The 288,358-nt window shown below is 37.4% G+C and overlaps 2 protein-coding genes across 2 annotated transcripts; one reads left to right on the top strand and one right to left on the bottom strand.

Moving 5' to 3' along the window:
* Window positions 1-39,808: 39,808 nt before the first annotated feature.
* Window positions 39,809-82,914, bottom strand: CERK (ceramide kinase). Its single transcript, XM_082280267.1, has 13 exons — window positions 82,652-82,914; window positions 73,871-73,984; window positions 72,554-72,676; window positions 70,761-70,886; window positions 70,179-70,242; window positions 65,980-66,125; window positions 57,115-57,189; window positions 55,455-55,607; window positions 54,550-54,655; window positions 51,809-51,879; window positions 46,893-47,098; window positions 43,472-43,680; window positions 39,809-42,543 (listed from the first exon to the last, which is right to left on the bottom strand). The coding sequence occupies exons 1-13, from the start codon at window positions 82,788-82,790 to the stop codon at window positions 42,444-42,446; spliced, it is 1,632 nt and encodes a 543-aa protein (XP_082136393.1). The 5' UTR covers window positions 82,791-82,914; the 3' UTR covers window positions 39,809-42,443.
* A 28,172-nt stretch (window positions 82,915-111,086) lies between these two features.
* TBC1D22A (TBC1 domain family member 22A) lies at window positions 111,087-257,190 on the top strand. Its single transcript, XM_082280294.1, has 13 exons — window positions 111,087-111,237; window positions 113,637-113,693; window positions 115,432-115,772; window positions 117,213-117,392; window positions 131,471-131,541; window positions 135,589-135,717; window positions 136,860-136,922; window positions 142,459-142,573; window positions 160,910-161,019; window positions 175,044-175,119; window positions 188,749-188,876; window positions 225,003-225,098; window positions 253,972-257,190. Exons 1-13 carry the CDS (start codon window positions 111,176-111,178, stop codon window positions 254,098-254,100), a joined length of 1,557 nt encoding a protein of 518 aa, XP_082136420.1. The 5' UTR covers window positions 111,087-111,175; the 3' UTR covers window positions 254,101-257,190.
* The last annotated feature ends 31,168 nt before the right edge of the window (window positions 257,191-288,358 follow it).

Here is a 288,358-nt window from a genome sequence, read left to right as displayed (position 1 = left end):
AGTACTTTATATGTATGTATATCTATATGAGATCCACTACTTGGGAAAATCTTCCATCTCTATTAAATCTGAAGTGAGTGTTTAGCACGTCTCCTCCATAATCCCGAAGGAGATGATACTTCTGCCAGAGGATGTATCCTTACACACTTTGCAAAGGCAGGTAAACAGAAAGTCATCATTCATCACAGTTTTTCTTTTGATGGTGCCAGCAACATCTCCTGGGGTATTTTTAAATTCATCAGTCATGAAATTATAATTTTGTTGGTTTTTCCTGAGGGGTTCTGTTAGAATGGGTAGATTTTGCTTGGTGCTTACTGCAAGCACACAAATGAAATGAACACTTGCTCAGGAAATGAGCAGGCTCTGATGAGAAGGGAAATGGTGAAGGAGCGTAAGCGGTAGCCAAGCTGTGCTTCTGCCTGACATTAAACAACACATGCTCAACGTTTCTTGACAAACAGATACACAGCAGAGAGATATTGAACAAAATCCTCCTGTCTGAGAAACTTCCCAGGGTCACCATTGTGCCAGAAATTGTGTGATGGAGGTTTTAAGAAGCTGTATGACAATGTCATGTCATTGGCAGATATTTTAAGGAGTAATGAAAAGCGAAAATTTGCAGTGAAAAATTGCCTCTTCTGGAGTGTCCTGGCCAATATCCAGTCATCTCAAGCCTCGTTCTTGCTTATGGCACAGAGAAGAGTAGTGATTTCTCCATGGCTTGGAACAGCTATGGCTGAGCCAGTGCAGACACATCATTCACTCTGGTAGTCTGCCCTTCAGACTAAGAGAAACTTCCTCTCCATGTCTTAGTTACACACTGTCAGGGCATTGGCACCAGAATTAGTTCCTTGCACTGGTTTAGCCAGAGGATCCCACTGGGATGTGGCTCTGGCTATTTAGAAATTATGGCCATTCGCTGTCTCACAGCCCTGTAAATACCTGTGTCCCCAGATGATTAGACTATTTCAGTTTCTCTTCCTATAGTTTGACAGACATTTGAGTGTTTCTGTCAAATATGTTTAGATGCCTATTAACTATGAGGTACTTTTAAGGTCTGTTTTCCACACATATGATTTAGTACTGCCAGTCTGTCCTAACAGTTTTGCTAAAAGGATGGCAAAGTCCCAGACTCTGAGATGACCTGTCATGAAACCTTGACACACCACATTGCTTAGGGAGGGGTGCTTAGCCAGTAACCTTCACAGCCAGTAACCAGGTTTCACATCTGGTGTGATCGTCACGTCCATGTCCTCAGGGCTGACGCTTGCAGCTGCAGCTTCTCTGTGCCTGCTGGGATAGGGTTAGGGTTATGTGTAGGGTTAGGGCCAGGCACCCCCAATGTGACCAGAAAGGCAAATGTGAAAAATGATGGGGTATGGTGAGGTAAAGAAAACAGGTAAGAAAAATACTTAAAAAATGGAAAAGATATTTGGAGAGGGCAGGTTTGGTTCATTTCTCCAGAAAAGTAAAGAAATGCTACATTCTGGTAGTGAGACATAGCAACCTCCCTCACCCACTTATGCCTGAAACTGTGTAACAAAAAGACCCTTTGGGTGCCTTCCCCAGCTCAAGCTTTATACTTATATACTTATACATATATATGAAATGTGTTCTTATTTTAAATGCTATGTAATCAGAGAGCAGAAGAAATCTTTGCATATAAACAGTGGAATAATAAACAACGTGGAAAATACCAACCTTCACAGCATCTCTGTCCCTGCTACTTCTGCCTCAATAAAACAGCAAAACTTGGATTCCTCCTATTCAAGATTTTCTCTGAGGTCAGGACAGCATTCAGCTAAGCTCCTGATGGCATCTGCCAGCCCCACGCTGCCAGCAGAGTTTGTCAGCGGTGGAATCCTGGTTTTCTTCGGGAAAGTATCTTGTTGATGGCACAGAAGGGTCTGCTCTGAGCTCAGGTCTCCCAGTGCTGAGAGACTGTCAGTGCTCAAAAGCCAATACTGTGAATCTTGAAAAGGTTCGTCTGCCCATGTGCCTTTATCCTGTCTCCTTTGCCACTGTTGCAAAATAATTTGGTCTAAAAATAGTGTGAGGAAGATCGCAGAATCATAGAATGGTTTGGGTTGGAAAGGACCTTGAAGATCATCTCATTCCACCCCCCCACCCTGGGCAGGGGCACCTTCCACTAGACCAGATTTCTCAGAGCTCTATATAGCCTTGACTTGTACACTTCCAGGGATGGGGCAGCCACAGTTCCTCAGGGCCACCTGTTCCAGTACCTCATCACCATCACTATATTTTCCTAATATCTAATCTAAAATTACCTACTTTCAGTTTGAAGCCATTCTCCCTTGTCCTGTCACTACATGCTCTTGTAAAAAGTCTGTCTCCATCTTTCTTGTCAGCTCCCTTCAGATACTGGAAGGCCACAATTAGGTCACCCTTTTTCCTTCTCTTTTCCAGGCTGAACAAACCCAGTTCTTTCAGCCTTTCCTCATAGGAGAGGTGTGGGGCCGGGAAGAAAAACCTTCATGAGGAGGCACCAGGGGCCATTCTGTTCTTTGTCTTGTTGGCCTCGTGGCAGTGGGCCAGGTCAGGCTCCATGAGCATTTTACATGCAATCACCCTCTTTTATACACTATTTGTTACTAGTATTGTTGCTGTTACTGTTCATTTTCTTATCTCATTGCTGTTTCCAGTAAATTTTTCTTATCTCAACTCAGAATCTCTACCTTTTGTCTCTCTGGCACGGGAAGCGTCTGCAGAGGGGAGTGGCTGCATGGGGCATAATTTCCAGCTGTGTTTAAACCATGACACCTCCCCAACACCCCCTCAGCTCCCCAGTTGGAGCTCTCCAAATAAATGCTTCCGGCCTCAAATGAACTGACAGTCTCACATCAGTTACTGGTTTTAACTAAACATTTATCCTCAATATGTAAAAATATGTAGCTTCTTTTTTATTTGCTTGCCCTACCCATCTAACAAACTGACAAAAATCAAGACACAGTATGTTCTCCTCTTGTTAATAGCCAGGAGAATTGCATCACATTTTAAATTGCACTTCAGCAAAACAATAGTCAAGCAAAGCCAGTGCAGCAGCGTGTCTCCGTGGCTTTGTTTGTACAAAGCCTGGCACAACAGGGCTCTGCTTTCAGCCAGCCCCTGAGCACTTCTGGAACAAACAGAATAATTGCTGACTGCAACCTTTGCTTAGAAATATTTGTGAATGGCATTGTAAGTGTCAGAAAGCTGTATATAAAGCTTGCTGTTGCTGTGGAGCTAGACTGAGCTGTGAGCAATTTTGACATTCAGATTTACAGCAGACTTTTGGCATCCTCTCTCTTTTAGAAATGAATAAACTGCCTTCACCCATCTGAATAAAGCTGTTGTTTCATTATCTGCTGCCTCTGTCTCCTTTTCATGTTATGTTTCCTTCAGGCAAGAAAAATGAATACACAAAAGAATAAAAGGGTGGGAATTCTTAAGTGCTATAATTGCACTGGCACCCACTTTATTTCTCTAGGAAGCTCTAGAGTACAGAATTTTCTTCAGAAATGAGAAAGAAAATGGTGATGATCTTGAAATGCCTGTAAAGATGATTATGCAACGTATTTGTTAATAATTCCAGTGGAGAACAGCTGGAAACACATAAACAGGTGTTTGTACTCCAACACTGATCTGGTCCAGCTGCCTAATTACTACTTTGAATTGGAATAGCTAAAATATTGTTATCTATAAAACCAAACAAGTCAGCTCTCTCAATGTGTAAATAATTTACAATCTTTTTTTTTCTCAGTGGGTGCCAGAGAGGGCTGAGGCTTTCAGGATCTAGTCTAACTTCTACATGTCAGGGCTGAAGACCTGAGCAAGCCACAGAACATTTCTGTGGTTCTGCTGATGCTACACGTAAGATGCTCATTTCTGGAAACACATTGAATTCAGCTTATGCTGAACTTTGCCTGCAACCCCCTGATGCGTGGCAGTGGCTTGGCACAACCATTGACCACAGCAGGTGGGTCTCTGAGCAGAGAGGAGACATTTGAGTGACATCTGCCACATTTTCAACAGACCACTCTGTAACACACCAAATATTCTATTGTTTCAGTCATGCCTTGTGCCTGTCTATGAAGGATAGAAACAAGTGCCAGGTCTCACCCAGCCTCTGGCCATCGCCTGTCCCTGGGTTCTCTTCAAGCCTCCGAATGCACCAGAGCCCTACAGAACTCTCCAGAGCAGATTGCACCAGCAGAAAGCCTGGGTTTAGTTTACAGCTTTCTGTGACCTACCTTGATCATCATGCCTATTACCATGGCATCTGAATGCCTTCCAGAAACACAGTGTATGATGATGTCTTTCATGGGTTTCACTGTGTCTCCCCCTCTCTTTCATCTCTAACATTTCACTTCGTATTTCCTGCAAAATATCTGCTTTCCTGGAGGCCACTGTGCTGTAGTTTTCTATACAGTTTCCCTCTCACACATCCCAGGTAATCTGTCATTACCCAGCCCTCAGCATCTGTACAGCCTTCCATGGGAGGCTAATAAACATGCACAAGTCAAAGTCCAGCAGAAATCTCTCCAAATACTTTTGGAGTAGGAAGCACCATTTACTCAGTACCCCGGTGGATGAGAGCAGAATTTAGCCACCATTTCATTTGAGAATTTGAAGGGCAGAGCTTCAAGTGAGAAACTTGAAACAGAAATGATAAATGTCTTGCAAAAGCAATTGTTACTGTCTGAGAAGTAAGACTGACAGAGGGAGGGAGCGTGGGCTGGGAGCTGGGTGGGGCACAGGAGCTTCTGCTGAGGAGCCGCCTGAGTGATGTGTTTGTGGTGTCTCGTAATTAACATCTAGCGGTTTTAAAGCTTATAGTAGGCACTTGTATCAATGAGGACAATTTGCTAATTCTATGTCTGTGTCAGCTATGTCTTTCTAAACAAAACAGGTTAAAAACATTTACCAAATGTTTAAAATTAATGTGCCTGAGTGCTCTGAACCGTTGCATTGCCATTGTGATGTCTGGAGCACTGTGCAAGCTCTACACACAGCCATCAAACCCCTTTGTGGTGCCTTTGGGTGTCTGCATTAGACCATCTCCCTTCCTCCACAGATCAGCACAAATCTTTGAGGGAAAGGGGGTCTTCTGTCATCCCCATGGGCCATGTATGAATGACCCCCAAACCCCTGGGTTTTTTACATGGCACTGATTACCTGTGTTTGGGCAACAGAGTCAAGGCATTAAAGTCTTATATTTTACACACTAGGAAATATGGGAGCAGTTTTCCTTACATCTGGTCCAAGAGTCCTTGCAAGACAGACAGACATTGACAGACATGCAAGACAGACAGACAGACATGAGCAGCTACAGGTGCTCAGGCTTCCAAGATGGCTGGCCAGTGCCCTGTCCTCGCTCAGCCCATAACACTTGGCTGGTTTTCTCTCCTATTTGTAACTTAGAACCTTTCTGTCAATAAGACACTGGTAACAGAATTACAGGCAAAATTAGTTGAGGAAATAAATCCTAATTATAGTTAAACCAAAGATACAAAATCAACTTTTCCATGGAGAAATTTGCGTGCACTCTGAATTTATGGGCAAGACATGGAGGTTAGTGGGACTCAGGCACATTCATAACTTGCTAAATTGCTCATCTTAGTTTATGTACTTTCATGAGCCAAAGGACTTTCTGCATATGTTTTACTTGAAAGGGGGATTTTGTTTTCTCTGCCAAGGGAGAACAACCCTGCCTGAAAATCAGGTACTCAGGCTGAACCCTGAAAATGGGTTTTCAAAGTTTTGAATTACTTTGTAAAATTAATACCTATTAGTGTATCTCAGGTTGTGCTCTTTAAAACAAGAGGTCTGATTAAAGAGGAGTGAGCCTAGTAATGTTGGTGTAGCGTAAGTCAGGAGCAGCTATCATGGTCAGGCCCAATAATCTGGTATTCTGCATTAGAAATGCAGTTAGAGCTAATGATGAATTTGAAAGATTGTAATCATTATCTAGCTCAATTTATCTATTCTAACCTCAGTCAGAGACCAAATTGTAATTGCTGTTGTTTCTGGTTGAATGATGAAGGTTACCCTGCTCTAATTCCTACCAGTTTTGTAATAGCTCAGACATAATAGCGACAGAGAATTATAGACTTAGCTCAAATGTTGTCAGATTGGACCAAAGCATCACATAATTATACTATACACATAACAAATATTGGAAATATTAAAAAAGAAAAATAAAAGAAAAGAGACTTTAAATAAAATAAATTATTAATTGGAGTCCTGCATTTGCCCTTAATGTGTGAACCAATTTGAGAGAATTCTGCTCCAGTAACACTCTGGTAGGTTTAATTTATATGTCATAGCAAAGTGTGGACTATGAATGCTTGTCTTACCCTGTCTGGCATATTTTAGCTACACAGAAAGGAATTAAGTCCCATTTTTAATCTCTTTAGTATTTACTTTTGCTAATAATACATTTTGGTTTTTTTAAAATGGCACAAATGATGTAGGCAAGTCATCTAGATCCCTTTGCAATTACAGCTATGAAGTCCAAGAAACCTATAATGGTTTTTTTTGAGTGGGATTTTTAAAAGAGCATTTCTAGCATAATAAAGGCTTCCTTTTTTTTTTTTTTGGCCATATAATTGACTTGGCTCTTTATGGTCTTTGGCAAACATGACAGTAATTAAATTTACAGATCATACTAAATCATAAGGTGTTGCAAAACCCAGGATAGATGGCAAAATAATAAAAAGAGACCTGTAGAATTTAGAGGTATAAGTAGGTAATAAAATGAGATTCAGTCTGGAAAAAAGAGCAGGTAGGGAACAATGAAAGCGAAATACAGAAATGCACAAGCTACATGAAAAGCAGCAGTTAAATTTAAGACTCAGGGTGTTGGTTATGGGTTTATAAACTGCAGTTGTCGTTGGCTGTAAATGCCAGCCCCATAAGCAGGTAGTTTGAGAGACCTGTACCCATCCTGTGGTGTACCAGTACAACAAATCCGTTAATACTTGGGCAGTCGTAATTCAACCTAAGATCTATTTCATTAATTGGATTAGTCTTTATTGCAACATACATTGCTGCAGTGCCTTAAATATGCTGAATATAAATAGTGTTCTTTCTGAAGGAGCTAGGTACATAAAACAGGTACAAGAAATGATGATTAGGAACTGCAAAGGCCACCACAAATGAAGACTACATAAATAAAATGAGAAGAAATACACAATATCATCAGTAGCACAAGACTTGTAAAAAATTTCATGTCAGTGGTATGTACTGTTGCAAATGAGAATATATGCAAAGATGAAATTACCAGATTCATAGTCCCACATAAGAAAATGTGAGACAAACATCTCCAATGACAGCGGGAGCAGTCAGCATGAATTCTTCAAGGGGAAATCATGCTTGACCAATTTGATAAACTTCTGTGATGAAATGTCTGTCCCGGTAGATGATGGGAGAACAGTGAATATGTCGGTCTGGAATTCAGTGAGTCATTGAACACTGCTATAAGATTGTCCTAAAGAAGGATGCCTGATGAGGCATGGGCTGGATGAGCAGACAGTGAAGTGGGTTGAAAACCAGCTGCATGGAAATCCCCAGGGAGTAGGGGTCAGTGGCACGAAGTGCAGCTGGAAGTCAGCCACTTGTGGTGCACCCCAGGAGCAGTAGTGCATCCTACGCTGTTCACAATTTCATTAATAATTTGGAGGATAGGACAAAGTGTACCCTCAGCAAGTTTTCTGGTGACACAAAACTGAGAGAGGTGGCTGATAGGGCAGAGGGAAATACTGCCACCCAGAGAGACCTCAACAGGCTGGAGAAATGGGCTGGTGTAAAACACATGAAGCTCAGTAAGAAGGCTAAAAGTCTGAGGAGGAACAGCCCGAGGCACCAGTGCTTGCTGGGAACATCTAGCTAGAAAGCAGCTTGGCAGAAAAGGACCTGTGGGGCTTGCTGAACACTAAGCTCAACCTGAATCAGCAACAGGCCCTCACTGCAAAGAAGGCTAATGGTATCCTGGGCTGCATTTGGCAATGTATTGCCAGCAGATTGAAGGAGGGAATCCTTCTCCTTTATTCAGCACCAATGAGGCCACATCTGGAGTCCTGTGTCTAGTTCTGGTACCCTCAGTACAAGAGAGACATGGACACACAGGAGAGTCCATGAAGATGATGAAAGGACTGGAGCATCTCAGCTGTGAGGAAAGGATAAGAGTTGTAACTGTTCAGAATGGAGAAAAGAAGGCTCAGGAGGATCTCATCCATGTATAAAAATATCTGAGGGTGCAGAGAGGACAGAGCCAGGCTCTTCTCAGTGGTGCCCAGTGACAGAACCGGAGGCAATGGGAACAAACTGAAACTCAGGAGGTTCCCTCTGAACATCAGGAAACACCTTCTCACTGTGCAAATGACCAAACACTGGCAAAGGCTGCCCATGGAGGTTGTGGTGATGCCTTTTCCTGGTCTTAAAATCAAGAATCAAAACACAGTTTGGTTTGATTTCAGACAAGGGAAAAAGGGATTGTATCTCTGTATTTATTTTAAGGATCCTTAGGTGCACCACATCCAGGTGGAATGCACTGAAATGCACACCGCAATGCACACACACGATAGATTGGGTATATCATTATAGGTGTTACTGATTAGCATAGCTATCAAAGATTCCCCAATGAGAGGCTTGAGTGAGTCCCCCTCCCTGAGGAACCTTTTCCCTGGATGGTTCTATCTTAGTTTACAAAATGTGTTGTGGAGAGGACCTTGGGGTCTGGGGCATTCTGATCCCTAACTCCAAAGTTTCTAAGATGTTTAGTCTCCTAGCTTGACAAGTAAGTCTAAGAATGTAGGCAAAACCCACTAAGAATACAAAAGCTATAAAATGGTATAAAAAGGTATATAAAAGGGGTATAAAAGAAAAGGCAAAAAATCATCATGGCATCAGTGGAGTCTCCATTCTGAGGCATATTCAAAAGCCCTCTGGTCATGGGCCTGGACAACAAACTTTAGGTGACTCTGCTTGAGCTTGGTCAGAAGGTCCCTTCTAACCTCAACCACTCTGTGATTCTGTGACAGAAGGATGAGCACAACATAGTACTTAATCTCTGGGAGGATAATAATGGTAGTCCTACATAGGCTTCTGTGGTTACAACTTTACTATATTCAGTCACAGAAGATGACTCCTTTGTTGCCTGATTTCAGTTAAAACTTCTATTTAAAAAGATGGGTTTGTATGTGTACTTTGAATTTAAAATTTTGAATTACACAAATCAGCAAAAACAACATTATCTTTCTTATCCAGGCTATGATGAACACAAATCATTGAAGAAGAAGTTCTGCATTTAATGAAAGCACAACACTCAAGCAATTTTAATGGATTTTTCAAGTAATCTCAGATACATTCTCACTACATATAGGAAAGTGGGATCCATTCAGATTACTGTATTTTGCTACCGTACTATTATTTTCATACACAGATAGCTATCATCCCTATAAAAGCCTGAATATACTTTTCTTTAAAACTTATTAAAGATGCATATTCAATTTCACCGAGCAGTTCAGCCCTCTGATAAATTTTATCCAAGTTTCATTCCGTATCTACTAAAGGAAGATTGCAATATATCCATCTTTGGGGGGAAAACAATTTTTTATTTTCTGCACTTCACTATAAAATGTCATCAGTAAATTTCTTCTGCTGATTACAGCTGCAGTACTGATGGGGTTTACATTGTGTATCCAAAGGACCTTGTATCTCCGGTGTGGATCTGCTGTATTTTGTGAGATGATGGGTGGCCAGGCAGACAACATACTTGCAGACTTACAGTGTTCCCAGCTTCAGCTGGTCCTGCAGTCTGCACTGCAGTTCTCCAGCAGCAGGTTTTGCTCCAGAGATCCCTCTTGGTTTTCCCTGCTCTTTCCAGCTCTGCTTCCTGCCTTCGAGCTCAGGTGGTGCCAGTGTCGGTGTCAAGCACAGCCAGTTTCTGGCAGGATGATGCACAAGGTGCCAAGACCATCCTTGAGCCACTGACTTCAGCTTTACACACTGAGCAGCCCCCAGGGAGAATCGGTGCCTTGGCAAAGTCATCACTTCTTAAACAGCAGCCATTTATTTCCCACTTTTCTTGCTGCCTGATATTTTAAAAAGCAGGAATGAGGAGAGATATAGAGTTTCATAGCATTAAGCAAATTGAAAGAGAGATCAATTTACCTTTTCAACAATACAACATCTTAGGCTTTTCAAATTATCATGAATTTCCCTCTTAAAAACTGTTTTAAGGTGTCATGCAGGATTAATGTAGGATAGCCTTCTTCAGAAAATTTAGTTATTGAAATTATCTTCTCTTTATACAATCTGTCATATATCATTAGTTTATGAATAGTAGAAACATAAACAGATATAATTCCCAAAAGTTTTTGGATTGTCTTGCTAAATATAATTGCAGAATTTAATAGAAACTAAGTAAATTTATAACGCAAAATGTGCATACAGCTGGAAAACACTTCAGTACAGAAATCTCTAAGCACACAAAATAACACCTAGATTTATACTTATTCAAGAAAAATATATTCACTGGGTTTTCATTTCATTTGGAGTGGAGATGTAGTTTTTATTTGATGGAAAAGAGAAAACCCCAAAACTACAAAGGAAATTTGACCTCTTAAAAAATGAGTTGCTTATCCCTGTTCCAGCAGTGGAGCCTGTGCAGCACAGGCAACTCGGTGTTGTGCCCAGAAAAGGGTTTTGACACCTCAGCCCCTCCAGGAGGTGACCATGGTCCTGGCACACAGGGGACCCTGCCAGCAGACGGCTCTGAGTGCCGACACAGCAGCTTGGATAGCCAGGAGAGCCAGCACCAGGCACATCCTGGGCTGGGAGGTCACAAAAATGCACCACACCTTCCCACATCTGTGTGCTCATCACCCCTTTTCCTTGTTTAACAAACGTGATGAGGAATTTTTGTTTCTGTTGAGAGATTTCTAACATAATCTCGTGGAAAGCAGCATGGCAAGCCTCCCTGAGAAGAGAGGGGCAGAGCAGTGCTGAGGGAGTTCAGAGTGACATGTCTCCTGCGGTAACCAGGGGAAGTGACTTTTAATTGGGGAGAAATACATTCCAAAGCTGAATGGTCTCGCTGAAAGGTGCTGTCTTGCTTTTGTCTGGGATAGAGTTCATTTTCTTGCTAGTAGCTGGTACAGGGCTGTGTTTTGGTTTTAGTACGAAATGAATATTGATAACACACTGATGGTTTAGTTGTTGCTAAGTAGTGGTTATACAAGTCAAGGACTTTTCATCTTCTCATGCCCTGCCAGTGGGAAGAATGGAGGGGCTCAAGGAGTTGTGGCTCAAGTGACACAGCTGGGACAGGTGACCCCAACGGAGCCAAGGGGTGTTCCATACCATGTGGCATTATGCTCAGCATGTAAAGCTGCGGGAACCTGGCTGGGGGCCGCTGCTGAGGAACTGGCTGGGCATCAGTCAACAAGTAATGATCAATTGCCTTGAGCATGACTTGTTTTGTATATTTGAATTCTTTTATCATTGTTTTTCTTTTTTCTGTCCTGTTAAACTGTCTTTATCCCAATCCACAAGTTTTCTGACTTTTACTCTTCCCACTCTCTCCCCTTCCTGCTGGAGGGGCAGTGAGCGAGCGGCTGTGTGGGACCAAGGCTGATATTTGCTGTAATTATTACTAAGGTGTCGTGAACGTAAGAACAATTGGAAAGTAGACATGAGCCTTCAAATATAGGCAGGTTTGAGATATGCAGTGAATTATGCAACTAATTTTCACAGAGCTGTGAAAAAGTATCTAGGATTTTTGCTCTGAAGCTGAGCAGTACCACAGCACAAGACTTTGCTTTTGATGAATAGTCTGGAGCAAAATATCTGGGCAAAGTGTGGATCTGCCCCATGTTTTGGTACATCACTGAGTGGTAATCACTTCACCCAGGCTGTTAGAGCCAGCCCTGCAGATTTTCAGATCTCAGAATAGAGATTAGACTACCATTTTTAGGAGATAACTTTATTTTTCACAATTAGATTCTACATAGATGAACAGAGAATAGCAGGAGGGGAAGGCAGTCATTTCTACAGATGTAATTTTTGGAATATACCTGCTGACACTTCAGTAGAAGTTTGAGGCAGTGCAGGCTTAATTTAAAGAAACAGCAACCTCCCTTTTGAGGTTGGAAGTGGATTTGTTAATTTCATTAAGCAACAGAGTTTGTTTGACAAGTAAGTGAAGTCTGACCACAGTATCAGCTAATCAGGATTATCACATTTCTGGGGAGAGGATCCAGGCTGAGCTGAAAGCTATTTTCCTGGTGTTTGTGTCTGTGTGCACTTATAGATGTATGTTAGGTAGTGGGCTGGACCTGTGAGACCATGGATGTCAATAATGAGAAGTGCTTTATTGCTTTGCTGTGTGTCAGACCCAGCGCAGGAATCGCAGTGTTCTAAATCACAGTAGTTCCCCTGCAGGGCAGAGTACAGCCGGAGTCACAGCAGGTTGCTGCCAAACACATGGGGACACAGGGCACATCAGGGTTTAGCAGAGGTGAAAGGCATGAGGACAAGAGCTCTACAGTGGGAAGAGACTCTCTACTCAATGAGAGTCCAAAGGCTACTGGACTAGCCACCATCAGCTACCCTACACCTGGTCCACACTCCTGTGACGCTCTGTAAGCAAGTCAGCAGCTGGCCAAGTAAGGAAGATTTTACACTTCATAGAGCTCTGGTTTCTCAGAGGATGGCCAAATCCATAGCAGCTTCCTTGCCCTTCCAAGTGGCTGTCGCATTCTTAAGGCCAAACACGGGCTCCATACAGGCTGGTGGATTCAGAAGAGGCAGGTTGGCAAAGCCTTGTGAAGTATTTTCCTGTGCTGTGCCGCACCACCGGCCGTGCTGGGTGTCAATGACATGGACTGCTCCACACTCCAGGTACTTGGGGTCTGCCCAGTCTGGCTCTCACTGCCTGGGGGACACCACCACCCCTTCTGCAGGGTCTGACAGTGCTTTAACCCACAGCAACTACCTTTCTGGAGCACGAAGAAGTTACTTTTTGTAGATGTTAAGCTACCAGTAAAGCACAGCTTGGACTATGCAGGCTTTATTCCTGCCAATGACTTCACAGGAACTATCAAGTCCAGCACTTTGCTCCTTGCTCAGGCCAGCCCTGCTCCCCAGCGTTATCTCTTGAGCATTTTTGCACCTATCTCCCCAAGCAACTGCAGTTCCAGAAGGAGGGCCTGTTTGAATGTGTGATAGCTTCATGTTAGGTGCCGGGAGGAGAAAGGTTACTTGCAATCTAGTTCTACCCCAACTTTGAGTTTGTTTGCCACAAACTCATTGAAAGAGTAAATTTACATTAAAATGTATGGTATTGCACACCCCCTGATGTTGATTTCTCTCAGCAAATTTGCATGCTGTGTATGTTTGAAGTATATGGTGCATCTGATGAGATCTGGCTCTTACTCCTTGCCAGCAGCTCCAGACTCCCACAGACTGCTATGGGAAGCACACCAGTCTCAGAGATAGCAGTGCTGTGCTCACTGATGGGGAACTGCACACCTGCCAAACAGCAACAACATCAGTGTTTCTGTGCATGTGTGTTAATGGCTGTCACCAGCATGGTCCCTTCATAGAATACAGAAAACTGATCTATACTGGGAAAACTGGCACAAAGAGAACTCCCTTGCTCCCTGGTGTATTCATTCCTTGGCCTTGTGGCAGTGCTAAACACTGGAACTCAAACACAGAATATTTCAGGGACTCTTAGAAGCCTGGTAGCTTTCTAATCCAAAAAAATAAACTAAGGTAAAGAGAAAACACAGTTAGGAATTTTATTTAATTTTTTTTTTTTTTTTTTTTTTTTTTTTTTTTTTGTCTCCATATCTGCAGTAAGTGTGTATGAAGGCCACATCTCAGAAGCGGAAGAAGATCAGTCAAGTATTCAAATTAAAGTGCACAGTCCCACTACCAGAGCTAATTACAGGAGACCTCCTGGTGGTTCCAGGTTACATGAAGAGTCCTATAAACAAAGCATCCACTTTGCTAAACACAACCTGAAGTTTTTAAAGGGAAATAGAAGTGACTTTAATGAAAACTAAGAAGAGAAAAAAAGAAGAAGGGCAAGGGGGAGAGACTGAGAGTATAGAGTCCTCTTAATCTAATCTTAACTTAATCTAGAATTGAGAAGTTATGATGAATTACAGGCTTATTCATTTTCTGAATTAATGGTTATGATTTTCTGAGTGTCCATCTCAGTGGATTATGAGGCTTTTCTCCAATGCTAATTTTTCTGCAGTAAAGATTAGGAAGAAAGCAGTAATGGTAAGAATACAAATTGCATATTAGACAAAATCTTCACAGTAGAGCAGTTTCATCTTAGTTCTCACCTATAGGTTCACCTTTTCCCCAATTTAAGACAATATTCATGGTTGCTTTAATTCCAACCTTGCACAAAATGAAAGCAGTCAAACACTCACAGACTTTTCAGAGGAGGACATTTCCTTCTATTCTAAGTATTTGAACATTTTCAATGTTCATTTTAGGCAGTTTTGAGTTGCAACTGGTGCACTGTCTTGAAGCATTTTTTCACTGATGACCACAATACTCTTTCTGATCCATCCAGCATGTAAGTCTGTTTATGAAAATGTTGCTGTCAGCTGGTTCCTAATACCTAGGATTCAGTGGAAATGAAGAGTTGAGGTGCTGACAGAAGGTGTCTTCCTCCCAATGGGTAGGTGACACTTTACTGTACCAGAAATCGAGTCTCTCCTGATGGGAGAGAATTTGCTGAAAGTCCTTGCAAGGAGTTTAAAAGATAAAGCGAGACGTCTTCTGTAGTTTCAATGCTTCTAGATAGTTGTTTATTAAGTCTTATCAGAGGAACTGAGCCACTAACGTGACCCAGGTACAGCATGGAAGGAGGAAAAGTAGGAGTGAGAGCAATTATCAAGATTTACACAGCCTTTTGAAGACATTTTAACCAAAAGTTATTAAAACCTTACCTTATTTTCACTTTCTTACCAATTATTCAGTAACACGACTAGAACTGCGGAATTTTCTATCCAGTCAATGCAAACTACTTTTACTGCAGAATATGGAGTAGTAGAAGAAGGAGAAGAAGGTTTAGAGAACAACAATCCTCCATTTTGATATTTCTTACTCTTATCTATATACTATAAAGAGAAGCCCAAAACCTCTAAATTTTTCACCCTGTGACAATCTTACATAGTAGTCTATCACCTAATTCACACCACTGTATTTTCTAGTTGTTGTCTGACTGTTGGTAATTTTTTCCAAGGTTTAAAGCTATACTAATGGTGTCCAGGGGGGTAAAAACTCTTAAAAACAGGCAGAGAAATATTCTCAGCATTCTGGGTTCCTACAGGGAGGCCCATTCCCTGGGCCCTGCCCAGCAGTTGTCACTGCCAGCCACAGCACACCCCAACAGTGGCGAGGATGCGTTGTGTGTGCAGCAGCATCATGTGCTGCACTGCAGGCACCTTTCTCTGGAGAAAGATGGACACAGCAAATGTGCTGGATAGATAGTCATCAGATTGCTTCATGCACTCTGAGAAGATTTTTGAGTTTGATACTGTGAAGTAAGATATAAAACCTGATATAGAACAAAACTGGTATTGAAATGTACTGTCTGTGAACACCTGCATCAGATTTAACAATTGGGAAGTTTACAGAAAGCACAAGGAAGAGGGAATTCTGCCAAAGTAGATTCACTCAAATATAAATAAAGAAAAAACACTTCAGTATCTTTGATCTGTAGAAATGGTTGAATTTTTATGCCATTCAAATTAGCCAGCCCAAGTATCAAGGAGCACCAGACCTTGCCAAGGACCACCAGAATCCAGCCTTACACTGCATCACTTAGGAAAAATGGTGGCATTGCACTGCTGTTGCTGCCAGCACTACATCCGAAATTGCCTGAAGTTTTCTGTCTATGGTTGCTATATATTGAGGATGATTCTCATTAATAAGTTTCTTTTGGCATTCAAAAGTACTCAAACACCCCGAAAAAGACTTCCAGGTAAACCCCATTCAAAAGAGGCCCATTCAGGTTTGTCTTCTCATGTTCAGGTTCTGGCAGTTTGTAAGCAGGTATGACCCATGTGGGACAGTCACACAAAGGTGAGAGTTATCGCTGGGTTTGTTTAGTAACAAATCTTGAAGACACGGCCTCTGTGTATCCCTTCTTTGTCTTATGAGTTATGGTCCCATGTCAATATTTTTCCTTCTCAGAAAAAATAAAGTAAAATAAAAATTAAAGGCTATTTTTATCCATTTGAGAGAACAAAAATAATTGAGTTCTTCTTTTCCTCTTTAAACTCATCTTTATGTCCTGCCTTAGAGGTGCTTGGGTCTCTGTTGTCCAGATGCTTTCCAGAGCAGCCTAGTGCACCGTAATCTAAAAACAAGGATTCAAACAGATGAAAGGCTTATGTGCTTTAATCAGACCATCTCCTGGAACTGCAGTCCCCATTCACTGTCTCAGATCTGACCACAATACCACCTGCATCCAGCTCCCATTGTGCAGCACATGGCTGATCTAAGGGACTGCTGAAGCAAACTTCAACCCTCCTGGGTGCCCCAACCCTGCGTATTCCAATGGAGAAGAGCTTAGGTGAAAGAGGGAAGACTACTAACACAGATCAGTAGCTCTAAGTGAGCTGGAGTTTACAGGCAGTGATTTAGATCTTGGAGAGTCAATCAGCAGCTAGATGAAAACCAGATGCCAGGACATAAATACTGAGGAGAGTAAAATTTTACTGTAAAGGTCAGAGGTGGAAATATCCTCAAGTGAAAGTACAGTAGGAAGAGGTAATAAAGCGATGTCTTTCAAAAGTTGTATTCTACCATGCTATTCATAAACAGATATCATCTTTGGTTTTCATATATTTTTTCCTCACATGCTTGTTCATATTTTTTATCTCACTGTACTGAATGAGGGTAGAAAGTGGATATGATAGCAGCTGTGCTTAGAGCATTTCAAAAAGGCTGCTCACCTGAAGGGAAAAAACAGCTCTTCTTTTTTGAGAAAAATTGGAGAGACCAGGTGATCCTGTGATTGGGATATGAAAATGATCTTGTATTTTTTGGAACCCAGGTCCTAACTTGAGGTTTTACATAATTTAGTCCAATTTATTATTATTATTAGTAATAATAATAACAGTAAGATTCTACATATTCATTACAGTTGTTCTAATTAATAAGTACACAGAATCATCACAGGTTATTTTCATCCTGACTGCTCTAAACCATACTGAAGTCTATAGGGTATCGGTGTGCTCATTTTTACCACAATATCCAAGATTTTCATACAGTCTCTCACGTAGGCCTATTAAGAAACTGAAATCAGGTTTTGGTATAAAATCATGCACATATTTTTTTTCCAATATAAAAGGTCATTTATTGATTCCCAGAAAGAATTTTTCTACCAAAACATTAAAGTAGCTTCTATAGAGGCCTTACTCATTTTGTTATGCAGAGAGAACTCCTACCATGCAGTGGCACCAAATGTTCTGAATCCCGACAGAGAGCACCTTGCCTGTGACATCTGATTGTCATGTAGTCATGAAAAATACCTGGATGGTACTAGGAATATGTTTATGTGTAGTTTATTTTAGGAAAGAGGATGACAAACATATGTTCCTAAAGCAGTTGTGTGCTTTAAGAAAACAAAGGGAGGAAAATGTTTTATTATCCCTTACAGCATTGCTTCTATTTTATAAGCAAAATGTATGTATTTTTCTTTGCAGTTCTATATACCCCAGGAAAATCTTTTAACCTTGCTGTTCTTTACAGGATTGTGCATTTAGGCTGTCAGAAACCAAACTAATTAAACTGAAAAGCTGCTCACTTCTCTTTCCGTATAAGGTTAGGAAGAAAGAGATACAATTACCGGTGAAAGTAGGACACTGAGCAGAATTTAAAACTTTGTGCAGCCTAGAAGCATTATGAATATGAAATCTTTGTTGTACAAATTACAGCTTGCATGCAGGCCTGGGCACCAGCCTTCCTAGGAAGATAATGACTGATTATAAAGAACTTTAAGAAGGATAAAATGCCTAACATAAGGGCTAGAGGGGATGATCCGTGGAGAAAGCACCTACGAGCTAAAGATTTTAAGATGCCTTACATGGTGTCCAAAACTGTTTACATGTGCTTGAAAGATACAAACAAGGAGTCATTAGGAAACTGTTTAGAGCACTTCTCAGGGGTATAATTGCAAATAAAGGTAAGAAAGTGAGCAAACGGAGATTTGACTATCCAGCCATCCAAAATTTTAACAAGGACATGTAATCGACTGTGAAATAGCTTTCCTAGAAAAAGTGTTAGAAGTCACATCTCTGAAATGATTTAAAAGCAAACCAGACACATCATGTGGTAGGGTAATGGATGGAGAATAGAGAAGTGGCTCGCAGTGTATTTCTAGCTTTTGTTTTAGGCAGTCCCTCTGGCTGTGACCAATCTGGCTGCCCTCCTTGCTGCTGCTGTGCTTCTGGAGCAGCACTCACCACTGCTCCTGTGCAACACTCTGCCCTTTCAGGCATAGACGGATATTTACTGGTCAAAAAGGATGACTCTGCTGCTTAAATATTAGGTGATTGAGTGGGTATGGTAAGTTGTCTGCAAGGGGACTCTGTGCACCTTGGCCAAGGCTAAGTGGTGGCAGCACAGCCCTTGTACTGCCACAAGGGGCAGTGCCCAAGAGGTGCTGAGGACCTGGTTCACCACCCACTCTGCGGCTGAGACACTTCCCAGCTGTGAGCTGCCCTGTTGAGGCTCCTTATGAACTCCCGCAGCTCTTAACATGGCATTACATATGCACTAAACAAACAACAAATGTGAGGAAATCAGTATAAAAATGTCATTTTTCTGTGAATTCTCTGTGTTAATGCGTTCTACGCTCCATTCCTGCAAACAGTCTGCTGCACAGAAGGTTTCTCAGTGAAAATATGTGATGGATTATCACATGGAATGCACATTACAGAAATACAAGTTTGTCCTTGTGAAAGGCCCAATGAGTTTGTTACACCTCTAATTAGATAGTTTTTTTGCCCAAAAAGTCCTTTGCATTGCGACATAGATGATAGGAGAAAAATTGGAGATAGAATGCTTTCCTCTATCAGTTAAACAGGGCATCTGCTGAAAACAGCGGTATTAGCAGCAGTAGTAACAGTACTAATATATCCTTGAAATACATGGTAATGATGGATCTACGGTTAAGACACAGAGCTTATAAAGAGACCAGGAGACAGACTTATGGCTTCCCCACAGGTTATCCAGTAAGGTAGCAGGTAAATTTCCTGTTTCACTCCAGTTTTGTGTCTTTCATCTATAAAGCAGAGGTACTAACACACATTTGCTGTATTAGAGTGACACAAGTCACAATTCCTTAGAATTCATAATTCTTTAAAAGCCTTTGGCAATAAGGACCTCAGCAGCAAAGGCTGAAGAGCATAGGCAGCGTTGGTCATTAGTACTGGTGTGATGCTGGGCCTGTGAATCATGCTGGGAAGGAAATCTTCATCCCTGAAAGCAGCAGGATTCTCCTGGCAAAAGATGTTTAGGTGACAGAAATTTGTTCTGACTGAATTAGCTGACATGCAGCTGAAAAAGAAATGAACAGAAAATGTATTAAGTACTTTGTCTTAGAATCTTGAAACAATCTTTGTCATACAAAGCGGTTATCTCCTTTCACACTAACTCTTTTGATCTAAGCATGATAAAAACATGATGTGCCAAATTTGAAACAGAACAGCCAAATAAATCAGTGGCAGCAGTTGCGAAAAGCAGGCAGTATGACTGAGTTTTGTTACAAACCCGCAACCATAGAGCCTGATGAATTTTGTCTAACAAGAGGAACACAAGCCTAGCTTTCAATTCACTGATAAAAATGAACTTCCCCTCCAGCTGGCCAGCTGGAAAATATGAAGGAATGCTGAGACCTTCTCTACAGATAATCAATACTTGATTCCACTTGATAAATATGCCCAGACATTGGAAATAATTGCCTAAGCACTATAGTGCTGTTACATGTTTGAAAGACTAGCTATAGGAAATGAAAGCCAGTGGAAGAACAAACTAGGGAGTACATTATCATCAAAGCAGTATGTTCATGTAGATGAAGGAAAGGCTGTTGGGGCTGGGCTGTATTTATAAGTGCAAAAATCTGGGGAAATGACTGTTTAAATATTATATACTCACTTTCTACGTGTTTACTTTCCTGATATCACAGCAATTTGGTAAACAAATTATCCAAAGGTAAAAACTTAGGTGTACTCTGTATGCATATACCATTCAGAAGCTAGCATAAAAAAATAATTTCTCCCATTTCACACTGTCTATCACTGGGAATCTGCATCAGGCGCTGGTAAGAAAGCCCATATGTATTTTCTTCCTCCCCCTCCCCAGTGGAAGCATGTAGTAGCAGGGTAAATAAATAATCAATACAGCAACTGAGCTCTCTTGGGTGTGATTTGGGGCAGAGATTGTGTCATCCAGCCTCACACAGTCCTGACCCAGGGAGACCCTTTTGGCTCAGCTGTTAATGGTTACTCAAACCCTTCCTGACTGATGAGGCTATTCCTAAAAATTAGCAAAGGGGCTGAAAGAAGAACATGGGTCTTGTGGAAGTCCAGCCTGGTTTTTTGCTGAGTTCCCAGAGACTGGCATGCTGACAGGGCATGCAAAGCACTGGCCCAGTGTGGTTCTGAACCCCACGAGTTCAGTATCATGGAGTGAGGCCTGGGGACAGGGGCTCCTTTCCTGGGGGAGGGACACAGTCACAGGGAAGCTGGACCTACCACCCAACTGCACCAGACCAATTGGCCTCTGCTGAGTTTTGCACTTGCTGCCTCTCCCAGTCCCTCGATACTCAATCAACAGAGTTCACACACAGATCTCACAGATGATATATAGTGGCGCATTTTGAGATGGGGAGTTGACTTACAGGGATCCCTTATATTTGAATTTGTCATACACCTTCAACCAGTTTATCTGCTTCTTAAACCTGATCACCTAGCTTTTACTTCAACAGTCTCCAAATAGGAACAACTCCATATAGCTAATCTTTCCTCTTTTTCATTTCAGACACAGAGTTTCTCCTGAAATGACACCTGTGTGAGCTATTAGAAAGGTAGGAATCAGTGCTACAACAGTGACAAATTTTCTTTTGCCTAGAAATGTCAGAGCTTTAATGTCCCATATATGTTATATTGGATATGGCTAGAAATAGAAACCTTTATGCCAATTGAAAGGGAAAATTCCCAGTCTCCCAATTCTAGAAGACTTCGAAATATCTGACCCTTAAAGTATGAATTATTTTCTAGCATATAAAACCTATTTTTGAAATGTTACAGTTAATTCCTGGCTCAAAATATCTGGACTAGTAATCATAAAAGCTCTTGGCTCTTGAGATGGGAAGATACGAAAAATACACCTTCTAGACTACAAGATTTCTCCTAAACTTTATAAGTAGGTTGTTTTAATTTTGTTTTCTTGTTGGTCGGTTGTTTCTCTGTAACAAGCTCATGGACTGGGTTTATTCTCACAACAATCAGGAACCTCCTGATTTTTGCCGGCAGCATGTAAATAAGAGGATGTACTGATGCTCCTTCCCCAGAAGGCACAAAATAGCTCAACTAGACTTCCCAAGTTCTCATTCTGTATAAAGCAGAACAAACAGCAGCCCATAATGCTCTAAACTGCAATTTAAATTTTTGCATTTTGAATGCAAATTGAATGGTTTTGGGTAGGTTTATTAGGAAGAAGAAATAAAGGTAAGGGAATTTTGTCTCTCCATCAGCAGTAGCATGTGTCTCTTGGATCACGGTGGATTTGTATTCACACAAACTCAAACAAATTTGTGCAACTTTGATCTATAGATCTGCATGTCTCAATGCTTCCCAGAATTCATTAGTAGGCATTTGCAGTAGATAGCAGCTGGGACAAGTGGAAAATATGTCACAATCAGATGGTGAGGCATTGCTTGGGCATTTTCCCAATGACATGACATTTCAACTTGGCAGGGTTTCACTACCGACCTCCTTATCAGTGTACAGCCATTTCTTTTTCTTATTGTCTTGCTCCACATCAGGAATGTTGTTCCAGGATCTTTGAAATATGATATGTTTCTTTTGCCCACAGAGCACCTTTATTGCTCTCCCTTCCTTGTGCCTGGCAGCAAAAATTAGGTCAATTTATTCTATACATTGAAGGCAAACTAATGTGACATTAAACAAAAACTCATACAAGGATGAAGAAAAATGTGAGAATATATCTGTGCATGCTGACAGATTGTTATGCTTTGATTTATCTGGAACAGAAATATCAAGTCAATTTACCTTGTGGTATCATACCACAGCAGTCATCAGATCATCCTGTCTGCCTCCGCTACTTAATCAAGCATGAGTCTGGGAGAACACTCGAGTGGTGAAGGCACAGACATGACTGTGTCGGGATCACAGGAGCACATCAGCCCTACAGTGTGTGGGCAGGCATGTACCCTGATACCTTTTGGATGCAAACCCCTGACTGCCTCTGCTGCAGATCCATCCCCTTGCCTTGGTGACAAGCGTCTATCCCACGTCATTCCTCCCTTCTGGAGTTAGTCTCCTGTGACAGCAGGAGGCTGTTTACACTGGCACTTCTGCTGCACATTGCTACACTTTACATGTCTTGGCAGATATTTGTGATATACCAAATGACAGGTGCGTGTCTTAATAAGTTCTACCGGGGGCAGGAATTAGTAGATGAGGGAGCACACAGCAGTGGAAGCATCTGGTAGGAAGAAAAAAGATTGTCTTGTACGCTGTCAAGTGTAATTAGACTTGCCGGTTGTCGTTGCTGCTAGCGTTTACTTAAATAAGTTTTTCTGATGAGAAACTATCTGACAAAACTCAAAGCCATGTAAATTTATGAACAACATAATACCAGCATGGTCTTATTATTAAACAGACATGTTGGAGGTCAATAGTCCCTGAGCAGCTTCTTTTGGATATGTCATGGGTGAAGGGTGTAAGGCTTAATGTCAAAGTTACCCATTTGAAGATATTATATAGAATTTCTGATTTAGCAGAGGGGTATAAAATATACTGAAAACATAACATAAATATGAATTACATTTACCAAAATATAACAACCACCACAGTTCAATCGAAGTACAAATGTGATTTCCCATTACCAGTCTCTATAATATGCTCACTGTCACAATGGGGGATGTTTGCAGTTGCCAAGAAGGAATGTATGCATTGAGACCAGCTCCAGGCAGTTGCTCTCTTTGAAATGCTTTTGCTAGCTGTCTAGCTTAAACTCTATGTGAGCCTTCTTCCATGGCTGAGGTCTATTGGTCAGTCTCAAGCCACCAACCTTACTAAAGCAGAGGTAACGATTTCAGCAAGTTGTAAAATTGTTACATTAAAAATGCTCTCAAAATAATTTGCTTTCAACAGTAAGCTTTGCGGGAGGCTGGCGATAAGTGTCCTACAGTCTAATTAAGAAGGATAAACATTTGTTATTTTTATTTGTATCTGAAAACATTAATTTCCCCCTCCTGGAGAGCAGCACACAGGGGCACTCGCAATCCACACCCCAGCACACTCTGAGGGTCTCATGCTGGGAGAGGAGCAGTGCACCACATCCAGCTGCTGCAAACAGCATCTCAGCTCTTGTTTTAGATTCTAATCCATCCTTTGGTACTTTTAATTAATTATAATTATTTGTTGCTTTGTTATTATAATAGTGTGTCATTATATAATTGCTTTGTTCCTGTCACCTGAAAGTATTTAGAAATTAAAAAAAAAAAAAAAGATGATGCATTTTCATGTTTTCTTGGCTAATTTAAATTATGGTTCTTGCACAAAACAGCCCACAGCTGGACACCTGACCAGTGTATGACCAGTATGACCAGTGTATGACCAGTGCTGTTTATGTCCAGTGAGGAGTTTGACTTTATTTTGGGAACTATCCTATACAGTCAGTGGAATACGGAAAGCATAAATAGAAACCTCTGAGCACAGCTTTTAAGGAAGGGGAACGAATGAAAAAGATTCTTTGAAAGGGATAGCTGTGGAGGAAATACGTATTAGCCAGACATGAACTGTAGTCAAGTAATAAACTCCCATAAAAATCACAGAAAACAGCAGCCCTCTACCCCTCTCAAGACACTTCAGGGAGTAATACAGACTGTTGGCTTGTGAGGTCAAAACATCCACATGTTTTTTTTAAGAACAAAGTCATGGAAATTGATGAGCTAAAATAACATCATATATGCAAAAACAAGGAGTGAAGTCCTGACCCTTTTACCTTCAAATGCTGCAGTCCCCTCAAGACATGGTAGAATGTATAGGAAATAGAATTACTTGTCCAGTTTATACAAACTCACAGAAACAATGAAAGCTCATAACAATTGTAATGTTTTTGAGAGAATATAATTCTACTGTGTTCCTCCAAAGGGCAGACTTTGTTCCCAAGCTAGGTATGTGCCAGGTGGGTGCTGGCACCTTCCTATGGTATGGCTGGGGCTGGCAGCACCATCATTCAGATTCTTGCTCTCTGAGCTATGGGCAAGCTTTCATAGCCATTTTGTCAAGTCATACTGGCATTGAAGAAATATCACAAGCAATCTACTCTGTACATGAATTACTTTTTAAGTAATACAAGCAAATTAATAAAATAATAAAGGTTGTCTCTCCTGGAATAAAAGACAAAGAGAAAAATGGCCTAAATATATTGAGAGCATTGTTAATTATCTATAGGCCCAGCAACTGAGTTTCATCTGCCCTAGTTAGGGCTCTCAAAGAGTGAACTTCCCCCTCTGGGTATAAACTTACACTGAGTAATGATGCAATTGCCCCAGACAGCAGATCTAATTCCCCTGGATTGCTAATAACACTTCAGATGTTCAGACACTCATTTCAAGCCGCTCAGCCCCATTTAGGCTCATTTGCTAGCTCACACCCTCATGCCTGAGAGGTGACTCCAAGACGTGCCATCCATCACCCAGCACTCTCTCTCCTGCCTTTCCCAGATGGATGCACAGTCCTGCTCCCTCATGCCACAAGTGCCCAGCAGGCAGTGAAGGTGCCCAGCTTGGATGGGACAGGGGCTGGCCACACACCTGAGAGCCGTGTCACAGTTATCCATCTCTTGCAAAGCCTGATTAAAGGAAGGGGCTGCCTGACAAGCTGCCTTCCCCAGCCAAAAGTGCTACTCCAGCACAAGTCTCTGGAGAGGAGAGCAGTCCCCAGTGCACACCCCAGCCTGGGTTACTGGGATCCTGTCCTTTATCCATGTTTTCAGGCTTCCCATATATTTTGATGGGAACATGTGCACACTGTGAACTTTAACTCTCCTGGAATAAGTTGGGGACAAGAGAAGGAGAAAAATATGGAGGATATTTGGCAGTTATGAAGGAAATAAAGAGCTTCCCTTGCTCAGCTTCCCACTCCTCATGAGTAGTCACCACAGAAGAGCCCAGAGAGGCAGAAATCCTCCTTGGCAGAATCCCCAGATGTGTCAGAGTCACAAAAGAGGCTTCATACCCCAACCCACATGCATGACTCACAAGCCTTCCCCCACTATGCAATATCATGAAATGTTCTGCCATTACAGACCACACTGCACCTTTTTCCCCATTTGGTAAAAGTTCCTTTGCATTCACCTTCTGAGACACGCAAACAAGCCACCCACACAGATAGGGGATCCCTCCAGGACAGAAGCTGTGGCAGATGGTTGGCTTGGCTTGCCTGCATGCATCCCCAGGAAGCAGTGAGAGCCATGTCAGAGAGTTTGGAGGAGGTGAGGAGCCAGGGATAGAGAGGGTTTATGTGGAAGGGGCTGATGGAGGAGAAGCAGTCACAGTTGTCACTCAGACTGAGTCAGTGACAGTGGGCTGTGAGTGACTGCCACAGGAGTCATCAGCAGGAATTTGGGGGGTGTGTGCACTACCACTGGTCGCAGCAGCTGGCCATTGCAGTGTCCAAAGCTGGAAACAGCACCATGGGCTGGCTCACCTGTCCTTTTCACCCCTCAGCCTCAGGTTAATGGGATGGGAAGGAACTGAAGGTCTAATTTCAGCCTCATACTAGAGGCTATGCTAACAAATTAGTGTCTTGATGTACTTGCAGGGCACGTTCAGAAATTCCCTCGGAGACCACGTACTAACCAGTACTAGTCATCAGCCTGGGCATGCACGGAAAAGAGCCAGCGGCCACAATAGTTCCAGTAGGTTTCACTGACATCTCAGGAGAGGTGGTGACAGCAATTCTGCTGACAGCCTGTCTAAAGGCCATTGCAAAGGCACTGCATAATGCACATGTGCGGCTTGACCTGAGACTTTTGATGCAGACCTTGTCCATGAGACCTGAAAACTGGATTGTAGATGAAAGTCAGAGGATTTAACAACCAAACAGCCTCCTGCAATGCCCAAGTCTGCTCCTTTAGGTTCTCTGAGCAGGAACTAGTGATAAATGCACCAGGCCAAGTGTGGCAGCTTGCATTCAGGACCTGTCTTCTGTCTCCTGCTGTGTGTGTCTCCAGGTACAACCTCTCTTGCTCCCCAGCCCAGGTCACCACCCCTTCATGGCCAGCCCCACCAGACCATAAACCATCGTCCTGATCCACAGCTGTGGGGCTTTCCCCAGTGCAATGGATCCCTGGCAGCACAGTCAAACAGCTTATATACACCAATCTAAATTGTTTTATTTGCCAAAAATATTTGCCGTTATTTTCATCTCCAATACTTCCTAATCCAGGTGACCTAAACAAACTGGGACAATGATGACTGAAGATTTTATCTGTCTACAAAGAAGCTGCTCTGGAAAGAGCTGTGAACCCCAGTGCTCTTGCTTTCATCTGGGTCTGAGGGGGCTCTGTGACACTGGGAGGCTCATAACGGAGTGTGATGCCATTAAAGGATGGAAGGACATGGCAAAAAAAGGATTTTTAGCAGAATACAAGCCGTAAATGTTAACTCTCACTGGTGACTGTGTGTTTTGTCTTAAACCTGTAAGAACTGAAGAATGGCCCAGATTACTACAGGTATCATTATTTTTTGTTTTGTCATTGTTTAGCGTTCTAGTTTGGGGAGTTGTTGATTTTTTTCCCCCTAGATGCTGGCATGACTAGATGGCAATAGCATGGTCTTATGCATTTAATACCATTTTGTGGATGCTATGTTGCATGTACATTATTTACTGCTAGCACAAAGAATATATTAATTATTCATTGTGGCAAGAATTGAGTGTCAAAATGCTTCCGGTAATCCTGAATTATAGATTGATCTGTATTTATTTACATTTTGCTCTTATGAGATGCTCTTTTAAGACTTTCCCTCAGTGGATTGTTCATCAATATGATCCTGATTCATGTCAGTAATCAACTATCAGCGCAGGTGTACACTCTGCCATTGACAAGATGCCATTGCATCTAGCCTTCAGTTGTGTGGTCCTGTTCTCCTTGCTCCAGCATCAGGGACTAGCCTCATTCAAAAATACATGTGTGTGCTACCTAGGCAGTGGACATGGCCGCACACAACTTGGTCACCAGAGTTGCTTACCTCCTTCCTCTGGGCAGGGCAGCACTACAGCTCATGCTCTGTGCCAGTTGCTGGGAGGGGACTTGGTGCCATCATTGTCTGCTCAGAAGATGCAGGGACACTCCAAGACATGCCAGAGTCCTGCCAGCATTGTGGTAGGTGGAGCCTACCCAAGTGCAAGGGAAGCTGGCTGGTAGAAACTTGGCAGAGGGGGGAGCTGCAAGGTGGTGTCTCTCAGAGCATCAAGCTGCTGGCAGTCAGTGGTGTCTTGTCCCTGTACAAGGCAGAAACTCTCTAGCTAGAGTGATGTCTGTGAATCTTGTCAGGCCATGCTTGGAGTATCATGCTCACCTCTGTCCCAATAATTCAAGAAAGACACAGGAAGAGGGTCCCAAGGAGGGCTATGAAGATGACCAAGGAACTGGAGAACCTGCCCTTTGAGGAATGACTAAAGGAGTTATATTTTTAATCCACAAAGAAGAGAAGGCTCGGTGTGGACCTCATCAAGTATTCCAGTACTTAAAAGCTGGCTACAAAGAGGATGGAGGTCCCCTTCTCTTCACAAGGAGTAGACAAGAGGTAACAGATACAAGTTGCATCAGGAGAGGTTTTACCTCAACACAAGAAAGAAATTTTTTACAGTGGGAACAGTCATTCAGTGGAATAACCTCCCCAAAGATGTGGTAAAGTACCTGTTGCCAGAGGTTTTCAAGATGCAGTGGGTTAGGATGCCAGGTAATGTCATCTAGGCCCCTTCTCCCACAAAAGGTTGGACCAGATGGTCTTTTGAGGTCCCTGCAAACCTGGGCAGTTCTATGACTCTGTGGTTATTGTCTTGTTGAGAACAGTTTTTCCAGTCAGAGTTCTGCTGTCTTAATGATGGCATCATAAGCATGTACATCCATCTCCTGTTTCAACTCTGACTATAACCATCTCCCAGTTATGTATGTACTTTCTCACAAATGGGAAGGAAGCATTGGCCACGTGACAAGCAGCTTTCTTCTTCTGAAATTGTGGGTCTGGTAAGGGCCATGGAGAATGTAGCTTAGGAGTCCTTAAGAGCAGGTATTTTTCAAACCCATGAAACCACAGACTTTTATACTTCAGGCACTTGATACAGCTGAAAGTAATTGCTCCAGTGCTGAAAAACAAAATTGTTCTCTAGGGATGATAGTGTTCTTTAGTTAAAATCACAGGAAAATAAATAACTTACTTTTCTAAGAGAAAGCCAAAAATGTCATTTAGAGCAGAGCAATCATTCTTAAAAGGCAGCACTTGTCTGACACGATTACAGAAACAGCACTCTTCCCAGGAAGGAGCTTCTGTGGTTATTATTGTAATTCGTGCAGGTCCAGCTGCCTTGCCAGCAGCATGTGGAGCAGCTTTAATCACAGTTTTAAACTAATGTGGCAGATATTTATGATAAAAACAGTGGTGTCAGCTGTGTCAGATGCTGTAAAAAACCCTCAAAACAATCAGCTGTCAGATTGATTAAAAAACCCCACATTTTCCTCTGAAAGTGCTGAGGTAATTTAAGAAAAAAAAATTATAAAGAGCAAAATTAATTTAATCAAACAATTTTAATGATAAATTGCAGCTGGAAATGCCTCCTGGGGTTGCAAAGAACAAGTTTATTTTGTCAGGTGTGTCAAAAGGAAGATTAGATGGACACATTGCACTGATGGGGAGAAGAAGGGAAAATTGTTTCCCTCAGTTCTCTGCTGTCGGAGCGTCCCAGAAGAGCCATCTCCCACCCAACACGGCCAAGTGATGTCTCCTGCCTGCTTTCTGTCCTCCTCAGGCTTGCACCAATGAGAACACTTGATTCCACAAAAAGAGTCAGAAACAGTAAGAAGTTACCTAATGACTTACTCTTCTGAGCCTGCTCCTTAAACAACAATTTGGGATGCAATTACGGATCATGGTCTGGCACTGCCTGTCCTGCTATGGGGCCACAGGGCCATACAGGGCCAACCCATGGCTGTGCTATCCTGTGGTATTGTATCATCCCTCCTCTCACCACCTTGGTGATGGTGGGCTGGGACCATGCCACTGTGCTGATCCTGACAGGAACAGCCGGTTTCTGAGGGGCAGGTTTCCAAAGACTGCACCTCTGTGGGGAAATACATCCTGTTCCTCTGTGTTTGCTGTGCAAAATGATAAGGCTAATGTGCATCAGCTGAAGCTGGGGCTAAACCAGTTTGGCTTATGTGATATATGCAATCATAGTCCATGGTAAAGAGTAAGCACATTAGAAGGGACAGGTAGGAAAATGATCAGACAGCCCTGTGTCTTAATCTTAAATTTGAAAAAAAACCCTAAAATAGTCTCCTTGGTTCTGTCTGTATTTTTAATGGGAAAATTAATATGGGGAAACAGAAAAATGAAACTAGCTGATTACTTAGTGCCATGCATTAAATATTATCATTCAAGAGTGTTGTACACAGAAGACAGCAAATATTGTAGATATGTCAGGGATGATTCAATGTTACTGAAATAACTCAAGAACATAAGCTCTCCTTTACTACTGTCAGAATAGCTAGACATGTTTGATTTAGTTCGTCCTGCTGTGCCGTGTTGCTCTGCTTTTTCTGTTAACTCCTCAATTCAACCTTACAATTGGGAATTCAGATAACACAGCCCTTCACTTCTGATCTTAGTTGAATACAAATGCCATAATTTTATGCTTCCTTGCTTTCTCTACTCTCTGACCTTTCATGTTTCTTGAGGGACATCTTATTTCCTCTAGCTTTCAAACACCTTAACACTTATTTCTTTATATTGGTGATACAATTAAGTACACATCCTTAATTGAGTTACAAGCAAATACATAGAATAATAACAGGGTGTTTATCTTTGTCAACCCTAGACAGGTAATTAAATAGTCTCCTTCACACTCTTCTAGGCAAACAGAACCCTTTAAACTGATATGCTGCCTTTACATAATGTCAATAGACTGTCTTCTCCTCTCCTCTGTTTAGATGGCCTTGTGTATTCAACACAAAATGCAAATTTGCCTTACTCAAAACTCAGCTGGAAATAAACGTAACACTCCTATTAGTCTAGTTCCTCTGGTTCAGGGTACACCAAATTAAAATAAAAAGTAGCTTCATTGCCAGAGCTGACAGAGCACAGTTTCAGAGGTCACACCTTGGGTGCAAAGTCTGTTCCGATTTTCAGTGCAATACTTTGTGATAAGTGCTTGGATTTAACATATATATCAGCTAGGCAGAGCAGCAGATTTTCATCCACGGTAAACTGATGTGGCTCTATTAAAGGTCAAAGGAGATGATTTCCATCACTTAGGATACAGCTGACCAGCCATTCATGTCTTGTCCCTTTGCCTTCAGAAGAGGAGGAAACCCTCTGGCATTCAGCAAGGTACTGACTGCCAAAGGCTCTGTTGAGGAGCAGATGAATTTCAGAACAGTTATGTAAGGCTGTTGAAGAGGAATGATCACATGCCAAAGGCACCAAAGTGCAGTCAGTTTGGATTTTGTAATCAACATGCCACTGGCTGAGACTTGGGCTCAGCCAGTAACCTGACCTGGGATACATCAACTTGCAGAGGTCTGGCTTCAGCTTGTCGTTTTCTCTGATCTGTATTATTTCTCCACTGCTACCCCACAGGGATTGGTACTTGCCCTACTACCTTTTCAGTAGATTTGTGTTCTCCGTTATCGTTTTCCACGACAAGCCCCAGGGATCTTAATACTCCTGAATTAAAAGATGCCCACAGAAACACAGACTGCACAGCCCTTTTGGCCATAGAAACAGCCGTTTTCTGGCTTATGGCTTCTGATGAAAGCCAGTTACAAGCATTAGGATGCACTTCAGTCGAGTGTTGTGTGGATTATGGATCCCATTGTAAACAAGCCAGCTCATAGTAAGAAATGCAAGGAACATTTGCCCTGAAATCACTCCACCCTATTTTCTGCAAAATTGCTCTTACACATATATCATTGCTCTGCTATAGAGAAGAAAATATGTAGAGCATAAATATTGACATTCATATTGTTCATACTTGCACATGCTAAAGAAATCATTATTTTTTAAAGGCTTTCGATAAAGATGGCTGTTGGAAGGTTAAGAGAAGGAACAAACACCTTAGCAGTGCCTCAGAGTAGTTCTGTTTCCTTGGAGATACCTTTTAATGTAGAAATAAATAAGAAAAGCTCATGGTTCACAGCAATGTGCTTCTTTTACCTAGTCTTTTAGAAAGAAAAGAAGTATGAACATGACAGTGCCTTACCCCAATGGTGACATTATGTAGCCTCATATCAGTGATACTTGGTTTTTGAATGCTCCCTTGGGGACCAGGCACTTATTTGCAATTGAACTATACATAACAAATAATAATTTCCTATTGCTCTTGTCATTAATTTATTATACATCAGTATTTCTCCTTGATAAAAAGAGTTTTGGAGAATTTTCAAACAGACAGAGAAACACTCACAAATCCGGAAACCCAAAGCTGATCTGTATGGCTTGGATATACCCCAAGTTAAAAAACCCCTTGGGTGCCCAAAGACATGTCCAGATGTCAAACATCTCTTCTCAGAGATGTATAAGTAAGTGAGTCCCTTGTTTCAGATTTATGTCTGCATCACAAAATCAAACAGAAAAGTTCTAGAAGAGAAACAATATAGAGAAGAGCTTGATAGCCTGTGTGCTGGAGCAGCAGGCAGCCAGACTGAGGGAGTGCAAAGGTGGAGTAAAGCAGACCAAAGGAACAGAGAGCAGTATTATCAGGCCTGTACTACAGGTACTATACTTGAACTCCAGAAAGTACTCCAGTAAAACAAAGTAACGGGATTTGTGAAAAGTCAGGACAGCAATGAAGTAGAGGAAAAGCTGAGGGAGAGAAGGAGTGCTCAGAAATGCTGCTATGGCCATAAAAGGAGCAAACAGGGCTGGGTCTGAGAGGCAGGAACTGGCAGGGAAAGAAAAACCACACCAGATATAGTCAGGTTTGCCCCCACCTCCCATACACCATGTGGCACTGACTGAAAACTACAGATCATCCTGTGTGTCCTTGCAGGCTCTCTGCCTAACACATATGGCAGCTGATTTTCACTATGACATGTGTCCACACTTGCTTAGGGCAGAGCAAAGTGAGAACTAGAACTACCTGAGACCTGGTGGAAACAAATACTTAAGCCATCTTTAATAGTGTTCTCAAGACACTTGCAACACAGGAAAATTCAGCGGCGTTGAGATAGTTGGTACATGAACAAGGGTCCCAGATGCTAAAATTTATGATTGTACTTTTCCCCTGCTTGACCTATGTTTCTGTCCCTTTTTAAGGAAGACATTGTTCAAATTATTCAGTTCTTTGAGACAAAAGCAACTATTGTAGCATCTATCATTGTTTGATCACACTGAATCCTGTAAAGAAAATTAAAAGTAGAAATCACTGGTGTGAAGTGACATATAATTTGAACTGAAATACGTTACTGCAAATCTCATCTGTAGGGAGACATAGGAAATGGAGTTGCCAGACTACCTTAAAAATAACTGCTGTATTTTGAAATGTGGAGTTACTTTCAAGGGAACTAATTTTCAGTAGAGGGAGCTGCAGGATCAGGTCAGACTCAAAACACTGAATAGCTGTCACTGCAGTAAGGTAGATTAAAAAGTATTTACGTTAACACACAGAATTATTAAACAGTGTACCAGAGGGTTTATTATCATAAAATTATTTAAACTTTGGAACTCTCCAGTGCATCTTAGGGTGTGGAAAAACAAGTGACGTATATAACTGCATGTAAAGACATTGTTTGATGTTTTACTGAAAAATATCTTCTCTTTTCCTGGATTATAGGCACTGATTTGTAATACAAAGACTCCACATGCAAAACAAAGCTGTATTTCTTTCCTTATTGAAAGCTGGTGGCAATATTTCCAATATGGTAACTAGACTGCAGGTTCAGAGATTCAATCAGTGCACATGGGAGAGCAATAGGCAGAGTTCTCTGTGCTGTCTCCATCTGCTCATATTTGTATGCAAAATAATCTGCTTCTACCCAAAGGCAAAACCTGTGTGTGCAATTTTCTGTAGATGTGTCATTTTCAAGGGTTATCCTTTAGACTCAGCACGTGCTGAGCCTTTTTCCTCTGATGCGTCTCCACCAAGGCAGGCCAGCCAGTGACATCTGAGCACTGTGCTGTTCACAGATGTTTAGCATTGCTCAGGCTAGCAAGCCTTCTCTGTACTGACACCACTGTGTCAGCCAAGATGGAAAAACAAGATCCTGACAGGTTCTTGAACAGAGAAAAATGAGGTTACAGCAAAATATTTGATGTTATTTGCAAGTCTCGGACTACATCCAAGAATGCAAGCATGTCTTCCAGTGGACCTGCATGAAGAGGCCTTGAAAATAAATATACCTTTGTCACAATTATTTCAACACATCAAATTGCTCCCAAATATTCACAGTCAAAAATATGTTGTACCACAGGAGCAGCAGCAGTAGGGCTGCTCTTCAGTCACTCACGATGGATGCTTCACTGCACCAGTCCTCTCCATGACACATCCATGCCACCTGGCATGTGACACAAACCCAAATGACAAAGCTGTGCTCTTCCACCTGAGTTCTTGTGCACTACATAGGCCCTGCTGCACTGTATAAAAGGTCATGATGCAGCAACCTTCCGGTGTCAGTATTCTTCCTGCTCATTAGGAGGTTTTAACAGGTTGATATTCACAGAATCGCCAAATATGCTGGGTTGGAAGGGACTAAGAAGGATCATCAGGTCCAACGCCTGGCTCTTGCACAGGACACCCCAAGAGTCACCCTGTGTGCCTGAGAGCATTGTCTGAACACTTCCTGAACTCTTTCAGGCTGGTGCTGTGACTGCTGCCCTGGGGAGCTGTTCCAGTGCCCAACCATCCTCTGGGTGAAAACCACTTTCTAATATTCAACCTTAATCTCCCCTGACACAATTTCAGGTCATTCCCTTGGTCACTACAGAGAAGAGATCAGTGCCTGCCGCTTCTCTTCCCCTCACGAGGAAGTTGTAACTGCAATGAAGTCTCCCCTCAGTCTCCTCTTCCCCAGGCTGAACAAACCAAGTGGCCTCAGCCTTTCCTCATATGGCTTCCCCTCAAGGCCTAGTTGGCTGTGAGGAGAGAAAGGCAAATGAGTAAATAGGAGCTTGGAGAGAGCTTTGGGTACATAGAAAAGCCACCATGCTGTACACCAGAGCATTTCAGAAGCCATGTTGCCCAAGCCATTACTTAAACAATGGAACATGAGTAAGTTGCTGGAGGCCACCTCTCACGAGATCAGGCTTACTGTCTTAGTGACTTGCATCTGGGACTTGCATCAGGACCTTTCAACCTTTGTAGTACAACATAACCACCTACAAGTGCTTTATTTTTAGATCAAGACCTGACTTGCCAGTGCACTTGTTTCCAGGCCTCATTGCTTTCAGTGAGCTGGCTGTGTTCAGCCCCTGCAACTCTGATGCACAGCAGTCCACAGTCACCAAGTCCATTACAGACATTTTTAACACCATCTCTGCCCTCTCCTCTACTTTGTACAAGCTGTTTTGTCTGCTCCCTGTTGGTTGTAGCTCCCAGTGTCACTTCTGCATTCTAGAGGCAGTGTGGCTTGTGTCAGAGCCATCAACGCCATGCACATCCTAACCCGAGGTCCTCTGCCAGGCATGCTCCACATCGGTGCTCCTGGGGGCCACAGGTCACCCCTGCTCACCCACACTGGCTGCCCAGCCATGGAGATACCCACCTGCTCCTCCTGGTACAGACCTGGGTTTCCCAACACACATTTCAACGTGTACGAGAGACAACTGCATCGTCATCAAAAATATGCACTCTTCTGCTAAAATGTCTGAGGCCCCCACTCAAAGACAATGGGCACCTCATTTCCTGATGGATGTGAAATTTCCTCCAACAAATGAAGGCAGGGCAGAAAGCAATGGCCTTCAGTCACAAACCTGAGCAATTGACACAGGCATGGTGCAATGCTTTATTTACTGGGTGGGTGAGTTTGGACTGCTGAGTCTGCACAGCCACTGATCTTTGGATATTCCTGCTCACTGCATGCCTCTTCTGCACTGGTCCATCCATTACTGCCTGGTGTTCCCACCACAAAAGCTTCAGGATGGACTCCCTGAGCACAGAAAACAACAACCTTGTGCTTCTTCCCCACCTCACCTTCCTCCACTGAGTCTGTAAAATCTTTCATGCAGCAAAAAATACAAATGCTTCTGTTGGCTCAAAGCTTTGCCTACACACAGAGGAGAACAAATAGTACTATCTGCTGTTCTGGTGAAAGAATACGCCTATGTGTACTCTTTCCCAACAACCAATGTGTTGTGGATTTCCTGAAAGTCTGTATTAGAAAATTACAACCACAGCAACACCCAGGTGTTCAGGTTTTGCCTGTTTTCCATAGAAAATTCAAACACTGCGAGAAGCAATGGTAATAGGAGGCTCCAACCATCTGAGAACTACTTACTGCGTTGTTTTTTCGTCTTGGGGCAGGGCAGCATCTACCAGCAGAGTAATCCTCAGAATACCTGTTTATCTGATAGGTATTGCTGAGGGGAAATATCTACCTTAAATTCAACCATCAGAGCTTTAGACAGCATTCTATGAAAACATGGTATCTAGGTACTAAACAGTATCTGATTTGATTGAAGACTTTATGCAGCTACTCATTCTAGAGCAACCCTGTCAGTACCAGTTCTCTTCTACTGAGCCCCTTCTTTGGTGGTAAACAAAAATCAGCTTCAAGCAGTTTTTCTTATCAATAGGTACTTGCATGTTGTGGGGTTTTTCCTTCTCTGTCTGAATAGTAACACTGTTTAGGCAAAGAACAGGAGACTGAGAGGGAACAGAATAGCCCAGGGAGTGAATTACCCAAAGGGAACAAGCTGCTCTCTGTGCCCACATGTAAATACAGCAAGGGAGATTCAGCTAAGTGAGTGACCAAGGGTTTCTAACGAAAAATCTTTAAGAAATCAGTTTTGATGGCTAATCTGCTTTGCAGAATATACGTCACCGAAAGCTCAGAAAAACAGGTTGCACATACACATTCTTGCGAACCACACAGGTATTTCTGCAGGGAAGCATTTTCTGTGGGGACTTCCCCGATGTTACAAGGTCTATGGGACAGACCCTTAGCTGGGGTGAGTTGCCACCTTGACCTCAGCAGCATTGAAACAGTAATCTAGCATTTCTTCTTGTTGTCCAATCTTTCCTAAAATACAGCTGCTAAATATCAACATGAAAAATACTCAGCAGATTAAATTAAACAGTCATTTCCGAATGTTGCACATTGCTACAGGAAACCATGAAGCTGCTTTTACAATTCTCATTTAAAAGCTCTTCTAGCAATGCTGCTGTTATGGTAAAGTTTGTGAGTGGAAATACAGAGGGCGACCCAGCATTTTTCTAGAAATATGTCTTCATAACAGTGATGAAGATTTTATTCTCTCTACCAGTTGTAAATAGTCAAACTTACAGCAATCTACTCAAACCTTTAGTGCTAGCTTTACTGTGCAGTTACAGTACACGTACCCAAGCAAAGCTTTCCAGAAAAATAAATGGGAAAAAAATAAATCTGTGTTTTGTTTTCTTGTTTCTTCTTTTATTTTTCTTCTTTTTAATATTTGTTTTGCAGTTTTTATCTTTCCAGAATTTGGTCTTCATCATATTTTAAATTTGCATCACTTCTGTTATTATTTCGATATTTTTCCTTTATAAATAATTATTTTTCCTTTACATTTTTTCTGTCCTACACTATTGAAATATTGAAAAAAAAAATTAAAACCTATTAATTTTATCTATTGGTGGAGGATTTCTATGAAATAAGCCAGAAAATTGCACCTTAGGTGAAATAGCTACCAACAAGAGCAAATCACCCTTTCAGACATGCAATAGTCTCAAAGGAGACAAAATTTTTTGAAGACAACCTCATTGACAATTTTGGTAGGTACCTATTATGAATCATTTCTAAGCAGTAGGAAATTGAATAAAAAAATTGTGATTGCAAATACTCATTGCAGAGTATTTGAAAGGTATGACTGAAGAATGAATGCCCCACCCCCTTCTAATTAATTGGACTAGTCATGCATGAATTAAGAACATGCATAAGCTTTGCAAGATGTCCATCATGTACATAGAAGAGGGTAAGACAGAATTCTGGGAAGACTGTTGCTTCGTTATGGACTCATTCAAATTCATTCATTTACTGCAACTTAAATATCAGTTAGAATCCACTGAATTACTTAACTCTCCTGTTGAAAAGTTGAAATGAGAGCAATGTCACTAACGATAATAAAAATGATGAATTCCTATTACTCATTTACTTCATAGGGATTAAGGCAGGAGTTCTAAGGAAATTAATTCTGTGTTCAGTTCTGGGCCCCTCATTAGAAGAGGGGATCATGTCCAGAGAATGGCAACAGAACAGGGGACGTGTCTGGAGCACAAGTCTGGTGAGGAGCTGCTGAGGGAGACAGGGGTGTGCCTATTCTGAGGAAAAGGAGGCCCAGGGGAGACCGTATTACACTCTGCAACTACCCGGAAAGAGCTTGTAGCCAGGTGGGGGTCGGTCTCCTTTTCTATATAAAAGCAATAGAACAAGAGGAACTAGAGGAAATGGCCTCGAGTTGAGGCCAATATCAGCTTTAGACTCCAGCTGATCTTTAAAGTCCCTTCCATTCCAAGTTCCTATCAATTTGTGTCAGGGGAGGTTTAGATTCAATATTAGGAAAAACTTTTTTGTGGAAAGGATTATCAAACATTGGAACACGCTGTCCTGGGAAGTGGTTGAGTCACTGTCCCTGGAAGTATTTAAAAGACATGTAGATGCAGCCTTTAGGGACATGGTTTAGTGGTGGACTTGGCAGTGCTGGTTTAAGGGTTGGGCTTTATGATGTTACAGGTCTTTTCCAACCTAAATGGTTCTAAGATTCTATTATTCTAATACTTGAATTGCAAGACACATGCTTGGAGAAATTTCTGATTCTAGACCATCCTCCTCAGGATGGGATGGAGAATGATGAAAAGCACATGGGTCAAGCTGAGGACAGGGAGGTTCCTCAGCCATTAGTCAGGGGCAAAACAAAGTCATCTTGGGGAAAATTAATTTAATTTATTGCCAATTAATACCAGAGTAAGACAGAAATAAACCCAAACTCAAACCTAAACTCACCACCTCCTCTCCTCCCTCTCTGCCTCATTCCTATGCTCAATTTCACTTTTGACTCTTTCAGCTCATCCCCTCTGCCTTGAGCAGCGCAGGGGGATGGAGAAATGGGGGTTCTAATGAGTTCACCATTTTCCTACTTCTTCCTTCCTGAGGAGTAAATGGTCCCCCATGGGCCACAGTTCCTGCCAAAAATATCCGCTCCTGTATGTGCTCCTCTCCGTGGCTGCAGCCCCTGCCAGGAAACTTGCTCCAGATGGGCTCTCCATGGGTTGCAGCTTTCCTCACGGCACATCCACCTGCTCCAGTGTGGGGTCCTCCACTGGCTGCAGGGTAATCTCATCTGGTGCCTGGAGCACCTCCTCCCCCTTCTCCACTGCCTTAAGTGTCTCCAGGACGTTTATTTTCCACTCACTCCTTTCAAAGCTGTTGAGCAGCATTTTTGACCCTTTTTTATTTATCATGGAGGTGCTTAGCAATGCCATCCAATGAGCTCAGCTTTGGCCGGTGGCAGGTCCATCTTGGAGCTGGCTGGGTTGTCTTCTTCCAGAACTCACCCTTGTGGCCCCCCAGCTACCAAAACCTTGCGACACAAAACCAATACACTTCGAAAGCATAAGTGTCTACAGAGCTGAAAAACACGTTCTCCTGTGCCCATTGTTTATCTACAATGAACACATTTTGCTTATTAGAATATGTACTTCATCTCTAGTAATTATGGCAACAAAATTCTAGATCCCCCATCCATTTATACTATTTATAGTATAATACATATTTCATGCTTCTTAGAACAGCAGTTTCTTTTCACTTCCATAATAATAGCAACTCTAAATATCTGCATTATAGTAAGTTTCATATTTAGTTTGCCCTGGCAGAGTTGCTTAGTATTAGCCTAAGTCCAGCTTCACTAGTTGCTTTCCTTCACTCTCAGTGTTTTTTCACACTCACACTTGCCACAAAGCTGTATCAGCCCCACTGGAAGGTTATGAATTGCTTCTCTTGGTTTGATCAGCCCACAGTGGTTACACTAAGTGCACTACTGCTGGATTTCTGTCAGTGAGATTTTTTTTCAAATCAAGTTGTGAAAAGAAGAAAACCAATGTGCTGTTGTACAACGCAGTTTTATTTTTTTAATGAAATGCCCTAGCATCATAAAACAGAACTCATTTTCTAATCTTGAAGCCAGCAAGATTGGGAAAAAAGAAAAATCAAAGTTGGTTTTCCTATACATAATTTCCATACTAAGATTACATTCCGAGAAAAAAATCCCTAGAATTAAAATGTAAGCAGACATTACTTACACAGCTCTCTTAAAAACAAACTGGACATGTCATACAACTCACATATGGTGCTTTGCTAGATTAATATGCTATAATAGAATTATTCAAATGCAACTATGCAGCTTTTCTATTACCTAAGACCTTTTAATTTTATTATGTTGCAATGTTTTTATTATTTACTTCACACTTCTTTACCATACTATACAATGTTCTTTTGTCCTTTTCTGGTGGCTTTTTCTCAAAAAGGAGACCTTCACTGTGGCTTTCTTTGGAAACAACAAGCACTCAGTTGCAGATACTCAAATATTCAAAGCATTTCAGTATACATTCACTATGAGATTGAGTCTGCATTTTTCAAGTAGGGGTCTCATGACTTGCTAGTAAACTAATGGAGAGAGCTGGTTAGTATTTATTCCAGTTCTCATTGATGAGAATGTGCTCTGGATAGCTGCAATGCCTCAAACTCCCCCACTGTTGGTAAGCTGAGTGTGCACAAGAATTACTGTAACTTGGAAGTCTGGGTACTCTCACAATATTCATGGATTAACCACAATTACTGCAGACATTTTTTAACAACTGACACTTTCAAAAAATATTCACATTTGTAGAAATGCATAATTTCATTTTCAATGGGATGTTAGTTCAAAAGTACTATTTCACTCATTAAACATGGCTTTAAAAATACAGTATATGTAACACCTGTGTTACAAGTGTCAGAAAAACATTGGATGAGTCAACATTTCAACTCATTGTGTTAATAAGGAAAGCAAAGAGCAGTAGTTTTGGAAAAGTATTCAAGTATTTTCCTGAAACACTATATAACAAAATAAAGATCCTAAACTTCGTATGATTGTACTTGAGGCAAATATAATTTGCAAGTGCTTTTTGTCGTATAGAGCAATATGAATAATACTTTGTAACAGAGATATAGCACACAATTTTGATAATACACAAAACTGGAATGTAAATAGCTTCAATAGAAAAAAATAACCTGCCATTTGTAACAATATTCAAGTGCTTCAGTAATGAAATGACCCATCACCATGGCTTACATTGACCAAATATATGAGAAACATGAACCTAACACAAGCTGGATGACAGAAGTACCAATAAATATACATGAATACAGAATCATCAGCTGTTTGGATGCAAAAAAAACCTCAGACACAGTAAGTTTTAAAGAGAACTTTAAACCTAAAAGAACACTTATAAAAAGATAAAATAGAACTGGGGCTAACTTCTGTCCTCAAACAGAAATAAGTCTGTACAAGAAGAGCAAAATTTAGCCCCAACCCTGGACACAAAACATGTATGTGCCACAATACACAACTATACACAACTTAAATAATCACTCCATAGCTCTATATGACAGTCTAATGTTTTTTATTATAAAAACAAATCAGCACAGTGCATTCATGATTTGTCAGATGCCAGTTTCTTCCCTTGGCTTCACAAAACAAATTATTTTGTTTCATATTTAGTTAAATTAATTTAAGGACTTCCAATCATCAGGTCATATTTCTAAACTTAACATTTCAACATCTTATTTTGCAGAGACATTTTAACACATGGAGTAGAATGTCCAAAGAATTGTGTACTGAAGAGGGAAGCTTTTAATATGTTAATACTAGATATTTTTAAAAAATTAAAACTTGCTGGTGTTTGAGAACTTATTTATATTTTCCCTTGTCTGTGCCTTCCTGATATTATACAAGTATTCCTGCAATTTGCTTGCAAGACTTTTCAGTTGCACTGTGTGGTATTTGGTATCATCCAAACAGTCATAAAACCTTTTATAATCCCAAAAAGCATGATGCAAGGAAGCCTTCAAAGACAGAATATATAGGATGAGGTGTGACCTGTATATAGTTGTGCTTTTATTTTTCAAATATTTGTACACTATTATTATTATTACTACTTAAAGCCAGGAATGTGTGTTTGAATTGCATTGATAAGTTGCAAGGTATTGTCAGAATTACAAAATGAAAGATTTTAATTAAAAAAAAAAAGATGCGAATGACAACACCGTTGTCCAGCATTTAAGCCACATGCAACTACATAACACTCCCAGCAGAAAACATCTTCTCAGGCACTGAAAATGTCTTGCCTTGGTGCCAGTGGGAAGTCCAATGTTTCATAACATTTAGATATTATTGCAACACAACTACAAAATTAGCTCTCTAGAAAAGCACAGAGAATTTATCAGTCATCATGAATACATAGACATAGGCCAACCCTCTCTTTTCTAACATAACAGATTACATTGCTCCAAGATATATTTTAATGATTACAATGTTTTTTTTAAAAAATGACACAATGCAGTAAGATGTCTAAAATTATACTGAAGCCATAAAAAAAAAATCTAAAAGTTTAAAATACTTGTCAATTTGACTAAAATGCATATTTACTCAATTTCCTTGAGCTTTTATTTTTTTCTTCTCCCCATTGGAGGAACAATGTTTATAGTAATTGTTCAACACTACTCTGGCTGTAGGCAGCTTCATCTTTACAGTTTTCCTCAATTCCCCTTGCAAACAGTTTCATTAACTGGCAGTGAACCCTGAAAAATATAGAAATCAATTAACAAGACATAAATGGGTGCCACATATTTAATTCTAATAATTTAATTGTAATAATCCATTAATTTCAAGCAGTTGGACAAAGTTCCTTACTCCTGACTACAGAAACCACACCCTCATTTTTGATTCAATCCTCCCCTGCAAAGAGGGCTGGATGCTTTCATGTATCCTCTTTTACTCCCCTCGTCTACACAAGAATTCTATAGGCACTTAGATGAGCCAATCTTTTACAATATACAGCATGTATAGAACTCACCTTTGGACTGCTAAGTGATTATGTTTTAATGGAACACACTTGTATGTAAATACTATGGTTTTGGTTCCCTTTGCTCTAAAAACAACAAAACAAGCAACCAAAACTAATCCGAACAAAAAAAAACCCAAAAAACAAAAAACAACCCCTTTCAAATTTCACAAACTTCTTTGCTAATTTGAGTATTTGCACAACTGCAAAATTCTTTCTCTGTACGCAAAGATCGGAGATAAGACTCTGTGCTGTGTGCCAAAACACAAAGTAGGGGACATACTCAGTATTTCTATAAGACAAAGAAGCTTACTTAAGCTAAATAGGAAAAGCTATTGCTCAGAGTAATGAGGCATTGCACTCATTTGAAAAGAATCCTTCCAACACCATCTTCACTTTCAGCACTTTAAGCACATAATACCAGTTCCTAAGAAGTAAGTATGACTTCAAAGGTAGGGCCATCCATCTCACTCAGAGTGATCATTTACAACACATATGGTTGCAGTATTCTCTGGAAAGGATTCAAAACTGTAACAAAAATATTTAGGTTTATTATCAGAAGACTCAAATTTGCTATGCACAGGCATCTTTCTGGGATGTCTTTATGAACATCAATGAGAAGGCTTAATGTGTTCTGCTATATAGACAGAAAAATCGAAGCTTACCTCACTTCAATTGCTGAACTATCCAGAGTTTCTCCATCACAGTTCCAGGTGCTATTAACAATATTACAGCAGCAGGCTGGATGATCTCTGCAGAACTGGCCAAAACGTTTCTTTCCTATGTCCATGACATTGCTTTCATTGTCTTCTGAAAGCTTTGATGTAAATTGAAAACACTTCACCCGATAAACGTCTACAAATGGAAAGTCAAACTAGGAAAAAAAAAGAAATGGGCAAATCAGGCAATTACAAGTTAATACATTTGATGTGTAAAGCAACTCAGCATGCAGCAATTTGTACTCAAGGACAGTCTGTCCACTCCAATCTTCTAGAGAAGCTTACCTGAGACACAAAGTAATTTTTGTTTTTGAAAAACTGCACAAGTCAAAAACAATAAAGCCAAAATGAAACCTTACTTCTCAATGGTCACTGTACAGATAACCAGATAACAGGTTCTGAGATTATGAGTAAATGGATTATAAAGACTATTTTAAACAACATATAAAAATTACTATAACATGATATCAAAGTGTTGGAGACTGATGGTTTATAGCTTAAACATCTTTATGAAGGACTTTTGCCTATTATAGCAAAGCTGTATTAAAAAAACTGCATGGAAGACCACCACACCCTGAATGTGCTTCCTGACTGAGGGCCTGCACTGCAAACTGGTGGAGATAAGATACAGTGATTCAGGTCTGGCTGGGGGAGAAGAATACATTCACAGGAGGATTAAGCCCAGCACCTTCGGGGTGGAGGCCCAGCCCCAGGGTTATCAGCTGCCAGGCTCGAACAGACCCTCACAACAAAGGGTGGTGGGGAGAGATGTTCTGGGTGTGTGGTGAAAAAGCCTCTGGTGAGAGGCAGTGAACACCCATCTTCTGCTGTGCAGATCAGCTCAGCTGTGGAGACCCTTCGCCTCGGGAAAGCCACATCTAAGGGACATCCACATCAGGGACAGCAGAGGGAATGTCATGGCCCATCAAAGGCCCACCCCCAAAGGGGTCCCCAGACCCTGCACCAGAGCACTGCCCATGATACAAAATGATGCAACAGATCCACAGTCTTGCAAGGGACAGTGTCAAACTTGACCTCCTCAGAGAAGGCACGTGGGTGTTCCCATCTGGCCCAAATGTATACTAATTCACTGGATTCTATACTTTTTGGTGGGGGACCCTCACCACCAAGAAGACCAGTTGGAGGGAAACAACGAGACGTTGTTCGGATCCACGGAAGGGTGATATGTTTCTGCTTAATCTGTCTCTGTCACTCTCCCTGTCCCCGCTCCCCCCTCTCCTTTTTCTATTTCTTTCTTTCTTTTCTCTTTCTATCTCTTTGCCTTTTTTACTATTAAATAAAATATATCATTCTTTTGGTTTCAACATCTAACCTCATTTGGTTTTAATCAAGTTTTGGGGTGTACTTCAAACCTTTCTGAGTTCGATCCATTTTATTCACAGAGACTTAGTTTTCTCTGCTCTTCTGTGCTTAGACTAGATCTCAACACAAAGTCAAAAAGGTTTGGATTGTATCTTTGTGTCATCCTCAGGACCTGTTCAAACACAGTCCTTAAGGCTTTTCTGAAAGTCCTCTGCTTTTGCACTTGGAACAATGCCCTGAAGGCGAGAATTCCATGGCAGTGTTATCAAATCACAGAGCTGGGGGTACATGAAGAATAGAGGGCAATATTATTGCATTAAAAAAAAACCAAAACCAAAAAAAACCCTAGTTAATTGAACTAGAAAAAGCAGGTCAATTAGAAGATTGCTCCTAAAACCGAGGCTGCAGATTAACACTACAATACTGTACAGATGCTTTAAAACAGGCTTCATTAATTGAAGGAACAATAAATTAGAGGATGCCCCCATCTGCCCTGAAAGCAACTTAACAGATATGGAACTAAATATTCAGCAAGCTCTAGTAAATACAGACAGGTCATTTAGCAAAGGCCATGGAGTGGTTTATGCGAAGGGGATGGCAAGGAAGCAAATGTGAAGAAACAGTTTACTCACAAATCAGTATGTATGGGTGTACAGTCACCCTTTTCTTCCTTTTTTTTTCACATTTCCTTAAGTTTTCAAAAAGGGTTTCCCACTACTATGATGGATACTAACCTGAGCTAAGGACATATGTACAACCCTGCATTTAATCTCCACTGCAAAACCAGCATATCCCAGAGAGAAATGAGAAGCACTGGAAAGGAAATGGCTATAGTGAAAACCAGAAAAAGCAGAGATGGAGACACCTCCTAGGTCTTTATTTCCCTCAACTTTTAACCATAAAGAACTGTAAAGTCATCAAACTCTATGCTTGGAAGCAGTGGCTCCTGGACCCAGTGGGGCTCATTTAACAGTGTGCTGGTCCAAACTGCTCCGATGCAAATGCTGGTATCCATGGCTGCATCGTCACCCGTGTCTATGCAGAGAGCACCCGAGCTCTCACATCTCAAGCCTAAGCAGAATGTTGTCCCTTGATAAATGTTACAGCCAATTTGAAAGGTAGCCAGGGGTGGCTTCAAATGATCGAAAATATCAAAGGAACAGTGAGTGAGAAGGTGTGAAGGGAAGAGGAGGAGATTGAGAACAGTGGGAAGGACAAATATGGACACATTCACAATGTCCCAGGGACTGGCAATGAGGAAATAAAGGGAACAGAATCTATACTAATTCTTTTACAGAGGAAGAAGAGTAGCATCATAAACATTCAAGATTTGTATTGCTTTTATGCATTAGATATGACACTAGTCCATCGTTCAGAAAATTTCCAGAACATATTAATAATATCAGGTTGTGACAAGTATTAAATATGTGTATACACAGCCATAGCTCTGTTTCAACAGATACTACGAGCCAAAGCAGTGATGAATCTTCCCTCCTGACAGCTACAACGCATGCAAGAAATAATTTTGAAGCTGAATGCATAAAGCTCATATCCTGGTCACTTACACGTAGTAAAATACTGCTAAAAGCCTGCAGTTTACAATCAAACTGCAGTTCTGGAAACTTTCTTCTAAATCACATTTTTATACAGTTCACAGAAGTGATTTATTATGCTTCACCACATCTACCTCAGCTATTCATGCTGTGAGCAGTTTTTCATGACAACTATATAAGGGCACAGTTGTGATAAAATAACTTTACATATTGTCCAAACAGCAAATACATGGAAAATGTTACAAAACTGAATTCCGTTGGCAGAAGTGGAATTTTGTTAGAATGCTATGGCCAAGGAGTTGACTTTGGTAAAATGTTTTGAGCTGCTTTATTTTTTATGATACACATGCTGAGATTGCATCACCCAAAATGCATAAATTTTAGAAAAACAAACAAACATGCTTTATAGACGTTATTTCTGTCATATAAGAATACCAATATTTACACCTTTGATGGACTGTCTACAATTCACTGTCAAAAGGAATACACACCTGATCATCTTGGTTTGTGTGTCTGACAAGATACCGTAGAAAATCAAATCTGGAGCATTTCCGAACTAGAATGAGGTCTGCTGAACCATCTGCCAAATGAGCTGCTGGTGAAAGACCTTTTGGACTTCGTGGACAGGCACAGCTCATACTTACTGCATTGATGGCTAGAAATTTCCCTTTTATAACCTTCCATTCTTCTTCACCTTCTGAAACATATCAATAAAGACATGGAGATAGGTAATAATTTGATCTACTCACAAGAACACTAAAAAGCAACCACTGGAAACTTAAAAGTCTTCCCTGGGCATATTCATGTATTGTCAGTAAATATCTAAAATAAACTACATTTTAAAAATTACATTTTTAAGTATCTGTTTTTCACACACTTAACATAGAAAGTTGCCTTCTGCCTTCAGACTGTGACTATCTCCCAAAACTGCTTGCCTGTTCTGGCATATGCACGTCAAATTCAGGATCAGTGCTATTTGGGTAAACTGGCAAAGGCATAGGAATGGAAAAGAGAGGCAAGTTACAGCTCTCGTAGTGTGAAAGTTCAGAGGGATTAACTTTTTAAAATTCTATTTTTGCTCTTCAACAATCTTAAATAAACAATGATGCAAAGATTGTAGTTTAGTATTTGGTTTCTAAAGCAATATTCCTCTTCTGCCTCAACGCTACAAGTTAATATTTTAAAAAAAGACAAAGGGAAGAGATGACTCAGCAAGGACCAGCAGGCAGGATATCAGGAGTCTGTTTCCACCCCAGCCCCAAATGTCTGAAGATTAGAACTATTAACAGTTAAATGTCCCTGTGTGTAAATCTTCAGAGATTTCTAGAAAACAACACAAAGTCTGTTTTCTACACCATGAAACTCTGTTGGAGCTTACATCTAGACTGAGCTCAAATGTGTGCTGGCATCGATACTACCAGGATGCAGAGGAATTTTCTAGAACAAAGAAGCATTGGCAGGCAAAACAGAGTTGTTACCTAAACTGTATTTTCTTGAATATGGATAAAAATATATGAAAAATGCCTTTTTTTATTTTTAGATTACACATAATTGTCTTCCTTATCACAATAAGAAAAAGCCAAAAAGCAGCCATAACACTCTTTTTCTCCTACCAAAAGTGGACTCATTTCAAATGAACAATTCCACAGAAGTAATGACTGCAAAATAGCCTATGGAGTTCAGGAGTGAAGTGTCATGGGGGGTAAAATTAAGGAGTGAACAAAAAATGCTGAAGTTTGTTTATTTAAACAAGGTAGAGGTTTTGAGGAATGTTAACTGGTATGGACTTGAACATCTAACATTATTCAGTTCCCCACATTTTGGTTAACTTACAATGATTTTCAAGGCGCTTTTGTGATGGGACTACAGACAATGTTTATCCTATGTATTTCATGTCCTGAAATTCTGATATTCCTTACTGTCTTAGTTTTAGGAACTTCACATTTACTTTAGAGAATCAATATCACAATTGTCTAGGTTATTTTGAACCTGAAGTCTATTATGCATTAATTTTGAATCGACATGTTCCAGGCTCTAAACATCAGAAAAAAGAAAAAGAAAAAAATTGTTTCCAAAGTATTTTGTAGTTGCTCTTCACTCTTTGAACTTCTCCCATTTCCTGGAATTTTTATTCATTGGAACTTCTTACTATCCACTCTCTAGTAACAGAACCAAGAAAAACAGTGTTCCAGGAAAAACATGTAAGCTTATAATGTGACAAAAGACTTAAAGAAAACAAAAAACTTTATTATAATTTTTCCATCTAGACTATCCCCTCTATCTCCTGAGAAACAAATCAGAAATAGCAAGAAAAAAACGCAACTTTTAAATTCAGCATTTTTGCTTCATTTGCCACAGTGCTTTTTAGTATTGCTTGCTTTACTGCTGATCTTTTTATGTTGTTTTCAAACAGGACATTACTGAAAGAAGTAATTTAAATCAGATTCAAAATGTGCATGTTAAGAGAGATGAGACAGACCTAAATGTCAGACTACAGAATGACTGTTCAGGCTGCAGGCAAATGACAAGACCCTGCTCTGAGACGAAGGTAACGGAACAGAACATAAACTACTGGAACTGGAAACAACAGGCATTTTCTGATACACAAACAACAAAATGAAAACAACACCTTTTACTAATAAATCCTTTTGCTGTTCCTCTGAGAACCGTTAGTAATTTGGTCATCAGTGTTTCTAGATATGTATTAACATTTTAAGTATGCTCACTGTAGTAAGTCTCAAATTACTTAAGGTAAAATGCTTCTTTATTTTACTGTAATACATGGTTTTCATCTGGAATAAATTTCACCATGTTACTCAAGAACACCTTCACTGTTCAAAGTAAGAACAAAGTCAGGATATTAATCAGGTTTTAAATGAACAACTGTTTTCATAACCATTTCGCAGTGTGTATCACTGTAATAACACAAATTATTTGCTCAAAATATCTTTCCTACAATAGGGCAGTCATAAGCAGGGAGTGCATAAGTGGCACTCACTTCAATGGCCTATTGTGTACACACATTGCAAATTGCTGAAGTCAGCATAAAGTACTAGCACTCAACATTTACTCAGCACATGCACAGAGACTCCTGCACAGTTCAAAGAAATATGTTCAGTAACAACCAATCAGGCATCCTTCTAAACTTATCTGAACCATACACAAACCCAGTAGGCACAATGAAAGAGTCTGCCAAGATACCCTGCTGAGTGAAAAGCTTATCTGGAGATTTAAAATCCTTTCTATTGTGAATCAAAAGTAGTTGATTGTATTGTTCCCTTACCAGCACTGCATGGAGAAGAGACTGGACTGCAAAGAGAGCCAGCTACCAGAAGTAGAATAGAATAAAGTAAACAATATCCTACATAACCAGCTGCTTAATGTCATGTGCAATGTTGGCTAAAAGTGTCTTAATTGCTAACTAAGTCCTTTGCTGGATGAAAGGTAACAAAATGGCAGGTTTAAAAACCAAACCAACCAACAAAATAACCAAACAACACACACAAACATGAAAAAAGGCAAATAAAACCCCCCCACAAACAAAAGAAAAAAGTTTGGCAATTTCTAACTACAATTATCTCTCAAAAAGACAGAATTTATTTCTTACCAAAAAGCCTACTGTCATATTTATGTTATTATTTATGCCCATTATTTATAGTCTATAAAATATCTTTAACTGAACCTGGGCATAGATTAAAATAACCCAAGAAATATTCTGATTTGGCCATCTCTTGACTGTCTCGAAGATCTGAAAGCAGCAGCTGGGATGAAAGCACTAAACATGTGTAACAGGAATTCAAGTTGCACAGAAATCTTTGTGCTACCAGTGAATCTCCACAGTATGATGATCTTTTTGCTAAAAAATGCCTAGAACCTGGCACAGACACAGTGCAAAAAACCTGTAATTGTAAGATAATCTAGGTCACAAGGACCAAATGTTCATGTCAAGAAAATTGCGGTTGTATGCACTGGGCTCTACAAGAAGAAATAAAAACACAGTAAAGGACCCACAGGAAGCCTGCCTGCTGTTTAAGAGGGGTTTATCCAAGATGATGAACAAAGCTGGAGGCAAAACCCAACTGAATCTATGTATCTTTCTCTAGCAAGGCCACAGGTGTATGAATATCAGTACTTCTTCCTGTTAGGATGTAGTAGCCAGAAATAAAGAGATACAACTAGGAGAATGACTGAACAGAATTCATTAACAGTTGTTTTAACAAAAGGAAAACAAAGTTATGTCCATTAAAAAAAAAATGACACAAGTGTGCACAGGGGTTAGAATGGGGATAAAGAAGAGAAAAAGGATAGTGTAACTAGAGAAAGAGGACAGAAATCTCATTTATCATTTATAGTGAGTATTGGTGGAGTGTTGTACAGAAATACTTAAGTCCACTAGATCAGCTACTAGTTGTCCAAATTCACTGCCCCATATTAGGGTGACATTTGTGCTAACAAAAACAAAATTTTACGCCTGATCTATTCTAAAAGTTATCTTAATGAACTGCTTCCTTCTATGACATCTCACAGTTTATCCATTCAGTCCTCACAAAAACCCAGAGTCCTAGCTCACAGAATATTATTTTTTCTAAAGAAAAAAAACTAAACACGCTGAAATATACAAGTAATTAGTATGATTTTATCAGAACTTTCTGAGGTCTGGGTGGAGGAGACACCTTAAATGTTTTTCACATACTTAGAATCATAGTATCATAGAATCATTTTGTTTGGGAAAGACCTCTAAAATCAGATGTCAAAATTGACATTGTCCAAATGTCAATTTAGCACCACTAAACCATAGCTGCCCAAGTGCCACATCCATGTGTCTTCTGAACACTTCCAGGACACACGAATGTTGATTCTACCACTTCCATGGGCAGCCTTTTCCAATGCTTGACAACCCTTTCCCCAAAGAGATTTTTCCTAATATCCAAACTAAACCTTCCCTGGCATGACTTGAGGTCATTTCCTCTTGTCCTATCGCTTGTAACCTGGAAGAAGAAAGAGAACCCCGTGAGGCTACAAACTCCTTTCAGGCATTTGGACAGAGTGATAAGGTCTCCCCTGATGCACCTTTTCTCCAGGCTATACACCCCCAGCTGCTCCTCACAGGACTTGTGCTCCAGACCCTTCACCAGCTCTGTTGTCCTTCTCTGGACATGCTCCAGCACCCCAATGTCCTTCTTAAAGTGAGGGGCTCAAAACTGAACACAGGATTTGAGGTGTGGCCTCACCAGTGCTGAGTGCAGAGGGCAATGACACACATGTTTTCTGTAAACTGAAAGAAACAATGGATTATCCAGTAACTCAGTGTTAAAAAAAAAAATATATATGAGCATTTGAACTGATATATTCTGAAAAATAATTATTTGTGTAATACTATCACATTTTACTTTTTTTGACAAATTACCTTCATGTTTTAATCCACATTCCTTGTGCTGTTCTGCCAGCTGTTTCTCACTTTTCTTGCAAATGTAACATCTGAAAACAAAAACACCATTCATTTCCTGAAAGACCTCCACTATTATGCATTTCAACTTTATTTTACCCAGTCATTACAAGATCTTCCCCCATCACAAGATGCAGCACAGCACTGACAACCCTCATGTGGCTGGACTCATCACAGCCTGGCAGGCAGTGCAGTTATTTAAGTACAGCTCTGAAGATTACTGGATGTCAGTGGTAACAGCAGCAGAGAGACATAAGATCACATAGGTTGGGAGGGATCTCTGATGTGATCAAAGTTGGTCTTACAGGATCAGGATGTTCAGTGTCTTACTCAGCCGAGTTTTGAGGATCTGTGAGGGTAAAGTCCACAGACCTCTGAGCACCTTGTTCCAACATTTGACTGCTCTAACAGTGAAAGACACTGACATACTGGGGACAGTCCATCTCACAAGTGTTGAGTGCAGGGGAAGAATCATTCCTACCTGTTGACTTCCTTTCTGCTTAGAAAACTCAGTATAAGGTGGGCTTTCCTTGCTTCAAGGACATACTGCTAACTAAGGTACAGCTGCTGTCCACCAGGGTCTTGAAGTTATTTTTGGCAGAGCTGCCTTCCAGCCAGTCAATACCCAGTCAACACTCTTACACGGGACTATTTCACCCCAGGTACAGGACATTTACATCTCCTGAACTTCAGGAGATTCCTATCAGCCATTTCTTCAGCCACCAAGATCCCTCTGAATAGCAGCCCTGACTTTCAACATAAACCACTCCTCCCAATCTGGTATCATCCACAAAACTGCTGAGAGAGCACTTTCTGAGACTGTCCCAGTCATTAATAAGGACTCTGCACAGTATTAGGTCCAATACTGCCAAGGGACACCATTAGTAATTGGCTGCCAGCCAGACTCTGCATTCACAACCGTTCTAGTAGTCCAGCCAGTTTCTCACCCACCCACTTTCCTAGTCCACATCTTATCAAATTAGTTTTAACAGTACTACAGCAAACAGGATCATAGGTCTTGCTAAAGTCAAGGTATGTAACATCCACTGTTTCCCCTTCATCCAGGAGCCTGGCGACCTGTACGGCTTGGGGAGAGACTACACTAGTGAAAAATGAGATAAAGGGGTAACTTTGCAGCCTTTTTGATATATCTTATCACTATGTTCCCCATGCCACTAAGCAGCAGGCCCACAGTTCCTTCAGCCTTTTGTTATGATTGGTATATTTAAATAATCCCTTCATAAAAAGCAACACCCTTCACATCCCTTAGTGATTTCAACTCCACCTGAGCTTTGGCTTTTTCAGTTTCATTCCTGCATATTTAAGCAATATCTTTTGTGTTCTTCCAAAGTAACCCATTCCACTTTCACCTTCTTTTTACTACTCAGTTCTTTGCTCATTCAAGTTGCTTTTCTATCCTGGTTAATCAAGTTTCTGAGTATCAGAGTGGATTATTCTTGAACTTTGATGAGGTACCAACTAACTCTCCTATGCCTCTTTATACTCCAGGACAGACTCCCATGGAATCCTGCCAAGATCCCCAAATAAACCAAAGTCCAGGGTTGCAATTCTATGTCTTGTCTTGCTTAATACTCTCAGAAGTTAAAACTCTATAATCTCACAGCCACCACTGCCAAAATGGCCCACAACCATCACATTCCCACTTTTTATTTTCTGTAAAAAGACTGGCAGAGCAGTTGTTCTAGCCAGCCTGGCAATCATCTGCATCATCTATATCATTATCACACTCCAGGATTCTCCTAAATTGCTTGTGCCCAGCTCTATTGCCCTTCCAGCAGTTACCCGGAAGTAAAAAATCCGCTGTGAGGCACCAGGCATTCTTTACTCCATTCCTGACACCTGGATGCCAGCTTTCTCCCTCTGGAGCCTCTGCTGCATCAGGGCACCTGATGGGTCAGGATTGTTGCTCCAGCTGATACTAGAGACTCATCTGCAGCATGTCACAGCACTAGCACAGCAGTCTTATTGTTTCTGGACAAAGTTTGTGGTTCCTCTGTATCCTGCTGTGCTGTTTGGCGCTGTGACAAGTACTTCATCTCTGATAGCTAAACTCATAGATAAAGAAGAATAATAAATACTAGTGCATAACTTCAAGCAGGTGAAAGCAAAGAGAAAGGAAGGAACACTGGGAGATTAAGACAGGCCCCCTGACTAAAGAAACAGAATATCACACAGAATTTATACAGCATCATAGTAGTACACAAAAAACCAGGGTAGATAGGCTGATTCCTGAGAGGACTTGTCCTTAGGACAAGTCATGCCAGTTGTTGTCATGGCACTAAAACAACTGCTAAAATTGCTAGATCCAGTTACAATGTGAACACTTAAGAATTTCTGAATTATTATTTCCCTTTGTGGAAGCTACAAGGCATCCAGACTTTTGATTTCTTAGTAGTAACACAGCACAATATCCTCAGCATCTTTTAACTGGGTCCTGTGCTGTTATATTTTGCTTTCCTTAAAACTGAGGGAGGAGAAGAACCAGCTAACAAAATTTTATTAGATTTTTGTTTAATGACCTGATAAAATGAGGTGTTCTTTTTAATGAGTCAGTAATTTTTTACAAGCTTATCTCTTTTAGAGTAAGTGTTTTGATATTAAAACCAACACTTCTGTAACCTCTATTTATGTACGTTTTTAAATAGTTCACACCAAATATCCTGAGATAAACATTAGCCTACCCTGTTCTGCAGCTCTCTTTATCTCGTGGAGATCCGTGTGTATGTTTTGCTGGCTGATAAGCAATTGTTCCTTCATAATAATGATGAGAAAGAAAAGTCTTGAAGCCTACATAAAAAAGGCATTATGCAGCATTAAGTCATTATAAATCCATGTGGCAAACATCTCTGCATACATTCCTTGATTTTTCTTCTCTTTCCTTTTCTAAGGACTGCAAAACAGTAGTTGCCCTCCTCAAGCTCAGAATTATTTTTCTTATGATGTTTTAGACTGTAAGGAACAAGAAAATATCACAGTGCCACTCCAATGTTTTAACATTTGTCAGAAGTGCCATTATGCACTTGACATCTTTAAAGACCAACTAAAAAATTTAGTTATACATCACTGTTGAATCTTAAAATTGGCCTGCACTAAAATTCTCCTAATGCATCTTCTCTCCCTAACACAAATCAAAGGAAGCAAAAGATACTTTCCCCTAGGAAAGTGCCATAGGATTTATTCAAATACTAGGTAACAAGACTAAATCACACATCTCTCTCTAATCAGTGCTAGAATAAGGGCGAGATTAACAATTCATTCCATCAGCTGAATGTTCAAGACAGAGGAGTGCCTATCTCTCTTTAAGTAACTAAAAAGGAAGTCATAATGATTAGGACAGAAGTTATTACTTTTTAGGCCATTTTCCATAGGTGGCACATATTCAACACAACTTTATTGAGCCCACTGTCAACGTTAACCCCAAAGTCAAACCCAAAGAGCTTTACGTAACATGATCCAATATACTTGGTGCTACAAGGAGTTCAAGTCTGTTTATGATGTTTACAAGCTTCTGACAAGGTTGGTTTGGAGAGACTAAACCAACTGCTCCAAAGTACTTACACACTGACAAAAGAATTCCAAAAATTACCTGAGTAGTCATATCTCATTGGACCCATCCACCGCTTCTTCTCACTATCTTTTAATATATCTCCATAAAAACCATAACCCAGCAATGACACGGAGTATTTCAAAAACGTGTTGTTGTGATGTACAGAAGAGACATCCAGAGGCTGACAGTCACCTATAAAGATCAGAAGTGCAAGGTTCTATTAAGACTTACTTTATTTGCAGCTGCAAACATGATAGTAACTTTAACATTGCGAAGTCATTAAAAATAAAAAATACATATTGCATTTATGTCAATATATATGCCATGAATGCATATACTTCTTACACATGCAGAAAAAAGAAAAATAATTTTTAAAACTAATTTAATCTCATACTTTAAAAGCATTAAACACTAAGTGAGAAGAAAGAGCTCAGTATGCTAAAAATGTATAATGAAGAATTTATACTCCTTTATCCTGTAGCAGAAGGAGGGGATAGAGTCACAGAACTATTTAGATTGGAAAAGACCTTTAGGATCAGAGTCCAAATGTTAACCCAGCCCGGTCAAGGCCACCACTAAACCATGACCCTAAGTGCCACATCTACACATTTTCTAAATATCTCCAGGGATGGTGACTCGACCACTTCCCTGGGCACACTGTGTAAATGCTTGACAATCCCTTTCCCTGAGTGGATCAATGCATTGTCTCCTGTACATCTCCTGGGTACTAAAACCTCTATCAGAGGATAATTCGAGCTGGAAGGAGCCTTTGGAGGTTTCTCATAAAACCTCACACTCAAAGCAGGTTCAGCTATGAGGTCAGATCAGGTTACTCAGGGCTTGTCCTGTCAAGTCCTGGAAATCCCTAAAGACAAAGAGTACACCACTCCTCTGATGTCCTCCACGTGTAAGCTTTGGAGTGATGGTGGGCATTGTGGGGGTGGGTTTTTTTGCTTGTTTGGTATTTTGGTGTTCGGGGTTTTTTTGTTTCACTGGGAAGTTGGACCAGATGATCCACTGTGGTTCCTTCCAACCTGACCCATTCTGTGATTCTGGGACTTAGTAACACAACTAAAATACTACGATATATTAAAGCCACATCTCTCCAATCCTAGTCCAAAGGCCTAAACTCCACAGATGCTGAACAGAGTTAACTGTAGGTTAGTAAGAGAAGCACATGTGCATCTCTTTGCAACATGAGACCCTAAAACTGCAACTGTTAAATCAGTAATGATACCAAAAGGTGTTGTAACTCTAACTTGTCAAGGGAACATTGAATTGCCCAGGACAATTGGACAACTAGCACAAAATACTACTATTGAAGTGTACATGCACTGCTCATAGCTTTCTCTTAGATAAACATATATATATATATATAGAGATATGGTCCAACAACTGATGCTGCTTACTGCATTTTACTATTTTCAAAAGAATGCCAGAATATATGAAAACTTTAGCACCAAAGTTTCAAAATGTTATGATCCCTTGAAAATAATGAATTAGTGTAGACCAAGCAATCAATTTTTAACCTCCTGTATTTCAAATCAGAGACTTAAATCCCAGACAAAAACTTTGTATTTCAACCCAGCCATTATGTTCAAATTATATTTCACAGACATAAAGACAGAACTAAATGAAAACAGTATTTTGGGCTACTTTCATAGTTTTCATAACAAAACTGCAAACTGCGACCACCCACCTACAATAATATGAAGAGCTGAAGTTACTGGATCAGAAATGCCTACAGTTGAATAGCATATGCAATCTGTTGATCCTGAAAAACAGAAAACTAGGCATCAATTTGTATCTTTACAAAACAAGTATTATTGGCATAGTCCTCCACATAAAGGCATTATGTTCCTTTGGTTTGCTCCTTTCTATTTTATGGAACAAAGTATATACAGGGATACTGTATTATTATTATTATTTAAACTGTAACACTCCCCCTCCCTCTCCTCCAATGAGTACAAATTATTGCTCTCCATACAAAGTACAGAAGTTTTCACAATATAAGCAATAAATATGTAGCAGTTAGTGAAGGGAAGTAAGTTAATTTACACAGAAAATTTCATGATTACATTAAATATCTTTTATATCAAATGAGGTAGGCATACCTTGATTCTCTTTTGTTTAAGATTTCTTGCTCATTGAAATCTCATGAAAAAAAGAGAAATTGACTGGTCTGCTGTTTTTTGTGGTACTGATCTGAATTCCAGGATGTCATCTTATACCAGAAACCTCTGCTCTGTTCTATTATTTGAAAATCAGTAAAAATACTTGCTTTCAGGAATTAGTTTCTAGATAGGGTAACAAAATGGATAGAGATGTACCTTTACAGTCTTGATGCAAAATACCTACAAGAAGAAAGGGGGGAAGCTTTAGGTTTCACCTATATGCTGTTTAGAAACGGCCAATTCTCCCTGTTCCCTATAAAAAACCAGAACCTAGATAGGGATCTGGTTTATACTCTGCGACAGGGACTTGGAACTCAGGTCCAGACATACAGAAGCGTATTTGTTGCAGCACCTAACACCAAATTTATCTTACAGTTTCTCCCATCCCTTCCATGAAACCGAATTCCTTCAAAGTCAAGGCTAGATATCTGAAAAGATAAACTTTGTCCGCATACATGTTTTCAGCTTTCCTACCAATACATTAGGCTGAAGAGGAGCTCAAATACAGCATACTTGGTTACTGAGGCCTTACCAAGCTGAAATAAAAACTAAAAATGGAGGAATGAGCGACCATTATTTAAAAAACACTTTTAGTTCCTTTTCACTTTGGAAATAGTCAGGGCATAAGCAGTTAAGAATAGGAGCAAAGAAAATCCTTTCTTCTCCAAGTCACTTTTCAGAAAATTGATACTACTTCCCCAACCTGTGAATGGCACGACAGAAGCTTCTACCAAGTAGACACTCTGCAGAAATTTGCCACAATGAACAAGATGCAGCTCCAGGAGCCAATTAAAAAGAATAGAACAGGAATGTAGAACAAAAGAAACAGTGGGATTAAATAGGTTGTCGCTACAAGGCTGAGGTTCAGGACAGTGCCAGTGTATCATTACAGGCATATGCCACTGCAGGACAGAGGACTCCAATTTCCTACAGTATCATAACAGACAAGGTACACAGATCTGATGTAACATTTAAAGTTTTATAGCAGAAGATATTAAGTGGAGTTATGAAGCTGAAGCTATACTTTACTGCCAAGTTTTTCAGTTTCATATTGTCTCCTATGTTCATGAATAGAAAATTCTACTTTTGAAAAGAAAAACAAACAAATAATCCCTGAGAGATCTGACCTAAACTTTTACTGCTGAATGTACAAGCCTAACACTTTATCCAACATTTTTTATTTCTTCCAGATTTGTGTACATTCTGCTCCTAGAATTACCTCAGTCATGTTTGTCTTGATGTAAACAGAGCTTCCAAGTAGTCTTACACTACAGACGGAAGAAGAAGAGGGGAATTCACGCAAGCTACATTTCAACACCAGAGGTTCATCTCCCTATGATCTTCCATAGTCAATTAAAAGCTGATTCATCTGTTTGGCAACTACACTGAACTTATTTTCATTTCTATTCATTTACTAGCAAGGAAGGGCTAAAATTAAAACTGAAGTCTGAAATTAGTTCTGAGATTCTAAAACAGGAGACTGGGTAACATACCAACAGTAAAACATTTTTGGTTTTTTTCTGTTGGAGGTAGTAGTGTGGAGCAACAAAACCAGTGACCTATTTATATGGATGTAACTACAGCATTCCTCACACACATGCCAAGAGAATGTAACTTGCCACAACACCATACCAAGCATGAACCTAACAGCACTTGTTTAAAGGTCACAAAAATGTTCATGATGACTAAGGTTTTGAGTCCTTTTGAACACTTCTTAACCAAATAAGACTTCTAGACCATTAGGTTGGTCGTCACTAGATGTGGAATCTACAACTGCTGAAACAGCACTCTGAACAGATGCACACACGAACCCACCAAAATCTGGGTTATTTCATCAGTATAAGTTAATATGAAAAGCAGGATTAGAATGTAAACATAGCTTGAATAATATCCCATGATTAATATCTTAGGATTGCCAGAACACTCAGCTTGGGGAAGAAGCTTCCCATAGAGCATGACCCTTGACTAATGTTAAGTGGTGGCTACTGTACACTCTTGCTAAACCAACAGAAAAATCATATACATACTCTGCCAGATTTTCTTTGCGGATTTTTAAGGGCAACAGCCTGAGTGAAGGAACATAAAAGAGGTTTTTATGGATTGCAGAGAACTGCATGCAAATGTGAAGAAAGTAGTTGGACTGCTTGCTAACTGGACCCTACTTCACTTAAAAAAAAGAGAGAAACATATTCAGTATAGAATCTAATTTTTGCATTGATTTGCTAGTAGAGAAGAAAATCAGCTTGCAAAGCAATGATTAAGTTGCAGGTTAAGACACCTACACACAGCTATTTGTGTGCATGTTACACTGCAGACAATATGCCAAAGCTTCTGTTCTGGTCAAGGACATCTTGTCAGGAATAGCTGATGGCAGCTTCAGCTTGAGTCAAGGTACACACTCATAGGCCTCAGTGGAAGGGCCTTAGGAAGCAAGTGACAAGCTGATGCAACAGAAGATCAATGAGCTCTGCTGATCCTATTGACCAGATGCCCCCCATTATAATATGAATTTAGATGCCCATCTCACTTGCAGATACCATATGTAAGCATGAAAGTTTGAGTGTCAGTTTCAAACTGAAACTTACCCTAAGGAGATTAATTCCTTCACCTAAAATGCCACCAACCACCAGGGATCAAGTGCTGCAGATTACTCTGCTTGTCCTCCCAACTCCTACTCTAGTACAACAATTGTCTTGCACAGGGCCAGTACATTTCAACAATGATAGTGGCACCATACCACGATACCATATGTAGATGCTGAATGTCTGAAATCTCCCAGCTAAAGAAAGCTCTCATCCCAGATACTTTGAGATTAAGAACTCATTAAAAATATGAAGTATGTAGAGGGCACAACAACTTATCTTTGTTAAAATAAGCATAATTACTTTTAATCTTTACCATACATTGCTCATTTTCCCTGAAGTCTGTTTTTCATTAGGAGGTATCATACACCCACATAGTTGTTATACAGGCAAGTTCTTCTTTGTTCTTTTCCTCCCCAAATATGAGAAATGCAATCTTTTATATAAAATACATTTAATTATTTAAAAATTAAGGAAATCTCTCCTTTTAATTAATCAATCACAAGGAAGAATGATCAAGGTGTTTATTGAAGTATAAAAGAGCGTGTACTCCACGTGATTAAGTTTTGCTACAGCAATACTAAAGAAAGCAAAGTGATGGACTGCATTACACAGAATATACTACATCTAAATCACCAGATTTCCCGTTTCATGTGAACATTGCTAGATGTTTTTAAGTAGAAAAGTCATGCAGACAGGTACACTCAGACACCACTTCACAAGTTTAAATTGGTACTAAAACAACCAAAGTGGTTAAGCAAAACCAGAAAATTTGCTGGTTGTATGGAAGAGTTCATGCCATTGATTGATGGACCAACAACAAAAGAAAGTGCTAGACTTAATCATCTGAAACATGATTTGACTACTACCTTACAACTAGGGTTTCTTAATCCAAAACACACACATGGTGTAGGCTACAAGTATTTATTTTTGTGCTTTTACTGATGGAAAACTAAACAAATTGCAAACAACTGAAGTACTAAACTAAGCAGGTGACAGAAGCAAGTCAGCTAGATGTTGATCCTATGCAAAACAGTGAATTTAACAAAGAAATAGAAATATTTTTAGAGCTCATGAGCATTGCTCCATGTGAGATACTCTTGACGGGGGCAGGTGCTCCCATAGCACACAAAGAATCCTCAGACAAATTAGTACGAAAACAGTATTTGTAGTGAAAACAGGCAGAATAGCAGCTTCAGTGGGGGTCCCATATTTGTGCAGAGTTTTTGAGAATCCATAATCCATGCAGTCATCGCAGAGAGGAAATGTCAGGTAAGTCACCCTAATGGCAGAGTAACTGCACGCTTTTGGATCAAACAGCATTTAATATTTTGAAAAATTCTAGAAAACTACTTTTCTGTTAAAGTGATTTTTAAAAGAGAAGGAGCTGGCACATTCAAAAGTAAGCGGAGAAGCTACTGCTGCAGGGAGAGATGAAGGGTCCGGGTTCACACCCATGTACCTACTTGAAGTTTTATACATCTTCCTTTCTGCATACAGAAACCAAGAAGTCAAGTCATCTGCAGAACAACAGACTGACTTAAAGAGAAGCAGTTCAGAAAGACTTTGGTGTAGGATTTTTTGGCAGATAATTGCTTCAGCATATGTTCAGTAACAGAGACAACAAAAATGGATTCATCCAATAATGGTGGATTTTAGACAGGAAATGAACCTCACAAGAATAAGTAATATTGACTTAGTTATCTCCATGGCAGGCCCACTATATTAAATTCAGTATTTAGCCCCAAGACTCTAATTTCAAGAAGTTTAATGGATTTAAAATGCTGGAGGAGAAACATAAAACATGCACTTCCGATTTCAAAGTGGATATACTGAACTTTGAAATGAGACGCTAACTAAATGGCAAAGATCATTAAATATTACAAGCATTGTAGCTGAGAAGGCTGTGAATAGATCACTTGGAGTAATTAAACAAGAAAGATAGCTTTTATGGCTATTCTTTAACACATTTTTAAGATAATTTTTACACTCTAAATAACAGAAATATGAGTCCAGTCACACTTCACAACTTGACTTGAATCTATTTTTTAACTTTGTGAGTGAATCCTCCATCTTTTCTCTGTATTACATTCATATAGGAAGCCTGCACTGTCTTTAGCATTCTTAACTTCTACAGTGACATATCAACAGTCTGATTATAATCATACTGCATCCTTCAATCCTAAACATTACAGAGCTGACCACCAGCAAACAGAGTGATCTGGATACACTAGAAGCCTAAAATCACTATAGTTACTAACTTTATGTCTATTCTTTACTCAATATTCCCAACTGCTTAGATTTACAGCCCAGGGTGGGTTGCAGACTTAGTTTTTTGAATGAATGCAATAGTATGTCACAACACAGAGTGAAGTGAGATATTTTTTTTTCCTATATGCTAAGATCATTAGAGTATTTAATCTAGTAAATTCTTTCTAACCAAAAAAGAACAGCAGTTGACAGCTTTGTCCTCCTATTCTACGCAAAGCGTAATAAGAACAGCAATTTACTTTGGCTTACTCCAGAGGGTGCAATTTTAATCCTAAAATATGTGGATGAAACGTCAGCGTCCAAGCTGTACCAGGAATGAGTCTCTGTTTTTAAGTTCTATGGAGACATTACTTCTCTGAAGGCAGTGAGACCACATGGCTGAATGTGCTTTTAAGGCCAGTAAGAAATAACTGGTTTTTAAGGCTGAGAGGAAGAAATAACTAAGGAGAGGTTTTCAGAGATGCACTACAGCCTCTAAGTACTCTTAACAGCAAGTCCATTTACAATGGCAAACTCAATTTCCACTGGCAGATTTGAAGAATGGCTGCAACTAAGAGAAATTCAGAAGTTAAAACTGCCACTTGAGTAGAAGTCTTTTATTCACGTCAACAAAAACACAAGTTATTTCATAAAAATGTTCCATAATGCATAAGAATAAATGGTATTTTTCAACCATAAGACACACTAAGGAAAGACGCTGTCTGAAAACTGACAGCTGTTCAAGAAAAAAAAAAAAGGAGCCAAGCAGGGACTTGCTCCAGAAAGTTAGAATCATGATTTACAAATAGTATTCAACATTCAAAAAAGAGAGCCTGCACAATGGAGTTCTGCTATGAAATAAAGCTTATTACTGGAATAACCCAGTCATATAGGTGAGCGTTTTAGAATTAAATATCTTTCATTTGTAATTTTGAACCTTGTACAATTAAATTGTGAGTCTCTGAGCAAAGACTGACTATCTGCTGAATTTAGTGCTTGTTTGAATACAGAAACTGTTCAATCACAACCACAAACCACAGGCTGCCGCATTTCTCTTCACACGACTTGATATCAGGAACTAAATGATAAAAAAGGGGAAAACACTGATCTACTGTTGCCTTAACCCAGGCTCCTGTTAACACTGAGTAAACTATCTCCATGTATCAGAAGACACACAGAGCTTTAGATCTTCGTCTCTAAACTATGGGTAGTCTTTGTTTTCAGTATCTATCAATGAGTTCTTAGGATTTTTAATAACAGGCTGGTTATAAAGAAGTAGAAAGGAGATAATGGATGAAGTTTTACATTTGTATTTTGTTACTACTTTTGACTTGCTGTGTTTCAGCACTACCAGCTCAGTTTAAAAAAAAAAGTTCTTCTTAAGAAGAATTTCACTTACTTTTGGAACAGACTTCTTGCACTAGTGATAGAACTAGGCGATCTGTTGGGGTCAATACATGGCCAGAGCTCCATAATATCAAGCAAAGATGAAGAGAGAACAGATTCACCATGGGCTGGAAAAATACAAACCAGAACAAAACCCCAAATCTTGCTGCCTTCAGGGTGGGTTTAGCTATTTCATACTCAATTTAAGGTCCCTGTAATGACTAGATGTGCTCAGATTTGACCAGTGACTTGACTACCTTTTTCAGTATATAAGCACTTTCCCATATATACCATAATGGATCATTTTAAATACTGTACAATATACAAACAGATCAAGAAATATATTATCCTCTGTATTTCCAAACAATTAATAGAACTTTAAGGCCAGCTTCCTTATACATCATTATAAATAATTTCTGAGGGATTTGAATAATGACTTGGAGAAAATATTTGAACTATAGCACTGATTACAAGGCTGTACCTCATGTCAGTTCAAGGAGTAGAACATACAGTATACATTCAAATAGCAAAAGGATACAATGGACAAAACACAACAAACAAAACATTAAAATATGTAAGAAGTGACTTAATACATGTTAACAAAATTAAAATGTCAGTGAATATCATACTTTTTGGGTGCAATTGGAAAAAATGCATTAAGAAAGTGTTGAAAAAGCAAGGTTAGTATTTCCTGAGGACAAAGAAATAGCTCTTAATATTGATATTCTGTTTTTCCAATTGTATCTTCTTATGGTCATATATCACCAGTAGGCAAAATCTTCTGAAACCAATCATGTAAGCAAAAAAACCTTTCGTTCAAGAAATTTGCCCAAATAAGAAAAAGGAGGAGTAGAACACTTCAAGTTCTATTCTTGTGAAGTTTATTATACATATTGACTTTAATACAAAGCTTTAACAAATAAAACCAGAATATACTTAATTATAGCAGGAGAGTAAAAAACCATAAGGGGATATTCACATTGCAACTTTTAGACACCAAACATTTATTGTACTCCAAGCAGAAAAGGTTAAGCTTCTTGCAAGCAACAACTCAGATTGTTTGGGTCTGGAGACATTCTTCACAATCATGTAAGTAGTATAAAATTAGTTACCTATAGCTTGAGAGTAGAAACATTGTAGTTCACTTGCTGTATTTTTACAACCTATGCTAAATTTTCTCAGAAGCCTCTATTTTAAGTCTAACCAGAAGCTCACAGTGTTTATTTTGTGTCCAGCTGTTTAATTTAAAGCTCAAGCATCAGACAAGAAAAGAGAACAGCATAGAAAGGATACTGAACTGTCCATTTGTACTCCTACAGATACTTCAAAATTACCGATTCTGTTAAAGAGTTACAACACTTTATTCAGTCCTGGAAGAGAGAGCAAACTTGTTAATCTGCTTTTGAAGGAATCTTTGAGGACCAAATGGGCATGATGAGGTAACACCTGGGACACTAGATTGAAAACAGCAAGATTGATCCAAAGAACGACTTTGTGGTCAGTAATAGCAATAATAAAAATATCAAAAAAGACCTCAATTGAAGAATGAGTTCTCTCAAATGACAGCAGTCAGGACTGCCTGAAAAAGTGGCTGACATTAAGAACTGTGAATGTGTAGCACCTCTAACAAGAGGCAGAAACTGCAACTTGGTCTGGAAAACAAGAACTATTCCTCAGCTGTAGTTGCCCTGTACTTGCTGTGAGAACAAATGGAGGAAAAGAGAGTCAAGGAAACTCAGCATTTGTTTGGAGTTTGTCAGACCAGTGGGAAGCTCTCATTACAATTCTAACTAAATTAGTGAAGGATTTGGAACTGAAAAAATATTTATCTGGTAAATTTCTGTTTAGTAAATTCCACTCCTTAACGTGTTTAGAAGGGTATTACTGTCAACATCTTATCTCATATTAATACACAATAAGCCACAAAAAAAGAAGTAGTAATTAAATTCTAAAGTTATACATTAAGACTTGATTTCCTTTACAAAATATTCTTCCTAAATAAAATTGCATGTGATCAATAATTTTACATGGAAACAAACAGCTTTACCTAGGTGTCTTTATAAAATATCATTGCTCAGCTCTTACACTTAGGCCTAAATTCAAGAAGTTATGAATAAGAAAAAAATTCAAGAATGAATGAATAAATTAAACTGAAAGTTAACCCTTTCTTACCAGCAGGAATTATGCCAATCCTTATATTGCACTGGACTAACGATGCTTTGGGATTATTTTGGTCTATGCCAGAGTCCTTCTGCATTCTTCCAATGAGACCATGCATCACTTCACTGAACATGCCGTCCCCACCAACACAAACAACACTGCCAGGAAACACAAATTAGAATGCACACTAACAGTCAATAAACAACACGGCAAGTGTTCTACTTAGGGCATGCACTGGGCACACCAAAAATAGTTGTTCTATTCTCCTCCTCCATTTTTAGAGGATAAAGTAGCCCACAGTCAACTAGGCAATTAACAAAAAGAAGAAGAAAATTTTCAAGCTTCAAAACTGCAAATGCACCTAGACATATCTGGAGCGTTAGGAAAAAATGTTGGAATGCAACTGGCAAAAATCTTTATCCTTTACTACTGTGGGCAGACAGACAAATATCAGTGGAAATTCACTATACAAATAAAACACTGAACAGGACTGTACATACAACTTTCTAAGTACACAAAATGGAAACAGGGTACCTTTACTAAAAAGGCAAAAGTTGATACTTGCCACTTCAGGCAGAAGTTTATTTTACACAGTTTAGTAGGAATACACATTATATGAAAGTCAAAATCCAGAGGAGTGCATGCATCCTCTTTCCAATGTGCTGAGATCCCACCAGACAGAAGTCATGTATATCTACAGAACCATTCGTAATCAGACAAAGTTCTCAATGTTACCAGATGCAAAACTTTGTTTCAGAAATTTAATTCAGGTCAGAACTGGTACAGCAGCTACACAGATCCTCAATATGTTAAAGCTTAGCAGAGAGTCCACAACCAAGCAAATACTAGGAAGTAAAGCAGTATACATTTAATGAACAATAAACAAATACACTGTGAACTCTAAGAGCATAAACATTCTTCAACTGAAAAACTAATTCAAATACACTTTAAAGGAACACATGAGAAATCCAGAGTTACACATGTAGTTCCTAGTACTTAAGTCTAGGAATGTGTACTGTTATCTATAGCAGTAATTTCCAACTCAAACTAATACTCTTTCACATCATCAGCAACAGATATTGCATATTACTTATTTCATAGAACAAATTAATTTAATTTTTAAGTATAGATCATTTAAATTTAGTTATTCTATTTTTAGCAGGTAGAAAGCTTGATAAAAACAGTCTTTTTTTTCCATGAATGGAGAGGACAGTCTTAAAAATGTAAACTCTCCAACTCTAAGTCAAGACCTAGGAGACTGAGAGAGAAGGAATAAAAAGATATTTGTTTTCAATTTTTAATGTTTTTTTCTCTTCTAATAGCTTAACTACACTATTCCTCAATTTTAGCCTTATCTTTCTCTGCAGACTCAAAAAAAGAGGCTAAAGAAACAAAAACTTCCCTCGTCAGCTCATGGCCAATGTTGTCTCAGTACTAGTTTGCTCAAAGCTCCATCAATCCTGGCCTTTAAGACTTCCAGGGATGGGGTATCCATAACTTCTCTGAGCAGCCTGTTCCAGCGCCTCTCCACTCTCACAAATTTCCTCCTTAAACCTAGTCTAAACCTGCCCTCTTTCAGTTTAAAGCCATTCCCCCTTGTCCTATTGTTACATACCCTTGTAAAATGTCCCTCTCTAGCCTCCTTCTAAGTCCCCTTTAGGTACTGAAAGGTGCTCTAAAGTCTCCCTGGAGCCTGCCCATCTTCAGGCTAAACATGCCCAGCTCTCCCAACCTGTCTTCATAGGAGAGGTGCTACAGCCCTCTGATCATCTTCTATAATAAACACTACATCCAGGCTCAGAGGAGATAGTTACATGAATGTCTATACCTATCAAAGGTAAATATGATAAAGAACTTCACATATGCAGTAACAGCACAACCAAATTCATAGCAAACATCAGAAGACTAATGTACAAGTCAGACATGTGCTGCACTTATGAAGGCCCCTAGTGAAGAATGTCTGAAAGAAACTGAGCAATTCTTACTCTTTGGCTTTATTTTACTAGTGGGCAAACATTTCACTTTTTAGATAGATGATAACAGCAAAGAACATCTACTAGAACACTTCAGAAGCTAATCCACAAGTCCAATGAGTCTTTAAAGAACTGCAGTCCCTTCTAATCTCAACCATTCTGTGAACTAACTCAAAAACTAGGAAAAAAACCCCAATCAGAACAATTTTACAAAGGCTTGTGCAACAGACATAAGATAAGAAACCACAGTGATACATGTCACTTACTCCAAACATGGCTATTACCTGCACAATATTACAGAATGTTCTAATTGTTCTGCACAGTGATGTACAAAACCCTGCGATATTGTAACCAAATGAATAATTTAAGTAACTGTGCTTAAAGAAAAGCTGTTCTATTACTGAGCTATTAGCTTACTACATTCACCATAAGAACTTCCTATAAGGCAAAACAGGAAGAACAAACAGGAAATATGCATAAGATATTTAAATAAGCTGTCTAAAATAAAAACATTTGAAAAGCAGCGAAGCAATTATCATTAAGAATCCTGTATCTACTTGCAGAATTCCATGTATGACTTTGCCAAATAGGGAATCTGGAGATCAAATGAAGAAATTCATCACTGAATGAAGGGAAAGCCACACATCAGAACCAGTCTATGAGGACAGCTGAACAACAATTAGATGCAGGAATCCAAGGAACCTTTTATTGTATGTAAGAAAGGCCAAACTTGAAGAAACACACATTTATGTGGCTCAACCATTTTTAAAAGCTTCCAAATGACCATGTGATCTGTTATTTAAAAAGTAGTTTTAATTCAAGAAGTCCTTCCTAACATCACTGTTAACCATAGAAAAAGAGTTGTACATGATGCACAAAAGTCAGGCTTGGAAAGACATGCTGCAGATCCCAAGCAAACTGCCATTCAGGCCTAGCCCAGGAATAAAAGAACCATAAGATTCTAAAAAGATGCAGTTCTCTGGTGTATTGTTTATCTTGGCATATTAGAGAGACAAAACAAACAAAAAAACACCCCAAAACAAAACCAAAAAAACAAAGGAAAAGCAATTCTACAGTACGAGACTTTGAATCTGCCAAAACCACTTCAGATATCACCACAATTGGTCACTGCCACTTGCTGTAAAAAAAAATTTGCTAGGAGTGAACATGGGCTCACTTGCCTCCCTTTCTGCTCTGTATTGAAATTTCACCAATCATCAGTATACTGATTTCAAATCGAAAATCAAATGAAAAGGAAAAATCACAACTAACTAGCTTTTTCTAGGATCAGTGTTTCCCTTCCTTGAACTTCTGAAAAATTAAGAAAAATCATAGTATAGACAAAATGGTTTATTTAAAGGCAACTCATTTTTAAGCAGGTGAAGCCTGGGAACTCAGCCTATGAATACAATTTCCCAGCATCATGCCCTTACTCAACACAGACAATGTAAATAGTAAAGTACTACAGCAAAAGTACTCTGGAAAGACCTAATGTGTTTTCTTTTTGCAACTTACCAGTTTAAATGTACCTGTCAACAACCACGAGATATCATTTTAAAATACTGTAGTTATGAGAGTTTATCTGCATACATTTTCAGACTTGTAACTTCTTTCATGTCATGAACTGGAAACTGAAATGACTAGCTTTTTTATTAAAATATTCTGCTTCTACAGCAGACTTAATAATGGAATGCAAGATCACCATTCAGTCAGGTCTTTTTTAAAAGCAGTAACTTCACAACGGGAGAAATGCAAATAAAGACAAACAATGTAGCTACTATTGAACAGTCAATATATAACAAGAATAACTACCTGAAACATTTCTACACAGTTCATGTTTTTTACACACAGGCTGAATGCCACTGGTGCAGTGTTCTGAACTCATGTATTTCAAGACCACAAAACATTTCTGGGTAGTTTTTGAGCTATAACAGAATGCTCAAGTGAGCAGAATTAATCTTACATTCATCTTTTGAACATAAATCTCATGCAAACATTGTTATACTACGCTTGAATATATTGTGTTGAACAAGTTTACTGAAACAGTTTTGTTTTCTTTTTATACTCATAAATGTGGATCTCCTACAAAAAGGAACATGCCCCAGGACTTTCAGCTGTTGCAATAAGTGTATTAGTAATGATGGCTACTATTTTAAATGAGAGACAAGAACAGGCCAATTACATAATACATCAGCTTGAAAACAATTAAAAAAAAAAAAGGCAAGTAAAGTTACTTACCCATCATATTTATAAATATTAACTTCAAATAAGTTGTCCTTGGCATGGTTAGCATGTTCAGTTACTATGAAGAAATAAACACATTAAAATTTATTATTAAAAATACTACTACAAAGCTGCATATAGTACAGAATTATAAAAATTAATTCATTAATAACCATGATTCAATTAGCAATGTGACCATAAAACAGCCTGTCCATAAGATGTGTCTCAAAAGATTTTTGCTAGGGAAAGAGTTGAAGGAGACAGGCACAGTAAATAGGAAAAAAATATTTCACTAAAATTGTGCATATGATCAATTAGTTTTAACAGTGAAACTAAAAATGAGAAGAAAAGCAGAGTTTAATAAATTAAGAACTCAAATAGCTCAGGAGCACCAGAAGTTTTAATCTAGTAAGCAGAAAGCTGATAGAAGGTTGCAATTTATCTGGCTACCTATGTTTTAATTAGAACACATTCTCTACGACTTTGTTTCATTTCCTTAGTAAGAAAAGTAACTAACAGAAAGAACTTAAGCTACTCAGGGATGTTTTAAAGAGTTCATACTGTGCTTATTAGGAAATTAAAATATTCATTACTCACTAACAACATCAGTGGATATAGAAGCCATACTGAAGAGTGGAGCAACTTTCTGTTCATAAATCCTCTTCCCTTGTCTTTTTCCTCCATAGGGATTAATATACACAAGCAAATGCTTTGGTCTAGACTCTGCAGTAAGGAAAATCATAGTAGGGCAGCAATAGCAAAGGCACTTGTAAGTATCATATTTACATACATTTTACATACATAAAAATACTTTTACATTCATTTACTTAAACTGTCTTCTTACTTTATTAACAGGGTTAAAATGCATTTCCTTTCTGTGATCAAGTTACAGCAAGAATGCCTCACAAAACTGCAGGCTGCACAGCAAGTGCTTGGCCTACAGTGTTAGTTACCCCTCCCTCCCTCCAAAAACACCTTTGATATTACTATCTCAAATTTGTCCAAACAGTTATGGCTTTACACTAGTAGTGTCAATGAAAACAATTATTACACCTCTGTATTAACAGATATACAAAACAGTAATGCTTGCTGCACCTAGAAAACCTCCTTTTTTTATGGAACAGACAAAAATCTTAACATCTATACTTCCTCAGACAGCATTCTACATTATTACTTTAAAAGGAAAAAAAATCAGATTTATTACATAAGCATGCTATTACAACAAATCCACCCAAGCTAGATAGACTGAGTGGTTTAAATCTGCCAGGCACTTAAAGCATTATTGAATCTATCTGAGAACATATTCCCTTTCCTGAAATAGCTTGTTACCAATAAAATGAACAATTGCATACAAATGGAATTGACTGCTCAGGCCACAGTTCTCACAGGTGTATTGATTTGGCGCACAACCCCCATTTTTTGAAAAAGACAGATATCTTGTGTAATGTAAACAAAACAAAAACATTAAGAATGTTTCCACTGCTTGTTCAGAGGAGCTTTTCTTAAACTTAGTAATTTTTAGTCTGTGAGCCTTAAGTACTTGCTTGAGTCACACTGTAGGTGTACTTGTATCCAATCCCTTCTCCAGCTCTGTATCTCAGATCTACACTGTAGCGAGCTCATCCCTAGTCCTGTCTCCAGGTCCAGCTGTTCTACTCCAACCTCCCTGGATGGACCCAATTACTTTACCTCACCTGGGCTGTAAACTGGACCTGCTTCTATTCCCATCCCTGTTCTGCCCACCCTGCTCAGAGACAGTGGGATGCTGGTCAGCAAGGGCACTGCCTATGCCATGATCACCCTTGACATCCTTCTGTCATGGAGTTACTCTGCTCCTGCTGCTTCCTGACATCTATCAAGGTATCTCTTTCAGGAATAACTCCGTCAAAACTTTTAACCCCCCATGAAGCAGATGTCCAAGAGTCTCAGAAATTATTAACAGGAACTCTTATTACATAAGACATTTTGTTGATGACAGAGTCTAGAAAGGTGAAACACACCTATAAATCTTTCAATTGCTACAGTCCTTACCCTCAAATCTCTGGAGTACCTCTAATCCCTGAGCTTACATCTCCCCATTACTTTTTCTGAAGCTACAGTCATTTAAAGCCTCTGCTAAGCTTCCAGTGTGTCTCTATTTTGTGAAAATAGTTTATATCTGGGCAGAATTATATGACATCTACAGTCCTGACTGATTAAAGCACTCAGTACAACTTAGTGAATATGCAAGATAAAGTAGCTGATAAGGAGACACTTCAACTCCTGGCTCCCTCATTTTGAGCATAAGCTGCTCTTAAAAGTTAAAAAAAGCAGATATATCAAAATAACATTGGTTGATGTACAAGCCTACAAAATGATGGGGCAAATGTTCATAGTTTATTCAAACTTACTCTGCATTTCAAGTAATTCTTTCAGTGCCTGTATCCACTGATTACATATGGGCTCATCAACACACCAAAATGTCATATCACTGCACCGCCAGCGGTGATTTCGGGCTTTCTTCACATAATACACTATTTAAAAAAAAAAAAAAAAAAAAAAAAAAAAAAAAAAAGTATAATGAGATGGTTCTGTGAAATGAAAAATGCATTTCAGAAAGATCTCCAAAATACTGACCTGTAATTAACCTCCACTACACATTTCCACAAATGACAGAAGCATTCCGACGAACAGCACATTTGTAGAGTCCAAAGGAAAACATAGATGAAAACACTTGCTCTAGGTGTCTGCTTATAGCAGACACCCAAACACAGGCTTCTTTTTAAAGAAGCCATTTCTCATCAACTTATTATAGACAAACTTGTTCAGAAGTTCACTGAGCTTATGTATTGTCTGTATTAAAGTCTGCAATATCTACATAAAATGCCACAAGCTTAAGATGAGAAGCCAGGCTGGCACCAGCTCTGATGTAACCAAGGGTGAATTTCATTACATAACGCTGAAATTTGAGAAAAAAGTTTTCTTGTGCATTAAGACCTTATACTTACTTCATCTACAGTATCTCAAATCACTCTCACTAGGGGGCTAAATGTGAGGAAAGTACTGCACAACATATAATTTTGGCATGACATCTTTTTAGCACAGAAGTCACCATTCCTTTCACAGAACAGACATTTATTTCTGGCACTTTGTTTTAAGAATGCAGTCAATAATACAAATAAACTTTCGTGCATACATCCTGATGGTTAGGGGTAATTTAAAAAACCCCAAACATTTAGGGCTCTTTTTTTCAGCCTCTCTCAATTTTCTAGTCAAGTAGTAGAAAGCAGGTATCCTGCTACAGAGTCATTCAGCAGCAAAAAGACATTAGAGTAAACACTCAGATTAGTTTGAACTTCATTAAAAGCAACTAAACAGAGCATGTGTTCTTAAAAGAAGAGTTTTATCTTCCAAGTAAGGATCTTTAAATGTAAGCCAACAGATTTTTGGTGGGGGTTCTTTTGGTTTTGTGGGACTTTTGCTTGGGTTTAGTTCAGTTTGGTTTTTTTGTTTGTTTTTTTGTTGGGGGTTTTTGTTTGGTTGGTTTTGTTTTTTGTTTGTTGTGGGGTTTTTTTGTTTTGGATGATTGGTGTTTTGCAGGGTGGGATTTTTTTAAACACATGATTTCTTTTAAAAAAACCCAAAACTCTAATGATTCCTTTTGAGTCTGCCTTAAACTGCCTTCAGAATAAGGAGGACAAGCACCCAGAGACTGTTATTTGCCTTACCCGTGAAAGCATGTAGCTTTGCCATTTTGTGCCATCTGCCAATGTTACGTTGTTTCTTGTTGAACTCAGTTTCTTCTACAGCAATGATCTCGGAGATTGGTACAAAACAGTTTTCTGTATGAACACAAGATCTTACGTATTAGAATCTTCAAACAGCGCCTGAATGATTATTTCTATACCTAATATGATACAGACATGATTAGAGCAGCTGCTCAGTAAGCACAACCAAGAGCAAAACTAGCAATTTTCTGAATATTTTCGATTTTCTTTTGTCTTTAGTCAAAGCACATAATCCATAACCACCTATGAAATACCCAAGACAGTAAGTGTCTATGATTTGTCAGAAAATTAGGTATTTCATGTATAAAAATATTTTTGCATGAAGCCAAAATCCAGCAACATTGATTTTAGAGTAATTAAACTGCCCCTTCTATGAGGCCTAGTCCAGATACTTGACAGTGAATAGCACAAGCTATTTCAAAGAATGTGCAACTAAATCTACTGCACAGACTACAGAGGCTATTTGTTATTCTCAAGTAAGTAGCTGGCTTATGAAAGAAGGGCATTCATATGAATTCTTTAGATTTTAAATCCCACTAAGCTTTTAAACTTTAGTATATCTTAAGAAGAGAATTCCAGAAGTTAGGTTCACATACTGTGAAATATTTTCCTGGTATCAACTTCAAAACGACTTTTTTTTCAGAATGAAAGACCTCTTGTTCTTAGACTATGAAATAATTTCCTCCAACCTTAATCTTTTTTCTCTTATTGTTCCTAAACATCATCTCAGACTTCTTAACTCCTGTAAAATTTTGTCTCATTTTCATTACTGATTTCAACACTGCTCTGCTTTTACTTCATCTAAAAAAAGTGAAACTTAAAACACATGCTTTGTATTTATGTACAAGCAAGTGCTCTCTGTATACATACACATGTATAAAAGATTTATATTGTTACAATAGTATAGTCTCACATAAATAATCTCTTATATAATAAGAATTATAATATACTGGCTTCTCTCACATATACAGAGAGAGTGATACTAGGATATTAAGCCCATAAAATACAGACACTAATACCATTGTTCCTGGGGTTTATTCCACATTTCATTTTCCTCACTATTTTGCAGAGGTACAATGGTAGTGGTGAGGAATGTAAAATGAGCAAAAAGTTTTCCTGACCCCTTCACAGTGATGACTGCAATTCATTAGCCACTAATTCAATTCCATTTTTTTCCCCCACCCTATTTAATTGGTTTAGTCAACAGAGTCCTTACAATCATCACAGATATCAACAATTTGTGGACTGCTCACTCAAGGGGTTTTGGTATTTGACATGATTAGTGTCATGGTGTCACTCATCTAGTGATCTTATCTTCTCTGAAGTTTTTTTGCATGATTCAAAAGAAATTTAGCCTTCAAACTTTACACTGAACTCCTTTAGGAATCCGGCTGTATTTGAATGTTTCAACTTAAAAACAAATTTTGGCTTATAATAATTGCACTTACTATATTTAAGGCATGATAGGGGAGTGCAGCAGTCACATAATGTTGGATTAATAATATTAATATCCAACAGCAGGCATGGACTCTGAGATACATGATACGTATAATGTACATATGCACCTGTAAGACTATATCTAGTATTGGACAGTAACAGTTATTTTAATAGACAGAAGATCTGCTAAGGGATCTCAATGTGATTATTAACCATTTGTCCGAGGAAGAAGAAATACAGAACAGACATGGAACAATAAAGGAAAGGAAGCACATTCTTTAGTCATTCTTCCCCAAAATTCAAATGACAGTGCTCTAAAGAACATTTTTGGAAATAGTCCGTCATAGTGCATACTTATTAGCACGTATACTGGGAGCAGCAACTGAAGTCATTGTCTTATGAGGCATTTTTTTTATATAATACAGCTGTCCAACTGTACAGATGGCTAACAGATTTAAAAGTACTTCCAAATCTGTATCACTGAAAGCATTTCTTTGGAGTACATACTTCAGTACACATTACACAGCTTCTATTAACAACCTTGAAACCACTTCTAAAGTCTTCTTATTCTGTGTTCTCCCTCTGACAGTTGCATGACTGTTTTGATTTTCAAGCAAATCTCTTCATAGATGTGGCAAAAAAAAGCAAAAAGTAATTATTTTTGTTATATATGTACATTTTTTTAATCTTATGGCACCAGAGCTACATATCTGAAAAAACAGATTCCTGAAAAATGGGGGGTGGGGCGGGGGGGGGGGAGGAGGGAAACACCAGAGGAACAAATCCCACCTTCTATCTGTAAATCTTTGGATTTGGTGAAAGTCTGAGGAGTTTCTGTTCTATGAATACCAGCTCTGCCGATTATACCCCTCAGTACTACTTAGCACCATAAAAGCATCAAGCAACGCCACTGTCCTGACAGTGTACTCCAATCTTAAGACAGTCAAAACCACACACAACTGAACCCAGTAATTGCAGATGGCCAGAAAGATGCAAAGCTGTCTCAAATAACATGTGTTATTCAGAACATTCCCTACCGCTTAAACAACAAATTCTAATGTGCTTGAGTAGAACTCAAGAATTTCTATCAATCCAAATATCTCTATCACCATTTGACTTAGTGCTACACACAATATTATTTAATCACAGTGCAGATCAACTACTTAGTCCCACCCTTCCTCCTTTTCCCCAGAAGGAAGAAGCTTTCAGTGTGAAGCAGAGACCTTCAGTACGAGCCCCACAGTCCTGTTCCTATAAACACAAAGTCCTCATCTGCTGTTTAGTCACCAAAACCTGCCCCATGAAAACAAGTACCAACCCAGTCTCTCTTGAAGGTTCAACAACGTTCACATACGTACTAATTATAGTCCTTTCCCACACCTATTTTTGCAGCATTTACCCTATTATCAAGCAGCCTGAGATATTTATTTCACTGACAGCATAAAGGTGTTCACTCAAAGGCCTTCACCTTTATGTGTTTCTCCCAAAACATGGAAAACCTTATTGCCACATTAACAAAACAAATACACACAAAAAAGTTGTTTACAGAAAGTACTACAAGATCAACATTAATGAAAAAAGGTTGAACTATGCACTCAGACAATACCAAAGAACTTTACTCGGCTCAGTCCAATTTATTCAACCAAGTAGCACACAACAGCTTTTAGGCAAAATTTTCACCATGATCAATATCTAGAAAAATAGAGACAAAGAGCTGACCATACAGAAAGGGTGGATGAAGGAGCATGGGGGGGGAAAAAAAAAAAAAGAGTAAAAAAAAGCCAAACAAAACACACAATAAACAGGTGTCAGTCTTCTCAGCACTCTGGCTGTGCCAGTCATTATTCATTCTGGGTCACAGTGCTCTTAATCTTAACATTCTTCCTAAATGCAAACTGATAAATCAGCAAAACACTGGATTAGATGCACACTACTTTTCCCACATTAAGCAAATGGGAGGGGAGAAAAAAACCCCACAGAAATAAAACCAAGGTAAGCACACTAACAGTGGGCTTTCTTTGTGAAAAATGCAACCAGCAGTTGGGAAGTGTGTTTTTCTGTGTTAAGAAAGGATTTTTGGTGCGTCATTCCTGTCTGCCACTCCCACAGAACACTTCCTGAGTTTATAAGCAAACTCACTCAGAACACCTCAGTCAAGACTTGTTCATTCATCACTGCCAGCTACGTATCCTACAGAGCCAAATTTCCCCCTCAGAAATGTGTTAGCTCAAAGCAAACTAGACACATGCACAAGCATAAAAACGTTGCTGATCACAGCATTTGGTTTACTCTTAAAATTCAGCTGAGGCCCACAGATGCAGTGGCATTTAGAATTAATTTAAACTATTAGTATATTCTCAGGACTTAAAAATATCAACAAGTAAAAATCTGGGATGTAGGTTTAAAGAAAAAGTGTATTTTCAGTCACTTTGAAAACTAATTTGCTGTTACCCACATGAAGGGTCAAGCTTTCAGGTTTAAGATTTGCCTTCACCTAAAAGCAAGAGAACAGGAACACTTTCTATCAGAAGGTACATGGTACTATATCAATCATGCCCTATAGAAAGCTGTGTTTAATAAACACTAGAGTAAGAGAAAGTAGGATATAGAGCAGATTTACAGACAATTCACATCCTAAGTGAGGGGGAAGAAAAAAGGTATCATGACTGATTTGATTCAAAATTGTGGAGGAGTCACAGAAATAACCAAAGACCACAATTTCACCATACACTGCCATGTATAAGGAAATCTGCTTCTTTTATTTTAAAATAAATCTTCATGTATTTTGTAAACCAATAGACCAGTTTCTACTATGATTACACAGCTACCTCACATCACATGAATCTGAATCAAAGCACAGCAATTTGAACTTGGGTCAATTTGAATATTTAAATCATACTATTGAATGTCTTCCCACTGTTTCATTTCCAAATAACACCTTTTCTACCCAACTATCAATATTTCAATGATAAAGCAGGGAGTAAGATGCACTTACTCACTTTAAGAGGGGGTAACAACCCAGCAAAAAGATGTATGCTAAAGAACATGTATTGTTTAATGTAGTGTCATCTCTATTTGAATAACGTATCTTCCAGAAGACAACGCATTCCAAAGAAGCAGTGCCTGCTGGAGCAATTATTTCCCACATCTTACCTGTGTGATGTAGTTGTGGCATTGCCTATAGAGAAACATGGTTCACATTTCAGCACACACCCACTGCCAGATGGAAATGACTGATGAAAAATGACCTTGACTAAGGATGTGCCAACACACCACAGGTACCAGGTGCTGGACAGACCTTGTTCCCAAGCTGGCCCACCCTCTGCTGTCTCAGCACCCTGTTTATCAAACTGAGCTTTATTTAGAATCCACCAGAATAGCATCAGTCCTGTGAACACTAGTACTGAGGCTTCCTCAGGCAGTTGCTTTGGAAAGGACACATGGAAGAGAATTCTGAAATACAAAGGCTTAAAGAAAGCACACACCGTAAGTGAACACATAAAAGTTCAGGGTCTAGTTTGGTCATCCCCTTCATGTTTGTACTTTAGAAATTAAGAAAAAAAAAAATCCTAGAAAAATGACAGGAGAATCTCATTGGGCATTTGCAATGCCTTAGTACCAGGCACAATAAAATCTTAGCCAATGCTTCTAAAATACCTGTAAGTATATACATACAATATATACTCTGCTATGAATTTGGTATAAAAATTTTATCACGTGTTACTTGAGAAAAACCTGACTGTGCCATCAGCATGAGGGAAATAATAAAATAATTTAGCTGACCAGCTTTGCATACACTATTGATGATTAATGACTAAATCTCATGGAGAAGTGTTACAAGGCTGAAAAATAATGTTCAAAGAAAATTTGAAGATGAAGGCATCCCTAGAAAAAAAAAAGATGCGTAGCTGAAAGTAACAGAGAAACACACGAAAATTTACAGGTAAAAATTTCCATCTAAGTTCAAACATGTCTAACCATCAAAGAACAGGAAACAGGAACCTGATTACACTAAAGACAGAACTCAAAACTATGACGCTGTTAAACAGAGTCTAACAGAAGGAAATAAATTGTATTTAGGAAGTTAAAAATATGCCATGACTTGAACAAACATTTGATGTTTTTGTTATTGTTGGTATCTTCCAAATGATAGCATTAAAAAGAATTCTCCTGAATTAATGCTTCTTCTGCATTTTAACAGAATAGGATTTAAATACATACATATATGTATGTAAATATCACTGTACAGTGATGAGAAAATGTAAGAATCTCCTCATACTCTGTAAAACTGTATTGTCCTGGACAAGAGGACAAAGTCTGGATTGTTTCCTATCTGTTTCTGATTTTGGATACAGCAGGGAAAGGTAAACATTTCAACACTTCTACAATACACCTAGCTACAGCTCTAGTTCTTTGCATGTGAAAGTCTGAAAACCTTGAAAAAACTTACACCAAACAAATTTGATTTATATAGCTGAATTTAAGACAGTAATAAATGCTCAGAACACAAGTAGCCCGGAGTTTTTACAGTTTAAAGACAACTGCTTCACTGTAATAACTACCTACTAAACAAGAAATACAGCACTTTTATACTGCATAATTTAGGCTGTATTTAGACACAATGTAGTCATGTAGTCAATGGCTAAATGGTAGAAAGATACCAATCTTGGTCAAGCAACTCTTCTGAAATTATAGGCTTCTAACTAACTACCTTCCATATGATTAAGTTTATTTATATACTGTCACGTATGCTGCTCATATTTCTAAAATAATTGCAGAGAACACAATGAATCATCACAGGTCTTAAAAAGACCTTAGAGTCAACAAGGGAGCAATAATAGAAAACTGTGATGATATTAAAGCACAAGGACAGGGAACACATGAATTAATCAGGGTGTTAAGAAGAGAAGGTACATTATCTATTGTACTGCTCCCCACATAAATTATACCTGTGCCTCCAGAACACTTAGGCATTTCTTTCTCTTCTCTTTTCTCCTTCAATTCCACATCACATTTTCCAAAATCTTGTAAACAGCTGTCCTACAAGACAGCAGCTGCACTCAGTAACCACACTTGCCTCTTAAGGAATCTCCAGCTGGGTAGTACTTCAGAAACTGCCTCATAAAGAATCTAACTTACTGTATCCCACTCTCCTTCCACCACTCCCAAAATTCTGACAGTCAGAACATGCTTCAGGGCAGGTTCACACTCGGTTTGGTCTACCAGGAGCAAGTCAAGAAAACTTACAACTTAAAGAGTAGTAAAAATTCACAACTGTAAGCAGCTGTAAACTTTAGAGTGCTAATGAGAGAGCTAGTGTGACTCTGTGGCACTCGTGCTTGATCTAAAGGAATTCATCAGACAGGAGAATGGCACTCCCCTTGAATTTGCTCTGCCTACAGATCAGTCAGCTAGTGACTTTGCAAAGGCATTTTCAGAAGGATTTTACACAATTCAACCAAATTATCTCCAAAGTAGGAGCTACTTTACCTAGTGGGAGCAATTATCCCAGAAGGCCTTAAAACTTTCTATTTTAAATTTAAGATCCAGGTACCTTTATCTAGACTAATTTTGTTTCATTTTGAAAAGTATGCAGCTTATTTTTTGCAACAATGTGTTAAGCTTGGCAGAATTAAAGAATCAATTTATCCTCAAAATCTTAAGGTCTTTTAATTGAGAAAAGTTCAGGAATTTTTGACTACTTTTTCCATCAGTACTGCTGATAAACACTAGATTATGTCAAACTACTTGCACAGTAGCATGGGAAGGATAACAAACTATTTTTATATTATGAATAAGAAGGGTTGTACTTAAAACATGACCAAATCTCAGTTATGTAAACTGTAACACCAAATTCTTACAATTCTTGAGTTCTCCTTTTTTCCTCACCTCTTGAAAAAAGCCTCAGGCCAATAAGATATATGATAAAATCTGAAAAATATTTAACAAAGGTACATTGTAAGAATGGAAGAATTATTTAACTTTTTAAGTTTGAGGACTTGCCTGGGATTGGAAACATCTATATTCAAACCTTTCTCAGATAAAACTTCTAGTCAGCCTTTCTATTATTAGTTTGTCTCAGATCCTGCAACCTCTAAAATGAGGATGACAGCAGTTTGCAATTCTACAGTAGCTGCTGTGAAAAAAAAGTCATTACATATTTTCAGACGTTCACAGTCTGTGTTAATATGGCTACATTAACAATGGGAATAACTACTATATAAAACCCCCAAAGTCGAGGACCCTGAAAAATACCACTTAAAAGTATAGCAGAAAGTTCGACATGCAGACATTTTCAGAAGTTAACCTGATCTTTTTCAGGTATTTTCATCAGTGACTTCTCACATTGGCAGTTTTGTACATCCACACTATGCTAACTGCACAAAAGGGGAACTATAGACATCTTTGTTACACTGCAAACTAGCAGCCTACATTAAATATTTCCAAACCAGTAAATCACAAAAGCTAAACTTTCTTTGTAAAATTTCCACTAAGCCCCTGAGTTTTTAAAATGCTCAAGAAAAAAAATAAGGTAGTAATTGCCTGAGACACAGTCTCAGTATGAAAGTGTTTTTAACCACAAGTCTTGTTGTAACTAAAAAAACAAAACTGCTTTTAGTAAGTCTCTTATGTACTGCTACGATTACTTTAAATACATTACAAACTAGACGCTTCTCCATACTCGCGGAGCCAAGAAACAATGGGGTTCAGCTGACCAAATCTGTGTTTTGCCCAGCCAGCTGCGGGGACAGGTGTTCCCCCGTGCCATCAGGGGCACGCTCGGGACAGATGCTCGCCCGGGCTGCTCCGCGACACGCGGGACGGGCTGCACTCGCTCGCAGGGGCAGCGGCTCAGCCAGAGCAGGTCTGGGCTTTGTTTCGGAAGGCACAGCCCGACCAGTGTTCAGCACAGCCGGCTGTGGCCGGGGGCAGTCCCGGCTGCATATCCCCGCTTCGAGCGCCCGGCCCAGCCCGGCGTGGGACTGGGCCACCCTCCGCCTGTCGGACACTGAACCCCAGAGGCGACGCGAAGGCTCCCGCGCGCAGGAGGCGCTCACGCCGACACGGCGCTCCGGATGCTCAACGCGCTCCGAGCGCGGAGGCACCGCCGCGGGCGCCAGGGCAGCGCGAGCCGCAGGCCGCCCCCGCCAGCACCGGCGCCCGCCGCCGCCGGGGACGCTGAGGACGCTCTTCCCCCGCCGCCGAGGGCAGGCGCCCCTCGGGCGGCCCCGGCCCGCCCCAGGCCGCGGCAGGTGCGCCCCGGTCCCCGCCCGCTCCACTCACCGCCGGCGCGGCGCGGGGGGCGGGGGTCGCGCCAGGCCAGCCGCCCCCGCTCGTCGTCTAAGGTGACCTCCCAGGAGCGCCGCCCCAGCCCCAGCGAGGACACGAGCCGGGGCCGGCGGCCGCCGGGGAGCCGCTCCATGGCCGCCGAGAGCCCGGCCCGCCGCAGCCGCTACCGCATGGCCCGGCGGAGCGGGCGGGCGCCGCGGGGCGAGCCCAGCAGCAGCTAACGGCGCCCCCGGCCCGCGGCTACCCCGGCTGGCCCGGGCGGGGCGGGCGCGGCGTCAGCGCTACGCCAGCGCCGCGGGGCGGGGCCCGGCTCCCGGATCGGCGCCGGGGCGGGCTGAGGCCGCGGCCGGGGCAGCGGTGGCTGCTCGGAGCTGCGGGGCACGCGGAGGGCCCGCCCTGTTTTGTCTCCGTGCCCCGCTGCAGAGAGACACTGCCCTGCCACCCGCGTCAAAGGCTCGCCCGCCCCGAGCCCCCTGCTCCGGGCAGGGACACCGGGGCTGACACCGTAACGGGCTTGGATTGCTTTCGTGGGGTTTTTTGCGGGACAACGAAACACCTATCTCAGTGTCGATGGACTCCTCCCTCTTTCCCTTTAGACAGTGAAAATGCAGTAAGTAAATACAAATGTCTGGTGATACAAGCCTCTCCATCTAACTTCACCTCCCTTTACGTAAGAACGTTTTGGGTTTGCCGTAAATATAGTGTCAGTAATTCACTATAATAGAGCTCTTAATTCTTTGCTGCCTTCCCTCGTTGCTGTTGCTGAAGCGTATAACCATCAGCATCCTATCAAAATACACGCCAGACAGAGCAGTAGTAACTCCACCTCCAACCTCCCTCCAAATCTGAGTACTTCCTACAGTTTAGTGGAAAATGTCTCTGGTCTGTTCTTACCTGGGTCCAGCCCAGGGCCAGCTTTCCAGCTGGCTTTGCTCTGGCTGAAGAAGCTTCTGCACTTCGGCTCTGCTATGAAGCTTATAATATACTCACATTTCACTCACATTTTACAAGGAGGAATAGAGCAAGGCGGAATGACTTTAAATTGAAAGAGGGTAGGTTTAGATTAGATACTAGGAAAAAATTCTTTACCGTGAGGGTTGTGAGACACTGGAAGAGGTTGCCCAGAGAAGCTGTGGATGCCCCATCCCTGGGCCAGGTTGGATGGGGCTCTGAATAACCCCATCTAAGTGGAAGGTGTCCCTGCCCATGGCAGGGGGGTTGGAACTAGGGGGTCTTTAAGGTCCCTTCCAACCTATTCCATTCTGTTATTCTATGATTTCATCTCCTGAAAACAAATGAGCTAGGCACTGTCATCCAAGTTACATGTTGAAGATAGTCTTCCTGTACAACAAATACTATTTATCATCTATCACAGTCATTCCAACAGTCTTTCTTCTGGCCTTGAAAGACATGATGTTACCTTTATTGGTGAACAAACCTAGGTATGCCACGCTTCCACAATTTCAAGGAACACTTTGTCAGTTGTTTTGTTCTTAACATTTTTGGATCTGTCCCTCCACAAACACCTGTAGAGCTCTTTATACTGAGGCTTAAGGTTTGTTGCGAAGATCCATTGGGAACATTAGTCTGCCAAATGCAGTTCTGAGCAGCCATTAATATCTCACTGGTTCCTTGTATTTTGCCACCTGCATCATCTCTTATCATCCATCTTGCACTTGGATGGTACAGTGGGTTGACCCTGATTGGATGCCAGGCACCCACCAAAGTCTATTGCTTCCCTCCATAGCTAGACAGGGGAGAGAGAATGCAACAAAGTGCTCATGAGTGAGATAAGGACAGAGAGAGATCCCTCACCAAATACTGTCACAGGCAAAACACACTCACATTAAAGATATTTATTGAATTTATTACTAAGAAAATCAGAGCAGGATAATGAGAAGTAAAGTAAGACCTTAAAAACACCCTCTTCCACCCCTCCCTCCTTCCCAGCTCTACCTCCTTCCCCTGAAGTGGCAGGGAAATGGGGAATAGGGGTTACAGTCAGTTCATCACACATTGCTTCTGCCACTGCTCAGGGAGGGGAGTCTTTCCCCTGCTCCAACATGGGCTGCCTCCTACAGGAGGCTTTTGCTGTTGAACCCTTCAGACATGCTCCTAGATTGAATGGATCGCTAATTAATACAAAACTGTTATCTTAAAAATAATACACAGGGTACTTATTTATAATTTCTCCAGTTGGAAAAGTAGATTTAATCGTTTATAGCCTACAGTCACCAGAATCAATATTCTTACACTGTGATCCATGTTAGCTGAAGAAGTAAAAAGTTAATCCCTTTCACCACTCCTGCCTATCATGGTTTCCTTTTATTCTTATTAATTTGACAACTCTTTCTTGCTTAGTTAAGGCTAAAGTCTTGAACTTTAAAATAGAGAACTGATAAAATATTCTCTGGTCTGTTAGAAGCCTACTAAGGTGTAATAGCACCACTAGCAGGAATGGCATTCCCCATCCACAGTTCTTACTTGTTTAGATAAGAAGAAGCCACTTATTTCTTCCTTGCACACTGTTTTAGTGTTTTGCTCACAGAATCCCAGAATGGGTAAGGTTGGAAGGGATCACAGTGTATCATCTGGTCCAACCTTCCTGCTCAATCAGGGCCGTCCTAGAGCACATTGCACAGAATTGCACCAAGATGATTCTTGAAAATCTCTGGTGAGGGAGGCTCCACAACTTCTCTGGGCAATCTATTCCAATGCATGGTCAGCTTGACAGTAAAGAAGTTCTTCCTCATATTCAGGTGGAACTTCCTCTGCATTAGTTTCTGCCTGTTGCCTCTTGTCTTGTTGCTTGGCACCACTGAGCAGAGCCTCGCTCCATCTTCTTGACACCCACCCTTCAGATACTTATATACATCAATGAGGTTTGCTCTTACTCTTGTTTTCTCAAGACTGAACAGGCCCATCTCCCTCAACCTTTTCTCATAAGAGAGATTCTCCAGTCCCTTAATCATCTTTGTTGCCCTCCACTGGACCTGCTCCAGGAGCAACATGTCTCTCTTGTGTTGAGGAGCCCACGATTTGGGATCCTCCATGCTACTACAGGAATGTCTTGCAGGAATTCTTACCAGTGCTTTGTTGGGTCTGCTCTGGTACTCTCTGATAGTTCCCTGAATACCAACATATGCATCTGTCCCTAGTAAGTAAAGGTCAAATTTAAGCCAACACATTTTTTTTTCAATCAGTTTTAGTACTTTATGTTTTTCTTCCCTGATTGTAACACAGAAAGAATTTCTAGAGGATGACTGATTTAGTAGACTAAAACACACACATCAATTATTGTTTTACTACTTATTACCTAAGCCTTTAATTAACACTGAGGGGACATAACTGTGGATGCAGTGATGCCAGTAAATTGCAGGATTTATAGCCTTGGCAGTAAAGATGTTCCATCACAGGGCTCCACCCTGAGAAATAGCATGGTTTTAAAAACACCTTACTTTATTCACTGGTCCAGAGAGGCCACAGGAAAGGTTGCAATTGTAGTTATCTTGGGAACAATAATACGTTATGTAACAAGTACAATTGGTGATGTCGAGTGGGAAGAATGCATGAAGGTAACACAACTTACAAAGTTTATTGCTGTGATCAATTTACTACCTATCTAGCAAACGACACAATGTTTAAAGCCAAATTTCTCTCTTCAGTGTCTGATTCTAGAGTAGGTCATTCATCTCAAATGACACCAGGTTAAGCAGTGCAGCTGTTACTCCGGAGAGAAGGGGTGCCATCCAGAGGGATCTTGACAGCCTTGAGGAGTGGAGCTTTGCAACCTCAGGAAGTTCAACATGGGAAGGTGCAAGGTCCCACACCTGGGTCAGGGTAATCACCAGTATCAATATGTGATGGGGGATGAAGTGATTGGGAGCAGCCCTAAGGAGAAGGATTTGGAGGTACTGGTGGGTGAAAAATTGGACATGACCTGGCAATGCATTCTCACAGCCCAGAAAGCCAATTGTATCCTGGGCTGCATCAAAAGAAGTGTGACCAGCATGCCTCACCCCGGGAGACAGTTCTCCCCCTTTACTCTGCTCTTGTGAGACCCCACTTGGAGTGGTAAGACACTAGAATAGGTTGCTCAGAGAAGTTGTGGATGCTCCATCCCTAGAAGTATTTGAGGGCAGGTTGGATAGGGGTTTGAGCAGCCTGGTGTAGTGGAAGGTGTCCCTGTCCGTGGCAGGAAACCATTCTATGACTGAGATGTCTATAAAAAGTATTTACCTCTAGCAACTACTCTATGTTATACTAAACAGGATCATTACATAATAATGCAGGCAGTCAATTAAGGAACACTTCTAAGCAGGTACATCTTTTTAATCAACAGCAGCAGAGAGGTATTCTTCAGCATGACCTGCATTACCAAAATATTGATTTAAATCATTACTAACTCCAGCTATCACTTGTCCTAATCTCTTGCAGGTGTACTTCTTCATTAGGATCCTGCAACTAATTTATTTTTAATATATTAATACTAATTATATTTTTAATATAATTTATTATTTATTTTTTGAGAGTGAAAATCAAGCATGCCCTTGTAGTATTTTGGCAGAGGTAGAAAGTACTGTGTGTTCATTCTTATCTGAGACAGTGAGTCTAAAGTGAAAACTTTAGATCTTAAACACAGTGAAAGCTGGATAAATCTCACATAAGTATGCTGAAGAACAAAGAAGAATCATATTTCACCATATCTGGCCACTCAGTTATGTGTTGGAATTCTAGAGGGAATCACAGATTTGTAGAAGGAGCTCTGAAAAACACAGCTAGTCACAGACATGTAAGGGAGCCCTTCAGCTGCTTCCAGGGAGATGGTTTCAGGCTCAAGGATTCCTCCATATCCCAAAGAGCATCTGCAATTATGCTCAGTCCCACTGAGGGAGGAGAAGGAAGTTCAAGATCAGTGAAGGTGTTCCTAGCATTTTTCTTTGAATATGTATGTGAGAGTTAGCTGTGGTCTTGTCAAAATGAAAAATAGTGCAGCAGTAAAACTTTATCTTAAAAATAATACACGGGGGTACTTATTTATCATTTCTCCAGTGGGAAAAGTAGATTTAATTGTTTATAGCCTACAGTCACCAGAATCAATCTCATTGCTCAAGAATTTAAAACTGGAACCACAATCAGGAAAGGGTTTTTACTTTTTCTTATTTTTTCTTTTTTACTGCCCACAGATAACTATCAAGTATTTCTTTTCTTCCAAAATAAAATACCCCAAGAACGTTTTTAGACAGCTGCTTGGGAATTATAAAAAAATTTGTCTCAGTTCATGTCAGGCAAATTGAAGTAGTTACATATGAATCAAATTTTGTTCTCAAATACACACAAAAGTCACATTAGAACAGTGTAAATACACCAAAAGGTCAAATTTGGCAACTGAAATACTTTTGGAAAAGGAAAACTAGCTGACAAAGATAATAGAACAGAGGAAAATAATTAATTTTAAATGTCAAAATACTGACTAATATTCTAATTCCTTTCCTACTTATCAGAAAACAAAGACTAAAGCATGAGTAAAATATTCTTTCTGCTGATGGAAAGAATGACATCACCTTCTTTAGAAAAATACCTGAACTATTTCAAAGCTCTTCTACACTCTTATCATCAAAGTTTAAATTGCATGTATTGTTGGAAATGATCTGGGAAAAAAAAGAGCAATTTTAAAGGCTTGTTAAAAAGGATGATTGCAGCCCTTTATTCACTTGAGCCAAAAGGTAATTGAGAAAAAGTTGTTGATATACAGCAGGATGTGGGAAGGGATCCAGAAGGTACTTTGTTTTCTTGTGAGAGAAATGTTACATGCTGTTCCTGAACCATGGAAATTTACAGAATCCTTCCTTTCTTCCAAAGCTCTGACCTCCCTGTATATTCTCTGCATAAACTGCCTATCACTGTGAAAAATACTAAGTATTATTTGTTCCAAGCCATTATAGCTGTGGCTCCCACCTACAGATATACACAGAAATACTGATTTGTGTTTCTTTGTTTAGGTCCTTATTCCTGTTTTAATTATAAATCTCAACCAAAGTCCCAGAGGAGATGTAAGACCCCACTCTTAACTAGCTGGATCCTGTTAAAAACCAGTGAAATCTAGAGGTCCTTGTCTGCCAGGATGATGATGCTCTCTGGCTGTGTCAGAGCAACCTTCCAGTACCTAACGGGGTTCTACAAGAAAGATGGAGAGGGACTTCTTGTGGTGGCATGGAGTGACACAACAAGGGGGAGTGGTTTTAAACTGGAAAATGGTAGGTTTATATTGGATCCTAGGAAGAAATTCTCTACTGTGAGAGTGGTGAGGCACTGGCATGAGTTGCCCAGAGAAGTTGTGGATATCCCCTCCCTGGAAGTGTTCAAGGCCAGGTTGGATGGGGCCCTGAGCAACCTGGTCTAGTGAAAGCTGTCCCTGCACATGGCAGGGGGTTAGGAACAAGATGACATTTGAGGTCCCTTCCAACCCAAATCACCCTATGATTCTGTCAGTCAGTGAAGAAAGTGCTGGTGACATCAGAAAGTTTCTCTCTTCTGTTCACCTCTCAAATGTATAATAAGAGTCTATCTTTCCCTACAAGATATGTTTTGCTGATATTTCCAGTTCCTCAAAGCTGCAGAGAAATTGCTCTTTACCAGGCCCATGCAGACCTTGCCTGGAACCTGCCCAGATGCTTTTTTACAGAACCATGTGTAGGGACCAGTTCTCAGGAAGAGCTTTAGGAAGCCATAAGTCTGGGCAGGCAGATAATTTTTTATAGTTCTGGTATCAAAGTATTATCAAACTATATATTATGTTCAATAGCAACCTCCCTCATATGTACTAACTTTTATACTTTCTGAGTATAAGAACAGTAAGATTTTTTGATGGTTTATTACTCTGCCTAAAGGGTTTTTTACACTATTACTGGGCATGTGTGTGCCACCAGCATGACACTATTGACAAATTTCAGGTGCGGGCTCCAATCTGTGCAATAAAAGGGCTTCATGATGAAAGTATTGTTAACATAAAAATTCCTGCCATCACCAAAATAACAATTTTTCTCCCAACTCATTTTCAGACCTCTAAGTGGAGCCATTTTAACTGGATCTCTTATTCCCAGAGTGCTTCTCTAAATACTTTGCTTCTGCAGGCAGGGCTCTAATCCATATCAGGGCTCTTCTAACTTGCACCAGACAGTGTGGCCTTCATAAACTAAAAAATAAAGGAAAATTATTCTTCCATTGATGATGGAGATACTTATTTTTATGCCACTTTTAGAAGAACACTAATTAGTAGTAAAACTACTAATCAATGCTGCAAGAGAAATAATAGGAAAACACAGGGGAGAAAAAAAATCACACAGACTTTGGAGGCAGTAGAAACAGCCCCCTTTCAAAGAGAGTATAAACCAAACCAGTAGCAAGTTTCTCTGCTTCCTCAGAAGCAGAAAAGAAAAATCTGTAGAGTATATTTATAGACTTAAAATAATAAACTAGTGAAATATTTTTAAAATAATCTTACAATGAAAAATATTATTTACTTCCTTCAGTTCTGGATAGCCTTATTAACAACACAGGAACTATAAAAATGCAGGTAATCAGATTATCAACACTAGCAAATAAGCACAGAGCCATTATTTATCATGATACTTCAGACCAACTATTACCTAAGATATACTTAGTTGGAATAATTAGTCTAGCAGATAAAACCAGATAAAGTATCTAGTACTTAGACATGGAAGCATCTCCGTATGCACCACCTATGGTATTTATCATCTTACTATAATAAATAAATAAATAAATAAATTTTAAAAGCCCATATGAACAGCAATGTTATCCATGACAATCAAATCAGTTCTTCATTTCCAAGTATCAGTGGAAATATCTGTAGCCTCCCAATGTTAATAAATAAAAAAAAAAAAACAAGCAACAGAGACATCAGAATGTTTATGCAAAGAATCTACATTCTTAAAAAAAGTTCTTGATTCTGTAATAGCTGCCAGGATTAAAACTACCTGATACAGACTGAATCAGATGGAACATAAACCTAATTCATATTATTATTTTAAATAATTTTCATTTTTTTCTTATCACCAAGGAGATGACACTGATGTATCATTTCTGACTAAAGCTATAATCATTCATGTGAACACAGGGAGATTGAGCTCACTAAGGAGCTAGTAAAATGCCTAATGACCAGTTACCAAAAAATCCTCCCACTTCCTATCTGACATTTGGAAGGTTCTTCAACACTTTCATCAATTTTTCTCCTTTTGGACTCATCACCTATCAAATATACCATGAAACACAAACATTCACACCAGCCTTCTTGGAAGACATTTTGACTGATATTCACAGGCTCATATGTTTTTGATTACCTCAACATGACTATGAATAATTGGTTAAAGATGGATCTTGAATTCCATCTCCTTACAGGAGCAAGAGAGGTTCTAAGACACAGCCACTATTTACAAGACAGCAGACTTACTATATGAGGAAGAAGGATGCTCAGAAGGGCAAAGACATTTGCCTAAACGAAAAATATTTGACAGATTAAATTCTGTCTTTCTTGTGAATGCTGTCATTTTAAAATGGAATAGAATGGAGTTAATTTTGATGAAAAGTCTATTTTGAAAAATTGATTACTTATAATCAAGATTTATATTTTAATATTTTCATTTAAACTATTCCACCATTTTGATTTCAGCAGAAAAAAAGCAAACATACACAATACCTGTATCAGAACAAAGTTATTCAGAAAATATAGGAGTGTATGAAATAAAAAATAATATTTCTTTTCTCCATCTGATGACTTTTTAGACACAGTTTCATCAGTCGTGTTATTGATTTATTATATAATTGGACAGTTCACAGGTGCACAAATTTATTTTTTCGTAACTACTACTTTTTAAAGACAAAGATACTGTTTGTAGATTCTTCCAGTTGCATTTTCAGATTTAAGGTAAATAAAAGAAGAGGTTTTTTTCTTAAAATAACAGTGAATTTTCTCCTAGGCACAAGTGTAGTTAATTCATGTGATTTAATTAACAATGTTGCTTTCTGTCATTAGTAAAATATTTAAAAATTACAGTATAAACCTAAATGCTTATAAATGTAGGTGAAATTGTCTTTTTCAGATCAAGGTTCTGAATGGTAAGATCAAAGATGGATTGAAGAGGTTTATCTGAATAGAGTAATTTTCACTTTGATTGTTTTTCAGAACACTGGAGTAGTAGAGATGATGACAGCTGGTAGGAAGTTGTCTGAATCAGTGATACTAGAATGCAAATACATGCCAATACTTTGCATAAAATCTACAAAGCACAGTAATTTATGCATATGCCTTTTGACATCTCAGCATGGATGTTGACTTGAATTGACATACTCTCTTTTTGATTTTCTGGTATTATATTTAAATGGAAAGCCAAGAACAAAATATAAAATCAGGCACAGTAAAAAAGAGGGCAATGGTGAACAAAGAGGTTCAGCTCACAACTGAAGTTAAATATTTAGTTCTAGCAAGCAAATATATTTAAGGAACTTTGCTGCACCCAACTCCATAGTTGTTCAAAGGGATGACAGTCATTTTGGGGATAGTTATGAGTATACTCCAAAGAAAATTCAAAGACTGAAGAGTAACGTAATAAACATTTATAAGCTGTTTATCTTACCAGGTGGCAATGGCTGACTAATTTGGAGCACACCATTTTATTGGAAACATAGTTAGAGCTGACTAGTCTATATGTCATTTGAAATACAATTTATACAAATAGTAGATTTTGATGAAAGTTATGTGTTTTCAAAAGATTGCACAGGTTTTTAGTCAATCAGCTCATTTAGTCAGAACTATGAATCAGACTTCAGTGCAATGCTTTGAAAAATCAATCACCTCAAAACTATCTCCAGACAGTGTAATGTGAACTGTTTTGAGAAAATCATGACTATGAAAGATATAATTCTAAATCATTATGGATGAGAAATGACAATTAGTAGTAATCAATGTTTCAAAAAAGGACCTGATTGCAAAGGAACCATTTAAACCAATTGCTTTTATGGTTGTACCTATAAGTGGGAAAAAAGATTATATTTGTAATGTCAGATTCTTTGTCTTGGTTAGAAAAGAAAATGCAATAATGAGACTTCAACTAATAAAACATTCATACTAGATTTAGCTGTGATTTACTGTCACAGTAGGATGGGCATAAGCCCATAAAGGGACAGAACAGCAACTATAATAGAAACCAGGGAAGTAGTATGGAGTTAAAATAAATATTCAGTCTAATTAGACTTGTACAACGTTTCATTCCTCTTGCATTTTTTTAAGAAAATTATGAGGCTGTGACTAGAATTCTTAGGACAGAAGCTAATAACATGCTGTATGTGTCTTTCACAGCCAGCAATCACTGGCTACTGAGAAAGCATGTGTGACTTACTCACTGTACCATATGGTTAATAACCTCAACATCACAAATCGTTCTGGTCTTGGATGGAAGAATTATGAACACTGTGGGATAGAACATGAAGTGGGGAGAGAGAAATGGAGAAGTGTGCTACAGATTGTCTCAGTAAAAACCAGAAATGCAACTAGAGACTTTACAGAAGCTGATAGTACCCAACTACAAACAGGATGAGTAGAAGGAGATAAACCCCCACATCTTCCCTTTTTAACCAGAGCAAACCCCTGTACTCACAATGCAGTGTTTCAGGAGACAGGCAATGAATGTTTCATGTGGCTGATTAGGGAAACATGCATTGCAGTGTCGACAGCAACACAGCATGAGGTTGGGTTAAAACAAACTCTTCCTTCGTAACTGAATCAATGGCAACATGGCTCTCTGAAAACGATCAGATAACAAGTAACATGAGCAATGACAAAACTAAAGATGTTAATTCCTTTCGCTCTCTGAAGACGCTGCAAAGCATGTGGGTATGGGTGCAGGTGTGCATGTACAGCCAGGTAGAAAAACCTGAACCTCCAAATTCACTGGCTAACAATGATGTTAACACTTCACCTACTATTTAACACCTCAGAGTAAAGAAAGTGTAATGCAGCTAGACTTCTTTATCTTTGAAACTTAATTTGCTAATCCTAAAAACCTTAAAAGTTTCTCTTTTCTGCGTTCAACTCTCTGGTAATCTATTTAGCTATTCAGAGACTGTGATATATGAGAATAAATCATGCTCTCCTCACAGACAGTGAGATACAGCCTGATGAGTGTTGGAGTGTTGTCTCCTAAACTACTTTCAAAGATATGAATTATGGAAAGGCATAAACATATGTAGGTAAAGCAGACTTAAAATGCAATCCTCACCATCACTTTCTATCCCTCTTCCATTTCCTGGACAGGCACCAAAACTCTGAATTTGTACCCAAGCCATGGAAGCCATTGGATTTCTAATCTCTTCTGACATTTTTCACAGCTCCATTTTTTTTTTCCAGATTTTTTTGGTTTTGTTTAGCACATACTTGGGTGCTGGAGCCAACTGTGATCCAGCTGCCTAAAGCAAAGTGCCCCGTGCTAATTGAGAGGCCTCTGGATAGCCAAGACGCCTGTCTGGAACAGGCAGATTATGACACGGGGTCTCAGAAAAGACCTACATGCTCTGCAGCAGCAGCTGGTGGCTGAGGTGGGTACCCTACAGCTACTCTACATCTAGAACCACACTAAATGCCTAGGTTTGAAGAGCAGAATATCATGCCTCATGGCTGACAACATTCCCTAGCAGGGAGACCTCAAGAGTTTTATCACCTAAATCCCAGCATTAGTGTTTTAGCCAAGGGAACTTCTAATTATACTGATTTTGTCCTCTACTAGAAGTGCAGTCAGATCAAAGTGTGTCATGCTAAGACTCCTTGCATATCCATTATATGAGGGTTGGGAGGCTCCCCCTTGTTTAGATGTGAACTGATTTTGCAGTTAAGACATCAGAACTGATTTCCCAGTTAAGACATCTCCATTATGTAGGTGGTCCAACACTCAAGGAAAAGCAGTAGGCACAACCAAATCAGGAGTGTTCTTGAAAAACATTGCAGCACCTGATTTGGCTTTCTTCCAAACAGAATCTGTTTCATGGCTACCACAGCTGTCCTCAGAACTTACCTAACAGACAGTAAATGAAGTTTACCAAGGTATTTGCTTCAAAACCACATTATTGCTCTGAACCATATTGCTAAGGTTACACTGCTCATTCAAAGCTTAGATTTGGCCCAGGGCCACAAGACCAGATCATTTATAACGTTTTATCAGCTTCACTTTTTGGTGTAGTAGTTTCCATGGTTTAGAAAACATTATCTTTTTTTAAAAAAATGCACCTCTCCTGCTTTTGCTGGCCTTTGTATGTCACCCAAGGCTTCAAATCATCATGGACACCTGGCAAAAAGGGGCTAGGATGACTCAGAGTTAGTGGCCACTATCTGATCTTCCAAAGTTTCATGAGTTTAAAGTTCCAGCTGCAGTTCAAGTATTCAAAAAGCCAAACAGGTTTCAAAGAAAGTGATGGCTGTTATAATGACCTCAAGCTGATATCTCAGTAACTTCAAGAGACAGCAGCTAATGTAGAAACATTTTGGTGACCACCAAATTAAAATATCCTGGTTTTAAACAGCTTTGTAATGGTGAAGTTATTATCAGGCTCAAGTAAATCTTGTATTCACCCATCTGGAATTGAATCTACAGAGACACCTTCTACAACATCAGTATTTGGCTGAGTAGCTTACCTCATTATTTTCTCTTCCCCAATCTACCAATAATACAACACATAGTGCTTATTTGTCCACTGCTACAAGTGATCTATCATGCCTTAAATAAATAGTATAGAATGTCTGATTCCTTTCATACCTATTTTTTATTGAAAGATCTAATGGACAGCTAGTGAAATGGCAGTTCTGCGAAATCACAACCATGTTCATCATTATCATGGTCTCAAAGATGCTGTTGTTGTAAGGGGGCAAGTGCTAACACACTTGTAACTGCTTCTAACCCCATGCAGAAGACTCCTCTTTTTGTTTTAGGAGTCCAGAAGCACTAGGGGCAGGGTATGTTCGGTCAAACCTGCTTCTAGAGTATCTTTGAGTTATTATCATAACATTCCTTTTCACAAGTTGCAGCTGACTGTATGGGAATAACTTGGTCACTTCTGTACAGTCTATCCAAACCACACATACTAATTAGTGCTGCTGGGACTTTTTATAAATTACTCAATAAAGATTCAATCAATCCAGCTAAACCCAAAAAGGTATCATATTATTTTGTTAAGAACAGGTACATAGAATCCTCCACTGATCAGAAATCCACAGGTGGATGCATTTTCTATGGAAATCTCTGACTCATACAGGAGTATGGTAAGCACAGAAGGGCTGTGTCTCTTTAATTTGGTGAACAAGCTACTTCATGCTGATGCAATAACTAAACCACACAAGCAGGCAAATTTCAAGTTTATTCCTACCAATTAATTTGGAAGGCATAATGCATTTTCCTCTTTAGTAAACAATCTTTTGTTTTCTTTGGAGACATCAATACTTGAAAACTGAGAGTAGAAGCAGAAAACCAGCCTAGAAATGAATCATCTTGTTTAGAGCAAGCTACTAGTGAATGATCAAATCCTGCATGAGATTTAGTAGTATGGAATAGCTCAGGAGTAGATGTTGTTCATTATTTTAGGGCAGCACACAGCACAAATGCACAAAATAACAAAAGCAATGCAGTCCCTAAGATGCAATCTCATTTGCTACTATTCATTGTGGGGGAAATGGTTGGCTTGGAATTTGGTTGACCTTTATAATGCCCATGGGAAGCTCTCTCAGACAGCTAGTTTCTTCCATTGTGCTTTAAGATCCAGTTAATTTCTGAGTGGGCAAAAGCTTTTGTCAAATCAAGGGCTGTTCAACAAATTATAAGATTTTTCTCTTCGATGCAAAATGATGCAACTTTAAGAATAGTCCCAAGGCTTGTTGGAAATGGTTCCAGTTACAAACACTTTATCACAGTACTCTAGGACAATCAACATGAATTGGTTTTAATAGTTACCCTTCTTTCCTCAGGCTGCAGTGCAGCTGACCTCCCATAGCTGGGCACTGGTCAGAATTGCAGAAGGGAATCTGCAATGAGAAGCCATGGAGATGCTTTGGAACCCATAATTGCTTTGATCAAGTGTAGAAAGTGTTGGGTCTGCTAACTTTGCAGTCTACAATCAACTTTTCTACCCTTTACTGTCATTATCACGTGTTAACCCCTATAATGCTCTGATTCCTGCTTAGAATAAACACATTAGAAACAGCAAACTGGTGAAAAACAAATGAATAGAAAAGAAAGAAGGTTTTCCTCAGATTTTATCAAAACTTTTTTATTAATATGTATGAAATATATATTAATCAACAAGTAGTAAATACTGTTTAAAGCGATGCCGCATCGTACATAAAAAAACACCCTAATTTTCAGTTACTGATTTGTTTTCAGCCGGCTTCTGTATGGCCACTAGGATAAAAAACTGGAATGTAAGGGATGTTTTTTCTGAAAATTCTCATGTGAAAAAAAATCATTCACGGCTTTGATATTAAGAAACATAGCAAAGAAGACAGAAGCACCACACATCACTCAGTGAAGATGACTTTTATATTGAAGCCTTGGAAAAAAATTAATCATTGCTGTAAGTAGGCAGAACACAGCTAGGAGTGGCTGAATTGTGCTTTCAACCAAGGCAAACTGAACAGCACTCTGTAGGACAGCTCAGCTGGATTCCTGAGCAGTGAGAGGCTGCTAACCATCACAGCCTTTAAAACACCACAGTAGTAAAAGCCCACCAAATGGCTGCAAGAAAATGTTTGGTCTCAGACCCAGTGGGAATTTCCTCAGATTTCAAATAGTGGGGGCCATATGCCAAGATCCCTGCAGCACTTCCTAGCTTGAAACTAAACAGCTGAATGTATTTGGCACAGTTTTTACTACTGCTGCTCAAGCAGCTTTTGTATGAGTTTGTATAGGCACAGCTATCATAGCACTGGAATTATGAAGAATTCTTTTCTAAGTCAATAATTTGTTAGTAAGTCTCCAGGAAGTATGTATAGGGAAAGTATGAATTGACAAAAAAAACCCACCTTAAAAATAGATAAAGAAAGATGCAGGAATTTTTACTCATCTCAATCAGAAATCACCCTTCAATCATTCTTCTCTATATAAGGACAGCACTTCCAGTTGTGGGATAAAGTAGGATGTGCCCTTCAAAATTCAGGAAGAACTCTTTTTCTCCTTTCCAATCTTAATGTTGTCAATGTTGCAGTTACTCTAAGAAATGCACTTTGTTTCCTAATACACTGATGCTATTATCAAAGTAGGTAGGTTCCAAAAATGCAGATCAACCACCCTGGTCATGCTGGCATAAGAAAGGCCAGGTTCAAACATCATGTGAGAACTCTTTGGTCTGCAGCTGACTGACACCTGGACATGCTGCAAATGGTGCCTGACTTGGTCTTCTAGACTGGGATTACCAAAGCATTACAGCACTGAGCAGTATCAATACATCTACTCCAACAGCTGTTTTGCTGGCAGACTCCAGGAAGATCTCTTATCATAATCTCATAATGAGATATTAATAGCAACCTCAGAGAAAACTGCTTGCTCTTTCTCAGAGAGGAATTATTAGTAAATGCCAAACTCCATTTATGGTAGTGTACAGGGTGGAAACACTGGTGGCAAGGAGAACATTCCCTGGCTCCTCCTCTGCAAGTGGGAAGACGCTCCTGAGCTATGTCCTTCCTTCAACAGGAAAAATTGAACATTTAAAGTTCAGTACTTGGTCAACAGAAAACTGAAGCCAAGACAGTGGGCTTTGATGATACTTTTATATGAGTAAGACAAATTTTTGGTTTTGCCTGCTTAAAAGAGGAAAAGCATTGATCCTGTGTGAAAGGGTAGTGAGAGCTACTTATACAGTGCTACTACAAGTTCAGTTTGCTGCATAATAGAGAACAAATGAAGTGGACTAATTCTAACAGAAGGTACCAAGTCATAAAGCCCAGTCCTCTAAAAAGCACACAATCCTCTTCTTTCTTGTGTCTGTTAAAAAGTTCTCAGATATTTTCTGAGAAAAAAAGCCTTTGTTCAAAGTTACTGTTCTCAGAATCTGAGCTCTTTGGAAAAATCCGTGTTTCTCAGAGCAGTGTGGAACCTTACCACCTAGGTTCAGTTTCTCCCAGGCATTGTATATGTGTATATTGAGGCCTACCTGCCAGATAAAAATCAATAACAATGCAGGTTAGATGAGCAGGTGGCAAAAATAAAAAAGACTGCATGGAAGAATAAACATTCAGAGAACCACAGATGCCTATTGCTGGCTGATTTCTTCAGGACTCCTAAGCTTACAATAGATCTCTCAGATATTGATCCTTTTTCCTTGGTATCAAAGAGATGAACAATCCCACTGAAGTTTGCAGGAGCTGACGGATGCTATGAAAGGCTTTTCACAAGGGCACTGATAAAGCTCCTTGCGTGTTTCTTTGGCTGGAATATCATATGGCTTCACTGCTGAAAGAAACAAAATAGCAAACAAACACTGAGGAATTCTTTTAAGGTGAAATGAGTATTCAGGTTGCCCTTGCCTTCCAGATGCAAAGAATCACATTGTTTCTGTATGAAAAGCAGGTTCTGCATTGGTTAGGTTTGCAGAAAATAAGCACTGTTTTTGTCAATAATTCTGAAGCTCTTACAAGCCTAATGTTACAATCAGTGTTTTGGTGGTGGCATATAACAGTTAAATCGAGCTAGAATGAAAATGAATTCTTCAAGATTTTCAGCACCCCAGAACACAAGGAAGAACCTGGGAGCATTTTTGACAAATTAGGCTGAACAAGTACGATAGAAGTGAGTAGACATTGTTAAGAATGCCTTCTGTCAAGGTAAATATATCTGTTTGCCCTGATAACACCAATGAGCAACTTCTCCCTGTTAGACAAGTCAAATTCATTCATTAAACTGTACTAGGTACTGAGTGTCTATCAAACTTAGTATAAACAGACAATTAATCTAAAAAGTGTTAGGAAAATTTATACATCATGGAAAGATTTTGAATTCTCCTTTTTTTCCTCTCCTACATTAAGGTTATTGGAGTAATTATTTTCCTCATCAGTATAAAAGGAAAAAGACCTTCACAAAATAATTCCATGTCTTTATGCATCTAAATCCTCAAGTTGGATTACTTGGGACTTGAGCCAATAGAAGAACTAAAGGTGTCAACAGCAGGGTTAAATGATGCTTTGATATCTAGCAAGGCAGTGTTTTCCCCTCAGATAACAGGCTGTTCATAAGGAGCTACAGGACTTCCATACAGCTTTTTTGCTAAAGCCACCACCAACTGCATGAAGAGGATACAAGAAGACCACAAAAAGTTTTTAAATTCATTTGGCTAACCAGTTACATAATCCTTGAGTGTTGTATACTTGTGACACTATCCAAAGTGATACTAGTTTAGCACTCTGAACAACACTAATCTCTTCCAAGACTTGTTTCTCAGCAGAGAGCTGAGCTTGTTCCAGCAGAAAGCCCTTTAGCTCTATCTGTCCTGCCTTTCCCAGTGCACTGGCCCAGAAGCCTGTGGCTCTAGTTTGTCTCAGATGCAGATCCCGAGGCAGACACAGATGTCAGCACTGGCACTGCAGCCTGGCTGGGGAGCCGGCTGAGGGGCAGCGGGAAGGAATGTGGCACCGCATCCTCTCAAGGACTGGAGCACTGCACCTCTCAAGGACTGGAGCACTGCATCTCTCAAGGACTGGAGCACTGCATCTCTCAAGGACTGGAGCACTGCACCTCTCAAGGACTGCAGCACTGCATCTCTCAAGGACTGCAGCACTGCATCCTCTCAAGGACTGGAGCACTGCATCTCTCAAGGACTGCAGCACTGCATCTCTCAAGGACTGCAGCACCGCACCCTCTCAAGGACTGCAGCACTGCATCCTCTCAAGGACTGGAGCACTGCACCTCTCAAGGACTGGAGCACTGCATCCTCTCAAGGACTGCAGCACCGCACCCTCTCAAGGACTGCAGCACTGCATCTCTCAAGGACTGCAGCACTGCACCTCTCAAGGATTGCAGCGCTGCATCCTCTCAAGGACTGCAGCACTGCACCTCTCAAGGATTGCAGCACTGCATCTCTCAAGGACTGCAGCACTGCACCTCTCAAGGATTGCAGCACTGCATCCTCTCAAGGACTGCAGCACCGCACCTCTCAAGGACTGCAGCACCGCACCCTCTCAAAGTCAAGCCTCTGTGGGGCTGCCAGACCTTGCACCCCACCCAGTGAAGCGCTGCCAGAGCTGTGTGGTCACACAAACCCAAGGGTAGGCTCATCTGGTCTCAGCAGCAGGAAAAAGGCTAAAAGCTTTTCCCCTCTTCCCCACTGAATTAATTGTTGGTATGTGAAGTGGTTCCTTCACAAATGGAGTATACTATTTAAATGGCTGAAAGGCTGAAGCCTAATGTGGGCAAAAGATGCATTTTTTCATATTATCTGAGGTTGGCAGACATGTATTTACAGATGAATCAACTCATTTTCCTGGGCAGAGAGACAAATCAAATCCCTAGAGCTTCATACCACGGGAAATGCTTTGGAATGTATTCCAAGTGGTCCTTCATAAAATAACAAAGCAGTTTTGAGCCAGCAGCTACTCATCAAAGTATTGATCCTTTCCTGGCATAACAACATCTTGCTTAGATGACATAATGTTTCCAGTAGAGCCAAGGGCACCTCAGCCCTCTACAGACATGCTTGAGCACACTCAAAAGAGCAATGAGATGCAATGCTGATGAATAGCTCTTTGCCTTCAAGAAAGGAGAACTTGAATGCAAACAAGGATTTATTAACATATATGTTTGTTTCCCATTTTGAGATGGGTGAAAACAAAAGTACAAGCTTCAACCTTATAAATACAACAGAAAATTTCCAAAGCTAATTTAGACACTGAAAGGTTACAGGACAACAAGGGTGCTATGAAAAACATCATGGCCAAATTGAAAGCCTACTAAAGGCAGTTTTATCCTAGATCCATCATTTCTAAAAACTAGATGAAAACTGACTGGTATTTCTCTGCCATAATAGTTTTCTCATTAATTTTACTGTTTTTCAGCATTCTGCCAACTATTAGCAATGAAATAAAGTGGACATTTTCTTCTATTGTGCAGTGTGAAAGAGAGAAAATTGGGATACTATAAAAAATGCATAGAGCTGCTGCTGTGGTGATTTATTCCTTTGCTGTTCCCATATATTCACAATTCAACTGGATCATTACTTAAGAACTATGAAGAAATTGCTCCTTACTGGTTCCAAAGGAAAAGGTTCCAATACAGACGAGCCATGTTAGAGAAGGTGACAACTCTCCTGACTTCTCAGTGAAAAGAGACAGAGCACATTTCCAGACAGAAGTTTAGATTTTAGTTGGACTAAAACCTATGCAGAGCCATGTGGCTCCCTTTTCTCACTACACAAACAGAGGAAAGTTCATTTTGAGACTTTAGACATAGCAATTTAAATGAATTTGTTCCATTAAATTTCCTTTTGCCAGAAAGACGAAAAGTCCACTATTCTTGGTGATACTCTACCAAAACTGCATTTTAATTTGATTTCTAAATAATAGTAAGTGTCTGTATCTAATATGCATTCATATATATATACATATGCCATATCAAAACCAATATAATGCTGTTGAGAGTTTAATACAGCATTAAAGAGCAAGAAATTCCAAAGGGAATACCTTTGAGAGCAATTTATAGGTTGTGCAGCCCAAGGGATGGTTATGATCATCTCCTCTGATTTTCTTGCACAAAGAACATAGATTTTTCACACAGTAAAAACGTCAGTCAGGACCAATGAATTATAGCGAAAGCACAGCAAAGTTTTCAGCAATATAACTGAAACTAATAACACTTTCTCTAGTATTACTTTCCAACAACTAATTCATGTTACGGCTCTGCTACATTCGGGAGTAGTGATTGCCATTATCATTACTTTCAACTTTTAAGTTTTGCCACAAGTGATTTTGTATTTTTAGAGCATTAGTAAAAATGTTGGCTAGCATTGATTGAGAACTGGTACAAACAGAAGATCATCACATACAAATTTATGTAAGTCATAGACAACAAAGATGGTATAGGATCAGATACTAATGATAATTATAGTATTAATATGGGAACAAGAATACAGTATGACATGAGCTTTTTTTTTAGGGTTTGTAAAAGAATAGACAAAGATTTATCTGGTAGAAATCTATCTGTTCTTCCCTTTAGCTACATTAATTAGTCCAGTGTAAGACACAATCTCCTTAAGCAAGGCTTTTTAAAAAAAAAAAACCAAGAAGAAAAAAACACAGGCTTTTCAAACTTCATTCGTATTTCAATATTGTTCCTGTTCTACAGTCTGTGGCTGAGTTTCAGTGTTGGAGAGATCTTCGAAAAATTACACATTTAATGTATTTATTTCCTCTGGTTACTTGTGAAATCTTATTTTAATGACCATGCATACTAGAATTATTACCACTATACTTCAAGATTTCAGTAAAAGAGATTAAACCTTTGAGCTCTTTCGATGTAAAATGGCTTCAACTTCTGAGAGCTTCCTGTGATTACCTTATCATTTTCTCTTCAAAACCTAGGGACTCTCTGGTGGTTTTACATCAGTATTTTCAGTTCATTTCTTGCACTAAGATTGCCAGTCCTGAAACAACTGTTAAGACCATTCAAACAAAATTCAAATTTTCATTTCAAGGTTTAGAAGCTAAGCTGTTTTTTTTTTATTACTTTACAGCATGATGCTACATACTGTGTTATACCAGAAAGTGATATGAATAGCAAAATACTTAATTCTCACTTTTTAGTCTGAGTTTTCTTTTTTTCACTTAGCTGAAAACTGTCTACTATTCCTACCCACTTCTCAAAAGTAATGATCTAAAAAGAACAAAATTGCAGGTTTTAATTTTTTTCCCAATTCCCCCAACAATATTAAATATAGGAAAACATTTTTCATCTTCAACTAAAGACTACTTTGCAAATCCAACTCACTAACAGAATATACCTCTTGAATAAGGAGCAGCAACACCTAAAAGCAAATGTATAAAATACTTTGTTACCTTTATCATATATTTTCACCCAAACATCTGCAGCTACTCCCATTTTCTTTGCACTATACTTTTGCTTATGTCTCTTTCACCAAGCTCTCAACCTCTCTGTTGCTAAATCCTAAGCCTTGCCAACACTCTCACTAGTAAAATGGGTAGCTCAACCAACAGCATTACCCCAGGAGCACTCAGTAACTCTTTTCTACTGAAAGTCATGATAGGAAGACTCTGTTACTAGTACTCCAACTGCATTATCTTCATTACACTTGTTGCTCAGTTTATATTTGCCCTCATTCAGGCAAAAGCATACACAAACCACAACACCAGCAATAAATATTCAATAATGGACAATTCATGAGACCTAATACAGACTTACCTCTTAAGTAGCAAATTCCATTCCTCTTTCAGAAAAAGAAAACATGACTTTGATACAACTCACTTGACTTGAACAATAACTATAATGTATTATATTGAAGATATAGTATCTGAAGATATAATTCTGGAAATTATACCTATGCAAGACACTGTTAAGGCCAGCTGTATTTTTTTTATTTTATCCGGTATTTTTCATTCACCTTACACTACCTGAACTTACTTTACCACTAATCCATTTTTACAGAAATTGTATTAATAGGATTTCAATGCTGAAAATGTATCGAACACTAAGAAAGAAGGGAATAAGACTCTTTTCAGTTCAAGTGTACATTTCAACTGCTATGCAAAGAAACCCTGAAATGGAATTAAAAAGCAAACAGTGAAACTTAATAACCTTCTAATACACATTTGATCAAAGAGAAATTAATTGAGAGATAAATAGGGTCAAACAGCATAGTAAAGGCTTTGCTATCTTCAAGAAGCATCAACAGAAAATAATCCCTCCCTCAGACACAAATGACATGAAAAATGCACTAACAGGGGCTCAGAGACATAAAAAGACATGTCAGTGGTAGACTTACAGATCCAAGAAAAAGCCATAAGAGCACCGGTGATGAAGCTGGATAGTCAAAGACAAGACTAGAGAAAAAAATCCCCAAGCCCCAAAACCCAAACCCCAAATCCTGCAGCAGTCAGTCATGAATATTGTGAGGTAACAAATGTGTGCTCTCAAGAGAAATGGTAGATGTCAATTAACACACAGCTTGATGCATTCTAACACCTGAAAATATCTGCTGAAAATAATTCATTGAAATTCCTACATATCATCATGTCTCCATTCTTCTCAGATGCATGGGAGGAGTTACAGATTTACTTCTAAATAGCTTTTTTTGACCAAAACAAGGAAGGGACCAAGGACATGATTTAAGCTACTGGCATGCTAAATGCAATGCCTCCATGCTGAATACATCTTCTGGGAACAACAGACCAAACACAAAAAGAAACACAGACTGTGCAGAGAATGAACTAAAAAAATGAAAAAGTAAAAATGCTGCTAAATATTTCTGTCTGTGTCTGGTGTTTTTCCTGGAATTTGAGCTTAAGTTGTCCATTAGAAGAAAAATGACCGAAACAGAGTGGTTGAACCAAAGCACCTAAGCTTGCTGTTGAATTCCTGCTTAGAGTTACAAGACACTTTGTTTCAGGTACTTTCTCAAAAAAATTTCAATAATACAAACTGCGAAAAGAAGAAAAGAAGTGAGGCACATAGTAAGATGAGTATGGCTGTTTTAAACAGAAACCTAAGGGAACCAAGAGCCCTGCTTACTCTGATATTACATTCCCAAACCTAGTTTTGCACTCAAGTACATTACAGATGATTCTTCAGGAAAAAATGAGCCAGTTTGTAGATTCAGCAAAGCTCTAGATACATATTTTACATTCTGTCCTGTTACATGTCCAGTTTTTAGACTAAAGCAATAGCTTTGCTATTTGTTATAATTTCCATTAAAAACAAATGTGTGTGTGGGGGGGTGGGTTCTGTGTCTGTTCCAAAGAGTTGCCTAGTCTTACTGATCTTGGAGAAACGGTATTGCCTATTTCCTCATCAACTCACAGTACTAAGCAGGTCTTCTGGTATCTCTAAAGCTCTCCCAATATCTTGAGATCTTTTAACTCCAAGAAACATAAAATAATGTTCCTTGTTCTGATAGTAAGTTGAATGTGAAATTCAGAAACTGATATAAACTATATAATTTAAAGAAAATAAGTTTCTCTCAACAATGAACAGAAGAGAATGATCATGGCTCAGAGCCAAATACACATTGATTTATTACTCTGTGTTTGAAGTTCTGTCATGCCGTAATGCTATGTTTAAACACTCGCTGTACATACAGGAGGCATAATTATGTGGAATTTCAAGGAACTAGAAATATGTTTGAAAGAGGACCTGTTGCTTTTGCCAACTTCTCTGTCTTCTACCCAGTACTTCCACTTAAAAGCGTCTTTCTTTCTCTGAGTCATTTAAGCCTTAACTGCATATTGCATCAGACTTCAAGAAAGAGCATTTCCATCCACTGGGCTGCCGGTGAGCTGCAGTCCTTGGACACAGAGTGCAGCTCCAGGCTACACCCAGCAGGCTATGCCAGTTGATGTGTGGACACAGACAAAAGTAAAGCTAAAAACCTTCACCTAAAATGCATGAAATGTCAACATGAGCACTGTCACTAATATTTTAGTGAATGACAAGTTTTGAAAACTACCCACATCAATCACACTTCTAGACAGAGAAACAAGAGACATTTACCCCAAACCAGCATTTATTTATTCTCTCTCACAGCCTTCTGTCACTGATACTGAATATAGTGTGAGTGAGCATGATTCCATACATGTGCATTACCAGTGTAAATGTATTTTGGCAAATCTGCTATTATTTTCAGAAACTTTTTCAATTCATGTGCAATAGGAAGGGCCACTTACACAGAAAAAGTTACAAAATGCTATGGTGATGACTTGTCTTCAATGATGACTCCTCCTGGCCATTACTCTCTCATGTTGATTTTTTCTCTCTTTTCTCCTCTCCAACTTTCTGGAGAAAAATTGCACTGCCCTGAAAGAGGTTTTGTGACTATGTGATTTGCCAGACCATATCTAACCTTGAATGTAGCTATTGCTTATCCCTTTTCTTTAACATCCCTGTTTTCTTTCTTCCATGGTTCTACTTGAATACTTATTCCTTTTATCTTACCTTGCCTTGTATCTTTTTGTCCAAGTACCAAGTAGTGTACACTCTGGGATTGTTTTCTACCCAAGAATAACTGCTGTCTTCCTCTCTCTGATTCTACCTGAATTCTGGTTTTGGGTTAGCTTGCTTGGTAACTTCACTCTATTTGCTCATTTTTACTTTAAAGAACTGTTTCTTCCATGATATTTACAATAAAGTACATGGAGACAATGGCTTGGTAGAAAGGGATGCCCACGGACCAGACAATATAGTGACCAGCAACCACAGAAAGCCTTGTGTGCTTCAGAAGAATTTCCACTAGTTTGTTAGAGCAGTAAAAATGTGCATAAAATAATTCTTCAGCATGGAAGCGTCTCATTTGAATTCTCTTTAATTTTTTTCCTTATTGATTAAAGCAAAGAGAAAAAATGCATGTAGAGACACGTGGCCTTGTCAGCTTGTACAGTGAGTTTAAGCCACACCTTGCAGTTGCATCAACATTGCAGCACGTTGCTGACACAGCAGTGTAAGGATCAGCATGAGAAAGCACTCCCCAGCTTATACAACTTTATCAGCAAATCCTCCTGGTCTGTGCGCAGCGAAGCTAGCAGGGGAGCACTGTTGTCAGCTTAGTTAATTATGTTTAGCATCAATCTATACTCTCACATCTGTTGTCAGAAAAACTTTTTTTCCAAGGCACACTGCACCACCACAGAGAAGTCTACCTGTGTAACCACACCAGCACAGCAGAAGCTTTCCAGAATAGATGAACTAAAACCAAAACTGAATGTCCACATAGATGCATAGCTATCACACTAAATAACATCTCTGTGCCTTCTTTGTTCAAAACACTGCTAGTGCAAGCTACAACACTCCTCATTTTGACCAGCCAAGAGCATGGATACGTGTGTACATTTTAGAACATACCGAAACTTCCTGAGCATCCTCAGTAACAGTCACCAACTGTATGCAGTTACCTGATTCTAAAAAATGCTCAAGTTAAAAAGAATGCAAAGGGAAAAAAAAAAAGAAAGAAAATTTCAAAAGGAAAAAAAAAGGGAGGAAAAGGAAAAAGAAAGAAGTCCACAAACTCTCTGTAGCTCAATACATTATTTGACCATACCGGCAACAGATCTCTTCCTAACTATAAGTTCTTGCACACGATTTGCATGAAACAAAGCAAATACTACAGTAGACATTTTAATATTTTTTTATTGTTCTGGAATAACAAAAATCCCTATTCAAATGGTACCTGAAATATTACTGCAGTCCCCGTGAAGCAAAGCCTAGTTAATACAGCTGTGCAGATTTGAAACAACTGGTTTGGATGTTTGGGTGTTCTTGAAGACTGTGCTCACCAGCTGCAGTAGGTGAGTCCCAGCTGTGACTGCAATGTTGTTGCTACTCCTTGAATGTCAGCACCTGGATACTCGCAGCTCTCCTCAAACGTAAAGAAACTGACAGTGGAACCTGTGCACACCCTCAGCTGTCCATGCTACATTTGTGTAACCAGAAAAGTTAAGCAGAAACACTGTTAAAATGCATACTCAGACCAAATTCTCCTTCCATAGCTGTGAACTTACCTTCTTGGGATACTCAACCAGTACCATCTTGTAAGCCCTCTTCAAGGACACACTCTTTGCGGCCAGATCACCTTGAGTGGTGGGCATAAAGAATTGCACCTAACTTACTTGAGGATGTGTTGAAAGGTTCCTCCTTCCAAATCCCTTGCATCTCCAGAACCTTGGCAACACAGTTCTGTGTCAGGGATAAAATAAAATTCAGGATAAGGAGAAGATATGAAAATGAATGGAAAAGGAATGAAAACAGTGTCCTTGCCTTCTTGAAAGTCAACAGCAGCCGGCTCTGTAGGACTTATTCCACAGGTCTAAAATTTGCAGCAGACCTTCACAGTAGAAGCACTTGCAGTTCTTGATACAAATGTAGCCCCATTTGCACCTCAGATTTATGCATGGGAACAATCCATGCAACAGTCAGTCATTTCCAGCACAAAATTCTGCAACACATTAAAAATTTAGGCACAAGGTAACATATACTTAATATAATGAAATATTAATAATACAATTAACCTTGTACTGACCTGATTATGTAACTCAGCAAAACCTCCACTGCTAAATGAACAAGAAGTTCCACATGGCTGCACCAGACTGACACAAAAGTTTAATGGTGTCACTTCAGGATTCAGGTCAACTGTCATAAGGATGACAGATGGCTCAGGCTATCTAGGCTGAATCCAACTACGCTTCCCTTTGATAAATACCAACAATGAACAAATAAAAACAACTGAAACATGGTTTTAATATCCATATTAATGCTAAAGATGAAATGTATGTTTTATGGACTTATCACTTTTTTGATAAATCACTTTTGATTTTGATCACTTTTGTCACAAGTGAAATACCTAATTTTTGTATTCTAACAGCAACAAGTATAATTTAAATTTACCTAGCTGTGACCAAGCAAAGTTCCAGTCATGACTTTGCAGGTTTCATTTCACTTCAGCTAACAGACAGAGATCATATTACATTTATTTTCCATTAATGCTGATGATACTCAAGGTCCAGAATCTGTAAGAGGAATCCTACCTAAAGAACACAAATGGAGAAAATGATACTACTTACAGCAAATAAATCTGTAAATGGCATTGAAATTACAACTTTCACCTGTGGACGGTGATCTAGCAAGATCTGTGAAACATTTCATTTTTGTCAGATCTTAGACCAACCCCTCTGTAGTTCGCCGGCAGAGACAGAGGCAAAGCAAGATGTGTTTCAACCCAAGACTGTGAGTCTCAAGGTCTTTAGTGTCTCTTCGTGGTTGCCAGCAACTGATGCCTTATCCTGGTCTTAAAATCAAAGAGTCAAACACGGTTAGAAGGGAAGAAGGGATTTTACCTTGGTATTTATTTTAAGGATCCGTAGGTGCACTACGTCCAGGTCGAATGCACCAAAATGCACATCGCAATGCCCACCCCCAAAAGATCAGGTATAACATTATAGGTCTTACTAAATAGCATGTCTATCAAAAATTCCCCAATGAGAGGCTCAAGTGAGCCCCGTCCCCCGAGGAACCTTCCCCTGGATGGTTCTATCAGCTTACAGAATGTGTTCTGGAGAGGACCTTGGGGTCTGGGGGCATTTTGATCCCTAACTCCGAAGTTTCTAAAATGTTTCGTCTCCTAGCTTGACAAACAAGTCCAAGAATGAAGGCAAAAAGCACTAGGAATACAGAAGTTGTAAAAAGGTATAAAAGGGGTACAAAAGAAAAGGCAAAAAATCATCATGGAATCAAAGGCAACTACTAAAGTAAATCCCAAAGCAGGAAGAAAACTTTTTTTCTTCTTTTTAATTCTTAAGCAGTAACTTACACATGAAATACATACTAAAGAACAAACGTTGCACTGTAGATCAGGTCTTATACTACATGTCAATTTTTTGGCTTAATCGTGGCAGGATGTTCCCCAAACCATTGTTGATCTATTAAATTATATGCTAAATTGCATTGAGATGCAGCAAAAAAATCCTGTCACTCAGCACTGTTTTCTAAGGAGCCATACTCCAAAGAACAACATAAAACCATACTTATTTTCTTGGCAGAAGTGAGGTACCCTCGGATCAGAAATGCTGGGAAGTCTACAGATACTAATAAAACCCCTCAATCTTGTACCACCTCAAAGCCTTAAATAAAGTGGGTACAACGATTGGAGAGCTTTAAAAGAAAGAAATCTTAAAGCCCCCCGACCCCACTAATTGGGTTGATAATTGAAAATAATTGTACAAAGATAAAGTAGAAAAAATGTGATGGATTTTGTTATAAACCGATGCCCGCCGATCCTCAGTTAACGTCTCCATCCACTTACAAGGCGAGTTTTGCACTTCTAAGGAGTACTCTGAGGAATTGCTCTGTATGGTTCAATCAAAAAGGATTAAAGTCTGAACACGTCACCCTCGCAGAGCCGCGAAATAACCCCTGAGTTACAGGAATGCTTTGGACGGGGAACACGCGCGGGAACCTCCGTGACGGGGCTTCGGGCCGGGCCGGGGCCGCCACCCCAGCGGCCGCTCCCGGGGCCGCCCCCGTCCGCCCCAGCATCCCCTCGCTGCGATTGGCCCGACCGGACGCACCCGGCAGCAATCTCACTTCTGGTTGGCTCAAACTTCCGGGCCGCTGCCAGGGGCGAATGAGGCGCGGGGTTGTTTTCCCGTCCCAAGATGGCGGCGCTCAGTGCTGCTTCTGTGGAAGGGAATGGTGGGAAGTGAAGCCTGAGGGAGCGGGCTGGGGCCGGGGCCGCGAACGCGGAGGGGGATGAGGTGACGCCGCAATGGCGAGCGACGGGGGCAGGAAGCAGTTCTGGAAGCGGAGCGGCGCGAAGGTGCCGGGCAGGTGAGAGGAGCCGCGGGAAGGTCGGTGTCGCGGGCCCCTGGACGCGGCCGGGCCAGGGGGGGCGGCTCTGCCCGTCCGGCTTCGCTGGGACCCCAACACCGCGTTCCTGCCCCCTCGCCGCCGAGTCCAAAGGGACATCGCAGGCCCTGTGAGTCTCTGCTGCCGTTGCCGTGTCCGGTCGGTCCGTGTTCGGACCCGGTTCTCTGTTAGCTCAGTGCTCGGAGCCTTCCAGTGCTGGGCACCTCCAGTTGTCTGGTGGAGATCGCTGGTGGTCAGTAAGCGTTGGTGATAACTTGTATCAGAAAGGTTGTTAAATAATTATCTGGATGTGTGTTTCTAGCCTGACCCCATGATTAAGGGAGTTAACGTTATCTTGGGGATGTGTTCACCGGGAAATTTTGAGTGGGAGAATGTGTTTGTAGTTCTCAGCAGTGCCAAGTTAGGTTGTTTTGAAACTTGATGCAAGTTATGCTATTTTAGAAATACTTTGCAGGAAACTCCATTTTCTAGGCATAGAGACATGTTTTAGTTTCTGCTACGTATTTCCAATTATTGTCAATTTCTCAACTTTCTTTCTGAAGTGTGAACAGCAGACCAGTCGTTGTATTATTTCAAGGAGCTACAAGCACATCCTGCAATTCAAGATTTTCCCGGGAACAGATCCCCAGAGTTACATTAACTCTTTTGACTGTTGCATCAGGCTGGGAATGCATGTTCAGATGATTATTTAGCAGTGATGTACTCTGGGCTCATCCCTAAACTGTTCTCACAGTACAGTTTTCTATATTCTTTTTGTAAGAGTGATGTGTACTTGTGGTTCTCAGAGAACAGTAACTCTGTATTTTATACTCTTTACCTGAATTCAGCAACATAGTCCTGCTCATCATTTACGTTCTTACATTTTCAGTTACCCCTAAGCGCTAACTGGGAGCGGTTTTGTTTCTCTGGTTACAAACTAACTTTTTCAGTCCAACTGTTATTGTTCCTCTAAAGTGTTTTCTTTGTAACTTTGCTGAATCTCTTGAGGGTAGAACACTTTTGGCCCCCCTCTCTTGCAAAGGGTCTATAAATAGTTGCAGTTAATGTGCAGGCAACTGCGGGCTTGTGGAAAAACAAGGACCCTGTGGAGAATGTGCTTTTCATTTTTATTTATTTTTTTATGGCAGGGAGAGGATTGTTGTTGCTTTGTATTTGAGTGGATTTCCATTGCAGTTGTTCACAGAGTGGTGTAAGGAAAAGGCACGTTCTGTGTGTATGGAAATGGACAGTGACACCTGACCGTCATGTGAGCGTAGAGCAGGAAACTTGGCTGTGGAGAGGATGGTGTATGGTTGTGTGGAAAGGCTGATGGGGGACTGACTTTTTTATTTCCATGGAATCACATAAAAATCGTTAAGAGTTTTTATGAACCACCATTTTCAGTCACCATTAGGGCTAATTTCACTGGTGTTAATGCTGCACCTGTTGTGAAAGTCTAAGACTTCCTTAAAATCTGTTATGACTGCAGTCTTTTTGGCTTGGTTCTATCTCAGGTTTACTAAGGTTGGACTTATTGTTATGGTCTGGAGATTGGTTTTGGTGTGTCAGGAGCATATGTTTGTGTCCTATGTGGTTTTTAGTACAGGTTTGGGTAGATGTTAATGTTGTGTATGATTTATTTCTCTTGCAATTAGAGAGTTCTGTAGCAGTAATTTCTATTATGAAGCCACATGTAAATTTTGATGTGTCTTCTGTCGAGTTTTTTTACTTGCAAAATAATTTTATATCCTATAACTGGGAGGTAATGAATTTTTAGTTTGTAGAGAGTTTTGGTTTTAACACAATAACATGCTGTTTTGTAGTGTTAGAGGCTAGTGAATGTCTGTCTTTGGAAGCTTATTTGTTTCAAAGCATTCTTTTAATACTCCTAGGGCTTTTATTCTCTAACCTGTCACCGTCTACATTTTTCTGTAGCTTTGTTATCCTTGTACTTTAGTAGTGGTTAAGAATTGTCTGGTTGGATTTTGGGTGACAAGGGTACATGGAAGATTAAATCTTTATAGATATTTCTTTGAGAATTTCTAATTTTTTGCAATAGAGAAATGAAGAAATGAGAAATCAGAGAAGAGAATTTTTGTAGATTCTTACCGCAGAGTTAACTTACTTCTCGTTTTAATTCCTAGTTAGAAAAATAAAATAGCCTAAGTTAGCTTAGGTCTCACAAAGAGTTCCTGCTTAGCAAATCTATGATTTTTATTAAATTACTCAATTGCAGCTTCATTATTTTTAGTGGTATGTGAAATTCTTTGAAACAGAGAACTGTTGGAACATTTCAATTCTGTTTTTTATTGACTATTTAATACACAGAAAGTCTCCAAATATTTATTATTTTTGTGGTAACTCTCTTTCTTTTCCTTTAGTATTCAACATGTGTATGGAGCTCAGCATCCACCTTTTGATCCATTATTGCATGGAACGTAAGTTAACCTAATATTTAAATATTCCAGATATTTTGTGTCTCCTCTGTCTCCTCTTTTTTTTTTTTTTTTTTCCTCCTGTTGGTCGTAAAGTTTATTGTTAATCTTCCTTTTTCAATTTTTGTCATAATCTTCTTGACTTCTCTGTTCTGACTTCTCCTTTGTGACTTCCTGGTGGTTACCATATTTTCAGGAACAAATCAGCTCTTTCAGATCTTAGCTAACATAGATTGCCAGCTGTTATTATTTATTTGTAATATCTTATACATGGGAAATTGTGGTAAAGTAAAAAAAAAAAAAAAAGTGTTCTAAAGAAAAGTATTTGGTTGGAAGAATGTCATGCTTCTACTAGATTTTTTCAAGGGCTGCTTTAAAAGAGTACAAGAAGTAAACATTCTAGTTAATTTTCAGATGATACAGAGTTGGAGACAGTTGAAATGTGTGATTTTAAGGGCTGGATTAAAAGAAATGAGATTAATTGATTCAAAATATGGAGGTATAGAGGCCCAGTAACAAAAAAACTGGAAGCTTATTGCTTGAAGTGGCAGAATTGGAGAAAGACCTTGCTGTTTTAGACAGTGATGACAAGTCAGGTAAAAGTGTAATTGTTGTAGCACCTGTTAGGGAAGTTACTTCCTGTAAGACGTAACAGAAACGGTATTACTGGCATTGCATTAGAACTGGGTAAGAACTTTTTCTGGTTTGCAGTTCTGCCTGCCTTGTCTTAACAGCAAAAAGAAAAACTAGCCCAGGCAGAAAGACAGGGAGGTCAGAAATGAACTCTAGAACCATTTTGGTGCAATTCTCTGTAGGATGACCCTGCTTGAGCAGGGAGGTTGGGCCAAATGAGCCACTGTGGTCCTTTCCCACCTTACCCATTCTGTGAAAGCGAAATTAAGTTAATGGCAGTAACTTCTCTATTTTTTGAGAACACACTGAGAAATCCTCTCAACTTTATACCCTATTCAGCTCAGTTCTGAAGGGAGATGTGATTGCTCTGCATCACTGTAAGTGAGATCAAGTGCCAGGCTAGGGAGGGATACTTGGTTCATATCGCACACTGCGTGCTGACAGAGGGGCAAAAGGTTGGGAGCTGATCAGGGTCCACTCAGACTAGTAACCAGAAGAAGTATCCTTCCTCTGAGAAGAGCAAAGTTCCAAAGGAAATCCATGCTGGCATGCCTGAATGGGGAGGAGTGATAGATTTAATGAGTTTTAAGGTGAGACTTGATTTGTTTATGACAATGATTGTGTTGTGTGATTGGTTATGATGACTTAAGAGTAGACCATGACTTGATTACAGCTCCTGTGCGGTTATGCAGCAATTGTATTGAAACGGCTGAAATCTACAGAAATGTATGAAGCAAGAGCAGTGCAATGTGCCCTGTCTATTTTATAAGCTATTCTAGTAGTAATCCTTTCATGTGACTTTGTGGTTGGTCTTTTTTTTTTTGTTTTTGGTTTGGTTTTTTGTTGGGTTTTTTTTTCTTAAGAAAAGGGAAGGAAAGATTTGTTCAGCTTCCATTCAAAGCAACAAAGTGTCAGTTTTTACAGCCCTTGTTCTCAGACTTCTTCAGCTGTATGGTACCATGGGTGGATGTAGTGGTAACACGAGTGGGGAGAGATAAATATTTGCTACCTATATGGTTTCAACTATGAATGTTTGGGGTTTGGTCCTATGCATAGCGTTTTGCTTCCTTACTAGTTTTCTAAATATTGTTTATTTGGTTTTGAACAGCTTGATAAAAGCAGGTTCAAAGCCACCTACAACTCCAGTGAAATTGAAGAAAGTCAGCACCTTCCAAGAGTTTGAAAGTAACACAAGTGATGCTTGGGATCTTGGAGATGATGATGATGAACTCTTAGCAATAGCTGCTGAAAACTTAAATACAGAAGTGGTCATGGAAACAGCTCACAAAGTAATTCAGAATCACAGCAAGCTACAAGAACAGCATAAATTCCAGGAAGAACATCTACAAGAAGAAAAACAAGAGGAATTTGCACAGCTGACTTCAGTTGCATGTGGTGATAATAGGCTTGTTAAATCAGTCAGCGAAGGTCATACATCAAGTTCATTAGGTATGTTGAAAAGTGAAAAAGATGTTGGAAGTTGAAGGATGAGAGCTACAATATTTGCCCCTGTAAGACAGGAAACCCTTCCCAACCCTTTACTAATACTGCAGGAAAATACTGTTTGTCACCAGTGATTTATTTGAGAGGAAGACTGCATGCCTTACTAAATTGTAATGCATATGAGGGAAGAATAATTAAGCTTTCTTTGTTTTCAGCCTTACAAAGTCTCCAATTTTGGATGGAAGTTCCACTATTGAATGTATTTTATTGGTTAAATCCACCAAGATGTATGCAATTAATAGTAATACTACTATTCTGAAAAATTGTTATTAAAATAGTACTGCATAAAATATATTGAAAAGCAGGTGGATTGGGAAATTCACCCTTATGTGATCTGTTCCGTGGTTTGTGTATAAGCTTTAAAGTAACCAGTTGCAATGATTTCAAGATTTCTCAATGGTTGATTTTTGTTTGCGTCCTGGTTTGAGACAAATTAAGGGAAACGCTCTGGGAGGAACATCCCCTCCAAAGAAGGCGGGTTTCAGCCGCCCCTCTCCCACCAGGTTTGGAAAGAAAATTCCTTGGGCAAAAGTGAGAAAGGAAAAAAAAGTTATTTATTTAACAAACACCATGCTGGCACAGGAAAAGAATAATGCTAAATATTAAAACCTCTCGCTGTGGAGAGAACCTGGGTAGATTTCAGAGTCCTTTCTGTGGGTGTGGCTTTGTCCTCTTCGGAGCTGGGTCAGCTTGGGCCCCTCCGGGCTGAGATGTAAGGTCTCCCAACTGATGTTTTGGTGGTGTTGGACAGTCCAGACGAGAAGAAGAAGAAACGGACATTCCAGGAAAACTCCTTGCTTTATCTAACGAACAAAAAGCTAGCTAGAAAGCAGGAGAATGTCACTCTCTTCCCTGCTGCAGAGAGCTGAGGTGAGCAGCCGGGCAGGAGAAGCCAGCGAGCTTATCTGTGTTTTGAACACAGCCCCAAAAGAATTCCACCGGCTTCCCCCCACTCTCTCTTAAAGGTCTGCCTTAAAGCTACAGAAAAAGCACAGGATTCATGTCTGGGCATAGAGCAGGTGATAGGGGGTACACATCATAAAGTCACACCAAGACATTCCACCCCAAAGACTGTTAGTTTGTTTTATTTCTTTTTTAAGGATGGCAAGGAGAATGAAAACAGCTTTTAGTAACACAGAGATTTTAGAAATCCATTGGCCTTGCTATTAATATGATCTCTAATTGATGTATTTTAATTGTGGAATACTGCTTCAAAGAGAAATGCTCTTTCTGCTGAATCCTAGTAATTTGAAGTCCAAACTTCTGCTATACTTGAGTCTGCATTTTTCAAAACAGAATTCTATTTTAAATTTACAAATTAAGTTCAACTGATTAGTAGTCTTCTCACTGGCTGAGGCTAACTGCTATGCTTCTTTTTCCCTTCAGATAATGCTAGTGAAAATTCTTCCATGCAGAGATCACAGTCACTTCCACAAACTTCCATACCTCCCTTGACAAGTGGAATGGCAGACTACAGCACCTCAGTTACTCCTGCGTTAACTGAGAGAGAAGCATCTCGATTAGACAAATTTAAGCAGCTACTTGCTGGCCCAAATACAGATCTTGGTGAGTGTTTCTTATAGGACCTGTGAATTACATCTAAATTATTTTTAAGCTATAGAATTTTCCTGTTTGATCTAGTTTGATTCCTGCCATGGTTTGCTTAGAATCTAATCCTTTCAACATTGAGAACTGGTCTTTCAGTATTATTCTTTCTTTTGTAAGCTTTTAGTACTCATGCTTTTAATAAGTGATTTGCATACATCCTGCTAATACCTAGGGTGTTCGATGGCTTCTTATTCTTTCTCACATTATTTCTTCCTACTAGATTAATCTCTGTAGAAAAAAACCCAAAGTATAATTAGCAGTGTTTATTGTTAATGCCTGATAACAGAACAGTTTGGAATATAAGAGTTATTTTCGTGCTTGGAAATAAATAGGAGTGAAAAACGGTGAGGCATATAAGTATTACTGCTTGTCTACTCAGTGTGCCTTCTTCATGTTCACAGGCTGATTACAGTAGTTCTGTGTCTCATCTGTGAATGCTGACAACAAGTCAATGAGAAAACAAATGCATTGTCACATAACTTGACTGTTCCCTTTGTATACTGGATTTTAGCTGCTGAATAGTCAATACAAGTGCTGAGAGGGTATCACAGAATCAAATGGCTTTGTATCCCAAGTGAAAATCTGAAGTAGAATTAGTACACTGCATTTGGAGAACTTGGTGATTAGGAGTTTAGGGCAAAATAATGAATAAAGGAAGTGTCTTTGAGGTAGACCATTCTAGAAGATACCTGCAGGAAACTTACTGGAAGAGGTAGAAATTGCATGTTTGCCTGGTCATTGTCATGGGGCTTCTTCAATATAATACAGTCTGAGTTGTGGCTTCTTTTTTTTTTTTTTTTTTTTTTTTTTTTCCCCCCCCAATGCTGTGTCTTATTGTCAGATTGATGCTAGGAAAGTACAACTGTGGAAACTATCACAACTGGATGAGATTTAGCACTTCAGTGAGTTATAGGACATTCATATGAAATGCAGCTGTGAATAAAAGGAGGTGTTAAAACATATTTTACATAAACTTGAAAATAATAATCAAATATCACTTTTTAGCCCTTTGATCTAACAGATGTTATGACCTTTGTGATTTTGACCAACATGAAAACTCATAACTTAAGAATATTTTAACAGTAGAAATCTTTGTTACATAAGGTTGCAAAATCAGAGGAAAGACAGAGTTTAGTTTAAACCTATCCATTTCACTTTTGCTGTCTAATTAGTTGGGAATACTTTACCAATAAATCAGATTTATGGATTAAAGTAAAATAATTTTGGAAGAAAATTTCCTCTTTTATTAGCAGTGCAGTCACCCTGCTTGTGGTGAATTTAGTCAATGCTATTTAAACAAACTGGGTTTGTTTTTTTTTTTTCCCTATTGAACTTTATACGTCTCACACTGAAATATATGTAGGAAAGTGAAATTTGAGTATGTTTCCTTGATATTAAAGTGTGAAAAATATCTAATAAGCTCTCAATATTATTTCTTGTACAAACCACTAAATAATGCCTTTTCTACATCTGTTTATGGGAAGCTTGTTCTTTCTATTGGTGTGCAAACTGATGAGTACAGTTTGAAATCGTGTGAATAGAATTTTATACCCAGTTTTGATTTGTTGATGCAGATATTTTGACTTTTGTATCTGGAATATGTCCAATCACACATACATACATACATACACACACACACACAGATATATATATATATCATGTATATTTATATACAGGTAATACATGATTTTTTTTAGTGAAAGCAATAAATTCCTTATTGATGACATGCAAACTCTTGATGATCATGAAGCTCTTAGGAGTAGATCACATATGATGGTAGTGCTTAGACTGCATTATTGGTATATATTAGAGAAAGTGTGTGTACACATATATACATATGTAAACACGTATGTGCTTATTGCCGTATGCACAATTCACCAGAATCTGGTGTGTGCATGTCTGTGTGCATTTTTAATGTATGCATTTTTGGAAGATGTTTGGTTTAGCTCTGTGCTACAATGAAGATTATGTTTAAAAAGTATTCTTGACTTATAAGGACAGCAGTAGCCTGGGAAACTGTTACAGGTTGTGTGTGGCTTTTTTAATTTGTTGTTGGGGTGGTTTTTGTGGTTTTTTTTCCTGTTTTTCTTCAGAATAATACTGGAAATGTACTAAGGTAGAAAGTAGGTAATAGGCTCCAAGCTAAAAGTTATGTAAGTAATGTAGAGATAGGTGGCTATTCTGTTGCAACTGGCTTGTTCTGTGTGTGTGTGGTGGTGTGGTATGTGTGGGTCTGTTTTGTGTTAGAGCCATAAATAGTTGGGCTTTGTTTGTCATGATGAATTGAATTAGTAAGTCTTGTAGACATTTTTGTAAATATTTCTGTTCATTTCTGCAAGTATTAGGCTTGGTTTTGCTTGGAAGTAGAAGTAACAGAAGTAAAGTATTTCTATTGTGTTTGTTTCCTTGATACGGTTTTGCATATTGTTGAAATAGATTATGTAGCAAGTGCTTTCAAAACAAAATATAAGTAAGGTAATCTGTGGAACTGTAGCCATATCACACACATTTTCAATTGAAGACTTTTATCATAATGTGAGAAATCAACTTTGACTATGAATACAAAGTAACACAAATGACGTTTAAATCCTTTCAGTCACACTCGAATAATCATTATCCTATAAAGATAGTGTAAAATGCAATTTTAGTCTTGTATGTCAACTAGAGGTTGTGAAAGAGTGTGTTCTTTCACAAGAAAACTCTCAGAAAGATGGATTATGTGTATAAATTTGGTAGTGAAGATTATTTTAGCCATTGGAGACTACTTACAGATTTTGGAGTTGGGTTTGGTCCACAGGTTGGATATTATGAACTTGTGGAAATAGTTACTGCAAGAAATGTGGGCTCGTAGAAGGAGGCTATTGTAAGAAACAGTTTTGGTTGGAGGGGGACTTGAGGACTGACCCCTGTGTGAGGTGATGGGTGCACGTTCTGGAAGCAGGGTGGGACTGTCAGTAGTACAGCTGAGTTCAGGAGGCAGCTGCAGAGTAGACTGTAGAGTCTGTGTGTCTGCAGAGCTTCCTGCTCCTGGTACTGCATGCCAGGTTATTCAGCAGGAATAATTCACAGTAGTTTTGTGCAATCAGCTTGTGCTTATGCTTGACTTGCAGTCATTTCGATGTAGACTTACTTAATTTCAGGCCTTGTCTTTCCTTGTAATGGACCTTGCATTACTGAGTGAAGATGGGCTTGCAGAATCTTTTGCAAACAGTTGCTTGCTTTAAGAGGAGGGCACAGAACTTTAACAAAGCAGCGTGGGGGGAATGTTTCTGAGAAGAAATTTCTCTTTCCTTCAACAGACCGCTTTGTACATATTAGAGAAACAGTACTGCTGTGTCTATCAGGTTTCCCATTAAAGTTTAATTCTATTAAACGTATTAAACTTGTGTTTTTTAGTAATCTTGTACAATGTTTTAGGGAGCTGTTTACTGTGCAAACACGGTGTAAGCAGACTGTTGATAAAATTTCACGAAGCAACAAACAAGTTACTGCATACTTGCAACCTCAGCACAGCAGATGTATGCTGGGTTTTTAATATCAATTTAAAAATTAGGTGATGAAAGCACTTGCTTAACTCCTTCTTTATCTTCAAATCAACAATTTTTCTGCTTTTTTACACATGTATGGCTAATGAGTGTGTAGTTGGATGTGAGAAACATGTTTATTTGAGTCAGACAATAACCAGTGGTAAGCTTGCTGTACTATGTTCTCTTGGTTTAATAAAGCTTCATAACATTGTAATGCTACTGTTATGCAACATAACACAAGTATTTAATTATTTCAGAGTGAAACCAACGAATTTCTTAAGTTGTAAAACTGTTTTGCCTGTTAAGATGACTTTTTTTCTACTTAGTCATGACAAATCTTGAATTGAATAAAATAACATACTACCTTTTTGCATACTACCTTGATAAAAAGAATAGAAAGCCTGTAAAAGCACCTGTGAAAATTGTAAAATATTCCTGGCTTAAATTTACTCCTGCTGCTGTACACATTCAAGAGCACTTTTCATTGTACTTTTTTTTTAAACTCATCTACTTATCTTCCTCCTTCTAACCAAATCTTAAAAAATAAAACCTTTTCAGAGAGTACTACTAGCTGCTGAGTTGGGTGCTGTCTCTTAGCTAGTCCTTTGCTATGGAAATAAGATAATGTTGTGAAGTCTTACAGAGCATGTAAAGAATAGCTGAATTTATGGTTAATCTGATGGTAGCAAAACTGAATTAGAAATTCTACAGGAATTAATAACGCTGTAATCTCAGATTATCTCATAACAATAGCTGGTTGTTTCTGTGTACTATAATAACAGAATTCAAGAGTGGTTCTCTAGAAGTTAAATTCAGAAAGAAAACTTGTTAGACATCTCTTTTTCCCATTCCAGTGGTCTTTATGTATTGTTGCAGCAACTTGAAAAGTAGGATTTTCCTATTCATGGTCACATTCATTCTAGATTTATATTAAACCTGATCTAACATAGTAATTACCTTTTCTTTCACTTATGGCTCATAAATCTAGTATTCTGTAACAGCAGTCTGTTATGTCCTGTAAAATTGCTTGCCAAACTGGTGCTATTGAAAAGTTTCAATAACTTTACAAAATGCATTAATTGAAATGAACTTGATTAATTTTGTTCCCAGCTTCATTAATTTATCTGCACTGAGCTACACAGTGATTTATCTCAGTGCTCCTACTACATCCATGTCATTTAGAATTTTAATGCCTCCTGCAGCTGTGAGTTACTTGTAGTTGATCATGTGAGGGCTTATTCTCCTTTCAGTTTGTTGATATATAGTATAAAGTGAATGTGTCCTACTGCTGCTTCGTGTGACGTGCCATTAGTCATATCTGTCTTTTCAAATTATTATCACCTAGAGGTGTCCTCTCTGATTCTTGTTCTGTTCTAGTTAGCTTTTTTCCTACAAAACATGCTTTCCTATTTAGCTAATAAAAAAAATTAATAAAAAAGGGCAGTACTCTACCAGTAGACTTTGTAACTTTTTTTTTTTTAAATCCAGAATCTTCTGAAAGAAATGAATGCTAAATATCCATAAGTGATTCCTTTTTTAGTTACTTTTGCAGGATTAGTGTTTTGTCTTCCTGTTTTCTGTGGGTTGGTCTCATAACTTGTATTTTCATGTAATAGTAAAGATTTATTCCGATTACTATTCTAGTGGAATATTTCAATGTAATTTATGGTTTTTCATTGTAACTAGATAATAATAGATTCTTGAAACAATTTTGAGAAGATTTTGCATAGTTTGTCTCTTCAGGATGTATTTACCTTCTTTTTTAAGATCCTTGATTTACACAGTAGTTCCAGACCTGTGCTGATTATAGTGATTCTAGTGATTGCCCCAGTACGGGTACAGGACCTTACACTTTCCCTTGTTGACCTTCTTGGGGTTTGCTGGGCCCACATCTTAAGCCTGTCCATGTCTCTCTGGATGGGATCCATTCCTTCCAGCAAATCCACTGCATCACACAGCTTGGTGTCATCTGCCACGTTACTGAGTGTGCACTCCATCCCTCTGTCAGCATCATCGAGGAAGATACTGAATGGTATTGGCCCCAGTGTGGACCTTTGTGGGACACCACTTGTTACTGGTTTCCACTTGAAGTTGAGCCATTGACTGTAACTCCTTGGATAGGGAGCTGACTGTGTGCCTATATCCGTCTAATAGCCCATCCCTCAAACTAATCTCTCCAGTATTAGTGGCAAGGATGTTGTGGGGGTCTGTATCAAAGGCCTTACAGAAGAATTGTAGTTGGAATCAAATTTTTTCAAGTAGAAAAAATGTAGATTAATGTTGTTATCTTTTAACAAGGATTTGTTAATTTTGACTTGAGCGAGGACTCCTTACTGTGTTCCAAGCACCACCTATCATTGAATTAAGTTTTTATTGACGGAAAGAAAAAAAAAGTAAGACTGAACAGCTGGAGCTCCTATTAATAAACAAGATAATCTTTCCCTTTTCTCAGTTTGGAAAAAGGAGCCTGTACCCTAAAGCTTTCCCTTTTTTTTTTTTTGTTAAGAGTTTTGGTATTCAAGTATGACTCAGATTAATAAAATGGATAAGAGGCATTGTGAATGACACAGATGAGCCCTGGTTCTGAGTTTCTGGACTTCTTGCCTATAAATTGAAGATCTATGTGATTTTTGTTAGTATGAAAATGCATTAAAATAGCTTAGAGAGTAAGCTGTTTCTTTTTGTGTGGTAGTCCACAGTGAACATTTCAGGTTAAAACTACTGATCCGCTCAAAAAGAAATGTGCTCTTAGCACAGTCCTTAAAACTCCCACGTTATACTCATGGCTCCATTAAGGAAGAGCGGAGTTCTGTTCTATGTGTGTTTCCAAGTGGATTTGGATGTAGAACATTAGAGTGGGACCCTAAGTTCAGCTGATGTGAAGGGGTTACTGTTAAAAAAAAAAAAAATCCCTAAATTATCATTCAAATTCCTGTGCACACACAAAATTGCCTTGATAGTTACCACTAACTGATCATAGAAAAAAAAATGGGGTTAGACAGCATTCTGTTCCAAATTGCAAGATTGATTAATTAAAAGGGTGTTTTTGTGTCAGTTAAAGTTTTAGCAGAATTTTTAGAAGATCATTGTACTGATTTGTGCTGAGGTGTTCTAAAACAGTCTGTGAGTCTGAGCCATGTGGTGAGCAATAAAGTGAAGAGGGGTATTTTAGTCTGGATGAGCTGGGAGGAAGAGAGGTACTATATGATGAGATGTTCTTGTAGTTTTTGTGTTTGTATGGCTTTTTGTTTATGATGTGCTGTCTCCTTTCCTTACCTGATAGCATCATTAAAGCTGAACTTACACTTGGTGAAATCTGTATTATCCAGTAAAATAGACTTGGGTGAGAGGTTCAGTGTTCTCTGTTGAAGTTATAGACCGAGGGAGCAGCTTTGCCTCTTCCCATGATGTCTTGCAGACTTTGTGGCGGGAGGAATTTACCAGGAATGTCACCAACAAGACTACTGGGAACTCTGAACATCCTGCGAGTCCTGAAGCTTTTGGACATCAAGATTAGCAATGTACATATTGTAATGAGTGGCACATACAGCTTGTAAGTCAGTTTACGAAGGCTCAAGGAAGTATAATTAATCCTTTAGGTTTTCTTGCCAGCATGTCTTTCACTATTAATAAAATAGGAGCATAAGTCACTGTAACTTCATTAGCAGCATGCCCAGAACTGGAAGATGTATGTAAAACTTGTCTGGGGAGGTAATCATAGTGGAGCAGGCTGGGCTGTGCTGCCTCCCTGATGCAGATTGTTAGTTAGGTGTGCTCTCACATGTATTTTAGTTACAATGGACAACTACTCTGGAGATGTAATGCGTGTTTGCAGTTAACTGAGAAAAACTTTTGTGGATTAGAGGTTAAGGGCTAGCATTTTACAGGAATTTGATATAATAGAAACTAATGTATAGCTAAACTAAAATAATATTTCCAATGCAACCGCTGGAGTAAAGACTCATAATTAAATCAGTAATAGCTGCAATTTTTTTAAACATTCAGAGTAGGGTTTAAAAGCTTTTCTCTTAGTTCTGCTTGAAAAGTTAGAGACTGTTTCAATGGCATTAATGTAAAAATAAAAACAGTTGATGATGCAGAGAAATTGAATGTTTTGGGAGAACTAGGGAAAACAACATCTGCTTCTGCCACAGTTGTTCTCTGTTACTTATCATCATTTCCATCGCTGGCTTCACTTGTTGCAGGTCTTAGCAGTTTCAAGAATCTTCCTTTAGCCTTAGTTTTCCTAATCATTTGCTTTCTTGTACCTTTTAACACCAACCTCATCTGCTTCTGCTTCTCTGACTTTTTATGTGAAATAGCAGACAAGATGTACTTTCCTACTCTTTTCTAGTAAAGGTTCTGAAAAGGACCTTACCCTGTATTTACAAAGGTGCATTGGACTTTATTTCCTGTTCCTGCAGCATTCAGAATAACTCTTTGTTCCATTGAGAAGATTAAGGGTCGTGTTTGATTAAAAAAAAAATTAATGAAGTGCCTAACAGAGCTATTACTCATTTTGAAAACCAGTTGCTGTGGTTGCCATAGTAATAACAAGCCCTCTGTTAAAGCTATTTTCTATATGTACTGCCTGTATTATAACATGCTGTTGGGGGAGCTGGAGTTCTTTGCATCTATGCTTTTGAAAGAATCTTCCAGCTTTGTATAGTTAAAATAGCCAAGGAATTTATGTTATAGCAACATAGAACATGTAAATCTAGTTTATCATATCTATCGTGGAGTTGCTCATGCAGGCCATCACTTCATGTAGCCATTTATAGTAACTTCAATGAAATAACAGCTGTATCAAAAATGAATAATACATACATAGAAATTTTGAACTCCTTTAATATTTCTTATTTTTTATTCATTTGTAATGGATAGAATGATGATCTTGTAGTTCCAAGAAAAATACTTGTAGACTTGGTTGTTTGCCCTCATGTGTTTTAGGTGTAGTGGGTAATAACTCCAGTAATTGCTTGTACAGTTGAAGGCTGGTAAACTAATGTCATGTTTTCTTTGTAAAATGCCCCATGAAATATTTATGGAATATGAGAAGTCTTTAAATCTAAATTTAGTAAAAGGATACTGTCCTAAGATTTCTGTTAGAACAATTGCTTTAAACTTTTTCTTCCTCAGAGAGAGGAAATGTATATATAAATGTATTGTAGTAAACCAGATAAAACAATTTTGTTCTGAAATCAAATTAATCATATTAATTTGAAGCATTTTCATACCACATTATCGTGTCATAATAAGATATCCTAACCCAACAACATTTCTGTGAAAGTAACTGCTGTTTCCTGAGCAAAAGAGATGGTTGACTAGTGCAAGCAAATTGAGATACTTTTCGTCTAAAATCTATGGGGATTTATAAATGTTCTTGTACTCGTTGGTCACAGAATTATATCAAATAATGAGGCAGCTGAAAGACAGAGTAACAGTTGGGGTTTAAACTGTTTCTTCAGAAAGTATCCTTTCAGTTTCGGACAGAGTTCATAGACAGGGTTTTACAAAACTGTTTTTGGATCTGTCTAATTTCAGCTTGTTCTTTGCTCAGACTTTTAACAAGTGATCATGTCTGTGATTAGAATTTATACAAATGCTCATTTTCAAAATAATAGTTCTGGAACTTTAAGAAAATATTAATTGTATTGAAACAAGAATATTTTTGCAGTACTATCTTGATTGAAAATATGTGTCTGATTCATAGGTGCTACTAAAACTTTTGTAGAAAGCCTGTGCTTGGGAACATGCTCAACAGCACACAACTAGGATGTCTAATTCCTTGGGAAATCTACAAGGGGAAGGAGATACTCTAATGACAATTCATTGAAGTTATGCTTTGACTAGAGAATGTAACATTTCAGCCAATGACAAATAGTTTAATAATTATTTAATACAGATCAAGTTTCAAATATAAATACAAGCACATTTCCTTGCTATTTTCAGCATCTTGGTTGAGGATGGATTTTTTCTGGCACCTCAGATTAAAATCTTGCTAGCTATGAGGTAGACATATATAGTCAGGTATGTTTTTACAAGACAGCAGTTTCTGAGTTTGAAATTTTGTCACCTGTGAAGCTGCATTCTATGCAATAGAAGTTAATAAACCTACTGTGTGGTTGGAGTCTATTTGTACCCTACACAGCCGAAATGTGGTAGCTTTGGATTTGTTTTGCAGTTTCCCCTAATTTCATTCTTTCCTATTTGCCTTTATTGAAAATGAAATTTAACAGTCTAATAGCCACGGTCTAAATTTGCGGGGACCTTCATTGAAGGTAACTGCTTTTTATCATCTTAATATTGTTTGGCTTGTGATTTTAGGTGTCAGTGGACCACCTTTCCTATGAAGACAGGCTGAGAGAGTTGGGATTGTTCAGCCTGGAAAAGAGAAGGCTCTGGGGAGACATTGTTGTGGCCTTTTAATACTTAAAGGGAGCTTATAAGAAAGATGGGGACAGATTTTTTGTCAGAGTCTGTTTTGATATGACAAGGAGTAATAGTTTTAATCTGAAAGAGAGTAGCTTCAGACTAGATATAAGGAAGAATTTTTTTACAGTGAAGATGGTGAAAGCTTGCCCAGAGAAGTTGTGAATGTCCAATCCCTGGAAACATTCTGGGTCAGGGTCTCGGACCAACCTAATATAGTTGAAGATGTCCCTGCCAATTGCAGGGGTGTTAAGCTAGATGGCCTTTAAAGGTCCCTTCCAACCCAAACTATTCTATGAACTCAGCATTTTAATTCTGATATATAAATGTTTGAATGATTTCATTCCAGCTCTTTTTTTTTTTTTATTTAAGACCCTAGCGTCTCAAGGTAACCTGAGAACTGGAATGCAAGTATTTCAATTATGTGCTGTTATTTGATTTTTAGGAACTTACCTGTTGAGTCATTTGTAAGAACAAAGCCCATCTTCAGGACAGTAATAGAGATGCTGTAGAATTTAGTTATGTATGTCTAATAATATTCACATGTAATTACTGCATTTTAACAGCAGTATTAGAATTTAGCTTCACTGACAGTCTTTTATGTATTTCTAAAATGGTACTCTTGTGTATATGCTTCAATTTTTTTTATCTCTCTTATCACCAGAAGAATTTTTTATTTTATGCTGTAGTAGTGTTAGATTAAGTCTTCTAGGAGTGACTTTTGTCTGACTGTTGTAATTGTTGTTGGAAAGGGCAGGGTTCTTTGTTTTCTTTACTCTTGGTGTTGCACCGTCAGAGGAAAGCATAATGTGAATTGATGCTTTAGCAATAGCGACATGGGAGGGTCAGACTATGTGCTTTTGGGGTTTGCTACTACACCTGATAAGAATTCTTGCATAGCCCCTTTGAGTTTTACTGTGTGCTCTTTGTCACTGGCAAAATACTAGTTGAGTTCACTGTAGTGAAAAGTTAGGGCCAGAATTTTATATGTTTTTTTGGGTTAGTCTGAGATCCTGGAATTTTGGAAGACTGTGATATAGGACAGCAGCCAATGTGAAGAAATAGAATTATCATGTACCTAGGGCTAATGGTTTGTGATGGAGTTGACTTAACTCTCAGATGTGCAATCATCTGTCTAACAGTTTCTGTCCTGAAAGCAATTACTGTACCACTTATGAAAGCAAAACCAGAAACAAAAGCCTTGAGAAAGTTTAGAAGGATGGCATAACAACAGAGCAGAGGAGGTTATTAAATACAATAGAAGGTTATTAAATACAATCCAAAAGGTAAAGTTCTGTGTCAAATAAGGAGAGCAGAGCGGAACATGAATCCTGTCAGGCCAAATGAACAGAAGCATTTCTAAAAGAGAGTTTGAGAAACAACTTGGAAACATACAAAAACTAGCTTTAAGTGTTTTTTCTCAAATATATTGGGAGAAGGAACATTGCCAAAGATTTTGTAGGCCCAGCAGACAATCTAGCTATAAAAAGAGCTCCCAGAGAGGGTAAGGCAGTGGCAAAGCAATGTAATAATTATTTGTGTTCAGCATGGAAGAATGCAGGGATGTATTCACTCCCAAATCCTAAATTACAGATAAATAGAGGATCGGTTTCAGATAAGTGTTATATTGTTAAAAAAAGATGATTTGTCCTTGGTTTTTACTTCCATGTCCAGTGCTGAGATTTCCTTCTGGAAGGAGTGGTCCTTTGGAACCCAGTCCCGTAGGATATGTGTTATTTTTCAGAATTAGACAATAACCCAAGCTATCCCTAATTAAAGGAAATGTATGTTCATCGCAGAATAGCATCAGGAGGGGAGGGAAAATAAGCTCTGTTCCACTTTGTGTATTTCCTATCTGTGGCCTTAAATGAGTTACTTAAAAGTAAGTGGAATTTTTGTACTGGGTGATTTGGGATGATTGTCACTCATTTAATCACATGCTTCACATTTCTGATTGTGACAGTAAATTTGCATATTTTCCTGTTTTGTACTTTTTTTTCTTTACGTGGGCTGTTTATAGAGGTTGGTACCCGTGTTTGGGCATGGATTCCTATTGAGTTGAGTAAGGGGTGAGAAAAGAAAGGAAAGGTGAAAGATCAGAGTTCGGTGGGTATAGAGTTGAGAATGGACAATTGATGTTACTAGAAAATAATAAAAATAGTTGCTGAGTTGCAATTTATTTTCTATTTTCTGCATATACGAATTACATTGTTTGTAAACAGTATGGTTGTGTGTAAAGGTAGCCAAAACTTGAAACTTGAGCAAAATGATTGTGTAAGGAAGTAATAAATTAATGCACAAGATGCGGATTCCATTTGGTCTGGACACAAATAGATTAGATCCAGTAAAACATATTTGTTCATAAATACTGCACAAGGAGGAGTAGAGTAGGAAGATGCACAGCTGGAGATTTTGCTTTTGAAAGCTTTGAGCTTTCATTGGTATTAAACCAACTGGAGCTAACTATCATGGTGGAAGGGAAATACATATATAATTTGTAGATTGTTTAGTTAAGGCAGATATTACCTCTTTTTTAAAATTGTTTTTGTTCATAAACTATACAAAATACCATTTTTATACTCTTGTTCATATTACATGTTTACTTTGCCTTTACATTTTCTGACCAATTCCTGCCTTTTTGGCTTTTAGAAGAATATAACCAGTGGTACTGTTACTTATGATGTAGTGCTTGGTATCGTGGGGATTTACTTGGCATCAAATCATGTGGAATTGAAGCTTGTTGCAGAAGTGGTAGAGGCTGCAAGCCAATACTGAAGCTGCTTGGAGGCTGAGCAAACTCCCTGGGGTGTGGAGAACTATGGTAGGTGATGTGAGAAATTGCTGTATGTAACAAACCACAGTGTGAGAAGCTGACACAAGTTGTAGATAGCACCCTATGGTGTTCCTGGATTTCACAAGTAGTAAAGGGGGAATTGTGTGAGAAATGCCCAAACAGTGCTATTGCATGGAGAGGAGCACTGTGGACACTTAGGGAAATGCGGTGTTACAAGATCAATGGTGCCTGATAATCATTTCAGAAATACCAAATTTGGGTATAGTAGTAGCAAAGCTGGAACCATGAAGGGAAGAAATAATTTGAGTGGTTTGTTAAATGGGGGCAGAGAAAAGGAAGTAGAAGTGTGCTGGAAAAAGAAGGTCAAAAAATGGGAAACAAGGTTAAGTTGTGTGACCAGGTGCTGTCTGGGGTCCCTGTTGAGCAGCTTGTGTATGATCATCACAGCTGGAGTCTGATAATAAATTAAATTTGTTTCAGTTGCTTATTGCATTTTTTCCCATTCAATCCTTGTGTTTGCAGTGACAGCATACTCATGATGGAAGTGTAGTTGTTGTGCCAGCCTGTAACTTTTTGAATTTATCTCTTAATCTGTGTTTATAGTCTGTACAAGTTCTGCTTTCATTGTTTCTTTGAGGCTTTGGTTCACACTGAACTCTAGTAATGTCATATTTTTCTAATGTTACTGATCCTTTGGTCATTTTTTATTCTTCCAATGCCTCTCAACTCCTTGAGACGAAGGATAAGGGAGAAATTTATTGTGATACTATGACATTTCTTGGGGTTATGTGTATAAGCATGCTTTTGTGCTTTCTCCATCCAGGCATACTTAGTATGCAGAAGTACTGTGAACTTTTTAATGTTTTTTGAAAGCATATGCTGCTGCTCCTTATTTTGTGTAGACTTTAATAATATTGCAACTGCTTTACCTGCTTTGATACACTGTATTCCTTTCATATGTATCTCAAAAATACTTGGAAGAATAATACATTTATGTAGTAAGTGAGACAATATAAGGCATGTATACCAAAAAGTAATGCTGAGAAATACTCCAGAAAGTTACCTTATCACACTCAGTACCTATTACCACAGGTGTCCCTATGGATAGCAGTTATCCAGTATTTTATTAATTCATTAGGATTGCCCTGTATTTCTAATTTCACTGGATTTTCTAAGAAGATGTGATCATTGTTGTAAACACCTTTGTGCTAATTTGAATATACCTGTGTATATAAATCAGTAGTAGTTTCCATGCTTCTCATGAAACTCTTGTGTTTTAATAGATGAGTTGCGAAAATTGAGTTGGTCTGGCATTCCCAAACGTGTTCGTCCTATTGCGTGGAAGCTTCTTTCAGTAAGTTGTAGTTTTTTTTTATTCTTCCTCTGCATTTAGTAGTAATAGCTTTTGCAAGCATTGCAAATGATTTTGCATGAATTGTAATCAATCAGTGATGGTTGAAAACATGTCCTGTGCTGAATCGTAATGGAAGTTTTGTTCTTTTACTCAATTTCAAGATTAATCTATCAAATTGATAGGAGGGGGATGAGAAGTAGTAGTAAATCATGTCAGCTGTGTATCTTTATTTTTCAGCCTGGCTTTCTATGAAAGAAAGGCTTGTGATAACAGTGGCCTCTTTCAGCCAGTTTCGATGGAATGGTGGAGAGTTCAAAGACAAGTATATTCTTAATAGTTTTCTTGAAAATAGACACACAGTAGGGGAAACAAAGACTATTGGCATCCTACAAAAGGCTTCATTCTGACTTCACATTAAAATAACTACAAGAAAGGATTAGCACTGTAGTGAGGAAAAGCTGTGATAGGACCTATAGGGTTTTTTTGGCTGATTTTTCCATAGTGCTTTAAGATGAGCAACTCTGAACCACTGTTAAGTTGTGTCAATGGCTCTCCTGACGTCAGACCTGTGAGTTAGTCAGAGAGACAACCTCATTAAAAAGCTAATCACGTTTTTGTGATGTGAGTTTCTGGCTGGCTGAGCACTCTGAACTTTTCCCAGTGGCCAGAGGATTTTGCAGTGGCTGTAGCTTTAAGAGTAGGTTGACTGAAGTACTGTGGAGCAGCACACAGAGGTGTTTGAGTTGGGCATCAGAGAGAAGCTTGTGGGATCTGTGACAGAACAGGTTTTTTGTCATCTTGGTGTTTGCACTATGTTTAAAAAGGTTCTTCAGCAAAAATACAGTGTATTCTTCATAGAAATATTTTTCATGTCAATCTTTTCAGCTATAGTGCTTGTGATGACAAACAGTTATGCATTTTAGCTGTTGTTTGTCTGCCTGTGGTTGGGAAAAGGTTTATGAGGATGTTTGTATTAAAAAGAAGCAGAACTCTTGTGATGTCTACTCTCCAGAGGCTATGAAAGACACTTTCTCAGCAAATCTTCATGCATTTAAGAACTGTTTAAAATTTGAATTTTACACACACCAGTTTAACACTATTGAATTTTTCAGAGAGTAGACTTAAATAGCTTTGCTTTTTATAGAATAATTCCATAGGGAATGCAAAGTATTTACTTCAGATTGACACTGATTTCCAGTGACTGAAAGAATCTGTCTTGCTGATGAGTTCTACTAAATTTGCAGCTTAGTTCCTTCTAATGCTAAATGCAGATGCAGCTTAATGGTGGAAATTCAAATATCCTGCTGTAATTGAAATTAAACATGGAGCTTACAATTTATTTTAGTTCTGTTGCCAAAGTTATCTGTGATTTTGGTAGTAAAAAACCCATTTTTTTCTGTTGAAGTTTAGGATGTCTGATTTAAAATACTCAAAGTAAGAAAAAATAAGGCTAACTCAAATGTGACTTTGAAACACAGTAAGCTAAGGCATAAGCATTTCTTGAGTTCTGAATCAGAAGACTGACACTGGGGTTTAGAGAGTTGGAATTATGCAAATTATAAAAATATAAAGGGAGCTGACTCCTCTTGCTTTCTAGTGAGAGCATGGACTTTCCAAGAGCTTTAACTTAATTCCATAAATTGATTTTGGTTTAATATTCCTGGTCTAGAAAAATGCCTAAGTGTAGCATTCTCCTGTTGCTTTAACCAACTCCAGGATCTATTTCAGTTCAATTCTTAACTTCATCTTGCCATAACCTCTGCAAAAAACCTGCTTTCAGATTACTTTTTTTATACTTTAGCAATTAAGTGGATTTTTTTTTAAATTAAGAGATGTATGAAACTATGGCTTTTTTCTTGTTTGTTTGTTTTTTTCTACCTCCAAATGGCAATATTTTGAAATCCTGCCGTGATTTCTTATCTCCTATGTAGTCCTCATTTACTACATTTTGGAAACCCAGAGATGAGTCATTTAGTTATCATTACTTCTCTATACTATATGGCAGCATTTTCTTTCAGTTTTTCAGTTTTTTCACTTCAGAAAAGTACTTTCAGTTTTTGTGGTCAGAAGCTCCACCATGCTTTCTTCTGATGGTAACCTAATAGTGACTTACTGTTAACATATGTCCCGTGTAAGGGAGAATAATGGTAATCCCTGGAAGTGTTTAAAGCCAGGGTGGATGGAGCTTTGAGCAACCTGGTCTAGTGGAAGAGGGGTTGGAACTAGGTGGTCTTTAAGGACCCTTCCAACACAAACCACCAGGAGCTCCTGGGGATACAAGTGTTCCTAACAATCAAGTGATATTTTGATTAAGGATGAGTTGCAATACTGAAAAAACAACCAGAAAACTATGGTCTAGTTTTATATTATAACTATAATGTATAGTTATAGTTTTAGTATATGTTTGTTTCAAAAGGATTCAAAAGTCTTACTTAAAAAGCCCAAACTTAATTTTTTTCAGGGAATGGAGTACACTTGGTAGTATCTGAGGCAAATGATGATTGTCTTGTTTGTAAAACCAGCATGTAAATTGGAATTTTAAAAATAAGATTTAGGAAAATGATCAGTTGAGATATTTATTACATAGTCAGCAGGTTAATAATATTATCAAGTGTTTGATGAAGACAGTTTTTCAAAGGGAAAGCATTTGAAAATAATATAATACTCTGTTGATATTATGCATGTCTATTGATAATAGTATATAAAAAAAAATTACATTATTTATTTTTAAAATGTAGCAAAAATGTTAAGAACGCTGTACCTAAACAGCAAGAAGAACTATGCAGGCTCTCCTCTTTTGAATAACAAAACTAAAGATATGTTTGCAAAAGCCTTTGGAGGAAATTAATGAATAAATGGATTAAACTCTCCCCCAGTTTATTTGGTGCTGATACGTTGCAAGCCTTCTCAACTTTTAAAAATAAAACCTAATTTGTAAAGTGAACAGGAAACACGACGTGTCGAATTGAAAGATTAGCTCGGTCTTCGAAGCTGAATAATGGCAAAAAGACTTGCTGAGAAAGTATTGGTGTCCTTCAAACAATCACATTTGATCTCACAAATGACTTAGTTTCTAATGCAACCAACCAAGATATCCTACAGGGAAAAAGCTACAACTGTTGAGAATAAATGGGCTGCAGAATTCAATATTTAATACAAAACACTGGGAGAGGATATTAAATGTCAGACAAAGTCTTTAGGCAAAAGTGAAGCTGGTGGGATTTAAAGCGCCTGGAATCAGACACAAGTCAGTATATCTTAAAGGAATTCATTTTGCCAAAGCAAGTACCTCTTAAGGTATCTGGAATGTAATATGGCTTGTACTTATTCTGTTGTCATTATAAACTAAGTAATTAAAGTATACAGGAATAGCATTTTCAATGATTTTGATATAGAATCATAGAATTGTGTAGGTTGGAAAGGACCTTTAAGGTCATGTAGTCCAATCATAAACCCAGCACTGCCAAGTCCACCATTAAACCATGTCCCTAAGGGCCACATCTGTATGTCTTTTAAATACCTCCAGGGACGGTGACTCAGCCACTTCCTCGGGCAGCCTCTTCCAATACTTGATAATTCTTTCCATGAAGAAGTTTTTCCTAGTATTGAATCTAAGCCTCCCTTGCTAATGTATGTAATTCCTACTTGAAGGCAACTGAGTTAATACACATTGTTTAAAAATTAAATAAAATTGCTTCAGTACTGGCCACATAGAAATTAAGGAACTCACATGGTATTAAATTTGCCTGAACTTATTTATTTAAGTTTTTCTCCTTGAAAGTCAACATCATCTTAGTATTTCTGATGAGAAATTGCATTTTGTAACAACAAAAAAAACCCCATCTGTTTTTATAAGGTGTTTGTATCTGAATTTTTGTACAGTTTGGAATGATTAGAAAGATAATTTAGTAAAGGATTATTTAGACTTGTGTAGGAGTACATGGCACTACATCAGTTTATTAGATCTCCTGTCACATGTAATCAAATGCCAGCAGTGCTTTTTGTAAGGCAGAGAGTAATATCCTTCTCATTTCGCTGTTTTTTCAGGGCTATCTTCCTGCAAATGTGGACCGAAGAGAAAGCACTTTACAAAGAAAACGCAAAGAGTATTTTGCATTTGTTGAACAATACTATGATTCCAGAAATGATGAAAACCACCAAGATACCTACAGACAGGTAGAACATCTGTTGAACTGACTTTTATCTACAGAACATTTGCTAAAGGACTTAAAGATTATTTTTGAGCTTTGCTACTGTTTTCTCTGTGTCTTTAGTCTTACCCAATAGACAACTCTCTAATAATTTTCCTAAATTTTGGAAGCAAAAATATGAAGTGGTTTTGTTCTGAAATTCGAAATAGTGGATTTTGAATAGTCAGCTTTAGTGTTGCCATGGCTTTCTGTTTAAGAATAGTTGTGTTTTCAAATCTTTCATCTCCTGCTCAGATCCTCTTTCAAATGAGTGAAGATGGACAGGGAAGGTACAACAGTGACTGTTTCTTACTGGCTCCATGCTTCTGCTTGAGAAGTTGAAACTATATGATGTGCAATAAACAGGGGTGTCAAACTTTCATGCCCACCCAGATAAGCAGATTTTCTTCAAGTTTTGTATTGAAATGAGTAGTTTGTAACACTAAATATAGACTAAGCAATGATACTTTAGCCTTCCTTGGGACAGAAAAAGCTAAGATCTTCCTTTCAGCTTCAAGACTAATCTTCAGTAGCAAGAAGTATATAGCATTAATAACATAAGGTACTCGTGAATGGAACCCAAAATCATCACTTGAACACTCTGTTGCATAAAACTCCTTTGTGAAGTTTGGAATAAAAGTTTAAGAAATACTGGTATTTTGTGCTCTCTTCTTGATTGTTAAATACATTAAAATAGGTGCTAAAAATCTGTTTTTATCTTTGGACAATTGGACTTGATGATCTTGCAGATCTTTTCCAACCTAAATGGTTGTATGACAGTGGCAGTTGAGTATGACTTTATAGAAGCAGTAGTATGTATTTACTCATAATTATGCTGAGGTAATGAGTATTGCCAATATGATTATAATTTGCAAATAATTGAAATGTGATATAAAGATCCTAGAATGTAAATACAAATATATGTTTTTAAATTTTGCTTCATTGAAAGATTAACTTAAAGAATTGGCTGTATGTTTTGAAGTACAGTAAAAATCCATGTTATCCCAAAAGTAATGATACAATGGGATTACAACTAATAGTGTAAACAAATAGAATTATTTAAAGTATTATGTTGTTTAGAAAGTGTGCTGTTGGTTCCTTTTACAGTATTCTTCTTTGTCTAATTAGATACACATAGATATCCCACGCATGAGTCCTGAAGTTTTAAGACTTCAGCCCAAAGTAACAGAGGTAAGAATGATATATTTTCTTTTTGAGAAAACATTTTATTAATGAATCTGATATCACAGTTTGATTAATAATTCATTTGATTGCACTTGCTATTTTGACTTCAGAACTAGCTTAAAGAAGTAAAAAAAATGAGGATATATAAGTAGAGGCTAAGAATAGCAGTGTAAGTACGAGTAATAAAAGCAAAGGCACCTCATTAATTTCCTGTATTGAATCTGTCAGTTTTTATTGTGGTCTTGTGCCATTGAGGAGTTCTTTTTTCCCTTTTTTACCTTTTTATATATTTTATTAATTCTGTGTTTTTTAAGTAAGCCAGAGCATAGTCCTGTGGTTCCATGTATTTGTCAAAATCACTTAAGGTCTGGAAGTTCTTAGGGTATTCCACGTGGGAAATTCTCTGTTTTGAATTTGTAGCACAACTGGTTTGAGTGCCTTGTCTGATTTTGCTTCCTTGTAAGTTTTGTATGTTGAGTACACTATTTAAATGGTTTTACTACTGTTGTAATGATATAATTAATGTAAATATATAATAATGTGATTAAATATGTGATTAATGATAAATATATTAATCAAATTGGCCTATATTGTTGGGCAATCAAATCTCATGGGGTCTTTTCATTTTAAAGTATATAGGTCATAAATAGCATAGATGGTGTGGGTTATCCTCTTTTAATTATTTTGTTGAATTCAATTTATTCTCCTTTCTAATGGTTCTAGTTAGACCTTCAAATGTACTTCCATGTGCTTCCGTTCATAGCATTATAGATCCAATTAGAACATCATCTGATAGTTCATTATGAGAACTTAAATGGAGAACTAGCTTTCACTTGGTTTTCCATTGTTGCTATTATTTGTTTAATGGCAGTGCTCTTGAACATGTTGGAGAAATTGGTTTGAAGAAATAGCCTAGTACAGCATTTAAAAAAAAAATACTATAAATATAGGGCTTTCCACCTGCTTTCTATGTAGTGGGGTTTTACCTGGGCTGTTGTAGGGATGAATCGAGGAGTAGTGTAAGTAAAATCAGGGGGTGGGCTTGCATCTGTCTTTTACTCTCTGTCTGATTTTAACCAAACCCAGCTTGCTTGATGCCAATGTACAAAAGATGCCGAAAGGGTCATAGCACCCAATTTCTCCCTGGTTTCTTTCTCTTGCTTTCTGGGTTTCTGGAGACCTCCCATAGCACCAGTGAATCCCTCAGCCCCACAGGGATCCTTCCCTACTCCCAAGGGCTCATGCAGATAGAGTGTTTTGTTCCCAGAGCTGATTCCTGTCTAGAGAGAGAGAAGATGGTGCTGGTCTCTGGTGAGCAAGTCACTCTCCCCTTTTAAGGTGAGATGGCAAGGTCTATAAAGAGGAGAAGGGAATCAGGGTAAAGGTAAAAGGTTTCAAAGGATGACACTGTGTGCAAAGCTACTGTGGTGGATATTATGGTGAGTTTTGTACAAACTTTTGATGCCACAAAGATTTAGAATAATGATACCACTTCTGGGAAGAATCTCACGTAGAATGAGGTGAAGAGACTAGTTGACAGAACTGGACAAAAGCACTAGTTAAAGCTTCAGAAAGACAGCACATGTATAAACCTCACAGTCAGAAGACTTAAATCTTGGAATAGCAGCATTTGGAAATTTTTGCTGTTTGTGGTGGTATCAGAGTCTATGTTGCCAAAGAACTTTTAATTAGCGTTAATAAGGCTGTTTTAATTTCTTATCTGAATTTGGAGTTTGGTTTCTATAATAAAATGTTGCAGTTTGGAAAAAGATGTTTTGAATCTGATGTGTAGAAATAACTAGTTATTATATGTTCTTTTTAAAATCAGTTTAAAGTGTTTATTTTTTATGGGAGTTATATAGATCCTGAGTGAGGGGAAAATAATGTTGGAGCGAGGACCTGACTAAAAATGTCTTAATAGTGGCCTTGAAAGAGAAGAACAGAGGAGTTGGAGGTGGTCTTTCGTATAGTGCAGTCAAGTTATTTTAAAGACCAGTGATTGTCAATTTAGTTTTAATAAATTTGATTAGCTAACATGGACTGGTCTAATTTATTACCTTCTCTTGCTTTAACTGAATTTTGTTGAAATGCAAAGCATGTGGCTGTGTATTTCCCATCTATGTTTGCATATTATACATAATAATTTCAAGAAAACTGCACAATTTAAAATAGTTTATAATTTTGTCCTCCCCTCTTTTTTTTTTTTCTTTCCCTCCCCTACTTAGAAAACAAAAAGCAAATTTTCAAAAGCTTTTGGATTAAGGCTTTGGGGGTTTCAGACTTCCTCTGAGGTGACAAAACCCACAAGTAATTCAATACCTTCATTTAAGCTGATGGATTCTTCTCTTTATTTATATGAATATAATTCTTGCTGTAATTATGAATGAGAGTTAAATTCAAAAGAGAATAATAGATTGGTAATGACATCTCATGAGATGTAGCGGTTCTTAGTAGAAAAATAATTCCACTTTTTGTTGCTGGTTTGGAAATCAAGAAGGGATCCTTTTGGGAAAGTGACCTTTTTAATGAGTCCTATTTGAACACAGTCATGAGTGCTGTATAGAAACTTAAATCAGTCTGCTGTTCAGGTTTTCAGTGCTCATTTTTTTCAATTCAGAACAGTAAATGAAACTTTATGAAAATGGGTAGGAAATTGAAAATGCTATTTCAGTGTGTATTTGAATTTCTGATTAGAGGCATTTGGGGATATTAAAGCTGATGTGCCATCACTAAGTGGTGCTTCCTGCTAAAAAATATAACAGCCCCTCTTCCATCTCAACAAATCCAAACACCATCCCCCTCTTAGTTTTCATACCTGGATTTTAAAAATGTTTTTAAATCCATAGGCTTCTCAATTTGCAATGCAAACTTTGTATCCTGTCAGGTTCTGAGGAAACAAAAGGTTGGTGGTACAAATTTGTGCATTATTTGACTTCACACATGCCTTCATGAAAAAACACTATGTTTATAGTTTTTGCAGGGGGTGTTTTGATTGTTCTTACTGAATTGCCATGGTTTTTTGTTTGGTTGGTTGTTGACTTTGCACATTTTGCAACCCTCATCACACTATGAGTTTTAGCCTAGTGCATAACCCTGTTCTACATTCTGCAGTTGCTACTTAAATAGGTTTCTCTAGTCAGCTCTATCTGATATTTATTTTTTGAGAAAGCTATTTGTATTTGCAGTATGTTGGACATGTCCTTTTTCAGAAGTGAAACACAGAACAATAACTCTGATAATGCTGAGAAACTACTGTTGCTGAAAGTAGAAGTGGCAATGGACAGAAGCAGGCTGAGTGGCTGTGAGCTAAGTAACCTTGCTAGATTGGCAGTTTTCCAATAATACTAAAAATATTACATAAACAACTGTAATTTCTTCAGGGTATAGTTATGTAAAAGCATGTTGCAAATGGCTGAGTGTAAAATCTTTATACAGTTATTGATAGACAGTGAAACACCGCTGGCTATTGCTTAAAGGGCAGAGGTTGGGATTTTTTCAGTTTAATATGCAGTGCGTATTAAAAAGCATGAGGTGACAGGACTAGCACCAAGAATTTGTAGCTAAAGGAATAAGCATCATGGCTAATGGAAAAAAGAGGCTTCTATGGAGAATTTACTAATGAATACTTTTTGCCTAATCTCTGAAATCACACTTAACAAAAACTGAATCTCAGTTGTAGTTGTAATGGATCAGATGTGACCTCCCTTAAGGTTTGTTTTTCAGTGGCCACCAACATTTTTTTGTACTTGCTGTTGTTGAGTGTTTCCCCTGTTCTGTAAATTTTCATCCAGGGAAACATAAGACCTGGAGATCAGTTGACTCTCAAAAGAAAGCCTGTAGAATGATAGATGTTGGTATTTGGGACTTGTTTTCAAAGCAAAAGGTGCAAATACGTTTCAGCTTCAGGTAACTTATGTGGAAGCCTGTGATGAGACTTTCAAGCACCAGGATGTGAGTCCTTTATGCTGATACCTTTCCTTACTTAAAAATGACTGCAGGAGAGCTTTTAAACTAAATAATAAGATTTTATTTAAAATTGAATTATAACAGTCAGCTTCTTAATCTAAGAAAAACTTAAAGTGAGATTGAATATAAATAATCCTAACTTCACAAATAACTTCCTCCACCTATTGCGTCCTTTCAGGGCAGGTCTTTTACCAGCTTTCTTGAAGCCTGAGCATTCATTGACTTCTGGAGTTGCAGCAAACCACAGAATCCTTTGGATCCTTCCAAAATGTCACCTTTTTTGTTAGTATTGAGTGATCTGAAGAACAACATAGTTTGTGCTCTCATGAATGAGCAAACATTTTTTTGTTTTGGAAGATTATATATCCCTGATGCAGTGCCTGTAGTTAGGACAAAGCATGTATGAGCTTTCACTCTGCTGCTTATTTGCAGCCTTTCAAGGGTATGTAATATCTTCAGAAACAAATAATTGAGAGGAAATACAGCCTGTCACAGACCTAAATGGAGTCAGAGAAGAGTTCTGTGATTTCCCTGCTCTCTACTCTTCTCATACTGAGATACGGTGTGGCCTCATGAGCTTTTGCAGATCTTAAGCAAGCTTCAGTTTACAGAGTTCAGAGGGTGTGGCTCTGTGATATGGCAGGCAGTTGCCTTATTTCTACGTTTCCTGATTGTTTCAGATTTTTTATTAACCAGCATTACAGACTTCTGGAGTATAAAACTCCACACAGCAGTATTAGGCAGGCTTAACTGTTGTGGAATCTCTTTTTATGGGTATGTTATTAAAAAATCTAAACTATATCAAGTCCTTCTTTCTGTTACTTAGGAATAAAAAGAATACTGCATTAGTAGAATACTTCTTTCAAAGAGATGAAAAATGATGGGAAGATAATTTAATATTTCTTTCCCTTGAGAAAAGAGAATTTTTATATTATTGGAAAAGCTCCAGTGAATACATGCTACTTTGTATTAACTACTGTAACTGAATTATATACCAGGTTGGTTTTAACATGTGCTAATACTCTGAAAATGCTTCCTTTTGAAGAACTGAGAAGCTTACATAGCACTGGGAGTTAGTTATGAGTACCAGTGTTCATTTGTGCTTGTGTATGCATGTTTTTTCTACTACTTAACTTCATGATATTAAATTTATTTGCAAGGAGGTCTTCAACATCCTTGCGAGGGGAAGGAGATGGGCAGGTACCGACGTTTTTACTCTCATGACCAGTGACAGGACTCAAAGAAATGGCACAAAGCTGAGTTGGTGAGGTTTAGGTTGGATATTAGGAAAAGGTTTTTCACTCTGAGAGTGGTTGAACACTGCAAGAGGCTCCCCAGGGAAATGGCCACAGCACCAAGCCTGAGTTCAGTTGTTTGGACAATGCTCTCAGGCACATGGTATGATTCCTGGGGTGTCCTGCACAGGACCAGGAGTTGGACTCAGTGATCCTGATGGGTCCCTTCCAACTCAGAATATTCTATGTTTCTACAGTGTTATGATAATTTACAAGTGTCTTGTTTAAAATGTGTTCATTACTTGTTAAATTACCTGATAGCTTCTTTACCTCTTTTTCAGATCTTTGAAAGAATTTTGTTTATCTGGGCAATACGTCATCCAGCCAGTGGATATGTTCAGGGCATAAATGATCTTGTTACTCCTTTTTTTGTAGTCTTCGTTTGTGAATATATAGGTAAGATTTGTCTTAATACTAGATTATGAGTTAGTATTGGTTTTGAAACATCATTTTCATTTTAATCTGACTAACAGTTTGGATGAGCTAATCAAAGCGTAGATTGATAGATTAATTTAATCATAAATGTTTGTAATTATAAATCTGTATCGCTTTAAATATATACTGAGAAGCAACAAGATTTTAAGTAGTCAGTGAAGTTCAGGAATCATCTTGATTTCTACTTAAGCAGTGTTCATTGTTTTATTTTCCCTTTCTCTTTTAATTTATGTTTTTTGTGAAAACTTAAAATTGTACATATGAACTGGACAACACCAGCAAAACAAGAAAGAAAAACAAAAAACCCAATAATGCCTGACCCACAGGAAAAAAAATCACCAAAACAAAAAAAGTAACCCATGAAACACAGATATTGTGGGGAAATTAAAGTGAAGGGAACCTATTAAACTGCATCTGTGACTGAAATAATGGCATCCTGGAATTAGGGTCTGAAAATTAAGACAACAGTAATCAAATTTCTCTGTTTAAGAACTGTGCTCTTCTGAGACTTACAACATTAGTAATGATGGTAGTGTCAACAGCTCTATTTGTGTTGAGTTTGTGGCTTTATGTGCAAGTATGCTTTTGAAAACATAAACAACTTAGATGTGGGATAAATCTTAAATTTACAGATTTGTATTTAAATTGTTATAAGCATTAAGAGAATGACAGATTGTTAATAATTCACTAATAACTTGGGTATAACTATGGATATAAAAGGTAAGGTTTAGCAGTAAAAATGACGGTGTTAATCTGGCTTGAACTAAAACTGTTTTTCTTGTGCTTGTGTTTGTCGTACACACATACAGTGAAAATTCAAGTGTGTGTGTAAACTTGAACAATGCATTGTCTGGCTACTTCAGTAGGGCTGCATATAGTGGATTCTTCCTACCTGGTCTGTGCAAGATATCCATCAGTGTATTAATCCAGATTGATTCATTTTAATGAAGGACAGATTATCCTTGAGTGGATGATAGACAATCCATTTATTCATTTGCATGGCAACACCTCTGTTGCTTTTTCATTTCTTGTTTCATACGGGGACATTTCATTGCTAAGCAACTAATGAGAACTACTGCTGCTTTCTCCCTAATCATCTCTTAAGTAGGGTAGAGGCCTACTCCTGAGAGTATTTGCAGTTTCTGCCTTTTACTTCCTCATTTGACAGATAATGAAAATGTTCTTAATGATTCTAGAACAGTAGGGTCTCTAGTAGACTTTAGGGTTGCTAATTGAAATAAGAAGTTCAAATGAGATGTGATTAGAGAATTGATATTCCATGTTAAATAGGCCATTTAATTAATATGGTAAATAAGTTTGTCTTTACCACCAACTTACATTTGGAGATCCTGGTGATTGTTAATGTATTTGCTGCTTTGTCAGGATTTTCATATTGGAGAGCATAGCTGTTCCAGTAAGTGTTTGATGAAGAAAGACAAAACTTGGAAACTTTCAACCATAAAAGATAGTTGGGGGAAATGTATGAAGCTTGGAAAACTGTATTCTGAAAACTCATTGAAAAACTAGTATCTACATATCATAAGAAAAACAGCAAAATGAACGGGTTTTTTTTTTTTGTTGTTTTTTGTTTTTTGGTTTTTTTTTCCCCCAATATAGTGGTGGTCATAGTTAAGTGCTAAGAGCAGTTATTTCCCCCAGGGACATATAAAAACTTTCAAAGATTTTTCTTTAAATAGCTTTTTGATTTGAATCTTTCTAATATATTCAAGTTACACTGAGTGATGCACTCAAGTTAGAATGAATAAATGAAATGGGGACATTGCATTTACAAAGTACGTCAAAAATCCTGTAATAAAATTATAGGATTCAAAATCAACACTGTGAATTGGGCTTTAGTAATTTATATAGAAATAAACACAGAATTGCAGAATTTTCCTTTCAAAAATGTTTGAAATGCTAGTGCATTTAATATTTACTTCAATAATATTCTGTATTTATTTTAGATTTTTACTTGGATCTCATTTCTTGGTTTTATATGAATATTGGTTTGTACATTAAACATCTTTATTTATTGCTATCTTTTCACTATTGACTTTTGTACTTTTCCTAATTTAAAAGAACCCTTTTTTGCTGCAGTTCTAAGTCACTTGGATCCTAATTTATACAGTTGAAAGTGATAATACTTTTATTTTAGCTTCTTTCTGTAGTAAAAAAGTCCTAAAGAATTATTAAGTATTAATAATAAATTCTTATGCTTAAGAATGCCATTAATAATAAATCTGTGCTGATTAGGTCATCTGATGGTACATCCTGGTAATGTTTAAACACATTTGCAGTTTTGTCAAATATTTTGGTGGGAGGAAAGCCATGTTTATTTTAGCTTTACGACAACTGAGAGAGCCCTTAATCCTTAATCTTGCATAACAAGTGTGTGACATAGTTATTCTAGTGATGGGAGTCTTTTTGCTCTGCTAAAGACCTCTGCAAACTGGAAAAGTTTAAAGAACTTCTGAAGATACAGATGGCATGGATGAAAATGCTAATTTACTTCTCATTCAAATCTGAATGCCATAAAGGAGGTTTTTGGGTGTATAAATAAGGACTGAAGTCATAGATATTTTGATTGATTAGTATGGATTTTGGTACCTAATTTTAGCACATAGATAAACACATGTAGAATATATTGAGGGATTGAATGTAGGAATTGAGTATGTTAAATGTTCAGGACATTCTTTCAAACTTTCCATCAGTATAGTGATGAAAGTGTAATCTGGTAATGTCTCATTAGTTTCCACTCTGCAATAAAAGCAGAATGCTGTAGCATTTTCAGCAAGATAAAACTTAATTGTCAAACCAAGCCAGAAGAGGAAAAACCATAATTAAAGAAAATTTCAGAGGGGGTAGATACTGGCCCTTGCTGGAATACAGTAGTTTCAGTTTTGAATTTCTGGTCTAAATTAAGAGGAGGTGGATTTTAAACCTTAGCTTTCTTATACCAGATGATTTTGTGTGTTATTCTCAACTTTTTTTTTTTAATTTTTCCTCCTCATGAAAATGCTAGCAGTATTTAATCTTATTTGTCATATTGTAACAGCCTCTTTAGAAATCCAAACACTAGAGGTGTGGGAAAACTATTCTGGGCTTACTTCTAACCTCCAGTGTGACATAGCAGCGTTGTAATGTGCTGTCAGAACACATGCTAATACTGTCAGGGCAGTTTTCCTGAAAGCCCTATGTGTTTGTAGCATATTAGTTTGTGTCAAAATGAATCTCATCCCTGTGGATGCACCAGAGGGGTTTTTGTTAATGAGATAAGATATACCATGTGATTACTCACTGTTTGTAGACTTAACGTGGACAAGGAAATTTTGCCCTGGATTGCAAGTTGCCACAGCTGTGCTCTTTGTACACCTTCCTCTTGCCCTGAGTTCCTGTAAACTACATTGTTTCCTAGTGTTAAATTGTGCTGTACAATTACTCGTGGTCTCTTGCTCACCTACACTTCACTTTATCTGACGTTCCAGTACATCGTCGTTCCCTGGGCTTGTGTGTATATCCAAAACCCCAGAGAGGACCTGGATTTATTCACCATCCAGAGAGATGAAAGTTTCAGAGAAATACCACCATGATAAGGATGCGTGTCAGATTGTTGCTAAGTGGAATAGCTGTATGAAATAATTTTAAGACGCCTAGGAGTATTGGATCAAGGGAAAATTAGGAGTTAGTAGGAAGTCAAGGGCAGGAAATGAACACTATTGTACTTGGTCATTTTATGTTGGATAAAGAATGTCAAGAAAACTGAGGCTGCTGAAGACTGGAATGGTGATTGAGATATTGTCTGCAATCTTCTTGAAATAGAGGAGCCTGAGAAGTTGATGATGCTTACAGGAACTCATGAACTGAAAACTTTGAGAAGAGAGATCTTTACACTTGTAAGTATTTTTTCTTGCCATCTTAAATCCTTTTGTAGAAGGCATTAAATGAAACTCCTGTTTTTTAAATTGATACTGCTATGACTTTATGGGATAATTAATCTAGGCCCAAGTCCTGCTGGAAGTGGGACAGGATTTATTCCTAGACTTCTTTTACTATGAGTAAAGAAAGGTTCTTTGGTCCTGAAAAGCCTCCATCTGTCTATATCTCCCTTTCTTACCATTTTTTCCATTCCCTCTCATATGCTACAGGAAGTCTTCCTGCCCTTATAGCTGGTATGCAATCTCATTTTTGTGTTCTTTTCCTCCTTTTCAACAGTGAATAATTGTATTTAAAACTATTAATTTTGCTGGGGTTTTTCCCACAGTTTGAATACTGTATCCAAAGTGATTCTTTTTATTGTATAATTGGAGTGAAGTTTCAGAGCATTTTATCATGGCCATATCTGAGGTGATTCCTCAGTGTTTGTTTATAAAATATGAAAAATTGTCAGTTAAGCAGAGATTTTTTTTTTCAAGAGAGTTGTAATTTTTGTGTGGTAAATATATCTGTTTAGAATGTACATAAAACTGAATTTCTGTATGATGAGACAGCAAGCCAGAGAGCAAAGAGTATTAACCCATTGACTTTAGGGAACTGCTTTTCTCCATACTACATAAAGTAAAATTTTGTTTAGCATGCATTATTTCATTTACAAGACCAAGCTGAAGCCTTGATTGCTACAGTATATAAATCAATTTGAGGTAATTTATCCTGCTGTCATAAATATCTACTTTATTATTCAGTTCCACCAATTCACTAGTCCTTGGAGAATTATGAATAGGACTTATACACTGTGGTTTTGAGGAGAGAAAGTGGAAAAGATGTACCATATTTGTAGTTGTTTAGAAGAGACTGACACTGAAGGATGACAAATTGTTTTCATAAAATAGAACAAAGAACTATAACTGGGTTAACTGGATGTGTCTTCTTCTCCCAGGTCCTTCAAGTTCCTCTGCCTTCTGATTTACTGGGAAAGAAATTCTGGAAGACTTCCCAGGACTGATTTTCAGGAATATGAGGGATTTCTTTGGTTTGAGAGAGATGCAAAGATTTTACTTGCAATTGTAGTATGCTCTTCAATTTTTCTTTTAATTTTGCCATTAAACTTTGTAATAAACTTCTACTGTTTTCATGCTTTTCTTTGCTTAAATAAATACAAGGTTTTGCACAATATTGTGTTAAAGTGTTTTTATTTACGCATTTTTTTGAAATGATTTATGAAACATGAAACAAATTTACATAAAAGCAGGGACATGAAGCATAATTGATATTTTAATGTTTCCCTGCAAGTTGTGAAACTACTAAGAAAGTAAATTTTTTTTTAGAACCCTTTTAAAATTTGTATGAAAAATTATTCAAAATAATTTAAATCACTTTTCTGTCAAACAGAAATTCCATACCACAAGTTCCATTTAATCGCATTAAATTTTTTCTCCTTTATGCAAATTACCAGTAGTGTAGTTTCCATATACAAAGGTATATTTCAGTGCTGTTTCTTAATATTTCCATAATTTTGTAGTAATACTTGTGACATCAGGAAAGTTGACTCAAGTTGTCATAAGCATGAGCAATTTTCTATGAAATAGTCTTTGATAATTACATGGAATATTGTTATCTGTGTGATTTGGGTGAGAAAAAATGAAGAAGTCTTACAGAAAACTGTTGAATTCAAGACTTGAAACTCCAGACTGAAAAGTCTTTTACGTAAGTCCAGAAAACATCATCTGCATTGCTCTGAAAAAGCTGCAGTACACGAGCCACTCGGTGACCTGAATGTTTTTACTTCCCCGTCAGTTCTCTTTGCTGCTCTCTTTGCTCTCATGTATTACTGAACACTTAGTATACATGTACATGTATATACATATATATTTATAAATATAACATGGCATGGAAGTTGTTCAGCGTTATCTTAGCTTGCATTGAGATAACCACTGTTCACTTTTTCAATTTCTAGAAATATGTTGTCCCACTCTCCCCCTATTGCTGTGCCAATCTGTTGTCAGTGAAAATAATTTGTAAGTGCTGCAGGGTAGCTGAAGAGAGGGAGGACTCTAATGAATAAGATAGACAGTATTTGAATTTGGTTTCACAAACTGATGATTCCTGCTTTGCACCATGGAAAAGGTCCAAAATTAAACAGAAACCTGTGTTGAGCCCATCCACAGAGGACTTGGTGCTTCTGTGCCAGTCTTCTGTGCTGTGAGGCAGGACTGATTTTGACTGCAGTGGGAAAGCAGTTAGAAATTTTTTCCATTAACTTAAATATTTTTGAGTTGTAGTTTTTGAAAAAGACTCAAAGTTCCTTCAGGTAAATTACATGGAAATAAAGACAATAAGAATATAGACCTGAATTTTAGTGCTTTAAAAAGCAAGCTTTTGAAGCACTTGGGCAGATTATACTTTTAAATTGTTAATTTGTTTTTATGTATATCTGACTTAAGAAAAAATAATTGCAATTGTCTTTATTAATATATAATATAGTTTTTCAGGCCTAATTGGATAAAGAAATCTTACTATTTTACATTCTTTATTCACTTTAAACAAGTAGGAGAATCCATGTGAAGATAACTAGCCCTGAATTGTTTGAATTGTTTGTCAGCTAGCGGTGCTTGCCATGATACACTGTCCTGTCTAGTGTTGGTTCATAAAGCAAGATAATTGGAGGCATTCCAAACAGAAGTAAGGAAAATGTAGATAGTATTAAGAGGACATCTCATGCTTAGTTTGTGAGGGGTTAGGAAATAAGGGAGCATGAAGAAGGGCAAATAAGTTGTCAGAACTTGTGTAATGGAGAGAACTGATAGGAATCAGTGAATTATACATTTCTTTTAATCTTTTGATCCTTTTATTTTGTGTTTGAATATTTATTTTAATTATTTGCCTGGACAAGTTCATCTTTATCTTTTAGCATGAGTTGTTGGAATATCAGTTTTTTAGTTGCAGCTTGACTCATTCTGTAGTGGGCACTTTGTTCTGGCTTAGAGTTATAAAACAATTTAATTTAAGAATTATTTTTAAATGTAGTTACAATAGTACAGAAGTCCAAATGAACGTAGTTAAGCTTTACTCCGATATGCAGTTTGTGTGTGACTTGCTAGTGGTAGAGTTTATTCCCTACTGTTTTTCCCTCATTGCTTAACCTACTGGAAGTTTGTGATGGCATTTAGTGTCAACTATATGAGTGGATCTGTTTGCATAAGTGCTCTCTATAGGCTTTGATAACATGAGGTGATTTATTTACTTAACTGGTGGATTTTTGGCTAATTGCACCAACCCACTTTTGGCATAATTTGGAATGTAGTAACCTTGAGAGAAGATGTTAATAATGAGCAGCTGAGCATATATCTGCAAGTAACTATATAGGGTAGTTGGGTAGTAGTATATTGCTGCATATATTTTACTCATTAATGTACTTGATTCCCTGTGAGGTCTTGGAACAGTGTGAACTAGATTCTTATGTGCTGTAGAATCTTCCAGATCCCATTTGTTCTTTCAAGAGGTCAGTGTACCCTGCCTCTTCTAGCTTAATTTCTCTGTTCCTTAAACTTCACAGTAGAGCCACATGTTTGAGTATTTCCAGATTATGTTTCGCTGGTCAGAAAAGGGTTTGCTTGCTGTGTGCTTAGATGACACAGCTGAAGCAGGGCTTTCTGCTGTCAAAAGAGGTGGCTTTGCTTTTTCTTTTCCAACCCAAAACATGCATTCCAGTCTTCTCTTTTTGGTCTGCATTGGCTTTCCTTGGGCACAGTTAAACTGGCTGGAAACTATGTCCATAATAAACTGAATTATTTAACTTTCTGCACTCATCTTGAGGATCTGAGAAGAGTATCAGTGCTGATGTGAGGATGGAAGCATATTAGGGAAGAAGGGAGAAGCAAAGGTCTGTTTAGTGCCAGGTAGCACTTAGACTGCTTTAGCTGTGTAATAACACATGCTCATTATAAGAATTTGTGAATTACACTGACTTTCTGCTTAGCAGGTTAGGAAGCACAACAGACAGATACAGGATATGGCAAGCTGCTTTTCTCTTATTTGCTTCCTAGTACTGTCTTGAATGACCTTGATTTACTATAAACAGTGCAGTTTTACAAAATCAGTTCTTCTGTCTGTTTCAATTTTTATTTCACTTTCTTTAATATACTGTCAGATTTCTGAGCTAATTAGAATGGTTCATCTGAAGTATTGGATGTATTGTTGCATCTTGAGCTTTGCCCTCTTCCTTTGCTTTTTCTATGTAGACTTTTTTTTTATGTTAATTCTGTCACGTTTTCTAAAATCTTACTTCTTTCTTTAAAGTATATTTGTAGTTCTTAGTAATCAAAGTGTTCAAAGTCATATCATACTGATGTGATGGAGAAAGTAACTCCAGTAATCTTCAGGACCTCCACGGAAACAAAATGAATTTCTTGAAAATCCATTCAGTTAACTGCACAAACTGTAAAATGAAAATTCTTGTTCTTATGAACTGGCACATATTACTAGCTTGAATAAAATGTGGGCTGTGATAAAATATTTTTTATCAGTTGATTACAGATATAGAGTAGTAATAGTCCTGGATACTTAAATCATAAGGATGTATTAGTTGACTAAGTAGGATGTACCTCAGCTTTGCTATCTTTCTGGAAAAAATTAATGTAATTCAACTAAAACTGGTTTCGTGGATAATTTTTAAAAATGCTTCTATCTATTTGCAGTGGAATAAGCCTAATTAAAGTTAGAATTCTCTGGCTGTTATTAACAATAGCTGTCAGAAGTGAAAAAGAGACATTAAGTTTATCCTAAGTATATTCAACTGCTTAATTGCTTGTTATTTTTAGCTTTGCATGTGAGAGAAAAACAGTATTTTGAGTAATGTTATTAATTGCTCATAGTCTCTTATGAGTGTCTGTTTAAAACAAAGCAAAAAAATCCCCAACCTCCCTTAACACCTGAAATTTTAGTCTATTAGTCTTGCAAATTTTTTAAATTTTTAAGTGATCTTCAAAGAAAGAACAATCTATATAACTTACTTTCGGAAAAGCATCTACATATGAAGTTGCTGTGCTCTGAGTCTGAAACCTGTCACTTTACCCTACCTAAGTAAATGTTTCAAAACAGTATCATAACTAATTATCATATTTTCATTGAAAGTGTAGCAACAGTGGCTGCGTTTTCTGATCTGTTTTGCATTGATTTTTTTGCATTTTTTGACTTACAAGCTTTAAAAAAAGTATCTCAAGGGATTAAGAAAGGTTGGGTGTGGAGAAAAGCTGTAAGAGCAACTATGGAAGAAGCAAACACCTACTTTCTCAAAGATTAAAATAAGTGTTGGACTGAGGATTTTTCAGACCTAATGATTTCTGATGCCTGGTAGTAATTGCTTCAGGGTACCACTGTTTAAGTTAAATGTTCTTTTCTTAAATATGTTGCTATATATGACTGGCTTTCCTGGTACGTAGGGGATTAAATGAAAATTTTTAATCTTTGGTGGCGTAAGATACTAACTCAAAAATTGGCAATTGCCATTTCATAAAAAGTTTTTTGGCTAAATCTGTAGGCATGAAATTACAATCATCTTCCTACTCTTCCTAACATTACAAAGATGTCTTACTGATGCTAGAGCAATAATAATTGGATTATATTTCCTTAAATTTAGAGCTTCTTTTTATTTGTTGTACTGCTCTCCCCATTATTGTGAGTGGAGGCATCTGTAGGTGGAATTCAGTGGTTTGGGTTGGCCTTTATTTTAGCTTGTTTGTTTTAAATATTTGTTGCATGCTTCTATGTCATACCAAAGTTTGTCTTGAGAATACTGATCAGCATACTACAGTGTATGGCCCATCCTCCATTTACTTTTTGTGGTAAAGCTGTGCTTTAAAGTAAATCCTCTGAAAAGCAGCTGAGGAGTTCAAGCCCATTTAAAGCCCATCTTTTAGGTGACTGTCATGGTTTTACACTTTAGAGGAAAAGCCAAGTAGGGACTTGAAAGTTACTAATAAAAATTTCTTCAATCATATCAGTGCCAGGAAGTCTATCAAAGAGGCAAAAAGTCTGACACTGGTGTCATGGAACCTATAAAATACCACCTCATAGCAGGAGACCTATGTGGATTTTTTACTTAGATGTTTCTTGTGAAGAAACTTTCCAAATCCTGTCTTATGGGCAAAATCAGAGCCATTCTTTTGAATTTTTGCCATAAGAGATGTATAGAAGAAATCTCTGAATTAATAAAAAAATTCTTAGGTCAAATGGGGCTAATCAAACTTCTATCATAAGTAACCAGAATAAAAACCAGGTCTAGCCTTTCTATTGATTTGAAGTGTTTGATGTTTTCTGCTAAGTCAGATTTGTCTTTTAAATCACAGTCTTTTTGTATTATTCAAGTTTGCCTTTTTTTTTTTCCTTCTGTGATGTATACTAAAAAGAGCTTGAGGAAAAAGAATTTTTGTTTCCCATGTATCTATTAAAACAAATCTGTCAATGAAGGTCCTCTTTTACTGCATAGGATGATGTGGATTTAAATTATCTGCTTTTAAAGTTTATTTTGCATCTATATATGTGTTTCTAAATTTTCAGATGTATCTGTCTAAAGAAGATGTGTTATTTCATTATGCTTAGTGCACACTCTCAGTATTTTAAAAATGAAATTAATTTTATAATATGAATGCTAGTGTAAAAATGCATTTCTCGAGTTTGAAATACATTTTGTGGTTTATATTGTCTCATTTTTGAAGGCAATTAAGAGATTAATAGACTAATACTGTGAGGAAGTCATGAGAGATTAGTGAAAGGTATTCTGTTTGAAACTACAGACTGGAAATGTTGTGTCATGGGAGTAAAATGGATAACAATATCTTGGATAATGGTAAAAGCAGTAAAGTAAAATTAAAGAGAAACCAAAAGATTTCTTCAGGTATAAAAATGGAAGAATTGTGAAGAAGGAAGTTAATTGCAATAAATATAGCTATGGGAGAGACATATATTCCAAAGGGAGCAGCATATTTTAGTTCTGGCTTCTGCATTCTTATTTCTCCTCTCCCCGTGGTCTCCATGTAGTTATAATTAATGATCATCCCTCTATAGTGAAGCGGCACAGGGGTGATTATACCTCCAGATCGAAGTCTTCTCAAACCTGCTTTCCAACAGATTGGGAAATTACTTTAATGGCTTTTATGCCATTAAAAGTGGCTTTTGACATCCAAATATCACAACTTTATGTTTTATTATGAAGTAACTCATGGGAAGAAAAGCTAAAAGAGAAAGAGTCGCTTAAGCAATGACAACCTGCTTTACGAATGCCAGAAGCATAACATTCCAATCCTGTTGCATAGATCAGTAGCAGCTGAAGATCTAAGAAAAAATTTTCAAATTAGGTGAATGAGTGATTAAACAGAATTGTAAGAAATTTTTTTTGGTCTTATTTCCAATGAGATGTATGGTTAGTTAATAATTTATAGATTTCAAACCAATACAAATAAATATCAGAAGTTTGTGTGCTGCAACTTCAATTTGAGTTGGCTTTGCTTGTAGTTTAAATGCAAACCGTTTTTACTCATAGTAATAATAAGGTCATTGGGTTTTTCATTAGCATGGGGATATTTTACTTGTTTTTTATTTGAGAAATTTGGTATTTTAAATTTTTACTTTAAGCTGTGGAAAAGAAATTTTTAAAGCAGAAGTGAAAAATTAAGTACTTAAGCACAATAACCAAAAAAGGCAAAAAAGTTTTCTTGCAAAACAGTTTTTCTTCTGTAGGCTTTCATTGCATTATTTCACAGGAGCAGAGAGTACTTTATGCTTTTATAGCACGTTCATTTTGACAAAACTCAGTACACTAAAAAAATTGGCTTATGAATTGTGTTCTCATAAAAAATATTTGTGAACTGATTTACGTGTTCCAGCTTTAGTCAATTATGAGATAAAAATTTACTGCAGTATGACTGAAGTTTAAAGACAACTACCTTTCTTACAGTAACATTGTTGAAGAAAATTAGAGATCATACTATTTTTCAACAGAGCAGGCTTTTTTTTCCCATAGAGGTTTGATTATTTCTTTTTCTTGATATTAAATACCTATATGAAATGTAAAAATATGTTTGAATTTTATGAAAAAAGCAGGCCTTGTGGCTTGCCTCAGAAGCATATGTAGCAGTTTGATTAGGAAAGTGTAAATCACAGCAGATTAAGGTAGTTAAGGAATGCATTCAGCAATTAAGCAATATAAGTAGTGTTTCCTGCAGAGTGCATTCTCCTCAAATATACTTCTTCAAATTCAGTATTTGCAGTTTGTGCTAAAAAGTGGAAATAATGGATGGTACTTAATTTCTGTTGTAAATAAGGCAAGAATTCATCTGTAAGGTGAATTTCTTATTAGCTGTGAATGATGTGGGACCTTACAAAATAAGGAAGCATGTAATTTTTGGTTAAGAAAAGGGACATACCTATCCAGTTGAGAGTTGGATATTGCACAGTGTGGGTTGCAGCAAACTGCCACTGTCATAGATGTGTGTGGATGATGACACTGAAGGACAGTTTTTCCTCTGCTGTCCATTTTTCTTTCAGTTTGTTACGCCATTCAGTGACATTAATGGGTTAAAGTAAAAATTGCTTCATGAGTGAGTGAAGTTATACTTACATAGAGTTATGGTCATATGTGAATGGGTGGTAAGCTTACTTGACAGTGGCAAAGTTTTCAGTCTTCTGTCACCGAAAAAATTACATTTCTGAATTTTTAGAAGTTTTTATATTTACATACAAGTGCTTGGATAATTTGTATTAATTTTATATTTACCCAAGTTAGAATTGAACCTTTGGGCTTTTGAAGTTATCCAGGTAATGTCTAAACATATTTCTGTTTACAGAATTGTTCAAATGAGTTGTCTGCCAGTCTTCTATTTTTAAGTAATTACATGCAAGACAATTTCTTATTTTGATTTTTCTATAATAGTTTCAGTTAAGAAGCATTAATTTTCAGTACTTTTAAAATCCACCCCTGCATATGCAGATACATATACTGGTTTCTTTATCTTTTAAATATGTTGTAGCCTTTAGTGCAGTTGATTTTTTCCTTCTCCAATAAATAGTTCTTTTTCAAAACTACGTTAATTTACAGATTCTTTTTGAAGGCTTTTCCAGTGCTGGAGTGATAGTTCTGAAATAACTGTCTAATCAATCCCATACCTGAACACAGGGAAGGCCTGGGTTCCTGAGGTTTGCTTTAGACTTGTTTGACCATACTATGGTTTACTCTTGTCCCACACTTGGTGTTTTCTCTCTGTGTGTTTGTGGTTATGTGTATTGATGCTTTGAAAAACTAAATGATAAAGGGCAAACTAGTTAATTAAAAATGCAGTGTGGGAGACATGTTCAACCTTTAATCTTTCATTTCCTATTCTCCAAGCACCTTTTGGATTTCTCAGGGAATTCCCTTATGAGGCATTCTAAGAAAATACTCATCAGCATCCTGTGCTCATCATGCATACTGGTTGCTAATTGTGAGTCCTGTAATTCGGTGTCACATGCACAACTTCTCCCTGGCAAGCTGCTTTGGTTGACAGCAGCAAACCTATTGAAGTGAGTACTATAAGAAGAATTTGTGCTGAGCATTTTGTTCATTGTTGCTGAAATCCAATTTTGAGAGCTGCCATCTTAGAAGCTTTGAAGGCTCCTGTTTCATAATAATGTCATACCCAAGGATGCTGCTTATACTCCTTACTGTAATTTCAAACTGCATTTACTGGCTGATTTCTCACCTGTGTGGAAGAGGTTCCCAGTCTTGTATTTGGCATTATGCAAGTTCTGTGGGTCAAAGACTTGTTGGTACCTCCAGGTTTACTTAATCCTCCTTTGTACCCTGTTTTGGCCATAGAGCGTTTGAAGTAGTAAAGATATTTTTCATCTTCCTCCTGTCTGACTTGTGAAGCAGTAATCTCAGTCTGCAGCCTATGAGGAACCAATGTCTTTTGTTTAATTTGCAACATGAGCTGAGAATTTCCTTTTTTCAAATAAATTTATCATCTTTAAAAACAGGTCTGATTTTGTGTAGATATGTGCAGTGGATTATGAATATGAATTAAGAGCAAATTCTGGATTATTTAGTGAGGAGGAAAAAAAGATACCTGCCATTAAAATCTAGCCAAGAAAAAGCCTGTGTAGAAAAGATCGTACTGGCAAGCAATGTAGGCCCACTAAAGGAAGTCTCTGAATGATTTACTGATTACTTTCATACAGAATCTGGAATTAGGGAAAAGGATATGAAATATCTACTCTTTTGTGATAAAGCAAATTGAGAGTACTTGCAGGGTTGTTTTTTATTTATAATTATTTTTATTAATTGTATGTTAGTTTTTATGAGCATAAAAATTGAGTCCATGTGATCAAGATGCTTTTGGACAGGATGATTTACTGTGCTCGCCAGGTCACGCAAGATTGTAACCGTTGCCATGTGCAGTAAAATTATTTAGAGAATTCATATTAATAAAATATAATGATTAATGTTTGAAACATCACTCTTATATTGATGTTTAAAGATATTTATCTTGCTTCCTATTGCATCTGAATGAAATTGTGTAAGATTGTTAAAATGACAAGTCATCAATACATCATTTATGTGAGAACATGACTGGTTATAGCGGAATATTTGAAATGAAGTAAGGTCATGTTTACCTAAGCCTGGACTGATGGGATGATTAAGTTTTTTAAAAAAATTTACCATTGTGACTGCAGTACTATAAAGAAAGGAAAGATTTTATTTTAATGATTCATCCTTTACAGCTCAAGAGCTATTTCTATCAAGATTAACGTGTAACTAGGACTTTTTCAATGAGAGATATTGATATGGTAATATACATATTTAATTAGGCAATTGTTACTGAAAGAATTTACATTTAAATGCTCTATTATGTCCTGATCTTAGAAAAACATTGCCGTAGTGCAGCAGTGACTGAGAGGCTGTTTCGTAAGGCTTTTTGAAAACTGAGTTTGGAGTAGAACATGTAAGATCTTCTAGATGTGGAAATATTACTGTGCACCTCTTCATGCCATCATGTGTGTATGATTTTGTACTCTGCATACTTGGGTGGTAAATTTTATGTTAGGTATACCTAAAGATGCAATATCTGAAGCAGATTACAGCAAAGTAAGTTTTGTACAAACACCTGTGCATGTGTGGTCAGAATGGTTTCCTTGCTCTGCTGCAAGAGATACATAATTTGGATTTGAGATATGTGGTAAATACATTATGCCTTTACACAAATTAGTGCTAAAAAACCACCCAATTTTAAAATGTTTAATTAATTAACTAATCTAGTGTTTCTATTTATTATTTTGTATATTGGGTGTATGTAAAGAACAATCATAATTTATTGGTGACCTTGCAGTCTGTTTTGGGCTTCAGCACTGCGTCTTTCTTGCCCATTTTGTCCCCTACCTCCCACTCCAGTGAATTCATCTGAGTTTTGCTGATTCTGAGTGTTGAGAAACAATTTCAAGGTAAAAAGCTACAGTTAAAACATTAATAGCACAATTAAATGTCTGTTTCTTTAGAAAAAATTCCTTTGAGAGAATGTGTGCTTTATTTAAAGAGATCTCTTTTGTAGGAGCTTGCTTAGTGTAATGAAGTATGAAAACTATCAAGTTACCTTTTTTTTCCCACTTCATAAAGACTGAATTTTGGTGTTGGTAACAGGTTTAGAGAAGTTCTGAATGCAGGCTACCTTTTTGTTGGTTGCTTGTATTTTTACCCCGATGTGTACTGAAAAGGTGAAATTCCAGCACTCTTTAGAAGAAATCTATTACATCTAAATGACAGAGATCAGTTGTGAACTTAATTTTAACATTCTGAACAACTTCCATCAAAATCATCCATTAGGCTTAATCTTGAATTAAAACCTACTTTTAATGGAGGCAAGCTGTTTAGCATGTTTATTTTCTACTGTCATTGGGAAACTAAATCTGTAAGTAATATTTTTTAAAATTTTTGTTTTATCCTTATATTTCTGGCTTTGTGAGTGGAGCCAGTTAAAGCTGTTTAGAAAAAGTCTTTTTGTATGGTGGGAAGTTTCAGAAGCATACCCTGGAAATAAGTAAAGAACAGCTAATACCATGCTTACAGCAATGCACGTATTCAGATCAGCATGTCATAGATTCCATGCTACAACAGTTTTCCTCCAGGCAACTATTTCCTGTCTTTTACAGTTGTATAGATAACATGATAAAGATCTCTGCAGGAAACTGAAGAAAATGAGAAATGCTTCTGTAAGACTTTGTAATTGGGAAATTTAGGCAGTGATCTTTACTCCCCCAGATATTGCACACACTGGCCTGCTATTTCTGTCCATATTCTTTTATTCAGTCTTTAAATTACTGTCCGTTCAGATTTCACTCATTGAAAATAAATTTAATGTTATTTAAAACCAGAAATTGCAATTATGTTCTCAAGCACAAATAATATCATATGTACTTTTGGGGTGTTTTTTTCTTATTTTTGCTTCTGTTGTTTGTCCTGAAATCCCTTGTGCTTTTCTTTCAAAACTTTTCTAGTATGTTTACTTCCTCATCCAAATAAGAAAAATAAAAAAAAGAAAAAAAAAGAGGGAGAGAGCAGCATGGAGCTTGACTGCTTTTGCCCTTAAAATTGCATGGAAAAACAAGCATTTTGCACTGTGTACATACCCAAATAAATGAATAAATGCTAAATATGTAGATTATGATTTTGCATTGCATTCTGTCAGTCAAATGTTCCTTAACTGGAGCTTGTGCTATATCTGTGTTTATTATATAGACTATTTGAAATCTGTTAAATACTTGTTTATCTGCTTTTAGGAATTGGGTTTTTAAAACTGCACTCAAATGCAAAGGTGGCATTCCTTTAATTACCAGTGAATGACTACTGGTCCATTGTTTACAACCCTGCCACCTCTGAGATCCTCCCATGCTGTTATTTTATGGAGTCTGCTGCAATCCCCTGTTTTATTTACCAGATTTCCCTAGTAAGTAAATATGTTAACTAATGCTTTATTAGCACAACCTAATCTTCTTGTCCTACAGCTATTAATATTTCACAATCCAAAACCAGTGATCCCTTAGAAGATGTACACCCACATACAGACACCAATGCAAACAAGAATGCTTTGGTAACACCTTGCTACCAGTGTCTACTAGTAGTGGTAAAATCACTGGTATGTTAAAATTATTTTAAAACATATGTAATTATAATGGTTGTTACCAATGGACAAAAGGTAACATAATCAAATGTAACAACCTAAAGATGAACTTGGGGATCTCTAATTACATACTGCAAAGCTGTGAGACAGGCAATAGAGGACTTTCAGGATGCTGTATATTCTTGGTTTTCTCTTGCCTTTTACTCTATGCTACCTTGCAGTTGTGTAAAGGAGGAAATTCCTTCTTGGGTATACCATGCACAATTTAGGTAAAATTGATCTCTTCTGCACCTCCGTCTCCTTGAGAATAAACCAGGGCTGGGACAGATACTTCTTTGTTACTCATTTTGATACAGTAATACATTGTGAGCCCCTGCAAGAAGGAAGCTACAGCATTTACACAGAGCCTTCACAGGTCATGTTAAACTCTCTTCTGGAGCTTTGGAACTTTGGGAGTTAGGTGGCAGGCCAGCACATTGTGTTTCTTTTCAAAATGGATTAATTCAGATGCCATGCCTTAAAAAGACAGTGTAAAATGTTGGTTCATATTGAAGTGTGAATTTCTTTAAATGCATTTGTGTGGAAGACTCAGTTTCCATGCATGAGATGTCATTTGGATTCTGTGCTTTTCCACTGCTGAGAATCACAGAGTTTTTTGTGGGGTAGGAGTGGGAATCATCTGTTTTCTTTTGTCTGATTTCCTTCTAATACCAAATGCTTGCCTGAAAAACAAATCTTCCTTGAAAAGCTGTAGTCTGCTTTCTAAATAAATTTCAGTGGTTTTCTTAAAAGTATTTTTCAGGGCTTTTTCTTCTGTGAAGACTGGCAAAATATTTGCACATTCTGTGCATGGTGCAAACACAGTCATCTTCTTAGGGCTTGTTCATATATAGGACTCTCAAAGTGCTTCTGATCCTCTTTCAGGTGTGAAATGTTTAGAATAAAGTAATTTATTATATAATAATTCTGGTTAACCAGGCATGATTTGAGATTTTCACAGTCTGCAAGAAATTAAGTATTCATTAACATTTAAAGCCATTAGATGACACAGTTGAGCAATAAATGATTAATTTAGTCCCTGTTTAAGTAAATGTGCATTGAAGTTTCTGAGAAGAAGATAAGTGGTGGCTGTCTTTGTTTTCAATTATTTTCCTCATTCTTGCTTTATTTATTATGTGCACTTCATTGAGTTGTCTTTCTCTCTCTTTTCCTAAAACAGAAGAAGAAGAAGTGGAAAATTTTGATGTTTCCAGTCTGCCTGAAGAAGTGCTGCAGAACATAGAGGCTGACAGTTACTGGTGCATGAGCAAGTTGCTTGATGGCATTCAGGTAAATTGATTTTTCCAGTCTGTAAGTAGTGGAGTTAACTGATTAATGTCATGGTTGTGAACTACTTTAAGGCTGAAAAAGAGTACGTCTATAAAAAACAGGGGAGAAGTTGATTTTCCCATTGGAGAAATCCACTGCTAGTTTGGCATAGAAAGGAAAACAGAAAAAAAAAAACCTGTGCAACTTCTCTTGGTCAGAATGTCTTCATGTTTCATTGTGGTGTGATGTTCTAGAGCAGAATTGAAACCTCCGGTTCTAGAGGCATGTTTTGCAACTCTGTCACCAAGCATGTAGAATGGTTGCTCAGAATCTCACTGAGGCGGTGAAAAACTGGCTTATTTATTAATTTTTAAGTCAATAATATAGCAACCTAAAAGTGATTTCTGTCTTAATAGTTCCTGAAATTATCTTCATATTTTTAAAATACACATTTAAAACTTGATACTTATGCTACTTCACTGAATGTTTGAATTTTTTCAAATGTGGAAAATCTATGAATTAAGGCACAATTTTCTGTTACATGCAGCAAATTGGAGTCTAATAATGGTAGATTTTTGTGTAAATTTTCATGTGCTTATAATTTTATGAAGATAAGAAGTATCTACAACATTCTTTCCTATGACTTACGTTTTAATATGAATGTTTCATTGGCTAAGGTGCATTGTGAATTGGAACTTGCAACAGAGTTCATTTTTGATAAAACTGTTATAAAATTGAGTCAACAATAGAAGGCTTAAACTTTTTTGAAGGTTTTTTAAGTGTATTTCTTCTGGTTAAAGGTCAAATCAAGCTCAATATTCTGTGTAGCATTTTTGAAATGCATAGTCATTTTCTCATGTCGATTCTTGTAACAAATACTGGTTTGCTTATTTCAATCTCTCAGAATTCCTAAATTTTAAAGTACTTGACCACATAGCAAAAATATGTGAAAAGTTATAAAGAAAAAAAATGAGAGCTTGAAATCTACTGGAAAGGAAGAAACCCAGGTAAAGAAATGCAAACCCTCCAACTGTTTTACCTACTTCTGGAACATCATTGTCACTGGCCTGTTGCTCTATTTTTTTTCTAGGAAAGGAAGTTCACAGATTAGGTGATTTCTCCTTAAAATTCTGTTTTCATGCAAAACCGTCAGGCACTGAGAAGCAAAATATGGAAACTAATTGCAGTGGAATTAAATTGCATCAATGAAAATTTAAGCTGTTGTATAAATGGAATGGTGTTGGATGTATTCAAGGATGCACTCATCTATCAAAAGCAGGCTTGAAAGATTTTGCTAGTGGTGTGACTAATGATGCTACAGTTAATTCAGTGCAACTGCAGTGCTGCTGAAATAAAGGGGTTACTTGTTTTTCTTTTTCCATTCTCCTGTTTCCTTTCCTTTCTGTGATGATACCACTTTACTTAACAGATAAAACAGCCATGTAGTTGCAGGTTGAGTTGGTTGGAAGAACTAACCCTGTAGAGAAGGACGTGGGATACTGGTGGACATGACCGGCTATGTGCACTTGCAGCCCAGAAAGCCATCTGGATCCTGGGCATGCAAAGCAGGTGGGCAGCAAGGTGAGGGAGGGGATTCTGCCCTTCTGCTCTGTTCTTGTGAGACCCCACCTGGAGTGCTGAAGCCATTTCAGGAATCCCCAGGACAGGACAGACATGGACCTGTTGGAGTGGATGCAGAGGATCAGAGGGCTGGAGCATCTCTCCTATGAGGAAAGGCTGAGAAGATTGGGGTTGTTCAACCTGGAGAAGAGAAGGCTCTGGGGAGACATTACTGGAACCTTTCAGTACTTAAAAGGGGCTTTTTGCCAGGGCCTATAGAGATAGGACAAGGGGCAACATTTCAAACTGAGAGTAGATTTAGATTGGACATAAGGAGTACATTTTCTATGATGAGAGAGCCCAAAGAAGTTGTGGATGTCCTCTTCCTGGACGTGTTCAAGGTCAGGACTGATGTGGCTTTAAACAGCCTGATCTAGCTGAAGCTGTTCCTGCCCATGGCAGGAGGTTTGGACTAGATGAACTTTAAAGATTCTCAGTGGTTCACTGTATGATGCTGTAGTTCTAGCTGACTTACATTCTGGATGCACAATTATTTTTGTCTGAAAATATGGCATAAGGGACTCCTGTATGTGATGGTTTTGTCTGAAGTGTCTGAATAAACTGTACAGGGATTTTAGAAGAGAGGAATGTGACATGTGGTAATAACTGCAATCAAAGAATCTCTGCAGAATATTGCCATTAATTTATTCATCAATATAAGCTTCCATTTCATGTTGCCCTACCATATTGGATAAATTTAAAGAGTGCACTTTGATAACAGTTAGGGTCATCTTGTGAAATTTTTGGCTAATATGAACTAGATACATTTTTTTGTGACTTTTGTCCTTTCAGTGCAGAAGTGTGTAATGGAAGAATGATTGTATGATTGTATTTGTACCCCTTTATTATTCTTAACAGAAAACTCATTTATTTTTCCAATCCGTCCAGACAGTCTCATTTTCTTGATTCCAGAATTGTCAAAGGTGTTATTAAGACATATGTATTTCTTGCTTGAGTTTTACCATGTGTAGTATCTATTATTTCTTCATTCCTCACTCATCCACCCTCCCTTATGTATCTAATGTGACTCTGTGTATTTTTAATATAAGAATACATCTTTGAACCACAGAGATGTGTAGAATAAAGAACAGGAGTTGGCACTGGGCAGCAAGACAGTCACTTCCTGACATGCATACAGTTCTTAGCTGAGAAAAGAAATAAAAAACTTGTTCAAATCATGTGCCACTTTAGCAGGTTCCTTCATGCTGTTTTTTTATCATCTGGAGGTTCCTATTGTAAGTATGTTTTTGGCTCCAGCTAGAGTTTTGCAGAACTTTCCCATTAGTTAATGTTTGATCTTGCATGATAGTTTAATCTATTTTTTCTTCTTAGATTACTTTGCATCTTCTTTTTCTGTTGGTTGTCTCCAAGTTTAGGCTTCTAAGTGACTGTGCATGTGTTATATCACAGTTCTATTAAAATTTTAAAAAATGGTCTAACTAATACTAGGGCATTTTTTGATATAACTTTATCTCTCTAAAATATCATTTAATCTTGGAATCTATAGCTGTCTTATAGCAGTCAATTTTGGATGATGATGTATGTAATGGTTTTCCTTTTCAGTGCTTCATGAGTGCTCTAAATTTTTTCTTTCGTTTTTGTCCCAGAAAGACTATGCCTCACTGCAATTGCTTCTTATTTATTTCAGGAAAACAAATGAGAGCTTCTGAAATCTTAAGAACATATGATAATTCTGCTCAGTGTATGGCCAGGTCTGAGGTCAGATTGAGTTTTTCAAAGCTTTGTCCAGTTGGATCGTGAACCCTCCAAGAACAGAGACTTCACAGTCTCTGGGGGTTAATCTAATCCAGTGCTTCCTCATCCTTATGTTGAAGTTTCTTCACAACAGCCAGCTGGAACATTTTTTGTTTATGCTGCTTGTCTCTTCTCTTCCCACTATGCACCACTATTAAAAATGGAGATTTCTCATCATGATAGCATTGGTTTTATCAGGCTGTGATTAGGTGCTCTGGAGCTTTCTTTTCTTCAGGCTGAACAAGCCCAGTTTCCCCAGCCTCTGAAAGAGCACGTGCACCTCTGAGCATCTTGGTGACCTTTTGCTCTTGCTTCAGTTTATTCACATTTTTCTTGTATCAGGGTCCCTAAAACTGGATGTGGTATTTTAGATGTGGTCTTGAAATACAATAAATCATTTTTAAACATTTTAAGGGAGATCTACACAGTAAAGATTGAACTCTGGAACTGTTTGGTCAGAGAGGTTGTAGAATCCTGATCCTGGAAGTTCAAAACCAGAGTCCATATTGCCTTGAGCAGCTTGCTCCAGGTGACTTGGCTTTGGGCAGTGCTTGGACTCCAGAGGTCCCTGCCAACCTCTGTGATTTCACAATGAGTGCTGGGTGGGGTAATTGTTGGAAAAGGTCTGTGGACTCTGGCGGGGGGAGGAATTGCAGTCCAGCCAATATGGTTGATAAAAGCAAGCTCCGTTTATTAGCAATCCAGAGGCACTTATATAGTATACCAACTTGTTAACTCTTAATTGACTCAAACCTATCAAAGTGCATTTCTGCTTCTACATACTTAGACTACATTGGCAAGCTTCTACTAGTTATGTTATGATTAAAAGAATTCAGAGTTCACCCTCCCCTCTCCGGGTCTTATCTGCACAGCTGCACATCCTCAAACTCCCTTCTTGTTCCCAGGCCTGTTTCTCACACAGGGATTTTCTCATGCAGACAGTTTCTCACACTAACCTTTGCTTGCAGGCCTATTGCTTGTACAGTTCTTTTATTGATCCCATAATTCTGTCAATGACCCATGCCCCTGATCCTCTAACCATTCCTCAATAGGTAATCACTTCCCTCCATCTACTGGGCCAGGAGGCTGTGGCTGGCTTTGCTGCCAGGGCTTACCAGTGACTCAGTCTGAGGTTTCTGTCTACTGAGATTTCAGGTCCTTTTCCACAGAATTCATCTCCAGCCTGTATTCTTACAAGATGTTCTGATTTTTTATGCTGATTTATAAAAACCTGCTTCTGAGGCTGTGTGTGGCCATATGCAAAATACATCTTCGTTGTCTGTGATAAAGCTGGTTGTCTTTAAAAGACTTCTAAACTGTAGATGATGCATGAGCATTTTTGTATTTTCATCTGTATCTGTTCATATGGGAAAACTAGAATTATCCCATGAGTATTTTTTCCATGTAATTAAGTAGACATTCCCATATATCCAGATTATTAACTTTTTTTTTATTACTAAATCGTCCTTTATAACACTTTCCTCAATAAAGTCTCATTAACATTCAAGTAAAAAGTTCACATTGATCTGTGCCACCTGAAAATGTAATGTTCATGTATAAAATAGAGTATAACTTTTCATTTTAAGTTCAAGTATACTGGTAATAAAATAACCAAAGGGGAAATATGTGCATTGCATAATGATTTAACCAGATGTATTAAAAACAGCACAGAAATATTAACATAATTATTTGTCAGGGCCTGGTAATTTTTAGAATAAAAGTGAGATAATTCATATCCAGGGACTGGAGTGTGCTGAGGTACATATTAGCTATTCCTATGGCTGATAAAATAGAAAGATTTATGACCTTCAAAGGGAATCCTGCAGAGTTCTTTCTCACTCCTGAGTTATGGAAAGTTGTTGCTAACGTATGCCTGAAGTCTGGATTATGGATGGATGGATGGATGGATGGGTGGATGGATGGAATGCTGCTTGGAAAGCCTTTCAGAGGTCTCCTGGATCCAATAAATAACATGAACATGCATTTCAAATGTTGAGAAGTACATGCAGAAATAACTCTCCTCAAAACTCTTCACAGAACCTTCCTGAGGTTTATTTTAAAGGAAAAATAGGTCAAATATTGCTTTCTTTGTACCTTTTCATTAAACTCCTACAAGACAAGTTTCTTGGTTATGTCTGCAATTCATTTGGGGGGTTCGTTTTTGTGTGTATGAGTTTTTTAGCCAAGATAAAAAGATAAAAGGAGTATGTATTTTAAGTGTCTGTATCTGTCTGTTACCTGTCTCTTGTCATGGGAACCCTCTGTCTGCTGCATATGTGCTTTCATGCAAGGGTCAGGTTTCTGTATCAGGCTGCAGGGTCTACCTGTGCAAATGCAGTGACAGATTGTCTAGGATTTCTAGGCATGCATCAGCCCTGCACTTCTGGTAAGCTTAGCTAAACTGAGAAAATACTCTTTCTTCCTGCCTTCTTCCTGAACACAGCGTGGCAAATGTGGTGTGTACAGGGAAAATGGGATATAACTATCTGAGAGGCAGTCTAAAGAGTCTCCACTAGCATTGTATAGCTGATACTGAAAGACAGTACTGCAGTCATGCTCCAGTTTCTGTGTAAGCAGATCCTAATGCCAGTCAGAAATGGATGCTTTACAAATGTGGAAGCCGTGTCAGGGATTGTCTGAAATTCTGGCAGCAGTTATTTCTGTATGTTATTCTCTTCAGTGTTTCAACTGCATGTTCACACTGTGTGTCTGTCCCTCGCTCTGTGAGTTATAACTTCTGTATGGTAATAACTGTTTACTAATTTCCAGAAATCCAGGTTGTTCAATAATGTCTTGTCCAGGTTGGATCCTCAGAATGGGATAAGACATGGTGGCTTTTTTTTCTTGAAGGTATGACTATTCCAGGGAAAAGCAATGGTTTGTTTGATAAGAATTGTGCTCTAAAACACTAAAATAACTTTTGAGAAGTCATAAACATGAGAAATTTAATGAGAAATAGGTTCTGCAATTAGAGCAGGCAGTTGTGCCCACTCAAGTTTCTAGAATGGCTTTTCTTCTAATGAGAAATGGACAACTTCACCATTTTTAGTAATCACTTATCAAATGATACTCCTAAATGGTATTTTTCGTACTTTATCTGCATGTCATATATGAGACTGAAATCTTCTGGAACATAAGCCTGCCCACAATAGGCAATTCTATCCAGAATCATTTCTGCCTTTATGCTCAGATGTCTGGTTTATGTCTCTTAATAGTGTGCTGGAGCAAATACTGTTTTATGGTATTTTAAACTTTTATTAAAGGACAGGAAAACTCAAGAGCGGGAGTTCAGAAATTTTTCTTAATTTTACCTACCTTTCTCAATTCAAGAGATTCTAGTAGCTTGCTTGGTCACTGGAGGACTTACATTCCTCCCCAGCAGTTTGAGAAGATTGAATGCATCACTAGGGTACTGTGCATGGATGCCTAGTAAAAATTTCAGAGTCAATTGCAAAGTCTGCTCTGTTTAATATAAATCTGTGTTTTCCTCCTATTACGGACTCTGGTAATGAGTAAACAAGAAAGCCAATACTCAAAACTGCTTTGGTATTGGGTGGAATGGAATAGAGTAGGTAGGACATTAGATTTTGAAAATGATTTCAAGGGGATTCAGGAGAGCACAGACAATTAGGCATGTACATCAGGGAAGTTTGGAGAAAGTGTAAAATAAGCAGAATTAATGCTTAAAAGATAAAACCCTGCATTATTTAATATTTTCTGTACCTCCTGTAAAGAACAAATCTGGCAGCTTTTGGAAGGAATCAGTGAACCTGTGAACAACGTTATGGTTTAATTTTATTTCCAAAGTGCATTTTGAAAAAGTCCTTTTACTAGAAGTTCATAAAAAAGCTAAGCGCCCGTGGTAGAAGCATTGGCTGTTACCACATAGCGGGGAGAAGAGTTTATGTAAGTAGTCTTTGAGAGGAAACATCACTTTGCTACTTTTAAAATGAGCTTGTTCTCAGTATGCTCTATGCTGTTCTAATCTCTTTTGTCTGTCCCATTTTAAAAAGAGGGCTTAAAAGTTAAAAAAATGATAAGGAAACAAGATAAGTGTGATCAAAGGTATGGAACAGTTTCCAGGTGGTGGATTATGTATGGATTTGGCTAAGTGGAGGAATGTAATACAAGTTTCTAAAATGACGAGGTGCATGAAGAAGGTGAAGAGGAAGTTTGCTTTCCATCTCATCTGATGCAAGATCTAGATAGCATCTTGTAATTCTACTGAGTGATATTGTTAGAAAAAAAGAGTGGTTGAGTAACTAAGCTGCTGGGCTACTTGTCAAAGGATGAAAAGCATTTTGCATGGGTTTAGAACCTGAACAATTTGAACTTTTGTTGAAGAAAAAAATCTTCAAACAACTTTAATTATGAAGATACCACCCTGAGTTAGGGAAGTCTCCATGCTGCAAACTGGAAACTGAAAGAATGCTGCAAGTGCATCACTCTGGGCTTATTGTGTTCCTACCATCCCCTATAGTCATTTGCTGTTGGCTTCTCTTAAAAGGGAAAATCCAAGGTGGTTCATTTGCTTGGCCCACTAGCCAATTTTAACTTTGTAACAATAAACTTTGGTACTTCAAGTAATAGAAAATTGAGGGCAGCAGTAGGATTTATCCTGAGAGTTGTAGTTTTTGTTAAGGATGGGTGTCTTCAGAAGCTTTTAAGGAGGCTATGTCCCTTTGGAGGCCAATAATGTAGTTTTCCAGCCTGTCACTGAGAGTAAAATTTTCAGGAAGACAACAAATCTATTTGTAATCAATAGATGAAATATACTGTGCCATCAGTATGCTTCAGCATAAAAGTATTTTATCCTCTACCTAAAATTTGCAGCGGCAGCTTTTGGGATTGTACATGTTTGTATTTATGATTTCTAGCTGTTATCCAGATTTGAACTGTTGTCTCGCCTATGCTGTAATCCAAAAATATACCCTGAGCACTTTTGTCATTGCTACTTTCTGTAATTTATAATTCATCCACTTGTATAAAACTGAGGTTTGATTACACGGACCACTAGAAGGCTGGATCTTTGGTTCTGGTTCTATGGATACTATTCTAACATGAGAATCAGTACCTACAATTTAATAAGCTGTTGCTTTTTTTTTTTGTCCTATTATGTAGGAATAAGTAAGATACTGTTTTTCATGTAAAAATTTTGGGCTGCAATGCTATGTAAATATTTTTCCTGGAATTTAGGAAATTTTGCATTTTCAAAAGTCAGGCTTAACAATTACAATGGTTGACAGACCTTTTTTCTTCTAAAGGAAGTGTCTTGGAGAGTTATGGAACATGCTATGAACTGTGCTAACAGCATAGTCCAGCACACTCGTGTGTTTGTTCTTGTGCATGCACACTCTCTCTGTCCTAAACTGTATTCAGGAGTGAATTTACATTATAATATCTATCTTCAAGAAACATTTTGGGTAAACTGTGCTTCCATTGATAGTGTTAATATACATGGTGGCTATCATTATCTAGTGTCATGCTTCCCTCCCTCCTGCCCCCCTCTTTTTGCATAACTTTGAGAACAAGGTAAACCAAGATTTTTAATAGGGGTTTGCTTAGAGAATTCAGAAATATGTGAATGAAGTACTTAAATGAGTAAAAAAGAATTCAGGAGATCTCTTTGTGACATAATGAGGATAAGAAAACTGTTTTCTTTCAGTTGTTATTTGTTCATGTGACACTATTCTTGAACATACTATATTGACGCATAGGAATTCTTAAATATGCATCAGTAGAGAAAGTAGACATTCAAGTCTATATGTCCATATGATGTATATGGATTGCGTAGTGTATCCTCTATATTTAAAAGCTCTGATCTGATTGATAAAATGAGCAAACAACTCATGAACACATTGTGTCAAAGCTTTCCATTTGCTTCTGTGAATGTTTCTGATATTTTCTTCAGTACACTGTTGGTGAACAGTTTGTATGACCTGAAAAGATAAGAAGCATTGTGCCTCTGCTTGGCTGCAGTCATTATGTCAAATTATTGACAGTGTTTTTTCTTTTAGTTTGGCTGGCTCTGTTTCTCCTTCATGGTGACATGAAAGATTGTTTTCCATTCCTCTTCAGCTTGCTGCTTCTTCTCTTAAAATTATCCCATCATCACCTATTTAAAGAAAAAGATGGGGGATTTTCTTCAGCTAGTGCCTGCAAAGTCTCTCTTTCTATCTCTCTCTGTATCCCTCTCTCTACCCCTCTCTCTGGGAGGACAGTCCCAGTTAAATTTGTTATGAGCATTTTTCCAAGTTTTTTCCATTTAGAATTTCTCTACCCTTAAAAAAAGTAAGGAATTACTTAATACTTTTTTGAATGTTTAGTGAAGTCTATAATTTTAGTATTCTATTTTAAGTTATAACAACTGGGTTTTGAGAAATCCTGCCAGACCTAGTTGTAGTTGCAGGGAAGTGGGGTGGTTATACCAGCTTCTACAGGATAAATACAGACTACTAACACAAAGATTTGAAGCTGAAACAAGTTTTGATCTCTTGTGACATTATGAAGTCCTAACCTTCTGTATTGTAAGTTGAAACTAATTATGTGTCAGTCTAAACTAGATGTTTTAACCATTCAGCTGTGAAGCAGGTTAGCATAGTTCACTGAAAGTGTGTTGGAAGCTATCTGAGCAGAACGTCAAGGAATTTAGGTATTGCACACCAGTGCATGAATTTTTATGTTTATCATGGATTCTGGTGTGTACCCATGCATACTTTGTAATATGTGAATGCTTACTGGAAAGTGTCAAGAACAGTGTTTAGAAAGAAGAGATATTTTATGTGAACTCCTTGTTTTCATCCTGAAAATTTTTGTTGTATTTCCTCATTTGAAACTTTGACCATTGATAATGAGTAAAAGACAAACTCTGAAGTAGTCCTAATTGAGAAAAGGATTGTCTTGGCTCAACAGCCCTGGGCAATAATTCATGAATTTTATGAGTTTGGCATGTTTTTTCTTTTCTGTTTTACTGTTTTTCCTTCACCTATGTAGCGGGTTGGGTTTGTAACCGGGCGGAAACGCCAATTTAGTGTAGTGATTTGGTCCAAAATACTCATTATTGTTTATCTTCTGTGAGATAAGAATTAGGAGAAATGCAAAGCAGGCACCAAACTTGAAAGAATATGAAGAAGTTTATTAACAGACCTAAAAGAGGAAAAAAATATTATACCACCTTCAGAACTCTCCTCCTCCCCCCACCTTCCTCCCTTCTCCCACTGACAATGTAAAAAGACAACCCTTAAGATGTTCAGTCTGTTTACCACTTCCATAATAACCTTGTTCAGTCCATTTAGAAAGAGAAGTCTCTTCTTGCTCGTGCCATGAAAACATTATCACAACGAGACAGCCGCCCACTTCCAAATATTGTTCAGTCCATTTAGGAAGAGGAGTCTCTGCTCACATGTGAGTCCCTTCCCCCAACTTGCAGCTTTCCCACACCTGCTTTCGAGGGCCCACTCTTGAAGTTTTTTGGGGTACAATTTTAAGGTTGAGCCGTTCAGAAATAAAAGTTCTCTTCACCCATCTCTGGGAGCATTTCATCTCTAAGAACAGAGGCCCTTCTCCTTCTGTGGGAGCAAAGGGTCTTCCTCATCTTCATCTTTAGGACTATCTCTGGGAGCATCTCTAGGAACTGAGGTTTTCTCCTTTCCCATTTGGAGCAAAAGTCCTCATCGCTTCCATCTCTCCCTGTCCAAACTTCTCATGAGATTACAGCATCTGCCTATCTCAGTGCAGGTGCTTTTGCTTACGAGTTGAACACTCCACCCCCCAGATCTCACCTCGGCCTTGCAGCTGGAATGTGGTTTATCGCTGTTGGTCACCTGGCCTCTGCCGGACAGCGGTGCCACCATTGCTGAAATCTGGGCCGCAGTGGAGAGGGGGGCGGTTTCCAAGCCGCTCTGGCTGCCCACAGCCCTGCTGGGGGGGGTCATCCTGGAGCCGTGGCCTGGCCCGAGCAGGGGCCGGGCCCGCTGGCCCCCACTCAGGCCCCGCAGCCACCTGTCCCAGCGCCGGAAACGAGAGAGAGCTTGGGGGGGAGTTTGTCTATTCTTAAGTGTGGATCACAGAGGTGGTCACAACTTTAAGTGGCTTAAAGAATTGTCCATATTCAAACTGGCCAGCTGATAGGTTCTGTCAGGTCCCAGAGGAAGCTGTAAGCACTCCTTAGCAAGGACATCCCTTTTGGGACTATGCTTGCTAACCTATGACAACCTATAAGCACAAAAGAAGCAAGAATACTGGGTAACAGAACACCTTTTATTTTTACAAAGTCCTTCTCACAGTTTCAGGAACTCCAGAAAGTCAACTACAGGTATCATAGGAGGGGTGGGTACAACACAGTTTAATTAGAAGAGGGGACTGGGAAAGCCAATAAAGATCTTTCCAGTTTAGGTGAGTCAGCGCAAGTAGAAGAGTGACCCCCAGCTGTGTTCATTTGCAGCCAAAATAATGAACAGAAAAATAAACAGATGAGAGATCAAACATAGTGAAAAGCAAATTTACCTGTTTTCAAATCAAGATGGCAGTTTTGGGTTGCATTTCCAGGTGTGTATGGAGTAAATTAGGCTTTGAGAAAGAAAGGAGTTTCAGATTCATAGATCACAGTCAAGAGTTGCACTACCTAGGGAGAGACTAATGATCGAAGCACTAGTGTTTTAGCTCTGTGTTGATTTTCAGTGTTAAATACAGGAACATTCTTTTACAGGGGATCTGTTACAGAGGAAATAATTAAATACCATATTATTTATAATAATATATACCAAATAAATGTTGCTGTACTTTGAGTGCAGTACTACTTCTAGAAACCCCAGTTAACTTTGTTCAAATAAATAAATAGAACAGTGTACAAGCATTTTGGGGGAAAAAAAAAGCGAATGTGGTTTTTGTTTTAGGAGCACGTTCTGTAAAGAAAACGATTATGATTTCCTAAAGATGCTGTATCCTGGATATTATCCATGTGCCAGACTTGTATAAAAGGCAGTGTACCAGTGCATGGGATAGTTTCTTTCTCCCTGAAATGAGGTTATAATAGATCTGAATTCTGTGCGAGTCTTTCCATTCTTTCAGTTTTGGTGCTTTATTGTACTACAAGGATGCTCATGTTCTTTTTGAGAATTAATGTCAAAAAGGTGAAATTGTTGCCTATTTTACTTGGTGATTCCTGTGGAAAATTAAAAAATTCAGAGAATTATTTTTGCTTCCTCATCCATACTGTTTTGGTTTATATGTTGAGTTCTAATATTAATTACTGTGAAAGGGCTACTGCTACACCAGTAGAAAATTTTGCTATGAATTTTAAAATAGCTACTACTGTGGTCAGGTACAAGTGATCAGAGCATACAGTAGACTTTTTGATACTGTAAATTACTTGTTGGCTGATGTACTTACAGAATTATTAGTGTATCATTTTGCCTTGTGACCTTTTAGGCTTCACACTTTATAGCAGTTTTACAGAATCTGAAGAATAAATTGCAATTCAGTTTCGTAAGTCAAATAACACCTAAAAAACCTCCATGTGAATATAGTCAAAAGGGTCAATAAGACTTCTTTTGTTTCTAATAGAAAACCGTATCAGGATACATAAAAATGAACTGATAATCATCTCTTTTACTCTAAGACCAAGTAGAAATTTGAAATAAAGACAAGAAAAATTAATATTTCAATGTAAGTGAAAAAAATGTTAGAGTAATTTTTGGGATTACTCAGCTCCAATTGATAAAGGAACTACTCAAACAGTAGCAGTTGAGGCAAAACATTCTTTACCTTTCTTTTCTGTGTATGTGGTGGTTACACAAAAAAAATTCTACATATCAACTTTCTTTTAAAATACATATGTGTAATTTTCTTTTCTTGAATCTCTCAAGAACCACAGGAAGACAACTGTAACAAAATGAGCTGAATGGAGGGATTGTCAATTAAATATTCAGAAAGATTGCTGTATATTTAAATAATTTCATTATTTTAATAGATTGATCACTTTGTGTTTCAAGCAGAGATATCTTTTTTGCTCTCATTATTTAAAACTCAAGTCTATATTATAGAGCTGCAATCTGCAAATTAAAAATCCATTTAGAGTTAATCCATTCAAAGAAATATATGCAAATATAATGCCTTTTTAGCTACTTAGCTTGTGTATTAGATTTTGATTTATGATATTAGCTGTAATCTTGGGTTCAGAACAGTTATGAGTACATTAAAACAGACTTTTGATTTCTTATTCTGCTTGAAGTTATCACTCTGCAATTCTAAAGATCACATTCTTTCCCTGTCTCTGATTATAGGCTAAATTTTCATATTTCCTACATTATTTGTAGAATTGTAAATTTATGAGAAAAAAATCACCTTAAAAATCTCTAGCATGGCGCATTTTGGCATGTAAGATGAGGGCCTTTTAAAGTTACTTGGATTTCTGCAATAAAGTAATTCCACTAGATTGGGAAGTAGAGAGCAATTGATGCAGGAATATCTATACAGAATATACTGTTAGAGGTGGGAACTCACAGGACTGTACAGTGTGATGATTTACTGTTTTACTGTAGAAGCAGACCTAGGAAATATAGACGCTAAACAGAAACACCGTAAGAAAACAGAGAAAAATACATGGATTTAAGAAAAGAAACCTTTTTTGCTTTTCTGCAACTAGTATTTTTATGTGGTCTCCTTTTTAGGACAACTACACATTTGCACAGCCAGGAATTCAGAAGAAAGTGAAGATGTTGGAAGAACTTGTTAGTCGGATTGATGGTAAGTCTCAAAGGCTAAACTAATTTCTAACTGATGTTACATTGAATGTGTTTAGTTAAAATGTTTGTGAGAAAAGCCAACATCACTGCAGTCGCCTGCAATGGTGTGGTAACATCTCCTTCCTCCGGTGAGGTGTCATCATTAGTTTGTGGCACACTGGCCTTTGTGGATGATTGTTGTGCATCATTTAAAAGAAAGCCACTAGAGCATGAGCCTCTTTCATTACTTTTTATTAAGGCAATATAATCCAAATTCAATGGCAATTTCTTCGCAGCAGAGTAATGACCACATACAAAAGGCAGCCAGTATTCATTTCCCATTAAGCCTCAATGGTTGTTGTAATGTGGGCAAGTCACAGTGGTTGTTTATGGTTGTCCTTCGGCACTATGTTTTGTGCCTTTGTGCATCATTTTGCTATCTGGAATGCTGCATAATTTCTCTGTGGAATCCAATTAATTATGAACTCTGGAAATAACATCTTTAATTTTATAGATAAATTACAGTGTGTGCAGGGGTAATTTTAGATTATGCTTTCATGTTTTAGCAGCGCACTTTGAAATATTTTCTACCTTCATCCTTAAAATGATTCCTTTCATGAAATGCTGACTGTCGTATAGCTAGAATAGAGTTTAATTAAATGAAATGCAAGAGATAATGCTTGCCCATTCTAAACATACTCTCTTGATAGTTTATTAAATTAATGAACAGAGTATTAACAAAATGCAGCCAAGGAGAACCAGGCATATATTTGCAACACTAGCCTGTCAGTGATGACTTAGAAAAAATATTTCTTCTGTAGCTTAATATTTGATAATCTTCTTGGAAACATTAATTCCCTCTTTTTGTTACATATACTATGAAGGTTCTGTTGTGCCAGTGCTGGCCGTAGGAGATTTTGTCTGCTTGTGTATACATCCTTAATATTTGATAATGGTCTTTGTGTTTTTCTAGAATGTTAAAGTATTTTTAATGATCAAAAACCAAGGGCAGGAGAACAGTGTTTGTCTAATGTTACATTATGAACTTAAATGTATGTAAAAACTTTTTTCGTAGGTATATTTTTTTTTAAATGCAAGTGAATATGAAAAATATAAGGGCATATTTCTGTATATTGGGTTGCTAAATATTTCTATTAAAAATATAGGTAAATCAGTGTATTTTGTTACTTCAAAAATAATCTAACTTCTTGTAATGTGACTTTTTATATGTAATTTTAGTCTTGTGCCAATATTGATGTTTACATTTCAGAAACAAATGATTGTATAGTAAATGACGTGTCTAATTAAAATTCCTATAAATAGACTTCCTTAACTTGGTCAATGAACATTTATATAAACAAATTGTTTAACCAAGTTTTTAAAACTAGAAATAGCATTCTGATTGCCAACTTTATTGTTTGATTTAATAAAAATATTAAGTATAATACAATATATTATTGTTTAGTTTAAGGAAAAAAGAAATGCTGAAGTCCTATTTGTACCTTCAGTGCTTTAGGGATATAGTTAAATAATTTCTCTCAATTTTTAGGTTTAGGAAGCATTATTTTTAAAGCTTCACACTTTAAAAAAACAAGTCGTCTTATAGGGTCCTTTGATCATCCTTTGTAGCTGAAAGTAAAGTGTGGATTCCTGTTTTTTATCTAATATAAAATAAAGTTGTGAGATCTTTATAATTTTTTTGTTAGTTCTCAGTAGATGTCATGAGTGTTTGCTAGTAAATATTGATGGAAATTTAGAACTGCTTAGGTTATATGGGGCCTCTGGAAGTCAGTGTTCCAAGCCTTTGCCCTTGCCTTGATCACTCTTTATCTAATGGGACAGGGCCAACTTAGATCAGGCTGTGTGGAGTCTTGCCCTGTTGAGTTTTGAGTGATTCCGAGGATGGAGATTCTGCAGCTTCTTTGGGTAAGAATATTGGAAGTTTGACTACTTCTGCTGACATTTTTTTTTATATAAATAATTATTTTTTTAAATTGAGCTTATGTCTACCAGCTTTTATTTTGTCTCAGTATACCTCTGAGAAGAATTTGGCTCCATGTTCTGTACATGCTCCCATTAGGTAGTTGCACCTATTCATAGACTTTTTTTATGGTTGAGCAAATGGAGTTCTATCATCCTCTTTTCGTGTGTGAAGTGCTCCAGCTTCCTCTGCCCCCCCCCGGGCTTGCTCATGTGTGCCAGTGGCACAGAATTGGAGGTAATGCTGCAGACATGGTTTCCCAAGTGGCGAATACAGAGAAAGAATCGCTTCTCCTGACCTGTTGGCTTCTTTCTTGCTTAGAAAGCCCAACATATATTTGGCCTTACTTTCTGCAAGGACATTCTTGGGTACAGCCTGTTGTCCGTGAGGATCCCCAAGTCCTTCTCGGCAGAGCTGCTCTCCATCAAGTTGTGCCCAGGCAGTGCTTGTTGAATGAGACTGTTCCATCCCAGAGAGAGGACACTTGCCTCTCCTGAACCTCAGGAGGTTCCTCTTAGCCATTCCTTCAGCCTGCCAAGGTTCATTCAAAGAGTAGCCCTCACTTCCAACGTGTCAAGCACTCCTCCCCACCATTTGCAAACACGGCGTCTACTCTGTGCTATCGTTAGTTTTTAACAAAGGTATTGGCCCCAGTGCTGACTTTGGAGGGATACCATTAGTAATTAGTGGTCAATTGGGCTTTGTATTGCTGATCACAACCTAATTTATAATGCAGGTGTACAGTTAAATGTTTTGGATATTAAAGATACACATTTTTCAATATTCTTTGGGCTGTTGCTTTTTGTCTAGAAGACTGTCCAGTCAGTTACTTTTTTTTGCAAGGAAAGCACACCAAAGTATGTGTAAGATCAAAATAAAGTTTTAGTTGTTAATTAGACAATGCTGGTTGTGTACTGCAGTACATTTTGGATGCCTCAGCTCAGGGATCCTGAACTTGTTGGCTTTTTGGTGGAATCGTGGCATAATTTGATTGAATATTATGGTTTAGTCTTAATTTCCTTTTTGCTTTTGTCTTTTTATACTGGGTTTGCTATACTGCAGTTAAAGGAAAATGTATGGTTGATATAAATTCAGTGGCTTTGCCTTTTAAAAAAGCCTCTCATGATCCGTATTTGCTGTACTTATCCTAAGTACTCATTAAGGTTACTGTGCAAGAAAATAATATTCCTGTTGGTACTGTGTCACATTATTTTCTCAATGCTGGATAGCTGCATGGTTATCATGGCGTCCTGCAGTGGAAGGGAGAAGAAGAGAGATCCAACAGGCAGGCATTGTGCAGCACGATTCCTTTATTTAATTATTTTACAACTCTTTTATAGACTTTTTTCTTCATAGTCTAATTGGTCAAAGGATCAGCCACCCCCCTGGGGTGATTGGCTAAAATCCTAAAACATCCATTGTCAAAATATTTTTCTACTGCATCATAAACAAAGCTCTACAAGGTCACAAGTTCATAGTTTATAGAACTCTACAAATATCTTCCATGAGAGAGAAAAATATTTCACGGGACTGGAAAGAAGCAAGAAAAATTCTTCCTAGCAGCAATATTTGTATCCACACACGGTGAAGTGAATCTTGATGTAGTAAGTAGCTGTGTGAGTGGTTGAAGCTTGTGCTACTTATTTGCTAATAATAATGGATTACCAGTATATGAAAGGTGATGCTTGTGCTTTGGAGAGTGCTAATGCATTATGTCAGTGATTCAAGCAACCTTCATCAACCCAGCCATATGGATCACAACTCCCCTTAAAGTAACTGTCCTTGTGTGTACACTCCAGTGTGGAAGGTATCTTTTTAGCTTTATACCGGCTAGCACTTGTATTTCAATGCCTTAGAAAGCCCCGAGCAGCCTTGAGAGGTAGCACGGGCGATCTAGCACTTTGGTAGCTCTAAAATCGGTACCTGAATCAGCTGCAGAGCAAATACCATCAGCAGAAGCAAAGAGGGAGAAATATAGCTCCCTGCCCGCTCAATTCCCTGCAGTTAGAAGCTTTCAAACGAGACAGACAACCAGAGATGTTCGCAGGAAAGTCGCTGAGCTGAGTGAGAGGGCGTGGCCTCTCCTCGACCATCTTTTGTTAGGAGAAGGGGAAAGGGGAGGACTGGGGGCGGACCCGGGGTGAGCGGCCAATCAGACACTGCTGAAGAGTCTGAGTTACATTTGGCTTTGCCCGCGCTTGGAACAAAGGACCTCTGAGCACATGTCTTTGGGAGGGGGGAGGGGAAGCTCGGAACAGGCAGCAACACTCCAGAACATTACCGAAGATTTCAAACAGCCAAAATACTCTCTTAATTTATTCATAATCTCATTCTGCTTAAACTCTAGAAAATAATTTTGATGAATTTTGTTTAATGGAAGTTTTCTAGTTTGTTAATAGAATATTGTTATAGATGAGATGGAGTTTGAAGATAAAATATTATTCAATCTCATTAATGTTCTTGTCATCATCATTCAGGTTTTTCTTGGAATTATACAAAAAAATTGAGAGGGAGGATCAATAATATGAGGAATCTCTTATAACTAATTATCTTTTCTGTTTCCTGTAATGACAGTAGAGCTTCTCTACTCTAAATCATGAACCATTTCTCATGGTTTGTAAAAGGTCATACTCATGTGACATGCTATCTTCCACTTTCGCTTCATTTAGGCTAGAAAGCAAAGAGGCATGTTGTAGGAATGCCCAAATTAATTCAGGATTTGTGTTTCCAGAATTTATGGGTGCTTAGCACTTGGCTGGTTTCATGCTTGGAAGAGTCTAAACTTCTTCAATTTACTGTAAGACAACTGGAAATTACATGAGAGTTTGAGGTAGCCATTTGGAGAAGGCTTTTGTAGATAAAAGATGTCTGGGGATTCCATAAACATTGATAAAAGATGTTAAAATCATGTAGCATTCTGTCCAAATTAGCAATAAGGCAGTTCTAGGAAAAAAACCTTAGCCTAATGTAATGTTAAATATATTTTTTATATATGTTGGCTTCTTATTAGTATTACAGAAAATTATAAAGGCAGTATTGACAACTCAGTATAAATATTCTGCAACTTGTGTGAGGATAAGTTTGAAAAGATTTTTTCTGCATGTTTTCTAGAACAGCTCAGGCCAGGTTTTGCATTTGTGTTCTGCACAGTCTGATCTTATTTTCTCTTGTAGATAAAGAAATTCCATGTTATTACTGTTTCACATTTTTTCACCAAAAATCACCAATTTTTTTTGTAGAATTGGCCCTTGAATTTTAGTAACAAGAGATGGAAAAAGGCAGAAAATTATTAAAAATAATAATTAAAAAAGCCCTTACTATTGCTGTATATACTTCCCCCCTTCTCTTGAAAATGGAAGTGATGGAAGAATACCTAAGAATATAAAACGAGTGCTGCATTTTAACTTTCTCATAAGGAAGTTTATCTAGAATTTAGCTACATTTTTCAAAGGTTCAGTAAAATTTCAGAATTTCTGCTATTTCCATTGTGAATGCATCTTCTGATTGTTTGTTCTGGACAGTTACCCCAGCTATTCCTACATATGATGTTTTCATTGGGACAATTTCTAATTGATTTTAATGTAAAAAAAAAATTAATAATTTTTTAAGAGGAAGGTATTTTTAGTGCAAAATTTAAGTTGTTATATTTGGATTGCTTCAAAGAATGACTTTTAATAAATACTGAGTAGTATTGTTTGGGGAAACACTTTAGTTATTCCTAAGTGCAGTTAAAATGCTGTTTCACCTTTTAAAACAATGTTCTATTAATAATTTTAAAAGTCCTATTTTTCTTATTGCTGCCATGTTTTACATGTATTCTCATTCACATCAAATGACAAATTTGATAATGCCTTTTGTCTTAATGTTCTAAGCAAATTAATCTTGACTCTACTAATCATACTTTATTTACTTGTTTCTCTTGGGTTACAAATATCTTGGTTGGCCAGTTATCTAAAGTTCTGTAGATAATGCCACAACTAAGGACTTGTAATAAAGTACTTTAGTGTTGTGGCCTTAAATTCATATTTTGAGTAGTTTTGCTACTCACATAATTTTTTAAAATATAACTCTCTTGTAAATAGTTGTTATGTATAAATATGTGCTAATCAAGTTCTTCCTGAAATGTAGTCAGTTAAAACTTTTTCATTTTTATATGCATTTTTGTTTAACCACAGTGAAAGAGCTTATTTAATTGTACCATTCTGCGTACTTCTCATGCTTTGAAATATTTGCTGTAGATATGCCTGAAAGGTTGGTTGGTAAAGCTCTCAATATTTATGTATAATATGTTTTCTTGTTTAATTGGAGAAGTTTATAAAACATTGTTCATTAGAATAGGATTAGTACTGGTGGGATTATCCTTTCTAATGTCTGAGTTTATTTAAAAGCTGTGTGTTTTTTTCTGGGCTGCTGAAGTTTAAAATGTCCACACTTTACTTGGGATTGTTACAGTTTCTTCTCTGAATGTTGTGTGGATGTTTTGCATTCAGCAGGAATCCCAGGAGATAAAGGTGCCTATTCCCATTGAACTGTCCAATGCTTCCAACACAAACGTTTCACAGTTCTGCTCAGAACTTAATTTCATATGACGATTTAAGCCAAAAAGTACTTAGAGATACCTAATGAGTATTTTTAATGCTTTCATAGTTTCTGAAGGACATTCAGTTTCTCTGCTGATTGAACCTTTTAAACTGCAGAGAAAATGGTTTTGCTTTTTTCTTTAAGAAAATCTGACTCTCAAAAAGGCAAAATATCAACCAAGACTAATACATTTTCTTATTAATCTGTTTACTGTTGTTTAATAAGAACTCACAGAACAAGTTATCTGTTCAATATATGTGATAGATATAGATTAATTAATTTGGTTTTTAATTTGAATCTTGGGTGTTCATACAATGAAGTGATAATGAAACTGTGCTAATAGATGACATTTGATCTTTGTTACATATTCAATCACGCTAATGATTTTTTGTTTGATGGTTAAAGAATGGATAATTGTATGTGCAAAATTATGTTCATGTTTAATTATATTGTAAAACATTTTACTGACACCAATAACTTTGAATTAGGATTGTGTTGAAGTATCTGGAAAAAAAAGCTCTAATTGCAAGAGTTGCAAAACTGGTATACTCAGCCATGCGAAAGCATTTGGAATTGGAAATGGACATAGAATTTATTTAGACCTTACTGCTGCTATTGAGAATGAGTGATAAATAAGGACCTTGTTTCTTGGTCCATCTTTATATGCCAGATTGGTGCTAAAGTGATTGAAAATCTTGTAAGCATTTCATAATTGTTTTAATTAATTTGTACTGTAAAGCTCTTTCACATTTTAATAAAGCTATTTTATTTAGCTCAATAGTAGTTATTTTATATCTGACTTTATGGTTGTAATTACTGTATTATACTTTAATCCACTTGTAAGTGCTGTTCACTGGGCATTATAATTAATTTATATATCTTTTAAATAATATTTTTATGTTTTACTGTGGAGATTATATTTGTATGCTATTACAGGGTTCAGAGATCTTAGCAAGAGTTGAGACTGACTGTAAAATAATTTGTGAATTCCTGACTGCTGTAAGCACTTCAAGTTTTAAATAGCCAAAACTTACTAGTTTCATGGCAAATTAAAAAAAGAAAAAAAGGGAAGAAAAAAGATGTTTCACATGATGGAGAATTTAAAAAGTGTCAGGCATAAACCCTTTTATGAATGCACACAAGTATGATTTAGAAGAACAGGGTAGAGAAGTAGAGAAGTAGAAGTGTCTCATCAAACATATTTTTCTCTGTTGTTCGTTTTACTCAAAATATTAAGTTTGAGGTCTATCTGGAAACCAGGATTTTTTTTGAACTTTGAGCTAGAAGGGTAGGTCTTTTTTGATTACTACTAAATGCTTTTCCTAGTATTTTCTTCCATTTGGTGTTACATACCACAGAGTTGTTACTTTCATTTGATTCCATGAGGCAACTAGGCCTTTCCTTCCCCCCTTCCCTCCTCTAGTATTTCTTCTTTTGCTTCTAGTATTTTCTTCTTTTGCTTTGGTAGCAGTGTCTTGGGCTTTTCAGTATTAGAGTATATATTTTGTGTATGATGAAGATGCTTCTCAGTCATAGCTGTGAGTTGTATGTTTAGTGAGCTAAATTCAAATAGACCATTATCTTTAAATTGTGGGCCATGAGAAGAATGTAATTGGTAATATTTCTTGGTTTCTGCCGATCATATTTTCATTTCTAGGACTTTTCAGTGCATTTTTAAAAATGCTTTTATTGTAATTTTTTACAGTGGACAATTTTAACCAGTTATAAAAATAAACTAAATCTGGAACAAGATATAATCAGCGTGTAAACATTTTACTTTGATCTCTACTATTACTTAAAGTGGAACTATGTATCATGATGAGATCTTGTCTTGAGGTGCACATCTTTAGAATGTCTTCTTCAGTCAGCAGGAACTTCTTTTGTAGTTAATGTATATTAATAAAAGTTAATATACATAACTACTAATAACTCATTGCTAAGCTGTTGTCTTTACAGAATTACTTTTGTTCAGAATTTCACGTTGGGGGTTTTAAGCCCTTATCTGCATCTGGTAGCATCTGGTGTTGAGATTTTACTTCAAACTCATTACCTTTGTGTCCCATAAACATCCTGGCTTTGAACAATGTAGAAATTATTCAGAAGGAGAGAGAATTAGCTTAAAAATTAGCTTTCAATGGATAGAGTACTAAAAAAGAAGGCAGCCATTGACTGGTGACAAGGTTCTTTCTTTTGGACAGCAAGGTTCTGTATGTGGGAACTGTAACATAGGAATGGAGTGCACCCTCAGTCAGTTTGCACCAAGTCAGGTGGGAGTGTTGATCTGCTGGAGGAAGACTCCGGAAAGGGATCTGGACAGGCTGGATCAATGGGTCAAGGCCAGTTGTGTGAGGTTCAACAAGGCCAAATGCCAGGTCCTGCGCTTCGGTCACAACAACCCCAGACTGCCCTGCAGGGTGGGGCAGAATGGCTGAAACTGCATGGCAGAAAAGGGCTGGGGGGTGCTGGTCAACAGCTGGATGAACATCAGCCTGTGTGTGTCCAGGTGGCCAAGAAGGCCAGTGTAATCCTGGCTCGTATCAGAAACAGTGTGGCCAGCAGGACCAGGGTAGTGATTGTCTGGCACTGGTGAGGAGTTCAGCTCTGGGCCCCTCACAAAAAGAAAGACATTGAGGTACTGGAGTACATCCAGAGAAGGGCAGTGGAGCTGGTGAAGGGTCCGGAGCATAAGTTTGATGAGGAGTGGCTGAGGGAGCTGGGAGTGTTTAGCCTGGAAAAGAGGGCCAGGGGAGACATTATTGTTTTCTACAACTGCCTGAAAGGAGGTTGTAGCCAGGTAGGAGTTGGTCACTTCTCCCAAATAACAAGTGACAGGATGAGAGGAAATGACAAGAGGATGTTGTGTTAGGAGAAGTTTAGGTTGGAGATCAGGAAACATTTCTTCACCAGAAGGATTATCAAGGACTGGAACAGGCTGCCCAGGGAAGTGGTTGAGTCACCATCGCTGGAGATATTTAAAAGATGTGTAGATGTGGCATTTAGGAACATGGTTTAGTGGTGGGCTTTAGTGTTAAGTTAATGGTTTAGTATCAAGATCTTACAGGTCTTTTCCAGCCTAAATGATTACATGATTCCATGGAAAACAGGAGTGCTAGCGTGTTTCTACAGCATGTTTTCATAGGTTAAAGATCGATGCACAAAAATCATTGTGCATGCAAATGGCAATGCCATTAAGTTCCTGTGGCAAAGATTGGCTCATTATTTTGCTTTCTTTTTGCTTTGGTATCTGAGCAGTTACTCTTGCACTTTTTAAGAAAAATTGTGTGGCTTTTCATGAGAAATACTCATTTTTCTTCATTTTGTTGAACTAAAACGCCTCTTTATGACATATTGTTAGCTTACCTTCATTTCAGATAATTTTTAACACCTAGTGCTTTTTATAGTTACTATTTATATTTACTTATTTTATATTTATTTAATTTTTATGTTCTTTTATATATTTTTATTTTATGACAAATGTAAAGTATTGAAAAAATAGAGTTAAAAACGAAGTGCTCAGGGTATGAAATATGACTAAAAAATAAACTTTAAGTAATAGTCAAAATTTCAAAACTAGGTCAAACATCAGAAACGATTACTAGGATTGATAGGAATCTTTGAGTAAAGGTGAACACCAAAAGGCTAATGTTCTGAAGTGATAAATTGTACAGATGGATGTGGTGATACCATGCTGTGCCAAAGTAATTTGGCAGTTCATGCATAATCTTACATTATTTTGCGATTCCTCTTTGCTTATGTGTAAGCTTGCTTAGGGGCTTGTTCTAACAGCATCCTTCTGTCAGGTCAGCAGAGTCATGCTTTAGTACAGGTTGTTTCTGTCCTTAACTGTTTAGTTCATAATCCTCATAATCATATAGATTTTAATTTTGAAATCAGTGAAACAGCATGAGACGCTGACATTGAACATGAAGAATAAATATGTGTATGGACCCATCTAGCATGAGAAGCATCTGTTTAAGGTGGCTGTGATCATTGAAAATAATGTACCAATAAGTGTATTTAATAAAAATATGAATAGTTATAAATGGCTTTTGTCTACAAGTTACCTGTTTTTGACAGTATACTACTTTGGAATGCATCTCTATAATGTATTTTATTCTTTAATCAGAAGACTTCCTTCACCCAAACTTTATGTGTAGATTTATGTAAAATGTTGGGAAACTTACCAAATGTAATTCTTATTTCTTTTAAATTTTGATTAAAGAATTGATTTTTTTAACTGTAAAATAATTTTGCTATCAGAAACTGCAGTAGAAGTAGTTTTTATAAAATACTTGAAGTCTTAAAGCTGACAGTAATTATGTATCTTCTTGTTCATTGCACATACATACTTCTTTTCATTGAAATGGAAAATTTAGATTTAGATTATGCTGGTCCAAATTACCTTTATCAGCAAATTAGCCTCTACTTACAATTACTTACAAAGTAGGAAGAATTAGCTTCTTTACTCAGTGCATCTTCTATTCCAGTCTTGCATCAATTAGGTATAAAGGACAGAGTTTAGTAATCCATTTTTCAACTTGTTTAGGCTAGAAAGCAACTTTCAAGAAATTCATTATGCCCATTAACTACCATAGTTGAAATATCACAACTGGCACAATTTATTGTTCTTCATTACTTACTTTTAATGGCTACAAGCAACCAAATGAAAATTGTTTCTGCTGTGTGAAGAACAAAAATTTTGTGAGTTAGTAACTTTGCTTAGAAATAAAAGTGACCTTTTTTTTGCATCCTGCTTGATGTACTAGATTATCGAATCATAGTAGCCTGCAATTTAGGTACCTAAATGTGACAGTCAAATAATAAATTTAACCTAGTATCTCACTTCAGTATATTTAACTTGCAGCTAAATTTTTCTAAAGCAAAGGCAGACACACAATAGTAGTTCAGCATTTGGCATGAATAAGTGATCTAATAATGGTGCAGTGGGTGGAGAACTGGCAGAGGACAAGGCTCAAAGGGTTGTAGTGAGTGAGGCTACATCTGGAAGGTGAACGTTCACCAGTGATGTCCTTCAAGGTTCAATTCTAAGGCTGACTCTGTTCAATATTTTTATCAGTGTTCTGATGCAGGAGTTGAATGCACCATTACCAAGTCTGCAGATGATGCTATACCGGGAGGTACTGGTTACTCTTGAGGGACAAGATGCCTTGCAGAGGGATCTTGTTAGATTGAAGCACTGGGCAGTCATCAATGATTTATTTAAGATTTGAAAATTTAACAAGAACAAATGACAAGTTTACGCCCATGATACAGTAATTCTGAGCACAGGTATAGACTGGGAGAAGAGTGGCTGGAGAACAGCCCTGAGGAAAGGGATCTGGTGTGTCCTGGCCAGGAGGGCAAATCCCATCCTGGATGCATCAAACACAGCATTACCAGCTGGTCAAAAGAGTTGATTACCCCACTGCATTCAGTGTTGATGCAGCATCACCTTGAGCACAGTGTGCAGTTCTGGGCCTCACAATTTAAGAATTTGTCTATATTTGTTTATATTTATATTGTAGAAGAGTATGACTTTAAGAACATAGATACCAGGTCTGCTGAAGACTGCTTTAGCCACAGATAAATGGAGGCTGACAAGTGCTATGGAGAAATACCAGTGCTTAATACATTTTCATTGATATTTGTTTTCAGCTATCATTGGAGACAAGATGTGATAAGTGGACCTTTGGAGTAATGTGTTGTGTTATCTTATTTTTTAAAAAAACCCTTATTTGTAATTGTTTTTAAAACCTTAAAGATTTCTGCTTCCAGCTTCCATATTGAAACAACTGTTTTATATTGGCTGACACTTTCATATAGCCAAAAAATACATCTTGAGGGGAAAAAAAAATGGAGCAGCTTCAGTCTTTATTATAATTTAGTATCACTTAACTTCTGTTACCTTAATTTGTAGGTAACGTTTCCTGTAATAGTGCTGCCATACTCTTGGGATTATCCTTTTAATTAATTTAGTGGTTTAGTGTATTTTTAGATATTTATTAGATATGTAAAGTTTGTAAGATGAGCATTTACTCATAGTTTTAGCTGATAATACATCTCTGTGAGTGTGGATGAAGGGGTGATCTGGGCAGCAAAAATCTCCAAAGAATATATTTGTATACGGAAAGACAGTAGGAATGTCTTATTTAGGCTTTAATAAAGACTTTTTGTCATAAATTTGTCCAAAATAAGACATTGGTGTTTCTGCAGTATTTGTCATCTACACCGTGCTAATACCATATCTGAGCCTGTTAACTAAAGCCTGCTAACAGAATGTCTGTGATCCTTTTTGGAGAAAATTCTGCTCAATATAGACAAGCCGTGTAGTAGATTAGTTCTATTAGCTCTATCAATAACCTTGCAAGTGACTATCACAGCTTTCAAATAATATAATGTTCTACAATAAACACAGTGCGTTTGGGTATGAGTGTAGAAACCGTTGATTTGTAGTGGTTTTATTTGCATTTATTTGTAATACTAAGAAATTATTTAAGCTGCAAATTAGTAAAGCTTTCTCAACTGTATTTCCTACACATTAGTCTCATTTTTTTTCTCAAATGAATGCAACCTTTGTATGTCCTTTCCTTATATTTCTTTGCCTTCTTAATTTAATAATGTTTGTTTCTTTTTTTAAATTTTTTTTTAGGTTTTGTATTTTTTTTTATTTTTCTTTTAGATTGCCAACACTTTATTTTTGGAGGCCATTATGTTATTTGGAAGCTATGTTTCTTGCCCCAAATAATTTGTAACCTAAGAAAATAATGAGGATATATGTACCTAATAATTTCACATTATAATTTTGTATGTTTTTGTGGTATATTATAAAGCTCTGATCTTAATGTTTTCTTAAGATAGTGCACAACTCGGACCAGTTATTTAATCCATCTAGTGGCAGAAAAATCAATCCAGTGTAATGTTTAACTAATTTGTATATTCAGTGCTCTCGTTTGGTTATGAGAATTTGCATGCATTACCACAAGTTGTTTCCATGAGATTGGAGGAGTATTTTATTGTTTTAGACAATGTACTTGATACTTCAAGACTTCAGAAAAGTTGCAGTAAAATACCTCTTTATTCTGTCTGCAGAACAAGTTCACAGGCACTTGGATCAGCATGAGGTGAAATACTTGCAATTTGCTTTCCGTTGGATGAATAACTTGCTGATGAGAGAAGTCCCTTTACGGTGTACCATCAGGTTATGGGACACATACCAAGTAAGTACTTTTTTAAACCTCCGTAACTCTGGTAATGTGTTTTGGACATGCCAGTATCTTTGTGAGTGGTTCTTCTTGAACCTTTTGCTTTAGTGTCATCTGAGAATTACCATAATAAGAGAGAAAACCTTCACTGATCACCACTACTTAGAAACATTTAATGTCTTCAGTTTTCTTGCCCTTCAAAGCCAAGCACTTGATTTCATGATAGTTTATAGTACTAAAATGAACACTCACTTGAAGTTGATATCAATATTCCCTTCTGTCTCTTCAGAGAAGCGAAACATTCAATTGTGCTTAATCAATGCCCTCCATTGATTCTGAGTTCCAGGCTTCTTATTGTCCATCTGCTTAACTACTCTATCCAATATTAGCTTTCAATCTTCAGTTCTCAGCATTCGTCCTTTGCCATGTCTTCTGTCTTATTGTTTGTCCAGATAAAACTCTTTATGTTGCTGACCTCTTGTTGCAGTAATTATTTTTCCTCAATAATTTATTTTCCTGTTGTCAAGAGAAAGAATTGATATTTGAGAAAAGTGGTTTACCCATTCTTAGTTCTATTACTTGATGTTCCAGTAGCTTCTGGTTGCAATTTTTTACTATATGTTTAAACTATATATTCTTATCTGCCAACTTTGTTGTTGAAGTCAATGGGAGAGGGAAAAGTAATACTTTAAATTCCATAAGCATTTTCAACTGGATTAGTCAGTAAATATGAGACTAACTCATAATTTATGCCTTGTAAAGAGACGTGATATCTTTAAATATCATTGTCTTTATATCTACTCATTATGTAGAGATGTTCAGTTAGTTTCATACACTTTAATGCCAGAATGTCTACTTAAACCATCTATCCAGACCTGTAACAGAGGGTGAGGAACTGCTTGCTCTTCATTTAATGGGTCCAGTAAGCTATTTCAGTGAAGTCTGATGGTATCCAACTCTGATAAGAACATGTTGAGAAATGAGGAATCTATCAGTTCTACTGTTAATCTAAGAGGTGGTATCCTTGCACAGTTTATTTGGTTGCTCATCTTCGACAAATTTCTGAATTGAACATGGCTATTGTTTCCATCTGAGGTTCTTTTGCCTCCTTTGTTTCATTATAATATCTGTTACTCATTGTGTTATTCCAGTGTAAAATATTTATTCTTTGTAAGACCTTCCTGATAATTTGTAAGATTGAGCTATTTAAGTGTTTTACTGTAACTAATTTATCTCCTTTTGAATAATTTTTGTTGCTGTTGCTGTAGTATTTCTAGCTCCTGGAGGTTTTTTTACCATGCTAACTCTAGCACTGCACTTGGTACCTGATCATTAGTGTTATGAATGCAATAAAATAGTGTAAGAATGCCTCCTTAATCCAATTAACCACTCATGTGTGCCCCAAAAATATATGTTTTTGCCAGAATTCCAATTTGTGCTCATCTCTGAGCTATGATTCTATGATAATGTTGAGAAATTTCCTTTGAAAACCAAGTCTGGGGTTAATTTCTTGAATTATCGCCATGCTGAAAGGAACCCTTTCTCATTGCTAGTCCATAGGTACTTCTCAAGTTACACTTCAATGGGATCTTTATCCATAATAAGTTTCTGATTATTTAATTCTAATTTTTAAAAAATTCTAATGTATTTAAAGTAGTATTTAAAAACTTAATACTTAAGTCTTTGCATGCAATTTCCAACTGTATATTTTAAATCAAGATTTCTTATATCTAAATACCTAAATGAAATTCCTATGCCCAGAGTCGGGACTATTTTTGTATATTAAACAAGCTTAAGAAATAATTCTGTGTTTTGACTCAGTAGGTGCAGGAAATCTGTACTGTGTTCTAGGTTTCGTTATTTAGTAGTTTGTTCTGTATGCATATCTTGTCTAGTCTATTTCAAACCAGTAAAGATATCTTAATGTAGTCACCTCTATTGCCAACCCTTTTTCTGAAACAACCTCAACAATTCCTTGCTAATCAGATTTCAGTTGTGCTTATGCTACACTGATTATCAACCTATAATATGCATCTTTTCACCCTCTTACTATGGATAATAAATACAGCGAATCTGCAAGAGCCAATAAAGTTTGTGCAAAGTTTTTGCTAAAGTGTTAAGCAATAACGTTACAGATTTTTACCCAACTTTTCATGAAGCCGTTCTGTTGCATGTGATTTATAACTTAATTGTTTACAACTGTATTAGCAGCGCTGCTTTCCGAATGGAAAACACTTCAGAGACGGAGTTTGTTCAGTTGGTTGTATTGTCTGTTTCATATTTTTAACGTAAAGCCTGCTATAGGCCAAAATTTGTCTCTCATTTCGAGATAAATTGTTAAAGAAGTTTTTCAGAGGGTTTAGCTATGGATGGACCTGTGATACTGGATTTGAAAGAGCGGTGTAAAATGAGTAAAGGCAAGAAATATAATTAGCTTTCCAGATACAGATGGGAGGAACAATCCTACTAATAATTGTAAGGGCTGGATAGATGCTTAAGTGCTTTTCTCCATGTACTCAAAAGCTGATGATCCTGTTATCAGGCTTGCTTTTGCTACCTCATGTGTCCTAAAGCAGTAAATTAAGGAAACGTGGGAGTTCTGCTTTACACAGTTTTTCCGTCTTCTGTTTCAGTGGTACTTAGGATGTGCCTGTACTGGCTTTTACCTCCCAATAATCTTGAACTGCTGTAAACAGAAATAGCTTTACCTGCACTTGAAGTTCAGAAAGGTGAACTAACCATGTTGTAACGTAACATCAGCAGGGACTACAGGCATTCATCCCTACACTCTTGTTGTAGGGCTTTTGCTCAGACTCTACCTACCTTGTGGCTCTTGGGAAGGGATGGGGCATTTTGAAGGCCTTGTTTACAGTCATCTCTAGTCTCAGTGTGTGTCATGATGTGGGAATGGCATAGGAGCAGCATCAGAGGAGGGTTCAGGATGGGTGGGACAGTCAGATCCCTTCATGTGGAAGGAATAGGAAGGCAGGTGGAATTGTCAGATCCCTTCATGTCTGCACCAGGAGTGCATTCTGGTTCCGTTTCCTGCAGAAATCCAACAAGTAGAGAACAGTGGCACCTCTTGAAAGAGAAGATCTGCTGCTGATGTTTTCACAGAAAATAGAATTTTTCTCTCTTGTGTCTTCCTCTCTCCCTGTTAAAGCTGAAACCATGCCTTATTTCGCCGAGCTGCTTGTTTTCCTCTGTTGCATTGGAAAAATAAATACTGTGCTGTTTCCAGCTTAAATTCTAGATTGGTGATTCTCACAGCAGGCCCCAGTTTCTCATGAACTGCAACAGAGGGCTTTCAGGGGAATAACAGCACTCTTAAATAGTCTGCTGTTGTGTATTTCCTAGTGTGACAGAGCCGCTGTTGGCTGGAGGTGTTAGAACTGCATTCTGGCTCTCAATATTTGTCACTGTTCTTCCATTGACTTTGGTGGGAATAAAATTGGACACTTTAATGATGTCCACCTCTGTGGCAGAATGTATGGTAGTAAGAGTACTCTAGCTGGACTCATGTTCTCTGTCTAGTTTAATTTAGGATTCATCAGTCATTTGTTAGGGTGTGTGGAGTAAATCATTGAACATACCCAAAATACCTGCACTTGAGCTAGTTGGAGTTGAGGGGAAGAGAAATTTGGAAAGGTTCCCAAATCCTCACTTCAGTAAGTACTCTGTCATTCCGTAACTATCTATGAAATCCACTAAAATACATCACTTTATCTGAAGAACTGTGTAAAGTAGAAAAAGTAGACATGAAAGACATTATGCATTTTGCTTATGAAGGATATGTTGAGAAAGCTTCTTAGCCGTAAGTATTTAGTTTGATTTATTCTTTAACCTGAATTGCATTTTAATGAGTGAATTATCCCACTTCTTCACTTGTTTCAGGCTTTGTTTTTTGTGGATTTTGTTTTTATATAAATGCAGTAAATACCTTGTAAATTCTTTCAAAATAGAAACTGCTTGTTAAGTTATAACCAAGACATTTGAAATTTAAATTCATAGAATTGAAACTGATTTATATGATGTTCATGTCCGCAAACCAAAATAGTGAAACATAAGACCTGAGTTTTATCTTTTATTATATCTTGCCTTTTTATCATATATGTTATCATCTTTTTTGGCACAAACGATTGGTAAAATGAAGTAGCATGATGACTGAATTATTCAGGATATATAAGTGTTTAACATATTTCTGTGGACTTACAAAATGCAAGTTAGTTTTATATTTGGTCCTTGACAGAAGGGTGCTTTGACACTATTTTAAAGATTGCTATTTGAAACTGACTTTTGTGGGCTTCTAACTTTAACTCAAGATTCAACATACTGTATTAGAAAAGGTGGAGATGTCTCAATGCTCAGCATCTGTGCTGTCTTACTCTAGATAAATACTTTGTGTGCTTACCATCAAATAAGAAAGTATCCTTTCTTCAGACTAAGACATTTTATTGAAGTTTCCATTAAAGTTTTTATTTTCATTTATTTAAATTCTTAGAATGTGCGTTGTCCTTCAGGCACTTCCAAGATACGCTGTGTTTACATGGCTGTGTACTCCTGTGTTGGGGGATAGGAAGCAATGCCATTACAGTGGTGGCATCCATTTCCAGTTCTTCATCCTTGACTAGAAACGGCAATACAGGACTTTAATGTCAGTGCTTGTATACCAATACTTAGAACAGAACAGAACAGAGTTTAGAACTGCTTAAATATGGAGTTCAAAACTACATTTGATTTGTAGGCAGTTTGCAGCTGGAAAGAAGTCTCTAACAATGCCATCAAATCATCCTGATGCAAGATAACAAGGTGTTACACTAGTGTTGTAAATAGGATGAGAATTTTCATAGACATATAAGTACTTAATTTTATTTATTTTTCATGTAGAATGGAGTGTATGTATTTTTCATTAAAGTTTTTTCCTTCTGATCTGACATTCTTATATAAATTATCTTTTTGTGCTGTCTTATGTGAAGTGATTTCTCTGTGTAACTCACCACAGTAGTAGTACATAATTTGCAGAAGAGACACCAGCACAGGTTTCATAGCTAAAACCTTGCTCAGAAAAAATGAAAACAGAAAAGGAAAATAAAGTAGCAGCTATGTATGTTAGCTTCCAATTCTTAATACGTGCTGTCATATGCTGTGTGAATATTTAGAGTTGAAGTGGACAACCTAATATTTTCACCTGCCAGGAGGCCTTTTTGTTTGGTACCATTTAGCTGACTGCTGTAGTGCCAGCTCACCAGTAAGTAGATGATGCAGTTGGCATGAATAATGCACTCAGACTCATTGGAAATACAAAACCAATGTTTTGTACTGTTTGCAGTGCCCTGCTGTCCTACTTTACAGCATTGCCCTGTTCTTGTGTGAGGAAAACTTTAGTATTACTTTAAGGCTTACTGCATAAAATTAAGTGCAAATGAAAGAATTTATAAAATCCTGCCATGTAAAATGCAAAACAGTTACAAAGATTAACAAAAGACACAGAAAAAAGCAAACAATAACGCTGATAGGTTTTGACAGTATTGGTGAGTTGATTTACTGTCTCACTGCTGAAACAGATTTTTCTTCTAGTTTCTGTTCCCCTCAGCTCCCTGGCAGTATCTGTTAGTTTTCTTCACATTAGGGAAGTGAGGAGGCTGATGAGTACCACAGCCAGTGCAAGGGAGTGAGGATGAGAGAGTAGAGCTGTGATTTCAGCCCTAGTGTTCGATCAGAATGATTGCTTGTCCTTATTTGCCATCTTTCCTAAGAAGATTTTCTTCTTTGGTAGTTAGTACATTTCTCAGGCTGCATCCCTTAGGCAAACTTCAGTAGGGAGCAGCTGTTGCTGGTGGAGCCTGTTGGCTTCTGTCTTTCTTCCTGAAATCATGCAGGTGGGTCTAGAAAAAGACATTTTTTTTCCTCCTTCACATTTATTCTTTTTTCTTAATCGAGGAGACTGATGCTTTCTTAGCCCAAAATAAATGCTATTTTTTTCTGGAAAATGTAAATGTATCATCACATGTAATTGATCACCATTTACATCCTTCCCTTCTTCAAGGACGGCTGAAGTGTATTTTTCATTTCTTTGACTTAGTGTTCATTTTTATTTTCATGTATCTCATATTGGACCTCATATGGTTTGTTGACCAATATGGTAACAGACATGATATTTGTTTGTATCATTTATGTAGCTCATTATTAGCTTTTCATTAAGGGTATTTTGTTTAAAAGTAGGCATCTAATGTTAACTTTTAAGAAATAATATTGGTACAATTTTCCAGAAGTGCTGAGAATCCAGCAATCTTATTAAGCTCATGAAAAACTGCAGAAGCACAGGTTTTCTCTTTATCCAATGGGAAAGTAGATGTCTAAGTGTAGAGAATTGTTAAAATAAAATTTTAGTTACCTAAATTGTAACACTACCACCTCCTGCTCCTCCTTCACCCTGTCCCCCCGGAAAAAAAAAAAAAAAAAAAAAAAAAAAAAAGAGATAAAGAGGGGAAAAAAATTACACATAATAATGATTTTTGTCTGGCCATAAATCATTGGAATTTAGAAAGTGTTCAAAAATGCAGCTATGGTTTTTTCCTATGTTTCTATTTTCCACATAGACTCAATCAGAGAATTTCATTCCCTCAACATGAGAATGATTTAAGTGTTTTCCAGTAGAGTTGTCTTGTGTTTAGTGCTTATTTAAAAAAAAAAATCAATTAAAGTTGAAACTGGAGTACATTTCTCAACAGACACTGTAGAATCTATAAAAGAAAGATGTTATTGCTACTCTGGTCTCAATCAAAGCCTTAAGCCACCTGAGACAAGAGACTCAAAATACAAGTACTGAAATCAAATTTAATTTTTCATGGCCAGGAATTTAGAGTGTGAGACATCTCATTGTTCCAGTCTGGTCTTTTTGGACCACCAAGATCCTTGAATCAGGTTAGGTTAAGTGAAAAAAGACAAACATTTAGAGTGAGAGAAAAACAGTGGGGAAGGCATATACCCTCCCAGCTTCTTCTACTTGCAAGCTTCATTATATATTTATCTCTTATAGTGATTTTTTAAAAATGGCTATTGAGTATTATTAAATATGTATCTAATTGTTTTAAAGTATACTGCTTAAAACATCCTGTGGCAGTGATTTTTTTGCAATTTCTTTATGCAGTGTGAAAAGAAATTTTCCTTCTTTGATTTAACAAAAGATTCTTTTGAATTCACTTCCACTTATTTCTTTGATGATGAGAAATTGTGTCAAATCATTCTTTATTCACCTTTTCCCATCAACTGTCTCAAAACTGTTTTCTATCTCTGTATGCAATCACTCCTTTTACAAGCTGAAAATATCTGTACTTAAAAAAGCCATTACATGTGCTTTTTGTGCTTATTACTGTTGTGTAGTAAATGGAAACTTCTTCGGGAGGTGATAATACCATGGATTCATAAATGAGATTTGTTTCCTATTTATTTATTTATTTATTTATAATTTTTCATGTCTTTTCTCCTGTGAAAAGTGCATAATTCAGGTAACTGTTCATAGTTAATCCAACTTGACTATCTTAGAGGTTCATGTTATGCATGACATCAGATGTTTATGCTTTGCAGTGTTTTTACCTCTGTGTGTATATCCAGATTGAATTTCATTTGTCATTTTATTATTCAGTAGCACAACAGCTTTCTGAGACTTCTTGAAGCCAAGTTTATTTTTTACCAGTAAAAGCTACTCTGAATAATTTTGCATCTCTACCAAACTAAGATTTTTCAAGACCACTTAGTATTTTAGTGAACAACACAGATTCTATTCTGCTTTTTTGTCCTTTTAATTCTCTCATTTGACAATAACCTAATTTTAAAATCTGGCTTAGTTACCTTGTGAGAAGTGTCTGGACATATGAATATTTAATATCCAATTACTAACATGTGGGTCGGATCACATCTTTCAGATTTCTAGGCATTTGTCAATTTGAAACTGGCCAGAAGGTTAAATGTTCTGGAGTGGAGGAGACAGACATAGTGGCATATAACCTTTCCTGCCAGATGTAAAATGTGAGCATGAAAGTTTAATTTTCTTAGGAAATAAGGGCAAAAATACTGTGTGTCTTGGTAGTGACTCTTCTTGTCACTACCTCTCATATACTGTAAGAGAAACCAGCTCCTGGGTTAAAAAGCATCAATGTCCTCAGGAGGCTGTATTCAGGTCATGCCTCTGCCTTTGATTCTGCCACCTCTTGTTTTCTCTTGGGAATTTTTTTAGCTCCTTCAGAGCTGGAATTCACCATCCTACTGTCTACTGAGCCCAGCCTTGATCTTGCCAACTTCCATTATAGTTCAGGAAAACCTTTTCACATTGTTCTCTTTAAAAGTAAATGTAAAAGTATGGTTTAAATAAAATTTAATTATTTGGAACCATAGGAAGACATGAACAAGTGAGAGAAGAACTTTTTATTGCAAGACTGGCAATCTGAAGATGTACCTGTTTTAACATAATGTCCTTGTTCTAACTCTGCATTCATTTGGAAGTTTCTTAATCCCTTTGTATTCAGCAAGTCAGTATTTTCTTGTGTCAATAGACTCCTGGTACATCAAGTTTCTGTTGAACTTGAGCAATTGAAAAGTTTTTATAGTTTTCGAATCTTTGTCAGACAGCTGACTGCCATCAGCTTCTCCCACATGGATAGTTACCTTCTGGGATAACTTTGTTGCCAGGGCAACCTTCCATTGGCAAGGGTTGTGCTCATTAGGAATTTATTGTGGCAGGCAGTTGTATTTCAGTGGTACAGCAATGAAGTCACTGACCTCTTATTGTTTGTCTTGTGTTAAGTGCAATCTCAAATAATAGAAAACTCAAAGAAAAGAAGGTAAGAGTGTTAGTCAAAAAAAGAACCACACTGCTTTAACCACATATATATGCATATAAAATTTTATGTACAGTCTTTAACATGCCTAAGAATTACGTGCACAAAGGAGAAAAAACCGAGTTTTTTAAACAATAGTTCAGCTTTTCAGTGAGAATTTAAAATACTCTCACTGACATCTGTATATGAATACAACTCACAGGTTTTCTCCTAGAATAGAAAAAAGCCAGATGGTATTTATGGAATTACAATGGTGTATATATATGATTGGTGCTCTTTTGTTGAGTCCATTTTGTTAGGTTTTCCTATTTATTTTGTAGTTTCTTGTGGAGAGACAGGGTTCCCAAATTCTCAGAGAAAGCAGACTAAGTGGGTCCTGATTTTCTGCTGGACCACATTCTAGCACAGAGCAGTGTGCACATTCAGCTTCCCAACTGGGATCTGCAGTTTCACTAGCACTGGCACTGGCAGATATAAAACTGACAGTAGCAGCCTCTATGAGATACTTAAATATGACTCCCCATACCAGTTGAAGTTGTTAACTGGCACAAATGTGTGCCTTTAAATGGGTTTGCATATTACTCACCAATACATGGGAATTTCTGTGTTTAGAGGTCTGTCAGATCCAAGACTCTAAAGTTCCTAGTCTGTCCTTCCTGCCAGTGGGCTTACTGTGAACAGCAGAGGTGGGGTTCAGTTTGAGATATAAATGCAAAAAGATCGGTGTCTTTCTGTAAGTTTGTGTTCATTGCTGTGTTGGGTATCTAAGCTTCACCCAGTAAATAAACTCAGGAGCCTAGAGAGAGATTTAGAGTGATTTATGAGGTTTATGGTTTAGAGTGGCTCATCAGCTGAATGCCTTTTCAGGCTCCATTGAACATATTAACTCCATCTTCATTACCTTTGTAGAATAAGTACACAGCATGCTGGTAGGCACTCAAATTTAAAAATCTTCATCTCAAAATGGAAGCTCTCTGCATTTTTGCAAAAAGTGAATTAAAATTCCTTTCATAATATTTAAAAAGACTTTTTATGATGTGAAATTCTTGACCACTAGATCAACTGTTTTAATGTAAGTGTGGATTGCAAATATGTTTACGTATTGCTAATTTTTGTTCACTTTTCTTTGGTAGCATTCATTGACATCACGGAAGATTCAGTGTGGCAAATAAAAGAAGCAAAAAGATGTGAACCCATGCTTTTTTTTTATGAGGAAGGTATTTAGACATGCAAAAACCAGAAAATCAAAACTCAACGGTATGCATAGGGAAGCCTGTAGGTTTTTCTGTGTTCAAGTTCTTTAGACAGCTTCTAGTACTGTTGAAATAGATGTTAATTTTTCTGTGGCTAAATGAAAGCTGATTGTGAATGCAGAGAGAAAGTACTTTCTCTTATGCTTAGCTTATCTTAAAGAATGGGACTAATCTCATTGACTTCAATAGAACAACTCATGAATTTTGTTATTTAAGCATGTACTCAAGTGCTTTATTGATCAGGATCTTGATGAATGAATATAGGATACTTGTAGGACTTAGAAACAGTCTAGAAAACAGTTTGTTTTGCTCCTTGGCTACTTTGAAGTAGCCAGTGTTTCTAGAAGGAGGCTTTATTAAAATTAATATTGTTCTCAAAGACCAAAGTCTGAAAGAGAATTGTGTTGCTATACAAGAAGATAAAAAGGGAAATAACCTTTCTTACATCCATAAGCTCTTTTAATTTTATGCTCCTTCCTCCCATAGAGCCCTTCCTCTTTGAGCTTCAGTGATGTTTTAAGACTACATTACAATTAAGACTACACTACAATTTCAAGTTGTTTAGTATTTTAAATCTACTTAGTTTTCTTTTCTGAAGCTCCAGTTAGTTGTGTCAGTTATTGTTGTTCGTAGAAGTGAGCACTAACAACTAAACCATGATTGCCATTTGACTTTTCCCTTTTTGTTCTGATGTCTTCTTGTTGTTAAAACCTGAACAAATGTACAAAAGTCCTAACATGTTGTACAGTTCTCTGTTTCCTTGTTTCAGATTTATTAAGACATCTCAAGCTAATACAGCCTGCACAGAAAATCGATTAAACATTAATTTTAACTCTTTGCTACTGCGTAAGACATAATACCTAAATGCAAACACAACCTTGGGAGAGCAGGGGAAAAAAAGGACAAACAAATATTTGACAAATCCAGTAAAATCCAGTAAAAATAGATTATTTATAGCAGCATAGGCCCTTGTGGAGGGTGTATGAAATTAGTATAATTACTGTTTGTTTCTGGAATGTACAACATCATTACAACTACATGAAATATTAAAAATCGTATCTTCTTTTGTCTCTCCAGTCCTTTAGCTCCTAGTAATGATCACTACGTCTTTAATATTCTGGCCTTTCTGGTATTCCTGATACATGACGGTCTTGTGCTTTGCTCTGCCACTTGCATTGTCCTTGACTGTCTGTTTTGAGAGCTATTCTGCCCTTTCTTCCAGTCTCACAGGGGTTCTTGGTTCTTTTTCACTCTTCCTCTTCCATCCTATTCATGGGTGATCTGAGACTTTCTTACAACTTCACTGTCAGCTTATGCTGATGATTTGCATATCTACTTTTTTTCCCTGACCTGTCTTCCTTAGTTAAGATACACATTTCAGAATGTCTGTATGACAGTTCTCCTGAGATAGCTGATGACAATTACTGATACCAAGAATTCCTCTTTTCCTCAATAGAGCTCTTGCTTCTCTTATTTCATAACTTTTTCTAGTAGATTCTGCATAGGATTTTTTTGTTCAACATATTTTTCTCTTACATTTCCCAGACAATCTGTACTGTACTTTCCCCTCACAGAATTTCAAAAAGCCCAGTTCTTCTTTTTTTTTTTTTGAATTTTCATCTAATACAAATAATATGAATCCCTTTAAATCAGATAGAATATGTAATTTTCTTCTGTCATTACTCAGATGTTCCATCATTGAGTTGCTTCATTTTCTTGGCATTTTTTTGTGTAAGTATTCATGTGGTTATCCCAATTTAGTTTCTAGTCTCCCAGCAGTAGTTCAGGAACTACTGATCAAAAAACTCCAACTATTTCAAAGAGTATATAAATCTGATAAATTTTGGCTGTTCTGTGCTTAGTCGGAATTAATATTTTTGTAGTGTGAAACTGAAATAATGCTACTTATGCTGAAGTATGTAGATGAATATGAAGGAGTTCTAAAGTGATGCCTAATGTGGCATCAGAAATGGACAGTGGTTTTCAAATTATATCTGATTTCAGCAGTCCTCTGGGCTGTCTTTAGTAAGTGTTATTCCACTAAATCTTTGTCACCTTTAGCTGTTAAGATGCATTTCTACACAACAAAAACCTTCAGCATAGAAATCTTCACTTGGGCACTAGTTCAGAAATAAAGTTGTCCTGATTATTCAGACCTCTGAACAGAGTATTTTCTGTGGGAGTATATAGTGAAAATATATAGTGAAATATATAGTTACTATACTGGTTATTCTGATTAAGTATACAAATCAGTTATTACTAATAATAACTGCATATTTTAAATTAGTGAATTAATTTGATGCTTCCATCTTTTGTTTTGTTTAAAATTTTGCCTAGTCTATTTACCTTTTTGAAAATATATGTCTGTGAATGAACATTCATTTCTTTATTCAACCTTTTTGGCTGCACCCTAATCCACTTTCACTGTGTGTGCAAGAAACCATTTAACAAACTTGTACATGGGAGTCAGTGAGTAAGATTAATTTCACTAACTCAGTTGTCTTCAGTAATGTTCCATAGGGTAATGATATCTTTCAAGGAAGCTAAAATTCAAATTTCTCTAAAACACTCACTCAAGACTAAGTATAATGTCTGAATCACATCTTGAACATCATTACTCTGCTGCAATACTGTCATGACTTTGTAAACAATGAAAGAGTTTGCAAACTGAAAATAGCTGTTGTGGGGAAACATCTTTCAGAGATGGTGACTCCACATCTGCTGTTGTAGATTTTGAAAGCTGTGACTGGTGGTAATTGAAGGAAGATAAATTTCATTTCAAGCTAGAGGTATGTGGGTTAAATTCTGGAACTATATTTTCCCGCAGTGGGGAGGGAAAAGTAGGACTTGATTTTTATTTAATAAAAAAGTTAATTGTAGTAGTTATATAGCTTATATAGTTTACATAGCTTTCTTAGTTTGTATTAACCCTGATGTTTGAGAAATACCAAGTTCATGCAGTCAGATAGAAGTTGAATTGTGCTTTGCAAATGGCACAAGTTTGTCATTTAGGTATGCTGACAGAGGTTGCAAAAAATGCCTTTGGGAACTTCATTTGAAGGTAACTTATGAAATGAACTTAAAAAGTCATACTCTTTTTTTTTTTCTTCTTCTTTTAAGTGCCTCTGGTTGAACTGGTAGTTTGTGAAGTTGAACAATATCCTTTTCTCTAATTTTTATAGTAGGCTGTATACTGAATTTAGCTACTATTATTTTTAAATGTTGAATATTGTTACAATAAGGATACTTCAGCCCACTTTAGCAGAATAATAAAGCACACTTGTATTTAGTTGATTACTGTGATATCTTTTCATTCCATTTGCAGGGGTTCACAATGCTTTAATTTCACACAGGCTAGCTTTTATTTCTCCACTGTTTTAAGCAGCACTGACAATTCACCAACCTTCCCACCTTTGCTTCCAAGTGCTCCAATTGCAACTTTCGTATTTTCCTTGTTTTTTTGAAATTAAAAAAGTTTTCTCTCTCTAGTACCATTAAGTTTTTGTTTTAAAGATATATTTTTTACGGCCATGGAAATGAGAACTTCTGGCTTTTTTGGACAATGTGGTACTAACAGCCATGCTGCTCATTATGAGGTTTGTACTTACAGGTGTTAATAGGCAACATCCTGTAGGAACCTCAGCCCAGCCTGCTCTGATCTTCCCGTCATCTCCTATTGCCTTCAGTTATTTTTGCTAATGTGAATGCTGACATAAGCTTTCAGATAACCCTATTCGATCCATCTCATATAATCCTGGATTAATTAGACATTATGTCAACTCCAGTAGTGCATTTTGTTATTATATGGAGATCAGTGCAGTCTATCAAGTGGTTCTTAGTGTCTGATGTTACTCAGTGCATCTTCAACATCTGCTGAAAAAAATGGAAAAGCTGTGCACATTTTACAATAGTAATTTCAGACTATTTGTGCTTGGTTAACAGAAGTTCACATATATCTAGATTTGATGACATTGCTGTATCATGATTATGTGATAAAATACACAATAAAATTCATCATTTATTTTTGCAAACATAAATTAGAACCTCGCACAGCAGGTCACCTTGTCATAGAAAGAGCTCTGGTTAGTCAAGCAGGACCTGCTTTCCATAAACTGATGCTGGCTATTTTGCAAATTTTACAATTTGTGTTTTAGTAATTTTTTTCCTGTATAGCTCAACAATTCCAAAAATTGTCATGTAGTTTTCCATATATGTAAACTAGTTACAAATTCCATGTACATTTTTAAAATATGGTTGCAACTTCATGAGAAAACATACAGGTAGTTGTGCTTCATTTCTTTTTAACATTCTTTGGTGAGAGGACTGTGTTTATAAATGCCATTGTCATATGCCATTCAGTGTATCTCAATTTATTTTCCATGGAAATTTGCATTGGAAAGATGTGATGCCAGTGCTTTTCAATTTAAATGCATTAGCATCCACTAAGGAAGTTGCAATACCTGCATTTTGAAGAGTGATGTATGTTGAGCAAGCTGAAGGATTGTATTAATCTAATCAAACTGTCAGAGCAATCCTTCTTACAATATTCTTCTTCATAAACCCAGTAAGCATTTGAACTTGTGTTTTATGCCTTTTTCCTAGCAGAAAATAAGCACCGAGCACACTCAAAGCATTTAGAAATGAGAATATTAACAAAGATTTAACTGGCAAGCTAGTATGCAACTGTGAGTAATGAACAGGAAAACCTATATCATGCCAGTTGCTCATCAACAGTAATTAAAATATAGTTTATAAACTTACAGCTGATACTTTAAAAAGAACTAAGGTACATATTTTCTATACTTTTTAATATAGCATTTCAATCAAAGATACTTTCCTTTTTGAGGACAGCTGATTAGTAGTGATTCATACAAAGCTCACATTATCTTCCCATGTGATTATCTTTCAACCTGCAGATTAAGTCATATTTTAAAACAGAGATCCATTAAAAGAGGTTTATTTCTAGTTTTGATGTGATGATGTTTTTTTCCTACAGACTAAAAGGACATGTTTAGGTGTCATTTTGTCCTAGTATACTTTAGATATACTTAGTTATTTTAACTCTGTTATTACTTTCTGTTATATCACATTACTTCAGAGACTGAACACAGAGGAAATATTAATAGCTGTGGTGATTTATTATTAAAATGCCAAATTGGAGAAAAGGTGCACAGAAGTACTACTGTTGGAGAGCAGACCAAAAAAACCCGACTAAACACATTTCAGGATAGTTTGCACTTAAAGTATCTTTGGTGAACCTTTTCTTGTTATCAGTTTTGATGTAATACAGTGTCTGAGTAGTTATCAATTTAGAGAAGACAGTGTGAGCCTCTGGGAAGTACTAATGGAAAGATATTTCGGTATAACACTATTTCTCCTTTATTCACTGTGAAGGAACTTTGTCGATTAGAAATTTAAAAAGGTCATTCAATTACTTTCTAATGCGCAATAGGTGAAGTTGAAACAAAACAGATATTCCTTTATTTCATATCTGAACAAAAGAGTAGCATCTGGTAGAATAACAAGTAGAAAGTTTTCAGATCAAAAAACGATTTTGACTAACAGAAAGTACTGCAGATATCTATGTATTTTTCCTATATGTGCTAGTTGTACACGTTATGTACATGTTACATATTTAGTTTTGAACATGTCTTTATTTAATATCAAGTGATCAGGAAAGAAAAGTGAATAGCAGAATAGGAATGCCTGCAGCTGCTAAAACTCATTCAGAATAAACATAGACCTGAACTTACAAACCAAGAAAAGCAGAAAAACCTTCTGAGACAGAGTGACAAAAATATAGTGGTACTTGAAATTCCCATTCATGTAAATGTAAAGTGACATGGAAAGATTTGGGGAGAAAAAGAAAATTATATTCTGATACATAATCTTTAACTATGAACTGTGTGTTGCCAATTAGGAGCAAGAATTAAAGGTCGTAATACTTTTATGAAAGTGTTAGTATGAAGAATGAGGACCCTAATTTTGCCATTATATAAATCTATGGTGTTCCTGTGGAACAGGTTGGAGGAAGTCAAGGATAAGTAAAAGCAAAGAATTGTACCTTCAAGATTCCTTAGCCTGGGGGAGAAAAGAAAAAAGATTGAGAGAACAATGTAGTACAAGTGTACAAAGTACATGTGACATAAGGAAAAGTTTAGTCACATTTGAAAACTGGTGTAAAGGTCCAAGCCTAAGATAGTTCTTTATACAGCGCACAGTTTAATTGTTGAATTCTTTACCACAACACTCCATGGGTCCTGAATGTTATGTGGATTCAGAAAGGGACTGAGCAAACTTATGAGAGAAAAATCTATCATAAGGAATTGAAGCAGATTCCAATATCTAGATCAAGATACCTCTGTGCTATGATGCTGGTGGATAGGAAGAAGTCACCTAAAGCTTGCACTTCCTTGAATTTTCCCTTCCTGTTAACTGTCAAAGACAAGACAACCTAGATTCTTTAAGAGTAGCCATACTGGAACGCTGAAGCTCTGTTGATAACATGTGCATATATTCCACATAGAAGAAGATCTTTAGGTTAGAAAGATACTATTTTTTTACAGTTTTTTACAAACTCCATGTGATTCAAGACTGTTTCTTCTTCTACAAGGCACTGTGTTTTTTCATAACCGCATCACGGTTGGAATGTTTTATGTTGCCTCAAGGGTCTAAGGAATGTAAAGTTGACATGCAAAATTAGGCAGCATTTCTTCATTCACAATATTTTTTAGCTTACAATACTGATATTGAATTTTTCTACTAATTTACATATTTAAATAGAAAATTGCAACACGTTGATTTGCGAGACACTGAAATCTGTGTTTTCTATGTAAATTTATTTTGTTTAAAAACTATATTCTAAAATGTATCCTCTTTTGTTTTTCAAATATATTTTCTGCTCTTCTTTCCATGTACATTTTATTTGAGCACTTGGCAATATGACACAGTAAGAAAATTTAATTTCCTTGTTTGGTCTTCAAATATATGAAGGGAGCTGTGAGGAGAGCTGGTTTCTTCATTCAGTCCAGGTCAGCAGGTTACTTGATTTGCTGACAAATAAATAAGCAAAGGAAAGTGCCAAGAAAAAAATTGATACAAATATTTTACATAAAATATGATTTGTATTATAGGAAAATTATCTTTGCTTCTAATTAAGAAAGCCTTTAAATAATTATTCATCAAAGTTCTTATTTTTAATGGGATTATGATAGGTAGACCTTTTTGTGTTAATAAACTTACTTAAAGTGCAAAGTGGTTTCCTCTAGGTGTTAAGGTTGCTCACAGTGTAAAGACCTGCTTTTTGTCTCCTTTCTTTACTGCTTCCTTTTCCTGGTCTCAAGTACTGCTTCCTTTTCCTGGTCTCAAGCAAACATCTGTTTTGACCTCCAATTTTTCCAGTAATCCACTTTTTAATAATTTATATCTTATTTAGTTCCACATTATTCATATGAGAATCATTTTGTTCTCCACAAAATTTTAATATCAGTTTTGTATGTGTTTAAATGCCGAGAACACATATATCATATATTTGGAAATATATATTTCTTTAATTTTAAGCATGATAGTTTTCCACTATGGATAAGACATTTATATTGTTTAACAGCATTAACAAAACCTAATGTTATTCCTTCAGCAGGGGAGCAGGGATGAAGCAGGGAGAACAAAGTGTAGGAGAGATGAGTCATCTTGTTTTTAATATTTCTAAATAAAACAGTTGTGTTAACATGCTTTGATCCTTCAATAAGTGCTTGGAAAATGAAGGGAAGATAAAAAATTCTTTCATCTTTTTGAATAATTTAAAACCATTTGGAATTTGGTTTTCTTCCAGGTTGTCCCTTTATATAAGTACTAAATACCACATTATTAGGTTTTCCATCATATTGCTAAGTCCAGGTAATTAACAAAAAATTATGCAAAGTATAATGTTGCAGGTACTTTTATTGTAGTAAGTAAGTCTTGTAAAGCACTTTTTAATGAGGAATTTAGCAATTACTCATTTTGGTATTAAAATGTAATGACTATCTATTTTATTTTAGTTGCATTTGAATTTATGATTTAAGCTACTCTATGCATTTTATCCCCTTAGCTTTTATTCAGATTAATCAGCTTGTTGCTATAAATATTTTTTCCTAGTGTCATTTCCAAAAATTCTGCTAGTATCAGTAGAAAAGTAGACTTTGTAGAGTTAAATCTATATTAAATGTTTTTACTCACCAATGCAATTATTCCTTTTTCTTCTTGCCCTTATTTTGCTTCATTGCTTTCAGAAGTGCAAATAAATCCTGAATCAGAAAACTTCATATTTAGAAGGAGTTCTTGGGAGTGTGAAGATGAGCACATGTGGAATCATGCATATCTGTGCTAAAACAAGCGTAATCTCACACAAAATTATGAAACAGATGCCCATAAATTCATTAATGTTGTGCAAAAACAGTGTAAAACAGTGTGTTAACAACCTTGGGAGGTGTTTATCTCATCAAGTATGGGTCTCCTTGCAATCTACCTTTGGTGCAGCCTAGTTCTTTTGCATAATGCTATTTACTGAAACCAAGTGTGAGTTGTGAGTGCTTTCTTGTTCTCCTGTCAGTGAGAGGGTTGAACTTGTGGTGTCTCAGCTGCCATTAATTTCTTTCCTTCTGCCCATGGCTGTGACGAGGATCCTTTTCTAACACAACTTTCTTGTTTGTTAGACATGATTAAGTTTAGGCAAGGCACGGGGAGCTAGGCAGAGCTGGGCAGTTCTGTGTTGTGCTGTTGTGAGAGGAGGCTGGGAATGGCTGGCTGACCATGTTAGAAGCAGTCATTTCTGCCCATTTCTACATGAGATGTGAGTCAGTTTTACTGACTGCATGTGCTAATAACTGTTTTTTCTGATGTAATTAGTAGAGCAGAATAGAATAGTTCATTTGGAAGGGAAGTACAATGATCGTGAGTCCAACTGCCTGACCACATTATGATAAATTTTTGTTGCTCACTTACACTAAGAAAAAAAGAAAAATATCAATGCTTTACTGACTTCTGTTGATGCTTTCTCTTCCGTACATTACTAGGAAAGGGTGTCACCAAAATACTATATATTAAAATCTAGCACCACTGCAGATAAAATTTTAGCTATATACTTTCACTGGGGAAGGTGTTTTGTAGGGCTTCATCCTGAGTTTTGATCTTTTTACAAGCATGATTGAGAGGTGCAGGAAACTATTTAACACATTCCTGCTGGAAAAGTTGCTGTTTATGTCACAGGAGCAGTGTAGTTTCTCAAGAAAATGTGATCAGTTGAGTCACTCATTAAGTTTTATTGCATCTCTGGTTTGCTGAGATGTCAGCTCGTGTTCTGAAAATAGTGTTCAGAAGCCTCATTCACCAATGCCTCATTCCTGAGAAGAGGCACAAAAGTCATTCTCTGTTTCTCCAAGCTGGATTTGATGCTGGCATACTTCACAGCAGAGAGATTTCACTGTATTCCTGTTTGCTCTAAAATGGACTGTAGAGTGTTGTGCACTATTGAAATAATCTGCTTCTGGTCAAACACAAAGGCATTTCACAGTCTACAGCACCATCCTTCATCCTTTATGGAGCAGTACAAGAATTTAAATAAGCTCTCATGCAAGGAAGATTATTTCTCTTTAATATAAACATTTTAACTGAAGGGAGGAAGAATATCTTAGTGACTGTCAGGAAACAGAAGTGTAAACTCATTCGGTTTGTGGTTATGAAGTATAAGATTTAGAGAATTAACGGACTTGCAACTTAGTTTTGATTTAAAAGAGAATGTAGTACAAAAAGAATTAAGGTTTCCTAGGTTAGTTGATTCATTTTCTTTGCCAGCTTTCTGATGTCTTTCCTCCTTTCAGCCATTCTGTCTTATCTGCAAGACTGCATAGACTTTTCCAGGCCATTGTGAAAATAAGTTTTGATATAATATTTAAAAATATTTAGTAGAAATAACCTTTCTAGAGGAAGGACACTGCTTTATCACTGGTCAGAAGGTGGAATTTATCATAACTACTGAAATATAAATTTTTGGAAAGCACTTTATAATGTATTTATTACTGAATATCCACTAATGCACATGAGCTAGAAAAATGCACTTTTTATTTTTCCTGCACTTTTTAGTTTTCCTACTAAAGCATAGCTTACTTTCATGGTGGAGTGTTGATTTTTGTATTTGAAATAACAAAAATAAAAGTGAAAACCTCTATTAAGTTATGAATGACAATTCAGTTGCCTTCCTGAGTTGTCTGATAGCTTTGTCGATATGGCAGTCTAGATTCTGGGGGCATGTTTGCAGAGATTTAATATCAGGCTTATCCCCTTGTTTCAGCTAAAGCCATATACACACCACTAAACAGTGCAGGGAGGAGACAGGCTGAGCTACTAAGAGATTCTACTTAGAGTATCAACCATCATCCATTTTTTGATCTGACCTCTGGTTTTCTTCACTTTATTAAAATGATTAAGAGCAAGTCTGTGCTTAGGTCCTGGCATCAGCAAAAATAAAAAGTGCTTAAGAAGAATTGAGTATTAATAGATGAGACATTCTGTATAGAAATTCAGTCTTTCTCACTGGTAGCACAATTACTCCACTCATCCTTTTCCTCTGACAAATAGAACACAACTGCTGCCAGTTGTCTGCTAATTGCATCCTTTTTATCAACTTCCAACTCTTTCTATTAAACTGTGATATGCTCTATTTAGTATATTATTCTGTAGATTTGTTTCTTAGCATTCCCACTCAACAGATATTTATTTTTGTCATGCATGTGTTTCTCTGCAAGAGTGAGGGAGTGTGAAAGAACGTGTTGAGCAGTGTCAGAAGAAGCTCATTGCTATTCTAACAGCATGACTGCACTCCTTTAGGAGGGCATTCAATCCTTGGCATTCATTCCCTCACACTGATGTGATAACAGAATAAAAGAGCTTTACAGCTGATTGAAGTCAAGTAGTAGAGCCATTGTAAAGGCTCACAAGAAGATTACTGATGAATACCATTACTGCTGGAGGTTGGACTAGCAATTGTGCATGTCCCTGCTTTCTTATAGAGAGTGAATAATGAAAGAGAGCATGTGTTAATAATTCTGAATTAGCTATGCTTTCCTTTCCTAAAGGGAAGATGGTGGTGTCCATTTGACTTCAGAGTGCTAAGAATTATGTCATAAATATTTACCAAGTTCTGAGAAATCTTCATTTTTAAGTGGTAATTGGAATTGTGGTTGTATTAGTTCTCTGTTTTTGAATATGAGAATAAAGGAAATTTAGAATGATATTCTGCTTTAGTCAAAAGGTGTTTGGCCACTTCAGTTATTAATGGAAATTCATAGTTTTTCCCATCTTTTGCACTGCAACATTTTCATTTTTCTTATGACAGGAAACAGATTGAAAGCTTTGAATTTATTGCAGTACATGGAACATTCTTTGCTTATAAATGAAACCGATGACTGAGATAAAATTGAAGGCTCTTCTGTGGTTTAGTTTGGCTGAACATTTTTGAAACTAAAATAGTTTGTGTCTGATTGTTTTTTCCTGCAGAGAGGGAGTGTATGGGAAAACATTACATGAAATTCCCAGTCTGACTCATTTTTTTCCGTTATGCTTTTAAGTAATGAAGGAATAAGAGACAAATAAAACTTTGCAAGAAGACTTTCATGTGCAAGAGTATAGTTCATAACTACGTGTACTACCTCTGACAAGACCCTGGATGCTCCATAAAATCACAGGTTGGCCTTAGCCATGGTTCAATACATGACTGTATGTGAGAACATGTTTCAAAAGAATGATTGCAATCCAAACCAAACCACTGCAGTAGCTGTGTCATTCAGAAATGACTTTCTGAATCCTAGCAAGCTCCTCAGAGCCCTCTCTGGCCTCTACAAGATTCTTTTCATCAAACTCTGTTTGCTTCCTTATCCTCTCATCAGTCTTCCTGGCTCTGGTTGATGTTCTTTGCTGTAGTTTTTCTCCTGGTGTTCACTGTGGTCCCTGGAACTTTCAATTTGCCTGAAGGGAAGCTCCTAAGGGATCTCACTTTTCCTCTGGAGACATCATCCTGACCTCCTGGTGTCTGTTTTTGAAAAGGAATAAACCCCCACAAACTGAAAACATATAATACTCTTTTACAGTACTCTTCAGTTGGATCATCATAAATATCCATAGGATTACTGTACACTGTATAACCTGTAATACATATTCCATTGGTTTTGTAGATTGCAATAATTGCATGCTGTGATTATTTTTTGTCCTTTATCTGTCTTTGAGAACAATGGCAGAAATTCCATAGATAGGGGTGGTATCTCTGAATGAAAAAGGTATTATGAAAAGTAATAAATGGAAATTATGCCTCCAACTTACTATTTTCTCTGAATTTGTTTCTAATGGAACTTTTATGAAACACAATAAATAGTATTGAAAAATGCAAGTTTTATGTAGTGACTTAGGAAATATTAATAATACCTTGAATAAGCTCAATAGATACCAATAGCTATACAGCAGGTTTTTGCATTCTAGGCAGAAATCAATATTTTGGAGAGGAAACATGGTCTAATAGATAGGACAGTAGAGATAACAGTCGAAATGCCTGTGCTTTCTTGCTTTTTGATATAAATACAATCAATTTTTCTTTCTTTCTTGCAAAAAGTTATGGATGAAAATTTCCAGATAACATTGCCAACTGTTTCCTTTCTGTAAAAGGAGAACAGACTTTGTGAAAATTTTATATAAATTTTTGAATACAAATCAGCTCAACAAAGACTGTATCTTCTGATTATCCTTTAATAAATTCTCATGTTGCTGAAAAAGATCTTATACATTGTGCTCAAAGTTCCACAAAACTAATAGTAGCATTTTCATGATTGAGCTTTTAAGTTTTAATAATCTTCCTGCTTGTTAATAAACAGGTTTTCTTCTCTCTAATGGGATTCTGTCCTTGTTCATAGTAATTTATCAAACCTGTGGAAGAGCAGTGTGTTAATGGGAAAACAAATCAATCTGTCCTTTTCGAGAAGTATAAACAACTTTCATTGGTGATACTTTTTTAAAGCTTAGGTTGCAGACAGAAAAGTTCTCTTAAGTATGTTCTAACTTCACTTTAATATTTCAGAAAAAAATCTTTTTCTGCCAGTTATGTGCTGTTGGTTTGCTTTGAAACAAGCCAACACCTGCTTTTTAATAAAACATTTTCATAATTAAAAACATCAGTTTTGTTCAGTTTTCCATAAGATACAATTTGAAATGTTGTGTTTCATGATACTGTATGATTTTTGAAGTTAAATATTTAAGTGCAGACTAAATGTTTGTATGATTGCAGTATATTTTTTTAAGTGTGATTATTAATATTATCTCTGAATACCTGCTATGTAAATTAGGTATATGGTAAAGAGATTTTTGGGATTCTGCCTCCCAGACTCCCTTCCTCTCTGGTATTGAGTCCTGTTTCATTACACATGCGCTCTTCATGGCTTTTATTCTATCTGGGCTATGACTTGTTTTTTTCTTATTTTTCTTTCTGTTTTAAATTCTCTTTGCCTCTGGTCCTGTACCCATTATGGAAACAGAACTCTGCTGTTTGGTTCCCTGTAGGCTCCCAGTGAGCAGTGCTGACAACCTTTGCTTCCCGCCTGTTTCCATAGTAGCAGCACCTTGTCATTTTTGAGAAGTGATTATTAATTTGGTTTATAGTTTAAGTGCCCAGGCATGCAGTGAATTTTACAGCCTTCAAAGGCTAGCCAAGCTTTAGTGGGATAACATGAAAAATAAACAGCCCTTGGAATGTTCCTGATAGAGTCCTTGCTGTCTGAAAGTTATGTGGCAAATGCAGATTCTTGAAAGGTGGCCAGGATCCACCTTCAGTAGGTCATCACTAGTCCTCAGAGTTGTAAAACTTCTGGAATCAGTTAGTAGTTTGCCACCACTGTTTCTATCGCTGTGCTGGGAAGCATGGCTCTGGGAGTCTCTTCAGTGTATAAATGTTCAGTATAACTTTGTGTGCACTGATCGCTCTGTTTCGCAGCTCATTTTGCACATTGCTTGTTTGGAGCATGTTTCTTCCAGCTACGTGCACTGTGCTGACTTCGTTTTGGCTGGAATGAGCTACAGATGTTTTCAGTGTGTGGTGAGCTTCATCTTTCCATAGAGCCATTCTGTAATAGCAGAGATTTTATACTAGTAAGTTTTTAATGCTACCCTGAAAAATGAGGTGTACAGAAAACAGTTCTGAAATGCTATTGGATAATCATCATAAAATCTCTGCATAGTTTTTTTTGTAAGGTATCTAATTGCATTAAATATGGTTTATTTTTTATATAATTTTTCTATATCCTTTGCTATTTTGATATTGATTTAGGATGTTTGGGAATTAAGGAATCACAACGTACAAAAAGTAACCATGGATGAGTAAGCTGTGTCAAAAATCTTGTAGCTATGTACCAAATGAAGTTGTATTTGCAGTTTACATTATTTGTGAGATATGAAAACATCAGCACTAACTTAAATTTATGCTCAAAAATACAGCTTTACATCCTTCTTTCCAGCATTTTGGAATATATATTAATCAGATACTAAAGTCTAAAAGTTCAGAGTATTCAGTCTTCATTGCTATAAGCAAAATAATGTGGGAAAAATCAGTTTAATTAATTTGGAAAATATTATAAAGCTGAAGGACAGATACAGTTAACAATTACATTTTGATCCCACATCCTTTAATAAGTAAATGTATTATTTTAGTTCACACTTTGGGTAGATAATATTTTATTTGGTTTCTGTTGTAATTTTCTAGAGGCTGAGTTGTTGCTGTGCAGCATATTTGTTTCTTTCACATTCATTTTGTTGATAAAATTCTTCTTGAAGCCTGGCAGCATAATTTTTTTATTATTTTTTTTGTTGCCAGTTACAACTTAATAAGAGAGATTTAAAGAAAATTATATGTAATTTTTTTTCTTTTATAGCAGCAGAAAACAGATCCAGTAAGAGTTATTTATAATCTCACTATGTATTCTTTTAAAGTCCTAAATAAAATAAGCAAGTAAAATGCTTCTGAAAATTTGGAGAGATGCTTAGGAATCTAATGCAGTTTCCAGGTTGTTTCAGTGGGACTAGTATTGTATTTGGTCAATAGTTTTTGATAAAGGAATTCACAGAAGTACTATACTAGATGTTAACTATGAATTTCAGCTGAAGAGTGTGTTCAGTCAAAAAAATCAACAAGAAAGCTTTTCTTTGGATCAAAGCTGTCCTCCTATTTTGAGCTGCTTAAGGGTAGAGGTCGTGATTAGGGCACTCTTGTTTGCTTTGTCATCTGTTGGAAGTGTCTCAGGCTCCTGGTACTGAAGACTCAGTCCTGTAAATGTCAGCATGGATTAGTGGAGAGTTGCTCACAAAAGCTGATGGAAAGAGAACAGCAAGTCATGTTTATTGACAGCAATAACAGATTTGAGTAACTTAAACTTCACAGTCTGGTGATGTCATGTCAAACAGGAAAAACATGAAGCTGTGCAGGTTACCTCAGGCTGTCAGTATGGAAAAACCTGTTGTAGAGCAAGAGCTTTTTAAGCCCTTGTGCTGTATTTGTGATGGAGTAAGGATTTCCAGAAAAACCTCAATGCATTATTGATAATATTAAAATGAATAAAGCTGCATGCAGGTGGTAGTATCTTAAAATCTGCCTCACTTTCTGCCACTTTTTTCTTCATTTACACCACTGCTGGATATTCTTGTACAAACTTTTCTAAGAAAGTGGCTGCTGGGAAAGCCTTGATGGTTAGTGTCTGATACACCTGAGATGGAGAAAAGTACAAAAGTGGTACTGTTGTAATCATCTTGTAATTGCTCAGGGCTCTTCAGGGTCAACATAGAAATTTCGTTTTTCAGAGATAAGACTAGTAGCATCAGAGGTAACCTCCAGAGAACCTTGATAAAGCAGATTGCAACAACTCTACGGGTGCTGCCATTCCCACATGAGTCTTTTTCTTTATGCTGCTGTCTTCAGTCAGTGGTCTGGTGTGAAAACTTACTATTAAAGCAGACTTTGTCTTGATTGTTCTGCAGTTGATTGTCAACATCTTAAGAAGATTTAAATCAAAGATCTTACCTTGATTCAGTGTCCTGAAAGATATTTAAGTTCTGAGCAGGCTGTGGCATCTATGGAGTCATTTAGCATCTTCAGAACTTTAGTGTTATTCACAGGAAATATTTTTGCTAAATCTAATAAAGGCAATCATATTTAGTGGATGTAGTCTCTCATTCTGATCAGAGTTCAGCAAAGCTGCACCTGATCATCACTATTAATTCTTTGTGTGCTAACCAGTTGGTAGATGGGAATAGAAGTGATCTGTAAAGTAGTTTTGGATTATCTTGGTGAGTCTTTTGTATAACAAAAGAAGCAGCTAGTCTTATTCATCCCAAAAAGATCAAGCTCCTGGTGATAGCTATCAAGTCTTTAATGAATTTAATTAAAATTCGTGCATTATTAACATTTCCATCTGTGATATTGAGTGACTAGCAATTTTCAGATACTTGGAATGAGTAATGTTGGCTTTTCAGTAGCTTTTGACATCAGCCCTTTTATAAACCTGCAGTTTTGCACAATCACAGCTATAGAGCCTCTGTGCTGGACGTAGCTGAAGAGCAGCTGAGTAATGTTCTCAGATGTTTTGCTTTTTCTTCTCTTTAATCAGACAAGATGTTGCTGCATTCAGCAACTGCCTACTTTAGTTTTGGTGGCATTATTAGCTTGTTTTAATAGAAGTTGAATGAAATGTGAAGTGTGCAGACCAAGGAATGTTGTAAGCAGTCATATGGTCACAAAAAGCTTGGTATAATTAAATCATCATCATGAAGCAAGACTGAACATTCAGGCAAATTGCCATCCCTAAGTAGAGACTGATTCAGATAGTGTTGCTCTGCAATGAAACAGTGTTTTCTTGAATAAGATTTTTGCAGGACAGCAAATGGAGAAAAATACCAGTCCCAGCTATTTCCTAGCCTCTAACAGGAATAACGGTGATCAGAAATTAAGGATTTTGTTGTTTGTTTCTTGTTTTGTAGAATATAATGTGGTTTAATGATGGGAAAAGGGGAAGCAGCCAGTGATGTGTCTTAAGTGTATTGATAATGGTTGTGCTAGAAAGTTGCATGATGTTCTTGACTGTGTTATGACTTAACTCTGTTGTGCCTAAACTTGTAAAGATTAGCATGGAAAACGGGGAAGGAAGGTATATCTCATGCTTATTACTAAATACTTTTGGTATTTGCACTTACCATCTTAGTCAACAAGACCACCTATTAGAAAACATGTGACTGAACATGTGACAAACTTGTTCATTCTCAGCTCTTATGGTGTGTTCCTTGAAAGGAAAAAAAACTTGTTGAAATAGTTTTCTTGAAAATTTATTGTTATTATTAAGAAGAAAATAGGTCTTTCCTAGAACACACAAGGTCATGGTCAATCTAATAAGAAATCTTAATAAAACTTTTACATTACGTTGATGTAATCATTCCCTGATTTACAGAAGTAGGAATTTTAGGATTGTAGAGTTTTTATTCACTGAACAAGAATTCAGCAATATCTTTGTTGGATTATTTAATATGCTTTGCTCAAATGACCTGTAATACTTTATTTAAGAGTGTTCATTGTAATCAAACTACCAACTTTGTCCAGAAAGGTGCATGAGAACCTTGCTATCTGGAAGTGACATATGTAGCCTAAAACATACTTCATACTTCTGCAGTGTGTCAGTAAGCACTTTCTTGTTATTTGATGAGAAGTTGGAATAAGCAACCATTATTTTTTAATACTGTTACTTATATTTTGCTTTAGTGTCTCAGTATAAATATGTGATATATATGTGTAGAGGTATTCACACTATTTTTTTCAGTTGTGAAATGGTAGACTAGCACTTACTACTTTCTATAGGTCTGCCTTGAAGTATTAATTTGATACATTTTATTAAAGCTAATAATATGATAAAGCTAAAGCCAATTAATTAAACAATGATACAACTATTTCGGTTTCTTTGAATTCCGTGGACTAAAAGCTCTAGTGATTGTCTTGAGCATGTATTTCAGTAGATTTGATAACCCATGAATATCTGCAGAAAAGGATATCATTGTTGTCTTTTTAATGAACTAACAATTTCATACAAAAAATTCAGCAGTACCACTGTTTAGAATAAAGGGATACATGTAAATGAGGCTAATGCTGAAATTATATTTAAACAATGCTGACAGTTCTTCTATTGTGCCCATTAATTAATTTCCCAGCATTGAGGTTCTCTGGGAATGAACTATAAAAATAATTAAAATGATACATGAGGTAAATAATTTTGAAATTCAAAAGGTGAAATAGGGAATTAGTTTAGTAAATATTAGTCATACTGCTTGTTTGTGCTCATTTGCCTTTTAAAAGCAGGTTACTGAGGAAGTGTGGTCTGGTTTTGGTTCACATGGTCTGCTGAAGTTCTCACAGGTGGAAAAGTTGCCATATTTTTTTTTAATCAATAGTGCTTGTCCCTATTTCAAATCAGTAGTTTTCTTAAAGCGGGTTGGCATTTATGTAAAGATATTTTGACTTGCAGAAAAGTACTTCAAAATTCAATCAGTTGCAGCATATATTTACTAATGATCTGGATTAAGTTTGTGCTTTTTAAGTTAAATCATACTTTTAAGTAGAATTCTGTGAATGAGAGCAGTGTTGATTTTAGTGTGGCACAGCTTTGCTGTTTTTCCACCACATTTTTGGCCAACTAATTGGTGTCAAGTCATGACTTGAGATGGAATTTAAATGTTTAAGTACAAATTAAGTTAGTGATTTCAGATAGAATGAGTGGGGTTTTAATTAGAAGAAAAGTTCAAAACAAATTTCTTTCCAGCCGGACAGTCATGTCTGAAAAATTGAAGCCCAGTTTTAAGCCTAGCTTAAAATAAAATAAGTCTTTGCAATACGTATTCTTTTAATCATTGAATGGTGAAGCAAAGATGAAATCCAAATTTTGGTATCTCAGATGTGCATGCCTTTGAAAATATTTTGTCTGGAGGTTTTTAGTCAAATCTGCCATGTAACCTATTAAAAAAGAAATAGCCTGCAGGTTTTCTGCAACTTCACCTATGCTGGGGAGGCAGCTAGTTGGTCACTTCCGGGTTTATCCTTATCTTTTCACTCCTCAGACTTTCCATAACAACTTGGTACTTCCATAACTTCACATGTGCAAGAGGGATTTTAAGTTCAGGTGGGGGAATCTCAGCAAATTAAAGATGCAAAGTGAATTTTCTGGGAAATAGCTAGAGATTTAGACTTCCCAAGGGTGTGGGAGTTTTTGAAAAGGCTGTTGGTAGTGTCGTCTTCTCATACTGTCTTACAGCTTTTGTGATCTGTCTGCCTAAGCCTTTTCTGAGGAAAAGACTCAGGGCTAAGGTGTGTAGGGATGTATATGCTTCACCTTTATATGTATGAGAAACAGAATTAATTGTATGCTTGTATTTCATGTTGTTAGACGAAGTAAAGAACATAGTGATGTTCAGTGGTAATTACACAGAGATTCGCTACTTTGAGTCATTACACTGTGTCATGGTTTCGTAAGATAATTAGGAACCATATTAATGGCTCTAACCTAAATACTTTGGTTTTTAATACATCAGTTATGGTGAATGAAAGAAAATACAGCTGTAAGTAATCAACTGCTCTCTAAAACCTAAACAGTGTAAATTATCTGTTGTTACTGATGTGGGCTTATAATGTAATGTGGCTCCTACTTGTTAATGCACTTAAAACCAACCTGGATGAGTTTCATTAGTTCTTGCTGCTGGTTCTGCTGTTCTCATCACCAAACAACTTGCAGAAAGTAATTTTTTGTTTATACTAGAGAATCCACGAATATGTATATTAGATTGGGGTTTTATTACATCCCTCACTATTACTGTTATCTAAAATCACAGTGATTGATCTGTCACTGGCAGAATTCACGCTCATATTCCCACGTCCCTGTTTTTGCTATGTTCTATGTAGTAATAACTAGTAGGTCAAATGGAAGTTGTTTGCCTTTTCAAATTGTAGAAATTCAAAGACGCACATTAAATAATAGGTTTTCCAGCAAGTACAAAGAACAGCTCATGGTCACTCTTCACAAGAGGCTTATTAACATGGAAGATTAGAGAAGAGAAATTCTATTTTCTGATAGTCTCACTATCCATAATGCTTCTTTATCTATCTAGGTTCTTCGCAAAGTAATATTAGAAATAAGTATTGCAAAGTGTTCTCCTTGTGTAGAGTTCAGCATCTTCTTGCATTTGTATCAAAGGCATTTTTCAGGAGAACTGCTCTACTCCACTTTCTTCTGTCAATATCCAATTCAGCAAGAAAGAGCTATAGGGGAGTTTCATAAGAAGCTCCATTCCTTTGCTAAGATCTAGCAACACTGCTGTGTGCAAAGATAATAAACCACCATGCAAGAGGAGAAAAATAGCTATAAAGACGCCAACATTTCAGTGTTGGATGTGAAAGTGCTTCATTGAATGAGAATCCACTTGACATCCTAGTCATGACTGAACTCTTTAAAAACTTTGTGGTGAATTCTTTAAAAGAACCAAATGAGAAACATTGATTTTTGTTTTCCACCACAGTTTATTCTGGAAAAGCTAGGACAAAAAAGTCAAATACACACTTCGTTAGTTATTTTTTATTCTATTTGAATTGAGCATATTAGCATGTGAAGAGGGCAGTAATTTAAACTCCATTCCAAAAATACAAGGTCATGTGGAAATTTATATGAAAGATGCTTCATAAAACTAAATTATTAGTTGAAGAGTGGATAAATCAGGTAAATAGTAATTATAACTAGCATCCCTTTGTACTTGATATTGATCCACAGTCTTAACATGCATTTTGCATGACATATGGAGCATTCCAACAGGGCAAGGTATTGATCCAAAAAAATTCCAGCAGTGGTCTGTGTTCTTTGTGGCTGGGATTTCACAGCAGAGGTATAATATATCACAAGTCATATTTTAGGAATTGTTGCCAAGTTGTTGTTGACTTGATCAGAGAGGCCAATGACTAAACTGTTACGAAAACTGATCTACACCTAGTTTTCAGCATAAATTTGCCAAACCTAATAGAACATTGTATGATAAGTAATTTTTTTGAACATACCTAGCAGAAGTAGGAAATGTAAACAGAGTTCTTATAACTTTTTCTTAAAAATAGCTCTTCCAGAAGGGATTTAGTGAGCTCTAAGAGCTGAGATATTTGCATAGTTTTTTTGGCTGTGACAGATACTTCTAGCTTGATGTTATGACCTGGAAATGTTACTTTCCATTAAAGATTTTGAAATGCTATGAAATGTGTTTGGATCAGATTTTTTTTATGCAAAGATCAAACCTGCCCATACATTTTCTTGTTAACTGATGGATGTTTGCATTAGAAACAGCTACTTGTAGGCCTTAGCTATAAGTTAGGTTTTATGTTTGTTTGTTTTTTTAAAGCATAAAAGATCCAGCTTCGTTGCTGAGTTTATGGTGAGATTGGATTCAGCTTAGACAAGTGCTCTTGGTCACTTACTGCTTTCAGGATCATTGTCTTGGGAATAGTTGTAGCGAAGCAAAAACAATGATAGAAGACAATCCAAAATGTGCAAACTCAGCAAAAGTGTTTTTAATAGCTATTTTTGCATATAACTATAAGAAAACTTTTTAACATGTATGATGAATAAAATTTAAATTTTTTAGCACCATTTAATAATCGAAATTTCGTTATGTAACTGACTGGAATACTGACAAGTGGGAGAAGGTTATTGATCCAACATGAGCTGGTAGGCTGCTGTGTATAATAAAAACAGTTGCAGTCTGCAAAGTATTCCAGTATTTTTTAGAATGACAAGGTTAAGGTGAATTCAATTCAGTGTTCTCTAAACTTGATTGTAATATTCTTTCACCATGACTATATATGTTATTTTAAGAAAGTGTTGAGATGATTTTTGTAGGGGGAAATCACACCTCACAAAGCTTAAGAGCCTGTGAACACATGTACCAGGTTGATGTAGAATACTGAGATTGCTGAAAACAGTGAAGAGGACTCTTCACTAAAGGTTATTAAAGAAGAAACAGAGCTGTGGAATTCAAGGGAATGCCCTTGTATGAATAATAACTGCCTGAAAGATAGAAACCAAATGTTAAGAACAAGCAGGCAAGTTTCAAAATTAAAGGCAATAACATGTAATTCTTTTGCAATTTGTCATGAGGCTTAAGGGCTTTCTTCTGAAGAGATAAAAAAGGGGTACAGGAGCAACTGAGACAGCAAAGTTTGCTGACAACACCATGTTACTAAGGGTAGTTACGGTGAGAGGTGTACAGCAGAGTCACAGGACTTCATGTTGCTCTTAACAGCATAAATAACAGGTGAAATTTTGTGTGGACAAATATAAAGAGATATTGTGTGTTTGGACCAATCCTAGCTTTACTGGTATAACTATGGGCTTCTAGGTAGCTTCCTATAGTCAACCACAAGAGAAAAACACGAGCTCAGTAGCAGTCAAGGATAGAAAAATAAAAAAACCCAACAAGATTGGGAATTATTGGGAAAGGTATGGAGAACAAAATATCAATATCCACTATGAGAGTTATATTCTTTCTGCTACTTACATGGTGTATAACGCTCAGACCCCCACACTGTAACAGGACCCTACCTATTTCAAAATCAGAAAACTACAAGAAAGGGTGCTTAAGAAGGCTGAGCAAAGGTGGTGGAACTGGTACATTATGAACAGTGGAATAGACAAAATAATTCTAGTCTGCAAGAGAGAAGGAAATATGAATGGATTGAAGAAAGTGAACAGGAAGTGATTCATACTCTTTCAGTGCAATAACTGAACTATTGTGCGTGAACCTAGCAGGTGTTGGGTTTAAACCAGACATGCTATATAGCATGCACTTGTGTTTTGGAATTCTTTGTTCCAGGACTTGGTGGTTTACCAAAAAGCTTACAGTTGCAAAAAGATTTAGGAAGTTAAGTGAAGACAAGTCCATTAACACCTATTAAATGGACATATTCTACAGCTTCTCTTAGGACATCTCTGAGCATGAAACCTTTGAAACTTGGAGTATTCTGGGGACGTACTGCTGTATCTTGCACTCCTATACTCAGTCATCTGCTGTTGGTCGTTCCTGGTGAAAGGCTAGTTACTGTGATGGACCTCGCTGGTGTGATCTTGCTGTGTTTCCTCTCAGACTAGAATTCTTGAGTCTGTTTTGACGGTGGATTGAGTCTGTGCCTAGGAAGTCGAAGCTCCTGGCTGATCAAAAATGAAAACCTTGGAAGAGCAGCCAACATATTCCACTTTCCATGATGTTCCTGTGCTGGTTTCTTTCTCTTTTTCTGCCGTAGACTGCTTAGATATTTTGGCAAAAATTATTTAAATCTCTTTTCACCTAAACTATCTGCTCTTTGTAATGTGGTAGAAATGGAGTTTCCTAAAGTTGCTGTATTCATATGTAATCATTGAGTGTTTGGAAGTTCTGGTGTCTGAGCTATTATTTGAATGTGAAATGTGGATTAATACCTAAGCCTGAAAAATATCATAGCTTTAATTATTCTGAGTACTTAAACAATAATCTTGTACTGTTATTTATTAACAAATAAAATAGCATGAGGTATTACACTCCCTAAATGTTGAAGTATCCAGGGTGGGAGGCAGCTTAGACTAATCATTGACAAGACAATAATCAGTCTTGTCATACAACAAAATTAGCATTCTTTTGGTGGTCATCTAATTCAAGAAGTTTGGGGAGTGCAGTTCAAAGAATGCCTTTAATTTCAGCTACAGAGGAGATCCAGCATTTGCAGGGCAATGAGATATTTGTGATGTTAACAATCTAAATGATTTTTATTGATAATGACAGATGGTTCTTAGATAATGTGCTTCGAGTCGTCTGTAATATGTTCAGAATAAGTCTTCTGGAAGGTTGTACATCTGCCTTTAGATTTTTTGCTAAAATATTTAAATCAAGGTCATTGTTTATACTTGATTTTAAATAGCTTTTAGCTGGTAGCCTGCATTTCTGTACATTTAGAGATCAAACTGTTTGTAACTTCAAAAGCTGCAAATGGAAAAGTATAATAGGTATCAGGTGTTAGAAAAGGCAATTATGCATTAGCTGTTTTACTCAATTTCTAAAACTGTCTAAAACTATCCATTGGAAATACTTTGTACCTAGGCTTATCTCTGAAGCATGATGAATTTTTAAATCTGTAGGGGATATGCATTTTTTCTCTAATGAATTGCATTTTTAATCCTATTTCGTTTCATTTAAAAGCACTGAAGAAACTTGTATGGGTAAAAAAAAAAGTTAAACAGAAAAATCACAAGATGAAGTAGAGGTTCTTATACATGTCCAGATAATTTTTCTGCAGTTCCTTAAACATATTTCCAAAATTTGCTAATTCTTATTTTCTGTTCCAAGTACACTTTTAGACTTAAAAGCTTCCCTCCAAATAATTGGCATTATCTGTTTTCTGGAATCTTACTGATTTGGTGGACCATATGGTCTGTAGTTTCTGTAGCTGTTAACAAGGTGTTTTACAAACCTCTTGTAGCACACTCTGCTCTTTTATCAGTCAAGGATAGAGGAGAAGGAAAAACAGTAGTAGGAGAATATTTTTCCTTGCCCACTTGTTATAGCTGGCAAGTTTATTTATTGCACAAATTTTAAATACTATGTTGTTCTAGGTTAAATAGCAATAAAATAGGTATTTTATAATGTTATTCTTTATGTAAGAAGTTGTTTCAGTTCACTGTACTTGAGCAGAACACTGTGTTTTTCTAAAGAGTAAACTTCAGTTTTGAAATGACCAGCAGAGAATATGAAAAAACTTGCTATATTTTTAAAGCATGATAATTAGATCTTGTAAATTATATAGATATCACCATTAAAATATATCTCCATTTGCCAGATTGTATAGCTTAATTTTATAATTATTATTTTTAAATTCTATTTTAATGAGATTTTACATAGCATTAATTCACAGTCATAACATTGATAATTTAGTATCATAATTCTTTTTTCAGTTCTCAGTGGTATAGAAAATAAAATATAAGATTAATTTGGTACTATGAAAAAACTTAATGTTGTCTTTTAAAGGCAGCATCACAAAATTTTCTAAACTCTTATGTATACTTATAAAACACTAACTTCTAGGGGGAGTTTTATAAAGTGATACAATCGGATGACTCGAACCAGAACAGAAAGCTGCAGATCTGAATACAAAACTGAGCTTTAAATGTTTCATCTTACAAGTAGATTTTTTTCCTGTAGTGAAAACATCTAATTCAGTTCTATATAATCCAAGTTACTTATTTTTACAATGCTTAATCATTTCCTATAGCAAAATTTATACTTCAAAAGCTACTGCTAGTAATAGAATTGACTCTTAATAAAGGAGATGAAGTGTTGGGCTTCCCCCCCCGCCATATGGTCCTGGGAGAGGGGCCCCTGGGTAGAGGCAGGGCCTATGGGGTTTCCCTACTCCTTGGTCAGCCTCGTTCCCCATTGGTTGTTTTGTGTTCCCCTGCCCAGGAAGGACCCTCTGGTCCCGTGATTGCCTCAGTTCTTGGGCAGGTCACCAACCAGGCGGCTGGAAAAATAAACATCTCTGAAAATATCTACCGAGAATCGGTCTGTTTATTCATTTCCATGGGCCTTGTTGTCTGATACACGTGTTGCAAGAATCCCCACTGCAACAATGAAGCATATGTTCATGCCACAATGTTGAGCTGGGCAGTACAGTATTTCATACCAGAAATAAGCTAATGGATAACACCACAAATGGAAAGCACATCAGTAAAGAATGAATTTAAATATGAGAAATGGATGCTGCCTCATCTCTGTCCCCGTTACAGATAATAGCAATGAATAGGTTTGGCATAGATGAAATGCAAGTGTGTTTGTGATACAAAGAGCTGACATTTGTAGTTAGAAGTAAATGTCGTAAAAATACACTTGGGGCATATGGTGATCAAAAGTATTATTATTGGTGTATTGAAAGGATGATCTATTTTTATTTTTTCTAGTCTGAACCAGAGGGGTTTTCTCACTTCCACTTGTACGTCTGTGCTGCCTTCCTTGTCAGGTGGAGGAAAGAGATCCTGGAAGAGAAAGATTTTCAAGTAAGTGAAGGGGATATTTTTCAAGCACAGGGTGGCATTTCTTAGATTTACCTTCCTAACATTACTTGAGGATGAATTTAAGACAAAATAGGAGCAGCAAGACTGACAATACCTTACTTACTTAGAGTTATTCCAAAATGGTTAGATCTGAAGTGATGCAGTAGGAGATGTGTTTTCTTTGTCCACTTTGGGAAAAAAAAAAATGCTGTTTTAAGTGAGGCAGACTTTGAGAAGATGATTTCTGGAGATTTTGTTACCTTGGGATTTTGCAGAGATTTTCTGAAAAGCTAACTGGATTTTTTTAATCTTAAATGCATCACTGAAGTATTTATTTATAATTTCTCATCCGTGTAACATTCTCTAACAAGGTCATGGTTATTCTTTCAAAAAAGCTGGGTAAGCAGTCTCTTAAAATAAGTAGCCTGTTTTTCATTTGGAAGTAAAAAGACCTCAGGCCCCTACATTTCAAAACCTAACATTTTTCCAGCAAAGAGCATATCAGGAAGTTGTTTGTAAGAAGACTTGAATATGGTAGATAGGCAAATCATTTGCATACATCTGTAGAAGTCCAGTTATTTTTGTAAACTGATGACAGTTCACTTTCATAGAAATATTTATATTGAGTTTTACCCTGTGATACCCATTTGGTGCCTAAAAGGCTTTGAAGTTTTGTTTGAAGGCTGAATCTGAATAGCCTGTGCTGCAAAACCCCCACCATTGCCTACCCCGGGGAAATGGCCCATTACCAGCTTATTTTCTCTCCAACTGACTGAACTCTGTGCCCCTGTACAAATGAACCGTTGTGCAAATTTGTGTATCACTTCAATCTATTTTATCTTTCGTCATGAAAGGATTTATTCAGAGCTGTCATTGCCTGTCTTTGCAGTAAATAAATCCCTAAGGGCACAACATAACAGCTTTAATTTTTACTACCTGCTAACACTGTCAGATTTTCTCATTTTATGGTACTTTGTCAAAATCAACTCTGATGTTGGTATCCATACCTCTTGATTACAACTGTTCACTGTTAATCCTCCCTATTAAAATTTTCATGTTGATTTCCTGCACCAAAGAGCATAATTTTTCCCTCTCTACCAAATCTATTACAACTATGTTTTAAATAAATAATCCCAGTGTATATACTATGAAGATTGGTTTTGTTCTCCTTACACACATTCAGATTTGTTTACTTATTTAATAATTAAGATATTTCTTTATGGTTTAATGTCTTTATAGGCCATGTAAACTAGACTATAAAGTACAAAAATCAGGAATACACTGGAATGCATTTATCACACTGCTTTAGTTTGCTTACAACATAGAAATGCAATTGGTAATTTTGAGGATCTGTAGATCCATGCTGGTTTTATCACCATCATATGTTATCACTAAAAGGCTTGGCCTTCTTTATTGTCTAACATGACCTTTTCAAATGGCTAAACTAAAGTGTTATCAATTCTCTAAATGATACTTCTGTCCCACAGGCAAGAATAATATCCATTATTCTTCCACTTTGTTAATAATAGCTGTAGATCATTGCCTAGTCTTCAAAGTAATAAGCACTTAAACTACATTGGAAAATTGGGAAGTTCAGTATATGCTGTTTGAAGTACTCTGATTGCATTGAATTCACATTATTGAGAAGTCATAGCTGTAGTACATTTTGTACAGAAGTTTTTTGTTCCATAAACTGTATCAAGGATCACAGGCATTCAAGTCATTTCTCTTGCACATAACGTGTGTTGTGTTTGTTTTTTTGCATATGACAGGAATAAGGGAAGTCTTCCCTAACTGTCAGTGAGGGGGCCTGGTTCCTTGCTGCTAGCTATGAAAACTCCTGCTCTTCTTTTACATGTCTGGTTGACCTCCTTCAATAGAATTAAAACCTCACAGGAAACTTAAGTCAGGATAATTTCCCAAGAACATCAGGTGTGGCAATGTGCCAGATGAGACATTGAGCAGGTTTTGAATGAAAGATCAATTTTAAAGGATATGAAGGGAATTAAATTTTGATGAGGGAAGAGTGGAAGAAATAAATGTGTCAGCTCAGGCCTCCAGATTTTCAAATGTTCATATATATATATTATATGTATATATTATAGATGTACATATGTATATATTATAGATGTTCATGTATATGCCTTAACAGGTGTATATATAGACTTGGAACACAGACATACAAAACTGTGTTGATGCTCTGCCATATTTTTCATGTTTCAAATAGCATAATAAAATCATTTTTTCACTGTAAGACAGTAATTGAGTCATGATGGTAGTTGTCTTCTTTTGAATCACGTGAACAAGTTATTGCACTCACTGCCATTTATTTGATTAACAAAAGATCAGTGTAAACCTCCTGTGAAACATGAGATTTGCAGGTTAATGTAAGTTTTACCAAAGACAAATGAGGAGAAAGGCAATGCTTTACATGTAAATCTCAAGGAATTTATGTTATTTGTAGAAGTTGTCCCATGTTTTGTGCCTTATGAAAACTGGGACCTCATGACTTTTCAGAGAATATTCCACACCACTTCTCCATTCCATGTCCTTATAGATTGTTGCCTGACTACTGTAACATACACTGGAGAACAGTGAAAGGCTATTTCAAACTCCAGTGTCCCAAGAAAAAGCATCTAATTTTAGGTAGATGGGAAGAGGGAGAAATGTGGGAAATGTCAAATGGTTTTATTTTCCTAGGAGCTTACAGTTGCTTACATTTTGTCCTGTTTAATCAGTAATCTTTCTAGTAAGCTTTAATCCCGTTTTGAAATTTGCTACTTAATGCAATGAGCTGTGTGATGAAATGCTATGTAATGAGGGCAAAAATTATTACATTCAGCACTTTTCAAATTCCCCAGAGTCACTTTTTGATAGCAGTGAAATTAAACTGACATATTTTCAGGGAGATGTTTTAAATATTTAATGCCCATATATAATACAAAGATTAATATTATGGAAAAGAATGAGGGTTTTTAAAGTTAGAGCTTGTTATTCTCTCTTCTCACTTCTAATGAGTTCTCTTTGTCTAGATTGGGTGCCCTACAAACCGAGGTACAGAGAGGTAGTTTGGATAGCTCTGTTACTCTACTCATAGTTCAGATTAGCAGTTAATATGTCGTGTGGGGGAGGAGGGAACATAATGGCTGGACAGTAAAAGGCAGAAATTTTAATCCTGGCTCAGATTTTCCCTTGTAACCGGTATGATGTTTTATAGAATCAAACAGGTCATTCTTGGTTTCTGACATTTCTGTTGATGATGTAAATATTCTACGTTAATTGAATGGTTCCATACTAGTGTCAGACAAAAAAAAAAAGAAAAAAGTTTCATATAAATAAAAATATTTTTTTTAATGTGATAAAGTAGGTTTGTGAGTGCAAAATGTGAAATTAATTTAGCTTCTACTATCTAAGCTTAAGTAATTAAACATGCAACTAATGAAAACCTTTCTACTCATCAGCATGTCTCAGACTTTGACTAGCTGTAATTCATTTTTCCTAACTACAGTCATAATTCCAAAATTCTCCTGAAGTCTTGAGAGGTGTGAATGGTTGATGCTGTTAAGTGCTAAAATATTCATGTATGATTTCGAACATATTTGGAATTAAAATATTGATAGAAAATATGGCTACCGAGTTTACTGTGGGAATGTACAAGATATCTGAAAGACTTTTACAGAAACAAGACTTCAGGGACTAGATTCAACTGTTGAACTGAATATAAACTAATGGTAATTATTATTAAGTTAGCAAATTAGTCCAAATTTATACTTTAGGGAAGTTATCATTTTGTTGACACAGCTGAGCTACAAAAATATATTCAGTATGTTGTGGTAAGGAATTTGTCTTGCAGAGCTTTTCTTATTAATGATTTTAAGTATAGGCTTTTCTCTTTGTCTAACAGACATTTTCACCCCTGCTGTCACCAACTCATATATTTATTACTGCATTTTCCTTTTCTTTGTCTTTGACAAATGCATTTTTGCTCCAATTATATTCACCCAGACTGCAAAGAAGCTGTAAAGATCATTTTTCAGTCCATCATTTTTTCTTGCTTTCTTGCTCTGCATTTCCCTTAGCTCCCTTTCTTTTAGAGCACACCAAGGAAAACTTAGACATTTTGTCTTTTGAGGCCTTTAATGTACTAATACTGACACCTTTCATGGTATCTCAGATTCAGCACTGAGATGCTGACTCCATTCTATCAGCTTATGATAACAGCTTCATCACCCACTTGAGCTCGCATAAAGGTAGCTATGCTATCTCCCACTCTGCCACCTTACTTAAATGGAGCACCTAATGCAGATATTCTACTTTTTTTCTAAGTCCTTATGTTAAGTTCTGTTTTTTTGGAATACCCAGAATAGATCTGACAGGTAGGCTTGAGTCTGTTAATAGCACTTAAAGTCACATTGATGAGTTTTGTGTTGCTTCTTTTCGCTTTTCTGTGAACTTATTGTCTCCTGTTTAATACTTGAGCCATAAAATCTGCAGGATAGCAACTGTGCTTTATTCTTATTTATATAATATTTTAAATAATTATTATTTCATTATTATTTTATATAAATATCATAATTCTTACTGACCTGTTTACCAAAATGAATGCATGCACAATTGTATATCTTATTAAAATGTAGAAAAATGCTGAATAACAAGATTCTTAGAAGATAAATTCAATTCATACTCCTGTCCATATAAGTAACAGGCTTTAGTTTAAAAAGTTTGATGTTGCTATCTTTCCTAGAAATTATCTACTATAGAAACATGTCAGATATCAGAAATGTAATTTCATACTATCTTTTTACACTCAGTGATAGAGATTTCATTAATCTTTTGTGATCTTTACATAGTTTATGATGTAAATTTTCAATTTTTATTTTTTCTGCCTGAAATATGTGGTATAACTAATAAATAAATTTAATTTAGCCTCTGGGTACATATTGTGCTAAAAGTTTAGTTTCCATTGCTCCTGCAGTAAAAATAAATGTTTTTCAATTAAAGAAAAAATTAAAATTTTATGTTTCTGAAAGGATTAGTTTTTTGAACAGAGGAGTGTTTTCTCTCCTTCTCTGTAATCTCTATGAGGAGATGATTTTGCAGTTGTGGACCCTGTGCCCTCATTCTTCTGTGAATGGAAGCTAACAGGGTCTTTTCTGTGGATGTACCAAAACCTGTTAAGAATTAAGAACATGGAAGTCTTTCTAACTGTAAAGAGCCTGTGATTTTATTCCCTGCTGAGAGCACTTTTGCAAGATGTTCAATATATTGTCATGTGTTTCAAGAAACTGGAAGCTCTGCTGTTTTAGACTTTGAAAATCAGAGCTGGCAACCTAACATGAGATCCTTAAATCTCTGAGTACTGGTAGCAGACAGCTGGGATTCAACACTCTTGAATCATTTATGTTCAGAAGAACCAATTTACAATGATAAAATTACTGGCTTTATTTTTGCACGCAGAGCTTAATGAACAGAGAATGATGTGAGTGGCAAATTTTAACTGCTCTGTTAACAGCCCCACTCAACTTACTTGAAAGCTTCTGCATATTTTGATTGTCATCTTGACTTGGTCTCCACATGTGAGTGTATTGTAAATTAAACATAACAATGCAAAGATGTTTTAACATGCAGTCTTAGAAGTACAGGTTTTGGCCCACAAAAATTATTATTGCAAAATTTTAATATTGAACCGAAATATAACAGACTGTATGTGATCCTTCTTTTAATGATGGTACTTGTGGTGTTCCTGGAGGAGGACTTGCCCTTTGTCTGGAAAGTTACTGGAAGATTCTGACTAGTTTATATGGTACACTAAAAATGGCTTAAAAAGCATGAAAAAGGAAATAAAAATTGTAACACTACTCTTACTTATGTCTTTCAGTATGGCTTTCTGTTTTCTTTTGGTGATAACTGTATGTCTATTTTTCCTATGTTATACATTGTTTTTCCCCAAAGCTTGGCTTCAGATGTGCAAAGCTGAGAATGAAAATAATTTTTAAAAAAGCAACAAACAAACTAACCCCACTTTTGATTTACATTTTATATAGCTAGCAATGTGCATATTTTTTATTCCTAAATTCACCTCTTTTTCCTTCTTTTGCTGGAGTTTATAGGCCTTAAGAGTCTATAGGAATAATGTATTCCTCATGCCTGGCATGTTAAAAATAATATTTAATATACTTCTAATAATAAGATAAATTTTGTAATATCTGAATTTGAAATCTGCTCCTGTTTCTATTGCCCTCCTTCCATCTAGCTCTTTCCCAGAAGTCATCCTTCCTCCTCAAGATATTTGGAACAGTTGCACATAGTAAAATTGCAAGCTATAGTACAATGATATTGAATTGCAAGTCGCTTAAATATATGTATTTGCTACTGAAACTCAGAAGTTACTCTGTGATATGATCTACTCTAATATTATCAGATAAATCACAAGAGTCAGTGAGAGGAAGCCCTGCTCTTTCCAAAGCAATTGAGCAAGAACAGAAGTCCTTGAACACCTGATTACTGCAGCCATGACTTACCTTGGGAAATCTGTCTGGATTTTCTTTGTACTGAAATAGGTTGGCCAAAACAGGAAGAAATTTTCAAAATCTTTGCTGGAGGAGACCAATTCTACAGGGCCAGCATACTGTATCAGTAGAAATTTTATTTGGAATGCATCATGAAAAGTAGAAAACAAAAACCTCGCTGATAAGAAACAGGACAAGGATCTTCAGCTTTTGATATTGATATAAGTGGAATAAATGTGTTTTTTAATTTTTTAAAGATCTTAATATTTTATTAATGTTTCTAACTATAATCTTTGTTATGTGTGTTGAGATTTAGTAACTTGATTTTTACCCTCACCTGTTTAAATGTAATTCCAAGGCATGTGGCTTTTACAAAGTCATTTATTTCTCAGGAGTTTAACAAATCTGAAAGTCAAGGTACCAGGACATAGTAACAAGTGCCTTCTTCTCCAGCACAGCAGTTGAGAGCATCTAAAAGGGAATGAGGTACTTTAATGTAAAAGCTGCAGTGGCTCTTTCTACAGAAAATGTGTAAGATGCAAGAAAAGTACAAAGAATTGTTTTGCGGTGATGACCAGCTACTTTTTCTTGCAAGTAGATGGGGAGTATGCTTGAAGAGCAAAGGTCTTAAGAATTTATGTCTCTCACCAGAACAAGTTTGGAGACATTTTTTGAATCATTGTGCACAAGAGTCTGTTTGTAATACTTTCACATTTACTGAAGATTAAAAAAAAAAAATAAAAATTCAAAAAGGGATTTAGTAATTTATAATCCTGAATAATCTGTTTTTTTCTTCCATGCAAATGTTCATGCCATTTGAAAAATTGCATTTAATCAGGTTTTTTTCTACAGTTAGTTACAAACTAAGTTGTTATTTGAATAGTTTGCTTTTCTGATAGTCAGGGAATGTGTTGCAATTTTAGACGATGCATCAAATTAAAAAGTTCAAATGGAGGCATTGAAAGTGCAGATTTGTGCTTGGATTTCATGTGCAACATACTGCAATTCATTCACTTATAACCCTTCTTTCATACAGAACAAAATCTTTAACAATAGATTTAGTGTATTTGACAACTGAGTTCATTATACCATATGTTAGTAGGACAGGGTTCTTATTCTGATGTTTCTCTGTGTTCTTCAAAAAAACACAAAGCAACTATATGACAAAGTGAGCAGTTATTTCTATTTTCTAAATCAATTATGTGTGATATTAGCTAATGTCTTCCTTATTTTTCAAATATTAATATTTTAAGTAACAAAGAAAGATGTTAACCAGATGCATAGTTCAGTACAAATATATAGGAAGGTATGATTCATGTTTCAGAGACCAGTTAGATTGAAAATGTGTTACATTACATGCTTTGGCTTAAGGTTTAGTGAAATAAAGTGAATCCTGTGACTCAGGTCTAAATTAGAAATAAAGTCACTTTAAATTACATTTGTAGTCAGGGAAAATATGTGTGAATCAGTCACTTCTGATCTCACGCTATCCTCTGCAAATATTTATTTCACTGTATTATTTACGAAGCAATATGGCATTGACAGAAATTAGAATTCATTTGTTAAATCCTACATTTAATGGTCTGAATATTAAATACTCTATGAAGACTTCCTTGAAGATGTGAATGTCTCTTTGCAAGCCCAGATGTTGTTTCCTGTGCTGATTGTTACCAGAGATGTTGCCAGTAAGGAGGAGTGATGGAAGTTCTGAAGCATCCAGGAGCAAATCCAGTGGAGACTGCTCAATAAAGGGAAAGAGATATTGAACATAATTCCTCTAAAACTTGTTGTTGTGTGGAGAAATACTGTAGGACATAGTATTTATACAATTCATAGTGGTTAGAAGATCCCCTTACATTCTGAATGTTTTAATGGAAAAGGTATCTGTTTCTTTAGCACACATTCCTTCTTCAGATAGAGTTACTTGACTCTTCAGAGACTCCTGAGCCCTTGCCTTTGTGTGCACCTCTATTCTTATTGTTTGAATTTAAGGAATTTAGTGTTACAGATTTGAATACAGTTTGGGGTTTTTTTTGGTGGGAAACACATCCTTGTGGTTGTAATAGGAAAATAACTTTAGCTCTTGTTTAGTAATGGATCTTATCTTTTACTGTCACTGAGTGAGCTCTTGAATTAATTTTTATTTTACTTCATAGTTATTCTGTAAAATCATACTATGTGTTCTGTATATTCTTGCCAATAATTGATTTAATGTATTTTGTTGATTGGGTTTAAACCTTTTCATTACTACCCGTGTTGCATAGTGACTAATTAGCAGAGCAACCTAAAAAAGAGTATTACCAAGATATCACTTGGTCCTTGACTATCTGTCAGTCTCTTAATTATCAGAATTTCTTGGAGAAGGAAATATAAAGGGTTAAAAAAAAAAGATGTGGGGACTTTCCTGGATGTAGAACTTCAGACATTATTCCAGTAACAATTGCAATTGTATAATAATTTTTCCCACAAAAACGAATTTCTGTCTTGAACTCTGGGCACCGTAAAGGCTCTAGGATCCTAACTCTTTAATCTTGTAAAGCTGACTACCTAGTGTTGCATATCTGCAAAGTTCTGCAGTTTACCAAAATCTTTATTTCATTTTACTCCCTGAACATTGCATATTTTGAATGTGATTAGATTAATCCCATTTACCTTATAGTGTAATTGGTCAGCTTTTCCTCTCTTCCCCAGGAGTTAGTTCTCAAATTTTTAATGGGAATTGCTTAGTGAAATTTGTGCTAGATTAAGTGCTTTTTTCTCTATTGTTTTTGTTAATGTTGTTTTTTTAATTGCAGGAAAATATTTAATATAGCTTTATGTTCCTTATGTGATTATTTTTCTTGAAGGTTGTCCTTGCAGAATTAACTGCCACCTAATAAATAGGCCCAGATGTAGCAACAAAAATGAATAGCAAATGCAGCTTTTGGAGTGAATGAGACTGGCTTGAACTGAATGTAGCATAATCATTGCTATTTTAAAGGAGGTTTCTTTATGAACAGTGTTACAGAAACTAGTTTTTGGATCCAAATATTCTGATGGGGTCATAAAGCATTTATGCATAAGATATTTAATGATGGATAACAACTTTTTCCTGAGCTGAAGGGCAGTACTTAGAGTTTCACACTTGCTTGCCTGCATTAAAAATATGAAGAAAAATATATATCAGGTGAAATTAATTCAAGTTATGAAGAACCATTACAAGTTTCAGATATAGTCACACAGAACCCTCTTCCAATGATTATCGAAACATACAGCCATGTTTTACTAAATGAAAGATTTAGCTGTTAATTACATGAGAACAGCTTATTTACATTGAGACTGTAACATGAGTTTTAATTTTCTTTGATCCAAAGAGTCTTTATTTAGCTGTATGTGTTCTTTGTATCTTCAGGAATTCTGTGGTTTGGATTTTTCTACTGTGGATTTTAGTGTGCAAGTACTTGAACAGTACTTGGACATTGCAAGATCAGAAAATGATTTTACAATGCTGTTTATAATGTGGGTTGTGTATTTTATTGTTGGTTGGGTTTTTTTAAACACACCTGTAAATATAGTTCTTACAACTGATGGTACTCATATGGTTTTTATGTTTCTTCACATTATCAGAATATTGCTCAGGGTGAAGATAGGGTTTTATAGAAAAAAAACCAAACCCAAAAAACCTGCCCCAAACCCTAGTACCATTTTTTTCTGTCATACAGGGGAACCACAGTTTTGCTGTATTCAACTGCAGAAGATAGAGGATGAAAAGCTGTAGCAAATCTATAGTGTTCAGAAAGACAAACATCATTAATGCTCCTAATGTGCAAAGACCACAATGAATTCAAATTTATGAAACTGTTATCCTAGAATTCATAAATCTGTAGGTTAAAATGAAGTTGGTAGGAAACTTTTTTTCTCCTCCAGCTCTTTAAAAGACAATTATATATGAAGAGGTAAAAACACCTCTTTAGGGACAGTGGACTCTTGACAGTCTCCAACAGATCTGGTCTTTTTTCACTAAGTTTATATAAATAATTTTTGCTAAACCTTTATGGCTTTGGCACAATTTTCTAATAACTTTTAAGTTAAGTAGTTGTGATTACATCTAAAAATCACATTATGTATGTCATAATTGAAACAATTCTATTTTGCTTATTCTAGAAAAAAGAATAAGGTTAAAAGTATTCACATAGAATGCAATGGGTGATGAATATTGCTGGGCTAATAAGCCTTTGGGAAGGATGCAAGAATACAGATTGATTTTTGTTCTCTTATCTATAAAGTAGTTTCTTGATAACCTTCCAGGTCTTTGGATGGCTTTAAGTGAACCAGAATAACAATTTGATTTTGGCTTCAGTTGAGTTATTTGACAAACTGAACTCACCATTTTTAGTAAATGCTGCTGTTGAAGAGTTAAATTGATCACAGAGCAGAAAAAAACCCAGGCACAGCATTTTGAATATTTTGAGTAGGATCTCAGGGATCCAGAGGCACGCTGCTGCTACATAAATACAATCTTACCTCTTTTCAAAGCATATTCACTTGGGCACTTTGAGAATCAATAGAATATAAGTTCAGTAAATAGGCTTCAAAACAAAAAATATTTTGCAAATATGCAGAGCAATTCAAATACAATTTGCAGAGCATTTTACCAAGATGCAAAGGTTTTAGTCTTTCTGTTTTATAGTTAAGATTTACACATATCATTGTTAATACTGCATAAAATCCTGACAGAAAATCAGATGGAAAAGCTGAGCTGAGGTTTTTGCATCCATATTCTGGTATCATCTATGCTTTTTTAAAGTGCTGTTTCATTCTGGACATGCTGTTCTGAGCCGATCTTAAGTAAGTAATAAAACTTGATAAGGCCTTCTATGAATAGAAAATAAAATTACCACCAGAAATTTTCAGTCTGGCAAAACCTCAAAGGTATTGAATCTCCCTTACTGTTAAAAAAACCCCAAGCAAAGAAAGAAAGACACCCCAATAAACCCAGCCCAAACCATCCAAACCAGAAAAGGCTGTCTATGCTCTCTGATAAAAACCCCACAACTCTGCTTTTTAATGGATTCATTTATATTCATTCCAACTATGATTTGTACATTGGAACAGCACATAATGTGTAGCTTTCCATGATGTTTGAATTTTCACCTGACAGAATAGTACACTTCTTGGCACAGGAAGGGATTTTTGATTTGTCTGAATTCCATGGGATGTTCTTGTCAGTCTAGATTTCATTTTTGCTACATTACAGTCATGCTGTATCTTGAATGGTTTCATCATAATTACTTCTTTCTCAGAGGAAACATTGAGTTCATCTTAATTGCAGAATTATCATATTTAAACTTCAGTAAAGTTGCCTGTCTTAACAATTTGAGCCTTAGGATAAAAATATCTACATAATAATGGACATTTGCTGTAGAAAAGCAATGTCAGACTGTCAGTGTGTCAAAAAATTATACTGAAGCTAATTCAGCTAAAATTGCTGTGGTGAATATCAACAGAATTGAGAAAGTTGACCAAAACAAAATGGCTAATGCTAGAAACATGAAATTGGAAGGTGGTTTAACGTTTACTTTATATAATGCCCATTTCTACAGTCTTAATGGGGAGAGAATTAGAAGCAGAATAAATATAGATTTTACTTACAGAAGGATGAAAATATCTAAAAATATGTTAAGTAATAAAATGAATGTCACAAAATTGAAAAAATATCCCAGTTTATTTCAGAGCAACCAAAGGCCAAGTATTCAATGAAAGAAACTCAGTATCTAAAATTATACTCCAATGGAATGATTGAACTAATTTGAAGATTTGATCAAAATTAGAAATTAAAAGGTGAATTTTTACTTGGAGGTTGCAGGTGATCAATACACAATATTTCTTTAGTGCTTTCCAAATCTGTCTTTTCAGATAAAATCTTGTCAGTAAGCCAGGGGCTTTTTTTGCTGTTTGGGTTCCCAGGAATTTTATTCAAATTATTTGGTTATAGTTGGCAAATAGAATTGCTGAAGGTACACTATAAGAAACTCTGGAAAAATCCAAACCACAGTATTCCTGAAGATACAAAGAACACATACAGCTAAATAAAGACTCTTTGGATCAAAGAAAAAGAAAAACTCATGTTACAGTCTCAATGTAAATAAGCTGTTCTCATGTAATTAACAGCTAAATCTTTCATTTAGTAAAACATGGCTGTATGTTTTGATAATCATTGGAAGAGGGTTCTGTGTGACTATATCTGAAACTTGTAATGGTTCTTCATAACTTGAATTAATTTCACCTGATACTTAGACTATATATTTTAATGCAGGCAAGCAACTGTTGTTTCCTCTTGACATGAAGTTCATCATCTGCTCTGGCTCTGACCATAATGAAGTCTCCCATCATAAAGTAGCATGATAACAGCATAAATATAATGTAGTAACAGCAGGATTTAACTGCGTGAATCAGCAGTGGACTGTTGTGGCTTTCCAAATCTGTACTGCAACTTTGCTATCTCAACACAATGTTAGAAAATAAATGAGGTAGCTTTATGCTTGGAATGTTTCCAGTCACCATAGGTAGTCCGAATTCGTGCTTTGCTGGGGCTGCAAGGATGCTACTTCATGCTTCAGTCCTATCTTGGTCTTAGAGTGTTAGCATTTCCCTTGTGGCAGCATGATCACTCACCAATAAGCAATACACTCTAGGTCATGAATGTAGAACTGTAATGAAATAATTTGCCATTTTATTGCCTTTATTTATGTTTACTTTTCAGAAAGAAATTGAAATTATTTTGAATATTTTTAGCTATTTGAACAGTCTTGGGTATTTATTTTTGCTTCCATGCAGGTTGTGAATACTGAATTGATTTTTGTTAATACATCTACATGTGTATCAGAACTCTTCCTATTGATGGGCTTGTTCTCTTTATCAGTAGGCTGTCCAAAGCTTTTCCTAATTTTCAGGAAGATTGTCAATAGAGAAACTCCAACATATCAGAGGATAATACTGTAATGAGACTGGTTTTCCAGTGACCACGATGTATCCAGCTTACAATAGTAATGAGTTATTAATTCATATTGTCTGCAAAAAGACCTTTATGTTCATTTTCCGTAATGGAAATCTTGTAACATGTAAGTGCTTCCTGTATCTGTGACAATTCTTGTTTATCTATCTCAGAAGACACTGTGGGAAGAAAATAATATGTTCAGGAAGATAAAAAAGATACAGTTTTGATTACAAGTATTAAATTCTATCATCTTAACTTATTATCTCTCTAATAATTTTTATTTATTAGTATTTACTTAGCCAATTTTCTTACTATCAGCTAAGAAGAACGAATGAAACATTTTTTCCCTCAATGTCATTCTTAACAGCTTCATTTCTGTCTTTAATTCTGAAAAGTGAATCTACACTGGTAGATTCAAATGTGCAATATGCTAATAATACTGTGGTCTGTTATTTTCTGTACATTTAAATAGCATTTAACAGTATCAACAAAAATATAATACAATGTCCTACCAGGAAGACTAAAGAAAATACTTTTTTTGTTAATCAACTTCAAGAGGAGGCTTGTCTAGTAAGTGTCTGTGGGAGTCAGTATGAAGCTATTCAGCATTTCCACCAACAAAACAGCTGATGATAAAAATCTGTGGATGAGAGAGATTTACCATTCTGACAAAGTTAGGAGAAAAGAGTTACATAGACAAATCCTGAATCACTTGTTCATTGAACTCTTCAGGAAAGTAGTGTTTTGATATAGTCAAATGAAAAGTTTTGCAAATAAAGTAAAATTAGAATAGGTCATACCTCTGGAGTGTGAGACTGTACCCTGTGATGTCTGGCATAGACCAAAAGAGGTCTATGGGGTGGGCAATGCCTACAGCTCTCCTAGTAAGCTCCCAGAATGATGCTGTGGCACATGGGAGTGATTGGATCCTTGAATTAATGAACCTAAGAGCTTGTTTTGCCTTTCAGTGGTTTTCTTTCTTTGTCAGTATTGCATCCAGTTCTGAAGTTTTAAGTCAAAGACATAGAGAGGGCTCAGAGAGCATAACTGAAGTATTTGATATACTTAATTTGTCAAAAAGAAAAGCAATAGGTGAATTGATTAATATATGAGAAATTTGATATGGAAAAAATTCCATACACTAAATAACAATGAATTTATGCAGCTCTTAAAGATTTCAAATTGGTGTTTTTTCTGATATTTAAAACAACCCCAAAAATAGGTTTAGTCTTAGTTCCTATTATCCATACAAGAGGCCAGATCAGGATAAGTAATGTTCTTCTCTGGTAGTATCATCTATGACTAGGAAACAGCCCCAAATTTATGTTGTGTACCTGTCAAGTAATACTCCCACTGACATACATGGTTGTTATCATGTGTAGGTACAAAAAACATCTGAAGCCCTCACAGTTGTTGAAACAGTTAGATAATGAACTGGCCTTAGAATATAATTTTGAAATGTCAGTCACCATTTCTAAAACATGTGTAATGTTTTTGTCTACAAACAAATTACTTCTAAACATTTTGGTATCTAGTAATTTTTAGTTATCCTTACTAACTTAGAGCACACAGTGTTAGAACCACATTGCAGTGGTAAAATATGTCTAAAATTGTGATTCTCTGCAAAGCCTAGTTGCAGAGGAAAAGCACTATTTTTTTTTCAAAAAAGGTTCAATAGTTGTTGAGTAATCACTGTTTTTTTCCCTTACTGTTTTTAATTTTTGTCACCATATCCAATAACATTAGTGAACTCTAGAAGCAAGTTGATTTTGTTCTGCCCCTAAGTTGTGTTCTTCCTCATCCTGGAAGGCTATATTTCTGGAAGGCTATTTTCTGTTCACACTTCTACACCTCTCAGGGTGCGGGCACTAAACTCCTTATGGATCGAGCAGTGTGTTTTGAAGGCTGGGAGGAGCACATTACAGAATTGGGATCCCTTTCACCTGCACATGTTGCCAAGAATTGTGTTTGTCTGACTCCTGCTATAGCAAAGGAAAGACATGGTGTATAATCTGAAGAGATTTCCAGTAAGCCTTGCTTTATGGTTTCTACTTCACAGTGCTGCTGTTACTGTCCAAGTTTGAAATCAAATCTTCCACACAATGAACATCTGATTTTACTGTCCTGTAAGTTTCTAGAAAAACCACCTTCTGACTCCTGTAAGATGTATTTCTCTCATCAACCAATGTTTTTATTTATTTTCAGTAAATACCACAGAAGGATCTCTGCATTTTCTCCATTTCAATGTAAAAAGGATTTTTCTTGAACAAAGGAAAAACTCCTGTTCATCCTGAGCAATTTCAGTGACCTGCTAAACTAAATGCACTGGCAGGACTTCCATTTAGTTAGTAATTCACAGCTGTCACTGGAGACATCTCTCTACAAAGAAAACTGTTTTCCTTCCATGTTTATTTGTTCAGCAGAACCTGCTGCATAACAATGTCAATTATTTGCCTTATCAGTGTGTAACCCTGGAGAAGACTAAAATCACAGGAGCCCGTACACTTGACAACCAAACTCAATCAAAACTACTGATAAGAGAACAAAGAGAAACCAGAAGCTTTTGGAGTATGAGCTGAGTAATAGGATGAAGTGACATATGCCTTTCTTTGAGACAAGCAGATGGAGGAGGATTAATTTTCTTTCTTTCAATTTTCTGTTCTCTCCTATGGTTTCCTAAATGCTAGTGCTTGTAGATTTTGCTGTCTTACAACAAAATTGTCTCTTTGCAACTGCAAGACAGTAAAAATAACAAGAACTGAAATGCCTATTGTTTTGTCATTCTTGTAAACAAATCAGAATTAGATTTTTTTCCAGAAATATCATTATGGCAGGTTTACTATCGTAGCCTCCTGGTTAGATCTTTCACCTGCCATAAAGAGTAAAATCTTTGCACAACTTGTTTTCTCTGTGTAGTGTTTTTTGCATTAGACACTCCTTTTCAAATATACTGAGAGCTCTCATTTATCCCATCTTAACTTGTTTTCTTCACAGTAGCATTTGCTTGCTGTTAGCTGAATGAATAGCAATGGTTCCATCCAGTCCTTGGCAGCTGATTCACGAAAGCTTTGTGTTAATTTTTTTTCCTCGCAATTCTCACACATCTTGCTTAGTTTCAGGTGCTGATCCCCATAGGTCAGTAGATTAAACAGGGGCATCTGAAATCCTTAATAGCTGTTGTTCTCTCCCATATCCTTTCTTAAATATTGCCACCCTGAGAAAAGATGACAGAGCATGGCACGGAACTGTTACGGCATTGCCAGTTCACAGGCAAGCCTATTAAAGCAACCCGAAATTGCCAGCAGTAATGTACCTCTGCAAGTTATATTTCATGTAGTTGACATCTTTATTCTCTTCTGTGAGAAAAGGTCACATCTCCCAAGCTGTGCTATAGTTTCCTTTCTAGGAGATTATTGTGATAAATACAGGAATTCCTCCTCCCATCTGCCTGCTAAAGATGAGGGATGTGTCACTGTAGGTGACCAGCCCGTCAAACACTTATGTTATACCACGCAGTGCATCACTGAAATGTTTATCCATTAGAACTGTTTGTGTGTTTTTTGCCAGACCCTGAAACACTTTTTGGTCATGTTTATTTATTTAAACAAAATAACATTTTATTCACAAGGTGGAGTTTTGTAAAAGAAATGATGTCACAAGTCCAGTTATCCAAACAAAATGAATTTGGGTATAATGTTGTCCTTAAAACCTATTTGGTTTATGTGGTTTTTCTTTGGACAACCATTTCAGATAGATTTTTTTGAGGCTTTTCTTTGAATCTCTGAAGGCCACAACCTTCTTCTTAATGTAATTTGAATTTTTACAAAACCAAGTGTGTGTAAGAACCCAACACCTGGGAGAAATACAGCAAAATATTGCTCATATTTGGTTTATGTAATACTAGCTGTCGCATGGTAAAATAATTATTATGAAAACACTATTTCTCTCTCCCTACTGATTCTCTCTGGTTTTAGTAATATTTTTCCTTACATAGTGGGAAATTAAGGACTTTGACCTATTTGATGTTTGATGACCATTCTGGAGCTGCTGTGCAATTGTCAGGGTGTTACTTTGCCAAACTGCTCTTTGGGTATTTATACCATGACAGAGGCCACTGCTTTCAATCTGAAGATTCTTTTAAAGTTTCAGTGTGAACTTGTTTATCTGATTTTGTGTGTGGACTACGATTACCAAGAAGAGGTACTCATGGCCTAAGAGCTTTTAGGACTTTAGCCTTGGAAATCTTAAAAATGAGCAGTCAGAAAAGATTAAGCTAGCCCACTGTCACCCACTATACTGAAAAACCATTCAGTTCTTTCATGTTTGTGTCTGGAGGTTGTTCTTTTGTAGATAAGTAAAGAATAAACCCTGCATTCAGCTATTGGTTTACAAACGCATACTTTTCATGAAAGTTGCGGCATTTATCATCTTACATAGAAATTTGATCTCAAATTCTGGCTGGCCAAAGTTGAGTTGTAGATATCTATTTTTATCAGTGTAGCAATGTGTAAGAAAGGCAATTAAATATTATATAAAGAAAGTGTGATAGTGTTTTAATTGTCTTAGAAGTCCAGGGCCTTAGGATATTTGTATGTACCTTAGGACTTCTAAGTGCTCCATTTAGAGTTATTATTTTTCTGTGGTTCCAGTAATATATTCTTTGTTTTGAAAAATTGCATTTCTCTGGGACTTGCATGAGAATTATGTATTTGGGTTTTATGTAATTTCTTCAGAATTGTGTTTAACGACAGTAGACTGGGAAATGAAGAACTGACCTGAGCAGAGAGTATTAAAAGAATGTTTAATCCTGTGAAGCAAAGCTTGAGAGAGAATATGACTATCTTCTAGAATGCCCTTGGATTGCTTTATAGTGGGGTGGATTTAAGTCCTAATGTAATTTTGGTGAAAGATCAAAAGTATATAAATTTTTTCACTTTGATTTTTAAACCATTAGATAAAGTGAAGCATCTTGTATGTGAAATACCAGGACATAAAGAGCAGCATATATTTTCTAACAAAGCTTGATAAATTTATGTTATTGTGTGATACAGGAATACGAATCCTGGTTTGGGTTTTTTGTTGTCCTCAAACAAACTAAAGGTGTCTTGAGCACAGTCTCAGTTGTTAATCATGTTTCTCATGTAGTATTTATTGTTTTAGGATACTTTTATTCTTTAGCTTATAGTGTACAATTGGATTATATTGTGTTAATTTGAATTGATGCTTCAGTCTATTGTCTATGGATTCACTTTTGGAATTTCTCTCTGACTGAAGCATTCTATATCATATATCTTTCTCTTAAGGTATCAAGGAATGGATGGAAATTTGTGGGGGTGTAGTTGTTTTTGTACATTGGAAAAAGCTATGCATCTTGGGTGATCCCCTGTCTTGTGTTCTTGTGCCTGCATGCTGTGCTCATCAAGGAAGCTTAATTGATTTCTTAATTTGAACAGTGGCATTTTCCTCAGAGATGAAGGGATTTTCGGATTACTTCTTATTGATTTTTGTGAGGCTTCTCAGGGTAACTGGGAAATTTTCAGTTATCAGATGGGGCAGGTTGTTTCCTCTAACTGTGATATCTTCATTAAGTTCTCTTCCACTGCCAAGTCGTTGGTTCTCTGTATTTAAGTCTCTTAGAGGTGCACAAATGCTTTATGGGCTTTGACTTGGCAAGTGGGGCACGACTGTTTGTTACTCAGAACAAAACACCAAAATATGGCTTCAGATGGTGGTGATTGAGCAATGTAATGGAAATGGCCTCTTTCAGTCCTATATCCCCCAGGATACTGACCATATTCTATTTGAACTGTGTTTAGGACTACTTGTTTTATTTCTGAAAATACACTAGTTTAAGTAGGCACTGCACTGTGACATATTTATTGAATGTAAAACTTTCATATCTCAGACAGTTCTACTTAAATTACAGAAAACAGGCAATTGTACATCAGCCATATTTTCTCTTAAACAAGATGAGATTTTACTCAGAACAATTTAAAGTGTTTTGTCAAAACATAATAATAATTACTATAAGTTATAAATACATAAAATTTTTATACACTTTTGTCCTTTGCTTCATTATATTAAATTGGTATTTTATGATTTTCTTTCTTCTTTTTCTTTTTTTGGCTGAGCTTTTAGCTATTCATACTACAGTGTTAAAATCTAAGTCATTGTAGATATGGGAATGAAATATGTGTGAACGTGTAGCTGTAGAAATTGTCCCACTTAAAATGCATTGCCAAATTATGGTCAGGAAAACCAAACCAAGAAGAGTGGTTAGCATATGGACTTCATGGATAGGCAGAATTGTAAATTTTCTCTTGGAATCTGCTATAGAAATATTTTGATCTTGCTTGACTGCAGGAAAAAATAGATAGAATGTGGTAACTTACTCATTGGTAAGTCATTTCAGGAATTAAGTTCTGCCATAATTGCTGCAGTCTTAATTGGTACAGTACATTCTATGTTTGGATGAGTTCTGTTTGGATTTTCTTTTAATAGAATGACAACTGATCTTCATGACATTTTTGTACTCTGGAGAGTTACATCTGCTCTCCTTTATTTGTTGTGTTTTGGATGGAACTAGTGGTAAATTACAAACTTGGGCTTTTTATTATTTATTTGTTATGATTTATATTTTGGTACACATATCTCCAAATACCATCAATATAACAGTATTTCATTTAAAAATATGGCAAAAATTGTAATCAGAGTGCTTCAGGACTGTTCTGTTCTGAGCTCTACCAATTGGAACTTTCAACTCTATTGGAACTGCTCTGTCAACTGTGAATCTTTCCTGGGTGCTTCTTGAGACACTCAGTTTTTATATGAGATATGTAAAACAGAAGTTCTGTTTTCTCTAGTTTAAGTGTGAGAAAGAACCTAGGACTGTTTTTGTTTGACTGTCCAATTTAAGTATGAATTTAGATCAGTGTTTGAGTATCATAGAATCATAGAACGATTTGGGATGGAAGGGACCTTAAATCCTTTAGGTTCTGTGGCAATGCTTGCTTTGATTTTAACTCCTTGTCTTATAAACTTGAGATAATAATGTGTGGATAGTAAGTTTAGTTGAGAAAAAGACCTAGCATGCAAATTTGATTCCCGTTTTAGGGATGGAGATTACTTGTGGATTTGGTTTTTATTTGAGACCAAGGAAATAAGACTACCTGTAGTACCAGTTGAGATGTGGTCCTTTAATGTACTTTTTAACCAATACCCTTGAAAATGAAGATGTAAATCTTCTGTTCAGCTAAGTGAGCTGAAGCTAAGCACAGCTCCTCTGACATAGTCCTTTAGAACCACATATTTTATGATTAGCAATTAAGGTTGCTAATGACTTGTGTAAGTGATCCATACTGGATGAAACAGGACTTTAATTGCTATTTTAGTATGCTGAGTCCTGGAATCTTCCTCCGTAGTCATGAAAAGAAAAACATGAAAGAGAAATGATAAAACCATCAACTTTCCATAAACTTTCATTTTCAGGATGTTAAGGTGTGTTTCTATGAAGTTCTTACTAGGAATATTAAATTAATTATAAGAATAGCATACTTCTTTATGTTTTCATAAGAGTAATGGGGATTGATCAGTGGAAATGAAAAATTACAATATATATTTGAATCAAAGAATATATATATGTATATCTATTTATACTATATTTGACTCAAAGGATAAAAAAATATATACTTGTTGAGAATCACTGTGTCCTTGAGGTGCTGAATGTAAGCTGGTCGCAGAAGAAATTAATCTTTAAGCTATTTAGATTTTTTTTTTAAGTATTCATTTTAAGATGCAACAAGTCTAGTTAGAATTCTGAATAACATTTTTTCTCTGTAGTTAGATTCCTACTTTTTCAGAGTTCTGTATGCTGTGGTCTGTTGATTGAGATGTCATGGTGTGTGAAAAAAAGGTCAAAATTAAGATGTATAAGACTGATTGAACTAATTAATGTTCCTTTCAAGGAATTCTAGGTGCATAATATAAGTAATGCACAATAAAGGAATGTACAAGAAAAAAATCAAATTTAGCATTGAATTTAGGAAGTTTAATGTTACAGTATTTCAGCAAATACTTGGGTTGGGGTTTTTTGACTCTTGTTTTTTTCCTCTAAACTTTCACATTCCAGGTGGAAGTTCTTGAGTGACACTGATTTATGACTGGTCAAGAATGCATTTCTTAAATCCTTCAGACTGCATCCAGTGCAGATTTCAATGCTCTTAACACTTGGCATAGATAAACCAGTGCTTCCCATTTGTGCTTGTCAGAGTTTCGGTTCATCCATAGTCTTTGAAGTTACAGGAATGAGGAAGGCATTGCTGCATCCAGTATCTAAAAGGGACTGTTCTGTGCTATCTCAGCCATTGCTGCCATGTGCTTTCCATGCTCAGGAAGCAGCACAGGCACTCAACTGTACCACTGAAGGATCTAGGTCCACTTATGCCTCTTAACCCATATCTGCAGCAAATATTTCTTAAGCCGCAGTAGGTGACCTATTCCTACTATCTTTTTAATATTACATTTTGAAATCTTAGTATTCTCAATTCCAGCTGTGCCCAACCAGAAAGAAATGTTTTCTCTGACTCTGAGACACAGGTAATTAATAAGATGCACAGAACTCCAGAAATAGAGCTCATTATTTGCAACTCCATGTAGCAGGTGGAGACATCTGGAGAAGTAAGAAGAGGCAGCAGAATAGGGAATATTACTGAGCACATTGCAAGAGGAGAAACAGTACTCAAGAAAGAAAAGAGAATTTGTCTCAGAGCTAGAGCCCTATTGATTTGGTCCACTATCATTTCAACAGCAAGGGGCAGAGAGAAGAAAAAAGTAGCACTAAGGCAGCTGATCAAGGTCATCCAGGCTCTGCAGTGTGTGCTGGACCTGTGCTTTCATGTCACCAGCTAGTGCAGTTACTGCTTTGATAGCAGGCTGGAGGGGGAGGATTTGTAGTGAGCTTGGCTGAGTCCCAAAGCAGCAGGTATCCTTCATCCTAAATATCTGGGAAGAGGATTAGAGGTTAACATGGCACAGCACCTTGCCAGCCTGGTCACTGCAGCTCTTAGAGGGTCGGAGGCACCGTAGCCCTGGCACATCTGTCTGTCTGCTCCATAGTGCAGGGAAAGGGACCGAGGCCACGGAGGGGAGGCCCACTTGGCACTAACCATCCTTTCACACTTGACAAACCCAAATGCAATCAAGTGAAAAAGAATTTTGTAAAAGAAATAGGAATTAAATAGTCTCTCTATTAAGGATTTCTTTTGTCTGTGTAGTGGTTGCATCTGGTTGCAAAATAAAGTATGAATCATCATCCAGCTCTACCTCTGGTGCAACATTATGCAATTTCCCATGAAACCATAAAAACGTTTAGATTTTTTTTAATGTATGCATAGCTTTTATTTCTCTTTTCTATTATCTAAAAAGATTAATTAGCTTTTTTTTTTCCCTTGTAATATTTGGTTTCCTACTTAGGTTGTCTCAATAATTACTCTAAATAAATTTTAGTAGAATTTCGCCTCATTAGTTCTTTAAAAGTAGGTGCTATGTTCTGGGATTTCAAATAAAACTTCAGAAAGTAAAAATAACTCTCATAAAGGGTCCATTTAATCAAGTTGCCAGCATCAATTTTGCAGTGTTTTATATGTGTTCATAATGTGTAATAGGTACAGCTCTTATTAAAAATACAGTGGTTAGCATTTTCTTATCAAATCATTGAAGATTATATATAAATTTAATTTACCTTTAAGTTACTTATATGCAGTCCTAAAGTATAATATTGAAAAGTTTATGATCATAAAATATATTAAGATTGTAAGTTCTGCCTATCAGTATAAAATAGAGCTGTTGTAGACCAGGGGTACTCAGACCATTATTACATTGCAGTTAACAGCAGGAAGGATTAACAACTCCCATAGAAAAGTACTGCATTTTAGGAGGGTCTTTATTTGTTAAATTAATAGACTGGTTCTCAGTTTTGACACTAAAACTAACTCTATTAACATCCACAGTATGTTCAAGTTTGATTTTAACTTTAGTTACTGCCATTTTATATTATCTAAAATGAAAGCACTATTACTGGTTTTTATGTCAAGTTTCTTCTATTAAAAAAAAAAAAACCCTTGCAATTGAACTTTGTCAATAACTCACACAGACAAAAACTATGAATTTTCAAGGTAAATATATTGCTTTGATTAGCACAGAAGACACCTTAGTGTTCTACTCACTAGAATAACATATTTATGTTTTGTAAAGTATCAACCTGTTATTTTTCTATGGTTGGTTTTGATGTTCCTTCCTCCAAGATCCACATATGGAGTCAGAGTAGGGGTGACAATAGATAGCATAACAACTACAGACAGCCATTGCCAAATAACCAATATTATTGCCCAATCTTATGCTAAAAATTGTATTTATTAACGGGATTATAGCAGACATTATACTGTAAGGAGATTTGATAATGAGTGAGATTTCAAAACATGATAAAATTTGCTTTCTTTGCTCTGGGTTTGGGGTTTTTAAGGATTGTTTTAATATGCTGAGATTTCACTGGGTTATAATCTCAGTGAGGAGAAAGAGGCTGGATAACTCTGTAATAATTATTAAAAATATATTTTGTGAAATTTTATTAATATTCAGTTTTGATTTAGTCTACAAGGAGCAGACCTTGACCTTTTTGATTTTAGGGGAAACTGAGGAATAAGGGCTTTGGAAATCACCTTTTTGAGCTGTCTATCTGGTAGTCTGGTATTTTATTGTAGATATGTGTATTGGATCTTGTGGGATAACAGTTTTTTCCCTCAAGAATAATTTTGTATCTGACAACAGCCATTGCTTAACCTGCAGTATTACTCTTACTGTTGTGGTGTGCAAAACATAGACCTCATACTTTTACTCTTCACACAACTAGAGGTGCTTTTATACCACAGCACTTCCAGCATATTTACCACTGTCTTGTCTTAACTACAAGATGAATAGTTTTAGAATACATGTTAATTATCTGAGAAAAATTACATTTTGAAATTACATTTACTCTAAAATTTCACTCTATATAGCTGCTTCTAAGTATTTAAAAATACTTTATCTATAGTAGTATAGTTGAATATGCTATATATAAAGTGTTTTAGCATATTTTACAAACACATTTGTAAAGTATCATGTAAATCCAAATGCAGTTAAAGCCGTGGAAATACAATGAGTGAAATTCTATGAAATATAAGATTTTTGTTTGGTAACAAAAATGTTGAATTTCAAATGTACTGAAGAATTATTTCAGAATTGTGGTTTAAATACTTCAGTATAAACCAGAAATCTCAAAGGCTAGTATGTAGTTTATGTTCAGATCTTTTGCTATACTTAAAAGTCATTTTGATATGTAGATTTTTAATCTATTCATAGTCTCACCCAGCAACTCTGCTACACAGCCCCCTATATCCTTCAAATACAAATGAAAAATACATATTTCTACTTGTTAGGAAACATACCTTTATTAGGTTCTTGAAATGGTCTAAAATGGTAAATGTTTAGCAGGTCTTTTTGTTGCACTTTTGGATTTCTTTTCTAATTAAGCCCATGTCCTTTAAAAAATAAAACACTGGAAGATTTCACTGTGGAAGGGAGGTTCATTGTGCAAGTTGCTGCTGCAAGCCAGGCTAGCATCAGAGCTCAAGCAGCCTGTTCAGGGGTTTGCCAGGAGAGTTGTGGAAATCCCAGTGGACAAATTCTCAGTTTCCCTGGCAAGCTGCTCAAGCACCCTCATTGAAAAGGATTGTTTTCTTATGACAAGTTAGCTTTGTATGACAAGTTAGCTTCTACTTGTTACTATTGCTTCTTGACACCTCTTTTCTTCTTTCCAAGCCCTGTATGTAGAACTGCTCTTACATCCTGCCTTATCCTTCCTTCTTGCTGCTAAAAAATTCCAGATTTCTCACACTGTCCTGTGACATCAGCTGCAGCCCCGAAACCATGGTAGTAACACTGTGACTAAAATCGCTTCACTTTTTGTGCTTGGTGGGGGCAGGAGCAAATACAAGTGATACCTTGATCTTCCTCTGCTTGGCTGGCAAGGAGGGAGGGAGGATGGAGATGCCTTTCCGTGGTGTGTGGCGTGAGAGAGCAAACACCACAAATAGACCGGGCTGAAGCTGTGCTGGCAGGCTGGGCTGTGCAGATGGGCCCCAGTTCAAGGGATTAAAATGTCTGTTCCTCTCAGTAAGAGAGGAAAAACAGGGCACTCTAATTGCCAAATTCAAAGGATATAATTTTGACCATATTTTTTGTTGATACAGCCAAAATATAAACAAACATTGGACTGGGATTTTGGAAACCCCAGACCTGATGATGATCTACCGGCTGCCCTGATTCTTTGGCCAGGTGTCATCAAAATACCATTTAAATTAAGCAGAAAACAAAATTCTTCCAGGAATATTTTACAAATATTGATTTTCAGACTCAGTTTTCTTCTGAAATAGACCAGGCAGTTTATCACCTACAAGTTTTTAATGGTAACTATTAATTCACATTATGATTCATCATTTTTCAAAGAGTGCCTCATATTTTAACACTGGTGTGGATAGGAAAATGAATCTAAGCAGGTAGCATGCATGCCTTATTTGCACATGCAACCTAGTAGTTCCTGTTTATCTGTTGGCAAAAAAAAAAAAAGAATGATAATTGAAAAGAAATTAGTAGGCTTGAGTCACTTGCAGTAATCCTTGCTTTTTTTTTTTAACTGTAAAATGCTGAATTGAGCAGTTTTAGACAAACTTCTCATGTGGTCTTATAAATATTAAGAAGTGTATGTTTGTACATTTCTTAAAATCCAAAGACTTTGCTTAGGGGTTTTTTATTGTTTCTTTATAGTAGTTTCCTTGTTCCAAAGAATGCTCCATATGCAGCATGATTTTCTTAAGCAGTTAAAGAAAAACAAAATTTTCTTATTTAAAGAAAATGACATTTTCTTAATAAATTTTTTGCCAACTTTTACTTTATTTTTAAGAAGATGTAAATTTTATTTCTATCTGAGCAAGTTTTGAAGCTCTGTAATAGACTACAGGAAGATAAGCCGTATCTTTAGACGATCATACAAGTAGTATGTCTTTGCCCAGTTACTTTACTTGGATTTATAACACATATTCACTAGTCAAGATCAGTCTTAGACTTCGGTCTTTTCCCTTGGGAACAGTGGCAAAAGGCCCACTCAAACAGAAATGGACTTGGACAGTCAATGTATTACTCTGCCATTTATTGATACATTTAATTCTGATGAAAATTATTATCAAATTTGGAGATAATGGAAGAAGTATTCAACTAGTTTGTAATTAACAGTCCTATTTCAGATTTGAGCTATATGTTACATTTCATATAGTATGGATATTGAAGCTGTAGTCTTTGGATGTTCCAAAGTCCAAAGAAAACCAAAGCCCAAAAGAAAACCAAAACACTGCTCCAACAATATGAATAGTTTGCACCAGAAGTCTGACTCAGAAAAGTCTTGAGACTACAAATAGTAAAAGAGGTAATTTCACAGAACTCACTGAATTAATTGCTATGTCTTAGGGCTGCTTGAAACTTACTTTTGTAAAAGGAGAAAAGAACTTTCATGGAGGTAGGCATTTATGATCCCTCCACACAACCCTCCTACTCTCTACTGCTAATTTATTAATTACAGTTATCAGCATAACTGTCAAATAAGTACATAGAAATTTTAAAAAAAGAGTGGGATTTTGACAATTGTACAATATTTTATTAAAAATGTGTTCTCTCAAGTGTAATAGAGACATTCTCATGCTAACTCTGTTGTATTACTACTTATTATTCATAATTAAATATACAGTACTGCTCAGCTTCTATCCTTTCTCTTTTCATATTACAAGAACCAGTATAGCAAGACTGTGAAATAGATGAAGTCAAAATAATTTTCTCACAAACACAAAGAAATCATTTAATGTTAATTTCTGTTCCTGGCTGTTTCCTAAAATCACTGAATCCTTGCTAAGGGCTCCTACAGCCATCTTCTATGAAAGTAGGTGCAGAGGAGGGAGAAGGGGGAACAAGGAAATTTAAGACTCTTATGAAGAAGAATCATTTCCCTGGGTACTTATACATGATACTGCAGCATTCTGACTTATAAGAAGATGATGGCTGTGGTTTTAATTGCATTCCCGTTCACGTATTTCTGATCTTTAGAATAAACCTTAACAAACATATTCACACAAAAATATACACATGCACATCCTCACAAATACATAGGCACGTATACAAATGTGCATGAATAGTCTGCATTTTTTTCTGCAAAAATAGAGCACCTAGGAGATACAAGCAGGCTTAACAACTTCACTTATTCCTAAGATTGCCTTATACCTCCCATCATAAAAATTCACATTCGTTTTCTTGTGACTCATCCAAAACTTCTCTTTTGCTGTTTTGCCACAGCTTATCAAAACAATTAAAAGCATGAGACAGGTGATCTGCTCTATGGAAATTTTCAAACATGAACTTCAAAGTTGGCTTAGGGTGGTTTTTACATCACATTTGACCTTATGGGTCACCATTTTTTTTTAAAGAACAAACTAACTTCCTGAGTTTGGTCAAATTATGAGCCTTATAAAGATTGTCATTTGCATGAAATCAGGAGACAATTTGTGGTAGCTAATCTTCCAAAGAGTCCTCTCAAAGCTGGCAGGTTTCAGCCCACAGATGAGGATTTGAGGCTTTGTGCTGGTGAGGATCATGGTGGATTTTGGTGCATGTTCATCAGAACTGAACATGGAGGCACTGTCCCAGTGAGCTTCTTGTTACCTCTGTTTCTGGGCTTCAGCTTCTTGGAAGTGAATTTTGCCTAAACCTAATATGAGAAAGAGGAAAAGCTGATCCACAAGAAAATATTTGGGGATCAGAAACCAGTAGAGAGTGGGAAATCAGGGCTAAGAATTGAGGTGGGAGTTGACTGCAACTGATGGAAATAATAATTTATTTCCTAATTCTTCATGTATAAATAGAGAAGTAGCTTATCTTTGCATTGGTGTGAGAGAATCCCAGACTTGGCAATCGTCCATAACTTTGAAAATGTGTCTAACAGTATAACTTCATGCCCTGGAGCATAAAAATAATTTGAATAGGAAATAACACATTATTTTTCTCAAAAAAAATTATCTAGCAAATAAAGATATTTCAGCTACAATTAATAGCAGGTTTCTGAACTGAAAGGTTGAATATCAAGTTATCTCTGCAAAAGTCACTAAACCTAAGGGGATGTCAGGTTTGTTTGGGATACTGAGGTGCTACATGAGTGATTGCTAGTAAATGATCATTGTATAAGTAATACATAGTTACTACACTGCTATTTGAAAAAATATATTTATTTCGTTTTGTTTTTTTTTTTTCCCCCAATTAGGAGTTACTGATATTTTTGCAGAATTTGCCCACAGTACACTGGGGAAATGAAGACATCAGTGTACTCCTAGCAGAGGCCTACAGACTGAAGTTTGCATTTGCGGATGCCCCCAATCATTACAAGAAATGAATATAAAGAGACAGAAACCATTAGAACCAACGTGTTCTGCAGTATTATGGCATCTGTTGTTCTGGTTGTGCTTTCAGCTCATTGCTCTTTTGTTTGAAGTAAGATGACCATTAAAATTCTGTTAGAATTTTCAGAATGAGAACAGAATACCAAAGAAGTGGACAAAGCAGGATATTGAGCACTGAATGAACTTAAAAGTGAATTTTTTTGCTCAGCATGAAAAATGAGTTCAGAAGTCTTATGACATACTTTTCTTCTTTTTTCCCCTTCTCTAAATAGAAGAATTGTAGTCTAATTTATGTTAAACAATTTTTCTATGTACTTTAGACTTAAAACTACTTATGGGATGATTTTGTCATTACTTCTGTGTCACCTGCCATTACTTTATCAGCCAGTTTTGGTCAGTGAAATTTATCTGCTTTGAGTGGCAAAAAAGGACTTTTCTATGATCATAAAGACCATATGAGACAGCAAGACCTGTGTTTTAAGGTCTGGTTATAACTCAAAAGACACTCAAAAGATATTAGCACACCATCTGTTGTTTTTCTATGGAATTAGGTTAGAATACTTCCATAATATAAGAATATAGAAGGCTGTAATGGAAATTGGTGGCATTTTTCTAAACATTATTCAGTCTTGAAGGATGCTATAGAAGCTTTTTAGCCATAAAAAGGAGTTACTTAAAGCTGAAGACTCATCTATTACACTAAAAATAAATCCCTCTCAATATGTTTTGGAGTGCTTTAAAATAACCAATTAAACAGAAGGCATGGTCTTGTCAAAGTAATTAGCATTTCTCTTTTAAGGCCTTGCAATTTTTCAGCATGAAAGTTCACTTTTAAGAAATGTATTAAGAAGCTTGGTTTACAAAGCAAGATGTATTTTTATCTCAGTTTTTGCCTTATTCTCCATTTCTAGCAAGTTAGAAAAGGAAAATTAATATATCTCTCCAAAGCTTTTTTGTTAAATAATTTAATACCTTTTTTTCCTGATCATTCAGAGGAAGAGAGCTAGTTCCCAATAACAATAACAGTAACTGTATACTCAGATTGCTCGTGGGTCATTAGCAGAACAAAAATCCTCTATGAGTTAATAGACTAAAATTAATATTTCTTCATATAACCATGGGATACTGAATAATTTCTTAAAACTTGCATAATTTAAGTGCACTATTTTTTTTCAAGAAATATTTTATTGTAAGAATTCTAATTTTTCTCTGTTGGATGTAAATAACTCATATTAATTTGTGCCTACCATACACATACAGGTTATGAAGGGTGAGAGTTGCAATAAGCAATACAGTTAAAAGTTCAGACTTACTATTCCTCAGTTTGGTTCTTGAGTTGCACAGCATTGCACAGGAAGTGTAATGCACTTCTAAGTTTGGGAAATAAAAAACCTTCAAGAGATTTTCTCATATGACTTGTTATTGGAAAATTATTTTCAACTTGTTAAAAATATGTAGATACATATTTTGAAGAAAGCTTTCTAAATGCATTAGTTACATTACTTGCTTTAGGGGCCTTAGTTCTTGACATTGACTTCAAAATAATTAGGTGTTTCAGGGTAAATAAAGTAAAATACATTTTTACCAACATGTGATTATGAGATCATCCATATTTTAAAAGTATATGAAATCTTTGGTAGAAGAGAAAAAAAATAATTATTTCAATAGAAGCAGGAGTGTTTGGCAGTTAGATTGCATTTCTTTTCCGCTGGTGTCAGCTGGGTGTTTCAGTTGTGATGGATACAGGGTCAGGCCTCCCAGATGGCTGCATTTGTGCCTGGAATGTGTAGTGGATCTGTGCTTCTTACGTGTCTGTGTACTGCTTTCTGTAACTTCAGTTCGTGGTCTAATGTATCAAAATTTATGTTTACAAAGAATGTCATATTGTGCCTAACAGTGTCTACCTGTAACAGAATAAAAGAAATATGAAATTTATGACCATTTGCTTTAAACTTAGTATCTGCAATCATTTGTTAATAGAAATGCATATTATTGTAACGAGAGAAGACAACACAGCATTAACTGTTGTAAGGGTTTTCTATAATTAACTTTTTTCTATTAAGACATTATTTAGGTAGTTACATGTAACATGGAAAGTTGACCCAAAGTCGTCTGCTGTGTCAGATGCTCCTGCATAACATTTTTGGGACTGGATATATAAAATTGCCATCATTGGGGCCACATAAGTTGTCTGCCATGTCTTCCAAATTCAACAGGTACCTCTTACTTCCCTTGGAAGGAAGTATTACCATTAGAGGTCACATTTACTATTGTGTCTGTGTCAGAAGTTGAATATTGTACTTGAGCACATTGCTTTTTAAGGATAGTGGGAAGTTTCCTAGTATAATACCAGTGTTTATTTATGTAGATATAGACTTTTCTGGAAAATATGATATAGATACATAAATAAAATTTATATATCTATATGGATAGGCATAGTTCTCAGTAAACAGAAGGCCAACATTTATGTAAAATTTCAAATTTTTATCAAAAGCCCACACATTTAACAATTTTACATCTCAGGTAAAATGTCATTCCAAACAAAATATTGCATAGAAAAGGAAATAGCATTATCATTATTACATCCCATATACTTAGCTTTTTCAAAATTCAAGATTCTGAATATTATAAAATTCCTTTGTAATGTGTATTTTCTTATGAAGGAGGCATCTTGACACATCACTAGTGAAACCAGGCAGTAATTTCCTAGAACTCATGTGAAATATTGTAATTGCAGTGTCTAAAACGCATGTTAAATAATTTCTGTAATAAAAGTTTAAACTAGAATGTACAATATAAAAAGATTTATGACTACAGAATTTGAAAAATGTAAATAATAAATTAGTTAACTGTGTAAATACAGTACATGGAGTAAGATAGAAATGTAAGTTGAAATCTTATGTAACTCTGTAATATGCTATAATAAATTAGTTTCATTATTTTTTGGCGCAGTTCCGTATGGAAAGGCCTGTTAATTTGTTTTTAATTTCATAACTACAGAGTAGAAGAATCTGAAGTTCCATTGTATGCTTCTGACAAACATTACCACTGAGGCACTGGTTAAAACTGTAAAACTGATGAAAGAAGAGGAAATAAACACATATTTATGAAGTGCTATATAGAGTGGGAAGCTTTTGTTTATTGTTTTCTTCAAATGTGTTGCACCCTATGCCAAAGCATGGATTTGGTGTGTTTCTGTTTTACAGCCTCAAAAGCCTTTATCACAAGAGGAAATGCCTTAACAGAACCTCAGGTCTCAGTTACATTTCTGCCCATGTATCTTGTAGGTTTTGCAAGTTGGTAATACAAGCAAGTTCCAAGGGTGTGTCTGTGCACAGACCATGTACATGCAGGGTACTGAGCATTTTCTGGAAAAAGCAGATGTCGATAGATTTGACACCACAGCAGAACTAAAATGAAGAGAAGGTGGAGCATATCAGGGCAAAGCAAACAGAGGAGGCACAGAATTCACTATGGCTCTGGGGGTGCAGGAGAAGGGGAATCTTCAGCTCATAGTGGGGAAACAGTAAACAGGTGATGGGGTCAATAAGATCTGGAAACTGAGATGATTGAAGTAGATGAACAATCAGGGGGAGATGTCCTGTATACATATACATACTTACATATATATATATATATATATATATATATATATAGGAAGCTCACTCAAGTCCCTTATGTCAAGGAAGCTACTGGGACACTTCCAATAATCCAGTGTGTCTGGTGAGAAAATGTATGAGGAAGGCAAAGACAGTAACTTCTCTCTTTAAAACTCCACACCACATTCAGGGGAGAAGAGGCAGGGAAGCAGATGCAATCTATCTGTTATGCGCTTGAATGACAATGAATTGTAATCATGCTGGTTTCTCACCTTGAATAAAATTTGTGTTTCTTCATCTGCTATAATCCTCTGAAGATCCTGAATAAAATCAGCAATGGGAGATCTTTCAAATTGTTTTTTCAAAAGCAGAAGAGATCAAGAAGGTGGAGTAAAGGCCCAAGGTGTCACAAGGTATGTGCTGGTAGACAAAGCTGAAAGCTATTTGTTTGTGGATTTTCTTGTGCAAAAGGAGCCCTGGAAAACTGATATTCTGGGCAGATGGAGGACTTTCCATGGATATAAATGTGAAGTACAACAGAAAGGACTTTCTAAAAATCTGATCTGTACTTCAGGTGACTTCCTCCTTGAAAACAGAGTGGGGTGGAAGATAAGTATTTTGTAGCACATTAAATTCTTTGGAGATAGGAAGAGGAGGTGAGGTGGAAAAGCTCCCAGTCCAGCGATCACTCAGGCAGAATTCTGTGCCATGGGAAAGAACTGCAGTTCAAGTGCTTCTTATCACTTGTGTATGATGGAGAGTCAAGTTCCTGAGCAATTTAATTCCAGATCATTTGCATTTTTATAAGTTAAAGCTAAAATCTTGCATCCCATCTAATTCCTTAAGCTTAGTGGAGCTGAGGCAGCACGGGAGAAAATAATTAAATTGCTATGGCACCATATCAAAGACTCTTTTAACACTTCAAAGTTTTCTATATGGAGCCCATAGTAGAGTCAATGCATATGCCAGAAATGAGAGGCTGAGAGATGTGATACTACAGAAAGCCTCTCAGAGACAGGTGCTCTGAAACTTGGGCTTTTTTTTGGCCACAAGAATTTCCTACAAGCTTCCAAAGGAGAATTAATGTGCACAGTGCATAGTTGTTTGAACTGGACTTCCACATTTGTTCTTGTAATCAAGCTTCCACATCAGAGAAAATAAAGTCTGAAATGGCAATCAGCATGGATGGAGCTGCTTGGAAACTTAAGATCCAGGCACAAGCTTAAAAGTCTGAACTACAGCAATGGTATTCATTTTGTTCCTAGTACACAATCGTCTACAAAGGTAAGTCAGAAATGGCCAAAATTTCTAGCAGAAGTCTATTGCAATGTCTGTTGGTCTGTCTTTGTTATCAAATCAATCAAGATTTAGTATACATATTTCTCTGATTTTCCTGTTACATATCCTTCAGGACTGAGATCTGATTTCTGTGAGATCTGGATTTGGGGACCCAATCTACTTTATTCCAGGAATTTCTTATCCAACCATCACTTACCTGTGCATACTCAGAGATCCTCCTCATGGGAAGAAGAACATTCTGAAATTTAGAGCAATAGAAGAAAAAAATCCCAAACCAACAAAACCAAACAGGGAGAATAGAAGAATTTTATTCCCATTAATTTCTGATTTCCAGAAAGGAGAAAATGCGCCTCTTGGGACATTTAGACAACTTCATCCTCAAACTCAGGATGCAGTCTCTCACATAGAGCTTTTTTGAAATTCAGCTTGTGTATTTTCATATATTTCCATCTTCCTCCAGAAAGACCTGAGATTTCCAGTGAACAGTTCCTGCTACCAGCCCATTCAATCAAAAAATACGTAGCTGTCATGACAGCTCACAGGAGGTAATGAGATACCCAGGCTTATCAATAGTTAGATGGCTATCTCACTCATAAAATGTCATTCAAACAGCGAACAGACTTTGTAACTTTTCATCTCTTGTGGTCAAAAAAAAAAAAATCTGTAGCTCCAGCTCAAATCTATGCTTGTAGAAGCACTTTCAGACTGTTGTTAACAATGAAGTATATATCTGGAGAAAGAAATTTAGTCCTATACTCATGTGAGCAAGTAAAAACTTTTCCTAAGACATCAACAAGTATTTGCTGCAACTGTATAGAATAAATTGCCTCATGCAAATAAATAATTCAGTTTTTGCATGCAGAAATGAATAAAGTTGGCATATCAGTAAAGAAAATTTTTACTGTTATATTTTTCCCCAGATATTTTACTGTTATCGCATCAGTGAAAAATTCTATATAAATTTTAAAAAGGAGTACTTTTCTTTTCATCGCTGTCATCAAATACAGGGCATCAGACTTCTTCACATTCAGGTGAAGCAGCTATCACATTCTTAGTAAAGAAACTTTATGTGAATGTTTTGATGGTAAGGGCCAGCCTGTTGTTGCATGTGCAGTCATTCTCTGGGTTGTAATAGCTATTCCAAATAAATCATGCTGGACAATATTGTCTCTGTTATCCATGTAAGAATAATAAGAAAAAAAGTCCATCTTTCTTCATCCAAGAACACCTGTTTGGTTTTGGAAACTTGTATTCATTATGGAAATGCTCTGGAAAGAATATATTTTTATATAATATGCATATATAATATTATACAATTTTCATATCAATTTAAGTTAAATTGATACTTGTAGCCTGCAAAGGGTACCCAAATCCAACAAGCATTCCCCACGAAATGTAGTTAAGCACAAAATATTTGTCCTGACAGAGGGATGTCAGTGGACAACATAAGATTTAGTGTTGGTTAAGTAATAACTTTGCTTATTTATGCAAGTTATTATCTCCCCAGTCTTACAGTATGTCAGAAATGGAGAGACATCTACATCTGAGCTTTGCTCACACACCTTTTCCAGCCAATGGAGACAATCAAGTCTTTAGTTCCAGGCCACAGAAGGTTCTGTGTTGGAAAGGACCCACAAGGATCTTGAAGTCCAGCTCTTACATGAATGGCCTGTTCAGGACTGAACCCACAACCTTGGTGTTACTTGCACCAGGCTCCAGCCAGCTGAGCTGATCTCAGGCCCTTCAAGGTGCCATCGCCTCTGAGTACACCCCTGGACTGTGCCAAGTGCCAGAACCAGGTCCTGGTGCCCCCAACATATGAAGGACATGGAACTTTTGGAGCAAGTCCAGAGGAGGGACATGAAATTTATAAGGGGACTACAGCACCTCCACTATGAAGACAGACTGAGGGAGCTGGGGCTGTTCAGCCTGGAGAAGGGTGTGTGGAGACCTCATAGCAACTGGGAAACTGGAGAAGGACCCTTCATCAGGAACTGTAGTGACAGGACAAGGAGTAATGGGTTCAAACTGAAAGGGGAAAATTAGGATAGATATATGGAGGAAATTCTTTACTGTGAGGGTGGTGAGGTGCTGGAACAGTTTGGTCAGAGAAGCTGTGGAGGTCTCCTCCTTGGAAGTGCTCAAGGCCAGGTTGGGTGGGGCATTGAGCAACCCAGTCTAGTGGAGGGTGTCCCTGCCCATGGCAGAGGGCTTGGAACTAGATCATCTTTAAGGTCCCTTCCATCCCAAACCATTCTATGATTCTGTGATTCTAAATGAGTGACACCCAAAAAGTTCTCCATCCCTTCACTGGCACTAAAGGAGCCCAGAGGACAAATAGAGGACATCTATAGGTAGATGTTAACATTGCCCCTTTGGTATTTTGAAGTGGCTGCTACAACTGCAGTTTGAAACAGCATTTCTTTACATGAATTAGAGAGAATCACAAGCTGTCTCAGATGCCTTCTTAAAAGGCACACTCGAATTTCAAATCCTATATTCATTCTCATGGCCCAAATAAGTTATAATCTGCAGCTCACATCGACGTGTTTGCTGCAGCTACTGTACTGTGACATCAACCTAAGGCAAGCTTCAGCTCCAGCTAGATGGTGGCTCAGCCCATTAGCTTGCTGTTTATATTTGCTCTCTCTCCTGCTGTGAATAAACTATAGCCCTGTAGCACAGCCAGAGATAAAACCTAGTATCCTTGCATGCAAATTGAAATGAGTGGAAAAACAAATGTTGACAAATTACTTCATTTTAAAATGGAATCTTTGCACTGTGATCTTCTTCCTACCACTTGTTATGTAAATAAATGTTATAGCCTGCAAAGTAAAATGTATAGAACACAAATTCCCATTCTGTCTATCCAAAAGTAATAGTAATGGTAGGGTTTACTCTTCCTATTTAAGTAGCATCCAAACTGTATAATCTGTTTTCCAGACAGTAAGGAAGATAAAGATCCTACCTCACAGAATGGAATGTGTGGAGCACTACAGGGAGTGTTGGCTGGGACGGTGATATCTGACAGGGACCGAGGACTTGACAAATGTCCAGAGGAGGCCCTGCTTAGCTGACCATATTTCTAATCCACAAATTAGTGTGAAATACATTCACTTCATATACCAGCATGTTTCTTGGGAACAAAATGGTCTGATTGTGTCCTGACTGAATGTATTCTTTATTAAAACAAAAATAAACAACGCCCCCAAATTAGTAACCCACAGTAACATCAATCCATGGGATAAACAAAATAACTCCATTGTTGTGAAACCATTGTTGAAGTACACTGATATAAAGCAACAGTATTAGCAATGGAAAAATTGGAGGCTATTGCTGAAGTTTAGAATGAATCCAACAGCTATCTGAGAAGAACTTGCATGTGACAGGAGGTGACACACAGTGTCTGCATATTAGAGGTTAGACTAGCTCTCAAAGCTCTTTTAAACCTTGCATTCATTTTTATGATGGGGTTGTATTTTTTTACCATGTCAGGAGAAAAGGCAAACTTTGCTACAGAGGGCTTCAGAAATGGCAAGTTTCCATGTTGTCTTCTCTTTAGTTTAGAGACCCATTTCTGTATCAGAGCCTAACCAGTCCACCTTAAATTGTTGTTTCTCGACTAAATTAATAACATCAATCTTTTGTCTTGCTACTTGCATACACTGATTATATTTTATACAACGTTTTTGTAAAGTATTGATGTAGAAAGTTTCTGTAAGACAGCACTGGTACTCTCTTAATTTCAAATTATCAAGTAGAGCTAGGGGAAAATACATCAAGTTTTATTGAGCAGGAACATTGTGAAGATGCCTCTTTTCATTATGAATTATTGCTTTAGTTCCTTAGACTGCTCTGGGCTCTTTATGCAGATTTTCTTAGACTCCTTTCTAACAGGCAGGGCAGACCCAACTTTCCTCTAATTTAGGAGATACCAGAAATGGTTGGAGGAAAAGAGTGGTTAGAGGGAATAGATGCTATAATTGGTAAAATATCATGGAACTCATCCAAACTACCTATAAATGATACCTATGGATTGATACAGCCCCAACAAATAGAAGTTTGGTTTCGAACAGTATAGTTTTGGGATCCTGAGGGCCAGCATCTGTCTTGGACAATCTCTTGGAGACTAATAAATACTACTAGCTAGGTTTTAAACGCAGTTCAAAATACAACTCTGCAAAATATTTGTGTGTACTCTTAAATGTTTTGTCAAGTCCGATTTTGGGCCATCGGTGTTTGAACTGTAAAAGAATCTTCCTAATCTTATTATGTCATATTATGTGGTAACTTTATATTGTATACAGTAAATATTTTTGAGAATTAAGTAATGGCAAAAACATCAATCTCCACTTTTATATAGTCATCTTTACAAGCTTTTTTTTTCCACACTGGCTTTTAAGGCACACTAACAGGAGCTACAGAACGAGGAAATGATACAGCATCAGCTTCTGGCTTATTAAAAAGGAAGTGATTTAAACTTTAGAAATAATTGGTAGGTTTCTTTTCTTGGTTGGCCTAAGTGAAAGGAAGTGTCATTTAAGGACCTGAAACCAGGTTCCAGTAAGATTCTTTTTTATTAAAAGAAAGAAACAAATTCAGGCAAAAAAACCAACAACAACCCTGATAGATCTGAGGCAGCCCACAGCATAAGAGCTGCCAGTGCCTGAATGGGGATTAAGTGTTGCTTATATTTAAAGTGCAAATTAATTTTCTCTCTGGAGAAACGAAGTAGCTCAAAGCTATGCAAATCTCATACGTGAACAAGGACTATTAAAGAAACTGCCAGTTAAGACAACTGATGGAACAAATGCAGCAGAGGAAGAACATTGAAATTTATGGTGACTAGGCAAAATAGATCAATGGAAACAAAATACATCTGGAATTTCCCTACCTACAATAGGAGATGAAGAGAAATAGCTTGAAAACTATCCAAAGACAGAAATACCACTCCTTCCTGTAGAAGAGAAAAGGTAAAAAAGAATAGACAAAAATTAATCTAACTGGATAATCTGTTGAAAGAAAAGCAGTCCAATACATCTCTAACCAAATAAAGATACTGACCATTTGATTGTCTTGGATAGCAGGGTAAAGAAAGAGGGAAGGCAAAGCATATTTTTGAAGCAGCTCTGTTGTCGCCCAACAGGTATTTTTCACAGTACCCACCTTTAAACAGGCAATTTCCTGCCTACACTGCTCAGAGGATCTCTTTAAATTGCTTCCAGGGACCATGAAGAGACAAAGATACAGAGACAGCCTCCAACCTCTGTCCTGCTCCCAGTCACTGGGGAAGGTGTGCCAAGAACTGAGATGGATTAGTCAGCGACATGAAAATGGGCAATAGGAATATCTCCCCTTCCTACTCCATGCCATTGATGAGGGAAAAGATAAAGAAATAGCTGACATAACTCTTCTGCTACTTGAAGCTGAATTATCTTCAGGACCTTTTCTTTGCCAACGAAAAACCTCTCCTGGGCAGTTTGGATATTCTTTTACTACAGCTCTGTAATGTGGATACCTTATAATTTAATAATGTGCCCTCATATATTAGGAAGAAACATAGACTCTTGAAAAACACAGTAATTTCCATTGTTGTACACAGGTGGCCACTATTTTGATTCTATGTTTTGTGGTGAATCAATGCAGTGGTGATGGTGTCAAAATCAAAGTAAGTAAAAATTAAAAGATTTCTCAGTGGTTCTAGCTAAATTCTGCTGGTGCTACACTCCTTCAAAGAAGTTCATGAAAAGTGACTGTCACCTTGAAATATTTCTTTTTTTACCCTGTTCTATTTGTCAGAAATTTTACTGATTTTATGAAAGGTGGATGTATAAAGTCTTATTAGACCATTTTTGGGAGTAGCAAAAACTCTTGGGGAATGTACCCTTGTTTGTTCTGACTGGGGTTCTCTGCATAAGCAAAAAAAGCTGTGTGGGGAGGACCCAACCCCACTATTTTTATTGCTGTTTTGCAAGTCTAAGCTTCTCCATTTTTTCCAAATTAAATTTTTATCAATAAATTCTGGCAGATTGAGCAACAGTTTTTGCAGAGTTGCTATTTGACAACATTTTGTTAAAAAAAAAAAAAAAACCAAACCCAAACCCCAAACCTCCAAATGTGTAGAGTTGCCTTGACGTCCAAATGCTGTGGCTCTGCAAACACTTCGGAGCTGGTACACGGGAGGGCGCATCTATCCTACAGTTGCAGAGCCTAAGCCGCACTCGGCAGTCGGCTCCGCAGCAGTAACCCTTTACTTCTGAGACACAAAAGCCGACTCTAGCAATCAAATCTCCAGCTAGAACACAGGAATTGTAACAATAGCCGCAGTCCAGGAGCTTATGCCAGACAGGGATAGTTACATTACAAGCCAGGCTTCAGAAATTACTCGCCTCCCTTCAGTCAGGCCAGTCGAAAGAAATTTACTTAACCAGCCATGATGCTGCCTTCAGAACCAGGAAAATCATGTGTGTGTTTTCTGTGGCTTTTTGGGGGCTGGTCAGATTTGACAGGACACATCCTCAGGGGAACAAATCTAGCAAAATGTGGCCTTTAGTGTACATCTTGTTATGCTTTGGTATATGGGTTGAAACTATAGGAAAATAGCATACTGAAGATGTGGACTGTATGGTAAAATTAGCGAAATACCAGTGGCAGTAAGACTGGAATGACATATCCTCTCCATACTGGTATTCTGTCTCATTAAAGTTTTATATTACAGGCTGTCCCAGTCAGAATTAGGGGCCTCTGTGTGAGGTATTCAACAATCACTTTGCCTTGAGCAAACAAAGCTGGGAAAACAACAAAGACTGGGATTTAAAAATCCCAGCCTAAAGCAACAAACAGCACAAAGCAGAGTCTCATAGCTTGTTGTAAATGCCTCTGATCATGGGATTTATCACTCTCCCACCTGTATTCTTCTAATCTAGCTACTTAGCCTCTGCAAGCTGATTCAGAAAATGACTATCTGAATGCTTCAGCTGTTCACCTTGAGTAATACCATGGGGCCAGAATTTGTCTCTGCAACTTGGTTCAATATTGAAATGGAAGGAGACAAAATGAGCACGTGCATCGTGTAGGGATGAATCCCAATTAAAGTGTCTATAGTTCCTTTGTTACTAGGACAGATATTAGCCCATGGTATCATGATGGAGAAAAGCAGAGTCATGCTCCTGCCTCATTTTTTGCACAAGGCAACACTCCTGCTACAATGGGGAGACCATGCCAAAGACCTTGAGACATGACTGACCTCTGAAAGTTCAGCTATGGCACTTCTCTCACTTTTTCAGTTTGAACTCACTTGTCCTTAGGCAAGACAATCATCCCCCGTAGCAAAAATTTCCAAGCGGTTCTCTCCCTGCCTCTGAAATCTGGGAAGCTCTGGAGCTGCTGCATTGCGTATCAGGACAATATGATCTAGTACTTGGGCACTGGTCTGAGAATCTGGGGTAGTGCTTCTCCTAGTAAACCAAAGCAATCAATTAAAACATCAGCAAAGGCATGCAAAACCTCCTGAAGCAAACTAACAGGTGAAGAAATGCAACCAGATACCAGTAAGGCCCCAGATAAATTAAAATCTGCAAACTAATTGTTTCCTTAATGCGATAATTCTTCTGAAGACTGCTGTTTGGAAAAGCAATGGCCTGGAAAACAGGGTCAATAAAGCAACAAAAGGACAACTAACATAGCTGAAAGAGGGAGCATTTGATGGAAATGATTTAATCACCAAACTAATTCCTTATCTGTTAAGTAGGGAATGCTGGGCTGGGAATGCAGTGGAGCATACTAGTCTTAGCAGCCAAAGTCCTAACAATGTAGTTAGCTGCTCTTTGATGTAACAACACATACCCTTTGGGATGGAGCAACTCCTCTGGTGCTGCTTTTCTCTAAAAGGTATTAAAATGCCTGGAGCCAGTAACAACAGCTGTTTTGTTGCTGTTAAGACCAGGGTTATTCTACATGTACAACACACTACCTTCATATTTTCTTTCTTACCATATTTTTCTGTCTTACCAAGTCCCCCTGGATGCTGTGTACTTGATACCAGGTCTACCACAGTGACTCTGATCTGACAGCTGATGGCAGGCTCTTTGTGAAGTCCTGCACTGTTACCACTGAACTCCATTGCTCAACATGGGATACACTTTTAGGTGAAGTTTAAGACCCTCAGATGAAACGTCATCCCTTGCAAAAATTCCTCCAGTGTAACTTGTCACCAAGTCCTCTTCCTCTACCGCCTCTTATCCTGGCCAAAAAGCTGCGTAAAGTGGTAACAAAGTTTGCTGCCTCTTACCATCATAATTTTGTGACATAATGTCATGTAATTCAGACCAGTTCTTCCAGAAAATCAGGAACCATTGCTGTATAACACAATCAAATACAGTCTGCCTTAAGAGAAGACTCAAGGAAATAATATAGCATCTAATGCAATAAAAGGCAGTAGGACAATAAAATAGCAGAAATCTATATTTCTCCTTGACAGTCTGTAGACAGACAATCTAATGTTACCTGAGATTTTTGAGCCACAGCCCTTTCTAGTGTTACTTCTGTGCTTTTACATGTTTTCCATAGATAAGTTTTCAAAAGATTCACTTTGAATTTGTATATAGCACTTAATCTTTCAGAAATATGCAGTTAAAATTGAGCTAGAAAATACAGCTGCGTCTGTCCCTCCCAGATAAGGGATAGGAGTATTCATCTTTTTGTTTGTGGCAGAGAAAGGCTGGAGACCAGCCAGTGTTAAACTATATCAACATTGTAAGGTAGACTCTGAGGGTACCAAGCAGTATCACAAGTCCGAACAAAGTGGGTTAGCAAAATGACCTGCACGGATTAATCCAAGGAATTTCAGAGGGGAGAAAATGAAACCATCAAATATGTAGCTAATCAGGCTCATGAGATATTAGGAGACCAAAGAGTCAAGAATAAATAGTCCATAAATAATAAGATGCTGTATTTCAGGGATAAGAATGTTGCTGATTTAATATGATGTGATTTAACTGCCTGTGTTTTCTGTTAACAGACCCTTTCCAGCACAGTCTGATCATCATTTATGTTTTCATGTTCTCTGCCAAATGATGCAAATACTATGCATATGGAGAAATGCACTGGAATGCGTAATACAAGCAGAAAGAAGATCTATACCAAAAGGTAAGATCAATAACAAAAATGCAAGATATAATCAAAGTTTCAGAGATTTTTCCTTTCCCTTATTAATATATTTTCTCAGCTTTGATGTAGCAAATCACCTTCAAACACAGGATGAGTCTTGAAAGCTGTGTCTCTGTCAGAGCTGATGCAGTTCACTAATGATGTGCTGCTACTGTCTATTGGAGAGTACTCTCATTAAACCTACAAGCCCACGTTCAATCAGGAGAGCAACCTGGAGCAGAGGAACCACAAAACATCTTAGTTTATAAGAAAAGGTCTCTCTCTCTATTAGCCAGAAGAGGCAAAATTTTATCTATGGAGTTGCAAAGAAGCTTGTGATATTTTCTGAGAGACATCAAGGTGTGCTTCCACAGCAGCTCAAGGTAATCTAGGACTAGGTAATTGTAACCTGCACATTCCCTGTGGACCAAGGCTGCACACCTCTGTCCCCACTCTTGCATTAGCCCTGGCATCTGTCTGATTTCACATGGATCCCATCCAGGGAACTTACTTGAAAGCTAATTATTTTATTTCATAATCTTTCAGCTTTTCCAGCTCTGTGAACCACTTCACTACGCAATCAAATAAGTGCCTGTGCTAAAGTAACAGAGAAGAGCATAAAAAGCTGGGGAAAAAAAAAAAGCTGGTCAGGATAGTGGGACCAGAGCTTGATCTAAATTAGCTTATAACACATGCTGACCTAAGGGCTCTGAGTGGCACAGGCCACAGAGGTCTGATCTTCTGCCAGCTGCTAGCTAACCTATGCTCACATTTTGATACTGTGTTCAGGCCTTTCTTTTTCCTCTACTGCTTTTCCACGCAGCTTAAAAAAAAGAATTATTTTTTCTAGTCAGGCTTTTTGTATCTGCTTGGCGTTTGCCACTGGTCAGAAGAGAAGCAAAGCAGTGCTGCTGTTCTGTTGGACTCACGGAAAGAGCACATCTGGTATGTGAGCAATGATGGGCTGCCCCTCCGTGCAACAAAGATGGTCAATATTCCCAGCATTTATTGTTCAAACCCCAATTTACAGAGAGCAATCTTCTCTTGACAAAAATCATCAGTTTTGCACAAGAGTACAGCAGAGAACATGTAGAAGGTACTTAAAGGATGCTCATCTCCCTTCAGCTCTGCTCTTCCTGGTCATTAGAGTGACCTTTCTCTGACAGCAGCCTGCCCTCTTCCTCCCCCCACCCCATTCCTTTACTGTGTTTCCCTCTATTTCCTGTTTGTTGGCACTTTGCTTTTCCAACTAGGCCAATGTTTGCGTACTTTTTCTTTTACTTATATGTTTTTTGTCTTTAGACTTTTAAAAGTGTTTTAAACAAATCCCTTTTTTTAAAGTTCTGGCTTGTGTGCTCATTTAATCAGAATCTCTAAAATAAAATGTTCCCCAGAAATCAGTCTCTCTCTGGTTTGCATATCTTGTATTAAAAATCTTGCTTAAAAATTCACACTATAATTCTTACTCCTTGCTTCCAAAGCCAGTGGATAAATCCTGCCACAGAGATGGACTCTGTTATATGACAGCACATTCATTATGTATAATTACAAAGCACACGAGCTGTTATTCAATGTTGTTAGCTTGGCTTCACTGGAATTCCGGATCACATCTGTACACAATTTATAGTTGCTTATAACATATGCTTGCACACAGTGTGTGAACAGCTAGAATTTAAACTCAGATCCTGCATGAGGCTTTTTACGAATCACAGCTGCTGCCAGTATTGCTCGGTCTTGGAAAACAGGAACAGTGGAATTCTACTCAAGGCAAAATTAAGGCAAGGCATGAATGCCAAGGCTCTAGGAAGGGGGCAGAGATTTGGCTGACTCTAGAGTCACTTTCTTTTTCTTCAAATAGAGATATGGAGAACTGTGTGTAGCTTTTAGGAGATTTTTTCTGAACATTCAATTTATTTTTTTTCAAAGTTTAATGATTGCCTGACAAAACAGGAAATAAACTTTCAGAGTGCAAGAGAAGGTAGTAATTGTACTGTAAGTTAAAATTGCAGTGCCTATATTGGACTGACATGGAGCCTCTCAGCATGTGTTCAGGGGTCTTGTATTAACATTAAACAGCTGTTGAGATCTTGTCTTTAATAATGCACAATGTTATTACTCTGAAGAGTACTGGCACTGACATCTCCAAGCTCATATTAGAAGGAAAGCAGACTACTTTAATTGTATTATTCACTATTTCATATGTCAGCACTGCCACTTCAGCTTTCAGGCTCTGAAGAGGGACTACATTTACTGCTGTGTCTTGTAGTCTGCAGTAAAAACTTTCAGGCAACAGAGAATGCTATTTAAAAAGTAACCCATCATCTTTTCTAAATTTCATGAATTAAAGTACATTATTTCATCTCAACAGACTGTAAATATAATTTTTCAGTGGCAAACAATGTAGGTGTTACTGTACCTTGTGAAAACCAAACACTGTAATTTCCCAGCCTGGATGACTGAAAGCTTTTCTTCTCTCAACTGCTTCAGACAGCTTGGCTACAGATTTGCTGTCTTCTGTGCCTTGAGTCAGCTGCCTCTCTTATAGCCTTGTGTGGTCTGACAGGTGCTTCCTAGGAAACCCAACCCATGAGTGTCTGCTTTCAGAGTCCAGAAGATTTAACTGCCATCCTGCTATCCAGCTGATTGTCTTCAAAGTGAACCTTTAAAGTCAAGCTTGTAGGAGAGAGGATGATGTGAGGATCCCAAACTCATTCCCTTCTCAGAGCTGATTACCATCCTATTTAAACTGACTGTTGGTAATACACTGCATGTATCAGTCTGGTTTTGACATCCTATTAAATATGATTAACAAGGTGGATGTATATGCAGAACTTAAGGTTTACATGTGAAGAAGTTTATTCCTGCCTTTGCATAACATCCCTGGACAAGTCATTATGATAAGCTAATACTCTGCTAAGGTTTATTCTGGGTATGGTTGCTTCTGGTCAGCAATGGCCAGTTGAGAGTGGCACCAGGCTTTGCCTGTGCAAAGTAGTTGTAACAGGCAATGACTTTGTGTGAGGGAGGTAGAGATGTTTCTGCTTGAGGTAATAAACAAAAAATCAGGGAGAGCACAAAATTTGACTTACATCCAGGGGTGGAGCTGGGTTGTGAAGAAACTAGGATGCCCTCCAACCCCATCCTCTTCTAAGAGTACAAATGGAGGACACAGGGTTGGATAAAAGTGTCCTCAACAGAAGGGCTGGGAGTGGCTGGCAACTTCTCAGCTGGACCATGCCAGTGGAGCAGTCACGTGTGAAGCATGCTTCGTTTCCCTTCATTTCTGTCCAACTGTTTCCACAGACAGGGGAGCTGCTCTCCTTGAATTTGGTATACTGATTTGCTTTTGGCTTTTCCTAACCTTTCCTAAGGGCAGTTTCAGACTAACTGGCAAAACTGCAAGGCTCCCATCATTTTTGGATGGTTATCCTTAGGACAGAAGAATGGGCTTCCACTTAGCCAACCTGAATTCCTAGAGAAAGAATGGTCCTCAGAGGCCAACGCTAGGCAGCATCTGACATGCAGCTATAAAGTGGGAAGGATGAAGGAACAGGCAGTGTCAATGCCAATGGTAACTGGCATTGCACTGAGCTGACAGACTGTCCTGGGTGGCCCAGGTGGGCCCTGACACCAGGGCTGCTCAGCCAGGAGATCCCATCATTCCCACTTCCCCAGGCTGCAATGGCTCAAATGGAGTGTAGGGACTGCTGGCTGGGGTACAGCCTCAAGGAGGCTCTTCTGCTGGGGGCTGAGGATAAGCCATCTGAATATTCCAGTTGAATCCAGTCTGACAAGAGTCTGTGCGGTCCTTCTTTCTGCTTAGTGGAAAGAATCATTGATATTAACTTTTTCCCACAAGGAATTTTGCTTTCATTTTCAGACTGTTTTGTGACACAAACTTTGTGCAACAAAAAATTATCAACAGGCTATACAGAGTGCCAAAATTATGCTCAGCCATTGATCTACTATCCAATGTCATTATGGTCAGAGTGGATTGGTATGACTATCTTATTCGATCTGATTTAAACAGCTGCTTCTAGCCTTGCCTCAAAGGCCCTACAACTTCCTTCTAACTTCTTGTCCAGTCAGAAGTCGAAATTCAAATACTTCAAGTCATGGAAAGTGATATTTTCTTTTTCTTTATATCTTTCTCAAGGCTCTAACAATCAGCAATATGATTTAAATTTTTTTATGATCCTGTTTGTCATGCACCAAGAAGAACTTAGTCCATGGATCTCAGTGCTGTGAAGTGAATTCAGTTTTATAGCTGGTGTGTCTGAGAAAGAGCAATTTGGGACATTTTGTTGGTAGTTATAGAAACCACTGAAATAGGGAACTCTTTTGTTAATGCACTGACCATTGCAAAATGAAATTATGTATTTTTATTCCCTCCACTTTAGGAAGTGGAACCACTGGTGAGTGATGGCTGTCATCAATGAGTGCCCCAGAATTCATATGTTAAACAAAGTGCCATTCATGGAAGGACAAAAGTAGAAACCTCCAGCTTCACAAAATCTCTTCCTGCTTTTTCCAACTGTGATGAAAACCCTTTTCCAGTTTAAGATAGCACTTGAACTAGTGTTCACCACCAGCAGAGAAGGACTCATTCAGAGGTAACACAACTCTTCCTAAAAGACTTTCTAGCTTAATTTTGAGAAGTACCATGCTTTTCTGGTTTCTCCTGATGATAATGTGGGCTGCATTTTTTTTCTGACACTGAGAGAACCAATATGTCCTGAATAAAAGCACCTGTGTTGAATGACAGAATTACATCCAAATCCCATCAAAATCAGTGGCAGCCTTTCCACAGAGCTCCAAGAGAGTTGGACTAGATGTGTTAGTGATCATATTTTATCTTCACTCCATGGTTCCTTAGAGTACATATGTTTATTCATAGCCAAACTGATTACAGGTCAAGATGACTCCACATAAAACTTGACCCTGCCTCTGAAAGGAATTAGTTTCTCCTTGGATAGTACTTAAGGTGAACTACAGGCTTTCTTCCTTCAGAGTGGACTGGCTTATCTTTAAAAAAAAGTTTATTTTTTTTACCTGATTGTAGGACTTGCTTGCTTGTATCTCTTTCTTGAACCATTGCAATAAATCTTAGCAGGATTATCAGAGTTTTACAGGCTTTTGGAAGCTTTGGATTTGCCTTCATGCTGTTAGGCAGCGCAGGCATGAGAGGATGAATCTGCATCACAACTAAACACCTGCCACTTCAAATCCTGCAGTGACAATCAGAGTGTCCCAGTAGGATCACCCAATTACTGCAGCCTACAGTACACATGATTTTTCATGCAGCCACAAAAAATTAATTCATGTTTTGTCATAGGCTTACTGCACCGTGCTATGATGCAGACAAATATGAGAAGGCTGGAGCCCATGACAGAATCAAAATGAATTTTCTCTGAAATTATGTAGTACTACGACAGGAAGGATAAAGATTACTTGTTGTACTAGAAAGTAGATTATATATTCTTCAATTCAAGTAAAAATCCCTTTGACAGATGATATCTAGGGCTGTGGAGAAGAGAAGGGCTGTATTAATGCAGACAAACACCTTTAATGGTAAAGACCAGGTAAAACAATAGTTTAGTAGAAAGATATTATCAATGAGCTGCAAATAACACTCATGCTCCAAAGGAACTACTGATTCTGCTGTCTCGAAGCAGAATAGGTGGAGGAGTGCTGGGAGTCTGTAGTGACATCAGTGAAGAAGAATGAAATGTCATCTGCACCTCTGCATTACTTTCCAGATATATAACTGACAACGAAATAGAGATGCAACAATTCAGTAACAATTTGGGCTGTTACTTTTTTTGATGAATTTGTGCTCTTTTTTTATAAAAAGCTGTTGTACATTTTAATTGAGGGATTTGTGAAAAGGTTCAATTATGTAAAAAAACCCACAGCAAGGCTCCAATTTCACGCAAATGTTCACAAGATAAAAAAGGCCAAGTATGTCTTTTAATTGTAAAGCTATTTGATTTATAATTATAGCTTGATACATGTTATAAAAACAGTTTTAGAGAAATACTTTATACCAGGAACTAAGAATATCCTAATACTTAGTACTAGTAGCCAAGCAAAAAGAACTTGTTTTTAAGAAGTGTGTCTAATTATTGCCAGGCAGTAGATAATTCCAGATTCTTGAAATCAACACTCAAAGAATTTGATCACAATTCAGTATTGCCTTGAATGACTACTGACAGCAGCATCACATCCCATTGAAAACAGCTTGAGAACATCGCCTGAAAACACCCTGAGTCTAGGTACTCAGTGAATGGCTTCATGCAGCATCATGGTTTAAATGTGATGGTATCCACCACCTCTTCTGGGGTTCTAGCAATGCACTGTTTACTTTGTGTGGGATCTAGCATTCAGAAAAGCTCTGATGCAATTAATATTTCCAGTAGAAGATTGAACCATAAAAATTACTAGATTAGTGAATTTAAAACATCTCAAATGAAAGCAGAATTCAGGGAACAGATAAAAAGTGACAACAATGAGGGAGAAAGAAGAGGAGGGAAGCAAGATGGATGAGTGAAAAAGAAGAAAATCTCCTTCTAGGAAAGCTGTGTTCAATCCCACAGCTTCAGATATTGACTGGAAAGGGGATATGGAGCCCAAGTGTTTTAGCCTTTTACCTGTCTGCTTTACTCTCAGTTCTTGTCACAGGGGCAGACAGTGATAGGACAAGGGGGAATGGCCTTAAACTGAAAGACAGCAGGTTTAGATTAGATATTAGGAAGAAATTCTTTATTGTTAGGGTGGTAAGGTCCTGGAACAGGTTGCCCAGAGAGGCTGAGGATGCCCCACCCCTGCAGGTGTTCGAGACCAGATTGGATGGGGCTCTGAGTAACTTGGTTTAGTGGAAAGTGTCCCTGCCCATGGCAGGGGGGTTGAAACTAGATGATCTTTATGTTCCTTTCAACCCCAACCATTCTATCATTCTATTATTCCTGAGATATAAACCATGAAGTAACCATTGCAAGCTGCATCTACCTTTTTGACTGACTTAATTTTATTTTTTAAAAGATTAACATCTCTTTTCTCTCTGCAGTCTCAAATTCCTGTGTGCAAATGCTACATCATAGAAAAAACTTTGGAGCAACAGTTTCTATAGGTTAGGAAATGTAGTAAAGATTCCAAAGGTTTCCCAAGTCCAACAGTATAGTTCTGGCATCTTAATTTGTACCATAGGGGCATCCTCCAACAGTTAGTTATAGCGTCCGAACAGGGTGGAAGAGGGGACAGATTTATGAGCTCTCCAGAAGTGAGGTCTCTGGGACTAAGACAATGGTCATAAAGTGGTTTTTCAGGTTCCATGGTTCCATGCCAGTTTTCTCTTGTGATGAAAAGCTTTCCACACCCTGCCTGCAGCTGGTCTCACAAACGCAATTGCCTTTTGCCCATGATCCAAACCACTTGTGCAATAGGATCAAAGTAAATTATTTTTGACAGGTAGTTGTTTTTTTTTTTTTTTAAATTTGTTTTTGTTTTTAAAAACACAGTCATTTGACTGGTCCTGTTTAGAATATTTTTCCAACAGATGCTTGCTGGCTGCAGAAAATTGCATTGAGGGAGGATTGACAGAATGGGAACTAGTTATACTGCTTTTGTTGTAGAGGACTGGCATCTAATCCCTGCCTAAGACTGGATGAACGAGGTTACTGATTACAGCAGTATCATTCCAGTTCTCTTGTCCCTTTTCTCACTTTGGGATCAAAAATTTGCAGTTGCAGGTCACACATTTCCATGCAGAGAGAGAACTGTCCATCAATATTGCTTCCACGGCATCTGCTATGTGCATTAGATGTTAAGAAGGGGTAGTTTACTGGCCTACATTACGTTAGAAGTGACCTTTGAGGAATATTCAATATAGGTCACTCTAGGCGAGTTTAATTGGCTGCAGCTGAAGATGTTGCCATGAGCACTGCTTTTTTATCTCTGATAGATCTCCTGGCAGTGTACTAGAACAGTGACACTGGATGCTGGGTGTAGGCAGTGAGCTGCCTTGAGGAACACTGCTGGATAGGATTGGCTTAGCAGTCGGGCTGGTCCAAGCACAGTAGCCTTAGTACAGCACCGTGTCAGCTGCAGAGCCGGGCAGGCTGGGGGCGGGGTGTTGTTCAGGATGCCAGGCACAAAGAAGACTGCTACTTATCCTTTCTTCAAAAATACACAGTAATTGAAAATGCTTCTGCAAAAATCTGTCACAAGCATGTTGTGGCTGGCTCACTATCTTAGTCTCAATGGAGTTACATTAGCACTGTGTTAAATACTCCATTGATTTTGGAATTGCTGTAATGGCCTATAAGTATTACAGGGTTCTGAGCGTCTGTATTGATCTCAGTGGCTGGTCTTGCACTGAGCCTAGATGTTGCACAGCAGGGCTTCTTTTGAAGTTGTACTGCAGGATATTTGAAAACACAGGTGCAGAACTGTGCCCTTTTGCTTGCTGATCATGACTCTTTAGGCATCACTTTGCAACAGAAGTCTGAGACTTTGAGTCATATAAGTTGCTATTTTTCTATTTCTTTAATAAGTTTTCTATTATTCTGAAAGCCTTTAGAACATTTTGTCTACTGTTAATACTTAGAGAGGTGTTCACTTGAAGAATTGTTTTATTTTATTAATTACAATTTATTCTTTTTTCTTTAGAAGAGGAAAGTCAACAAAATGATAAAACAAGATATTGTCTCTCCCCTTTCTTTGTCAGGACTTTCAATTTCACTTCAATGAAATACAGCTGAATGCAGCAATCATTTGATGGCTGATGCTCCTATTGTTTGGGGAAGTAGCTACCAGTGAGTTAAATACAGGGAGCCCAAAAGACAAACTGATTCCTTTATGTGTTCACTCTGTGAAGACACATGAAATGATCTCAGCTTTGCACCACAGGTGCCTTAGTGTGCCTCATTCAGAAACACACATTTCAAAATGACCTTGGCTATCCAACAGACACATCCCATGGCACTAATTCCCTGAAAAACAAGTTGACTGCCTTCAAATGCAGAGGGATGGAAAAAAACTACTGCAAGGAATAAACTTCCCATTTATTTTTCAGTGGTTTTGGCTATTAGTTGCTGATCCCTAAGAAAGAGGAGACTTTTTGTCTGAGAGGAGCACTGGACTCACATCTTTAGACTTCTGAGGTGACTTGAGGTTTTCAGTCCTTGAGTAAATGATCCCTCTTTCAGTGAATAACCAGAGTTAAACAGCAAGAATTAGTTTATGGTTTCTGAGAGAGACAACAAACATGACTATAAGGTATTCTTTTGGAGGTATGGATGAGTCTCTATTTAGCTACAAATGACAACTGAAGAGGGGTTTCTCAGGTCTCTGCAGAACCCTGTTCTATCCAGTCATTCTCAAGCACATCCATCTGAAGTGCCAGCAGAGCTTGCTGGCACAGGCAGCACACTTGGATTGCTGGTTATCACTGTGTACCAGGTAGCAGATAAAGACAACAAAGGAAGGACAGAAAAGGACATTCCTTGAATATTCCAGAACTTATTGACTGCCAAAGACAGAGGGAAAAATGTAAAGTTCAGACTGGGAAATATGTGGCACAGAGGCACAAATGTTAGTATTTAGGAGCTCCTGAAAAAACAAAACAAAACAAACCCAAAAAACTACAGAGACTTCTGTAAGAAAAATCACTGAAATGGGGGAAAGATGATGAATAAAATGTATATTTCTGGACACTCCTGGTCAAAAAAGGGGATTTCTGTGTTGACTGGCTGCAGGCAAAGGCTGGCAGAATGGAGGAGTGGCAAGTCTGCTTTAGAAGGTGGGAGTTCATCTTCTTCAGTCCAGGAGAAGGGAAGCTGAGAAGGGGCTTTCTCTCTATAAATTCATCAAATATGTGTGAATAGTCCTAGGGCAAACACTGAACAAACAACAAACACTGAAAAAATTCAAATGGCTGTCAAAAAACCATTCAAATATGATTAGAGGCTGGAAAACAAGCCTAATATTATCAAGTTTAAAGAGATTGCTATGGTTGTGTTTATCAAAAAGGAAAGAGAGATGATTTACTCCAAATGTGTAACTACCTCCCAGGAAAAATACATTTGATGTCTAGGAATCATAGAATCATTAATGTTGGAAAAGACCTCTGAGATCACTGAGTCCAACTTTTGACCAATCACCACCTTCTCAACTAGACCGTGGCACTAAGTGCCACATCCACTGAGTCCATGAACACCTCCAGGGACAGTGACTTCATCACCTCCATGGGCAGCCCATTCCAATGCTTAATCACCCCTTCTGTGAAAAAATTCCCCTTGATGTCCAACCTAAACCACATCAGGTGTAATTTGAGGCTGTGTCCTCTCTTCCTGTCACCAGTTGCCTGGGAGAAGAGACCGACCTCCACCTGGCTACACCCTCCTTTCAGTCAGTTGTAGAGTGATAAGGTCCCCCAGTCTCCTCTTCACCAGACTAACTCTGCAGCTCCTCATAAGACTTATGCCCCAGACCCTTCACCAGCTTTGCTGCCCTTCTCCAGTCTCACTCCAGTCTCACTCAATGTCTTTCTTTTGTAGTGAGGGTCCCAAAACTGAGCACAGGGTTTGAGGTGTGGTCTCACTTGGTGTGCCAAGTACCAAGGGACAATCACTTCCTGCTGGTCACACTGGTTCTGATACAAGCCAGCATTCCACTGACCATCTTGGCCACCTGGGCACACACAGCCTCAGCACCCCCAAGTCCAGCACCTCTAGATCCTTTTCTTCTGAGCAGCTTTCCAGCTACTCTGCCCCCAGCCTGTAGCACTGCATGGGATTGTTGTGAGAGAGCTCTCTCAAACATAACAGGAAGATGCTGAGCAACCACTGCCATGAACAAAGCTCTTTCCCTGTTTCAGAGAGGAAACAGAGCTCAAGTCCTCCACATGAGGATTATTGTTACAGCAAACCATGAGAGAGTGCTGAATGCTTCAGCTCCTAATACCCATCTAGAAGACATAGTTTTAGTCAAAAGCAGTTATTGCTCCATGCAAATGTGTGTTAGGTAAAGTTTCACAGACTGAAAGAAGTAAGGCCTATTGTGACTTTGAGGTCTAAGAACATATCCTACAATAGAACACAGAACATATAGCCCTGCAGGAAATAAAACTCTGCTAAAACTCCAAAGATGAACAAGCAAACACATGGACTTTCTCCTCCCTTTCTGAATAAGTTTGATTCATTGATTCTGGCTGTTTGCTTCACTTATAGAGACTCTCCTGTTCTGAACTAAATCATTGTCAGTCTCTTGCTCCTCTGCCGCTTCACAGAATTGTTCATGCCCAGCATCTCCCTGGCAGCCATTTGGTTCAGTCCACCTGGTGGCACAAATGACATTTTACAACTTTAGTCACCTTTGGTTCCTTCACCACTTTGTGCTACTGGAGCTCATAATCCCTGTTCCTCCTCACCTGCATAAACCAACCTTGTGATTAACCCTGGCTGTGTCCACAATGGACAGACCTGCAGGCAGGTAACTTTGATCTTGGATATCAGATATGCCAAACTTTACAGCTCACTGCATGCAAAATCCTTCTAGATAGCAGGGGACATTCCGCTGTTTACATTTCATATCTACTCCCACTTTCTAGCCCCAAAGTCAATTACTAACAGCATTTCCTGATAACTTTTTAACTTCAGAAATGTAGCAACCAAATATACACAAATGCATACAAAATATCTTACAGTAAAAAAAGAGACCGGATCATTATTGCAGAACTTTGATGCAGCTGAATTTTTATTTGAAAATTGATCAACTTGCCAACTAATAATTGGTAATTTTGACATGGCACAGGGGATATTTTCCAGGCTGGTTTTCATGTGGAGAAAACACAATTAGGAGACAGTTTTGCTCAGAATTCCTGTGCCGCTATCCCCTTGTGCTACGTGGAAAAGAAAGACTGACGCTGCCCTCTTATTCTGACCAAGCTCAGGATCTGACATCTTTGTGGGGTGATGTCAGGTTTGCAGGAACTCTGCTTGTAAGCCCTGTGAGCAGAGGATGCAGCCAGCCAGCACGGCTTTAAGTGACAAAAGGCAGCTTAGTGGGCTCAGGCACTGTTCCTGCCTGGGTTCCACTAGCTCACTCCTAAGAAGGCTCTAATAAGCTCAGGGCTGGATGAGAACCATAACTGGTTCCTATATATCATATTTCTCCCCACTCTTCCTAATTTTCCTGTGGCATGTAAACATTTACCTGTCAGCTTCAGAAGCTGAAAATTGAGTGAGATCCCAGTAAATTCTCTCTGCAGCTTCATGAAGCATAGCTGCAGAAATGGGCACTTTTATTCCTTCATTATGAACCTACCTCCATGAGATCACCACAGGCTCTGATTCGCAATTTAATCTCTTCTGCTAATAGAGAGAGGAACTGAAGTAGCTGCAAAGAAACTCAATTAGTATTGTAGCTAATAAAAATGATAGTTGTGATAGAAAAATGATTCATAACTGCAGAATGTGCTTCTGCATGTTTTTCGTTACTTAGCCTGCACTAACTGTTGTAATATAATATTGCCCCACACTTTCTGAACCACACATCTTCCCACTGAGTAGCATCTAAAATTTGTGTTTACTCCAGGGTGTTTTTTACCGACACTTCCTTTTGTCAGTATCATCTTCTTCCACCTAAGGCAGTAGTGTAAATATGACCTAGTATTTTAGGCATTGCTGCCTGCTTCTGCACATAAAAAAACACCATAGAAGAGACCACATAATTGTCAAATAAAAGTTGTCTACGGACATGATTCCTTTACTGCTCACCTGGCAACAGCAGTAGTGAGCTTTTCATTCATTAGACTTTCACAAACCTCTGGATGTCAACTGTGGCATATGTAGATTTGCCAGTGTTTTTCTAGTGTTTTATTTTGTAAATAGGTTATAACCTATTTTACTGCTAACAAAAGATGCTGAAATACATTAATGAGGAGATTTTTCACAGAAGCATTGATAGCATTCAGTGGCCATGGAGATTCCTGGAGAGGTTAGTGTATAATTGCCACTTGTGACTGTGAAAAGCTGTTCCTTTTCTGATGTCTTTTACAAATAATACTTTACTCTGGTGGTAATTATCTTCCACCTCTGATGGCAGAAAGAATCATTCTGTGTTTCAAATTGCTTTTCATATTTCTATTTCTGTAATTAAAAAGCCCAATTTATTATACAAGCTTAATAGAAGATAATTGGAAACAAACTCAGTTATTTTTAACTATAGAGATGGAAAGGAAAAGGAGTTGTATGATATCAAAAAGACAGATCCTTTTTTTACCTGAATTTTCCAGAAATTTTGTTACTGGACGTAAGTCAAGTCCCACTGAGTTCAGTAAGTTGAGAGCTACAGTTTGGCCTTTCAGAGTGGGTTTTTATCTCCAAAAAATGTTTCCCCAATAATTATGGTAATACTTTTACTGGCACAAATTGAACGTCTGATTATTTAAGAGCAATAACATATGCCAGCATGAAAAGGTAACACTTGATGACACAAAATCTCTACTGTGAATACATGAACATTATTCTTTTCCTCTATGTTGTAGAGGTGCATACACTTTCAGAATGGCAAAAAAAAAAAACAAACAAAAAAAACCTGAAAGTTGATTCTGCCCTGGCAGTGATGAGCTAGAACAATCACTGAACACTAGGATGCAACTTCTGAAATAATTTGATTAACAAGTTGCTTATGCATTTTGATTAGTACAAAGTAGACTGTAAAAAAAGTGCTTGTGGTACAGTTCATCTCTGGTGTAACTGCTGATCAGAGCCCAGTGGGAGTGATAAAAAAGAAAAAAAGAGATCCATTCTGCCATTAATAATTTATATTCTTTTCTTTGTAAGTGACCTACTAAATGGAAATACAAGAATCATCTGGAAATGTCTCAAATATAAAACTAGGTGCACAGTGTCTTTCTGTATCTCACTCCCAAGATTTTCAGTTGCTTAACAAGAGAAGCTTTTTCTGGTTTGGGGGGGTACATGGCCAGGTTTTAGAGGAAAACAGAGACATAAGGCAGCAGCTGTAGAAACAGCATGATCTTTTCCTCAGTCCTTTGTGATAAATCTCAGCCCTTCTGAAGCAAGTTATGATTATGGTGTGGAAACATGAAGATATTCTTAAAGGGTACATATTTTTACTGATCACATGAATACCAGTAAAATTTAAATACCCACCAAATTATAGTTTCCATAGTCAAACTTCTCATTTCAGCATAAAGTGGAGACACTAACATAAATTTTTAAATGATAGGATTAAAAGACCATCCCCTCACACACATGAAGAATATGGGGGAACAAGGGAAGGCAAGATGGTATGCTCCAGTAGCCCAGTCAGGCAAACAACCCCTACTCTGGGATGGGCACAGGAGAGTCCAGAGATTCTGAGAGTTGGCTACTTGAGGGACTGGAAATCTGGTGTAAATGACCCATGGAGTCCCATGGATTCCCAGTAGGCAGCATGGACCTTCAGGTCCCTTTGGGATGGCCCTGGCAACAGGGAGCAGTGGCAGCCTCTCCCCTGACTCTCCCAGGCTATGTTATATTGGCAAAATTTTAATAAAGTTCAACCTTCATTCCTGGCAGTTTCACAAAGGAAACCATCTAAGGAGAGGAAGTATAACATCAGTACAATCCCAATCCATTAGCATGCTGTGTAGTGCTGAAACTCTTCCTGTGATGGGCAGTACTCAGCAGAAGACAGAGCTGCTCTGTGATGGCAGGGAACAAGCACCATACAGCCACTGGAGAAGGCTGCCAAGCCTGAGAACCCTTCCTCTAGACATGACCAGATGGGCTGACAGAGCCAGGTCTGGGGTGTCCCAGCCCTGCAGCAGCATTGCCTGCACACAGGGAAAGGCCCATTGCATCTTCCTCTCTGGAGTTTCCAGAGAGGACAGCAATGAGGAGTTGGAGCTAACACAGTGTTCAAAGACACTGCAAACTCCAAAGCCGGGCTCCCTCCAGGGGACCCCATCTGTTTTTAAGTCCTGCTGCTCCCTGAACTGAGGAATGAAAGTGGCTGTAAGGGAAGAAGGAATTTGTTGTATGGGCTGGCTGGTCTGCATTTACATCATTGTTTTGTTTTCAAAGAAACTTGGCAAAATATTCCCTAAATGGGTCTCTACTGTGGACAACTGAGTTCTCATTTTTGTTGCTGAAGTTGGGTGCTGAGGAAGGTACCTCAGCACCAAACCAAGGAAGGCACCTGGGGCCTGGGAGATGCACCAGGCAGGTGCTGCCAGGCAGGTGTCCACGCATTGTGCCTTGCTGTGCTGTGGGTGTTGCCAGCCCAGGGAAACCTGGGGATGAGGGCAAGGGAATGCTTGGGGGAGACTGAGTGCCCTTCTCTCCACAGCTGGTCCCTGTGAGGCTGAGCTGTCCCCTGCAGCACACAGGAAGGCTTTGTGGGGATGTCACAGGGGAAGTGGACAGGAGAGCAGATTTCTCACACGCTGTGCTGTGCTGCTCCAGTGTGTCACTCCAAAGGTTCTCTCCCCTTGCTTTACAAGTTAAAGCATGCACTATTCTCCTCCATAGCTGTTCATGACTGAGATTGAAGGCAGCACTTATTTGCAGAATAATCATTTTAGCCTGAGTTTGAAGTGTTCCCTTTTTCCCCTTACAATGATATTTTCTGTTTAGTTTTGCTGGAAGCATTTCTTAACAAGCTTCTTCAGCTTGCCTTGCAATCTCTGCAGCCGGGCAGGTGCTGGGCCACTACGGCTGTTTCACTGAACATCCACAGCTCTTTCCAAAGGACTGCTGCAGTCCCCATGCCTGTGGATGTCTCAGCATCTGTTTGGCTTTAAACTTGTGAGCCTGCTCACACCACATGTATTTGGAGCATGTCCAAAAAGTCCACAAAAGAGATTTTTCAGGTCCTTATCTCTCCTAACTCAGTTGTGAGCTCTGTGCCCAAGCTCTCAGTTGAATTTTAAGAAACTTTTAAAGCAGCTCACAGTCACTCTTGCGGCTGCTTGGGACCTGACCCTGGAGGGAGCCAATGCAGTTGCTCCTTATTTTTCTGGAGTCAGATGCTCAAGCTTCTAACTTCCTGATGTACAAAACCTCCACATGTTGGGATATTTCACTGGTGGAAACTTGAGTAACTTCAGTAACTCCAGGGTAACACAGGGAAACTGTGCATGGCTGTAGTGTCGTATCACTTGGGACTTTTGGGCACCACTGGTAGTTATCCAGTCCCCTTAGACAATCTGTGTCTTAATTATTTAAAACTGCAAAACATGTCTCACCTTCCTTTCCTTTTGTATAAGGGATTAAAAATAATGCCAGCCAAAACTTGCTCTTAAGTAATCAGTTTCCAGAATATTTTTTAGATCTAAATGTCTTATTCAATTTCCAGTTGTTTTGGAGGTGCTATAAACTGAACACATATTTCTGAAGATTAAGTTCAGTATTTGGTACTTATTCTCTGCAAGATAGTGGATTTTTTAAAACAGAAAGAGAATAAGTGGCTTTAAAATTTGTATGTTTTGCTTTTATATTTTGCATTTTCAGTAGGGGAACATATTTAGAAAGTAAATTAGTATCTTGATCCACAGTAAAAATATGAATTCCTCATGAAATTTGCAGAAATTATTTAGATCAGAAAAGCAACTACATAAGATAAATGTGCAAGAAAGCCTGTGTTACAGCCTTCTTACTGAAACTCACTCACTCTTTGTCAAGTTTGCATGGGAAAAAGTTGATATTCAAGGGACACTTATCATCCACTTTTGTAAGCAGAAAATGAAAAAGCTTTGTAGGAGAGACACAATTATTTAATGCTAAAATTCTCTTAACCATTTAGCATGTGCAGCACTACTACTTTTGAGTTTGCTCAGATAGTCACGAGTAAATTTGATACCTTCACTGTACTGTCTTTTTAATATCCTCTCTCCTATAAGTTTTCAATTTATTCCAATTTCTCTGGTATGCTTTTCATAACTATAATATATTCCAATACCAGGTTTTATAATTACTTGGACTATCTTCATTTCCAAATTTATATTTCAGGCTGTATTTCCTCCCGTGCTACAAGGAACAGATGATTGTACTGAAAAGCAATCTAGGATGTATGTTAAAGTTATTGCAACAGTAGTGTAGGAGATCTAGTTTAATTTGGGGAGTGTCTGGGATGGCTGTTGAAGAGCATGGGGGAATTATTCAACACGGAACTGGTAAAATGACTTGATACATCTACAGACAGCTACTTGTTAATGTGCTGACCGGCAGGTGGGTGTGTCTGCCAGCATTATATTTGGTTTTACTGAAATTACATGTCAGCACTGGAGGACAAAGAAGGCACAGAGTTCCCCCTCACTAGTATTACAAGAAATTGTTTTTTAGGTCAGATTCTGGAGAACTCAGTGTTGCATGGGTGTGGTCCTGCACTGAGCAGCACCCCAGGATGTCAGAGGAAAACATAAGGCTCAGCTCTGTGACTGAAACCATGAACCCTGATCCACCTGAGGACTTAATTTCATACTTAAATTTAAATATGTGAGCCGGTGCTTACAGCTGGGGTAGATTGCACGTGTGCTGAACACTAAGCCAATGTTTAAGTGTTCCAATGCAGTGTTAGGCTTAGTATAATCAAAAGCTGAGCTCTAAGTGGCTCGGGACAATGTTACAAAAATAAGTTATGGGTCAGATGGATGCTGATTCTTTAGTCTAGAGAGTAAATACCTCACAAATATGAGGAAAATCACAACCAGGGCCTTTTTAGACAGGAAAAACTATAGACTGTGTTCAAAGATTAGTGGAAGGTGAATGTAACTACTTGCAGGAACACTTGTTTCTGCAGAGCAAAATATTATGACTTTTATGAATTGGAATGGCAGATATGAAAGAAATTTCAGTGTACTAATGTTCAGAAGGTAAAATGTGTAGTTTGTCCAAAAATATGAAGGATTACAGTAACTGTGCTGTTTGTAACATGGGAACCTGTGTGAAATGAGCACTGAGGAGAAGAGAGATAAGAAAAATACAACATAACTCTTCAGGGATCATACTGAGGGAAACTGAGATTGAAAATGTGGTGGGAGTTGACAAAAGATACCAGCACTGATAAAAGAGTTCTCAAAAGGCACTGAAGTAGTGATTTTTGAATCAAAAAAAGGCATATACTTTTGTAAAAAGGGGCTGAACAATGACTTTTGTAGAAGAAATGGAATAAGAGGTAGTACAATGAGCACTGGAAGTGGATCAAAAGAAAAAGTGATCTTTTTTCCTAAACAGAACAGTTATATTCATTGAGTTCATAAACCAAATAACATAAAGAGGAAGGAGCACAGGAAGGTGGGGAGGGGTGGCACAAACTGAGCCAGAGGGAGGAAGGGAGTGCTGAGAGCAGACTCCTGAGTTCAGCATGTCACCAATGGCATGAAAAAGAAAAGAAAAAAAAACAGAAGTGAAGGAAAAATGCAAATTTTTCTTAGCTACCATTCTGAAAAGAACAAAGTTTTGTTGGGAAATAGGTCACAAAAGATGTGAAGAGGAGAGGAAAGAAAGCAGGACCTTTGTTTGCAAGTGCAGCATAAAAGTAGGGTGTTCTGACAGAAACATTGTGATCAGAGAGGAGACTTCTGAGGCTGGAATGGACAGTCTGCTGCTTTTCAAAGTCTCATTGTATCTAAGATCAAAGGATGGCCAGAGCATCGTAGTATCATTGCTCACAGATAAAAGTCAGACAGGTTTTGAGACAGGCATTTTCATCATTAAATGGGGGATTAACAGCTGTATTAACATTTGCAGTGATTACCAGGCTTAGGAGTGGATGAAGTATAATTGTTCGCTTTATACTATTTTCCATCCCTGGGATATCTGAGTGACTGCCATGTAAAACTGATAGCTGAAAACTGAAATCCAGAGGGTGGTAGAGGGTAGCCAGCCTTCCTGACAAGATGTCCCTCTAGTTTGAGAGTACACGGGGAAATTTTATATCTGGGGCCATCTGCATGACTCTTGCACCCATCTGACTTTGGGGACCAGAGCCTGATTTACACCCCACTATGTCCCCTGGTCCCTGGGTGGCTCAGCCGTAGTTACATGCTCTCCCTCTGCAGCTGCAGGGCAGTGCCTGGCCCTCCCACGCCCCACGGCTGGCCCAGGTGGGGACACCCAGCCGGCGCAGCAGTGTCAGCTTTCTGACGCCTGTCTGGGCTGGCAGCCACTGCTCCTCCTTCCCAAGCTCCGGAAACATGAGGTGCCACTGCATCCATCCACAACCATGGACCAGGCTTTACAAGTGCTGAACGTGTCCTGCAGCCCAATACTCTTCAGACACCACAATGTCCATGCTCTGATGCCGGAAGGCTTCAGGAGCATCCCATCATTGTGCCTGAGCTGTTTGTCACTGCTGGGCTTCTGCTGCACTCAGAGAAGGATATTGAGATCTCAGGGGCTAATTGGTGACTATGGGGACACTGAAACATCTGCCTCCAGGAGGTACAGGATAAGGCTTCAGAGCTTAGACGAGATGCCTAAAAAGTCTGTCTGACTATGGTCTTCCTACAATAAGTATGAACTCTCCTAACAACAGAAAAATAGAACTCTGAAAAAATATTTTCTAGAAATTTTTTTCTAATTCTTGCTTGTGCCTCCATTTCTATGACAAATACCCTTCGTGCAACTGAGGTACTGTGCACAGAAACAATTGCTTAGAGTAGTTTGGTCAGTAGGCTGGTTTATGAATTTATAATTAGGGTTACACTGATTAAAAATAGGAGAAAATTGAATTACATAGTCTTGCGGGTCCATGAAGTCAGCATTTCCTACCTCTTAATCTGATAGTTGACTACTGATCACCACCTTACTCTAATTTCCCCACATTCACAGAAGAAAAAAATGTACAAACAATTCAGCTGAATTTTAGGTATTTCAGGTATTTGTATGTGGCATTAATTTACAATTCTCTCCTGTACAATATTTCACTTAAACATTAGCAGTTCTATCCGGTAAGTTTTTCTTTCTTACCCAAAAGTATTATTACTGAATCATCTTCTATAGAAAGAAAACAATCATTAATCTCCTGAAAGTGAATCTATGAGAGTAAACAGAATCATTAAGAATGTTATATGGAATCAGAATATCTTTGTCACTTGAGTAGTGCCCCACTTAGGTCAAGAGAGACTATGGCCCTCCATTATACAGGAAAACAGAGAAAAATTTCATAAAAACTACTTGGTAAAGGCTTTGATTTT

This window comes from Coloeus monedula (assembly GCF_965178545.1).
Source record: "Coloeus monedula genome assembly, chromosome: 4".
Taxonomy (NCBI): Eukaryota; Metazoa; Chordata; class Aves; order Passeriformes; family Corvidae; genus Coloeus; species Coloeus monedula.
The sequence above is the reverse complement of the archived record's forward strand: the minus strand, read 5'-3'. Positions and strand labels throughout refer to the sequence as shown.

Excerpts from the sequence above, each read along its gene's own strand:
- TBC1D22A (XM_082280294.1), top strand. The coding sequence starts at position 111,176 with ATGGCGAGCGACGGGGGCAGGAAGCAGTTCTGGAAGCGGAGCGGCGCG. Across the intron at positions 161,020-175,043 it reads AGTTGCTTGATGGCATTCAG|GACAACTACACATTTGCACA; the intron begins GTAAATTGATTT and ends TCTCCTTTTTAG. Across the intron at positions 225,099-253,971 it reads TGGAAGAGAAAGATTTTCAA|GAGTTACTGATATTTTTGCA; the intron begins GTAAGTGAAGGG and ends TCCCCCAATTAG.
- CERK (XM_082280267.1), bottom strand. The coding sequence starts at position 82,790 with ATGGAGCGGCTCCCCGGCGGCCGCCGGCCCCGGCTCGTGTCCTCGCTG. Across the intron at positions 66,126-70,178 it reads AATATTTATAAATATGATGG|TGTTGTTTGTGTTGGTGGGG; the intron begins GTAAGTAACTTT and ends GTTTCCTGGCAG. Across the intron at positions 42,544-43,471 it reads AGTTCAGCAATTGAAGTGAG|GGTTCACTGCCAGTTAATGA; the intron begins GTAAGCTTCGAT and ends TATATTTTTCAG.